Source organism: Sphaerodactylus townsendi, linkage group LG04 (assembly GCF_021028975.2).
Source record: "Sphaerodactylus townsendi isolate TG3544 linkage group LG04, MPM_Stown_v2.3, whole genome shotgun sequence".
Lineage (NCBI taxonomy): Eukaryota > Metazoa > Chordata > Lepidosauria > Squamata > Sphaerodactylidae > Sphaerodactylus > Sphaerodactylus townsendi.
Window position 1 is genome coordinate 9,928,022 of NC_059428.1, and position 207,500 is coordinate 10,135,521.

Here is a 207,500-nt window from a genome sequence, read left to right on the forward strand (position 1 = left end):
TGTGAGCCCCTTTGAGTCTCCTGCAGGAGAGAAAGGGGGGGATATAAATCCAAACTCCTCCTCCTCCTCTTCTTCCTCCTCCTCTTCTTCCTCCTCCTCCTCCTCCTCCTCTTCTTCTTCTTCTTCTTCTTCTTCTTCTTCTTCTTCTTCTTCTTCTTCTTCTTCTTCATGTCCGCTGCTACAATCAAGAGACTTCCTTCCACAGCTATTGCACATTTTGCTATATTAAGGGTATGACTGAGCCCCTAGAGAGGAGATGGGGGGAAGGCATAAGGGCTGGTGTTACACAAGACATTTGTTCCAGGTCACTGCCAGCCTGCAGAAGAAAAAAAAATCCCAGCCTTCCTCAGGCTAAGCTAACATTATGTGTGAGCAAAATTCACCCTTATATAACTTCCCCACTCTCCATTTAAGAACATAAGAACATAAGGAAGAGCCTGCTGGATCAGACCAGAGTCCATCTAGTCCAGCTCTCTGCTAATTGCAGTGGCCCACCAGGTGCCTTTGGGAGTTCATGTGCAGGAGGTGAAAGCAAGGGCCTTCTGCTGCTGCTGCTGCTCCCGAGAACCTGGTCTGTTAAGGTATTTGCAATCTGAGATCAAGGAGGATCAAGATTGGTAGCCATAAATCGACTTCATAAATCTCTCCAAGCCCCTTTTAAAGCTATCCAGGTTAGTGGCCATCACCACCTCCTGTGGCACCATATTCCAAACACCGATCACACGTTGCGTGAAGAAATTATTAGTCCTAATTTTATTAGTCCTAATTTATTTATTAGAATTAGGACTTTTATTAATCCTAATCCCACCCCCCACCCCCCACCCCCCGAATTTTCAATGTATGCCCTCTGGTTTTAGCATTGTGAGAAAGAGAGAAAAAATATTAATAACAATGTGAGATTTGTGTACATTACATGAATATTATTACAATATTTCTCTTTCTCCTCTTTCTCCCCTTCAAGTGACACAATAATTAACTAAACTTCCCTTCTTGTACTGTACTCAATGAATTCGCTTTGTCTAAGGTTTCATAACTACAGATATTTGTAACAAAGGAGGAATCTCCTTTACTTCTGTTTCACTTCTTTATATGCTGCCATAATATATGTTTTTGTATTTTCTTCATGTTAACCTTGCAATAAAGATAATATTTCTTTAAAAAAAGTTTATCCCTTTGAAATCTTGTTGGTCTTTAGGATGCTGGTGTTGGCAGACAGAGGGTTTTTCCCCATTTACCTTAAGCCCCGCGCTACTCTCCTCAAGAAGCACGGGGTCCCCCGGCACTCCCCACGACAGGGGCGGTGACAGCGCAGCCGCCCTGACGCTGCCGCTGTTGCGCCCCCTCAGCGCACGGCATCCCTAGTGCTCTTGTAAACGGCGCCTTTTGATGACCCCGCTGAGAGCAGCGTGCGGTATAGGGGGGATCATGGTGAGTGGGGAAACGCCCAATGTCAAGTCATAGCCAACTTACGGAGACCCTTGTGAGATCTACAAGGCGGGAGATGTGTTGAGGTGGTTTGCCATTGTCTGCATCTCTGTAGCAACTCTTGACTTCCTTGGTGGTCTCCCATCCAAGTACCAACCAGAGCCAACCCTGCTTAGCTTCTGAGACTGACAATATCAGGCTAGTGTGGACTATCCAGTTCAGGAGTCTTTAAGCTACCACTGTACTCTAGTCTTGCTCCTCTACTGCAGACCCACCCCACAACTCATCTGAACATCAGACCTGAACCATGCTCATCTGAGCCTCAGTTGCAATTGAGAAGACGGGTTGACTACCGGTGTGCATGGGGTGGGATGAAAAAGAGGCTTTTAATACACGTTACAGCGTCGGCAGTCTTTTGGGAAGCTACGTTCTGCCGACACTGCCTTTTTGAGCGGATCTCAAATGCTCTCCACGGGGATGAAAGCCTTTCCCCGTCAACAAACATTTTCACTCCAGCTGTTTCCCCCAAAAGGTGGTTAAATATTTCCTTTCATCTCTAATCTCTTTTTACTGTTTGTGAGGAGAACTCGGCCGTTCCCTGAGCTATCTCCAGCAGCACGGCGTACCCCCGCCGCCTCCCCTTTCCCGGATTCATTTGCTTTGCGGCTCGGGCCTCTTGTAGGAGGGAATTTGAGGGAGCTTTAGCGGCCTAAGCGAAGGCTTTTATTTTCTTGCTTAGACTTCTGGAGAAACTTGACCTTGGATTCACAAGTGGGTCTCTTGCCGGAAGGGTGTGATACAGAACTGCCGGATCTACTGAAAAAAAGCTTCGGCCTTTTCTCTTCACAGTATAGGAAGCAACAACAAACAGAAAGCGTGGGTCAGGCCAAACCAGTTCACCATGATAACGGGGATCAGCAGAGAGACTCACTTCAAACGTTAGAGGGGAAAAGGCGACGGAGCAAACAGCCTTGATCCTCACTCGACAAGGATGGCTTCAAAAAGCACGTCGATAGTCGCAGGCCACGAAGTAGACTATGCAGCAAATGATTTTTTTAAAAAACCCAGAAAAACAGGAAAAAAGCACACTGCTAGCATTAGACTGTGAATTAATATCTGGGGAAATTCCTGAGGAATTAATTTCTGAGGAAATTTCTGAAGAAAGTAAGCAACTTCAACACACAGAGGCCCCTTCCGCACAGCAAAAGTGCAGCAGGTTGCAGTTGGCATAACGCAACCCGCCGTCCCGTTGGCCCGTTCGCGTGCCTCTGTGCAGGCAGTGAATGGAGCCCACAGAAACAATGCGGGTTGCCGTTGCATCTTCGCACGGAGACACAGTTGTTGTTTTTTACTCACCTCCCTCCACTGCGTAGCTACGCGGGCGGGCGGGCATGGACGCCCAGTGGTGGGATCAAAAATTTTTAGCAACAGGTTCCCATGGTGGTGGGATTCAAACTGTGGCGTAGCACCAATGGGGTTGGGCGGGGCACGACAGGGGCGTGGCCGGGCATTCCGGGGGCAGGGCATTCTGGGGGCGGGGCTGTGGCAAGGACACAGCCGCTGCGCCAGTCCTTGGGCGGGAAACGAATGCACGCAGGCGCAGGCTGCCACGCACGCCGGTTCACCTCCTGCTAGACTGCTTCCAGTTCTGCGCGCTACTGCTGAGAGGAGGGGCGTAACTAAGGCAAAAATCCCGTGGCAAAATCACCAATTAGTAACCCCCTTTTGGCACACACAAATAATCAGTAACCTACTCTCGGGAACCTGTGAGAACCTGCTGGATCCCATCTCTGCTAATGCCCCTGTGTCCCTGCATGGCTACGCAGCTGCTAGATGGGAACTTGGAAAACTTGGAGGGTAGCGCAGCTGCTGAAAGCACTTCCCAGCCGTTGTTCGCTTGCGAGTGGCTGCAAACTGCGTTAAAACGGAAGAATCGCAGAAAGCGCGATTCTTGAAAAACCCGAGTCCAGGGGGGAAACACGGGGTGGACCCCTGTTAGGAGCGGGATCTGTGTGAAGTTCCCTCCCCAAATGGGTTTTATACTGTTGTTAGCCCGTGTTTACTGGCCAGTGCGGAAGGACCCTTACTTAGCTCATTAACTAACATGCAGGATTTAACAAAGCAGGTCGGTAGTAGCAACTGTGAATTCAAAATGCACTATCTTCATCTAGACATTGCGCTTTGTTGGGCCGCTACGGGCTCTCCGAGGCAGAGTATTCCACCGTTGCAGCCCTGACCATTAGGAAGTTGTTCCTGATGTTTAGGGGGAATCTCTTTTCTTTCACCCTGAACCCATTACTCCTGGTCCTGGTCTCTGGAGCCGCAGAAAACAAGCTTGCTCCCTCACCAACATGACATCCCTTCCAATATCTAAACATGGCTATCATGCCACCTCTTAACTTTCTCTTCACCAAACTAAACATCCCCAGCTCCCTAAGTCTCCCCTTGTAGGACATGGATTCCAGACCTTTGACCATTTTTGTTGCCCTCCTCTGGACCTGTTCCAGCTTGTCAATATCCTTCTTGAATTGTGGTGCCCAGGACTATACAGGTGAGGTCTACCCAATACAGAATAGAGTGGTACTATTACTTCCTTTGATTCTAGACCATATACTTCTATTGATGCAGCCCAGAATCGCATCGGCTTTCTTCGCTGCCGCGTCACACTGCTGACTCATTCTCAGCATAGGGCAGCTTCATGCGCTCATCTCATCTGCTGTTTGTACAGGTGGCACAATTTTATTCTGTCTAACTTTATCCTCTTTCTTTTTTGTTCTGATTATTCTTAACTTTATTCTGTTTAAAAATAAAAACCCATCAAGAAATTCAAGCTGAAGAAACAAGGATACTTAACAAGGCTAGTTTCTGTCTCGTTGCCTTTTTCTTTTTGCTAGAGCACCTACATTCAGCACTAGTGAATCTTCCGCCCGTGACAGTTTCCAATTTGCAATGGGATAGGAAAAAAAAAAAGACATTTGTATGCAAGAGAAACAAAACGAAGCGCTAGCCACTTCTGTTACACCTGTTAAATCCTTTAATAAATGTGGATTTAATGCTAAAATATAGGATCAAGTAAAATTGCCCAGAGCTTCTTAGAAACTGGAACTGTTCCACTGACCTTCAAAATGTTATTAGAAAATTTAATAATTGCAAACTGTCTTAAGTTGGATTTCCTGGCTTCACGTAAGCTTGATTAAGACTCCCTTGCCTCCAGTGCTTTGAGATTTTCCAGCAATAAAAAGGTTTGCAATAAAGAAGAGACAGCCCTGGATAAGATATTCACTGCGAACTCCTGTGCCTTGTTAACAGGGAGGAAAAACACTCCTGCGTGAATCAAGCCTGCCTATAAGGCGTTCGAGCCCAATTGACGCAAATTCTATCTCTCTGCATGATGAACCAGTTCAGGGTGCTGTGAGTTTTCCAGGTTGTGTGGCTAAGGCGCAGTAGTCTTCTTCTCCACATGTTTTGCCCTCTTCAGAGGCAGGTTACAGGAAGGTGTGTTTCTCTCAGAAGATGCCATCCATAGATGCAGACGAAACTTTAGGAGCAGCAGTGGCGTAGGAGGTTAAGAGCTCGTGTATCTAATCTGGAGGAACCGGGTTTGATTCCCAGCTCTGCCGCCTGAGCTGTGGAGGCTTATCTGGGGGATTCAGATTAGCCTGGGCACTCCCACACACGCCAGCTGGGTGACCTTGGGCAAGTCACAGTTTCTCGGAGCTCTCTCAGCCCCACCTACCTCACAGGGTGTTTGTTGTGAGGGGGGAAGGGCAAGGAGATTGTAAGCCCCTTTGAGTCTCCTGCAGGAGAGAAAGGGGGGGGGATATAAATCCAAACTCCTCCTCCTCCTCCTTCTTTTTCTTCTTCTTCTTCTTCTAGGAGCAAAAACTACCGGACAGTCTCACAGCCCGGAAAACCCACAAGTCAGTTGATTCCGGCCATGAAAGCCTTCATAAACCAGTTCCTCTCCTTAGGCCAGCCATTCTCAACCAGGGTACCTTTTCAAGGTACAGTCACCCCGCCCTCATTTTGTGAAAAGTCTCCCACCGGCGCCAGCTAAGGATACATGGAGCTGGCCCATGGGACAGGGCCTGCCACAAGGTCAGCAGCCACCACCACCCCCAGTGCTTCCCTTCACCCTGGGAGGGGAAGGTGGGGGGTGTGTGGCAAGCAGGGGCAATGGGAGGGGAAGGTGGAGGGTGGCGGCAGGGGTACCGTGAGATATGAAGAGTGAGGTCAAGGGTACCCTGACCTCGAAAAGGTTGGGAAACACTGCCTTAGGCGTTTCTCAGGCGCACAGTTATGATGTCATATAGCTATGTCAATGGTGGGGGGCTAGCAACTTCTGCAACTATTAGAACCTGGTACTATTGATTACTTTAATGCTGTGCTATTTTACGGATACTCCTCAATGTAGTTGTGGTTTTTGGTTTAAATGAATTGTTATATTATTGTTCTGGTTATTCTTCTTCTTTCTAAAGCACCTTATGTGCTCCTTGTTCCCAGAATGATGGGATCTGAAACTGAACCTAAGATCAGAAAGACAAATAAGTACGGCTCTTGTGACTGTCACATTCCCGTACACTTAGCACTGTTAGCTTTGCTTTAAAGATCTACCTGCCGTTGGGTGGCGGCCTGTGAAATGAAATCTCTCCAGGAGATTTTGTTCCCGGCATTAAGGTTTGGTCGAAGTAAAACAAATATTCCAGCCTTAATGGATTATGGGTTTTTTCCCCCTCTGCTTTGATGTTTAATTGGATCTTCAAGCTTTATAGGACACGGATTACCGCTTCCCAAAGAAGAATTCCCGCTGCATGGCCGACGCTCCTCAGAAAGCAACCTGCGTCCCTTCTGTGGATGGATTTATCTGACTTCCCCGTTTGTTAAAGAGACTTGCGGCATTATTGATTTGCCGGGGGTGAGGATGCATGAGCACACACACGCCCCGGATGAATTCTGTGAATGTCTAAAAACTCAAAGTCTCAGTCAACAGTCAACTAAACTGGGATTCTAGAATTCCCTTTTGTATGCCCCCATAGTGGTGAAATATGAACATAAGAACATAAGAACAAGCCAGCTGGATCAGACCAGAGTCCATCTAGTCCAGCTCTCTGCTACTCACAATGGCCCACCAGGTGCCTTTGGGAGCTCACAAGCAGGATGTGAAAGCAATGGCCTTCTGCGGCTGTTGCTCCCGAGCACCTGGACTGTTAAGGCATTTGCAATCTCAGATCAAAGAGGATCAAGATTGGTCGCCATAAATCGACTTCTCCTCCATAAATCTGCCCAAGCCCCTTTTAAAGCTATCCAGGTTAGTGGCCATCACCACCTCCTGTGGCAGCATATTCCAAACACCAATCACACGTTGCGTGATTAGTCCTAATTCTTCCCCCCAGCATTTTCAATGAATGCCCCCTGGTTCTAGTATTGTGAGAAAGAGAGAAAAATTTCTCTCTGTCCACATTTTCTACCCCATGCATAATTGTATAGACTTCAATCACATCCCCCCTCAGACGTCTCCTCTCTAAACTAAAGAGTCCCAAACGCTGCAGCCTCTCCTCATAAGGAAGGTGCTCCAGTCCCTCAATCATCCTCGTTGCCCTTCTCTATCCTTTTTGAGATGTGGCGACCAGAACTGAACACAGTACTCCAAGTGCGGTCGCACCACAATCTATTTTGGGGCTCTTGCAGAATTTCTGTTTTGGACCGTTTTGGTTTGGTGTTATGGGGGAATCATAGGAGCCCGGTGGCACATAGTAGTAAGCTGTAGTGCTGCAGTCAAAACTGTGCCCTCAACCTGAGTTCGATCCCTGACGGAGGTCGGTTTCAGGTGCCCGGCTCAAGGTTGACTCGGCCTTCTGTCCTTCCAAGGTTGGTAAAACGAGTCTCCACCTTGCTGAGGGTACAGTGTAGACGACTGGGGAGGACAATGGCAAACTACCCTGTAAACCAGTAACATTGCTCTGGGGACTGATTCTTGTCTTTGGAATGTCAGCTGGTTAGATCCCGGCCTTACCATGGACATAATTTCATTACAACCTCAGTTCTCTATGAGTGAACCGGGGAACAGGCACGGCTTACTTTAGGAACTTCAGAGAACATGAAGAAGAAGAAGAGTTTGGATTTCTACCCCACCTTTCTCTCCTGTAAGGAGACTCAAGGTGGCTTACAAGCTCCTTCCCCTTCCTCTCCCCACAACAGACACCTTGTGAGGTAGGTGGGGCTGAGAGAGTTCAGTGAGAACTATCACCCAGCAGGAATGTAGGAGTGTGGAAACACATCTGGTTCACCAGATAAGCCTCCGCCACTCAGGTGGAGGAGTGGGGAATCAAACCCGGTTCTCCAGATTAGAATCCACCTGCTCTCAACCACTGCACCACACGGGTGGGGATCTTGAGACCAGTAGTTATTAGTTTGTAAAGAGAGAAACAACGCAGCTAAGTTCTAACTGCCAAAACTGCTCGTTCTCCACTGTGTGTACTGCCCCCATCATCTAACCCCCCCCTTCACTCCCACACAGAACAGTCGCCTCCTAAGGGCTGTGTACCAAAACATAACCTTTTCCCTTCTTGCATCTGCAAAATTCACCTCATGCCACTTTCTCAGGCAGCGCCAAATTACACATAACCCTCACGCAAAGACTTCATTCCTCACAGAGCTATTTCTGACATTAAAGTTATTATTGCTTATGCCTCAGGGCTAAAAAATCTCTGCTAAGGTGGTTTGTAAATACCCATTTATTACCAGGAGTTCTCCAGTCTATCTAAGGCCTCAACTCCGAAAAAACCGATTTACAAATTGCATGCACCGTACTCAGGCATTTCAGTCACTGAAATAAATTGACTAGCTTGTGTAAAGTGTGGCACAAATTGGAATCTAGCACTGGGTGGCAGGCATTAATACATTTCCGTGTTTTAAATAGGGATATCAGGCCTACCGCTGCAATGGGAGGCCTCCTGGTATCCTGACTAGTTGCCCACTGGCACCTCAGGCGCTGATGGAAGGAAACAGAGGTAGGGAAAAAAATGTATGCAGATGTTGGATCAGTGTGCTTATATCCTTTCTGGCAAAAAAACGGATGCGACAAGGTGGATTCTCTAGCATTTCATAAAAATTCTACGGCAAACTCTATGGTAAAACCAGCTTCCTCCAATTTCCTACCAAAGACGTGCTGCCAACATTAGGTTTAAGGATTTCTGTATGACTGTGAGTGCTAGTAGAATTTGGTTTTTAAATTAAAAGCTAATGCTGTCCTGCTGGGTTTAGTGAAAAATGGTCCAATTGTGGCCATGACAAAAAAATAAAAAAATACACAGAAGAAGAAGAAGAAGAAGAAGAAGAAGAAGAAGAAGAAGAAGAAGAAGAAGAAGAAGAAGAAGAAGAAGAAGAAGAAGAAGAAGAAGAAGAAGAAGAAGAAGAGTAGTTTGGATTTATACCCCTCCCCTTTCTCTCCTGTAGGAGACTCAAAGGGGCTTACAATCTCGTTTCCCTTTCCCTCACCAGATAAGCCTCCACAGCTCAAGTGGCAGAGCGGGGAATCAAACCCGGTTCTCCAGATTAGAGTGCACCTGCTCTTAACCACTACTCCACTTGCATTGCCGACCTCAACCGGACACTGCTTTGCAGCATCTCAGACAGGGCAAGGTCTTTCCTGAGCACCCACTGCCCAAGTTCCTCGTCCACTAGCGATGCCCAGAATGGAACTTTGGCCCTTTGTATGCGCAGCACACACTCCACCACAGAACCACTGCTTCTGGATAGAAATAAAACGAAACGAATAAACACACGAATTTCACTCAAGAAAGCTGGGTTGCGCAAGCGAGGAAAAGCCACGGGCGCAATTACCAATTGAACAGTCATGTCCAGTCCAACTCGGATCACAACTGCACAGGCCGGTTTCGGGTAGGAAGGTGCCGTGGCCCGAACACTGGTCCAGACAAGTAGCTCTTGGAGTTTCACAGTTGGTTCCTCCCCAGCCAACGGAGCAGTGACATTCGCCTCTGACACACACGCCGCGTCCTGAGCAGGTGGGATCCATGCAATCCACTGTGGAGGCAGAGAGACAAAGCAAACGCAAAGGTCAGAAAAATAAGCTTGGTTTCACACTTATGAATATGTCAGTCAGTCAGTCTGTCTGTCTGTCAGTCAGTCAGTCTTTGTTACAGTCATAGTAGACCAGCATCAAATACAACCGATTAACAAGATAAAATATATTAAAACAATAAGTATATACTGAAAACACAGAAGACATTTTGAGTGTACGCTTTATGATGAGGTGCGTAGGACACTTCTTCCCTAGGCAAGTTCTACTTTGGCAAAGAGAGAAAAGATGGAAAAATTATTATCAGACACAAATAAGCATCTAACATACTCTGCTGCTAAGTTTGCTTGGCTTTCTAGTAAAATCAGGAAGGTTCGAAAGAACTCTATCGGATGTGGCAGCTAATTTCTTCTTTTTACTTTTAGATGGACAATGTATTTTATATATCTCGGATTTCTTATGTATTTTATTTGTATTTTTGTAATTTTAAATTTTTCGTATTTTACTGGTCAATGACCATAAATATCCCTCCCTCCCTCCCTCCAATCCATCCATACATCCACCCAGTCATACGACCAAATTTGGAGTGGGGTCTCCCAGATCTTAGTCTGATACGCAAACCACTACACTGTGGTAGCCTTCATGTGTCGTAACAGAAAGAGCTGCACAATTTATTCTTCTGAAAATTAGCAGTTCAGTTATCCATCCCATGTTGCTGTGTATACATTTTTTGACTCTTCCCTCCGACCTGCTAGATTTTCAGATGCAGTGAAATAGTGTTGTAGGAGTATTTTCAAACAACCTTGGGTAATTCTGAGGCAATACACCAGGACTGTAGTGCGTGACCCTCCCCAAGTGCATGATTTGATTCAGTAAACGTGGAATTTTGAAGGCTGCAGTCTAAATCCTCAGCCGAAAGGATCCCGTATCTGACACGACACGGAAACTGATGCGTCTATAAGAACATAAGAACAAGCCAGCTGGACCAGACCAGAGTCCATCTAGTCCAGCTCTCTGCTACTCGCAGTGGCCCACCAGGTGCCTTTGGGAGCTCACGTGCAGGAGGTGAAAGCAATGGCCTTCTGCGGCTGCTGCTCCCGATCACTTGGTCTGTTAAGGCATTTGCAATCTCAGATCAAAGAGGATCAAGATTGGTAGCCATAGATCGACTTCTCCTCCATAAATCTGTCCAAGCCCCTTTTAAAGCTATCCAGGTTAGTGGCCATCACCACCTCCTGTGGCAGCATATTCCAAACACCATCACCACCTCCTGTGGCAGCATATTCCAAACACCAATCACACGTTGAGTGAAGAAGTGTTTCCTTTTATTAGTCCTAATCCCCCCCCCCCAGCATTTTCAATGAATGCCCCCTGGTTCTAGTATTGTGAGAAAGAGAGAAAAATTTCTCTCTGTCCACATTTTCTACCCCATGCATAATTGTATAGACTTCAATCATATCCCCCCTCAGACGTCTCCTCTCCAAACTAAAGAGTCCCAAACGCTGCAGCCTCTCCTCATAAGGAAGGTGCTCCGGTCCCTCAATCATCCTCGTTGCCCTTCTCTGCACTTTTTCTATCTCTTCGATATCCTTTTTGAGATGTGGCGACCAGAACTGAACACAGTTAATAGGCCTCATTTAGTTTGGTCAACACCGTTTTCGTCCGGTTCCAAGCAAGTGACTCAAGTGTTCTTCAGAGTCACGGGTGGGTGTATTTCTCACACAAATGCTTCTAGCAGGAACACTCTTAAGAGTCGGCAAAAGGCCAGCTATATACATCTCCGGGGCCATTAGCCGGGAAGGAGCCGGGGCACCGATTTCAGAACCAGACCCTTGTAGGCCCGACCCTCTCCTGTTTCTTCTGAACAACTGTGAAAGGGGGCAACCGGGAGCAAGTTGCCAGCTCTGTACATCCTCGGCAGATGGTTCGACCGTGGAGAACAAAGATTGCCCGATCACTGACAAGGGGCTACTGCCAAGCAATTAATCATCTCCTCAGAAGGCCAGATAGGGTGTGTGTGTGGGGGGGGGGGGGAGAGAAAGTAAGCTTTAAGGGGGTTTCCATCACAGGAGACAAGAGCACTCTGCTACCTCAGCGTTAACGCGGGATTCTAGCACGGGGGAGCGCATATGTGTCAGGACACCCCATTCATCATAATCCCCACGCCATTTATCATGTTGAAACGAGGCCTTTCAGGAGACGGCCGCGCACAATGGTTACTTTAATCTTGCCCTTGCTGGCCGTATTACTTTAGACGTTTGGCACCGTGGCAAGGGTCCTGGGATCGGATTAGAGAGCGCCACTTTCTTTCTTCGTTGTCAGGGCTTTAACGGTCGGCTCTTCCTTTCCAGCTTTCTTTCTCTCCTTTCTGGGAAAAAAAAAGCAACAGCCTGGCATATAGGGTTTTCCAGGGAGTTTGGCTCAGCAGATTTTGTCCCTGGGCTGCAGGAAAGCACATGGTAATACTTAGCATTCAGTTCCTTTCTACGGATCAGTTCTAGGAGCCGAAGGAAGAAGCAATTATGACCAAGGCCGCGGCACATGCTTTGCTTGTGGAAAGACCCGGCTTCTATTTGGAGCGTTGTTAGCTGAAGAATCATAGGCTACGGGTGATGGGAAAGCCCTCCAACAAACCGAGACTTGGAAAGAGAATGTCAGTTTCAGGTGGGTAGCCGTGTTGGTCGGCCGTAGAAGAGCAAAGTTCAAGTCCCGTACACCTTGAAATTCAAACTTTTTCCAGAAAATAAGATTTTGAGAGTCGCAGGAGATGGCGCTCAGACTTTCAAATGTTTATAGACTGCAAAAATATTGTTCACATCCTTAACATGCAACTGGATTCCAATCTTGATCCAGGAGCAGCAGTGGCGTCGGAGGTTAAGAGCTTGTGTATCTAATCTGGAGGAACTGGGTTTGATTCTCCGCTCTGCCGCCTGAGCTGTGGAGGCTTATCTGGGGAATTCAGATTAGCCTGTACACTCCCACACATGCCAGCTGGGTGACCTTGGGCTAGTCACAGCTTCTCGGAGCTCTCTCAGCCCCACCTACCTCACAGGGTGTTTGCTGTGAGGGGGGAAGGGCAAGGAGATTGTAAGCCCCTTTGAGTCTCCTGCAGGAGAGAAAGGGGGGATATAAATCCAAACTCCTCCTCCTCCTCCTCCTCCTCCTCCTCCTCCTCCTCCTCCTCCTCTTCTTCTTCTTCTTCTTCTTCTTCTTCTTCTTCTTCTTCTTCTTCTTCTTCTTCTTCTTCTTCTTCTTCTTCTTCATCCATGCACTATGAGGAGAGACTTAGAGATGCTTAGTTTGGTGAAGCTTAGTTTGGGGATGCTTAGTTTGGTGAAGAGAAGATGAAGAGATGACATGGCAGCCATGTTTAGATATCTGAAGGGATGTCATGTTGGTGAGGGAGCAAGCTTGTTTTCTGCTGCTCCAGAGGCTAGGACCAGGAGTCATGGGTTCAAGGTGAAGGAAAAGAGATTCCACCTAAACATCAGGGAAAACCTCCTGACAGTAAAGGCTGTTTGACAGTGGAATCCACTACCTTGGAGTGTGGTAGAGTCTCCTTCTTTGGGGTTTTTAAAAGAGAGGCTGGACGGCCATCTGTTCAGGAGTACTTTGATTTTGTATTCCTGCATTGCAGGGGGTTGGACTTGATGGTCTTTGGGGCCTCTTCCAGCTATGATTCTGTGATCTTCTACTGCCAGTCCAAGTAAGGATACACCGCTTGTCTCTTATTTATAGTAAGGATACACCGCTTGTCTCTTATTTATAGTAAGGATACACCGCTTGTCTCTACCTTTGGGGGGTCTCAAAGGGCTTACAATCGCCTTCCCTTACCCTCCTCACAACAGATGCCTTGGGAGGTAGGTGGAGTTGAGAGAGTTCTGAGAGAACTGTGACTGGCCCAAGGTAACTAGGAAAGCTTCCTATGGAGGAGGGAGGAATCAAACCTAGTCCCCCAGATTAGAATCTGCCAATCTTAACCACTAAGCCATGCTTGGCTCTGTTAAATGCTAAGCTAAACAGACCAACGGTCTGACTTGGTGCCCCCCCCCTTCTATTCTAGTCTCCTATGCTGGGGTCCCTTACCGTCTATGGGACCCCTTCTTCCCTCCCTCTCTTTTGGGAAGGTTTTATCAGAGATTTATTGCTGACGCTGTTTTATATGTTAACCGCTGTCTTTATTTTAAATGGGTTTTAACTACTTGTTGTTTAATTATGTTGTTCACCGCCCTGAGCCCTCTGGGGGTAGGGCGGTATAAAAAACTCTAAATAAAAAAAATAAAGACAGCTTTCTCTGTTCCTATGATTTAGGAGACACAGATCTAGAAATGTGCAAGCATTCCTTGGAGTTGGGGTGACAGATATGCCTAGTTTTTCATCCACTTTGCCTGCTCAGCTAAAGCCGTTTGCTGCTCGAACAGAAATTCCTGCTCTTACCTCCTTCTAACACAAGCTTCCTTACTGCTACGGTACAGCAACTCAAAGTTTTTCCTCTTTTCCCCAGCTCCCAGGGATACACACCACCTGCCTCTTGCTCTGCTTCTGCCTGACGTGTGCATTCTAAAGATAGGGAATAAAAGTCTGGGCCACTGGTGTCAAACTCATGGCCCTCCAGATGTTATGGACTACATTTCCCAGCATCCCCTGCCAGCATCATCCTGGCAGGGGATGATAAGGCTATGATCCATAACATGGAGAACCTTGAAGTTGTTACCTGTGGTCCTAAACAAAATTGTCTTTACCGGGCACCAGAAGGAAAGTTAAACTAGGCACTGAACAAATGTTCCACAGGGGTCGGGGGGGGGGGGGGGGGGGGAGTGCCACTGAAAAAGCTATGTTTCCGATTGTTCCCCTCCTCCTTAAGCGGGGGCACAACTTGACCATCTCAGTCCTCGGGCAGGGACATACAGCTCCCATTCATTTCGGCACTGCTTCCTCACGGGGTCTTTGGCTGTTAGTGGCAGGCAGAGTCGTGGTAAGATGCACATCCCAATGTCTCGAAAACCAGGCTTGCTTACGCATTCTTTTTTTTAACCAGCAGAAAGCATGTTGGATACGATCAGAAAGAAGGTGGATTCGAGAGAGCTGTTTTCTGCACGCAAGCTGAATATTCGTGCTGGGAATCAAGCTTGAGAGATGTCCGCAACATCTCTACCACATCCTTGAGACTCAGGTCCAGTGGTGGGATCCAAAATTTTTAGTAACAGGTTCCCATGGTGGTGGGATTCAGGCTGTATTATTAAAAGCCAATGGGAGCTGGCGAGGGCAACGGCCAGGCGGAGGCATTCCTGGGCAGGGCTGTGGCAGGATGCCTTGGCTGTGATCCTTGGGCAGCTGAGAATGCTGCGCGAGGCCCAGGCTGCCCGCGATACGGTGCACCTCCTGCCAGACTGCTTCAAGTTCTGCACGCTACTGCTGAGAGGAGGGGCGTAACTAAGGCAAAAATCACATGGCAAAATCACCAATTAGTAACCCCCTCTCGGCACACACAAATAATTAGTAACCTACTCTCGGGAACCTGTGAGAACCTGCTGGATCCCACCTCTGCTCAGGTCCCTTCCACACTGGCAAAGTACAGCATGGTGCCGTCAGGGCGTTCGCAAGCCTCCATGCAGGCAGCCAACGGAGCCCACCTTGGCAATGTGGGCTGCTGTCCGCCTTCACGAGATGGCTTCCACCCACTCCTCCTCCTCTGCCAAAATTTCTGGGGCCAGGCAGACATAGACCTCTGCAGCCATGCTGTCCCTGTGCCCCTGTGTAGCTTCGCAGCAGAGAGGTGGAGAGTGGGAAAAAAAAGGCGACCAAAATCGCGCTACTCGAGGGCAGCTGTTCGCTCCTCGCATTAGAACAAAAGAATAGCAGAAAGTGCAATTCTTGAAAAACCTGGGTTGGGGAAGAAAACACGGGGTGGACTCACGTTAGGAGTGGAAGCTGTGCGAAGTTCCCCCCCTACCTGGGTTTTTTCCCGCCCCCAGCCCGGGTGCAGAAGGGGCCTTAGTCTTAAATGTATTTATGACCCCTTGGGGGGGGGGGGGAGTTGGCCAGGTAAAAAGGAACAGTTTATCTTCCGATAGGACTTAGATGTCCTACAAGCAGGTTAGGAAAGGATCTATCTCACAGTTATTTCAAGCAGAAGCAAACTGTTTTAGTTTTATTATTAGGAGTGGCATATACTGACAGATTCCCAGGCAGCCAGAAACTAAGGGGCAGAGTAAAAATGTCTGGTAAAAGCTCCAACAATCTTTAACTAAGGGGCAGAGTAAAAATGTCCGGTAAAAGCTACTAAAGTATGGAAAAACTCGAGGGAAATTTGTACGATTCTGCTCTCATTCAGGGGACTGGCTGATCCTCAACTCTCTCTCGGAAACATATTCTCAAGTGGAACTTTCTCTAAACTCACATGGTTACAAAAATATACATAGTTTACTCTTACACATCAAAACTAGTATTTCCTCCATCCAGGGAAATAAAAACCAGTTTTGTTTTCTGAAATACTGGTATCCTTCTTGGATCTCACAAGGGGACAACGTTACTCTATTTTAAACACCAAAGTGGGGGGGGGGGTGAAGTAAAATGTACATCCGACAGCACCCCTAAGGAAAATGGCAGCATGGAATTTACCTCATGGGTGGCTAACCTTCAAAGAATTGCCATTTTCTAACATCCCATGTGGCATATTCCCTCCAAAGTATCTTGTGCACCCCTCCCCTTTTCCCCTCCCCGACAAACATAAATCGATTTATATCGGGATGGGGTGGTGGTGGAAGGAATGGGATTTATTCACAGTGCGTCATCAAAAATGCTAGCTTTTAAATGTCACAGTTGTTTTACATTATATGTTATTGTGATGGTTTTAATCCTATTGTACGCCGCCCCGAGCCCAGCCCTGGGCGGAAACAGGCAGGGTATAAATATAATAAAATAAAATAAACCTTGTTTATGCCAGGAACCTTCTGGTTGGGATGTCAACCAGCCAAGGAACCCTTTTACACTTGTTAACCAACGCAAATGGTTCTTTCGTCCACCCGGGACATTCCACAGGTATATACAATCCACTTTACTCCACTTGCCTTCCTACCATCAGATCCAGAGGTGGGATCCAGCAGGTTCTCACCAGTTCCGAGTGGGTTACTAGTTATTTGTGTGTGCCGAGAGTGGGTTACCAATTGGGTCCGCTTTTCCATCTCCACGCCCTCGCCTCCCCGAGAGGCATCCTGCCTTTGAATGTGAAGGTTCCATATAGCAACTGCGACTAATGATGTCACTCCCTGAACTGGGTTAATCCCTTTCAGGTACTGCCATTCATGGATTCTCAGCCTTTCGTACCTTTTATCTCACCAGTCTCTATCAAAGAACCTGTGTGTTTCACCATTGCTGTGTTCAGATTTGTGAGTTGGGGCATTTTCTATAATGTGATGATGATTTAGAAATGACCTGGTGCAGAAAAATTTTGGGGGTCGTGGTGGGGTGGCTGTCCATTGGGGGGGGCATCCAACTCAGGTTTTGCCCAGGGCTCAGGTTTGCCTAAGTACGCCTCTGCCCCCTTTGCTGGGGGGGGGGCTGGCGAGGGAACCTGTTACTAAAATTTTTGGATCCCACCACTGATCAGATCCTCTGAAGATGCCAGCCACAGATGCAGGCAAAACGTCAGGAGAAAATGCTATTGGAACACGGCCGTACAGCCCGGAAACCCCACAACGCTCCAGTAATTCTGGCCGTGAAAGCCTTCGACAAAACACTGAACCCTTCGCACCTTGACAGTTCGTTTGCTGATGTTTCAGACACATTGCTCAATGAAAAAGAAAGGGAAACCGGAAAGGCCTGTTATAAACATGGTGCAGAAAGATCTGAGGATGCCAGCCAAAGGAAACAATACCAGATGGCCCCTCTTCGAGGAAAAAAAAATTGTAAAGCAGTGAAAACCAACTTTATATTAGACAGACCTGGGGGGAAAAAAGCAAAAAGAATCCCGCAAATTTCCTATATAACATATTTCAAAGTTCCCCTCTCTCCTCATTCCTCCTGGCACATTACAAATTATTGTGCTGCACATAAGAAACAAATCTATAGGCCGGGAGGAAACGTGCCAAACCGCTGCTAGGGAACATGCCTGTTTTCCTTCGTGCCGGAGCTTTTCATTTGAGACGTCGTTTGAAGAACACTGTGGGGTTTGTGCAATTTAAAAAAAAAACTTCTGTCTCATTTTACAGCCTCGAGAATACCCCAATCAGCCTTTTAAAAAGGCATTGTAATAAAACTTCAGTAAAATCGCAACGGAAGCACGGCAAGATCAATAAAAGCAGTTTTGCAACCGTCTAAAAATAGCAAACGGCGTAGTTATCAGGAAAAAAACAGACTTAAGAAGCTACATGGTGGTCATCTGGTCAGGGGTGCAGCGAGGGGGAACTACGCCCAGGGCATGTGTATGCCCTGCGCCCCAGAAGTGGCCCTGCCCGCCCTGCCCCCAGAATACTCCAGCCATACCTTTGCAGCGGTGCGTGCCCGGGGCGTTGTGTTCCCCCGCCGCCACCCCGTTGGCGCTACGCCACTGCATCCAGTGCAGTAGTGAAGAGCGTTAGACCCGGAACTGGGACCTTGGGCCAGTCACACTAACTCCTTGGAAAAACTCTATAATTCCCGAAGCCTAAAAAAAGCCCAAAATATTCTGAGAGACCCGTGTCAGCACACTCTCTTTTTGAACTGTTACCATCTGGCAGACGATACAAGTCTATCAAAACTAGGAGAAAGAGGCTTAGAGACAGCTTCTACTCTAGAGCTGTGGCTATGCTAAACTCCGTGGCTTCGTGTTGATGTGTTTGGGGCTGTGTAGGGATGGGTGGAGGAAGGGGAAAGTGAGGATGGGGTATGAGTCTGAAATTGTGTGCATCGAGGAATGCTGCTGTAAATTTCATTGCGCGTGCACAATGACAATAAAATGCTTATGCTTATACTTATGCTCAGTATAATTTGCGTAGTGCAGCGTGGCTGGAATTGTGTAATCGTTACAGAAGGGGTCCCAATGTGGCACCTGTGGATGACTTGATACCTGCTGTCGCTTTTTCTGATGCCCACTAAGTCTCCTTCCGCACATGCAGAATTATGCACTTTCAATCCACGTTCAATGCACTTTGCAGGTGTGCGGAATAGCAAAATGTGAGATGATGCCGGCCAAGGCTGGGCTCAAGGCGGTGAACACACATTTTTAAAACACAGGCTTAAAACTTTGAATTAATAGTCAACCATAACTTTCCAAATATAATAACTGCACAGATGCCGGTTTAGCAGCACCTTATGACTTGACCCAGAAAGGGGTGGAGACTGAGAGAAGCAGAAGGCTGCAGAACTCATGAAGGAGGCGAGGCGACCGGGCTGGGACCTTGATAGATTATTATAAGTTCTTAACACCTTGTTTAAGGTGTTAAGCAATGTTGTTGGGAACTAGTGGGAAGGGAGATGTTTATTTTTGCTATATTGTGAATGTTAGAATGTATTGTTTCAGGGCTTTGTGTGTGTAATCGGTGAGAGTTCTTTTGGGGACCTTCATCATCGCACGTCCAGAACACCAAGCATCTGGAGTCTTCGTGAGCCAGAAGAAATGGACGGAAGAAACGGACTTGGCATTATCGGACTGCAATTAGAGGGACGTGAAATGAAACTTAAACAGGACCTTGAATTGTTAGGTCAAATGTTAATACTTGATGAGTGTTATACGTTAAGGAAAAGTAAACAATTTTGTTTAAAATCTAGCTGTTGCAAAACTCCTTCCAAGTTCTGGCCCACTGAACCCACAAACTGAGGTTACACTAACAGCAGTTAGAGTAATACTTGTAGACAGCTAAAAAAGCCAAAAACTGTACAGATTGAGAAAGCTGGGAAGAAAAAGGGAAAAATGTGCAGCAATGGCTAACAGCCCAGTGCAGACCGGACTGCCCTCTCCCAAGCTGTAGGAAAGCCCAAAAAATAAAAACCCTCAAACCCCCGGCCAGAATTCTCCATAGGGTATAATAGAGATATGCCACTGGCAGCCCTGGGCACAGACAGCAGCTTTCAGATTGGGTGGCATCGAGTTGCATGGTGCCTATGTAACCCCCATGCTCAGAATGGGTTGACCCAGTAAGGGGTGGAGACTCAAAGCAGCAAGAGGCTGCAGACCTCATGTAGTTTGGAGGAGACAAGGCTACCAGACTTGGACCTTGATTTCTATAAGCCCTTAACACCTTGTTAAGGTAACTGCAATATTGTTGGGAACTACTGGGAAGGTAGTTGTTTATTTTTGCTATGTTGTAAATGTTGGAGTTTATTGTTTCAGGGTTTCTTTTTGTGGTTGTAACGGGTGAGAGTTCTCCTGGAAACCTTCATCATGTTGAATCCTGTTCATCAAGCCCTTGGAGTCTTCAGGAGCCAACCCACTTGCAAAGAAGAATTGGACTTGGCAGATTCAGTAGACTGTAAATATAAGGACTTGAAAATGCAACCTGAACAGGACCTTGAAATGTGATGTTAAATGTTGATGTTATATGTTAAGTAAACCATTTTGTTTTAAAAATTTGTTGTTGCAAACTCATTCCAAGTTCTGCCCCACAGAACTCACAAGCTGAGGTTACACCTACCCACCAGAAGAATTTGCCCCTCCATCAGAACATCTGCCCCCCCCCCCCGCCCACTCTGGATTGTGCTGCCTGTTAACTAATATTGTAACTAGAAGGCCAATACAAGAGTTTAATGAAAAATGGAAACTAGACTTAATGTACTGTGTTGAATCTTCTATATAGTGTCTATACTTAATGAAACTTTTTTTTACGCTGTGCAGACTAATAATGCAATTGATTGATTAGATAGGCTAAGAATATAACTGAGTAATTAAAAAGCAAAAGGCATAAGATTACATTCAATAAATAATGGTAAACTTCTACAAAATTATATAAATGTGGAATGAATGTATTGTGGCAAGAATAGATGGATATATTGGTTAAAGATTTACTACTGAAGAATAAGATTTTTTGCATGTTATATCAAATAAATAATTGGGGTGCTGTGTGGTTTCCGGGCTGTGTGGCCGTGTTCTAGCAGCATTCTCTCCTGACGTTTATTTCTGTATATTGGCTGGCATCTTCCAGAAGGATCTGATAGATGCCATGCAGATCTGGCTAAACGCCAGGGAGAGAATGCTGCTAGAACACGGCCATACAGCCCGGAAACCACACAGCACCCCAGTGATTCCGGCCGTGAAAGCCTTCGACAATACAAATAAATAATTGTTAGTACGGCTCTCTTATATTTTAATTTTTTTTAACAGTTAAGATTCCTTTTTCTCTTTTTTCCTATTACTTTGTATAGCTTTTTTCTTTTAATTTTGTCTATGGGTTTTTGGTATGTTTTAAAGGAAGGATCAATAAAAAATTACTATGAAAAAATCATAATTCCTGGATCAAGTCACCCTCCATAAGATCCAGTTAAACTTGACTCATGTCTTGAAGTTACTGTAATATGTATTTTCCTTTCTTTTTTACAACCTTCAGTAGAAAATTGCAGCCTCTTACTGTCTGATCTGCTGAGCTAACTTTGCAGAGGATTTTATACACATTTTTAGAGGTACAGCTTATTTTCTTCTAGATTTCTTACACGCAGGTAAAATAACTCACGAGTCAACCCAGACTGCAAGTCTGTTTCCCCCTTTGTTTGTAGCAGAGGCTTGAACTGTTTACTGTCAGAGTCATCATATCACGCACAGAGGCTCTCTCTTCCTCTAGTTATTATAAGATCCATTCAAAATAGCAATAAGGAGAGAAAAGGAAAGTAAAGGCGTGTAAAGGAGGCAGGTTCTTACGGCTTTCCGCCAGCTTGCTTCCACTGATCGTTAGAATATTTTGCATTCCTAGTGATTCTTTCAGTAAGTTCTTGCAGGAGTGAGATAGCTGCATTTACTTGGCTGTTTCTGTTAAAGCAGGGCAGGTGAGCTGCTAATAGATTATTTGGGGGTCACCTTCATTTTCGCATATGATGGTGCAGTTTTATACGCTTCTTACTCTGTCTTTTTAACCCCTTCATCCTATTCTACTGCTGCTCTTTTTCCCTTAACTATGTTGTTGATGCTGTTTTGTTGTTTGTTACTAAGAAAATCAGAACATAAGAACGAGCCTGCTGGATCAGACCAGAGTCCATCTAGTCCAGCTCTCTGCTACTCGCAGTGGCCCACCAGGTGCCTTTGGGAGCTCACATGCAGGGTGTGAAAGCAATGGCCTTCTGCTGCTGCTGCTCCTGAGCACCTGGTCTGCTAAGGCATTTGCAATCTGAGATCAAGGAGGATCAAGATTGGGAGTCATAGATCGACTTCTCCTCCATAAATCTGTCCAAGCCCCTTTTAAAGCTATCCAGGTTAGTGGCCATCACCACCTCCTGTGGCAGCATATTCCAAACACCAATCACACGTTGCGTGAAGAAGTGTTTCCTTTTATTAGTCCTTTCTATGCTTACTATGTAAGCTTGTTTGCTTGCTGGTGCACTTTTGCACATGATTATTTTATGTCTTCCTCTTTTTGTTGTATATATTTTGTAGCCTACTTTTTTTATAACTAGAATCCTAATAAAGGATAATTCCTTTTTAAAAAACTCTGATGCATTTTTATTGTGCTAAGAACTGGGTAATTTCAGTTCTTCTACCATGATCTTAATGCAGAGGCATAGCTCCAAGGGGACGGGGGGGACGCACCAGGCACCTCCCCTGTGGAGGCGTGGCGGGGGTGTTCCGGGATGGGATGGTGGCGGAGGATGCATCAGTGCACCGGGGGCTTTCCCCCCTTGCTACGCCTCTGTCTTAATGTACTCAAGAGTTTAGGGGCCCTGCAGAGATCTTTTAACCCACCTGTCATATTATGGATCTCGGGATGGCAAGATGGTGAGATTTCGCTCCTCGGTGCATGTAGCTGGGAGCACAAATCAAAGGCTCACACAATGAGACGCTACGTTCCTGAAGTCTATCAAGTTCAAGGGGGCACAAGATCTGTTTTGGTTTCTCCGCCACAGGGAAGAAAAGAAATCAACAGAGGAAGAGCCAATGGAACAAAGACTGGACCTACCTTCTTCGCAGCTCTCTCCCTTATACCCTGGATTGCAGATACAAGTCCCCATGATGCACGTGCCGTGGTTGTTGCAAGACACATCAATGCACTGGTTGGTCGGGACGTCACACTCGGCTCCCTTCCATCCGCTGTGGCATAAGCACCGGCCTTTCATGTACTGCCCATTTCCGCTGCACAACACTGGGCACGATGCTACGAAGCAACAGAGTGAGAACCATATAAAAACTTGCTTATTTTTCCTCATGCAAGGGTTTCTATTACTATTATAGCTACGTCTGGGGCTTCAGTTGCAAGGCTCTGTCCAGATTAAGGTCTACAGTTACAGCCCACTTGGACTCAATCTCCAGTTTTAGGAAGGCTGAAGCAAAAATTCCTCGAACAGCCAGCGTGGTGTAGTGGTTAAGCGCAGGTGCACTCTAATCTGGAGAACCGGGTTTGATTCCCCACTCCACCACTTGAGCTGTGGAGACTTATCTGATGAACCAAATTAGCTTGTGCACACCAACACATTCCTGCTGGGTGACCTTGGGCTAGTCACAGTTCTTCGCGGCTCTCTCAGCCTCACCTACCTCACAGGGTGTTTGTTGTGAGGGGGGAAGGGAAAGGAGTTTGTAAGCCCCTTTGAGTCTCGTTACAGGAGTGAAAGGGAGGATATAAATCCAAACTCTCCTTTTCTTCTTCTTCATGTGAAACTCCTTCCTCACATCGGCTGTGCTGACTTGATACTTAAGCTTTTGACTTTCAGATGCCAAGTCCTTCCTTCCTTCCGTCCTTCCGTCCTTCCGTCCTTCCGTCCTTCCGTCCTTCCTTCCTTCCGTCCTTCCTTCCTTCCTTAAATTTTTAACACGTTTTTCTTGTTTATTGCTTACTGCCATTTTCTGTTGTCCTTACTGATTTTACGCCATTTAATTATTTTAGTTCAAGTTTATTGCACTGCTTTTGACAAATGGTTATCACTTGCCCAGAGACAGCACACATATATTTTAAATAAATGCATTTGCTAGATTCAAGTTCAGTAGCACCTTAGAGACCCACCAGCTTTTCAGGTATGAGATTTCAGGAGTCAAAGCTCCATTCATCATTCAGGGGTCTCCGTTTCTACTTGTACCTGACACAGGGAGTTTTTAATTTTGAAAGCTCATATCCCCCAAATCCTGTTGGTCTCCAAGGTGCTACTGGACTTGAATCTAACTCTACCGCTGCAGACCAACACAGCTACCTTCTGAAACTAAATACATTTGGTTATTTTAAGAGGGTACAATTTCCCGGTGTGTCTTGTACGCGGGCTTCTATCTTGAGCTTTAAGCAAAACAAATAAATACAGCGAAATGAAGAACTCCATTTGGACTCCTTTCATTAACATCCCTTCAGGGCACAATTGCGGGGGGACCACAGGTAAGACAATGTTACGGGGTCAAGGGTTGCCCGAATTAGTCCTGCTTGCCCTCCCTTCGACACCGCACCCTGGCTGACTCCTCACAAAGGGAGGATCACCCCTAGGGCTCCGGCAAGGAAAAGCAGCGGCTTAGAGACCACCTTATGGATGGCTGAGCAGAAAGGTTACCCCCTAGGCTCCAGCGAGCTATTGACAGAGCAGCCGCTGGCCAAACAACAAAGACCCAGCCGTCTCTAAGCTCTCCTTTGGCTTAATGCTTCCCCCCTCAAAGGGCAGTGCTCTCGAGGGGTCATTATTCTCATTGTTTGTTCACATGCAACAACCGAAAGGAAAGGAGGAAGAAAAGTGGGAGGCCCAGCGGGGGTGGGGGGTCAGATGTTTACTCCCAGAAAGTCACAGCAAACGATTAACCAACCGAGGCCCAGGCAAGCCCGTGAGCATCTTCGGGCTCCTCGTACTCTCAGAATTTTACTTATCCAGTGATTAAAAATGGGAGCAGAAGCGCAGTATCTGCATCAGTTTGCATGAGTTTCACGAGCGAGGCTGAAGAGCATGGGGATACTCTAGCTGCGAGGAATATAGGAGTACGGAAACACATCTGGTTCACCAGATAAGCCTCTGCCATGCAGCTGGAGGAGTGGGGAATCAAATCCGGTTCTCCAGATTAGAATCCACCGGCTCTTAACCACTACACCATGTTGGGTCTCAACAAATGGGGCAGAGCAGGGTCTGGCTGGCCCAGAATAGAATGCAGCAGAAGGGCGTGGCTTGAACACCAATCATGTGGCAAACTGGATGGAACTCTCGGCAATAAAGTACCCACACAGTTATCCACTGATTCCAGGGGATTAAAAAACACAGGAACATCAGTCCATAGATGAAATAATGAAGCATTTGCTTGTGTGCGTAGACTGCGTCTCTGACACACCTCCCAGCTCCACAGTGTCTTGGAAACCTTCCACATAAGAGAAACAGGATGGGGTTGGATCCAGACAAAACTTAAGACAAATAAATCCCACCAGAACCTTAAAAAACATATTTTTTTTTTGCAGAGCAAATAAAGAAACATGGACACTTTGCTCGGGTAAATCTGGGATTATAGAGAAAACCCACACACTTCTCCAGTGAGCCCTGTGCCTCATCAGGCAAGTTCTGGGAAGCTGATCCCCAAGATGAAACCTCGAAAGCCGTGGGGAGGGGTTGTGGTTCAAAGGTAGAACACCTGGGCTGCATGAAGAAGGTACCAGGTTCAATCGGTGACATCTCCAGTTAGAAGAATCAGGCTGAGAACACCGAGAGCTGTTGCCAGTTGGAGTAGACCAGGGGTCTGCAACCCGCAGCTGTCCAGATGTTTATGGACTACAAATCCCATCAGCCAATTGGCCATGCTGGCAGGGGCTGATGGGATTTGTAGTCCATAAACATCTGGACAGCTGCAGGTTGCAGACCCCTGGAGTAGACAATACTGACCCTGTTAGACAAGCAGTCTGATTCATGCACTGTCGAAGGCTTTCACGGCCGGAATCACTGGGGTGCTGTGTGGTTTCCAGGCTGTGTGGCCGTGTTCTAGCAGCATTCTCTCCTGACGTTTCGCCTGCATCTGTGGCTGGCATCTTCAGAGGATCTGATCCAGCCACAGATCCAGCCACAGATGCAGGCAAAAAGTCAGGAGAGAATGCTGCTAGAACACGGCCAGACAGCCCGGAAACCACACAGCACCCCAGTCTGATTCAGCTTAAGGCACCTTCTCATGGGAGAATAGTATCAATGATAAAAAAAAATTACCCTACCTCGGCCACAGTCGGGGCCCAGGAAGCCGAGAAAACAATGGCAGGTGCCCGAAACACAGTCTCCGTTCCCGTAGCAGTTGCTGGGACAGTTATCCACTGATTCTGGGGAATTAAAAAAAAACAAAGAAACATCAATCCACACATGAAATACTGGAGCGTTCGCTTGCGTGCGTCGATTGTGTCTCTGACACACCTCCCAGCTCCACAGCCTCTTGGTAACATTCCAGGTGAGAGAAATAGAATGGGTTGGATCCAGACAAAACTGATGTTTCTACCCATTTCCCCTTCCCCTGCGGACATCCCTCTGCATCCCGGGAGCACCATTTCATGGAGATAATTGGACTGCAGAGGTGTGGGCAGGGAAAAAATGGCGCCAGCGGCAACACCTGCTCTGGGCGCCCCCCCTGTTGTGCCCCACTTACCTTAGCCAGCGGGAGCCTGCCATGGGCTGCCCCTCGGCCCCACCCCGCCGGGCTACTCTTTCAGCTGGCGGAGGCTCCACCGGCTGAGAGAGCAGCCTGGCGGGGCCGGGCCGAGGGGAGGGTTGTGGAGGGCGATTCTCTAGCCCTCACGTGACCCGTTGGTATCCCCCGGGGACATGTGACCCCATATGTCTCTGTGAGTGCTCCGCCTCTGGTGGGCTGTGGTGGGAGGGGGCATGAAAGTTGTACTGTGTCATGGGGAAATTTATTCCGGATCCAACCCGATGCTAGGAACCAGACTTGGGCCCCTTCCGCACATGCAGAATTATGCACTTTCAATCCACTTTCAGTGTACTTTGCAGCTATGCGGAATAGCAAAATCCACTTGCAAACAATTGTGAAAGTGGATTGAAAGTGCATTATTCTGCATGTGCGGAAGGGGGGGGGGAGAGAGAGAGAGAGAGAGAGAGAGAGAGAAACTGTTAATTCCAGGAAACAGCAAAGACCTGTTAGATCACTGGCTCAAAACCGTGCTAAGCCACGCTCGCTCCTGACCTTCCTAGATTTTATCAGTACAGCACATTTTCAAGTTTTATCACTGAGACTGGAACGAATAAAAACAAGAACGAGATATAACACATTTGACGCAAGCACAGAGCGTCAGGTTCTCGAAATGTTGCGCTCTGTGGTTAACGCAGCTGCTAAGAAAGGCTTTCTTCGAACTCAGCCCAGCTCGAAAAATGGCCCCTTATCTTGATACAACCAGTCTGCCTGCCTGGACCCATGCCACGGTGACACCCAGACTACTGTAACGCACTAAACATTGGTCTCTCCCTCAAAAGCAATTCAGAAAGCTCCCGTCAGTGCGGAATGGCACAGCTCAGCTGTTGGAGAATAACCCAATGTGGATAGGCCGGACCAGCCAATCAGTTCCGCTTCGCCTAAGAGACTTTCTCTTTCAGAGCAGTAGCATTTGGGGTCATAGCAAAGAATTAACATAAGAAAAGAATAAAGAAACTATTAAGATTCATTATTAAGACCAGAAGCAGTGAAAAGAAGTCGCGATCAAGTTTCCGCAAAACTCGCGAACAGCCCGGGGCGCTTGTCTTCTCTTCGTTTGGACTGCGCTTCGTGTCGGATAACTAAATCGTGTTTAATGATTTCGTGGTAAAAGGACTATGGGTTTTTGAAAGCACTTTTGGGCTGCTATGTTGGTTTCGCAGCATTTACTATGGTTGTAACGGCACAGCACTGTATTATTGTGTTTTTTTAATCACTGGTGTTATCATGGTTTTGCATGTGTAGTGGGATCTGTATTGTTTGTAGTGCTGCAACACATCTGATCTCGTCAGATAGAATCATAGAGTTGGAAGAGGCCCCAAAGGCCATCAAGCCCAACCCCCTGCCATGAAGAAGAAGAAGAAGAAGAAGAAGAAGAAGAGGAGGAGGAGGAGGAGGAGGAGGAGGAGGAAGAGGAGGAGGAGGAGGAGGAGGTTTGCAGATTTATATCCTCTGCCTTCCTCTCCCTGCCAAGGGAGACTCAAAGGGGCTGACAATCTCCTTGCCCTTCCCCCCTCACAACAAACACCCTGTGAGGTAGGTGGGGCTGAGAGAGCTCCGAGAAGCTGCAACTAGCCCAAAGTCACCCAGCTGGCGTGTATGGGAGTGCACAGGCTAATCTGAATTCCCCAGATAAGCCTCCACAGCTCAGGCGGCAGAGCGGGGAATCAAACCTGGTTCCTCCAGATTAGAGTACACCTGCTCTTAACCACTACGCCACTGCTGCCCATGCAGAAACACACAGTCAAAGCACTCCTGTCAGATGGCCATCCAGCCTCTCTTTAAAAACCTCCAAAGAAAGAGACTCCACCACTCTCCACGGTAGTGAATTCCACCAACCCGTGGCCACTGATGCCAGTTCAGATAAGAATTTAGCAGTCTAAAAACTGGCATAAAGACACCTTCCCCGCAAGATTATTTTGCACTTGAAAAGGTGCGTGGACATGATCTCACGGTACAGGTGCATTGCGGCACAGTTTAAACTATTCGGTTATTGACTGAAATGGCGTTTGTCCCATGCCTGCCCAGACTGAGCAGTTTGGCTCTGAGGTTGAGTCCCTGGTGAGACAACTGTCGAACAGCCCTTGCTGTCAGGAAGTTCTTCCTAATGTTTAGGTGGGATCTCTTTTCCTGCACCTTGAACCCATGACTCCGTGTCCTGGTCTCTGAGGCAGCAGAAAACAAGCTTGCTCCCTCTTCAACATGGCATCCCTTCAAATATTTTGGAAAGTAAGATCTTGGAAAGTAAGCAGGGCTGGCCGTAGTTAGTACTTAAGAACATAAGAACATAAGAACAAGCCAGCTGGATCAGACCAGAGTCCATCTAGTCCAGCTCTCTGCTACTCGCAGTGGCCCACCAGGTGCCTTTGGGATCTCACATGCAGGAGGTGAAAGCAATGGCCTTCTGCGGCTGCTGCTCCTGAGCACCTGGTCTGCTAAGGCATTTGCAATCTGAGATCAAGGAGGATCAAGATTGGTAGCCATAGATCGACTTCTCCTCCATAAATCTGTCCAAGCCCCTTTTAAAGCTAGATGGGAGACTACCAAGGAAGTCCAGGGGCGCCTTGAAGAGAAAGGAACGGCAAACCACCTCTGTTAATCTTGTGCCTTGAAAACCCTACTGGGCCGCCATGACACTTTACACACAGAGAAGGAGCATGCACGTTACTTTCACTCTACGTTCACTTTACTCGCTGCCCGTGAATTAGCGGGCTCAATTTAAAGCATTGGCTATTATAGACAAAGCGCTTCATGGTCTTGGACCCCCATACCTGTGAGAATGTCTCCTCAGTGAACATTTCTCATCACAAAACCCGGAAACCCCACAATACCCCCATGTCTCCTCTCGTACACTCCATCACAACACGACTGGCTCCTGAGAAGGAGGGCCTCTTCTGCGGGTGCTGGGAATGACACTTGTAAAATGGTGACTTAACTCATCAAATGCCCTGTACACATTGGTGGTGGGATCCAAAAATTGTAGTAACAGGTTCCCATGGTGGTGGGATTCAAACCTTAGTGGCATAGCCAGCCGTAATGGGGCGCAATTTGAGACAGGAATTGCAATTCGATGAGGGGTGTGGCCGTGCATTCCGGGGGCAGGGCATTCCTGGGCAGGGCTGTGGCAAGGACGCAGCTGCTGCGCCGGTCCTTGGGGGGGGGGAAGCGGGATTGCCACGTAAAAGCAGAGGGCTGCCACCTGCTGCCGGTGCACCTCCTGCTAGACTGCTTCAAGTTCTGCGCGCTACTGCTGAGAGGAGGGGCGTAACTAAGGCAAAAATCACGTGGCAAAATCACCCATTAGTAACCCCCTCTCAGCACACACAAATAATTAGTAACCTACTCTCGGGAACCTGTGAGAACCTGCTGGATCCCACCTCTGCCCGTACATATGCCTTCTCTGTTGTGGCTCCATACTTGTGGACTGGAGGTTAGGAAGACTCTCGTTCCCCTGGCTTTCTGAAAAACTGGAGTATTCAAGAGGGCTTTTCTACACGGGCAATGGTGCAGTACTGCACAAGTTTGCAGTAAAGTCGGTTCCCGCTATGTGATTCTGCGTCATTTGATGTGTTATGTTGACACTTCTGTTTTGCCCAGTTTTGTTATTTAGATTTGTGGTTGGCTCTGCAGGCCTAATCCTATTTCACTGTTGACTGAATGTCCCATTCTTTTGAGTGTACTGATTCACTTTGTGCAACTTGCCTTGCGTCCCAGTGAAACAGGAGGACTGTGAATTTATTTCATTGTAAATAAAATTAAAAAAAAACTGTAAATAAGATAAATAAAAAACTGTACAGTTTATTGTAAATAAAATAACGGAGGACTGTAAATGATACAATCGACAATGGCTGCATTTGGGGGTGGAGTCATACGCCCCTGCTTTGTACCACGTATCCTACGGGGGTATGTCTGGAAAGCCCAAATTGTGCGGGATCTTCTGGATTTGAGATGAACCACAGAAACACCTTGGAACTATCTTAGATCACTCTCCCCAGCCATATGGGCTAGAGCACAGGTGTCAAACTCGCAGCCCTCCAGAGGTTTTGGACTACAGTTCCCATCATCCCCTGCCAATCAGCTGGTCCTGGTGAGGATCCAGTGGTAGGGGGCGTGAGAAAATGCCCGCGACAAGGTCGGGGAGCCCAGGAGAGTGGAGCTCAATCGCTGGGCCACCTGGGTCACCAAGTTCTGGAAAGACTGAGAAACCTCCGTTCCACCAGCCACCGGGGAGACTGGGGAACTTAAAACGGGAGCGGAGGGAGAAGGAGCCGGAGCCGGAACTGCTTGGTCAACACTTTGCTGACCTGGCGATCCTACAGCCTGAATTGCCCAATTTGGTGGTGGGGGGAGAGGCTGGGGTACCTGGGGCCAAACAATTGGGGAGGGGGAGTCCAGCATGTCCTTAGGAGGAGGAGCAAAATTCCCCAGATCCTGCTTGCGCTGGGAAGTAGACCTGGGTGCCTTACCTCTTTGAGTGCGTCCGGTGACTACGGACAGAACACCTAGGGGATGATGGGAACTGTAGTCCAAAACATCTGGAGGGCCACGAGTTTGACACCTATGGGCTAGATGCTCACAATTTTGAAAATACCCCTCAGGGTGTGTGTGTGTGTGTGTGTGTGTGTGTGTGTGTGTGTGTGTGTGTGTGTGTGTGTGTGTGTGTGTGTGTGTGTGTGTGTGTGTGTGAGAAACCAAAGTCCAAAGCTCAGAGTTTGCGGCATTCATGCAGAAATAAGCACTTCACCAGCCGGAGCTAAAGGACAGGCACAAATGTTGCGGGTGCTCCCGCCGCTGTGGCTGTGGTCTGGTGGTTTCAGCTCCTGACATTTTGCCTGCATCACACAGCCCAGAAACCCCACAACAGCCAGCTGATTCCAGCTGTGAAACCCTTCAACAATACATAAATGCAGACTCTTGTGTTTTATGTCTATGGGGAGAGGGGCGGGGGCTCTGCATCTGCCCTTTCCCATGAATGGTGATTCTTCCATTATAAGGCATGGAAAAAACTTCCGTGTTTGCCTAGGAGAGTTCCAGCAATTGTACAACATTAATGAATCCAGAACTCCATCTATCACCCATTGCCTTGAGTACTCTAACAGCAGACTATGGAATACCTAAACAATCGCAGTTTCTGTTTCATTGTCTGGGTAAGATACATATTTATCCCACTACAGCGGAGGTTAATCCCCGTGGCCGAGTTAATTCCCGTGGCCACGTGGCGGGAGTTTTGTGCCTCCCAGGTACACGTGGCCCAATTCTAATTGCAACTTTGGAGCATCGGTAGTAGCGTCATCCCCCGCCCCCCCCCCCCATTTTGGCAGTCAGAAATGGCTCTGGAGAGCTATCTGCTCTGCTGTGAAAATTAAGTGACTTAACGTTACATACATTTCCCACCGGCCGGTTTCCTACTGGCCAAGGCAGGCTGCAAAAACAAGGTGGAGAAGTTGGCAGAGGGCTGAATCCGCTGTAGTGGTTACAAGCAGAATCCAGTACAGGTGACTGGGAGGCATAGAACTCTGAGGAAATGTCTCATACAAAGTCCTTTTGGATACTGGCTGTCGTGGATCTTCTAGGCTGTCAGGACTACAAGTCCCAACGTGCACCAGTTCCCACAAGTGGCCGCCGAAGCGAGAAACCGCCGCGAATGGGAACCCAGGACGGGGGAAGGGACTGCAGCGATTGGGTGGCACAATGGTTCGAATCAGACTTAAATGCTGGAACTGAGGGGAGATCCTCAGTTCCAGAATCCTGTATCTAGGGCGACGCAATTCAATAAAGTTTTTCTGTTCAAGTTAGCAGTGGCGTAGGAGGTTAAGAGCTCGTGTCTCTAATCTGGAGGAACCGGGTTTGATTCCCAGCTCTGCCGCCTGCACTGTGAAGGCTTATCTGGGGAATTCAGATTAGCCTGTACACTCCCACACACGCCAGCTGGGTGACCTTGGGCTAGTCACAGCTTCTCAGAGCTCTCTCAGCCCCACCCACCTCACAGGGTGTTTGTTGTGAGGGGGGAAGGGCAAGGAGATTGTAAGCCCCTTTGAGTCTCCTGCAGGAGAGAAAGGGGGGATATAAATCCAAACTCTTCTTCTTTGTCTGAGCGTGTCCAGTCTTGCACAGGCTGAGCTGCGGCCTGGTAATTTTTGCTTGTAACCTTTCGCCCACATCTAAGGCTGGCCTCTTCAGAGGCATGTCACTGTAAGATGATTTTCTCTCTGTGGCAGCATGTGGAGTGATTGTATGGTGGTGGGTTATATTTTGGTTAGTTCCAGAGGCATAGTTCTTTTGGATAGTTTCAGAAGGCAGCCAGGTTGGTCCCCAGTAGAACTGGCAACTTTGAATCCAGAACTGCTTAGAAACCAAGAAGATTTTTGAGGTATGACCTTTCAAGACAGCATGGCGTAGTGGTTAAGAGCAGGTGCACTCTAATCTGGAGAACCGGGTTTGATTCCCCGCTCTGCCACTTGAGCTGTGGAGGCTTACCTGGTGAACTAGATTAGTTTGTGCACTCCGGCACATGCCAGCTGAGCGACCTTGGGCTAATCACAGTTCTTCGGAGCTTTCTCAACCCCACCCACCTCACAGGGTGTTTGTTGTGGGGAGGGGGGAGGAAGGGAAAGGAGATTGTAAACCCCTTTGAGTTTCCTTGCAGGAAAAAAGGGGGGATATAAAACCAAACTATTCCTCATCCTCCTCTTCTTTTTCTTCTTAATGGCCCCTCCCGGACACATGACACGACTCAGGGTTAGGCTAAAATTACGTCGGGCGGAGTTGTCACTCCTCCCAACCTTAAGGTCCCTCACTCCCATTCCTCCGCTTTACAGCAGCCGACTCTCGTGCTCTCCTGAAGCCGAAAGCTCAGAGGGCGGCTGACCACCTCCCTCAGCCAAGCGCTCGCGTTCGATTGGTTTCCTGAGTCCCCCACAAGGTTCATGCGCATGCCCCTGAAGCTTTTCAACGCCCGCCCACGAAGTCTCCCCCCTTCTGTGCATGGGCGAAATACTTAGCTGTGATTGGCTACATGGCAGAGTCGAGTGACGGAGATTCCGCACTCCATCGGCTTCAGCTCGAGCGCAACCTGAGTCCGCCAGTCAACTCAACTCCCCAGTAGAGTCGAGAAATTCAATGTGAGAGGGAGGTGGAGTCAAAGTCAGACATCTGAGGTCCGACAGCCTACGATCTGTAGCTGGACTTGGGTCGGACTCAAGTCAATCTAAGGTCGACTCCGACAATGCGGAAGGGGCCCAAGAGTCAAAGCTCTGATCATCAGCCAGCTTCTCATAAGGACCTTGTGTCCAGCGAATAGATCCATGTCCATCCAGACCTTGAAACGAAAGTTGTGTTATACCTCGTCTTCAAAGAGCTAATTGGCAAAGGATTTGTGATGCCCGTTGCTTCCTGTTTTTTAATCGATGGCTCATGCTATTCATGTTTACAGATTGCTTTTCATAGAAGGAGAAACCCCTCAATACTTTAGGCTTATTAAACGTGGGGTTTTTTTTTCCAAGGAGGGAATAAAGATCGCCCCCGAGGATTTCATAGCACAAGTTTGCATAAAGACAAGGTACTGTTGTGCTGGCGGGGCTTTGCAGAATGACAAAATAGCACAGTTCATTGGAGCCTATTGTTTCTTATTCCAACCCGACGTAATAGGTGTCATATTAAAATGGGATGTAATTACAGAGGAGCTGACTTAACTTAGCTGGATTCATTTTTCACGGCGACAGGTTAGAAACAGCGGCAGGATATCGAGGGGGGAAGGGGGGAGGAAACGGCAACAACTCCTCAATCTTTTAAAAATAAAAAAGGTTAATTTTAGCCTGTGCAGCAACGTCTCTAACGCTCCTCAGGTCCAGACAAAGAGGAAAATTAATGGTTCCAAATGTCCGCGCTGAGGCAGTGCTAAGAATACTCAGAGCCTTTTCAGATGATTAGAAAAGTTCTGTAAAGGTTACTGTTCTTAGACAAGGCCCAGCAGCAGCAGCAGCAGCAGCAGTGTGGTATTCCAACACTTGCCAACCTCTAGGAGCAGCAGTGGCGGAGGAGGTTAAGAGCTCGTGTATCTAATCTGGAGGAACCGGGTTTGATTCCCAGCTCTGTCGCTTGAGCTGTGGAGGCTTACCTGGGGAATTCAGATTAGCCTGTACACTCCCACACATGCCAGCTGGGTGACCTTGGGCTAGTCACAGCTTCTCGGCGCTCTCTCAGCCCCACCCACCTCACAGGGTGTTTGTTGTGAGGGGGGAAGGGCAAGGAGATTGTCAGCCGCTTTGAGTCTCCTGCAGGAGAGAAAGGGGGGATATAAATCCAAACTCCTCCTCCTCCTCCTCCTCCTCCTCCTCCTCTTCTTCTTCTTCTTCTTCTTCTTCTAGGTTGCGGATTTACTGGAGATTTGTGGATAGTCCCTATGGTAGTTGGGGTTTGGCGTAGCCAGGGATCTTGGTGGGGTATAATACCATAGAGTCCCCTCCCCAAAGCAGCCATTTTTCTCCAGGGGAACTTGTCAATGTCATCTGGAGATCAGTTGGAATTCTGAGAGATTTCCAGACCCTACCTGGAGATTGGCAATCCTAATTGGACCCCCAGGAACCCCACGGGGGTCATAGCAGTGGTACTGCGTGAGGGTCTGTGTGTGTGTGTGTGGGGGGAATCAACGAAATATACCCAGAGGCGTAGAGAGGGGAAATGGCACCCGGGGCAACACCTTCTCAGCCCCCCCTCACTTACATAAGAACATAAGAACAAGCCAGCTGGATCAGACCAGAGTCCATCTAGTCCAGCTCTCTGCTACTCGCAGTGGCCCACCAGGTGCCTTTGGGAGCTCACGTGCAGGATGTGAAAGCAGTGGCCTTCTGCTGCTGCTGCTCCTGAGCACCTGGTCTGCTAAGGCATTTGCAATCTCAGATCAAAGAGGATCAAGATTGGTAGCCATAAATCGATTTCTACCTTAGCCAGCAGGAGCCTGCCATGGCCTGCCCCTTGGCCCGGCCCCACCAGGCTGCTCTTTCAGCCAGTGGATCCTCCGCCGGCTAAAGGAGCAGCCTATTGGGGCGGGGCCGAGGGGTGCCTGGCGGCGGCCCAGCCAGACTGCTCCTTCGGCCTGCAGAGCCTCCACCAGCAGAAGAAACAGCCTGGTGGGGCGAGCCCAAGGGAAGGGTGTGGGGAGTGATACTCCGTCCCCCACATTACCAGCTGGCATGCGCCCGGGGACATGTGCCCCCGCATATCCCCATGAGCGCTCCGCCTCTGAATATACCACTTTCTTTTTCACAAGCAGTACCTATCTCAAACAGAAAGGGAGATTAGGAACTTCAAGATACTATCTGGGTAAATGTAGGCAAAATCCACTTGCAAACAGTTGTGAAAGTGGTTTGAAAATGCATTATTCTGTGTGTGCGGAAAGGGCCTCTGTGATACACCTCTGAAGATGCCCATCACAGATGCAGGCGAAACGTCAGGGACAAGATCTACCAGACCACGGCCACACAGCCCGGAAAGCCCACCACAACCATTTGAGTCCGGCCGTAAAAGCCTTCGACAATACTGTCTACCTAGACTGGTTTGCATCCAAGGCCTCCCACAGCAGAGAGATCTTTTTAAAGCTGCCTCAGGTTGCCATGCCATTACCTGTGCAGGCTGCTTTTAATACCGACAAAATGCAATTACATATATTAAAGGGATGGACAAATTGGCAATACTCCCAATAGAGCCTTCTTTTCCATCCCCCGTTCTGAATTAATTATCCACTCTCCCATTCGGTAGGTGACCGGTGCCGGGACTGCGACAGTAATTCTCCCTTTATTTATCTACCAGGGTAGAATTGGCTGTAATGACTGGGGGTGGGGGCGGGGGGGGTGTCTCTCTCTTTTGGGCTAGAGGCCAAGGCAATGTCTGCCTGACATACCAAACCCTATTAGAGGCTGCGGTAATGCGACTGCATGTTCAGAGTTACATATTTTATAGCTTCCATGCCTCACTGCTTTCCAGACACCGAGAAAAGCACTCTCGGATTCCAGGAAGAATAAAAAGTAGCCTGCTAATTATCAGGGAAATGGGGCGGGGCAAGAATTAAAACAGGGGTGCGAGTGGGTAGTTCTACATTACAAGGATATTATTAGAAAAATAGGCACCGGTTTCAAATAATGGATCAAATAGGCACCTGGTGGGCCACTGTGAGTAGCAGAGTGCTGGACTAGATGGACTCTGGTCTGATCCAGCAGTCTTGTTCTTATGTTCTTATACTGTTATCATTTCTGCAGGTGAAAGTGGTCGATGGCATGAAATGGGCATGTCCTGCCTGGTACGAGAACGTTTTGCGAGAGTAACGGTTTGCTATTGAAATGAAGGGATTCCTGAACATTTAAAAAAATACAGAATGGTTTCAAAGCGAGAAATCGTTTAGTGCAGATGAATGGATTTTTCTGTGAATTTTTAAAAATGTCCGTCTTTTAAAAAGCTGAGAGCAGCATACGTTCCCCCCCCGTTTTCTCCCGTAGGATACATAAGTGGACTACAGTCGCTCAGAAGATTCCATGGGTGAATGGACATTTGAATCCAGGTCTCTCCTGCTTTACTCACAACATGACACTGTAGTAGCTTCTCTTGCTCCAGGTTTTGTGTGCTATGGCACAGAGCCAACAGTTCCAGAAAGGACCTGGGAAAATGATAACCTCTTTGGTCTCAATGGTGGATTATAAGTTAAATCGGCAGAGGCCAATTTACTGGTGGTCCCTGGCCCCTCCATGATGCGGCTGGCCTCTACCCAGGACAGGGCTTTTATGGCCCTGGCCCCTGCCTGGTGGAATACTCTTCCATCAGAGGTGCGGGCCCTGCAGGATCTCGGTGAATTTCACAGGGCCTGTAAAATGGTATTGTTCCACTGGGCCTTGGGTGAGGCCGGCCACGGATTCCCCCTCCAGGATGCCCCTGTGTTGCGTGCTATTCTATCACTGGCACGCCCGATATAACATCGATTTAGCACTGCTGTCCCCTCCCGGCCTTGGAATCGAGCGCCACACTTTTTGCAATATTGTTGTACGTTATCGTACTATATTAATGCTGCTGTGTTTTTATAGAATCTGTGAATTGTTTTTGACTTTATTTATTGTGTGTAATGTTGTTCCTGGCCTGTTGTTTTTATCCTGTTGTACAATGCCCAGAGCCCTTTGGGGGTGGGCGGTTTAAAATCAAATAAACAAACAAACAAATAATTAAAATATATGTCAATTCAGAAAACTCCAGGGGGTATTCATGCCTACGGTGAATATCCAAAAAAAGTTGCCTCCATGACAGTACAACGACAGGGTTGGAATCGCCCAGCATTCTGTGAATTGCTTCACGGCAGCTGTTTTGTGGGAAGTTTCGTCTTATATGGTGCCCATCCAATGGTGGCATCCAGTACCCACTTGAAAGTGCCCACAAACTCAGCATGTTTGGGGACTCCAGATCTCCAGGAGGAAGAGAATGACATTAAGACAGTCTGCCAACACCAGAGATGTACAGTAAATATTAACGATAATATCAAATTTGGGAACTCACAGCCTGGGATTGAATAGCCCCCTGTTTGAATCTCCCCTTTTCAATCTTGTTTCTTCCATGCACAAATCAAATCCATGAGTGTTTACTGTGGACCTATTTACTCTTTCCTCCCACTGAACTTTAACTGTATGCATTCTTCACTGTTATTTGTGCATCAATAAATCAACAATGCACGTAAATTATACGGCTCAATGGCATAAAAACGGGGGAAAAGAAACAAACAAATCAGTATTAGCAATGAAAGAGGTTGGACTGAAGCAGTTCAAAATGACAGCATGCATTTAAAAAGGGAATTGAAAAAGAGATATCAGGCTGTCTCTAATAATTACCAATGATGTTAGCATAGGCAACGCATGGGATAAAAAATGATATATGCAACATGGTTGCGCCATAGCTGTCATGGAATACTTAATTAAACATACGGTACACGTTTCTGTTGCCAAACAGTGAAGAGAGGTAACAAAGATCCGGTGAACACATAGCTAGATAGCTTTTGTAGACTAGGACTAGTAGAATGTCCATCTCGGGGAAATACTGATATTTGCCCTGACCAAGCACAATATAAACTGTGATTAGACTTAGCAATTCGGCACGGCCGAATTGCCCAAACAGCCAAATCTGACCCGATTCGGCTTGTATTCAGGCTGAATTCAAGCTACCCAAATACGAACTGAATCCAAATCCATTTGAATGCCCAAATCCGAATCACGATTCGGGCATTCAAATGGACTCGTGGGGGGGGGGTGTTAAAGGGGGCCTCATGGGCTTCCTTTAAACAACGTTGAAAGTGTTGTTGCTTGTCTACATTTGGCGTAGATTCGAAGGGATTTGAAGGTTTATTATTATTATTGTTGTTGTTGTTGTTGTTATTTATTAGGCTTGATAAACCACCCAACCCCCGAAGGGCTCTGGGCGGTGTACAATGAGACATAAAACAGATACAATATAAGGTCTCATAAATACAATATAGCGATAAAACATTAAAATTCATTAAAATACATTATAGCAGCAATTCCAAAAATTACAGATAAAAATACATGCACAGATGCATGCATAGATGGCGCCCAACCCAAAGGCCAGGAGGGCCAGCATTGCCCAAAGATGGATGGAATCAGCAATCAGGCAATGCTGAAGATGGCAAAACTGTCGTGGGGGCTTCAGAGGGGGCAGGTAGTCTGCGGCTGGCATCCCCAAAGGCCCGGTGGAATAACTCGGTCTTACAGGCCCTGTGGAACTTGCCAAGGTCCTGCAGGGCCCGGGCAGCAGATGGTAAAGCATTCCACCAGGACGGGGCCAGGGCTGTAAAGGCCCTGGCCCGGGTAGAGGCCAGCCGCATCGACAAGGGGCAGGGGACTACCAGCAAATTGGCCTCCGCCGAACGCAGAGGCCTATTCGGGACATATGGGGTTAGACGGTCTCACAGGTATGAAGGCCCCAAGCCGCTAAGGGCCTTAAAGGTTAACACCAACACGTTGAAGACAATCCGGAATTCCACTGGGAGCCAGTGCAGACGGATAAGCACAGGGTAATATGATCTCTAAAAGAACCACCTGTCAGGTGATTGCGTTGGGAAAAGATCTGGACAGCAGCAGCAGAAGCACATGAGTTATGGAGAAGAGGATCATTTAGGAATAGCTCTCTCGACCCTTGCAAATAATGTATTCAAAAACCAACTTCAACCTACCCTCAAAGATCCCCCTCCAAACCGAGCACCCCACACACTCGCATGAACGATTTAGTCATAATTTAAAGCATGCAGCATTTTGAACCCATTTGCATTCACAATGGTTGTAGGCATTCCTTATGCTTTAGGTAGCCAGCCAGACACTGACTGAATTTATGTGACAACCCATGGGGACACCTCATTGGGGAACCCTGCAGAGCCCTTCGGGGATGGGCGGTATAAAAGTCCAATAAAATAAATAATAAATAAATAGATCTACAGAACAGGTATAGACGAAAAAAAGTTGCAAAACAGTAAACTGATCTGTTGGGGTTTTTTTTAGTTGTTCAGTTTTTGAGTTGTTGAGGTTTGTTTTTCGGGAAGCAAGCAGCACTGATTACTTTTGTCTCTTTCCAGCATCCTTAACAAATCAGTGCCTGGTTGTATTACACAAGTGTCTGAATGACAGAAATGCCCCTCCCGCTCCCTCCCCGCAGATAATGTGGCAAGACACAGTAATGCTGATTGATGAAGGTAAGGAAAGGCCAGCAAATTATCATTTCTCAGGAATTACGTGTACATATTCTCAAAATTCTTGCTCGGCCTGATCCCTTTCTCGTACTTTCTAATGTCGGTCATTTATCACACATGTCAGAGGGCTGGCTGGAGCAGACGCGTCCTGCGAATGGTGGCTCCTTTGGTTTTGCAACCTTTAAGGTACAGTTCTTGGGACACGCAGGCAAAAAACCCAGCAAGGCTCTGGCAGCTGGCCCAAATATGCCAATTGATGCTGCCTGGAAGCTTGGCTCCATCTTTTTCCCAACTCCCCAAGGGCTGAGATTTTACTCAGTTCTCCTCTGTTTATAACAGAGGTGTAGCTGGGCCAAACTGTACCCGGTGCGGACTCTCCGTTTTCTGCCACCCCTCAGGCCCACTCCTGTGCATGAAGCCTGCTGGGTTGGACTCAGAGGTGGGATCCAGCAGGTTCTCACAGGTTTGCGAGAGTAGGTTACTAATTATTTGTGTGTGCCGAGGGGGTTACTAATTGGTGATTTTGCCATGTGATTTTTGCCTTAGTTACGCCCCTCCTCTCAGCAGTAGCGCACAGAAATTGAAGAAGTCTAGCAGGAGGTGCACCGGCGTGCATGGCAGCCTGCACCTCGCGCATCTCTCGCGGTCGCTTTCCCGCCTAAGCGATCCAGTGCGCAGCTGCTGCCCAGGAATGCGTTCCCTGCCCCTTTGAGAATGTTCCGCGGCCACTCGCCCGTCGTGCCCCGCCCAGCCCCATTTGTGCTACGCCAGAGTTTGAATCCCACCACCATGGAAACCTGTTACTAAAATTTTTGGATCCCACCCCTGGTTGGACTAGTCACGGTTCTCTCTGAACTGACTCAGCCCCACCTACATTGCAAGGTGTCCGTTGTGGGTGAGGAAGGGAAGGCAACTGTAAACCGGTTTGTGGCTCCTTACAAGAGAAAAGTGAGGTACAAAAACCAGCTCTTCTCTTCAACTCTTTGTCTTCTTCTCTTTCCCAGTGTGTTCTTTTAAAATTATCCTCTTCTTCCTCGTACCTGGGCTCCTCTTGTGTGTGTGTGACTCTGCCTCCTGTCACAGCTGTTTTCTAGTTGCACCCACCACCCTGCGTCATAGACATCTACGCAACGGGTACCTCCAGGCTTGACTATTATAACTCGTTGTATGCTGGCCTGCCTTTGACTGTGATACAGAAATTAAAACTCGTGCAATACGCGGCAGCCAGACTCCTTACAGGGACATCCAGCTGGGACCGGATCACCCCAGTCCTGTACCATCTTCATTGACTGCCCATCAAGTTCCGGGTCATGTTCAAGGTGCTGGCTTTGACCTTTAAGTCTATAAGCAGCCCAGAGGGAAGGCGAGAAGGGACTGCCAGCTGCCGGCTCCAAGCTGGCAGCTGAGAGAGGGGCGGGGCTTGGGGGAGCCAGCAGCCAGGAGGGGCGAGGCTTGGTTTCCATGGCCTTCCCATGTCGATGACGGAGGGGCTAGGGGTGCCAGAAGACAAGGCAGCAGGACTTCCTGCTGTTTTGCCATCTTCCTGGTCACGTGGGGGCACACGTAAAATCGCCCCCCAAATCAGTGGTGCCCAGGGACAGAGGGTATCCCCTGTCACTAGGCAAATACGCCACTGCTCTGAAGAAAAGCAATGGCAAATCCACCTCTCCTTCTCACTTGCCGTGAAAGCGCTTTGCTCAAGTGGCCATAAGGCCGTGGTGGCGAACCTTTGGCACTCCAGATGTTATGGACTACAATTCCCATCAGCCCCTGCCATCATGGCCAATTGGCCATGCTGGCAGGGGCTGGTGGGAATTGTAGTCCATAACATCTGGAGTGCCAAAGGTTTGCCACCACTGCCATAAGGTGACTGAGACTTGATTGTACATACATACTTATGTAATTTTGTTGTAAGAGACTAGAATTCACTGCTCTAACACACAGTAATGGCCACAATCAACAATTTTAGCTGGATTTATTTAGGAGAAAAAAGTATGAGACAAGTTTAAGGAGGAGAGGTGAAGCAGTTTGGATTGATACCCTGCTTTTTGTAACTGGAAGGAGTCTGAAAGCGGCTTACAAATTATTTCCCTTCCTCTCCCCACAACAGACACCTTGTGAAGCAGGTGGGGCTGAGAGAGTTCTGAGAAAACTGTGACTGGCCCAAGGTCACCAGCAGGTTTTATGTGAAGGAGTAGGGATTCGAACCCCGTTCTCCAGATTAGAGTCCCCAGTTCTTAACCATTACCCCATGCTGGCTCAGTGGCAGTGTGCCTCTTGATGCTGAGCACAACCCATAGGAAGACGCCATAAATTTCTAGTCCCATTTTCCAGTTTGCAGGAATGCCTGCTATTAGAATGGGAAAGATGGACTCGAATCAGTGAGAAAAATCTTTATTTTCTGATGTCAAAAAGGCCCAAGTGAGCTTCAGATAGTTGTCCCCTTTCCAGAGCCCTGTCAACTCAAACCGAGATTTTTCTGAGGTAAAAGAAACAACTTCTCTTCTTGCCAACCAGCTCGGAGACTGGAAAGTTAAGTCTACGAAAGGGGTTTTCCACACGTACATTTTGCGGCCTGCTTGTGTGACGGGCCTCAGGCCTCCAGACATATTGTTCTAAACAACAATTAGCCTCTGGGAGGTTCAACGTTTGAGGTATTTTTGGCTAGAAGCAGGAAACTGCTTTATGTCTGGTATATTAGAGTTTCTGGTTTTACAGCTGGAAGAGACAAACCCCCGAGGATGACTCTGATTTTCTCTGCATGTATTAATCGAAGGACAACGTGAGCATTAACACACACACACACACACACACACACACACACACACACACACACACACACACACACAATATGGGGTGGATAGAGGATAGCTGTTTAGAGCAGGGGTCTTCAAACTATGGCCCTCCAGATGTTCATGGACTACAATTCCCATCAGCCCCTGCCAGCATGGCCAAGTGGCAGGGCTGATGGGAATTGTAGTCCATGAACATCTGGAGGGCCATAGTTTGAAGACCCCTGGTTTAGAGGATGCGGAGAGGTGGCCTTCTCAAGGATATTCTCGGCTTCTTTCCCAAGTTTTCGCCATCGATGCCGTTCGGTCTATTTTTTTTTTCACCTGTCACTAAGATTGGTGAGGGTGGGGTATTAGGGGCAGCTCACTGCCCCTGAGCAAACGGCAGCTCTAGGCCAACACAACAGAGTCAAACACAAGACCTAATACGTATCCAAGGAGACGTAATAACCAATTGTTTCCTCTTGCCCGCTCTGAATTGATTGTCCATTAACATAAACACAATGTCTTGGCCTTGACGCCCTACTAGAGTCAAGCTTACGCACATGTTAAGTGAACCAAATGCATATTCTTCCTCCTTTAGAAGAAGAAGAGCTGGATTTATATCCCCCCTTTCTCTCCTTTAAGGAGACTCAAAGGGGCTTACGATCCCCTTCCCCCCCCCCCAACAAACACCCTGTGAGGTAGGTGGGGTTGAGAGAGCTCCAAAGGACTGTGACTAGTGCAAGGTCACCCAGCTGGCATGTGTTGGAGTGCACAAGATAATCTGGTTAATCAGATAAACTTCCACAGCTCAAGGGGCAGAGCAGGGAATCAAACCCGGTGCTCCAGATTAGAGTCCACCTGCTCTTAACCACTACATCACGCTGGCTCTACTAGCACCTTCTCCTTCCTCCATCCAAACTCACAAACAGAAGTCCCACCTTCCCTAGTTGTCCTCCAATCATTTTTAGAAAGTGGAAATGGCCTGGTGGGGTTTTGTACAGCCAGGCTTCTGATTAGCCACTGGAGATCCGATTGGTTGAGCTGATCTTTCTTAAAGCATTGCTTAGCAGCTAGCTCAGGGATTCTTAACTGGGGCCACCGGGCCTCTTGGGGGACTAATGGACAAATTGTAATGAATAGGCAGAACTTTCGGGTACATTCCGGCAGAGGCGTATGGGGGGAAATGGTGTCCAGAGACAGCCATTTTCCGGGCACCCTTCCCGCTATGCCTGGGGGTGGGGCTCAGGGGCAGGGCCCCAGAGTCCCGCCCCCAGGCCAGCAGTCCCCAGGCCAGCAGTCCCTTCATTGGCTCCTTTGCTTTTATAAGCATGGGGGTGGGGCTTAGGGCTGGACCATGCTCCCGAGGGGTGGAGCCCCACCCCATGCTTATAAAAGCAAAGAGTCAAGGTCGGAGCCTTCTGCTCTCCCCAGAGGGGAGGGCTGAAGGGACTGCCAGCTGCTGGCTGGGAGCCGGGAGCCAGGCTAGGCTTGGGGGGGCAGTGTCCTCAGGCTTCCTTGGCCCCACCCACATCAATTTTGACATGGGCAGGGCCAAGGGTGCCCAAAGACGATGAGGCAGTAGGACTTCCTGCTGCCTTGTTGTCTTCCTGGTCACGTGAGGGCCGATTTTGCACCCCCATGTGACCAGATTAGTGGTGCCTGAGGACAGAGGGTACCCCCTGTCCCTAGGAAGATACGCCTCTGCATTCCAGATTTCGGGCAATTCCTTTCCCCCACTTGGAATGGCTTTTGAAATCCAGCAGGGTTGTTGTTTTTCATTGGCATACAACAAACGTCAAAGCAGCTAGGATCACCAGATGAACACACCTTGTTTGAACTCCCTTGACTGCATTTGAGGTGATATCCTGGCTGTTCTGATCATTTTAATGACTGATTTGGGTGAAGCATGGAATTGCTTGCAGTTATCTCCATTTCTGTGCCTGTACAGTCAAGTGCATCCTTTAAATGCCCAATGCTGGCCAGACTGCGTTGTCTGCTTTTTGCACCTGTGCAATCATTGGTAACTCTTTGGGAAGTGACTGCAAGAACTGATTGCAAACTTAGGTAGCTTCATGGGCAGACACAAAGGCACAGCGAGACATCCAATAGTAAGTCACAACTAAAAAAATCCAACCAATTAAATAAATCTGCTATGTGCCCTTTACAAAATTGAAGGAAGTAACACCAATAGAATTACACTTGAAAGCATTCATAATGATGCAAATGGACAGATTCAAAATTCATTTGGACATAACCAGAGGGTGCACCAAATGATGGGAGTGCAGGACATGGATCACAGTGGCAGGTATTTGAACCTAACTAGTTGTTTAGCGGTCACTATCTATCCTCACTACATTCTCTGGCCCCTTCTGCACATGCAAAATAATGCGTTTTCAAACCACTTTCACAACTGTTTGCAAGTGGATTTTGCCATTCCGCACAGCTTCAAATAGCACTGAAAGCAGTTTGAAAGTGCATCATTCTGCATGTGCGGAATGAGCCTCTGTCTTATCAGTCTGGCCAGATATCTCAGGCCTTACAGCCCACGGAGGAGAAAGCAATGGCCTCAGCCAATCAATTAGGGGTCAGTACACAGCATCAATGTTGACGGCTCCTTATAATCAACTCAAAATAAATGCACCCAGGTCCCCTGTTGCGTAACACTTGAAAGTGACACCTTTTTAACAGCATCGAGCCTAGGGATGTGTTCAATTGTACACTTGCCCACTGATTTAATGGACAGACATTCGGCCCATTGATTTAATGGGTAGACGTTCGGCACAAAACTTTGGAAAATTTGAGTCTAAGAAGACACATTGCTTTGGGCCATAAAGGCTTCATATCTAAGTGCCAAAACACACAAACCGCTCAAAGCCCCCCCAATTCAACCCTCCCCATCCCAATATTTGCTCTCTACTGTTATAGCTTACATGGTAATAAGAGCCAGGCAATGCCATAATGTGAAACAGGAACAGAAATAGCTCTGCTTACATTATCCTGGAATCCAAGAACATTCTACACATAATGGAGAGTGCCCCGTCTTTTAAAAGGGCAGCAACTCAAACCACACCGACTCGAGTTTCCAAGTCTGGGGCAGCAACTTTCTTTCGAAAGAACTCTGGGTAACACTGGAGTGCTTGTAATGAAGGTGGGAGAAACATAACTGCAGCCCTCCCCCCACCCCGACAAACCTGCATGTGAACGAAGCCTAAAATTATGTAAACCTTTTCTTGACCCTGAAGCGAAACTCAATTATGCCAGTCAATGAATCTTTTGTAGAGATTCCCGGATCAAACAAAATTACCTAGGAAAATGACAAACTGTGGATGATGGTGAGAAATCTTCAGGTTACTGAGTCCGGGGGAACAAAGGACATACACAGGCCAAATTGTGTGTGTGTGTTTGTGTGTGTGTGTGAGGGGGGGGAAGGGGCAGATTTTCTTTGGGGCATATAGGAGATCAAAAACAAAGATAACTCCTTGTGCATGCATTAGTTATGCTTATGGTGCCCCAATGTTTCTTTTTCAAAAAACCATAAGAGTGATGCTATGCTACCCGACACATCGAGGATGAATTATTCTATTTTGGTGCTTAGCGATAAACTAGCATTCCAACAGAGGCCTGAGCCAGCAACGAATCATGCCTACCTTTGGATGCCAAAGATATGTCTGCATCACAGGATTTATTCCTGGGAGAAAGAAAGTAGCCCTGAACCTTCCCCACCCCCCCAACCTTACTCCTCTTTGGAGACCACAGTCGACCCAGCTGGATCAAACCAGTGGTCCATCAGGTCCAACATACCATTTCACACGGTGACGCACTAGTTGCCCTGGAGAGACAATAAAGTTAGAAGCAATATATGAGAAACTGGGGAAGACGAAAGATGCAGATCTGTGACTTCAGAGAACTGTATTGTCACAAAGGAGAAGAGTTCAGATGTATACCCCACCTTTCTGTGACTTCAGAGCAGCAGATCTGTGAGTCCAGAGCAGCAGTGGCATAGGAGGTTAAGAGCTCGTGTATCTAATCTGGAGGAACCAGGTTTGATTCCCAGCTCTGCTGCCTGAGCTGTGGAGGCTTATCTGGGGAATTCAGATTAGCCTGTACGCTCCTACACACGCTGGGTGACCTTGGGCTAATCACAGCTTCTCGAAGCTCTCTCAGCCCCACCCACCTCACAGGGTGTTTGTTGTGAGGGGGGAAGGGCAAGGAGATTGTAAGCCCCTTTGAGTCCCTGCAGGACAGAAAGGGGGGATATAAATCCAAACTCTTCTTCTTCCTCTTCTTTCTCTCCTGTAAGGAGACTCAAGGTGGCTTACAAGCTCCTTTTCCCTTTCCCTCCCCATAACAGACACCTTGTAAGGTAGGTGGGGCTGAGAGAGTTCTGAGAGAACTGTGACTAGCCCAAGGTCACCCAGCAGGAATGTAGGAGTACGGAAATGAATCCGGTTCACCAGATAAGCCTCTGCCACTCAGGTGGAGGAGTGGGGAATCAAACCCGGTTCTCCAGATTAGAATCCACCTGCTCTTAACCACGACACTATGCCGGCTCTATATAAAGGATTATGTTTGGCCTACAAACTAACCTGCTGGAGAACAATCTAGGGGGGCAGCACAAAAGATGTGCAAGGTAGTAAACAGCAATAACGTGGAAGATTTGGGACAGAAAGCTAAACATTTACGGGTGGTGCAGAGAATGCAGCTTGTGGAGTTGAGACGTAGATAGAAGATTCCAAAAGAGCGAGTGGAGTCTGAAGGCAAACTATTTAGTGTTTGTTGTGGCTGGCTGAGGGTTGCAAGTCTGGGTGTGGGAGCCCCTGATCCCAGCTTCCGAAAAATTAAAAGAAAAAAACCCGGGCAGCAAGACATGTGGTTCTCTGTCAATTCTGGTAAAAACCTGGAAGTGAGACAGGGCTGCTCTAGGATCCACCAGAAACTCTACTGTAAGACCGCAGAGTTTCTGGCAGTTCCTAGAGTTAGCCTATGCATGGGGTGGACAATGTTGACAGAGAGAAATTTTTCTCTCTTTCTCACAATACTAGAACCAGGGGACATTCATTGAAAATGCTGGGGGGAAGAATTAGGACTAATAAAAGGAAACACTTCTTCACGCAACGTGTGATTGGTGTTTGGAATATGCTGCCACTGGAGGTGGTGATGGCCACTAACCTGGATAGCTTTAAAAAGGGCTTGGGCAGATTTATGGAGAAGTCGATCTGTGGCTCCCAATCTTGATCCTCCTTGATCTGAGATTGCAAATGCCTTAGCAGACCAGGTGCTCAGGAGCAGCAGCAGCAGAAGGCCATTGCTTTCACCTCCTGCACGTGAGCTCCCAAAGGCACCTGGTGGGCCACTGCGAGTAGCAGAGTGCTGGACTAGATGGACTCTGGTCTGATCCAGCAGACTCGTTCTTATGTTCTTATGTCGCTTCCTAGTTTTTACCGGAAGTGAGGTGATACTACAGTCTACATCATGCCCCCATTTTCCCACCCCATAAAACTCTTCCACCTAAGGCTGCCAGAGAGGACAGCAGTAGTTCCACACACCCTACATATTGTCACTTTGGGGAGTGGAAGCTCTGAAGGAGGGTTTCAGCCCATGAGAACCACCAGCCCCATTTGGACAAATTCTCTGAACCGAGGCTGTTCCAACCTTCACCTGCTCCTGCTTTCCGCTTGACATAATGAGGCCATTCCTCTATTTTTCCACTATTATTATTATTATTTCTGTCCCAGACAGTTTTCTCCTTGGACCGTCTTGGTCCTTCAAGCTTGACAGTAACAGCTGCTGGAACGGCCTGTGGATGCCTGAAGCTGGCCTCCTGGCTCCTTTTTTGCCCTCGCCGAACAGGTTTTGTGTGGCCAACATCTGTCCCAGATGTGCTGACTCCAGCTCTCCCTTGACTGCTATTTTGTTCTATTTAGACCAGACTGTCCCAAATAAATCACCGCTATCTGGCAAAGGTGAACTCGGGAGACGTTTCGCCCAGAAGCATCTGTGTTAGGAAACGCAGCCAAAGTCACTTTACAAGGAGGTTAATTTATTACTGACACAGACTTTGGGGTCTTCCAGCGCTTTAGTCTGTGAAAATGGAGACGAAAAAGGTGTCTTGCAAATCCCTTTTCGTTTTTATCCCTTGCCGAATGCGATCGCTTGGGAAGCGATTATGATACCCCATAGTCCCCAGATACTTGTGGGATGCCATCCGACAACAGGAGGGGCAGTTTTCAAGAAAAAAAAGGATACTCTTGGCTTTCATTTTGCTCCCACACACATGGCCACTACCTTACAGGGAATAAAGAGGGGTGGACGACTGTAAAACACGAATATAGCTAATAAGTGCGCCAGGAAGGGAGCTGTCAGATTCCAAATCAACCTTACCTTTAAAAAAAAAAAGATTATTTTTCATCGCACCTCTGAAATTAATTGCAGAGAACAGAGCCAATGGCCTGGGCTTACATTATTGCAAATTTTTCTCACCGCAATGACACACTACTGAAATCCAATTATGAGCAAAACTAATTACCTTACTCGCGGTCTTCTTTCTCTTAAAGCAAATGACGAACGAGTCTGGTCTCTGACGTATCTTATCCTACACGCCGCAATATCGAATGTATTGCTATTGGATTTGGGATATTTTTTTTTTGGTTGAGAGATATTTTGTGTCTTCTTTAAGCCTGTGATTTTCCACCTTTGCCGAAGTAGATGCTGAACCAGTTCCTTTTCCATAGAATCATAGAGTTGGAAGAGACCTCAAAGGTCAACAAGTCCAACCCCTTGCAATGCAGGAACACACAATCAAAGCATTCCTGTCAGGTGGCCATCCAGCCTGTCTTTAAAAACATCCAAGGAGACTCCACCACACTCCTTGTTAAAAGTAAATTAATGGCTCCAGCAAGCCTGTTATGCATTCTTTTTTAAAAAAAATCTACACTCTAAAGAGTTGGTCAGCAAAGTAGGATAATGTGATTAGCGAGTTAATGGTGGATCCAAAAAAGTTGGGGTAACAGGTCTCCCCGGTGGTGGGATTCAAACTGTGGCTTAGCACCAATGGGGCTGGGCCGGGCATTCCGGGGACGGGACACTCCTGGGCGGGGCTGCGGCTAGGACGGTCCTTGGGCGGGAAACGAATGCACGCAGGCGCAGGCTGCCATGCACGCCGGTGCACCTCCTGCTAGACTACTTCAAGTTCTGTGCGTTACTGCTGAGAGGAGGGGCGTAACTAAGGCAAAAATCACGTGGCAAAATCACCAATTCATAACCCCCTCTCGGCACACACAAATAATTAGTAACCTACTCTCGGGAACCTGTGAGAACCTGCTGGATCCCACCTCCGCGTATTAGCAATTGTTCACCACCAGGGCAGCTACATCTAACACAGGGGTTGGGAACCCGCGGCTCTTCCGCCACTGTTCTGCGGCTCCATGAGCGGAGCCGCCGGCCCCCTCTTCGCCCGCCCTGCAGGAAGCAGGGCGGGCACATCTCTAGCCCGCGGCCAGCGAGGCCGCGCCGTGGGCTCTGGCTCCTGCCTGCCCCGCTGCTTAGCCATGGGGCCGGGCACTCCGGGCGCAAGGCGGGCCCGGCCACCGGGCCCCGCCCGCCCTGCAGGAAGCAGGGGCGGGCACATCTCTAGCCTCAAGCGGCCGGCGTAGGCCGCACTGCATGCGGCTCTGGCTTCCCTGCCCGCCCTCCGCTGCTTCGGCGGTGGTGGGTGCTTAGCCTCTCCCGGCAGCCACGGGCAGGCCGAGCAGCCGGGGCCCTCATTGCTTCCCGCCTCTGCAGGAAGCAGGGCGGGCACATCTCTAGCCTGCGGGGGGGGGTGTGAGCGGGTGGGGGGAGGGAGGGCGAGCGAGCGAGCGAGCAAGTCGGCAGGGGAGCGGATGGGGGTTGAGCGAGTGGGTGGGGGTGGGGGGTTGAGCCAAATGGCTCTTTGAGGGGAAAAGGTTCCCGACCCCTGATCTAACATGAAATAGTTTCAAACATACGATAGTATCATTGCACAGTGGCTTACTTTGCATGGTGGTTCTTTGGACAAAAAGATAAAAAATATTCTGGCAAATTTGAAATAGAAGACGACGACTTTGGATTTATACCCTGCCTATCTGTAAGGAGACTCAAAGCAGCTTACAAACTCCTTCCCTTCCTCTCCCCACGGCAGGCTCCTTGTGAGGTTGGTAGGGCTGAGAGTTCAGAGGGAACCGTGACTGTCCCAAGATCACCCAGCAGGCTTCCTGTGGACGAGTGAGGAAATCAATCCAGTTCACCAGATCAGAGTCTGCCGTTTATGTGGAGGAGTGGGGAATCAAACCCGGTTTTCCAGATCCACTGGCTCTTCACCAGTACATTACTACCTCATGTTGGCTCCTATTGTAAATGCCCTTACAAAAAGACAGAAGCTGCAGGGATTACATCCTCAGAGGCATGGCTAGGCCAGAGTGCGCCCGGTGTATAAAGGTATACCAACACAGGTACCCTCTGAGACACGCTCCAAACGTGTCTTACGAGAATATTTATTTATTTACTGACTTCACATAGTGCCCACCATACTCTCTAAGACCCCAGGCAGGTTGCAAAATAACCAACAGTGTATTAATTGTGCGGGCCTTTCCGGATGTATTTATTTTAGGTTTTTATGCCCTGCATGATCACAGTGGCTTGCAGCATCCAAAAATTAAAACGGATTCTTCTTGACTTTTCTGACATTTCCTACGTGCCACCAGTTTGTACTTCCTGTATATCCATTTTGATTTTGTGATTGTAGACTGCGCTGTTCTATTCACTCCAACCTATACAATGACTCTGATAGCAACTGCGAGAACGTAGTTAAAATTAGCCACCCATTCACAAAGATCTAACCTTCTATCTGCCTGGGAACATGGAACATCACGCTTCCATTCACAAATAAATTGTCATACTGCCGTACCCCCTTCCCCCATGTTCCTTTTGCACCAAGTAGTCAATATGCCAGAGTATTTACAAAATTTAAAGTGCACCAGCAAACTGCCTTTTTTAAAAAAATCTAAAATCCACACCTTGATTTTTAGCTCCCAAAATGACTTCGCAAGGCAGCTGACATTACTAAAACAGAAAATGAATGATATGTTACCAAAAAAAAAAAATAATGATCAGGGAAAAGCAGTAACAGAGGACCCAGGCAACAGAAAACTATTCAAGTAAACTGGTTCTGGAGGGTTTTCCGGGCTGTGTGGCCGTGGTCTGGTGGATTTTGTTCCCAATGTTTCACGTGCATTTGTGGCTGGCATCTTCAGAGGTGTATCTCAGAGAAAAGTCTGTTTCTCACTGTGTCTCAGTGAGAAGGGAAAGTTTAGTGTGGTATATTGTCCATGTCCCAGGGTGGGGAACCAATCATTAAGTGGGTGGAACTTTGCTATGCAAAGGTGTGGTTGAGTGCATTGTATTGTGGCAAAGATGCCAGCCACAGATGCAGGTGAAACGTTAGGAACAAGATCCACCTGACCATGGCCACGCAGCCCGGAAAACCCACCACGACCAGTTCGATCTAGAGTGATTTTTTTTTAAAGGCCCATCCTTGAGACCTAACATTGCCCAATAAGACCTTGGAATGTCCTCCAGTGAGCAGAACATTGCATAGAGCTAACACCCTGACACATTTCCAATCATCGCCTGCTAAAGAAATGCACAAGACGACGGCATTCGGGTGGGCAAATTAAAATGCAATTATTTACAGCGCTGGTTAATGATGAGCAGGTTCGCGTGCACGGACGTTCCTGACAGCAAAGCCCTGCTCAAGCTCCGGCTCTCCCCAATGAAAACCGAATATTACCGTTGCATTTCGACCGGTGATTAAATAAACTTTCAAGGCAAAAAAAAAAGAAGAGTATATTGCAGCCTTAATGACTTTGCTTTAATAAGACCTAAACTTTTAATTAACCTGCCAAGACAAATTACAGCCAATAGTTCTCAGGTAACCGCTGCAGACAGCTGAGACTCAGCGCGGAGGCCTCTTTGGGGAGGAGGATTAATGGCGAGCTCAGAAATGAGCCGTCGTTTTGCCGCGGAGGAGAAAAAAAAATATTAGACCATTAAATAATCATTGTGGTTAGAAGAAAGCTCAAGTGTTAATTTTTATGGGAGGGCCTGTGAATTACAACAAGATGGGCGAAGGGATATGAAACATGGTTGGCTCGGTTCAGGAAAACACGATCACGGTACAAGGGGCCACCCTGGGCGATTTTAACGGGGGTCCCCCGGTACTTGTTGGGCTTAAAAAGACTGACTTGAAATAATGCTGTTCTCAGCTTTCAGCCAAACGAAAATTGTTGCAACACACTTGGCTTGGTCGCCGGCCAAGATGTTTCTCGATCAAATCACACCTCAGCCACAAACACCTAGGATGGCCACAGAAAAAGTAGACCAGAGGTGTCCGACTCTGGCGCTTCAGATGGTCATGGACTACAATTCCCATCAGCCCCTGAGGCATGGCCAGGGGCTGGTGGGAATTGTAGTCCATGAACATCTGAAGCGCCAGAGTTGGACACCCCTGATTTAGACCCCCCCCCCCCCCCACCCCCCCCCCCCCCCACCCCCCCCCCCCCCCACCCCCCCCCCCCCCCACCCCCCCCCCCCCCCACCCCCCCCCCCCCCCACCCCCCCCCCCCCCCACCCCCCCCCCCCCCCACCCCCCCCCCCCCCCACCCCCCCCCCCCCCCACCCCCCCCCCCCCCCACCCCCCCCCCCCCCCACCCCCCCCCCCCCCCACCCCCCCCCCCCCCCACCCCCCCCCCCCCCCACCCCCCCCCCCCCCCACCCCCCCCCCCCCCCACCCCCCCCCCCCCCCACCCCCCCCCCCCCCCACCCCCCCCCCCCCCCACCCCCCCCCCCCCCCACCCCCCCCCCCCCCCACCCCCCCCCCCCCCCACCCCCCCCCCCCCCCACCCCCCCCCCCCCCCACCCCCCCCCCCCCCCACCCCCCCCCCCCCCCACCCCCCCCCCCCCCCACCCCCCCCCCCCCCCACCCCCCCCCCCCCCCACCCCCCCCCCCCCCCACCCCCCCCCCCCCCCACCCCCCCCCCCCCCCACCCCCCCCCCCCCCCACCCCCCCCCCCCCCCACCCCCCCCCCCCCCCACCCCCCCCCCCCCCCACCCCCCCCCCCCCCCACCCCCCCCCCCCCCCACCCCCCCCCCCCCCCACCCCCCCCCCCCCCCACCCCCCCCCCCCCCCACCCCCCCCCCCCCCCACCCCCCCCCCCCCCCACCCCCCCCCCCCCCCACCCCCCCCCCCCCCCACCCCCCCCCCCCCCCACCCCCCCCCCCCCCCACCCCCCCCCCCCCCCACCCCCCCCCCCCCCCACCCCCCCCCCCCCCCACCCCCCCCCCCCCCCACCCCCCCCCCCCCCCACCCCCCCCCCCCCCCACCCCCCCCCCCCCCCACCCCCCCCCCCCCCCACCCCCCCCCCCCCCCACCCCCCCCCCCCCCCACCCCCCCCCCCCCCCACCCCCCCCCCCCCCCACCCCCCCCCCCCCCCACCCCCCCCCCCCCCCACCCCCCCCCCCCCCCACCCCCCCCCCCCCCCACCCCCCCCCCCCCCCACCCCCCCCCCCCCCCACCCCCCCCCCCCCCCACCCCCCCCCCCCCCCACCCCCCCCCCCCCCCACCCCCCCCCCCCCCCACCCCCCCCCCCCCCCACCCCCCCCCCCCCCCACCCCCCCCCCCCCCCACCCCCCCCCCCCCCCACCCCCCCCCCCCCCCACCCCCCCCCCCCCCCACCCCCCCCCCCCCCCACCCCCCCCCCCCCCCACCCCCCCCCCCCCCCACCCCCCCCCCCCCCCACCCCCCCCCCCCCCCACCCCCCCCCCCCCCCACCCCCCCCCCCCCCCACCCCCCCCCCCCCCCACCCCCCCCCCCCCCCACCCCCCCCCCCCCCCACCCCCCCCCCCCCCCACCCCCCCCCCCCCCCACCCCCCCCCCCCCCCACCCCCCCCCCCCCCCACCCCCCCCCCCCCCCACCCCCCCCCCCCCCCACCCCCCCCCCCCCCCACCCCCCCCCCCCCCCACCCCCCCCCCCCCCCACCCCCCCCCCCCCCCACCCCCCCCCCCCCCCACCCCCCCCCCCCCCCACCCCCCCCCCCCCCCACCCCCCCCCCCCCCCACCCCCCCCCCCCCCCACCCCCCCCCCCCCCCACCCCCCCCCCCCCCCACCCCCCCCCCCCCCCACCCCCCCCCCCCCCCACCCCCCCCCCCCCCCACCCCCCCCCCCCCCCACCCCCCCCCCCCCCCACCCCCCCCCCCCCCCACCCCCCCCCCCCCCCACCCCCCCCCCCCCCCACCCCCCCCCCCCCCCACCCCCCCCCCCCCCCACCCCCCCCCCCCCCCACCCCCCCCCCCCCCCACCCCCCCCCCCCCCCACCCCCCCCCCCCCCCACCCCCCCCCCCCCCCACCCCCCCCCCCCCCCACCCCCCCCCCCCCCCACCCCCCCCCCCCCCCACCCCCCCCCCCCCCCACCCCCCCCCCCCCCCACCCCCCCCCCCCCCCACCCCCCCCCCCCCCCACCCCCCCCCCCCCCCACCCCCCCCCCCCCCCACCCCCCCCCCCCCCCACCCCCCCCCCCCCCCACCCCCCCCCCCCCCCACCCCCCCCCCCCCCCACCCCCCCCCCCCCCCACCCCCCCCCCCCCCCACCCCCCCCCCCCCCCACCCCCCCCCCCCCCCACCCCCCCCCCCCCCCACCCCCCCCCCCCCCCACCCCCCCCCCCCCCCACCCCCCCCCCCCCCCACCCCCCCCCCCCCCCACCCCCCCCCCCCCCCACCCCCCCCCCCCCCCACCCCCCCCCCCCCCCACCCCCCCCCCCCCCCACCCCCCCCCCCCCCCACCCCCCCCCCCCCCCACCCCCCCCCCCCCCCACCCCCCCCCCCCCCCACCCCCCCCCCCCCCCACCCCCCCCCCCCCCCACCCCCCCCCCCCCCCACCCCCCCCCCCCCCCACCCCCCCCCCCCCCCACCCCCCCCCCCCCCCACCCCCCCCCCCCCCCACCCCCCCCCCCCCCCACCCCCCCCCCCCCCCACCCCCCCCCCCCCCCACCCCCCCCCCCCCCCACCCCCCCCCCCCCCCACCCCCCCCCCCCCCCACCCCCCCCCCCCCCCACCCCCCCCCCCCCCCACCCCCCCCCCCCCCCACCCCCCCCCCCCCCCACCCCCCCCCCCCCCCACCCCCCCCCCCCCCCACCCCCCCCCCCCCCCACCCCCCCCCCCCCCCACCCCCCCCCCCCCCCACCCCCCCCCCCCCCCACCCCCCCCCCCCCCCACCCCCCCCCCCCCCCACCCCCCCCCCCCCCCACCCCCCCCCCCCCCCACCCCCCCCCCCCCCCACCCCCCCCCCCCCCCACCCCCCCCCCCCCCCACCCCCCCCCCCCCCCACCCCCCCCCCCCCCCACCCCCCCCCCCCCCCACCCCCCCCCCCCCCCACCCCCCCCCCCCCCCACCCCCCCCCCCCCCCACCCCCCCCCCCCCCCACCCCCCCCCCCCCCCACCCCCCCCCCCCCCCACCCCCCCCCCCCCCCACCCCCCCCCCCCCCCACCCCCCCCCCCCCCCACCCCCCCCCCCCCCCACCCCCCCCCCCCCCCACCCCCCCCCCCCCCCACCCCCCCCCCCCCCCACCCCCCCCCCCCCCCACCCCCCCCCCCCCCCACCCCCCCCCCCCCCCACCCCCCCCCCCCCCCACCCCCCCCCCCCCCCACCCCCCCCCCCCCCCACCCCCCCCCCCCCCCACCCCCCCCCCCCCCCACCCCCCCCCCCCCCCACCCCCCCCCCCCCCCACCCCCCCCCCCCCCCACCCCCCCCCCCCCCCACCCCCCCCCCCCCCCACCCCCCCCCCCCCCCACCCCCCCCCCCCCCCACCCCCCCCCCCCCCCACCCCCCCCCCCCCCCACCCCCCCCCCCCCCCACCCCCCCCCCCCCCCACCCCCCCCCCCCCCCACCCCCCCCCCCCCCCACCCCCCCCCCCCCCCACCCCCCCCCCCCCCCACCCCCCCCCCCCCCCACCCCCCCCCCCCCCCACCCCCCCCCCCCCCCACCCCCCCCCCCCCCCACCCCCCCCCCCCCCCACCCCCCCCCCCCCCCACCCCCCCCCCCCCCCACCCCCCCCCCCCCCCACCCCCCCCCCCCCCCACCCCCCCCCCCCCCCACCCCCCCCCCCCCCCACCCCCCCCCCCCCCCACCCCCCCCCCCCCCCACCCCCCCCCCCCCCCACCCCCCCCCCCCCCCACCCCCCCCCCCCCCCACCCCCCCCCCCCCCCACCCCCCCCCCCCCCCACCCCCCCCCCCCCCCACCCCCCCCCCCCCCCACCCCCCCCCCCCCCCACCCCCCCCCCCCCCCACCCCCCCCCCCCCCCACCCCCCCCCCCCCCCACCCCCCCCCCCCCCCACCCCCCCCCCCCCCCACCCCCCCCCCCCCCCACCCCCCCCCCCCCCCACCCCCCCCCCCCCCCACCCCCCCCCCCCCCCACCCCCCCCCCCCCCCACCCCCCCCCCCCCCCACCCCCCCCCCCCCCCACCCCCCCCCCCCCCCACCCCCCCCCCCCCCCACCCCCCCCCCCCCCCACCCCCCCCCCCCCCCACCCCCCCCCCCCCCCACCCCCCCCCCCCCCCACCCCCCCCCCCCCCCACCCCCCCCCCCCCCCACCCCCCCCCCCCCCCACCCCCCCCCCCCCCCACCCCCCCCCCCCCCCACCCCCCCCCCCCCCCACCCCCCCCCCCCCCCACCCCCCCCCCCCCCCACCCCCCCCCCCCCCCACCCCCCCCCCCCCCCACCCCCCCCCCCCCCCACCCCCCCCCCCCCCCACCCCCCCCCCCCCCCACCCCCCCCCCCCCCCACCCCCCCCCCCCCCCACCCCCCCCCCCCCCCACCCCCCCCCCCCCCCACCCCCCCCCCCCCCCACCCCCCCCCCCCCCCACCCCCCCCCCCCCCCACCCCCCCCCCCCCCCACCCCCCCCCCCCCCCACCCCCCCCCCCCCCCACCCCCCCCCCCCCCCACCCCCCCCCCCCCCCACCCCCCCCCCCCCCCACCCCCCCCCCCCCCCACCCCCCCCCCCCCCCACCCCCCCCCCCCCCCACCCCCCCCCCCCCCCACCCCCCCCCCCCCCCACCCCCCCCCCCCCCCACCCCCCCCCCCCCCCACCCCCCCCCCCCCCCACCCCCCCCCCCCCCCACCCCCCCCCCCCCCCACCCCCCCCCCCCCCCACCCCCCCCCCCCCCCACCCCCCCCCCCCCCCACCCCCCCCCCCCCCCACCCCCCCCCCCCCCCACCCCCCCCCCCCCCCACCCCCCCCCCCCCCCACCCCCCCCCCCCCCCACCCCCCCCCCCCCCCACCCCCCCCCCCCCCCACCCCCCCCCCCCCCCACCCCCCCCCCCCCCCACCCCCCCCCCCCCCCACCCCCCCCCCCCCCCACCCCCCCCCCCCCCCACCCCCCCCCCCCCCCACCCCCCCCCCCCCCCACCCCCCCCCCCCCCCACCCCCCCCCCCCCCCACCCCCCCCCCCCCCCACCCCCCCCCCCCCCCACCCCCCCCCCCCCCCACCCCCCCCCCCCCCCACCCCCCCCCCCCCCCACCCCCCCCCCCCCCCACCCCCCCCCCCCCCCACCCCCCCCCCCCCCCACCCCCCCCCCCCCCCACCCCCCCCCCCCCCCACCCCCCCCCCCCCCCACCCCCCCCCCCCCCCACCCCCCCCCCCCCCCACCCCCCCCCCCCCCCACCCCCCCCCCCCCCCACCCCCCCCCCCCCCCACCCCCCCCCCCCCCCACCCCCCCCCCCCCCCACCCCCCCCCCCCCCCACCCCCCCCCCCCCCCACCCCCCCCCCCCCCCACCCCCCCCCCCCCCCACCCCCCCCCCCCCCCACCCCCCCCCCCCCCCACCCCCCCCCCCCCCCACCCCCCCCCCCCCCCACCCCCCCCCCCCCCCACCCCCCCCCCCCCCCACCCCCCCCCCCCCCCACCCCCCCCCCCCCCCACCCCCCCCCCCCCCCACCCCCCCCCCCCCCCACCCCCCCCCCCCCCCACCCCCCCCCCCCCCCACCCCCCCCCCCCCCCACCCCCCCCCCCCCCCACCCCCCCCCCCCCCCACCCCCCCCCCCCCCCACCCCCCCCCCCCCCCACCCCCCCCCCCCCCCACCCCCCCCCCCCCCCACCCCCCCCCCCCCCCACCCCCCCCCCCCCCCACCCCCCCCCCCCCCCACCCCCCCCCCCCCCCACCCCCCCCCCCCCCCACCCCCCCCCCCCCCCACCCCCCCCCCCCCCCACCCCCCCCCCCCCCCACCCCCCCCCCCCCCCACCCCCCCCCCCCCCCACCCCCCCCCCCCCCCACCCCCCCCCCCCCCCACCCCCCCCCCCCCCCACCCCCCCCCCCCCCCACCCCCCCCCCCCCCCACCCCCCCCCCCCCCCACCCCCCCCCCCCCCCACCCCCCCCCCCCCCCACCCCCCCCCCCCCCCACCCCCCCCCCCCCCCACCCCCCCCCCCCCCCACCCCCCCCCCCCCCCACCCCCCCCCCCCCCCACCCCCCCCCCCCCCCACCCCCCCCCCCCCCCACCCCCCCCCCCCCCCACCCCCCCCCCCCCCCACCCCCCCCCCCCCCCACCCCCCCCCCCCCCCACCCCCCCCCCCCCCCACCCCCCCCCCCCCCCACCCCCCCCCCCCCCCACCCCCCCCCCCCCCCACCCCCCCCCCCCCCCACCCCCCCCCCCCCCCACCCCCCCCCCCCCCCACCCCCCCCCCCCCCCACCCCCCCCCCCCCCCACCCCCCCCCCCCCCCACCCCCCCCCCCCCCCACCCCCCCCCCCCCCCACCCCCCCCCCCCCCCACCCCCCCCCCCCCCCACCCCCCCCCCCCCCCACCCCCCCCCCCCCCCACCCCCCCCCCCCCCCACCCCCCCCCCCCCCCACCCCCCCCCCCCCCCACCCCCCCCCCCCCCCACCCCCCCCCCCCCCCACCCCCCCCCCCCCCCACCCCCCCCCCCCCCCACCCCCCCCCCCCCCCACCCCCCCCCCCCCCCACCCCCCCCCCCCCCCACCCCCCCCCCCCCCCACCCCCCCCCCCCCCCACCCCCCCCCCCCCCCACCCCCCCCCCCCCCCACCCCCCCCCCCCCCCACCCCCCCCCCCCCCCACCCCCCCCCCCCCCCACCCCCCCCCCCCCCCACCCCCCCCCCCCCCCACCCCCCCCCCCCCCCACCCCCCCCCCCCCCCACCCCCCCCCCCCCCCACCCCCCCCCCCCCCCACCCCCCCCCCCCCCCACCCCCCCCCCCCCCCACCCCCCCCCCCCCCCACCCCCCCCCCCCCCCACCCCCCCCCCCCCCCACCCCCCCCCCCCCCCACCCCCCCCCCCCCCCACCCCCCCCCCCCCCCACCCCCCCCCCCCCCCACCCCCCCCCCCCCCCACCCCCCCCCCCCCCCACCCCCCCCCCCCCCCACCCCCCCCCCCCCCCACCCCCCCCCCCCCCCACCCCCCCCCCCCCCCACCCCCCCCCCCCCCCACCCCCCCCCCCCCCCACCCCCCCCCCCCCCCACCCCCCCCCCCCCCCACCCCCCCCCCCCCCCACCCCCCCCCCCCCCCACCCCCCCCCCCCCCCACCCCCCCCCCCCCCCACCCCCCCCCCCCCCCACCCCCCCCCCCCCCCACCCCCCCCCCCCCCCACCCCCCCCCCCCCCCACCCCCCCCCCCCCCCACCCCCCCCCCCCCCCACCCCCCCCCCCCCCCACCCCCCCCCCCCCCCACCCCCCCCCCCCCCCACCCCCCCCCCCCCCCACCCCCCCCCCCCCCCACCCCCCCCCCCCCCCACCCCCCCCCCCCCCCACCCCCCCCCCCCCCCACCCCCCCCCCCCCCCACCCCCCCCCCCCCCCACCCCCCCCCCCCCCCACCCCCCCCCCCCCCCACCCCCCCCCCCCCCCACCCCCCCCCCCCCCCACCCCCCCCCCCCCCCACCCCCCCCCCCCCCCACCCCCCCCCCCCCCCACCCCCCCCCCCCCCCACCCCCCCCCCCCCCCACCCCCCCCCCCCCCCACCCCCCCCCCCCCCCACCCCCCCCCCCCCCCACCCCCCCCCCCCCCCACCCCCCCCCCCCCCCACCCCCCCCCCCCCCCACCCCCCCCCCCCCCCACCCCCCCCCCCCCCCACCCCCCCCCCCCCCCACCCCCCCCCCCCCCCACCCCCCCCCCCCCCCACCCCCCCCCCCCCCCACCCCCCCCCCCCCCCACCCCCCCCCCCCCCCACCCCCCCCCCCCCCCACCCCCCCCCCCCCCCACCCCCCCCCCCCCCCACCCCCCCCCCCCCCCACCCCCCCCCCCCCCCACCCCCCCCCCCCCCCACCCCCCCCCCCCCCCACCCCCCCCCCCCCCCACCCCCCCCCCCCCCCACCCCCCCCCCCCCCCACCCCCCCCCCCCCCCACCCCCCCCCCCCCCCACCCCCCCCCCCCCCCACCCCCCCCCCCCCCCACCCCCCCCCCCCCCCACCCCCCCCCCCCCCCACCCCCCCCCCCCCCCACCCCCCCCCCCCCCCACCCCCCCCCCCCCCCACCCCCCCCCCCCCCCACCCCCCCCCCCCCCCACCCCCCCCCCCCCCCACCCCCCCCCCCCCCCACCCCCCCCCCCCCCCACCCCCCCCCCCCCCCACCCCCCCCCCCCCCCACCCCCCCCCCCCCCCACCCCCCCCCCCCCCCACCCCCCCCCCCCCCCACCCCCCCCCCCCCCCACCCCCCCCCCCCCCCACCCCCCCCCCCCCCCACCCCCCCCCCCCCCCACCCCCCCCCCCCCCCACCCCCCCCCCCCCCCACCCCCCCCCCCCCCCACCCCCCCCCCCCCCCACCCCCCCCCCCCCCCACCCCCCCCCCCCCCCACCCCCCCCCCCCCCCACCCCCCCCCCCCCCCACCCCCCCCCCCCCCCACCCCCCCCCCCCCCCACCCCCCCCCCCCCCCACCCCCCCCCCCCCCCACCCCCCCCCCCCCCCACCCCCCCCCCCCCCCACCCCCCCCCCCCCCCACCCCCCCCCCCCCCCACCCCCCCCCCCCCCCACCCCCCCCCCCCCCCACCCCCCCCCCCCCCCACCCCCCCCCCCCCCCACCCCCCCCCCCCCCCACCCCCCCCCCCCCCCACCCCCCCCCCCCCCCACCCCCCCCCCCCCCCACCCCCCCCCCCCCCCACCCCCCCCCCCCCCCACCCCCCCCCCCCCCCACCCCCCCCCCCCCCCACCCCCCCCCCCCCCCACCCCCCCCCCCCCCCACCCCCCCCCCCCCCCACCCCCCCCCCCCCCCACCCCCCCCCCCCCCCACCCCCCCCCCCCCCCACCCCCCCCCCCCCCCACCCCCCCCCCCCCCCACCCCCCCCCCCCCCCACCCCCCCCCCCCCCCACCCCCCCCCCCCCCCACCCCCCCCCCCCCCCACCCCCCCCCCCCCCCACCCCCCCCCCCCCCCACCCCCCCCCCCCCCCACCCCCCCCCCCCCCCACCCCCCCCCCCCCCCACCCCCCCCCCCCCCCACCCCCCCCCCCCCCCACCCCCCCCCCCCCCCACCCCCCCCCCCCCCCACCCCCCCCCCCCCCCACCCCCCCCCCCCCCCACCCCCCCCCCCCCCCACCCCCCCCCCCCCCCACCCCCCCCCCCCCCCACCCCCCCCCCCCCCCACCCCCCCCCCCCCCCACCCCCCCCCCCCCCCACCCCCCCCCCCCCCCACCCCCCCCCCCCCCCACCCCCCCCCCCCCCCACCCCCCCCCCCCCCCACCCCCCCCCCCCCCCACCCCCCCCCCCCCCCACCCCCCCCCCCCCCCACCCCCCCCCCCCCCCACCCCCCCCCCCCCCCACCCCCCCCCCCCCCCACCCCCCCCCCCCCCCACCCCCCCCCCCCCCCACCCCCCCCCCCCCCCACCCCCCCCCCCCCCCACCCCCCCCCCCCCCCACCCCCCCCCCCCCCCACCCCCCCCCCCCCCCACCCCCCCCCCCCCCCACCCCCCCCCCCCCCCACCCCCCCCCCCCCCCACCCCCCCCCCCCCCCACCCCCCCCCCCCCCCACCCCCCCCCCCCCCCACCCCCCCCCCCCCCCACCCCCCCCCCCCCCCACCCCCCCCCCCCCCCACCCCCCCCCCCCCCCACCCCCCCCCCCCCCCACCCCCCCCCCCCCCCACCCCCCCCCCCCCCCACCCCCCCCCCCCCCCACCCCCCCCCCCCCCCACCCCCCCCCCCCCCCACCCCCCCCCCCCCCCACCCCCCCCCCCCCCCACCCCCCCCCCCCCCCACCCCCCCCCCCCCCCACCCCCCCCCCCCCCCACCCCCCCCCCCCCCCACCCCCCCCCCCCCCCACCCCCCCCCCCCCCCACCCCCCCCCCCCCCCACCCCCCCCCCCCCCCACCCCCCCCCCCCCCCACCCCCCCCCCCCCCCACCCCCCCCCCCCCCCACACCCCCCCCCCCCCCCCCCCCCCCCCCCCCACCCCCCCTCCCCCCCCCGCCCCCCCCACCCCACCCCCCCCCCCCACCACCCCCCCCCGCCCCCTCCCCCCCCCCCCCCCAGTTTGAAAACGCATTATTTTGCGTGTGCGGAAGGGGCCTTAGTTTTGTTTTTACATGCACTTGCAACTCCTATGTTAGGAATGGGAGGACCCAAAAAGGGGTGGAGACTGAAAAGAAGCAGAAGGCTGCAGAACTCGTGAAGTTGAAGGAGGCAAGGCTACCGGGCTGGGACCTTGATAGATTATTATAAATTCTTAACACTTTGTTTAAGGTAACTGCAATGTTGTTGGGAACCAGTACGAAGAAGGATGTTTATTTTTGCTATGTAAATGTTAGAATTTACTGTTTCAGGGCTTTGTGTGTGTAATTGGTGAGAGTTCTTTGGGGTATCTTCATCGTCTCAAATCCAGTGCACCAAAATTTCTGGAGTCTTCATGAGCCAGAAGAAATGGACGGAAGAAACGGACTTGGCATTATCAGACTGTAATTAGAGGGACGTGAAATGAAACTTAAACAGGACCTTGAACTGTTATGCTAAATGTTAATAACTAGATCTGTGTTATATGCTAAGGAAACGTAAACAATTTTGCTTAAAATTTAGCTGTCGCAAAACTCCTTCCAAGTTCTGCCCAACTGAACTCACAAGGTGAGGTGACACACTGATATCCTAAGGTTGTTAACAGACTACGGGTCTGATGCAGTAAAGAGTAGCTTCACGTTGTTCATGTGGATTTCAGCCAGAAACGTTGGCGGCCAGTCTGTTTCCAAGTTCAATTCATGATGATGCTTATGACTTCTTAAGCTCTTCACAATCTGGGACCCCCCTGTTAACTTGATTTCACCGAGGTTGAATAGCCCATGGGCCATACAGCAAAATAATTTCAGAAACAGAAATAATGGCAAAACTTAGTCTGGTTCTGGTGGGTTTTTCGAGCTGTGTGGCCGTGGTCTGGTGGATCTTGTTCCTAACGTTTTGCCTGCATCTGTGGCTGGCATCTTCAGAGGTGTATCGCAGAGGGAAGTCTGTTACACACTGTGTCAGTCATTACACACTGTTACACACTGAGTCAGTGTGTAACAGACTTCCCTCTGTGATACACCTCTGAAGGTGCCAGCCACAGATGCAGGCAAAACGTTAGGAACAAGATCCACCAGACCACGGCCACACAGCCCGGAAAACCCACCACAACCAGTTGAATCCGGCCATGAAAGCCTTCGACAATACATTAAATTTAGTCTCATCAACTGTGCAGTTCTCGCAATAGCCACTTAACATGAAAATAACCTGAATTTGTGAGCATCTGGGGTGGCTGAGCCATTTAGCAACTGCTCTGGAAGAAATTTCTCCCTGGCTGGGGCATATTTGGGGCAGTAAAAAGGAAAGTCGTGTAATAACGAACCAGCCACCAGTAAGGGACAGTCACAAAGACATGATTCTGGAGGTTTCTTAAGGAAACGGCCTTTCGTTTGAGCTGAAGGCAATGTGTTGCATTGTAAGAACATAAGAACTAGCCTGCTGGATCAGACCAGAGTCCATCTAGTCCAGCTCTCTGCTACTCACAGTGGCCCTCCAGGTGTCATTGGGAGCTCACATGCAGGATGTGAAAGCAATGGCCTTCTGCTGCTGCTGCTCCCGAGCACCTGGTCTGCTAAGGCATTTGCAATCTCAGATCAAGGAGGATCAAGATTGGTAGCCATAGGTCGATTTCTCCTCCATAAATCTGTCCAAGCCCCTTTTAAAGCTATCCAGGTTAGTGGCCATCACCACCTCCTGGGGCAGCATATTCCAAACACCAATCACACGTTGCGTGAAGAAGGGTTTCCTTTGATTAGTCCTAATTCTTCCCCCCAGCATTTTCAATGAATGCCCCCTGGTTCTAGTATTGTGAGAAAGAGAGAAAAACTTCTCTCTGTCAACATTTTCTTCATTGTGCTACCGTATACAATCGTCACAGGTTGGGAACTGTCAGCATACGAAAACTGTGCAAGAGTCCAAATTCAGCTGGGTATTTGATTCCTGCATAATGCAGGGAACATTTCCTTCCAGAGTTTTTAATGAATCAGCCACCAGTAAGGGACGGTCACAAAGACAGTGTTCTGGAGGTGCCTTTTCAAAACATGACCTTTCATTTGGGCTGAAGGCAATGCGTGGTATTGTGCTAGCATATACGGCCACCACAGTTTGAGAACTGTCAGCATATGAAAACAGTGCAGGAGTTTAAATTCAGCTGGATACTTGGTTCCTGCATGAAGCAGGGAACGCTTCCTTCCGACCTACATATTTGAAGGACTAGTCTTTTTCCACGGGTCCCTTGGTGCCAGCCACTACGGCAATAAGGCAGTCATTTGTTGGTTATCCCGCTCCTTCGGGTGGCTCACGTGGCATCGACCACTGCCGGGCCTTTCCCACCGTGGCGCTGGTTTCGTGGAATGGATTCCCTGAAGAGGTGAGGGGGGGGGGTCTCCTCCTTGGAGACCTTCAGAAGGCACTGCAAAGACTGCCTGCTTGCCAAAGTTTTTGAGAGGTTTTGAATGACAGGCATCTTTTAAGGGGGGGAAGGGGGGGAGATAGTTGGGGCCCGTGATTTTATTCTGGTTTTAATTTCTAACTACTATTGTAAGCTGACTTGAACTAGAAGGGGAGATGGGGGTATAAACAGTTGATTCTGCCCAGCAACTTTACGTGTTGGAGTCATTATAAAATAACCCAGTTTCCTCTTTCCTGTTCACATGCGTATCATACAGGCAGCGATCGGAGCCCATGGAAACAATCCGGGTTGCTTTCGTGCCTGCGTGTGGAGACACTTCTCTTTTTAAAAATTTCCTGCAACACATGCGTAGCTGCTCAGGCGTACAGAAATGAACGCCGCAGCCATGCCAATCATCCCACAATATGATCAGCTGCACCTGCATTGCTGCGCATGTACAATATGCAGAAGAAGAAAAAGAAAGAAAAGGGTGCTTCCTTGCAATGGCAGGGCAATAATGAACATATTGCTGGGGCAGTTGGATTCTCCCTGACTGTGGTCTGCATGGTGGAAGGGAGGGAAATAAACCCGACCACTCGTGCAGGAGCGGCTCCAACCCGGAATTTTGCAGAAGGATTGCTGGTTTAGTGATTTTCGAAAATCCCAGGCGGATTCCGGATGGGCCGAAAACAGCGGTGTGAAAACAGTGTGAAAATGGTGTAAAATGGTTTAAAACGGTGTAAAAGGGTTTACACTGTTTTCACACTATTTTCACACCACTGTTTTTGGTCCATGCGGAATCCACCCCAGATTCCGGGAAATAAAACGAGGCAGATTTGTTTTGGTATTAGGACCTGTGCGAAGTGTTCCCGCCCAAATGGTTTGTATCGAATGCATTAAAAGTATTTTAAATTAATTGTATTTTCATTAGACAAGATTGTATTTTAAATATTATAACTGTTTCGATTGTTTGATTGTTTATTTAATCAAATTTTATATGTTATTTACTGCCGTAAGTCGCTCTGAGCCCTTGTGGGGAGGGCGAATTAAATAAATCGAACTAAATCGAATCAAAGAAATCAAATTAAAGAAATAATAAATAAATAAACAAAATATTGCATCCTACACCCGTTGTATTTGCCCTGTGAGGAACCGACCAATGTTTTAAGAACCATCAGCATCATATCTGCTGGTGGTTCCTCAATGATGCGGCTGGCCTCCACACGGGCCAGGACCTTTACAGCCCTGGCCCCAGCCTGGTGGAACACTCTTCCTCCAGCTGTCCGGGCCCTGCGGGCCCTTGGTGAATTCCGTGGGGCCTGTAAGACTGAGTTGTTCCGCTGGGCCTTTGGAGCGTCCAGTTGCTGAGGTGCACCCCCCCACCCCCCTTCTTTGCTTTGCTCCCTGGCTCTCTTGCTCCCTATTTTTATAATCTGTTCTTGCATATTTATTGCTATTTTTAGGGAGGAGTTTGGTCGCTCCCTTCTTTTTGGGGTGGTTTTTAAAGGAATTGGGTTGCGGGACGCCATTTTTATTGTTACTGTTTTTGACCGCTGTTTACATGGTTTTAATGGTTTTAATGAATGTTAGTACATATGGTCACTATTGTGACCCTTGTTATATATTGTACCTAGATGATGTTGTGCACCGCCCAGAGCCCCTTGGGGATTGGGTGGTCTATAATTTTAAATAATAAATAAATAAATAAATAAATAACATAACAAACATAACAAACGGGATTGGAATTCCAAGGGCTACCATGAAAACTATAGGGCAGGTCAGGGTATAAGGATGGAAACCCATAGGCTGCCATGCGATCTTTTGAGGCTCACAGCCTTATGGGATGTTATCTATACACCGGCCACGTCAGTAGAAAAGGTAAAGGCCCAGAGAAAAACCCATGTAGTGATATAAGCACTGGGTGAAATGATATCTGAGTAAATTCTTTCATCTGGAATACCTTGTTTTCTCCAGCACAATGCCTTCTATTCAGAGGGGCGAAAAGCCTGTCTATTGCATACCTCGAGCAAACTCTTGACTCATTGCTCAAGTGGGTAGTGATTGGATCTGGAGAGGCAGGACTTTACCTCTCACAGGTATTTCTGACATGGGTTCCTCATTAGATTCCATCTCAGAGGCTGTCAACCTGTCAAGCGTTTTCCCCTCAGCGAAAAAAAACTGGTTTTCTGTAGTTCTGAACAGCTGCAGTTTACTAATTTCAGGGAGTAGTAATGTCTGTTAGCATCTTAAGGAAGCCAGAAATGTCTTCTAAGACGCAGACCTTTTCATATGACTAGGAGGAAGAGAAATAAAATAATTCACAGCTGCTAAACTTGTCTTCCTACACACACCTATGTGGAAGTATCAAATCAACTCTCATGGCTTCTAAGTCAAATCTTTAGTACGAGGGTGACACGCCAAACCAGGGAAATACACCATTCTGGTAATATTTGCTCACTAGTCAAGACAAAGGCCGTTGGTGATGTGAACAAGAATTTTTGAAATATCCAAATTACTAGTTTCAAGCCTCAGAGTCTGAAATATCAATGCTTAATTGTAGATGTCACATTTTTAAAAAAAACGAAATTAGAAGACTCTATCAGGAAACCTTGCATCAGAGTAACAGGATGGAGGGAATAACATTTTCTAAGTCCTAGCGGTAGAAAAATCAGAGTTCTGACAGGAAAATTGGGGGCAATTTCACACGAAGAACAAAATCTTACGTTCCCAGTCGAAAATGTTGTGAATTTAGTCAGCGTACTTCAAAAGCGGACCGATTCAGGATAAGTGGTTTGAAGACAGCTGGTTAAGTCTTGTGGCTCTTAGCTAATGTTGGATATTAGGCATAAAACCCAAACCATGACCCCTCCCCAGACAACAGACAGACAAGACTTACATACCCCTGCAAAAGAGCGAACATGGAGAAACAGCAGTTGTTAGCATAACATTCTAAGGGAGAAATGGAAGCCGGAAAGTTTTGGGTGTCGAAATATCAAGCGGAAATGAGCGTGGCAGAGATATTTCCTGTTATGAAAGGCGCTGGGTGCATCATGGCGCCATGATGCACCCTACAGTATTTGCAAGCAACACTAGAAAAGATGGAAACACGAATGGACAACTACCAAGTCTAAAATGCGTGACAGAGCGGGAAAGCGTTGGAGCGTGGCGACGCTGAGGGAAAAGAGCAGGTTTCCTCAGGAGGTCAATGAAGTTATGGCAGCAGATGTCTGGAGTTGCAGAGGCAGAGACAGAGGAGGACTCACAAAAAGGACAACACACCAATCGTACCTTCGCCGGCTCCTTTGCCTTTCCTGTCAGGTAATTCTAACCCTGTGCCCCCTGAGGAATATAAGGAGACGTCCGTTGGCACTGGCCAACTGCTGGCCGTATCTTCCGTGATCTCATACATCTGCCCTTCCATCGGCTGCAGGTGCCAGTTTAGACCAAACAGGTGCATGGCTGTGGTGAGCAATGAGAAAAAATCATCTTTGTTTTAGCTTTGCCGCTCAGCGGACGAGAGTTTCGAGAGGCGAGAGCTGCGTTGACTAATACTCTTGTTTAACTCCCAGAGCACCAACATCAGCAGGGAGTTCCCTGCCTGCTTTCGGATACATTTCAAGGAATTAGTCTGGGCCTCTAACAGTATCAATTGCTCAGGTCTCGTGTTTCTAAAAGGATGGTCTTCTCCCTCATGCCCAGCCACAATTTATGATAGCCACGACGGGACTGCGAGACCGCAAAGAAGAGAAGTACTAGCATCTGCTCCACAATTCTGGGGTTCTCTTTGCTCTTGAGATCGACAAACTCAGAATCAGGGCAACCTTCAGACTCAGGATCTTTGGTTTGGGCAGGCTGGGTCTGAAACAGGGGTGTCCAACGCTGGCATTTCAGATGTCTATGGACTACAATTCTGGTGTTGGAGCAGATATTTATAAGAAAGATGAATTCTGCCAATTTTTCTAGTGCAAAACATCCCCCCCCGCCGCCAATGATTGAGGACTAGGATCTTTGTATTTGTTTTACAATATGCCACGCTACCCTAAGCCACAAATAAGTGAAGTTTTCTTTCTTACAAATAAATGTAGCCGCATATATACAGGTTGTGCACATTTTCAATGCAACACGTGAACAGGGCTCTTGTCATGAGTAAACCAGGATAACACCAGTTAGTAGTGGCGTAGCGCCAAGGGGGAGGAGGGTGCATGATGCTCCTCACGTGTGTTGGTGCTGGGATGTTCTGGGGGCATGGCAGGGGCGTTCCTAGACATAGGGGGCGGAGGCGTGGCAGGGGCACAGTGCTCATGCTTGCCTCGGGCGCCGTTCCCCCTTGCTCTGGCCCTGCCAGTTAGCAACAGAGGAGCCTAGTGGTGTTCTGGGTTCCAGCAACAACATCAACAGTGCTGGAAGGCCTTAGCATGAGCCTCTTGACTGAGTTTAACTGAACTCATTCGTTTTATTCAACCTGTTGCGTTAATCTTTAGGAGCTAATCTCGGTTGACAAGTGAGATATAATGAAAAAAAAACCAAATACAGTAATCTGGTTCTGATCCAAACCAGGCAGCGATTAACTGTTGTGAGCGGGCCCTGTTGTGGGATTCACCCAACCCTACTCATAGGTCATTCATACAAATGAAACAAACGAATAATGGTCAATTACTCAGAACCCCTTTCCAACAAAAAGAGAAAATGAGGCCAACTTTTGCCACGATGCAATGCTACGATGCAATTCAACCCAACCCAACCCAATCCAATCCAATCCAAGGTCTTTATTGGCATCTAGGCTAGAAAGTAATACATAATATACAAAATTTTAAATAAACAGAGATTTAAAATAAATAAAAGACATCCCACAGCACAACATTACTTGGAGTTAAAAAGGAAAGAGTTAATACCGTCATTAAAAGGACCAAAGTAAAAAATGAGCACCCTATATTTGGAGGACGGAGCTTTATTTATTTATTCCTGCAGAAATTTAGCTACATTCTCACACATTTCTAAGACGGGGCTATTCAACAGGAAGGTCAGCTTGGAACCATCAGAAAATTCGTCCCTCTGTCTTAAAATGGGGTTTATACACTGCTCGAATTTCATCGTAGAACAGGCATTAGAAGAAAACGTGCTGTACAGTTTTGGGGCAGCCCAACTTACAGGGTCAGTCTTTCCATAATAGCAACATTTTGGAAACTTCTACAGATGGCAGGGCGTTGAGTCTGGACAGGGAAAAGGCCCTTCAGTGATTCGGATTTGGAAGAAAGTAAAGATAATCAGATGTTTGACCAAGTTTGATTGGGACCCCCAAGATTGACGGAGAACAGGTTTTAGAAGCCGCTGTATAAAGATTTTGTGGTTCGGATTCCAAGCATCTAAAATTTGATTGTTTCAAAGGCCTCGGTAGCAGCCCCTAAACCAGTCAAGGATGCACAGGGCAGATTGGAAAAGCAAGGGGGATACTCCTGTCAGATTCACTTCATACCAAGCTGTGGTACTTTGTAAAAGCAAAGCAGGGTATGAAACAGTCGTACGGAAAAATATGCATATAAAAAATGTGGCACAGTCAAAAGGTGGGGGGGCAGGCCATGCACAAAAGGGCATGTTTATATGATTAGCCGTTGCCTCCTAAAAGTGCAGAAGAAGGCCAAAACAGCTTCCCGACGTATTTATTTCTCTTCCCCAGTATAAACATTTCATATTTAATCACAATCCAAATTTCCCTTTGGGCTCTCTGCGGCTCCCAGATTTGCCGTCCGCCACACTCGAAATGGCATTTCGTGATGAAGGGAGCACACACTATTTCCCCGCCCCACCCCCCCAATAACCCCAAACCCCCATATGACACAGCACACCCTCCAAGGAAGTGTACAGTGGCATTACCATCAAGTCCGCCCAATGTAATTAAGAGCAGAGAAATAGAACGAGAAGAGCTCGGTTTTGTTTACAAAATCATGCCGAGATTTACCGAGCATTCCTGAAAGGATCTTAGTATGAACGCAGGGGGAGAACGTTGGAGCTACAGAATGGAACCCGAGGCTTTTGAACTTTCATAACCAAGCACAGAAAACCTTTCCTCGAACTGGATGGACGCTTCTAGGATGCAGATTCAAATCTAACTTCTGATGTCTCTCAGTGGCTTTCGTCCAGACCTCACGCCAAGCCACGGTTTGTACTAACAAAAGGTTAGAATCCAAACAGTTTGGAACTTCCCAGAGTAAAATGGGCAAGCCGCACTCCAGAGCTGATAGTCAGGATTTGTATTCTGACCCCTCAATAGATTAATTCATTTATAAATTCTCATCCAACTCCCTGTGCTGTCACTTTAGGAGGCGGAATAAAGGCCATAAACTATGGTTTAACAATCCAGACAACTTCTTGAGCAAAACCGGGGTTTGCAAGCTAACATGAAACTTTGGTTTCAAATCCTGGTTTGCTGCCACGATAATGCCTGCTCGAAGTGTGATCTGGCACGATGTTGGCATCAAACAACTCTCTGATGGACTGTTAACGTATTTGACCCCTTCTGCCAGTCTCACCCACAGGCCAACAATCCAAAGAAATTTGCCGAGCGACGCTCTGTCAACAGTTCAGTTCCCAAGAGGGTATCCAGATCATAGGGATAAGTTTCGTATTATGGTTTTGGAACCCAACATTATTGCATGGATTTAATCTGCAGACAGGACTGGAAGCATTTATGACGACACTGAAGGTGAGCAATAGGAACAAAAGGCACACACACAACAATACCAACAAGCCACCATGCAACTCAGGCCAAGTAGAGACACTGGAGCACACTCTGTTTCATTGTGCAAGATTTGCCAAGATCAGAATGACCCAACCCATCATTGCTTCACTCCTATACAATCATTTTTTCATCATTCCTATTACCCATCTCCTCCCAATTATGACTGTATGACTATAGCCTGTGCTGACATTTCATTTTATTTTATGATTTTACATTTTATGTTTTTATTACTATTGATTGTTTCCTGATTGCTTACTAGACCTATATGACAATCATTAAGTGCTGTACCTTATGATTCTTGACAAATGTATTTTCTTTTATGTACACTGAGAGCATATGCACCGGAGACAAATTCCTTGTGTGTCCAATCACACTTGGCCAATAAAGATTCTATTCTATTCTATTCATTTAACTGATGCTCTTAGGATTCCTTTAATCTTAGATAATCTTGATCCTTACTTTTGTGAAAGCGAAGCAAAATATCTTTTAAAGATTATAGACGCAATGCTAGATGGATACTAAGCATTAGATGGCTATCATCACAACAACAACAATGTTGGTTACATTAACTATCTGCTACTGGTATACTGTACCTACCTCTGTCAGTAACCTGTGGGTTCACGGTCACCCAAAGTCAAATAACCCGTGGGTGATTCATTGAGAGATGTCGTAGTTTTGTTATCGATTGCCAGATGGAGTGACAACTGAAGGCTGTGGCAACCTATTGGAGTCAGATCAATTGTTCGCCCATTTCCTTGCCCCCTATCCCTTGTTCTGTGTTAGGTGCCACTCTAACAATCTCTGTGTTTTACAGTGGAGTGTTGATACTGTATGCTGTTGTGATGCCTGGGCTCTGTTGGTGGGTCTTCAGTCTGGTCTGTGGAGAGGTGTATGGGAATGGCACTTTTGATGAGTCCATTTGGACTAAACTATTGATAAGACTCTGAATGGTTGTTGCATTTATCTGTCTTTTATGGACAATTGTTTTATTGTATTTTGGAATGCCAATAAAGGCTTGTCTAAAAAAAACAAAACTAGCCACCCTCTGAAGAGGGCTGCCATGTTTTTTAAACTGTCCTTGTTCATATGATTTCGACAGCAGAACGAATAAATTCAGCAGGTGACTCTTTACCTAGCCTGGTACCGAAGTGATGGGAACAACCCTACCTGCTGAGTTTCTGGAAGCTGGCATTGAGAGCATGTGAGAAGAGCCAGTTGAAAAGATGACATACATTCTCGGTTTCAAGGCAATTTGTTTGCACCATTGATAGCAGATTGATCCCTCCCTCCACTGCAGGGATCCCTAATCCCATTGTGCCTATGAACACCTTTGGAATTCTGACGACCCGGAAAACCCACAACGTCTTAATATTAAGATTAATTTAATTAAGCTGTGGATCTTGGACTGAGCGTTGAGCAGGGTTAAGCTGCTCAAATGACGAATCCAGGGCCAAATGACAAATCCAGCAAAATCAAGTGGGGAAAATGTTTTTTGGGATATTGCCATCAATATTTTCTTGAACCTGCATTTCAGGCGGCAGGTGGAAGAGTTTTCATTGCTGTTTTGCCCGTCAGGGAAAAAAAGACCCTCAACTTGGAGATTATGGTACGGCTGAGAACCCGAGGCTGAATTCTTCCTTTAGATATCTGCCTTTCAAGTCTGCGGGGGATTGAGAAGACGGAAGAGCTTGTAAACATTCCCCCTTTCCTGGCAACCTAATTGGTTTGGTCCAGGAAAAGCTTTCCACAGCTGATTAGGTTGATAGTATAAAACAGCCACAAATAAGTCAAATTGGAGCACCGTTCTCATTTCGCCGCGCGAAAGATAAACTGGAATTGCCCAATAAAGGCACAATTATTTAGAACATTCTACCAATTCCTGGGTAGAACGGAAACCACTGGAGTCTCTCATGTACCCAATCCTCATAATTCTGAATCTTTTAAGTTTCAAAAGAAGCGAGTTGCAGAATGTCCTGTAGAATCAATTGTTTCAGCATTAATATTAGGGTTACGAAGATGAGGTCAGAAAATTCCTGGAGATTTGGGAGCTGGATGGCATGAGGATGGCCGGGTTTGCAGAAGAGCGGGACCTCAGCAGAGTACACCGTTATACACTCCATTACCCAAAGCGGCCATTTTGTCTGGGGCTGATTCTGCACAGGCGACACTAACGGCTTACTCAGGGGTCTTCAAACTATGGCCCTCCGGAAGTTCATAGACTACAATTCCCATGAGCCCTACCACTTGGCCATGCTGGCAGGGGATGATGGGAATTGTAGTCCATGAACATCTGGAGAGCCATAGTTTGAAGACCCCTGGCTTAAATGAACCCATATTGCCCGGGTTGCCGTTTGCATGGCGGGTGCAGGAGTCACCCAGAATCGCTTGGATCCCGTTGGCAGGAGGAAGCAAAGTTCCCACAGGAAACGCTGACTTTCCCGGGAAACTGCACACCCGAGAATCCCACCCACTTACCAGCACAACACAATGGCCGCCCAGAGAATCCAGTCTAATGGCAGCTGCCAGGGGAATCCACCATAATGAAAGATGGCAGGGCGGGGAATAGAACATTTCCTGGTTGCCACAGTTCTCACAGGCAAGCAGGAAGCATCTGAAACCCAGGTTGAAGGGGAAAAAGTCGCTAATTTAGCAACTTTCCTTTAACCCGGGTTCAGGCAAATATAATGTGTTACAAACAGAAGGGGGGGAGTTCTGTGGGAACTTCTGCCCCATAATGCTTTTAAAGGAGCAGCAGTGGCGTAGGAGGTTAAGAGCTTGTGTATCTAATCTGGAGGAACCGGGTTTGATTCCCAGCTCTGCCGCCTGAGCTGTGGAGGCTTATCTGGGGAATTCAGATTAGCCCGTGCACTCCCAGACATGTCAGCTGGGTGACCTTGGGCTAGTCACAGCTTCTCTGAGCTCTCTCAGCCCCACCTACCTCACAGGGTGTTTGTTGTGAGGGGGGAAGGGCAAGGAGATTGTAAGCCCCTTTGAGTCTCCTACAGGAGAAAAAGGGGGGGATATAAATCCAAACTCCTCCTCCTCCTCCTCCTCCTCCTCCTCCTCCTCCTCCTCCTCCTCCTCTTCTTCTTCTTCTTCTTCTTCTTCTTCTTCTTCTTCTTCTTCTTCTTCTTCTTCTTCTTCTTCTTCTAAAAAGTGCCCGAATCTGTTATATATAGCCTGCGTGGAATCGCCCTAGGAAAGCCAGTATCTGTAGTCTGGAGATCAGCTGTAATTTCAGACCCTACCTGGAATTTGGCAATCCTAAAAAAACTTCTTGCAGGTTTGAAATTCTACCTTGTGCTTCATCTCAGTTTTCCTCTGTGCATTATGGGGGGGGGGGGATATAAAGAACTGTGGGTGAAATGCCTTTTAAAAAATGACATCCTTTGAGATAGAGCCTAAAAGCGAAGTAGGGACTTTGGAAAAGGTAAGGAACGTCTTGCGTTCGCCAACGGTCTCGGTTCAAACCGACGCAGCCTGAACCAATCAGCGCTGTTCTTCTGCTCAGCAAGACGTACGGAAAAGCACTCAGAGCACAAACGCCTTCTTAACTATTTTTTTTCCACCTCACGAATAACGTTCAATACCTCTTCACCCCGCCGTTGAAGGCTTCCCACAGTCTAGAAGAGCGCAGCGCAATTATCAGCCATTTGCGACGGGGGCACCAAGCTCTTGGAGTCTAAGGCTGCGTGAAGGCCTGCACTCCTTTTTGGCTACATTCCTCATTAATTGAAATGGTTTTTAGTTCCTCGAAAGCCCTTTCCTGACAGCAGCTGGGTTGACGGTTTTAAAAACAGAACTTCAACCTAATTTTCGCTGCGGTGGTTTCCTTCGTGCAAAGGACCCCAGCTGTCTACTCCTGGTGGGAAGGGAGACACCATCTGGGAAACCCAGGTCCAAATTCTCACTCTGCTACGGAGATTGCTGGGTGACCCTAGGCCAGGTACTCAGTCTGACCCCCCACCTACCTCATGGGGTTGTTGTAAGGATAAAATGGAGGATGGAGAAGAACGGAAGTTAAGTCCCCACTGGTGAGAAAGGCAGGGAATAAATGAAGTAAATAATTGTAAAGTTCATGGATGCTGATGGTGGAACAGAAAATAGCTACAATGCAATGTTTATGTTTCACCAACATACTCAGAGGTGAACAAAATGGGGAAAACTGGGGACAGGGGGAATCTTCCAACTCTATGATTCTACAAAATGAGCTGAACTCACTGCTACAAGGTATGGTGGTGGATGCTGACCTAGATGGATTTAAAAGAGAGCTGGACAATTGGAAGAAGAAGAAGAAGAAGAAGAAGAAGAAGAAGAAGAAGAAGAAGAAGAAGAAGAAGAAGAAGAAGAAGAAGAAGAAGAAGAAGAAGAAGAAGAAGAAGAAGAAGAAGAACAACAACAACAACAACAACAACAACAACAAGAAGAAGAACAACAAGAACAACAACAAGAACAACAACAAGAACAACAACAAGAACAACAACAACAAGAACAACAAGAAGAACAAGAAGAACAAGAAGAACAAGAAGTAGCAGTAGCAGCAGCAGCAGCAGTAGTAGTAGTAGTAGTAGTAGTTTGGATTTATACCCCACCTTTCTCTCCTGTACGGACACTCAAGGAGGCTTACAAGCTCCTTTCCTTTCCTGTCCCCACAATAGACACCTTGTGAGGTAGGTGGGGCTGAGAGAGTTCTGAAGAACTGTGAGTAGCCCAAGGTCACCCACAAGGAATGTAGGAATGTGGAAATACATCTGGTTCACCAGATAAGCCTCTTCCACGCAGGTGGAGGAGTGGGGAATCAAACCCGGTTCTCCAGATTAGAATCCACCTGCTCTTAACCACTACACCATGCTGGCTCTCAAATCACTGGAAAAGACAATAATAGGAAAGGCTGAAGGAGGTGGTTAAGAGTAAGACCCAACAGGAGATGGATTGATTCTACAAAGAAAGCCTCGGCCCCCAGTTTGCAAGACGTGAGCAAGGCTGCTAAGATAGGACATTTTGGAGGACGTTGATTCATAGCGTTGATGGTCCTTAACGTACACAATGATTATATTTCTCTTTTCCTGTTACTATAAAAAGAGAGGATAATTGGGAGACATAACTTTAAGAGTATTCATAACAACATCAATTTTGGTTAGAGAAGGGATTGGAAGGAGACCAAAGGGAATTAGTAGGGCCAATTAATGGCTGCCACGTTTCTCTATCTTGTGGATCATCTTAACAAACCTTCATTTGTTACCCTTCCTACATGGGGTATCACACGGTTCAGGATGCCACATCCAGAAGATGTGAACAGATGTGAGAATGGCGAAATGGTCAAAGTTGTGATCCCTAGCGTGGCTATCCACTGGAGCCACGTTGCCAAGTAATGTGTTTCCCGGTGTCTACTTCCTTCTTCCTCAAAGCAAAAAGAGAAAAACAGAATCCTTAAACAAACAATACTGTGTAATGGAGAAAACACATAAAATTGGCCAGTCAAGGGCCTTGTATTTGTGAACTTTCCCCATCTTAATCTGCTGACACCCAGAAGATCATATTTAGCCAAGTTAGAGGAGAGAATGGAAGGAAAGGGGGAGGGAGGGAGGGGAACACAGATAGGGATTTTGACATCCAAAGCAAAATGGTCTCTTCTCGGGACAGTTTGATGGAGTGGAGAAACTGGCTCGGACAGGCAACAATGATTGTGATAGATTACCCCGAGCAGTAAAGATAAGGCATTCTTAGTGAAGACTAAGAGGCCCTTGGCCGGTGGGAAGGGAAGACAAAAAAACTCGCGGGAGTCAGCAGAAAAAAATATATAAAGATTTTGTTCAAAAGACGCCTGACCGAAACCTGCTCGGGAATTGATGGCCTTTTACAAGCTTGTTGACTGGCCTGAGCCGAGTAAAGGAAATGTAATAAATAACCAAAGTCATCAATTACTGGAGTTTTAATTTAAGAGCCGAGTTAAAGCCCCGGGCCGAAGACGCTAATTGATTTCTAAGCCGGTGCTGAAAGAGGGATCCTCCGGAAATGCGGGGCTCTTCGTCAGCAGTCTTTGTTACAATTTCTTGTTTAATCTTCGTGTGCATGGTGGTGGGGGGTGGGGGGGTGGGAGGGGGTGTGTTAAAGCCTCCCAGGCAGAGCCTTTTGTCCTCAGTTCTGGGCCATTGATCTTTAATTGAGGCAAATACCCAACTCACGGCCGATTTTCTTAAATAAAGTAAATGCTTTGTGTGCGCGCGCCTGTGTCTAGTCCATTCCCAGCCTGGCAGCGACAAAGTGAGAGGACAGCAGAATCTTAGCGGAAGACCCATTTTGGAAAGACTCATGGAAGTCCACCGAGGGGCCCGGTCAGGAGTTAAGCCTGGAGAGAAAACTTCTTGAGGTGATATGGTAGCCATCTTCACGTATTTGAAGAGCTGTCATGTATCAAGGATAGAGCGAATTTTAGAAAGGCCAGTTTGGAAAGACAATTTTGGAAAGGGGTCATGGAAGGCCACCGAGGGGCCCTGTCAGAAGTTTAGCCTGGAGAGAAAACGTCTTGAGGTGTTATGGTAGCCATCTTCATGTATTCGAAGGGCTTTCCTATATCGAAGACAGAGCGAATGTTGGAAAGACAATTTTGGAAAGGGGTCATGGAAGGCCACCGAGGGGCCCTGTCAGAAGTTTAGCCTGGAGAGAAAACGTCTTGAGGTGTTATGGTAGCCATCTTCATGTATTCGAAGGGCTTTCCTATATCGAAGACAGAGCGAATGTTGGAAAGGTCATTTTGGAAAGGCTCCTGGAAGGCCACCAAAGGGCCCTGCCAGAAGTTTAGTTTGGAGAGAAAACATCTGAGGTGATATGGTAGCCATCTTCACGCATTCGAAGGGCTGTCATACATCGAGGATGCAGCGAAGTTCTTTTCCGTTGCCCCAGAAGGTGGGACCAGAATCAATGGGTTGAAACTAAATCAGAGTTTTCGGCTAAACATTAGGAAAAACTTCCTGATAGTAAGAATGGTTCTTCGGCGGAACAGGCTTCCTCCGGAGGTGGTGGCCTTTCCTCCTTCGGAGGTTTCTAAGCAGAGGCTAGATGGCCACCTGGCAGCAAGGCTGATTCTGTGAACTTAGACAGATCATGATGAGGACAGGAAGGAATGGGTCCGTTCTTAGCTCTTGTGGCCCTTTCTTACATGCCCAGGGTACTGCCGATCGCTGCTTTGGGGTTAGGGAGATATCTTCTTCCTGATCAGACTGGCCAGGAATCCTGGAGGTTTCTTGCTTTCCTCTGGGCAAAGAGAAGGGATCACTGGTGGGTGTGTGTGTGTGTGTGGGGGGGGGGGAGAAAGGCAGTTGTGAATTTCCTGTGTTGTGCAGGGAGTTGGACTAGATGACCCTTGAGATCCCTTCCAGCTCCACATTTCATGAAATTTGGGATAGTGGACTGTTTTGGATAGTGCATTTGAGGTCTTTTCCAGCTCTAGGTTTTCACACAAAGATGGCAGTTCAGAGAAAAGAGTTCTCGGCCATTTGGTTTTTTAAAAAATCCCGCCACAGATTTCTTCACTGAAGTAACACCACCCCTTCAGGGTTGGTCTGCTGAAGGTTTTCGGCAGACGTGACATTCGAACCGGAGAGTGTCCCAAAGCACAGCCCCATGTTTTGGCCACATGCTCAAATCAGCGGCCTGGTGGCGAAGTTCTCCTCCATTTTCTCTCCATGACAGGAAAACTTTAACTGCTGTGGTTTTTGTTTTGCTGAGGAATTGCTAAAGGCTCAGGGAGCGTTAAGTAAGCCGTATGAAATCTCAACAAGAACATCGGTGTAAAACGTTTTACAGGGAAATATGCAAGAATAGCTGAAATGGATTAAGGGGTAATCAACGTGAACTGAACGGTCTCCCAGACGCATTTTATACCGAGGGCTCCGATCCAGTACGGAAGCTGCTCGCTGACAGAAAATGTCTGATAGGATTAGTCAAATCATCACAGTTCTACCATTTCCCCATGGATAGGGGAAATAAACATATCTCTCGCCTTCCAGTGACCTTCAGTTTCTAGGGCTTCTGGGCCCGAGTGCCAAGCTGGCCACGGGATCCTATTAATTCATTTTAGCCGTGGCGGCATAAACACAGACTGCTAAGCTACCACCCCGAGTCAGGCGAGGCGCCAACTCATCTCGCCGGCTCCTTTGCCAGCTAAAATCACCATCCCTGACCGCTAATGTTTCTGACTCCAAAACCCCGAGGACTTTTAAGCATGGCTCACAGTTGCCAACTTTTCTATAGGCCTCTGCGGATATGTTTTTAAATAAGACTTGATCGGCAGAAATGGTCGGGTGAAGCTTTTCACACCACAAGAAAAACAGGAACGTCTGCTAATTGAAATCCGCTAGGTCCAATTTGAGGCCTAGTTCTCACTAAAGAGGCAAACCCATGTCTGGCCTGAACCTAGGGCTGCCAACCTCCAGGACGTGGCTGGAGATCTCCCACTATTACAATGTATCTCCAGGTGACAGAGTACACTTGGAGAAAATGGCCACTCTGAAAGGTGGAAGTTATACCCCATGGCGTTATGCCCCATGGAAGTTCTTTCCCTTAGCGAACCCCACCCCCCAAAATCCCAGGTATTTCCCAACCTGGAGCTGGGTACCCTAGCTGAACTGCTTCAAATGACAGGCGCGGTTTCACTTGGCTGGATTCTTCTCCGTACCAAAAAAGTCTCTGCAGACAGAAATCCAGATATGAGGTGGAAAGGCTAGGCTACAACCCTTCTTTCCCTAATCTCTTTTGGGTTTCTTTTGTGCAGGAATCCTCATCACAAACAAGCTTTCATTGGGAGGAGACCCCAGACCAAACCTCATCTAGAGCCAGAGGCGAAGCAAGGGGGGAAACCGCCAAGGGCACTGGTGCGTCCTCTGCCCCCGTCTCGCCCCGGAACGCCCCTGCCCCAGAACACCTCCGCCATGCCCTCACCACACCCCCACAGGGGTGCGCACTGGTGCATTGCGCACCCCCCGTCCCCTTGGAGCTACGCCTCTGTCTAGAGCAGTGTTTACCAACCTTTTCGATGTCACGGTACCCTTGACCTCACTCTTCATATCTCACGGTACCCCTGCCGCCACCCCCCACCTTCCCCTCCCAGTGCCCCTGCTTGCACCACCCCCACCTTCCCCTCCCAGGGTGAAGGGAAGAACTGGGGGGGGGCAGGAAGTGGCTGCTGACCTTGTGGCAGGCCCCTCCCTGAGCCAGCTCCATGTCCTTGCTGGCGCTGGCAGGAGACACCACAAAAGTGAGGGGGGGGTAGCATTGCCACGGTACCCCTGGGACATGCTCACGGTACCCCAGGGTACCATGGAAATCTTGGTTGAAAATTACTGGTCTAGAGCATGGTGTATAGTTCTAGGTGCCACACTATAAAACTGATGCAAAGCAATCGGAATGGGTTCAGAGGAGAACGATAGTCAGAGAGCCACAAAACAAGTCCCACATTTCCTTGTACAAAGAAACTGGGTACATTTTGCCTTCAGGAGACTGCAGGGAAACAAATACCCATTCTTCAAATACCCAAAGGGCTGTCATAGGGAAGAGAACAAAGATGTTCCCTACAGTTCCAGAGGCAAGGTTGCACACAACACAACACATAATATAACCAGCAATGATAAAACCACGCAGAAAGTCCCCAAGCTCAACCCCCTGAAAGACCAGGCAGGAGGTGATGTGAATTTTGTCTCAATTCCCCCCCCCCTCAGAACTGCGACATCCCTGTCGCAGTTATGAACTGCACCTTTCCGCCGGAACAAGGTCGATACCGCTTCGAAGCTTCGAAGTGGGGAAGCATCGAAACGACACCTCATCCGTTCAACGAATCAGGAGCCGCTTTTGTGGCATGCGCAGAACGGGAGAGTCGTGGCGGGCATGTAACTGTAAACTGTAAAAACTGTAAAAAAAAAAAAAGAACGCTCCCGTTTCCCATGGTAACACAAGTTCCAATCACGATCGAGGGGGGAAACAGGCGCCAAGATGATCCCACCCACTTAGCTTGGTTCCAGAAGTTGCTGTGCGGACAGCCTGGAATCGCCCCCCACGGAAGGGAACCGAGTCGACCTTAGCTCCCTTCTGTAGTGCGGAAAGCCCCTCAGATTCACTGAAACTCAGAGAATAGGTGGCTCCATTCGTTCTTCTTCTCCGGGATAACTCCAACAGTAATTACCAAGATAACTACTCCACACCCTTTCTCGCGCTCTCCCCCTGATAAAACTATGTCGTTTCTGAGGAAGCAGCTGCTAGGGAATTAATCATACTTTGGGGCTGACATTCAGTGCTGTCACACAACGAAGGTTTTGGGGAATGGAAAGGCTTCCAAGCCGTCAATCTATCAGCAGCTTGGTGCAGGCAGCAGTTGTTAGCCGGCATCCTAGGGTGCGAGGCTTATAAAATAGGTAAGGCATTTCGCCGAACATCTGTTAGGATGCGGTTGCACCCCGGTGTGCCATATGAGCATCGCTAGAGCAAAGAGCAGGACGGGGATGACTGGCCAGCAGCTGCCCAGCCTGCCAAGGGGAGGGACGGCTTCTCGGGCAATTGTACGGTGTAGCAGGCATTTGGCAACAATGGCATTTTCTCAGAAGTAAGCCTCAGAGTCTCCTGTTCTGAATGGGAAATGTCTGGAGGACGACGCTCCTATGACACAAATTCAAATGTCATAAATAAGCATAAGCATTTTATTGTCATTGTGCACGCACAACGAAATTTACAGCAGCATTCCTTGATGCACACAATTTCAGACTCCTACCCCATCCTCGCTTTCCCCTTCCTCCACCCATCCCTACACAGCCCCAAACACATCAACACGAAGCCACGGAGTTTAGCATAGCCACAGCTCTAGAGTAGAAGCTGCCTCTAAGCCTCTTTTGTGTCCCTGGATTTGATGGGACCTGTAAAATCAGTCTGGCCGGATGGTAGCAGTTCAAAAAGAGAGTGTGCTGGATGAGACGGGTCTCTCAGAATATTTTGGGCTTTCTTTAGGCTTCGGGAATTATAGAGTTCTTCCAAGGAGGGGAGAGGGCAGCCGATAATCCTCTGTGCAGCAGTGATCACCCTTTGGAGCACCTTCTTATCTGCCACTGTGCAACTGGAGAACCATACACAGATGCAGTAGGTTAAGACACTCTCTATAGCACAGCGGTAAAAGGACACCAGGAGTTTTCCAATCAGTTGTTGTTTCCTTAAAAGTCTCAGATGAGTAGCATCTTTGCTGGGCCTTCTTAACCACCATACATGCAGTCCTGTGTACTTCAGCTCCTAGGTCACGCATTCCTCTTTAATCCATGACGCTCTTGTGAAATTAAAGAAAATTTAAGAAAAGGAGGAGGAGGAGGAGGAGTTTGGATTTGTATCCCCGCCTTTCCCCCGCTAAGGAGACTCAAAGCGGCTTACAATCTCCTTCCCCCCCCCCCCACAAGGGATGACCTTGGGCTAGTCACAATTCTTTCTGAACTCTTTCAGCCCCACCTACCTCACAAGATGTCTGTTGTGGGGAGTGGAGAGGAAAGGAAAAAGAGTTTTTTAAGTTGCCTCGAGACTCCTTATAGGCGGGGAATAAATCCCAAATCTTCTTCTGCTGTACGTAGCACAGTGTACAAGTATACCTCCAGGGATACTCAGATCTACGCACAACTCAAAGGGAGGTCTCTGAAGTTTACTGGCATTAAGGCTGGTAAAGGAGATGAAGGGTCTCAGACAGGTGCCCTTCACTGAGCAGCTAACCAAACTTGCACGAAGATCAAAACTTCCCATTTGCTTCTCCTGCCTCTGACCGAGTAGATTCGCTCTCCAAATTACGAAATCCCCAAACGCTTTACCCTTTACCCACAGGGAAGGTACTATAATCCCTCGATATTTTTGGAAACCTGTCTTCTTTCTTTTTTTCCAGATCTGCGGTGTTCCCTTTTTTGGAGCTAGCTGAAAGGATCAGACTAAAAGTGCTCGTTTAAAACATACAGCTCTTCCCCTATGCTTACAAAGAAGTGCTCTAGGAGGCTGAAATACAAGAAGACCGAACTAGCAAAGAGGCTGGGATACCTGGGAATTTTAGGGGACATTTTGGGCTACGGTAGAAGACAAGGAATAGAGAAGTTTATTTCTGATAATGGAGACCCTGCCCATCAGTGGAAAATTTCCACTGAAAACTAACATTGCAGGATCAAGGCTTGGCTGGAACCCGTCTCTCTGACTTCAGGTTTCCTTTGTGCAATATTTTTTTTGCACAAAGCTGCACTCAGTCCATCCCAGGTTTGGTGAAGTTTGGTTCAGGATGTCCAAAGTTATGGACCCTCAAAGATGTAGCCTTCATCTTCTATTAGCTCCCATTGAAAACAATGGAGGATGGGGCACTCCCTTTGGGAGTCCATAGCTTTGGACCCCCTGGACCAAACTTCACAAAACCTGGGTGGTATCAATAAGAGACTCTCCTGATAATACAACGCAGGTTTGGTGAAGTTTGGTTCAGGGGGTTCAAAGTTATGGACCCTCAAAGGTGTAGGCCCCATCTTCTATTAGCTCCCATTGGAAAATATGGAGGGATGGGGCACCCCCTTTGGGAGTCCATAATTTTGGACCCCCTGAACCACACCTCACCAAGCCCGGGTAGTATCATCAGGAGAGTCCCCCCAAACAATCTCTGAATGCTTGGTGCTGCTAGGCCAAACAATGCGCCCCCTGCAGGCCAAAAACCAAAAAAGCACTAAAATGTTTTTAAAATCCACAAACGGAGGGGCGGAGCTTCGGACATGAATGGGGGGGTTCAAACCCGAGAAACCCTCCCCCCCTTACCTACGTCCATGTATGAGACCCCACCTGCAGACTGAGGTGGCAGGCACAGGTTTACCAACTTACCTGGGCAAACTGGTTTATGAATAGATCTCTGCAGTAGTAAACAGTAGCCACCCCAAGGGGGAAGGGGGCATTTTGTTCAAGTGGTCAGGGGCACTAGCCCCACCAGAAGCCCGTGGTCCCAGCAATCCCCCCCCCAGGGTATGCTGATGCAGTCTCTGCCCACCCCTTTCCACAATGTTGCCGTTTGGTGGTGGAAAGTGTTAGCAAGTCACACCTAACTTCTGGCGACCCCTGGTGGGGTTTTTCAAGGCAAGAGATGTTCGGAGGTGGTGTGCCATTGCCTGCCTCTGCAGACTTCCTTGGTGGCCGCCCATCCAAATACCGACCATGGATGATTGTGCTTAGCTTCTGATATCTAACAAGATCAGGTTAGCCTGAGCCGTTCATGTCAGGGCCTGATGTTTTATCGAGTATTGGGTCATCGTCAAGGTGTTGGTTTTGACCTCTAAGGCCGTCAAGAGGTATTGAACCCACATATCTTAGGGACCGCCTCTCCCCATATTGCACAGCCAGGTCCCTCCGCTCTTGTAGTGACCCCTGGCCCGAATGATATCCGGCTGGCCTCCACGAGGGCCAGGACCTTTTCTGTCCTGGCCCCTAACTGGTGGAATAAGCTCCCATGTAAGATCAGGGCCCTGCGAGATCTGAATCACTTCCGCAGGGTCTGTACGATGGAGCTATTCCGCCAGGCTTTTTCAAGAGGCTGGCTAGGTTGACACTTATCAAATACTGGCCCCTGTGGGTTAACGGATTTGAGTCGTCATTTCTTTCTTTCTTTCTTTCTTTCTTTCTTTCTTTCTTTCTTTCTTTCTTTCTTTCTTTCTTTCTTTCTTTCTTTCTTTCTATCTATCTATCTATCTATCTATCTATCTATCTATCTATCTATCTATCTATCTATCTATCTATCTATCTATCTATCTATCTATCTATCTATCTATCTATCATTTATTCATTTATATCCCGCCCTTCCCAATAGGGTTCAGGGCGACAAGCATCAATATATAATCAGTTAAAACAATGCAGTATAAAATCGGTATAAACACCAGGTAACTACACCAGGTAACCACACCAGCTAAAACTTTTTATTCCTGTTCTATCTTGTGGGTATTTTATTGCATTTTTATTGTATTTTATGTTAATTATCACTGGTTTTTAAATATATATATTGCTTAACTATTGTTGTGTGCTGCCCTGAGCCCTTTGGGGATGGGCGGGGTACAAATATAAGAAACAAATAAATAAAACAATAAAACACCAAAAAAACCCACGATGTTAAAACATATTAACTAAATTACAATTTTTTAAGAAATACTCAGCATAAAAATATAGATCAGTGGTGGCCAACCTATGGCACTCCAGATGTTCATGGACTGCAATTCCCATCAGCCAATTGGCCATGGTGGCAGGGGCTGATGGGAATTGTAGTCCATGAACATCTGGAGTGCCATAGGTTGGCCACCCACCCAGATTTCCCTGGTGGTCCTCCATCCAAATATTAACGGGGGGGGGGGGGTAGACCTTGGTTAGTTTCTGACATCTAACAAGATCAAGCTAGGCTGGGCCATCCAGATCAGAGCCTGCTGCTATTTACAGGTACAAAATGCTTAGAGAAATCGGTTCATATTCTGCTCCTTGTCTAATTGGATCCTATCATTCATTTACGCAATTCGGCCATCAGCCATTTTATTTTACCGCCAATGGTTCGCTGCAGATCCCGGCAAATGCCCATACATTATAGTGTTATACATCCTACCAGGGCCTATCCAAGGAAAATAATATTTTTTTTCCCAAGCAGACACCTTTTTATGATGGGAACATTATCGCTATCTAATCTATACCGCGGCGTGTTTCTCCGTGATCAAAGTCAATTACCACTCAGTCCCAACGTACCCTCTAAATGGAGTTTTAATTTGTGTGTATTAAAGAGGAACTTTCCCATCGGGGTATTCAGTGTAATTAGAGAAACCAGGACAGGCAGATTTTACAGGGAAGCTCCTACCTTGCTTCGTAATTGCTGAAGTGTAAGGTTGGTCCGTTATGGTCAGTATAACTTTATACAAGCTACTTCATTAGACAACCTGTAATTCATGGGGAGGGAAGGAGGGAGCTTAATTGATGGTGTGTGATTCATATACTTGATTCAACTACCTCCGACTCGCTCCCAAGCTGCCCCCAATACATCTATCTGAACACATTCGGTCCATCCCGTTGCTATTATCAATTTGATTTATTTATTGTACCCTCCTGCCTTCCGACAAGAATCTCAGAGCGGTTTGCACCAGTGGTGGGATCCAAACATTTTAATAACAGGTTCCCATGGTGGTGGGATTCAAACTGTGGCGTAGCGCCAACGGGGCTGGGTGGGGTACGGCGGGGGCGGGGCTGTGGCAAGGACGCAGCCGCTGCGCCGGTCCTTTGGCGGGAAACAAATGCACGCAGGCGCAGGCTGCCACGCAAGCCGGTGCACCTCCTGCTAGACTGCTTCAAGTTCTGCGCGCTACTGCTGAGAGGAGGGGCGTGACTAAGGCAAAAATCACGTGGCAAAATCACCCATTAGTAACCCCCTCTCGGCACACACAAATAATTAGTAACCTACTCTCGGGAACCTGTGAGAACCTGCTGGATCCCACCTCTGGTTTGCACGAGGCTTCCTGTCAGCCACTCAGCCTAAAGAACTTGACAGGACTACCAGTCCTCAGAGTGCTCTCCGGTCTCAAGGCAGGACTGAACCAAAAATGGCACACCGTTTTCTGTGAATTCTTTGGACAGTACTACAGAGACGCCCCTCTCTTTGGCAAATATTTACCAGGGTTTGCCAAAAATTTTACTGGTTAACTTGAACTGCCATTACTGGTCCTCACTCTCCATGGCCGTCATCTGCCTTCACTCCCCATTGCTCTTCTGGGCAACTCTGAGTGGCTGAGATTTGAGTTCATCCCCGTAATCACTACTGAGAGCCAGTGATTAAGAGCGGGAGACTCTAACCTAAAAACCGAGTTTGATTTCCCACTCCTGCACATGAAGCCTGTTGGGTGCTCTTGGGACAGTCACAGTTCTCACAGAACTCTCTCAGCCCATGGCAGTGGCAAACCACCTCTCAATCTCTTTCGTCTTGCAAACCCTTCGGGGTTCGCTGTGTCTCGACAGCACATGCGCAATCACTGTGACATAGACCAGGCCTGTCAAATCCCGAGCACCTTTTCCCAGCTAGTTCCTCCCTAAACTCCTACCTCACAGGGTGTTTGTTGTGAGGGGGGAAGGGCAAGGAGATTGTAAGCCCCTTTGAGTCTCCTGCAGGAGAGAAAGGGGGGATATAAATCCAAACTCTTCTCTGTTCTGACAGAGCATGGAAATAAGGATTTCCTTTGCCCCACCAGGTTCTCTGCCCAAACAGCTGCATGACAAGGCAGATATCAGCAGGAGAAATTTTCCTGACTGTTGCTGACCACCAAAACTGCTGAAGACCACCTAAAAGAGAGCCAGCGTGGTGTAGTGGTTAACAGCAGGTGGATTCTAATCTGGTGAACCAGATGTGTTTTCACACTCCTACATTCCTGCTGGGTGACCTTGGGCTAGTCACCGTTTTCTCAGGACTCTCTCAGCCCCACCTGCCTCACAAGGTGTCTGTTGTGGGGAGAGGAAGGGAAAGGAGCTTGTAAACCACCTTGAGTCTCCTTAAAGGAGAGAAAGGTGGGGTATAAATCCAAACTCTTCTTCTTCTTCCCACAAAGATTTGGAGAAGACAGCTGAAAAGCCCAAACTTTTGGCCGAAGCTTGGCAATCCTAGGAAGAAAATCCTAGGAAGAAAAATGTGGTGAACTTGAAGAAACCAATACCGTCTAAACAGTTGAGGGGGCGAAGAAGTGGCAATTGAAAACGGCAGAACATAGTGGAATTCTGGCAGTGATCCAAAGTGGTCTTGGACAGGAAAGCAGGCGGGGGCGAGCGGCAGCTGACTTAAGCCCGAGGTGGTCACTCTTTTCAAGGGAGAGTCAGTCCTCTTAATAACTTTGGGCGAGACTCTGCCCTGGCAGTGGATAAAAACAAAGCTGAGAAATCGGAGGAAGAATGCGTACCGCAGAAACGGTTGGCCCCCGGCCAGCACTGACGGGTAACCCCAGGAGCCAAACAGAGAAGTCAGTGTGGAGATAAATTCGCCACAAGGGAGGGGGGGGAGGAAGAGTTAACTATACAAAGCAGAGAGAACGTCCATTACTCTTTGTCTTCATGTTTTGGGCTGCCACTCGGCCCTAGTAAAAGTTTACTGTGTTAAAGTGACAGATTGACCAGGAAGGAGAAAAGAAACACGCAGACACGAAGTTCCGACACTTCATTTGAGTCCGGAAGGCTGAAGGGAGACCGATTGAGAGTTTTATTTGCGCGGAGAAAGCTGTAAGAAGGGTTTATCCCGAGTCCCCTTGTCATCTTTCTCGAAGCGAGCGTGAACCATAAAAACCATGTAAAAAACGAAGGGGGTGGAAGGTATAGACGGAGAAAGAGGCACTTTTCTCCTCTACACAAAGGCCTGGCAAATTGTTACAAATGGTCCCAAGTCTGGGCGGGCTGATTAAGCAGCTGACACGGCGAAATTAATGACGCTCTCCCCTCCGGAGAACCTGAGTAAAAATCCAGTGTGGGGTGTGGGAGAGGCATAAATCTAAGTGAATGGGACAGATCAGAGTAAAGAGCCCTATCAATAACGGAATTTAACACAGCCTGGCGGTCGGCTTAGGGGGGGCTCAGAACTAAGTCGTCAGAGATAGCCGTGGCACGGGCACATCGGTCTGACCCCCCCCCCTCCCGCCCCGGTGATGCCACCGCACACTGAGTTCAGCCACATGCATCAGCGCAGGGCACGGTCAGAGGTGGGATCCAGCAGGCGGTTCTCACAGCTTCCTGAGAGTAGGTTACTCATTATTTATTATTTGTGTGTGCCGAGAGGGGGTTACTAATTGGTGATTTTGCCACGTGATTTTTGCCTTAGTTACGCCCCTCCTCTCAGCAGTCGCGCGCAGAACTTGAAGCAGTCTAGCAGGAGGTGCACCGGCGTGTGTGGCAGCCTGCGCCTGCGTGCATTTGTTTCCCGCCCAAGGACCGGCGCAGCGGCTGCGTCCTTGCCACAGCCCTGATCAGGAATGCCCTGCCCCCGGAATGCCCAGGCACGCCCCCATCGTGCCCCGCCCAGCCCTATTGGCGCTATGCCACAGTTTGAATCGCACCACCATGGGAACCTGTTACTAAAATTTTTGGATCCCACCACTGGGCATGGTGCTTCTGTTACCAGACAAACTGGCACCCAGGGCTAACATATGTGGTAAACTACCCCTAGATAATAATCCCGTCGTTGCTCGGTTCAATTTTCAATTTGTTGAATATGTTCAACGGAAGTCGGACGCAAACGAAAAACAGATTGGGAGCTCTTCATCCCCCTTTTGGGATTTGGGGTCGCGTAAAACACCAGCAGGAGTGTTCAGGTTCTGCGGTCCCCTAAAGACACTGTTTCAGGCTTGTGGATGACTCAAGGCAAGCTACGGAGAAACACTCTTTTTAAAGGATGGAGGTGCTGCTGGAGAGGAGTTGGTACTTGTGATGTGTACCCACATTTCTAGCGTTGCACTTGCTAGGTGACCGTGGGCTAGTCACAGCTTCTCAGAGCTCTCTCAGCCCCACCTACCTCACAGGGTGTTTGTTGTGAGGGCGGAAGGGCAAGGAGTCTTCTTCTTCTTCTTCTTCTTCTTCTTCTTCTTCTTCTTGCTGTGTGCCAAAATAGATGGATAATAAATGTCATGACAGTTAAAAGCTGTGGTTGATTACACGTGGCATTTTTGCCCCGGCTTGGATACAATTTGAAAGATTTTTTCCCCAACTTCCACTGCCGTTGTGGTGCTTCCACAAACCTCCAGAGTTTTCCTGTCTTTCCTGCAACAGTGGTAGCCATGGATTCAGCATTTCCAGCTGCATGCACAGGTGAGCACTGGGCAGGAAAAGGTGTACAGGCGGTGTGGGCAGGCAACTGAGCATGGGCACTGAGAGACAGAAGGTTAACTCTAATCTGAAAAACCGGGTTTGATCCCCCGCTCTTCCGCGTGAGCAACAGACTCTTCATCTGGTAAACTGGATTTGTTGCCCTGCTCCTAAAAATTCTCTCAGGACTCTCTCAGCCCCACCTACCTCACAAGGTTCTGTTGTGAGGAGAGGAAGGGAAAGGAGCTTATAAGCGACTTTGAGGCTCCTTAAAGGAGAGAAAAGTGGGTTATAAATCCACATATCTTTTCTTCAGCCAGGGGGTGGCTGGTGGGTGTGGGAAAGACAGGCACGGGGGGTGATAGCAGCAAACAGACAAGACCTCGGGCACTGTCAGCCCGTGCCCTCCCCAAAACTAGGAATCGACCAAGATTGTGGTCTGGGATGTTGATATCCGCCTGACTTTTAACTGCTTGCAGGTTTCTTCCTTCAGCTACTAAGCCACGGTGGGAGCAGAAAATAAAGCTTCATAGCCAAGGACAGACAAAGCCCGCACAAATGAGACTAGAAAGCCATCCACTGTGTAACCCGAACCCAAAACCTAAGAGGGTGCATTGATGAAAAAAATATATCAAAAACAAACATACGAACAAACGCACATTCTGCTTTTTGGTGATCCAGGCTGACATTTTTATCATAAGGTTTGGGGGCTTTTATAAAAATAATAACAAGCATGCCCAGTCGCTTGCTTTTAGGCTGCTGTTGAATTGTAAAAATTGTTCTCAAACTTTTAAAACCATTATTTCCTGGCACAGAAGGATGCTAGTTTTGAGCAGTTGCTATAGGGCTATATATCTCCCACCCCCTGTGGCATTTAAAAACCAGCATCCAGCTCTTGACCAGGTTTGCCAAAGAAAGAACCATCTATGACAGTGATAACGAACCTTTTCAAGACCGAGTGCCCAAACTGCAACCCAAAACCCACTTATTTATCGTAAAGTGCCAACATGGCAATTTAACCCGAATACTGAGGTTTTAGTTTAGGAAAAACGGTTGGCTCCGAGACGTGCGTTACTCAGGAGTAAGCTCAGTGGTAGTCGGTGGAGTTGCTTTGAAGCAACCGTCCAACTCTTCCAACGGGTGAATCACGACCCTAGGAGGGTTTACTCAGAAGCAGGCCCAATTGCCAGCAACCAAGCTTACTCCCAGGTAAAAGATTGCACTTTAGTTCTTTGCATGAAAATCAGTGGGGTTTAACAGTGTTTAGGAGGGTTACCTACACTGCTTCCCCAAAACTAGGTCTCAGGTTTGATGCTAATAATCAAGCCCAGCAGCCCAGGCCAGCCTAGATGTGTGGGGGGGCACTCTGTTTGCATGTGCCCATAAAGAGGGCTCTGAGTGCCACCTCTGGTACCCGTGCCATAGGTTCGCCACCACTGATCTATGACAGCATTTCTCTACATAAGCTCTCTACTTCAGTTTGGGTGTATAAGTGCGTGAACGAATCGATTTCGAGAGTGGCAGCCCTAATGCAGGATCTTATACCTTTTGACACCGTTACTCTGGGAGCAGAAGTTTAACCTTCATACTCTCTCCGGTCCCGGGGCTAAGCAACTATCGGGAGCTGCTGCCCAAACCTGAAACGTCACGTTCTGTTCCCCCGAACCCAACAAAACGAGAAGGCCCTTGCTCCTCTTAACAAAAGAGATTTATGATGGAAAATGTCGTTTTAGACAGTAAGGGGCTATATTATTTGGGCTACGTCTAGTTTCTGCGAGCATGTGAGAAGGATTCAGCAAACGAGGAGAGAAAATGGGAAGAGACCCAGTAGAGCAGGAAGCAATTTCCCCATGTGGAGGGGTCTTTTGCTCGCTTCTAAAAGCTTGGATTGTGCGCCTGGGATTGAAGTGTGGGTTTTAAGTGCTCAGAGGATGCCGCTGTAGGCTTCACGCTTAGCGGAGGTATATGGATTTGGTAAGATTACTGAGGGGGTCTGGAAGCTGATTTTTTTTTAAATGACTGGATTGTGGTGAGATCCTGAGTCCCCGAGAAGGGGGCTGAGCGAGAGGGAATCCCCCCGCCATGATCCGTTCCCGCTCAATACGCCTCAACCGGCACCATTCAAATCTTTGTTGTTCCCCATCGTCTGGCTCAAGTGCGTGGTGCCTTAATGAGAGCCGGTATTAATTGGGCTTGGACACAGCCAAAAAGCCCCCTGGGATTTCCCACCATCCACGCCATGTGAGAGGAAAGTACCTGAGAGAAGGCCGCCCCCAGACACTTTTCTGTCGGCGCTGCTTAGTGCCTCTCTCCGGTTGTCCCATCTGTCTATTTATTTCTCCAGAGCTCTTTCATGGATCAGGTTCCCAGAGACATTTCACAAGGGCGTATTGTGGAACTCGAGGGTGGAATTAACAGACAGATCATTAAGTACTCCGCTGAAGGGCCGGCACTGAGATGAAATAAAATCTGCATATATTTAAGGCCTAGGTTAGGTCACCTTCAAAGATATGAAATGAGAGTTTTGGACGGAGACCAAAAATGGGGCCTACTAGATGCTGTTTTTCCCCATTATCTGGGACAAAGTAAACTTAAAGCATTTTTTTTCAAAAAAAAAAAGATCATGAATGCAGACCACTTATGTACTCAGGGATGAATATCCAGATAATGGGGTCGGGAAAGGGGTACGAGCAGTACATTTTGTGAAAGTGTAAGATTTTGCCACTCCAAATGTAATTTTAACGCGGGAATTTGGAAAGCAGCTTAGAGGAGGAATAACAACAGTTCGCTTTGGGAATTCGGTTCAACCGAATTCCGTTCGGTTCAGTTCAAAAGTTGAAGATGTATCAACGTCCCGTTTTAATGATCGAAACGCGCAGGTCAACCAAAAGCTGGATTTCCTATGCGATAGACGGCAACCACAAATCCTGGCTGATCTAGGAAGATCATGAAAGGGAGGGCCAGAAGGGTCACATCAGTGCTTGACTCTCGTGGTCCTTTTTTATATGCCCAGGTAATGCCAATCGCCACTTCGGGGCCAGGAAGGAACTTTTCTCCAAGCCAGAATGGCCAGGAATCCTGGGTCAATTCCGCACTTGTGTTATCGACCTAAGTTCGAAGCCAAGTGTTCGAATTTTCCAGTGCGCGCAAGTGCTCCGAGACAAACCATTGGGATCGATGTGGTTTTGTACTCAGCTTCGCCTCGATGTAACGGCTCAAATTTCCTAACTCCAGTTAGGGAACCACTACTCTTTCAGGGAGACCACACTTTAGAACTCAGCCTCGCATTCCAGTAAAGTGCGGAATCTCTGAGATGCCGTGGAGGTCCCCCCATTCAATGCCAAATCACAGCTGAGTGTTTCGAGCATGCGTTACAGCTGGCCATTAATCAGAAAAAACGCCAACCTCTCTGTCCTCTCCATTCCTGTGGCAGCGGTTTTTTTTTTTATAACTGCGAGGTGGGGATAGACGGAACATGGCCATAGAACAGTAGCCAATCGGAACGGAGCAGCGAAGAGGCCCAGGATGATTCTGCCCTCTGAGCTGGGATCAAGCTGGTTGCAGTGGGGAACAACAATGGCTTCGACCTAGGTTAGTACCCTTCTCAGGGAACTGGGTTGAACCTATTTTACTCGTGTGTGGAATCGCCCGTGGAGTGGTTTCTTTGCTTGTTATTGGGTGTGCGTGAGAGAAGGGAAGTAGTTGGGTCATGGAGTGTGTGTGAGAGACGGGAGGTAATTGTAAATATTCTGCGCAGGAGGTTGGATTAGATGGCCCCAATTCCATGTTTCTGTGATTCTATAAAAATTTGAAATGTCATTGAGGAAATCCATCACACACAAACGTACCAGAGAGTCAAGTTTCCACATCAGCTTGGTTTCACTGGTAGTTCTAATTATTAGAAGCCTGTGGAAAAATAATTGGCCATTAATTTCAAATCAGCATGGAAAAGGATGCCGCTTTGGCACCATTTTTGAACCCTCACGTCCCCATTTGGGTTTCCTGACTGGTTAAAAGTGACATTAGATGTTGCAAACGGCAGAATTGCCCAGTCAGTGTCTAACCCCTCAGGGAGAAATGAATAAATCCTGGGTGATGTTCTGAATGTATGTGGGAGAAATTAGGGCCCGTGGGATTTTAGGACGTCCCACCTTACCACTTGCAAAGGCCTCTGACACCAAGTGGAGTTATTTATTCCCCTCGCCCCACCCTGAAAATAAAATCTCACACTACTTGTTTCTCTCCAGCCTCCCTCACCCAGTGTGGTGTAGTGGTTAAGAGCAGGTGATTCCTTGCTCTGCGACCTGAGCTGTGGAAGCTTATCTCCAACACATGCCAGCTGGGTGACCTTGGGCTAGTCACAGTTCTTTGGAGCTCTCTCAGCCCCACCTACCTCACAGGGTGTTTGTTGTGGGGAGGGGGGAAGGGAAAGATGATTGTCAGCCCCTTTGAGTCTCCTCACAGGAGAGAAAGGGGGAATATTAAATCCAAACTCTTGTTCTTCTGGCTTGGAGGTCTTCCATCCACTAACCAGAGCGGACTCAGCTTAGCTTCTCAGATCAGACCGAGGTCAGGCTAATTTGCAATCTACAGATCAGGGTCCATGTTCTAGAACCCACAAATATAGCAACCGAGCCTGAAAGGGGAGGATCGAGAGTCAAACTGAGCCTGAAAGGGGAGGATCGAGAGTCAAACTGAGCCTGAAAGGGGAAGGGCAGAATAGTAAATCCAGTAAACTAAACCAACAACCAAGCTACTGTTAAGAAACTGACACTCATCAAATAAAAAGTTTTAGCTGAACATATGCTGAAGATCTTTGTATCCTATGCAAATATCGGGGCAGATCCAACCATTTTTCTTGCTGATAAAAAAGGTAGAAAGACTTTCCTCTGATAAGGTTATGTTGAGGATCATCAGATCTTCATGGACATAAACCATGCGAGTAGGGGCTATACAACCACTGTGTTTCCCCAAAAATAAGACAGGGTCTTATATTAATTTTTTGCACCAAAAGATGCATTAGGGCTTATTTTCGGGATAGGGCGTATTTTAGAGGAAATACGGTACCTTCACAATTCATTAAGGCGGGCTCTCGGCAGCCCCGTTGCTTCCCTGTCACATGTGAAGCAAGCCGCGTCCTCATTGGCAGACAGCACCCTGCTGGATCACACCATTCTGATCTGTAACTACCAGTAGGGCTTATTTTTGGAGTAGGGATTATATTTCAAGCCTCCTCCAAAAATCCTGAAAAATCATGATAGGGCTTATTTTCAGGGAAACGCGGTAGATTTGAGTCCAGTAGTACCTTTATAGACCAACAATATTTTCAGGGTATGAGTTTTCGAGAGTCAAATCTCCTTTCGTCAGTTCCCTTCATTAAGGGCTGTACATAAAGAGGAGAATTGGACGAGACTGAGTGGAAAAACTGGTTGGATCCACCCCGCTGTAAATACTTGTACAAAGCTATCTTGTCTGGAATGCTGTTCTGAAGCTCCCTTTTTTATTCGTGGTGGGGATGGATGGGAGGCATTTAATGAGAGTACTGCATTAACTGCTACTAGTAGTGGATTAAAAGTCTACACCAGGATTAGGGCCATAAACAGTGGAGGGATACCTTTCTACAATTGTGAGGGGAAGCCCGAGGTTTGCGAAAGAAATTTAAAAAAAGAAAGAGAGAGTAGGCTTCTGACAATTTTCAACCCCTGCTCTCCTCACTAAGAAAAACTGACTGCTATTTTGAGGAGCGCTTTGTAACCCTATAAATGGGCAGAAAGTCACAGTAAAGGAAGGAGAAAGCAAGGATGTTGTGTAAGGTAGGTACAGAGGGACAGAAACAAGAAAGAACTTTAAAAAAAACGTTTGTTTGCCTTTTAATTCTGAAGAACGATGAGTCAGTCTTGGGGAAGCTTTTGTGGAGTCACTGTGGCCCTTTCCCCACTTACATTAAGCCCCGCGCTACTCTCCTAAAGTAGCGTGGGGTCCAGCTGCACTCCCCACTTCAAGGGCGGCGAGAACGCAGCCGCCCCGACGCTGCCTCTATCGCGCCCCCTCAACGCGGGGCATCCCAGGCTCTCTTCTTAAGGGCGCCTTTTGTGGGGACACCCGGGCGCGTGCCTGGGATGCCGCGCGCTGACAGCAGCGCACGGCGTAGGGGGGTGGAAGAGAGTGGGGAAAGGCCCTGTGTTTACACAATTACATCGCACAATTTCTATGGGATCTCGCTTCCCTACAACCAAGAAGGCATGGGTGGGGGAAATAAGTTTAAAAGAAAAACAGGATAACCTTGCACCAAGCTTCTTCAAAGGAAAGAGAAGGTGGATAAAGACAAATAAGCAGGTTCTAGATCAAATCAGGTCTGAATGATCCCTAGAAGCTAAAATGACTAAATGAAGCGATCATACTTTGGTCACATCATAAGAAGACCAGACTCGCTGGAAAAGACTATGACAAAGGGAGTTTTGACTCTCTCAATTATACCTTCAAAATCTTGATCCCTAAGGTATTACTTGGACTTGAATCTAGCTAGACTTGAATCTTGCTGGAAAAGCAATCATACTAGCTGGAGAAGACAATCCAACATGAGGTGGATTGACTCAATGAAGGAAGCCATGGCCTTCTGTTTGGAAGACCTGAGTGAGGCTATTAATATGTCATTTTAGAGACCGTTAATTCATAGGATAGTCGTAAATCAGAAGAGACTGGACATCACAGAACACACACAACACCAACCATCATCTTAATCCAGTGTTTCCTACCGTGGCAGGTCACAGCAGGATACCATATGTGGTGCTGAAGTGACGACTGACAAAACGAGGCAGCCATTTTGGATTCATCAAGCTATGCCCAACATGACAGAGTGGACTAAAGACGCACTGAGGCTACAGACACATCTGGGAAGTAATCATCCAGAGAAACTAGTTCCAATGTGTGTTTCAAATGGTTTGATGCCCTCTATTCCTTTATGGTTTCTGTTTTTATATGAATAAAAATTAATTTAAAACGTATTAAGGAAACAAAATGGCGGTTGGCTCGGCCAGGGATGCCTTGCAGTGGGAGAATTCCCAATTTAAATAGACAATTGTGGGAAAAACCCACAGCAAGGAAAAGAGCTGCTGTGGAAGTCCTGCATGCACAATAGGCCTAAGAACCCAATATAAGAACATAAGAACTAGCCTGCTGGATCAGACAAGAGTCCATCTAGTCCAGCACTCTGCTACTCGCCGTGGCCCACCAGGTGCCTTTGGGAGCTCACGTGCAGGAGGTGAAAGCAATGGCCTTCTGCTGCTGCTGCTGCTCCTGAGCACCTGCTAAGGCATTTGCAATCTGAGATCAAGGAGGATCAAGATTGGTAGCCATAGATCGACTTCTCCTCCATAAATCTGTCCAAGCCCCTTTTAAAGATATCTAGGTTTATTTCAGGTTTATATATTTAAGGTATCAAAAGTTACCTTGCCCTGGATAGCTTTAAACTTTCTGTGACATCAGAGAAGATCAGCCAATGATTACAGGAGACTCAAAAGCCAACAGTCAGATGTTTGAATCTCATGTCCTTGTTTTTTTTTTAATGGAAGGATTTGTTCAGCAGCCTATAAAGCTATTACTTTTCAGAAAATATGTATTCTTTGGAGTCTTGTCTGGCACCTCAGATCCTTACAACCATGTTACGTTTCATATAATTGTGTTCGCACAGGCTTGAGATTGAAAATAAGACAGACATCTTAATATAAGCTTTGGATTTCCTATCTCTTATAAAATTCAAGTGACTATAAGTCACACTTAAATGTAACTAACGTCGTTATCAGTCGATGGGTTAAGCAGAGAGAAGAGGGGAAAACTTTCTTTAATTTGATACTCTGAGATAACAAAATCAATCATACCTCTGCAGAATTATACTAAGGTTTTTTTAGTTAGCCATATAATATAGTTTAGATGCTTTGATGTAATAAAACCAAGCTCATTACTTTTCTTAATCTAACTTAAGCCGATGTAGGATGCATTTTGTCAACGTTGCTCAAAATTAATACCAAAACTTAATTAAAATTAGTGGTCTAAGTTGAAGGATGAAATATTACCCAACAAAATAATAAAAATATATATAATGTGATTACAAAGTCGGAAAATACGATCCCATTATTTTAAATGAATTGGGGAATATAAAATCAGTATTTTCATTAAAACTTTCACTTTAAAGTCAGAAAAGAAAATCGTGACTGAAAGATTTTTTCCCCCACTTTCTCCGGATAGGTGACACGATTTTTTATCTTCGGCTTGACAGGATGTAGAAAATAATTACAAATGAAAAGGTTATTCATAATTTTTAAATGAGTTAATTAGTAAACTCAGTCAGAGTCGCTCATTACATTAATTAATAATTGATTATACTTGAAATTAAACACAATTGTTCATTAAATCTAATTAAATATCTGCATTTTTTTTCCACCTGCTGATTAGATCAGCGGGCCTGACAGAAGTTCTTCATTAAATATGTTTATGCTGAGCTGAGCCAATTAATTTGATTTTGAATAACTGATAGTTCTTTTTAGAAAATTACCAATTACCGCTCGTGGTAACCACCAGTTCAACATGACCAGCAAATTCCTGGCGTTTTGCCAGTCTCGCCTACAACAATGGAAAAGTGGCCAGATGTTGCGTGGAGGAGACCTCATTTCTCGTGGATGGAATCCACGTGCCAATGGACACTGCTCTTGTGATGCTGTGCCGAATTTTTAATACCGTTTCACAAAGGAATGGACTTGGGTCTCCAGAGGAACTTAAACCTCCAGAGGAAGTGGAGGACCACTGTGTGAGACAGGAAGAAGGCCATTGCTTTCACCTCCTGCATGTGAGCTCCCAAAGGTACCTGGTGGGCCACTGCGAGTAGCAGAGAGCTGGACTAGATGGACTCTGGTCTGATCCAGCTGGCTTGTTCTTATGTTCTTATGACTAGAGGGGCCAGTGGTCTGATCCAGCAGGGTTATTCTTAAGTTCTTAAATGGTCTTGGAAAAATGATGAGTCGTGGCCTTCATGTTGTTGGACCTAATTAGGACCTAGGCTGTTGGGTAAGCCTACACCAATTGGCATCATCGGCACAGCCTGAGTCAAACAAAGTCCAATATCATGGACCCTCTGCCTCAGCTTGCTCTTGGCTGCCAATTGTTTGACTCAGACCACCCAACATCCCAGTGGCGTAGCGCCAATGGGACGAGGGGGGACGTGATGCCCCAGGTGGCACCGCAGCGGGGGGGGGGGGGGGGGCCGGGCCATGGAGAGGGCATGGTGGGGGTGTTCTGGGCAGGGGGTAGGCGGTGCCGCAGCAAGGGCACGTGTCCTGGGCGCAGTTCCCCCTCACTCCACTCCTGTAACATCCACACTTCAGAGAATCAATGTAGGTTGCCATCTTTTAACCAGGTGAATGATGACCAGCTCGGTCATTCTCTTGCATTCACAGGGCAAGGAAGTAGGACATTGTTGGTTTTCCCATCAGCACTGTTTCATTGCATTTACACACACAAAGAACAACTGTTTGGAAGTCTAGAGAGGAAAAAAAAGGATCTCGACCGTCCCTTTCTACTTTCGACGGATGCTGAAGTTTTGACATGAACAGAGCATGTGTTCAGTTCTGGTCGCCACATCTCAAAAAGGATATCGAAGAGATAGAAAAAGTGCAGAGAAGGGCAACGAGGATGATTGAGGGACTGGAGCACCTTCCTTATGAGGAGAGGCTGCAGCGTTTGGGACTCTTTAGTTTGGAGAGGAGACATCTGAGAGGGGATAGGATTGAAGTCTATAAAATTATGCATGGGCTAGAAAATGTTGACAGAGAGAAATTTTTCTCCCTTTCTCACAATACTAGAACCAGGGGGCATTCATTGAAAATGCTGGGGGGGGAGAATTAGGACAAATAAAAGGAAACACTTCTTCACGCAACGTGTGATTGGTGTTTGGAATATGCTGCCACAGGAGGTGGTGATGGCCACTAACCTGGATAGCTTTAAAAAGGGCTTGGACAGATTTATGGAGGAGAAGTCGATCTATGGCTACCAATCTTGATCCTCCTTGATCTCAGATTGCAAATGCCTTAGCAGACCAGGTGCTCAGGAGCAGCAGCAGCAGCAGAAGGCCATTGCTTTCACATCCTGCACATGAGCTCCCAAAGGCACCTGGTGGGCCACTGCGAGTAGCAGAATGCTGGACTAGATGGACTCTGGTCTGATCCAGCAGGCTAGTTCTTATGTTCTTATGTTCTTAGAGCAGAGGTTCCTCTGACAGACAAGAGATAATGTCCAGTGTCAACTTGGTTTGTAAGGATAACGCAAGATAAATGAGGTACCACAGGTTAAACATGCTTGGCAAATGATGAAAGGTGGCTGCACATTCTATCACGCTGCGACCAATTTAATGCTCGCTGATTAATCATTTCTGATCTTCCTGCGGCGCCCGCTTAAGAAGGGACCCAAAGTATGAAACAAGTCTACAACCCAGCGTGGGGCGGGGGGAGGGAAGGAGGAGAAGGATAATTAAGACAACAGGAACAAATAAGAGTCATATGATAATGTGGCATTAGAAGAAGAAAAGTTCGGATTTATACCCCCCTTTCTCTCCTGTAAGGAGACTCAAGGTGGCTTACGAGCTCCTGTCCCTTCCTCTCCCCACAACAGGTAGGTGGGGCTGAGAGAGTTCAGAGAGAACTGTCATCCCGCAGGAATGTAGGAGTGCAGAAACACATCTGGTTCACCAGATAGGCCTCTGCCACTCAGGTTGAGGAGTGGGGAATCAAACCCAGTTCTCCAGTTTAGAATCCACCTGCTCTAAACCATGACACCACACCAACTCTCTTTTCGACTCACATGGTGCGCTGAAACGAGTGAAACTGCTATCGTATTCTCGATCCTTAATCGTTGAGAAACCAAGCGCAAAAATCAAAACTTGATTGTCAGAATCCCAGGAGCGCAACCGTATAAAAAGGGGAGCTCATCTTAGGGGCTGCGGGATCCCCCCTCCTCCAACAGTCCCAAAAGCAGGGAACAAACCTTAAAAACAGAGAAAACCATTTGCCGTGCCCTATTTAAAAACGATTCCAAAACGGAGGAAAAATACATTCCAGGTTGAGGAAATACCTTTCTGTCATCATCGAAAGCGTCCTCAAAATATGCGCATTTCATAGCCGCATAAATCTATAGTCTGTTTTCCTAGATAGCCCCCGATGAGCCATTCGGTTCACTTACGCGGGGTCAATTTGAGGCAAATGTGAATGAACGCAAAGTTGAGGAATGATGAGAAACTGCACGGTGGGGGGTACTCAGGAGACCGTGGTTCTACCAATCGCCGGGCCTTGCCCTTTTAGAGACCGCTCTGTTAAAATGCACAGACAAAAAACCCCCATTCCTTTAAATAAGCACTTCCCCTCCTGTGCCATCAAAGCGCTTGTAAGTTTTCGTCTAAGCTTAAAATATCATTTTTTTTTCAGTAACGTCTGACAAAGCAAAACATTTAGAGCGTACGTGAGGGCAGGAGGTTCAAATCCAGAGGCAGCTTAGAGTACAGTTTATAGAAACACAACGTGGAATTGATTCAGAAGTCGGTGTTTTTACAGAATGCTGACCCACCGGTTAGAACTCGGAGGCGGGTCCAAGTCAAGGCGATGCTGTTGACCTTCGAGGCTCTTTACAACCTGGGGCCTGACAGACCCTGTCTCCCAGAATGCACCTCTGTACTCTCCAGGTCCTCTCTGAGCTCCCTCAACCAGCACCTTGTATTACTTTGGTCTCCTCTCCCCTCAGACCTGCTCCATCTCATAACTGCCTCAGCATTATCAACAGGCTCTCAAAGGAGGCGTCCCTCCTGCGGCTCAATTTTGCAAAAAAAAAAAAAAAAAACGACTTCTAAGTCCGTTTTGTCTAGTCAGATCTTTGCTGTAAATTAAGGAAGTGAGCTCGGCTTATGAAGGTTAGTCTGTCTCAGCAAAAGGTGTAAGTGGGGTTGTATATTCCCCCGCCACAGAACTAAGCATGCCGGACCTTCTTTGTGAGCAGCAGTGACGTAGTTTTTAAGAGGGGGGTGTACTCTAATCTGGAGGAACCGGGTTTGATTCCCCGCTCTGCCGCTTGAGCTGCGCAGGCTTATCTGGGGAATTCAGATTAGCCTGTGCACTCCAACACACGCCAGCTGGGGGACCTTAGGCTGGTCACAGTTCTTCTGAGCTCTCTCTCAGCCCCACCTACCTCACAAGGTGTCTGTTGTGGGGAGAGGAAGGGAAAGGAGGTTGTAAGCCACCTTGAATCTCCTTACGGGAGAGAAAGGTGGGATATAATTCCAAACTCCAAAGAGAATGTATGTATAATTATATTTAGCAATTTTTTTTGTATGTACAAATTAAGTGATTTAACGTTGTATTGTATTTTAAATTTATTAATAGAAGTGAATTTAAAAAAATAATTCCAAACTACTCCTCCTCCTCCTCTTCTCCTTCTCCTCCTCCTCCTCCTTCTTCGTTGTAGAATGCTCTGCCTGGCTCCTAGCTACTGCCCAGCCCTGCTCCCCACCACCATCCGTTTGAAAGTAAAAATACATTTTGGCATTCAGTGTAATTATACATAACTATAAATACTCTTGTATCAAATCACCATGTTCAACAATGGACAAAATAATGGTTTTGGCAAAAGCAGCGTATAAAAATGAATGATAATTCTCATATTCATTTGGGACTATATTCTAATGTGGAAGCAGACCATTTTTTGACAGCTGCACCTCAACTGACCGTACCACCATCTTTTTCTAAGGCAAAGTTTAGTATCTTTTGCTGATGTCATAGTCCATGTAAAGGGCCATCCTCTCTTGTATGTTCCTACCCCCGTGGTGGCGAACCTTTGGCACTCCAGATGTTATGGACTACAATTCCCATCAGCCCCTGCCAGCATGGCCAATTATGGGGGCTGATGGGAATTGTAGTCCATAACATCTGGAGTTCCAAAGGTTCACCACCACTGTCCTACCCCGAAATTAAGATCATGGAAAGAGGCCCTCCTGACTGTCCCATCCGTCAAAGCAGTTTGTTTGGTGGGTACACAAGATAGGAACTTTTCAGTGACTTCCCCCAAATTTTGGAAATGCCTTCCGGGGGTGGGGGTGGGGTGCCTAGGCCCCTCACTCTCTATCTTTAGGAGGCTGCCAAAGACAGATTTATTTAGGATTGCATTTGATTAAAACAGTCCTAAAGTGTGATTTTAAATTTTGGTTTTACGTATGATTATGCATCCCTTTTTACACATTTTATTTATATCACAAGATGCCTCGAGCTCCATAAGGAAGAAAGGCAGCTAGTAAATGTTCTAAACAAACTAACGAAGTGTGCCTTACTGATTTTAATGATTTTTGTCCGAAACAGAAGCCCCCTTGAGCCACCATAAGTGGTGTGAAGGCCGGGGAGGGGGGGATATTTAAATAAATAAGGTTTATTTGAAGGAAATCATTACTTGGAATTCAAAGCATACAAATAATATATATTGTAAAATCTGGATAACAGACAAACTTTATCAGCTGCGTGTCGATTCAAAACGGGCCACGGCTGAGCTACATGGTTCTGAAATGTCCATTCAGGGTCGCTGCTCACAGATTTCAGTCCTGACTTAGAATAAAATGTGGCCATGTTCTGCGTAGAAGCACTTGAAGGATGCTGCAGCATGATTGGTGCAATAAAGAAGGCTCAGTGATGTGATTTAATCGTTCTAGCCTTCAAACTACCAATTTTATTGTTTATTATGTCTGTGGCCCTTTTAAAGTTTTTATAGCCCTTTAGTATTTATGCCCTTTAGTATTTATATTCCAAAACCTTTCGTGCCCCCCCAACTGCCTGGTACCAGTAGCTTTTGCTTTTATTCCTTTTAGATGTACATCTGTTTAATCCAGTAATATGTTTCATCCTTTAGAAGAAGAAGAAGAGTTTGGATTTATATCCCCCTTTTCTCTCCTGCAGGAGACTCAAAGGGGCTTACAATCTCCTTGCCCTTCCCCCCTCACAACAAACACCCTGTGAGGTAGGTGGGGCTGAGAGAGCTCTGAGAAGCTGTGACTAGCCCAAGGTCACCCAGTTGGCGTGTGTGGGAGTGCACAGGCTAATCTGAATTCCCCAGATAAGCCTCCACAGCTCAGGCGGCAGAGCGGGGAATCAAACCCGGTTCCTCCAGATTAGATACACAAGCTCTTAACCTCCTACGCCACTGCTGCTCCTTTACCTTTACCTTTTTATCTTGGGTTAGTCTGTGACCATAATAAAGAGTGACAGACTGATTGACAGACTGGATGTTTGGGGGCGGAGCCTGGGTGTGCTACAGTTTGGGGAGGGGCCTCAGCAGGGTATATTGTCATAGGGTCCGCTCTCGAAAGCAGCTATTTTCTGCAGGGGAAACCGATCTCCGTAATTTGGAGAACAACTGTAATTCTGGGCCTTGCCTTGTGGTTGGCGACCCTATCATTGCCAAGCCAGGTTCGAGTACCGAGGAGGCAGATGCCCAACCAGAATCACAGGTTACAAAACAAAAGACGCAGCAATCTATCCAGCAGTAAAAGGAACTGTCTTATAACCTCAGTTCTTTTGAAGTTGAGTTTAGACATTTAGCACTTGAATACAGAGGTTCAGACATGCACTTCTATACAGGGGCTTTCCCCACTACAGAAGGGAGCTAAGGTCGACTCGGTTCCCTTCAGTGGAGGGCGATTCCAGGCTGTTCCCACACCAACTGAGTTGGCCCCCTGGTCCGAGCTAAGTGGGCGGGATCATCTTGGTGCCTGTTTCGCTCCTCGATCGTGATTGGCGCTTGTGTTACGGCGGGAAACGGGAGTGTTCTTTTTTTTTTACAGTTTTTACAGTTTACAGTTACAAGCGCTTTCTGCCCGCCACGACTCTCCCGTTCTGCTCATGCCACAAAAACGGCTCATAATTGGTTCAACGGATGAGGTGTCGTTTCGATGCTTCCCCACTTCGAAGCTTTGAAGCGGTATCGACCTTGTTCCGGCAGAAAAGTGTAGTTCATAACTGCGACAAGGATGTTGCAGTTCTGGGGGGGGGGGGGGGAACCTGAGACAAAACAATGTTGAGCTCGGTGGCAGCGGGGATTCACTGAGGCGAACCTAGGTAGAAACCAGTTCAACTCTGTCGGTGGGGAAAGCCCCACAGAAAGCTTTTGGAACTGGGAAAGGCCTTCTGAGCCCCACTGATGCACCACCTGATGCCTTATACCTCAAAGAGGCCCCTTCCGCAAAACCCAAATAAAATGTTTTCAGGTAGGAAATAAAACTCCTTCCGAGGAGTTTTCAAAACGTTTTCACTTCCTGCATGTGCATCCTCAAAACGTTTCCCACTCCTCTCGGCAGTTCCCAGATATCCTCCTCGGCACCATTTTCTGAGCTTTATTTTAATAATGAAAACTTTTCTTGGGGTGGTGGTGATATTCTCAAAGCCTTAAGTGCACAACCTATGGAGAATCACAGCATGAGGCTTTAAAGCATTGAAGCTACTAATCCAAAGAGAAGTAAAAATCGAACAGGAGAATCACAAAATGGCGGCCAGAAACCGTTTCGAGGGAATGAGTGCAACCAAAAGGGGAGGATTGAAAACATTTCGCAAACGTTTTCAATGACTTGTGTGGAAACGGTCAGAGACTGAAACAGGGAACAGTCAGTCAGAGAGGTTGTGGGTTCCGTTCTTCACACAGGTGAAAGGTGAGTTAAATTAATTATTCTAGACTGAGGAAAAATCAGCTTTAAAAAATCAAATCTTTCCATCTTCAGGTTCCCTTCCACCAGTCAGCAACAATCAGTAATTTGTTGGAGACAGAAAAAGAGGTGAGAAAGGGGCTGTTTCCTAGGTAACGAAGAATACATATAGTAGGTACGACTTATTTTGTTTGCGGGTTTTCACTTTTTTTAAAAAAAAAGTTTCTCTTCATGGCTATGCTGAAGATGTACCAGGGAGGAGGTTCTTAATGAGAAGAATAGCTGGCTCTCTGCCCCTTAACGTATACAGACCACAACTGACAAACAGTGCTACATTCATTTAAAAATGTAATTTTCCTGATGCCACGTTTTCCTCTGTTCTCTCCCCACCCGTATGCAAATGCTCCACAATATCATTCACTTGTTGCTTGCTTCCCACTGTGAGAAGGGACAGGGCCCGTTGGCTCAGCAAACCCAGCAGGCTGTATCACCTCCGGTTCAAAGGATCTCCGGTGGCACGCGCCGAGAAATAACTGAGACACTGGGGAGCTGCTGCCAGTCAGAGTAGGAAATAGTGAGCTAGCCGGACCAATACTCTGACTTAAGCCCTTTCCGCATGGGCCATCTAATACGGGGTAACAATGGTATATAACCAGTGGTGGGATCCAAAAATTTTAGTAACAGGTTCCCATGGTGGTGGGATTCAAACTGTGGTGTAGCGCCAATGGGGCTGGGAGGAGCACAACGGGGACGGGGGCGGGCATTCCAGGGCAGGGCTGTGGCAAGGACGCAGTGGCTGCGCCAGTCCTGGGGCGGGAAACGAATTCATGCAGGCACAGGCTGCCACGCACGCCGGTGCACCTCCTGCTAGACTGCTTCAAGTTCTGCGCGCTACTGCTGAGAGGAGGGGCGTCACTAAGGCAAAAATCCCATGGCAAAATCACCAATTAGTAACCCCCTCTCGGCACACACAAATCATTAGTAACCTACTCTCGGGAACCTGGGAGAACCTGCTGGATCCCACCTCTGGATATAACCCGTTGTGGGCGGGGTCTTCACACAGTTCCCGCCCCTGCATCAGGTCTGCCCTGCTTTATCCGCCCCAACCTGCCTTAAATGAAAATCGTGCTGTCAGCAATTCTTTTTAGAAAGGACAGGTTGGAGTCACCGCCGAGCAAATGGCCCCATGTGGGAGGCGCATTACTTGGCCATGTCTTATTGTTTTCTCCTCCCCGCCTCTCTCCTGCACCGCTACGTGCGAAGGGGCATCGACCTGCCGCATTGGCTCCAGGGCCGCTCACACGGAGGCATGCAAACAGACCATAGCTGCACAGGGCTTGTGTACCCCTGCTGCGCCCTGTGTTTATTGGCCCGAGTGGAAAGGGCCTTAGTGTTCACATAATAGGGGAACATGTGCAAGCACCGGAGATTCTTAATGCACTGGAAACCTCCCACACCTAAAGCCTCCTCTGAAATAAGGCCTAATTCTTCTTCACTTTCATGACGCATCCTGTCTTTCTGGTGACGTTGCCAAATTATGCCCAGTGTTTTCAACGACAGCGCATTTATCCAGGGCTGACTGCTGTTCCTGGTGGCCGTATCACTTGCAAATCTGGTGTAACGGAATCACGGACCATCTGTCCCCCACTTGGACATTAAAAAACAACTGCATTGTAATTGTAGCTGCAGAGCCCTTCGCAAATCCTCCTGTAGCTATCTTTCTTACGGCAGCCAATCCAGCAGAAATGGGATCACGAAGAAGGGGAACGTCCCCTTGATTTCCCTTCTGTATCACCACAAGCCCCAGAGGACTGAGCGGTGAGTTACAACACCCCTGCCAAAACAACGAGAAGTAAAAACAACCCAAAGCTGAAACACAGGATCTTTTCTTTTCCCTTCCACTGAGGGACAACAAAGCGAGTTTCGTATGAGATGAACCTCATCGCATGGATTCTACGTGACAGGTGAATTGTCTTTAAAAGCTGAGGTGACGGCTCTTCAGGCTTGCATCCCCCCCAGAAGATAGGACCCATGCAGATGTAACACTGGTTCCTTCCAAACCCTGGTTTGCAAATGCCAGTTACAATGGGAACCTTAGCTTGTGCTTAACCGTGGTTTGTTGCTGCACATGTAGCACTTAACCATGGTTGATGCAAACGAGGGGAGGGAGGAGACTTTGAAAAGAGGGTGCCTTCGTTGCTCACAAGGATCTCGTTGCTCACAAGGAGCCAGCCCTGGACTAGCACTGAAAAATAACACTATCTTTGTGATCCAGCCCTCGTCTCGTCGTAGTCAAATGGAGGACTGAGATCTCTGGACCTCATCTAGGAAAGACGAGAGTGGATTTCTCCAATAAATCCCCCCAGCTGAAAAAAAAACCCCAGTTATGGTCACAGCAGCGTACACAGAAAACATTCCACTGCGCGATTCAACAGCGACGACAGAGTCGCGCTCCCCGGCAATAATCACACAGACCTTGCAAAGGTGTTTAAAGGGAAAGGCATGCTTACCGATAAAATATGCCAGCAGTATCACCAGCGCGGCGGAGACGATAATGGCACTCAAGGCGGCACATTTCCAGGTGCAGTATTTGTAGGGTTTCTTCAGGTTAAAGGCTGGCCTAGAGAACGTACTTCGGGGAAGGGGTCTAGGAGGAGGCGAGTAAACAGTGCTGGATGTCAAGGGGTAACCCTGCGACGTCGTACAAAAGAGGGGAGAGGTCCCGCCCGGCTTGAACAGAAAGTGCCTGTGGAAAGAGCGAGAGAGCGAGAGAAAACGCAGGTGATTGGCTGGCTCGACACAAAGCAACGGCCCAGAGTTTCGGAGAGAGCAGTTTCGTTTTTCGACATCAGCACCATGCATCAGAGAGAAGGAAATCGCAGAAGAAATAAAAGAAAACACACACAACTTAAAAGAGAGAGAGAGAGAGAGAGAGAGAGAGATAAGGCTGCGGACAGCACTGAAGCTATCGATTCGTACCTCCGTGAGGAAACGAAGACTAAAAGTGAAATGAAATCGTTCCAAGCGCAGGTTATGGGAGGATGTGTGTGTGTGTGTGTGTGTGTGTGTGTGTGTGTGTGTGTGTGTGTGTGTGTGTGTGTGTGTGTGTGTGCTGGCCCCTCAAAGTCATTTGCAGAAACGGTTTACACAGAGAGTCAAGGACAGCTCTAATGACACCTTTTGATATAATCCCTGAGGTTTTGCTATATTGGGTTGTCCTGAGTAGATATTTATGCATTCCTTTTGCACAGAGTTTTTTTTTCCTTCTTGGAAAGAACTAAGGCTCATTCTGCACACGCAGAATAATGCACTTTCAAACTGCTTTCAGTGCTCTTTGAAGCTGTGCGGAATAGCAAAATCCACTTGCAAACAGTTGTGAAAGTGGTTTGAAAACGCATTATTTTGCGTGTGCGGAAGGGGCCTAAATTTTTGTATGGTGTAACCAATTTTTTTTTTTGGGGGGGGGGGGACATATGATTAATGTGCTCCACATATACTGACTGACTGCATCCTTGAAGGTTTGCCACTAATGAAAGAATAAAAGAATTAGGGACAGAGGAACTGGCTGGTCAAGCCAAGGGCTTGGCAGAAACTGCCATCCAACTTTGTGGTATACTGGAATTTTTGTTCCAAGTACTTTTGGGAAAACGTTAGCTGGAGTTTAGGAGCCAAACTACATGTTACGGGAGCGGCTGCTGAGACTGTGTTGGATCACAATTCAGCAGTTGTGAAGAGCTGGTTTAACACTTGAAAAGGTATTGGGGGGGGGGACGAAATGTGTATTGCGCTGCTGCGCTGCGGGCCTAACCAGGATTGGGCCGTCATGGCAATTTTAAGATGCTAAATTCTTATCTGAAATGGCGTTGATGACCTGCCTGTAATGTGTAGTTTGGCTCAAAGTCTTGGATCTTTTATGAAGGGCAAAACCAGAAGTTCTAATCCAGTACGTAACTGGTGGGGGAGGGGAGGTGTACTTGTAGACAAATACCAGCAAGAACAAGGGAAGATTTAACTGGTTCTGGTGGGCTTTCCGGACTGTGTGGCCGTGGTCTGGTGGTTCCTAACGTTTCGCCTGCATCTGTTACACAGTGTGTAACAGACTTCCCTCTGTAATACACCTCTGACGATGCCAGCCACAGATGCAGGCGAAACGTTAGGAACAAGATCCACCAGACCACGGCCACACAGCCCGGAAAACCCACCAGAACCAGTTGAATCCGGCTGTGAAACCCTTTGACAGTACAAGGGAAGATTTAATTTGCCCCCCCCCCCCCCCCGACACACACACACTCAGAACTAATTTGAAAAAAGCTATTTCCCACCGACAAGCAACAAAACGGGATATAGTCTTGGCTAGAGGAACACGGCCTTGTCCGACTTGCGTGTTTGTGTGTTCCTTGGGAATGTATGTTTGACAAGACAAAGTGCGGCTCTGTCCTTCATGGCGGAAAGAGCTATCAAGTCACAGTCGATAGTAGGGTTTTCAAGGCACGAGATCAGCAGAGGTGGTTTGCCATTCCCTGCCCCCACATAGCAACCCTGGATTTCCTTGGCGCTCGTCCATCCAAGTACTAGCTAGGGATGACCCTGCTTGGCTTGTGAGATCAGATGAGGCTGGGCTGGACCATCAAGATGAGGGCGGTTCTGTCCTCAGTCATGAAGAAATTGAGTACAACATTGGCCAGGACGCAGCTGTGGGCCCCACAAAGTAACTTGTGGTATTTCATGGTACAAACCACGTCCAATTAGTTGGCATGAAAGTAATCTAAGTGCCTAACAGTGCCATTCTTAGAACGCTTTTGTGGAAGTTGGCCTGAGTGGAATTCTGAGCAGACCTGTTGTAAACAGAGTTACATTCTTCTCAGTCCACTGGAGTCAATGGTTTTGGGTGGGAAACCATGTCAGACTGCAGAAGTAGAGCAAAGTCTAGTACAGGGGTGGGCAATAATTTTTTCCATGGGGCCACATAAGAAACAGAAAATATTGTGGAGGGCCAGGCCAAAAGGCAGGGGGGCGAGGCGCTTTAAAAGCCCCGCAGAAGCTGGCAGCCAAGGCAACTGGCTTCTGCGGGGCTTTCAAAGATGCCTCGCTCCCCAGCAAGGCAGGGGGGTGAGGCGCTTTTGAAAGCCCCGTAGAAGCCGGCAGCCAAGGCAACCAGCTTCTGCGGGGCTTTCAAAGACGCCTTGCTCCCCAGCACGGCAGGGGGGCCAGTCAGGGTCATCTGGTGGGCCGGATGTGGCCCGCGGGCCGTATAATGCCCAGGTCTGGTCTAGTAGCACCTTAAGATAAAGGTAGTCCCCAGTGCCATTGCTGACCCGTGGGGTGACATCACCTCGTAACGTTTCCTAGGGAACCTCCGTTTTCGTGGCGTTTTGCCACGGCCTTCCTCAGTCGTCTACACTTTACCCCCAGGAAGCGGAGAACTCATTTTACCAACCTTGGAAGGCTGGAAGGCTGAGTCAACCTTGAGCCATCTGCCTGAAACCGACTTCCCTCAGGATCAAACTCAGGTCATGAGCAGAGCTTTGATTGCAGGACTGCACCTGACCGCCCTACCCAATGGATCACTTGGAACAGGGGTCTTCAAACTATGGCCCTCCAGATGTTCATGGACTACAATTTCCATCAGCCCCTGCCAGCATGGCCAAGTGGCAGGGCTGATGGGAATTGTAGTTCATGAACCTCTGGGGGGCCATAGTTTGAAGACCCCTGACTTAGAACTTTAAAGGCCAACAAAATTTTCCAGGGTATAAGCTTTCTAGAACCAGCGTGGTGAGCCAACATGAGACCCAGTGTCGGGTAGTGGTTAAGAGCAGGTGCATTCTAATCCGGAGAACTGGGTTTGATTCCCCGCTCTGCCACTTGAGCTGTGGAGGCTTATCTGGTGAACCAGATTAGCTTGTGCACTCCAACATATGCCAGCTGGGCTAGTCACAGTACTTCGGAGCTCTCTCAGCCCCTACCCACAGGGTGTTTGTTTGGGGGGGTGGGGGTGGCAGTAGACTGTAAGCCCCTTTGAGTCTCCTTACAGGAGAAAAAGGGGAGATATAAATCCAAACTCTTCTTCTTCTTCTTCTTCTCTAGAATTAAAGCTCACTTTACCAGAGAGTAGCAGATCTCCGTGACAAATAGCCAGGAGAAGCAAAAGAAAATGTTTGAGGAAGCAACCTTTGATTGATGAAAGACCATCTCCTAGAAAATTCTGTTTCACATGGGTCTGCAGTAAAAAAAGCAATATTCAAGTCCAGTAGCACTTTAAAGACCAACATGATTTCCAGAGCACAAGCTTTTGAGAATCCAAGCTCCCTTTATTAGTTGTGTGATTCTGCTTTAGACTGCACTACAATTTTCGGCAAATGCCAGTTCTTAAAGGCTGGTGGGAGCAATGCTTGGGAGCACGGGCAAAGCACAAACTTAGACAGATTTCCACGGCTGAAAGCATAATTGTCAAGGAAATGCTCCAGCCGATAAGCAGGTGATTTAGGGAAGCATTAAATACTGCCAGGTAGATTTCCAGAGCCCTGGTAGTTGCTTACAGTTCACTTCAAGAACATTTGAAATCTTTTGTACATGTGGTTTGGCGGGACAGGAGCCCTGGCTGCAAATTATAGCTAACACATTTGTGCTGCGAGCACAAGCATAATCCACTTTAAAGAAAGAGCCAATGTATGTACATTTTAAAAATAAAGCCAAGGACCTGGATAAACACAGGGTTTTAAATTGTACATTACCAGCTGCTCATACAGTGAATGTGACAAAAGAATTATTCAACACAGGGAAAACAAAAATTTGAGTATACATAATACATGGATTGTACAGGCATTCACTGCAAGTTGCGAACAGGGCTTGAGTGTTTACATAACAAAAACAACGGTCAACAAAGCTGCTGCCCCTTCTATGGCCATATCAACATTGTTCGGGAAATGTTTAAAAGGTTCGGCCCTCGTGTGGTTTACTTTTGCAGCGTTATTTGCTTAAAATGCAAATTGTGTATCTTGAGCATTCGGTGGATCGTAGATAAAAGTAAATCTTACTATATAATTGAGTGGTCTGTTGCTGACAGCAAACCGGACAAAGCGAGGGCTGCTGGGAAGTGTAGTTCTCAGCCACCCGGGAGGGCCTAGATTATAGTTCCTCCAGGAAAGTCAAAGAGTACACTTCCAAGCTGCCCTTGCTACAGGAAGCCATACTCTCTTCCTCCCCCACGGTGGGCTTCTCCCTACCAGGACTAGGTCCCTGTGGTGAACTCTGAAGAACTTCTTCCTTGGAACTTGGAGCAAACTCTGGGCCTTTCCCCACTTACCTTAAGCCCCGCACTACTTGAGGAGAGTAGCGCGGAGTCCCCCGGCACTCCCCACGAGAGGGGCGGCGACAGCACAGCTGCCCCGACGCTGCCACTGTCGCGCCCCCTCAGCGCGCGGCATCCCTGGCGCTCTTGCAAAGAGTGCCTTTTGATGACCTCGCCAGAGTGCGGGGTCGTGGGGACGCCCGGGTGCGCGACAGGGATGCTGCGCGCTGAGAGCAGTGCATGGCATAGGGGGCATCATGGTGAGTGGGGAAACGCCCTCTGTCAAACTGCAGCTGAGCCGGAACAGTCCGTTTGCAAAGTCAGGAGAGCCTGTCTGTGTGTGTGTGTGTGGGGGGGGGAATCTGTAAGTATGTTTTTTATTGAATAATTAGGCTAGGTTTTCATTTTCTGTGGTAAATTGCAGGGTCAGGAAAGGAGGAAAGGCAAGAGGGGTTGGCCCTCTCAGTGGGTGCTGTTACCCGACAACAGTTTTCTAGAGCCCATTGTATTTGTACAATGGGTTTTACTGATAGTTGTAAATAAAATTGTTCCAGGAACCAAGTGAAAAGAGGAACAGAGATGGTGGTAATAATTTGGCTAAAGGTACATGGAATAAACGGGCCTCTTGGAGAATAAACGCCTTGCCAGGTTCTTGCTTTTGTTTCTCCTGTCCAGCCACCATGAAGATCCACTTGGCCAAATCTACCTTGGACCATCTGGTTGGTCCCTACCAAAAGACAGAATGCTGAGCTCGATGGACCATTGGTTTGGCCCAACATGAGAAGCATTCTGTGCTCACCATTTCCAAAGCAAAGCTGGAATATGAACAGTAGTTCAGTGACAACTTATTTAACGGGGGTTTGGTAGACTGTTCAGTTCTTTTTGAAGTCTGTTTTGGGGTTAATCTCACTACTTCTTGAACCAAAAGGGACCACTCCCGGGAGTGAGGGAGGGAACGTAGTAGCGTCCAAAGAATGGTGTGTAACCCCTGTGTCAGAATGGGATGACCCAGAAAGGGGTGGAGTCTGAAAAGAAGCAGAAGGCTGCAGAACTCATGAGGTTGGAGGAAGCGAGGCTACCAGGCTGGGACCTCGATTGATTTTATTAAGCCCTTAACACCTTGTTTAAGGTAACTGCAATGTTGTTGGGAACTAGTGGGAAAGGGAGTTTATTTTTTTGCTATATTGTAAATGTTAGAATTTATTGTTTCAGGGTTTTTGTGTATGTAACTGGTGAGAGTTTTCTGGGAACCTTCATCATCTTGAATCCCGTTTCGCCAAGCCTCTGAAGTCTTCAAAAGCCAACCACCAGCAAAGAAGAATTGGACTTGGCAATATCAGTAGACTGTAAATAAGGACTTGAAAATGCCAACTTAACAGGACTGTAAAGTTTAAACATTAAATGTTTTAAAAGTGTTATTTGTTAAGAGAAGTAAACTGTTTTGTTTAAATTTAGTTCTTTGCAACTCCTTCCAAGTACTGCCCCACAGAACCCACAGAAAGAGGTTACAAGAGATTTCCCTTATCCCTGAAATGTAGAAAAATCTACAGAACGGCCAAAGTAAAGGGCCATTTAGGCCGGTGGCAGAGGAAAGTGTCATTAATTTACAACCACTTATGTCAATCTTGTGGGGTTTTCAAGACAAGGGATGTTCGGAAGTCCTCCTATGGATTAAAAACTGGTTGAGGAACAGGAAACAAAGGGTGGGTATAAATGGGAAGTTCTCACAATGGAGAGATGTAGGGAGTGGTGTCCCCCAAGGATCCGTTTTGGGACCAGTGCTCTTTAACTTATTCATAAATGACCTGGAAGTAGGGGTGGGTAGTGTGGTGGCCAAGTTTGCAGATGATACCAAATTATGTAGGGTGGTAAGAACCACAAAGGATTGCGAAGAGCTCCAAGCGGACCTTGATAAATTAGGTGAGTGGGCTAAGAAATGGCAAATGCAGTTCAATGTAGCAAAATGTAAAGTGATGCACATAGGGGCAAAAAATCCAAACTTCACATACACGCTACAGGGGTCAGTGCTATCAGTCACAGACCAGGAAAGGGATTTGGGCGTCTTAGTTGATAGTTCCATGGGAATGTCAACTCAATGCATGGCAGCTGTGAAAAAGGCAAACTCTATGCTGGGGATCTAATTAGGAAAGGAGTTGATAATAAAACTGCAAGGTTGTCATGCCCTTATATAAAGCCGTGGTGCAACGCACTTGGAGTACTGTGTTCAGTTCTGGTGCATACATCTAAAAAAGAATGTCGAAGAGATAGAAAAAGAAGTGCAGAGAAAGGCAACGAGGATGATTGAGGGACTGGAGCACCTTTACTTATGAGGAGAGGCTGCAGCGTTTGGGACTCTTTAGTTTGGAGAGGAGACGTCTGAGGGGATATGATTGAAGTCTATAAAATTATGCATGGGGTAGAAAATGTTGACAGAGAAATTTTTCTCTCTTTCTCACAATACTAGAACCAGGGGGCATTCATTGAAAATGCTGGGGGGAAGAATTAGGACTAATAAAAGGAAAAACTTCTTCACGCAACGTGTGATTGGTGTTTGGAATATGCTGCCACAGGAGGTGGTGATGGCCACTAACCTGGATAGCTTTAAAAGGGGCTTGGACAGATTTATGGAGGAGAAGTCAATCTATGGCTACCAATCTTGATCCTCCTTGATCTCAGATTGCAAATGCCTTAGCAGACCAGGTGCTCAGGAGCAGCAGCAGCAGCAGAAGGCCATTGCTTTCACATCCTGCACATGAGCTCCCAAAGGCACCTGGTGGGCCACTGCGAGTAGCAGAATGCTGGACTAGATGGACTCTAGTCTGATCCAGCAGGCTAGTTCTTATGTTCTTATGTTCTTATGAGGTGGTATGCCATTGGCTGTCTCTATGTAGCAACCTGCAGACTCCCATCTAAGAAATAACCAGGGCTGACTTTGCTTAGCTTCCAAGAACTGTTGAGATCTGGCTAGCCCAAGCCACTAAGATCCGGGGCGCCGTTGGGCTGCTTAGAGATAAAAAATGAAAGGAACGCTGTCGAAGAAAAGTATTATGGTTATCACACCCTCTCCAAAAAATCATACATGCAAAACATTAAGATTAGAATGTTTACAATCTTGTCAAGATGGAACCCGGCGGCCTCAACCATCTCCGACGAAACGCAAAGCAAACCTCGTGGCCCGTTAAACCACTACAGCTGCCCCTGTGTTAGTGAAATGGTTTTCCAAGGTGTCACAAGGGAGCCAATGAGATGCTATGGATCGGCATATTAACGAGGCTGCCATTAATATGTACAGGACCCTCAAGAACCTCATTGTTTTCATAACAGTTTATTTGTCTCGTGGTGTGGAGGGCAAACAGGAAGGGGAGGGGGGATCAGCTTGTGCGAGACAGGAAGTGAAAAATGAAAATAAAAATATGCCCAGTTAATCGTCATGCAAGGACCAGAGAAATGAGAGCAAAGTAGAAAGAGGAAAAGACCACATTAAATGTCGAACGTACCCATCATTGTATGCACCGTCATGTCGGGAGGAAGTTAGAATGTCCATCTCAATGAGGTTGTCCTGCAATGTCTCTAGGAATGTCTGCTTTGCTATGTTTCTACATACATATGGAAACATGAATGAAGGCAGTGAGACATGCATCTATGAAGGGTGACTTTATAAACCCACCATGGTTACAGCGCAGCGGGACATGGAATTAGAATGATGGACATTTTTTTTAATGAAGAGAACACTTGAAAATTCCAGAAACACTCCAGAATGTTTACTTCCATATATACATATGTCTCTTATACAACACACACGTATACATTATGACAATTTCAGAGAGCCACTGTATTGGACTGCAGTAAAACAGCATTCGAGTCCAGTGGCGCCTTGGGAACCAACTTGATTTTCTGGATACAATCTTTCAAGAGTCAGAGCACCCTTCGTCAGACAGGGACGTCTATTTTTACTTGGATCTGACAAGGGCCACATTCCCACTGAAAATTTAATCTAGATACAACCAAGTTTCAAAAGAATTGACACCTTTTCGTCCAGGTTCTAACATCCTCTCTGCAGAATGTTTCTAGTGAAGACATCTAGGCCTGCCCCTTGGGTGGGTGGGGGTGCCTGCTGTCAGGGATGCAATGGTTAAGATAACACCACCAAAATTTCAGGGTATCTTTAGGAATCCCTCCTGATGATACCACCCAGGTTTGGAGAAGTTTGGTTCATAGGGGCCAAATTTATGGACCCTCAAATGTGTAGCCCCATCTCCTATTAGCTCCCATTGGAAACAATGGGGGATGGTGGCACCCCCTTTGGAAGTCCATAGCTTTGGACGGCCTGGACCAAACTTATGGACCCTCAAATGTGTAGCCCCCATCTCTTATTAGCTCTTATTAGGGAGTGTTTTTTCAAAAAGGTGCATATACAAGCAGCTCCAGGAAAATCCCGTGATAAGGTGGGGGAGCGCTAGAAACGGGGCTGATCTGTGTTCCACAGTTCGGAGATCTCAAGGGAACCTGGATATTTCGGGTGACTATCCCAGGATTAATCGCCAGTGAGGAAATCACCAAGGGAGCATTGACTCTCAAAAGCTCACATCTGGGAAATCTTGTTGATCTCCAAGGTGCCACTATTGTTGATCTCGAAGGTGTCTGATCTAGCTAAATGTATAATAATTGTCTAAACCTTGGTAAATGTTGACATTTACACCTCAGGGCTAACAACCCCACACACATTTGTGCATAACCAACAAAAACAAATATCCCTTTTCCAAGCTTTTGGGCATACGACAGTGAATGTTGTATCGTTGAAGGCTTCCACGGCTGGATTCAACTGGTTCTGGTGGGTTTTCCGGGCTGTGTGGCCGTGGCCTGGTGGGTTTTGTTCCTAGATTTTACGCCTGCATCTGTGGCTGGCATCTTCAGAGGTGTATCGCGATACACCTCTGAAGATGCCAACCACAAACCAGCATCTAGGAACAAATTCCGAACCCGCGACCCACAACTCCACTCAAACTCAGTGAATGTTGTGTTTATGCCGCCTTTCCTTCACGGGTGGTTCTTTTCTCCGGTGTGGCGCAGTAGTTAGGAGCGGCAGACTCTGGAGAACCGGGTTTGTTTCCCTGCTCCTTCCCATGAAGCCTGCTGGGTGACCTTGACCGAGTCACAGTTCTCTCAGAATTCTCTCAATCTCATCTACCTCCTGAGGTACCTGTTGCAGGAAGGGGAAGGGGAGGTGACTGTAAGCCAATTTGAGACTCTTTAAAGGCAGAGAAAAGAGGATCATGAAAACCAACTCTTCTTCCATTTATCCTGAATACAACCTTGTGAAGTAGGTAAGACTGACTGAGGATGATTCGTCCAAAGTCACCCAAAAGAGCTTCACAGAGAGCAGGGATTTGACACTGAGTCTCCCTGCGTTGAGTACAACATTCTCACAACAACACCCCAGACTGCACACTGACAGAAAACAAGCATCAGGGTATGGGCTGCTCAAGGAATTTACCTGAGATTATCCCCAGTCCTGGATAAATGCTAATATGTACTCAGCTCCACACATTCACCACAATCACATTCCTGTGCGCCCGCACATATACACAAGAAATTATTTGAAGTCACCATTTCACGGCTTGGCTGCAAGCTTAGCTGTCCCAAACAATCACATATAAATCTATCTGATTTGCTGGACATCTTAATTTTGCACAGCAAGCGTCCACAGTAATGAGTCTGCCTCAGTGGGTGCTCTGGCGAAAAGACGGGATATGCCAGTTGGTCAATAATCTTCCTGGAAACCCTGTCTTTGCAAATCCACAGATAAGAATTCAATCAGACGGAATTGCATTCCCTCGCTGTCCCTTTTTAATCAGTCGCTCATTTCAAACTGAATTGTTAACCATCAAAAAAAACACCACCCCTCGACATTCTTACCTTGCGTGGCAGGTACATAGCGTACGGCAACCATTTAAAACCCACAACTGTATTTCTTGGATGGTGTTTGAAAAATAGACAGCTCAGACTATAGTAGAACTACTTTTTCCTGGGCAATAATTTCCAGAGGATATTTTATGTTGGTTTGCGGCTGAAGAACTAGATTAGAAACTGTTAGCATCTTAGAAATTTGCAATGTTTCAAAATACGGTGATCCTTTCCACACCGCAACTTTCCCAATTTTGATTTGCATATCTTTTGGGTTGGCATAAGAAATTAAATGGGAATTTTGCGGGAGTTTTGTGGAAGCCGCATATGATGAAGAAGAAGAGTTGGGATTTATACCCCACCTTTCTCTCCTGTAAGGAGACTCAAGGTGGCTTGCAAGCTCTTTTCCCTACCACTCCCCACAACAGACACCTTATGAGGTAGGACTTTCTGAGAGAGTTCTGAGAGAACTGTGACTAGCCCAAGATCACCCAGCAGGAATGTAGGAGTGCACATCTGGTTCACCAGATAAGCCTCCGCCACTCAGGTGGAGGAGTGGGGAATCAAACCCGGTTCTCCAGATTAGAATCCACCTACTCTTAACCACTACGCCATGCTGACAAGCGAACGTCAACAGATGACAGAAAACGTTTAGAAACACAGACATGCATAAAATATATGTATAATCTTATAGAAGACCAACATAGTTTATCTTTTAATATCATAAATATACCATTTCTTTTTTGAATTGCAAAGAAAAAGAAAAGAATCAGACCCATTTTCTGGTATGACGGGAGGGCCAAAACGTTTTACGCGCATTTCCAGATTGCAGGGGGCACCATGCCATTAACGCCAGTGATGTGGAAGGAATAACTGCATGGGCTTTCGAGCGTCAAAGCTCTCTTGGTCTTGTATTTAACCAAATCTTGCTGGTGTCTAAGCTGCTACTGGACTCAAAACTAGCTCTTAACCAGAATGAGGAAGGGGACAAAATGGACTTGGGCCTGAATCCATCCTTTGCGGTCAATTTCTGGTTTCATTACAAATTCCAGGGCCGCATCTGAACCTGAAATAAAGGCAGTGGTGGGATCCAAACATTTTAGTAACAGGTTCCCATGGTGGTGGGATTCAAACTGTGGTGTAGCGCCAATGGGGCTGGGCTGGAGCTTGTACTGACGAGTTATTGGCGGGCATTCCGGAAGGACTGGCGGGGCATTGCTGGAAGGGGCTGCGGCAGGGCCAGCAGCAGCTGCGCCCGATCCTTAGGCGGAAAGCGAATGCATACCGAAGCGCCGGGCTGTCATAGCGCCCGGTGCACCTCCTGCTAGACTGCTTCCAGTTCTGTGCGCAACTGCTGAGAGGAGGGGCGTAACTAAGGCAAAAATCATGTGGCAAAATCACCAATTAGTAACCCCCTCACGGCACACGCAAATAATTAGTAACCTACTCTCGGGAACCTGTGAGAACCTGCTGGATCCCACCTCTGAATCAAGGGCTGCATCTGAGCCTGAAATAAAGGGCCGCATCTGATCCTGCAACCAACCTCCCTCCCCGCCCTGCATTGTCAGCATTTCTTGCTTTACTTCTTCTGCTCCCCCAGACAAGCTGATATTGAACCTGATGTTTTCAGAGAACTTCCTATAATCAGCCTTCTGGGTTTTTCTTACTGAATTTTCACCAAATTGCACGGAGAGGATCCATTTTTACACGTCCTTGCTGTCAATGACAGGATTCTCCCAATTGTCTGCACTAACTCTCTATGTTCAATGTCTGGAACTCTCAACTTGCTACTGAGGACTTCAACCTTTAGCCACGCCCACACGGGTTTCGATCGGGCAATTTGTTCGCAGAAGACATGAACGGTTGAGGAGATTTCTCACTGTTGCCTGCCAGCAGTACCTTCTGTTCTCAGGAAAGTTGATGCTCATAGGTCCGTGGTGGTGAACCTTTGACACTCCAGATGTTATGGACTACAATTCCCATCAACCCCTGCCGAGCGCTGGCCAATTATTATTCTGGCAGGAGCTGATAAAATTGTAGTCCATAACTATCTAAGGAGATATAAGGACCACCACTGTCATAGGTATTGTCAAAGACTTTCATGGCTAGAATCAACTGGTGGGTTTTCCGGGCTGTATGGGCGTGGTCTGGTAGTTTTTGCTTCTAACGTTTCACCCACATCTGTGGCTGGCATCTTCAGAGGCACATCACAGTAAGATGTGTTCCTCTCGGTGACGCAGTTCCTCTATGGAAGCACACCCTACCGTGACATACCTCTGAAGATGCCAGCCACAGATACGGGTGAAATGTGAGAAGTAAATACTAACAGACCACAGCCACACAGCCTGGAAAACTCACAATAGTCGGTTGATGCCCACACTTGTGGGATATACACATATATTAATATCCATGTTGGGAGGTTGCCTGCAGTAAAATTTGGCTTTCTTGCCTTTTTTGTCAGGAGATGTTCTGAAAGAAGAGGGGGGAAAAGCAATCCCCCCTTTTACTGCAGCTCACGAATCCGCGTGCCTATTAGTCTACTGCCGTGGTGGCGAACCTTTGGCGCTCCAGATGCTATGGACTACAATTCCCATCAGCCATTGCCAATTGGCCATGCTGGCAGGGGCTGATAGAATTAGCAGTCCTTATTTATCAGGAGTGCCAAATTACTCCCTAATCTAATGGAGTCCCTATAACCCTAGGTATCAACTCCCCCGGGGTCACACATGAACACAGACAAAGCTATCTTAAACTGAATCAGATCTTTGGTCCACCGAGCTCAGTACTGTCCACTCAGACTGGCAGCAATTCTCCAAAGTCTCAGATCAAGGTCTTTCACATCACCTACTACCTGTCCCTTTTAACTGGAGATGCCAGGAATGGAACCTGGGGCCTTCTGCACCCCAAGCAAATGCTCTACCACTGAACCAAGGACCTTCCTCAAGGTAAGTTTGCAGCAGTCTCTGGTGACATTTCTGCTTGACAACACCTTTAAAAGTGGAATTCCTTTGGAGCAATAAAGACCAACCTGTAACATGCAATTATCCAAAAACAGTAGGAGGAAAAAGAGAAGGGGGGGGGGTTTCCTAATCGGTAGTGGGATCCAAAATTTTTAGTAACAAGGTTCCCCATGGTGGGGATTAAAACTGGCGGCGTGGCATAGTGCCAATGGGGCTGGGCCCGAGGGAGACGCGGACGGGCGTGGCTGGGCATTCGAGGCGGGGGGCATTCCTGGGGCGGAATGGCAGGGACACAGCGGCTGTGCCACGATCCTTGGAGGCAGGAAACAAATGCCGCATTAGGGGGCGAGGCTGCCACGCATGCCGATTGCACCTCCCTGCTAGACTTCTTCAAGTTCTGCTTGGCAGCTACTGCTAAGAGGAGGCGTAACTAAAGGCAAAAATCCACAGCGGCAAAATCGCAATTGAAAGTAAACCCCCTCTCGGCACACAGAAATAATTAGTAACCTACTTTCGGGAACCTGTGAGAACCTGCTGGATCCCACCTCTGGCTCTAATGGAAAGAAATACTAATTGACTGATGGGGTGCTTTGAAGAGTTTCCAGACTTACCAAGCAGTCATTTAGGATGAGCAAAACGCCGCCACCGACATCTTGCCCGTTACATCTAAACAAGATCAAGTTCCCTTGAGCTGTAGACCAACAATTATATTTGCTGCGACTGGCCCAGCCAGGAGGGTAAATCTTTTCAATATATTGACTGATTCCAGTTTCTTAAATAGGATATTGATTTATTCCGCAGGAAACTGGGAAACTTCTGCGTCGGGAGAATAAAAGCCACGTAAGCCCGTTTTGAATTTATGTTTCTCATTCCGTTTTTAAATGGGGAAAATAGCCTTACATGCTACTGTTAATGTGGACAATATTTTCCAAGCCGTGGAAGTCGACTGCCGGGCAATTTCCTCTTTTGTTCATCCGAGGGGAGGGGGGAAAAGTTGACAGAAGGTATTACGAAGCTACTGCTAAAATAAGAGACGAAAGAGGAACGCTAATTTATGCCCTCAATGAAATGAAAGAGGGGCAATAGAGTCTGCTTGGCCCCAGATTCAATCCCAGGCATCTTCATTGAAAAGGTTGGGTAATAGATTATTTATTTATGTACGTATTTATTTATTGAATCGATTTCTATCCTGCCCCTCAAATACAGTCCAGGGTGGGTTGCACAATATAAAGATACATGCAACATTACAATTAAAACACAATTGTAACGTGTAATGTCTCCTAAAAACATATCTAAAAGCAATTAACCAATAGCCCAAAACCACCTCCTCCCTAACACACACCCGCCCCCAGTGCAGGTGAAGGGAAGATTCCCCAAAAGCCAGTGGACTGGGGGCAGATGGCATCAATCAGTCAAATGCTTGTGCGTCTTAACCAGGTGTATCATGTTGGCACCTGTCTGATCCAGTGATGGGATCCAAAAAATTTAGTAACAGGTTCCCGTGGTGGGATTCAAACTGTGGCGTAGCGCCAATGGGGCTGGGTGGAAGGCACAAGCGGGGGGGGGGCATGGCCGAGGCATTCCGAGGCGAGGCGAGTTTCTGGAGCGGAAGGCGCTGTGGTAAAGGAAGCAGCCTTTCGCATGCGGCAGTCCTTGGCAGGCGGAAGCGAATGCCGCAGGCGAAGCAGGCTGCCCACCTGCGCCGGTTGCACCTCCTGCTAGACTGCTTCAGAGGACTCTGCGCACTACTGCTACGAAAGGAGTAACTAAGGCAAAAATAATGTGGGCAAAATCACCAATTAGTAACCCCCTCTCGGCACACACAAATAATTAGCAACCTACTCTCGGGAACCTGTGAGAACCTGCTGGATCCCACCTCTGGTCTGATCTCTACTGAGACCCTTGTGAACTGCTGCCAGTCAGTGTGGACCATAGGTCTCCATCCTTTTTCAGCCGGCGGGCAACCGGGGGATTCTGACACAGTGCGATGGCTGCTGCTGGAGTCAAACCCAGCTACAAAACGGCTGCTGCAGCCGACTTTTGACCACACAGTCCCTACGGTGTGGTAGTAGCTGCTGCCAAAGCAACGTTTTAAAAATCCACATAGCCAATCAAATCTCCAGTGGCCAATCAGAAACCGAGCTGGGCAGGTTTCTGACCCCGCCCAGTTTCTAGGAACACTTGGTGGGCGCCATGTTAGAGACCCCTGGTGGCGACAGTACTAACTTTCACGGACCAATGGTTTGATGTAGTAGCTCTGTTCGTGTTACAGTGAATGCATGTATAATCTGTATTATATGCCTATTAAAGGTTTTGGACTGGACTGGCATAATCCGTACATACATGTGTCCCTCTGTTCATAAGAAAAAACTATCATGCATTCACTTTACAAATGAAACCGGGTACCAGCACCTGTGTAAAATGCGGGGTTTCTATCACCTGTTCAGCTGTATCAGGGTTGAACAGAACATGAGGGTTACTTGATGCACTTATCAAGAAAAATCAGGTGGAGACTGTACACGGATTGTACATGTGTTCCTTGGTGGAGTCTCCTTCTTTGGAGGTTTTTAAAGAGAGGCTGCATGGCCATCGATTAGGGAGTGCTTTTGATTGGTAAGTGTTCCTGTATGGCAGGGGGTTGGACTGGATGGCCCTTGGGGTCCCTTCCAACTCTATGATTCTAAAGAATGCAACTTGTGAGCAGGGAAAGTAGGAGGCATCTTTATGGGTGTATAATTAAGGAAAAGGGCTATCACCCTGGTTCATGGAAAACCCTTTTTTTCCCTTATGTTACCCCCTTGGTTTCTGTCCTAAACCCAAATAAGCTGCCTTTTAAAGCAGGAATTAGGTCCCTTTAAATGTGAACTGTCTTTAAAAAGACAACAGGTCCAATCCAGACAAAGTATAGCTCTTTTGAATCCTTTGGATTATAATTAATTTATTTTTATTAGATTTATACTCTGCCCATTCCTGGCTAGAGCCGGGATCAGTTAACTTACATACAGGCTGAAAACCACAATTTCGATAATATAATACAAATTAGTTCTAAAGCCTAACATCTATGATGGTAGACAGTTGAATGAAAGATCCCAGCCTGAAGTTTATTTCACCCATCCCATTACAATTCCTTCTCTATTTATAGGGCGGAGGGGGCGCTCCAGTTGGAACTGCACAGGGTGGAATTTAACAAGATTGCAAATGAGTTGCAATGAATTAAAAAGTGGGAGGCCGGTTTTTCAGCCGGAACAATTCGGACTCGCAGATGGCCTCCGCCAAAACGCCCGATGGAAGATCTCTGTCTTGGAATGGATTAAGATCCCGCAGAGCTGGGGGCAGAGTCCCACCAGACTGGGGGGCAGAGGGTCAAAAATTAAGCAACATTTCCATCGAAACCTAAAGCACTTCACAATGTCTGGACTGTGTCCACCGTGTCAAAAATCGAAACAGAAACAAGATGTTTTTTTGCTTTTGAAGCTTGACTGGTATGCACTTCTGTGGAAGAATATGAGCAGTCTGACAGGACAGCGTGAAAGACTTCTTTTCACACATTTCCGTCAGCGAGCCGTGCGGCCGGTCAGCTGTCTACAAGAATGAGTAACTGTGCTTATTTGCCTGTAGAAGAAAATATTTCCTGTGAATTGGCCTCGTCCACATACAAAACTTTCCCGTTTTTGGCTCAAAGGCCCCTTCTGAACGTGCAGAATAATGCTCTTTCAATCCATGTTCACAATTTATTGTCGAAGGCTTTCACGGCCGGAATCACTGGAGTGTTGTGGGGTTTTTGGGTTGTATGCAGAGGTGGGATCAACAGCTTGAGTTCTCTGGAGTTCCGAAGGTAGGTTACTAATTATTTGTGTGTGCTGGAGGGGTTACTAATTGGTGATTTTGCCCACAGTGATTTTTTTGCCTTAGTTACGCCCTCCTCTCTCAGCAGATAGTATAGAACTTGAAACAGTCTAGCAGGAGGTGCACAGCGTCGCGTGGCAGCCAATACCTGTGTGCATTAGATTTCAAGCCCAAGGACTGGCCTTGGCGGCTGCGTCCTTGCCACAGCCCTTAACCAATGCCCGCCCGCCCAATGCCTGGCTACGCCCGTTGTGCCCACCCAGCCCCACTGGCGCTACGCTACTGTTTGAATCCCACCAATATGGGAACCTGTTACTAAAATGTTTCGATCCCACCACTGGTTGTATGGCCATATTGCAGTAGCATTTTCTCTTGACTTTCACCTGCATCTCTGGCTGGCCTCTTCAGAGGATCCTCTGGAGAGGCCAGCCACAGACCCCAAGGCGAAGCGTCGAGAAAATGCTACCTATCCCAGCTTCTAACCAGCTCCCACAACACCCCACTTTCACAATTGTTTACAAGTGGATTTTGCTATTCCGCACGGTAAAATCCAGCTGCAAAGTGCATTGAAAGTGGATTGAAACCGCATTATTCTGCATGTGCGGAAGGGGCCTTAGGGTTGAAGCAGAGAAGCAAGAAATGTTGAACAGGCTGGGGCAAAATGGTACCCAAGAAGCCTGTGCCAAATGCCAGTTCCCCTGAGTAAATGATTTTCAATAAAGGAATGTTTGTTACAAATCCACCTGGGGAAAATAAAAGTCACATTTCCCCAAAGGAGCTAGATGCACACCATACGTACCCTCAAAGACCACATGCTTGTGGATCAGGGCCATTTATTCTCTGACATCCTAAAAAACCAAAATTATACATTCGAGGAAACCCATATTTTAACGGTCAAGCCACATGATCCATTTTGTCTTGTACGATTCTTTGATCTATGTACTAAGTCAGTGGTGGCGAGGAACCACCACCAGCGCAGGTGCCAGAGGTGGCACTCAGGAGAACCCTCTCTGTGGAGCGCAGCTTGTTATGACAGAGTTACTCCCCCCACATCTAGGTGGCCTGGGCAGCTGGGCTGATGGCTAGCGTAAACCTAAGACCCTAGTTTTGGGAAACTTAGTGTAGGTAACCCTGATAGGTGCTGTTAAACCCCACTGATTTTACGTGTGCGATCAACTTTACCTGGGACTAAAAGTCGCGATCCTTTCACGGAGGAGCAAGCTTCAGTTCTGCTAGCAAGTGGAACGCTGGTACAGAGTGGAGGCCCTCCTAAATTCGTGATTCACCCGTTGGAGGAAGAGTTGCCGCGGTTGCTTCAAAAGCAAGAGCCACCAACTACCATAAGCTTACTCCCTGAGTACTTCATGCCTTAAGAACCCAACAGTTTTTTCTAACCTAAAACCTCAGTGTGCAGGTTAACTTGCCATGTTTGGGACTTTTAGAGTAAATAAGTGGGTTTGGGGTTGCAATTTGGGCACTTGGTCTTGAAAAGGTTTGCCATCACTGTACTAAGTGAACTGGGGCAGGGACCAGTTGCTGGAGTGCATATTTCGTATTTAGAAGGCGCCAGAGTTTGATCCCTGCCGTCCTCCAGTTAAACAACTGGCATCTCATGTGGCAGGGGCTGAGACGGCCATATTAGACCACTCATGTCGAACTCCTTTGTTACGAGGGTTGGATGCGATCTAAATGTGACTTGGTTGGGCTGGGGAGCCAGATCAGGGGTGGGAGGTGCACAGTCTCTGCGGGAGTGAGGGGGTCCAGAGCGGGAGTTCAGATTGGGAGTGAGGGAGTTGCTTCAGCTGGGTTGCAGGCCTGTTCAATCCTCTCAAGGGGCTGGATCCCCTGCTACCTGTTTGAGACCTCTACCTTCGACCCAAAGAATTAACAGTTAGTGAACTGAAGGTCTCCCTCCATGGGAGACCAGTTCACCCATTCAACCGGAAGGCAGTTTTGTGTGTGTGCTGGAAATAGGGTGGGGCAGAGGAGAACGGCGTAGGAGGTTAAGAGCTCATGTATCTAATCTGGAGGAACCGGGTTTGATTCCCAGCTCTGCCGCCTGAGCTGTGGAGGCTTATCTGGGGAATTCAGATTAGCCTGTACACTCCCACAAAGCGCCAGCTGGGTGACCTTGGGCTGAGTCACAGCTTCTCGAAACTCTCTCAGCCCCACCTACCACACTCTTACAGGGTGTTTGTTGTGAGGGAAGGGGCAAAGGGCAAGAGATTGTCAGCCCTTTGAGTCTCCTGCGGGGGAGGAGAGAAAGGGGGATATAAATCCAAACTCTTCTTCTTCTTCTTCTCGGATTTACAGCCGGTGGGGCATTAGACCAAAGAAGACACCATGAAGGCATAGAGACCAACCCTGTCCAGATCCGCTCCAAGGTTTCAACAGGCTCCCTTGACGTATTTCCAGGTTTTGCCCACCTCCGTGAGGACCAGACACTTAGCAGAAGGAGAACAAGACGGGCCTTACCTCGTCTCTAGGGGGATGTTACTGTTGAGTAACCAATTGTCCTGAGAATGTGTGGACTCTTGGGTACCAGCTGGCTGCTCTCCAGAAAGGGAGTGGTCCGTGGGGGCGGGGCTAGGATTGCTGCGTCATGAGGTGAAAGTTCCCACCTCGGTTTAAGGAGGTTGATGGAGGGCCAGCGTGATGCTGGCTGAGCTGATGTGGGCGTCTTGGCGGGAAGCCCGGAGGAGGGCGGAGTTGACCGGGCCTAGCGTGGTTCCTGAAGATTAGTAGCGGGTGATCTGGAAGAAGAGAAAAACACACCCACCCGGTGAACTTTAAGGAAACACAGGCCCGAGAAATACCTTTCACCGAGAGACTGGCGCATGTTGGTTAAACCAGCCAGCGCGGGTTTTGGGGGGTGAGACGACGAGAAAACTGCCGGCAGCTTCGGAAGAGTTATTTTTGGAAACTGTATTTTCAATTATTATGTTATACCACAGAGAGAAAGCAGCTGGCATGACAGAAATTATACGAGACAAGAAAACAACGCAGAGAGCTAACCACAGGAATAATCGCTACCACCTATCCATTAACATTCCAGGAGGGTTCAAAACTTCGATTGGGTTTTAAGAGTATTTCAAGAGACTTTGTTATCATCATACTTTCTCTGGGGTTTCCCCCCCCCCCCACATTTTAGTTTCATTATGTTTTCAAAGCTTCGGCTCTTAATTAGAGGCTGATGAGTAGGAGGCGTGTCTTTTATTTCTAGGACCTAGCAATTAACAGTTGTCGCTAACAGAAACCACCATTATACCTTTGGCCCTTTTTACACAATTCTGTCGTAATTTCAAGAGCAGGACAAGCAACAAAAATTTGGCATATCCGTCGTAGAAATCCCATCTTAGGATTTCGCAAAAATTGAACTAAGAGAGACAGACACACAGAGAGAAGAGAAGAATATATTTCCTGCTCCTACAAAGAGCAATCAGATAAACCAGCCTGAGTTGATTTTCCTTGTTTCATTTTACTAGAATTTGTGGATACTCGATGCAGTTCACGGGCAGCAGATGGAGGGTGGATAGAAATATGGAGAGAAATCTCATCATGGCATGCCTCTGAAGCTGCCAGGCATAGGGAAGTTAGGCTGAGAAATATCCAGGAGCAAAATTGCAAACCGTGGCCACACCGCCCATGCCCAATTAGCAGCTGTACTCTGTCTCAGGGCCTTTCTCCACTTACCTTAAGCCCCGCGCTACTCTCCGAAAGTAGCATGGGGTCCCCAGGCCTCCCGACGGGAAGTGACAGCGCCAGCCTAGCGCTACCAGCTATTTAAGCCCCCCCTCAGCGTCGCGGCATCCCTGGTAGCATCTTTTAAACTCTGCGCCTTGTGATGCACGCTGTGAAGGGGTTGTCAGGGGCAACCGATCGGTATGTGACATGGGGGGGGATTAAAGGTAGAGGTGAGGGGGGAAAAGGTCCAATAGGGTTGTATATTCCTCCACCACAGAACTCAGCATGCCGGACCTTCTTTGTTGTAGAATGCTGCGCCTGGGTCCTAGTGTCAACTAGTTTGCAGAAGGCAAGTATTGGTGATAGTCGTTTAACTATAAATGCTCCTGTATCGAGGTATCATGTTCCACAATGCACAAAAGACTGGCTGTAGCACAGGCAGCATGCAAAAATGAATGATAATTTTCATATTCGGGACTATATTCTGACACGGAAGCATACGATTTTCTCAACTGCTGAACCTCAACTGGCCGTACTAACATCTTTATCTGAGACAGAATACATGCATCCTCAGAGACTTAAAGATGGAAACCTGATGATTCCTAATTGGCAAGACCTTTCTCTCCAGTCTTTGGAATAGAACATTCATCACAAGGGGAGGGAGGTGGAAGCAGCAAGAAACTAAATATAGACAGAAACTGATAACAGAGACACAGTGTGTAACAGACCTCTCTCTGTGATACACCTCTGAAGATACCAGCCACACATGCAGGCGAAAAGTTAGAAACAAGATCTACCAGACCACGGCCACACAGCCTGGAAAACCCACAACCAGTTGAATCCGGTCGTGAAAGCCTTCAACAATACATTGATCACAGAGAGTTTTCAGCTGGCACTAGTTAAAACTGAAGCACACTTAGGGTACAAGTTGAACTTTGGGGAATCCAATGTAGGATTAGAGATTCTGCCACTTATTTCCTTCCAATATGTTCTCCACACTTACGAATATTACATAGGGACACCAGCAACCTCTAGGGTTTCTCGCGTTCAAACGAAACCTAAATTTACATCAATAACCCCGGACCGCATGGGAAGCGCAAAGCAAATATGTTCCCAATGGCCCTTCTGCAAAGTCCCTTCCTGATACCCCGACTCTGCTTACTGAAGAGCTTCTCTGCAAATTCCAATTTTCTCCGTTGCATGCCGTTAAGTGCTACTGCAAATAATGCCTTCCGAATGAAGAGGAAGAAGTATCGTTTCCTGTTCAGTGTTTGCATTTCCTCTTCACTTTCTCCAGGAAAACGAGAGAGAGCGTATTTATCCAGTTTCTGCCGCTGCGATTTTTAGAAGCGGGGGGATTTATAATGAACATTCCTTTCCTGACAGTCCACCATTCCACCCGCCCCTCCTTATCACCCGTAAGCTTTCTGATTATATCCATATCCATTTGATTTGCTTTGTCAGGTCTCGATATTACTAAATGTAATAGATCCTAACGAGGATTAAAGCAAATCTCTGCAGCTTTGTGTTCTCCGGTTCTCTCTTTTAGAAGCTTTCCAACTGGAGACTTTGAGGAAACAAGCTATGAAATCCGAGTAACGTAAAGCTGTGCGGACGAATAGGGCTTCTCGAGAACGCCTAACGCCAAAATCTCGGTTCATAGTTTTCAAAGGACAAAAGAAAAATCTGGCTTCACCAGACCAACGGCTTGTCCGTTGGTGGTTTCTGCACAACACACTAATAACGCGTTCAACCTGTTATTAACGGACCCAGTTTCCCATTTGCCTTTGCACTGCGGATTTCACCCCTCCAGGACAGCCAGTGAGGTGTAGTGGTTAAGAGCAGGTGGATTCTAATCTGGAAAACCGGGTTTGATTCCCCACCTGAGTGGCAGAGGCTTACCTGGTGAGCTAGGTTTGTTTCCGCACTCCTACATTCCTGCTGGGTGGCCTTGGGCTAGTCACAGTTCTCCGAACTCTCTCAGTCCCACCTGCCCCACAAGGTGTCTGTTGTAGGGAGAGGAAGGGAAAGGAGCTTGTAAGCCACCTTGAGTCTCCTTACAGGAGAGAAAGGTGGGATATAAATCCAAACTCCTCCACCACCACCTCCTCCTCCTCCTCCTCCTCCTCCTCCTCCTCCTCCTCCTCTTCTTCTTCTTCTTCTTCTTCTTCTTCTTCTTCTTCTTCTTCTTCTTCTTCTTCTTCTTCTTCTTCTTCTTCTTCTTCTTCTTCTTCTTCTTCTTCTTCTTCTCCTTCTTCTTCTTCTTCAATTTGTTACTGGATTTTCCTGTTTGTACAATGAAGTCTACCTATCATGATTGCTATATCATGGGGATTTCACCGCTCCAGAACAGCCAGCCAGGTGTAGTGGTTAAGAGCAGGTGGATTCTAATCTGGAAAACCGGGTTTGATTCCCCACCTGAGTGGCAGAGGCTTACCTGGTGAGCTAGGTTTGTTTCCGCACTCCTACATTCCTGCTGGGTGGCCTTGGGCTAGTCACAGTTCTTCAAACTCTCTCAGTCCCACCTGCCCCACAAGGTGTCTGTTGTAGGGAGAGGAAGGGAAAGGAGCTTGTAAGCCACCTTGAGTCTCCTTACAGGAGAGAAAGGTGGGATATAAATCCAAACTCCTCCACCACCACCTCCTCCTCCTCCTCCTCCTCCTCCTCCTCCTCCTCTTCTTCTTCTTCTTCTTCTTCTTCTTCTTCTTCTTCTTCTTCTTCTTCTTCTTCTTCTTCTTCTTCTTCTTCTTCTTCTTCTTCTTCTTCTTCTTCTTCTTCTCCTTCTTCTTCTTCTTCAATTTGTTACTGGGTTTTCCTGTTTGTACAATGAAGTCTACCTATCATGATTGCTATATCATGGGGATTTCACCGCTCCAGAACAGCCAGCCAGGTGTAGTGGTTAAGAGCAGGTGGATTCTAATCTGGAAAACTGGGTTTGATTCCCCACTGCTCCTGAGTGGCAGAGGCTTACCTGGTGAGCTAGGTTTGTTTCCGCACTCCTACATTCCTGCTGGGTGACCCTGGGCTAGTCACAGTTCTCAGGACTTAGTCCCACCTGCCCCACAAGGTGTCTGTTGTAGGGAGAGGAAGGGAAAGGAGCTTGCAAGCCACCTTGAGTCTCCTTACAGGAGAGAAAGCTGGGATATAAATCCAAACTCTTCTTTTTCTTCTTCAGGAAGCAACTGCAAACAGTCCGGGTTGCTGTGGTTCCTTTGGTTTCTCCAAAAAGATTGCCAGCTTAGAGATTTGTGTAAGAGCCGGGTTGAAGGAAATATAAAGGGCTGAACCTATTTTGGGGAACAGCCCTGTGCGAAGCTCTCCCCCAAAATGGGACAAATAGCTTCCTCAGCCTGTTATATACGGGCTGTGCGGAAACCACCTGTGATTCCTACAATGGCCTGTGCCACACGAACCGCAACACCTTCTAAAGTTTTCAACTTCCATTGTAGTGTCCGGAAATCTCCTGGAATTAAAACTGTACGTCAGGCTATAAAAATCAGTTCCTGAAGAAAATGGCTGTTCCCTGCTCTGATGCCTGAGCTGTGGAGGCTTATCTGGGGAATTCAGATTAGCCTGTACACTCCCACACACGCCAGCTGGGTGACCTTGGGCTAGTCACAGCTTCTCGGAGCTCTCTCAGCCCCACCCACCTCACAGGGTGTTTGTTGTGAGGGGAACCCAAGAGATTGTAAGCCCCTTTGAGTTCTCCTACAGAGGGGGGGGGTATAAATCAAACTCCGTCCCTAGATCCTGGTCTCGTCCTAAGATCCTGCGTCCTCTGTCCTCGTCCTCAGTCACGTCCTCCCTGGTGGTGGTCTTCTTCTTCTTCTTCTTCTTCTTCTTCTTCTTCTTCTTCTTCTTCTTCTTCTTCTTCTTCTTCTTCTTCTTCTTCTTCTTCTTCTTCTTCTTCTTCTTCTTCTTCTTCTTCTTCTTCGTGTGGCAATGAATCCTGCTGGGATATTTTCCGTGCACTTGGAGGAAAGATGTTTATTCACCACAATACAGGTGTAGTCGGCAATTTGGGCTCCATGACCAAATCTGCAAGTCTTCCAAAGCAGAGTTGGCAACCATAATGCCTACATTAATGTACACTGATGAAGGAAATGGCAGGCAGCCACGATGCCAGACGAATAAACATCCCAGGGGAAACTTCAGAAAAGGCAGACAGGACGGAAGATCACCGAAATGGCAGAAAAATGGCGGGTGGCGGAGAAAACTAAAGCGAGAGCATCAAAACTGGGCTGAATCAAACGTTTCCCGCTCTCCGCACAGCAAGCAGGAAACGTTTTCAAAACGTTCCGGCAAACGAGGACAAGCTGTAATTTAAGCGGATCCAAATGAAAACCTTACGGGGGGGAATAAAGAGCATTTTCAAGACATTTCGACGTGAAAGCTGGGCAGAACTCCTTCCCAAAATGTTTTATTTCCATCTTGAAGATGTTTTATTTGGGTCGTGCAGAATGGGCCTCTCTCCCTCTCCCTCTCTCTCATACACACACACTTACTTTATGCTCCACCCTTGGGAGCAATAATTGTAGCATAAGGAAATACGCTTTTTGGGTTGCGACATTTGCACTGTATTAGCTCTCCTGACGTTATTCCGCGAAATGGCACTCTTCTGAATTATATAGGAAATCAGATTAACAGCCTACTTATGCCTCCATTAAAGAAATGAATCAGCGCCGGGTGGTTACTTTTCCTGATGTCAGCCGTCCCCTTTCCATTGCTTATTTTACAACAAGAACTAATTACACGGCACAGCTACTGCAACCTTCGGGGGCTTGTCTGAAGAATGCTGACTCTTTGGGATATTTTTTTTTTCTGTCAGAGCATTCAAATGCAGGAAAGATCAGCGCAGAGTCAGGTGGGACCTCTGACAACCCATTGGGGATTTGATTGGCTGTGCGGATGTTTAAAAACACTTTTTCGGCGGCAGCTGCCCACCACGGCGTAAGGATTTTGTAAGGCAAAGCACAAAGCAGTAGCAGTCAGCTTGTGGCTGGTTCCACCATCTGCGGCAACCATTTTGTGGCTGCATCCACAACGCTATGAGATCCAGGTCAAGGCATCCTCAGTTTTGTAAATAAATCTTGTCAGAATTCCACTGGTGCTTCCATTACTTGAGCAGTGGCGTAGGAGGTTAAGAGCTTGTGTATCTAATCTGGAGGAACCGGGTTTGATTCCCAGCTCTGCCGCCTGAGCTCTGGAGGCTTATCTGGGGAATTCAGATTAGCCTGTGCACTCCCACACACGCCAGCTGGGTGACCTTGGGCTAGTCACAGCTTCTCGGAGCTCTCTCAGCCCCACCCACCTCACAGGGTGTTTGTTGTGAGGGGGGAAGGGCAAGGAGATTGTAAGGCCCTTTGAGTCTCCTACAGGAGAGAAAGGGGGGATATGAATCCAAACTCCTCCTCCTCCTCCTCCTCCTCCTCTTATTATTATTATCATCATCATCATCATCAGGTGGCAACATTGTATTTATGAGACCTTATATTGTATTTGTTTTAGGTCTCACTGTACACCGCCCAGAACCCTTCGGGGGTTGGGCGGTCTATTAAGCCGAATAAAATAATTAAAAAAATAATAACACAACTGTATCTTCTGCCTCTACACCCCATGCCAAGGATAAACCACAACAAGGCCTGCAATAGGTCACCTGGCCCTTAGAGCACATCTCATTTCTGGCTGTTTAAACTTTGGAGGAAGAAGAAGAGGAGGAGGAGGAGGAGGAGGAGTTTGGGTTTATACCCTGCCTTTCTCTCCTGTAAGGAGACTTAAGGCGGCTTACAAACTTCATTTACCTTCCTCTCTCCACAACAGACACCTTGTGAGGTAGGTGGGGCTGAAAGGTCTGAGAGGAACTGTGATTTGCCCCAGGTTACCCAGCAGGCTTCATGTGCAGGAGCAGGGAAACAAATCTAGTTCACCAGATAAAAGTCCACCGCTCTGAACCACTCCACCACGCCGGCGCCCAGGGAAGCAGTCACGCTCCAGACTGCCAGCAGAATCTTTCTGTGTTGCATGGGTTAAGATGCCCTCGCTTGTAGCCATGTAGCTTCGCTTCTCACTTTGAAATGTTTTCACGTTTATTGTTTTCTCGCAGGTGGCCACCCCGTTGTCACCTTGGGCTGTGGCCGTCCAACAAGGCATCCGAATCACCTTGGGAGACAAACCTACAGAACCGTCAGCACGGACCGACTAACAACCTGCCCTTTTCTTTTTGGCAGCAATCCCACTCTGATCTTAGCAAAAGTTTTCCTTCCTTCCCTTCAGGGTTCTGAATGTTCCTCCGAAGCAAGAGATCTGGCAGAAAATATTGCTTGAGGCAATATCCAGTAAGAAGCATCCTAGGAGTTTTTAAATTCTATGTCACGATTCGAGGGCTCGAAAAGCCTTACAAACAAACACGGTAAAGCAATTTTATCTTTGTGGATTTTGGAACATTTCACATGAGGGTGTGTTGAAATCTGGATTTAAGCTCAATATTTTCGGATGAAACACTGTCGTGTTTTCCAGTGGGGCGTACCCAAAATATGCTGCAGAGACACGGTCGGCTGCAACCACACACTGTTGGATGTTGCGCTACTTTTGTGCAGGCTTTGGAAAGGCTGTCAGCTAAAAGTTGGGCAGGGAGCGGTTCCTGTTGATACCAGAGGATAGGACTCCCAGTAATTGGTATAAATTACAGGAGGAAAGGTACCAGCTGGAGGTTAGGACCATTTCTTTTACAGTAGTTCAGAATTGATTTGACTGTTTAGGGTGGTGGTGAGCTCTCCTTCACTGATGGTCTTCAAGCAGTAGCTGGACACTGTAGATTGATTCTGCTTTGAGCAGGGGGTTGGCTTAGATGGCCTGTCTGGTCCCTTCCAACTCTATGATTCCATGATATAGCAATCATCGATAGGTAGACTGCATTGTACAAACAGGAAAATCCAGTAACAAATAGAAGAAGAAGAAGAAGAAGAAGAAGAAGAAGAAGAAGAAGAAGAAGAAGAAGAAGAAGAAGAAGAAGAAGAAGAAGAAGAAGAAGAAGAAGAAGAAGAAGAAGAAGAAGAAGAAGAAGAAGAAGAAGAAGCGTGCCAACACGGCAATTTAACCCGAATACTGAGGTTTTAGTTTAGAAAAAACAGTTGGCTCCGAGGCGTGTGTTACTCAGGAGTAAGCTTGGTGGTAGTCGGTGGCTTTGCTTTGAAGCAACCGTGCAACTCTTCCAATGGGTGAATCACAACCCTAGGAGGGTTTACTCAGAAGTAAGCCCCATTGCCAGCATCCGTGCTTACTCCCAGGTAAAGGATCGTGCTTTAGTTCTTTGCATGAAAATCAGGGGGTTTAACAGCGCTTAACAGGATTACCTACACTGCTTCCCCAAAACTAGGTCTTTGGTTTGATGCTAATAATCGAGCCCAGCGGCCTAGGTTAGCCTAGATGTTTTTTTGGGGGGGGGGCACTCTGTTTGCATATGCCCACAGAGAGGGCTCTGAGTGCCACCTCTGGCACCCGTGCCAGAGGTTCGCCACCACTGGTTTAGAGTTTCAGGTGCAGCGGCTGCTTGGAGACTAGAACATCTGGGTTCCGTGATCCCAAATTGCCGACTACACCTGTATGATGGCGAATAAACACCTTTCTTCCAAGTGCACGGTAAATGTCCCAAAGAAAAGGATATTCTGACTGTTTTCAAAAGTGTCAACTTTTTCTGCTAATTCTCGAAGAAAGAAAAGGAAATCCTACAATGTCCGTGACTGAATCGAGTCGATGAAAGACCTCATAAACGGATCTGAAGTCTGGCTTGTACCCCCCTCCCCGGTTTGGAGATCAGATTTTACGCAGGAGTGGGTGGAAGCAAGGGCAAGGGGGGGGGGGAGGGTGCGCGTTGCTCACAACAGCCCCACCGGCTGACTTTCCCCCGTTCCACCGTCAACCCTAACTTGCCCTTTCTGAAAATTTCTAGCCCATACAAGTTGAAACAAAGCCCATTTTGTCCAAAGATCTCCGAACGGCAGTCGAAAAACGAGGGGCCGCTTATCTCTGGCAGCTGCGGCTTTGACACCGAGTCTGTCAAAATAATTAATATCTTGCTCTCTTGTGCCCCCACCCTCCCGACTGCACAAAGCCCCTCTCATTTCGCCTCCTTTCCACCCAACCATGGGTGCATTTAAGTGTAAAATTTCCTCGCACAGGTGGACAAGTTGATTCCCTTTTGGCGACTCGGTCTGATTTGTGAGCTGTGGCCGCCGTGACCTTCCCTTCCCTCGTCTCCATTCGATATTCTCCGCATGGCGGGCGGAAGGCGGTGTGTTGATTTATTCCAAAATGGACATCTAATGTCTATTTTTTTTTTAATCGAGAGTCGAAGGAGTCGGGCAAAGAAAATCAAAAACTATGAATCTGTCAAGGAATGCCCACTCCCTCCCATAAACACACACACACAATCCCGTGAACGCCAAAATGGAAGGTCAGGCAGTCATTTCTGTAGACTGGGCCGGTCCATCAATCTGTCGGCCCGTTGGACCAGCTCTTAACTATCATTGTCTACTGCATCACCTATAGGTTGTCATATGCCCATAAATATCTGCCATTCTCTTTTGGTTTGAAACCAAGCAGTATTTCACTGGTCCGACCAATAAAGGTGTCTTTTAAAGAAACTGAAACGGGGAACTGAGAAGCCGATTCATTCCAGAGCCTTCCAGGTGTGACGCTAAACTGCATCTTGTCTCTATCACAGCTGCCAGATTTTCTCATAACAGTTTTCCCGCGGCCATTCTGTTGGCTGGCAGGAGAAAATGAATCAACAATTCACCATCAACGTAACATCTCTTCTGCGTAAAAAACTGGAAGTGAGGTCACGCTGCCCCGAGAATTGCCGGATTACTTAAGGAATAAACTTTTATGGACTACAGCAATGCTTATTAACAGAGGACCAGTTCTCCATATCCACAATTCCCATCAGCCCTGCCACTATAGCCACGCTCATGTTGGGAGGGACTGATGGAATTGTAGTTTATGAACATCTGAGGCCGTAGTTGACACACTGCTCTACAACAGGGTTAATGAGACTTACTGACCCCTCAGATGTTCATGAACTACATTCCCCATCAGCCCCTTGCCATAGCCAATGCTCATGTTGGGACAGTGGGAGTATAGTTATGGTATCTGGGCTAAGTTAACCACCCTACTCTAACTTCTTCAGAGCCATGATCCACCCAGCTGCAAGCACGTCAGGAAATTCTGTGACACTGGAGTCATGTGATAGGAAGAGGCGTGTCCAGAGTCAGGGCCTCAGGAGAACTGGGGACAGGAAATACAGACCAGGCACTAGGAAGTGTACCATAGCGAGGAGCAAGCCAAGTATCTCAGTACTGGCAGAATCCTTTCTAATTTGTGACTTCATCTTGCCCTCCTCTAGATTATTGGTTCTTCCAAAAGTTCTAATGAGCGACCTCTTCTAGATTATCTTGCCCTCTTCTAGATTATTGGTTCTTCCAAAAGCCAGTGATAAAAGAGAGGAACGTCTATGGCTTATGATCTAGAAGAATCTCCAGACGCATCTGAAGATCCCAACCCATGAGATAAAGGGTCTCCTGTTTTCTGAGCTTATGGGCACATCTGGAATTCTGACCCGGCATAGTAGGCGCAACAATAAAATGGCTGCATCAAAATGGCTGCCGCAGGAGGCGGAGCCAGCCACAAAATGATGGCCTCGGCTTAATTCCAGTAACATCATAAGGATCCTTGTGCTGTGGGGTCAGCTGCCGCCAATAAATAAAATAAATAAATAAAATAAAATAAAAGAGCAGCAGTGGCGTAGGAGGTTAAGAGCTCGTGTATCTAATCTGGAGGAACCGGGTTTGATTCCCAGCTCTGCTGCCTGAGCTGTGGAGGCTTATCTGGGGAATTCAGATTAGCCTGTACGCTCCCACACACGCCAGCTGGGTGACCTTGGGCTAGTCACAGCTTCTCGGAGCTCTCTCAGCCCCACCCACCTCACAGGGTGTTTGTTGTGAGGGGGGAAGGGCAAGGAGATTGTAAGCCCCTTTGAGTCTCCTGCAGGAGAGAAAGGGGGATATAAATCCAAACTCCTCCTCCTCCTCCTCCTCCTCTTCCTCTTCTTCTTCTTCTTCTAAATAAAAGCTGCACAGTCAATGAAAACTCCAATAGTCAATCAGAAGTCTTGTAGACCCAAAATACTACATGGCCCTGCCTATTTCCTGTAAAATCTTGGTGGGCTCCAGAAAAGATGTGGGTGGGCCCCATAGAATGAAGATCACTTTATTACAGCATATGCCATAGTAATCATTTCTTACTTTGAGAACGTGCTGAAAGACACGCTGGCTGGTATCCCACAAGAACTCCAAGTGGACAAGAACGGGTCCAGAGGAGGGCGACCAAAACGGTTAAAGGTCTGGAATCCATGCCCTATGAGCAGTGGTGGGATCCAAAAATTTTAGTAACAGGTTCCCACGGTGGTGGGATTCAAACAGTGGCGTAGTGCCAATGGGGCTGGGCGGGGCACAACGGGGGCGTGGCCGGGCATTCCAGGGCGGGGCATTGCTGGGCGAGGCTGTGGCAAGGATGCAGCCGCTGCGCCGGTCCTTGGGCGGGAAACTAATGCCGCAGGTGCAGGCTGCCACGCACGCCGGTGCACCTCCTGCTAGACTGCTTCAAGTTCTGTGCGCTACTGCTCAGGAGTGGAGGAGGGGCGTAACTACGGCAAAAATCACATGGCAAATTCACCCATTAGTAACCCCCTCTCGGCACACACAATTAATTAGTAACCTACTCTCGGGAACCTGTGAGAAGCTGCTGGATCCCACCTCTGCCTATGAGTAGAGACTTAGGGAGCTGGGGTTTTTTAGTTAGGTGAAGAGAAGGTTAAGCGGTGACATGATAGCCGTGTTTAGATATTTGAAGGGATGTCATGTTGACAAGGGAGCAAGATTGTTTTTCTGCGGCTCCAGAGACCAGGACCAGGAGTCACGGGTTCAAGGTGAAGGAAAAGAGATTCCACCTAAACATCAGGAAGAACTTCCTGACAGTCAGGGCCGTTCGACAGTGGAATTCACTGCCTCGGAGAGTTGCGGAGTGTCCTTCTTTGGAGGTTTTTAGACAGAGGCTGGATGAACATACATTGGGAGTGCTTTGATTGTGTGTTCCTGCATTGCAGGGGGTTGGACTTGATGGCCCTTGGGGTCTCTTCCAACTCTATGATTCTATTATTCCTCCTTCTAAAACAGGTATTCCGAGATAAAGTGCCCCTGGATATGGAGGCTCTAATAGCTACTGATGGATTTCCCCCCTTCATGAATTAATCTGGGACGGATTAAGCAACCAAGACTGCCATTCTAAAGACACTTTACTGGGAATAAACCCCAACCTTGGACTTTCTTTTGAGAAAACCTTAAGAAGGCTCCCTGTCCGTGTGGTATATATATTTATGTGTGTTTCACAGCTCTTCCTTCCTTACTGGCGTCTTATTGTGTTACTACACGTTGTTATTTGGTCTGTTTCGTGGGAAGACAGTAAAGGAGTGGAAAGGCCAGATATATAAATAGTATAATCCACTTTCTCCCCGTCTCCCCTCCTCACCCGTCCTGAAATCTTGTTACCTTTCTTTACAGCTTGCTACCGGCATTGAATGGTACCACACCGGGAAAAATGACAACAAACCGGTGTAATTTCAAGAGTACATCATCAAGATATATTATCTGTGACTCCAGAAGTACATTTCCATCTCTCACACTCTGTTTTTAAACACACAGAGAGACAAAAGCTGCCTTCCAGAGTGGGCCGTTTCATAAAAGCCTATAAATTAAACAATAGAATGAATAACTGACTGGAAGGTTTTATTAGATCTAATGTAATACATGGCGTTCAGTCAGCTGTAGGGGAAGAGCTCCATAGAATTTCATTTCGGAAAGGAAGGCTACAACAATGTAATAAGAATGAATTAAATTAATAAGGATCGGAATTCGGGAGACGCCGAGGAAGCTTGGATTTCACGGCGCGTGTCGGATCATTACTGACGCTTCGAAATTGAGTCTTACCCCTGGTTTTCACTCAGAAATGATTTCTCATGTCAGCTAAGCTGCCAAACCGGGGCTGGATCCGACTGTGTCTTTGAACACATTGATGCAGGGAACTAGGCGCATGTGCGCCTGATGCTTCCGGATCCTTCCGCCTCATCAGAAATCAGGGACTGATTGGCGAGTTAAAACTGGGATGACAGGTGAAGAAGAAGAAGAAGAAGAGGAAGAGGAAGAGGAAGAAGAAGAAGAAGAAGAGGAGGAGGAATTTGGATTAATATCCCCCCTTTCTCTCCTGTACTTACAAACTTACAAACTCCTTTTCCTCCAACCCCCCAACAAACACCCTGTGAGGCTGAGAGAGCCCCGAAGAACTGTGACTAGCCCAAGGTCACCCTGCTGGTGTGGGTTGGAGTGCACAAGCTAATCTGGTTCCCCAGATAAGCCTCCACCGCTCAAGTGGCAGAGCGGGGAATCAAACCCGGTTCTCCAGATTAGAATGCACCTGCTCTTAACCACTACACCACGCTGGATAAGAAAAGTGGTGTATGAAACTGTTCTTCTCCTCTGGCTCCGTTCCTAAAATCTCCACGCAAAATTTCTCACCTCAGAGATGGCAACCCTAGCCACTCCGGCCTTGTTGGGAATTGAACTTCTGAATCGCCCTCACCTAGATATGGGAGATCTTTTATTGGCCCATAATGTCCTCCAGTGCCTCATAATCCAAAGCCCATCCTTATTGATGGTCCATTTTAAAAGGGGAGGGGAAGAAGAAGACGACTTTGGATTTATATCCCGCCTTTCTCTCCTGCAGGAGACTCAAAGGGGCTGACAATCTCCTTGCCCTTCCCCCCTCACAACAAACACCCTGTGAGGTGGGTGGGGCTGAGAGAGCTCCGAAGAACTGTGACTAGCCCAAGGTCACCCAGCTGGCGTGTGTTGGAGTGCACAAGCTAATCTAGTTCACCAGATAAGCCTCCACAGCTCAGGTGGCAGAGCAGGGAATCAAACCCGGTTCCTCCAGATTAGAATGCACCTGCTTTTAACCACTGCCACCGCTGGCACAAACACGGTGATTTTTTTTTCACTCTCTGCGCACCAAACTGCATCTTACGCTGCCATCTGGAATGTGGCCCATATAACAGAAGTTCACCGTGACATCATACCCTTTCCAGTTCTGGCAATAACAGAGGGATCAGCAAATCCCAGAACTTGCTGCTTAATTGCGCGTCGTCCAGGAACGGTGTTATAAAGACATTTCAACTCTTTGTGGGGTGACATTTTCGGGATAATCTGTTCGGCAGCCACAGGAGCCCTGACCTTTCCGCAGACACACGGGCTGTATTTTGCTGTTATCTTCTAACTTTCACCCCGTATAATATCAGGCTGCTTTGTGAGCATGGAGAGGAAATTTGAAGGATATGAGAAGGCCTGATCCTAAGTATCTTTGCACAGGAATAAGTCCCATTGAGTTTAATCTAACTCTGCAAGGGACAGCAGCAGTACCGTGGAGGACGCGATGATAACACGATTGTTATTATGAGGGACGTTGGCTGGTTCACTAACTGTCTCCTGAAGGCAACGGATTTGCTGCCACCTGGATAGTTTTCATAGAGTTGGAAGAGACCCCAAGGGCCATCAAGTCCAACCCCCAGCAATGCAGGAACACACATTCAAAGCACTCCTGTTGAAAGCCATCCAGCCTCTCTTTCAAAACCTCCAAAGAAGGAGACTCCACCGCACTCCGAGGTAGTGCATCCCACTGTCGAACAGTCCTGACTGTCAGGAAGTTTTTCCTGATGTTTAGGTGGAAACTCTTTTCCTTCACCTTGAACCCATGATTCCTGCCCCTAGTTTCTGAAGCTGCAGAAAACAAGCTTGCTCCCTCACCAACATGACGGCCCTTCAAAGATCGAAACATGGCTATCACGTCACCTCTAAACCTTCTCTTCACCAAACTAAACATCCTCACCTGCCACCTGCAGGTAGACCCCTCCCGTCCTTGAGTGCAAGCAGTCTATATTGTGCTACCTGAGATCCTTTTAAATAAAGACCTGCTATATACAAAAGCTATGTACATTTCCACTTATCTTTAAGTCTCCTAGATCATAGGTTCAGCAGTTCTCCTGGATTCAGTTCTTATCATCCCTTTGCCAGCATCATGCTGGCAGGATGATGGGAACTGTAGTCCATAACATCTGAGGGTCATGAAGTTTGACACTCCATGCTCTAGAACACAGGTGTCAAACTGTGACCCCTCAGCAGATGTTATGGACTACAGTTCCCATCATCCTTGCCAGCATCGTAGCGAAGTGATAAGGAACTAACTGAGGAAGCAATTATTCCCTATCTCTAAATTAATTAATACTAAAGAGAGGCAGCGTGGCATAGTGGTTAAGAAGGGCAGACTTTAATCTGGTGAACCATATTCGTCTTCCCTCTCCTCCACAGGAGGCCTGCTAGGCTAGTCACAGTTCTCTCAGAACTCTCTCTCTGTTCCATTTACCTCTCGGAGTGTCTATTGTGGGGAGGGAAGGGAAGGAGTTTCTACGCCACTTTGAGACGCCTTAAAGGTAGAGGAATAGGAGTGTATGAAAACCAACTCCTCTTTTTAATTAATTCAATTTCAGGGGGATTACTTTACCTTCAAATTAGCGCTCTCTTTCTCTTTTGTAAGACTATTTTGCAAATCCACGGATTCCCCCCACAGTGGCAGGTATCAAAATAGACACTCCTGGCTGGCCACGTTTGCCAATCTGCATGCAGGACCGCTGTTGGCTTTTGGATACCAGGAGATTATATATTACAGATATTATTGTAATCAATCCTGTGAAAGTTTTATGAAACAAGTAATCCAAGAGTGGGAGAAATTTAATCAAACGCAGCAGCCATATTTCCATCTTTGGGCTTCAACAACTGCTGTTTCTTATTTATGCTGCCCAAATTGTCAAAACGGAGGGGGGGGGGGGGAAATTGCACGGTATTTTGAACGACTGCAAACGAAACAGGGGGAAACGTATATAAGGAATATATCTTTCCAATCAGCATCTCGGGGATATTAAAACATCTTCGGAGTTGGAAACAATATCCACGAGGGATTACGCCTGCGAGCGTGTGTCGTAAACTTGGTAAATTTAAAAAAAAAGTGTGAGAAGTGCAAAGTAAACTTTTCGTTTTTTAAAAAGTGTGTTTTCCTTTCCCCCCCAAAAAAGAAAATTAAATTTTCTGTTGCCTATTTGGCCTTGAACAGTCACTGTATAGAAAACATACATCTGGACAACCGGGTTTGATTCCCCACTCCTTCACCTGACTGGCAGGGGCTTATCTGGTGAACCAGATGTGTTTCTGCACTCCTATATTCCTGCTAGGTGACCTTGGGCTAGTCACATAAGAACATAAGAACATAAGAACTAGCCTGCTGGATCAGACCAGAGTCCATCTAGTCCAGCACTCTGCTACTCACAGTTCACAGTTCTCTCAGAACTCTCTCAGCCCCACCTGCCTCACAAGGTGTCTGTTATGGGGAGAGGAAGGGAAAGGAGCTCGTAAGCCACCTTGAGTCTCCTTACAGGAGAGAAAGGTGGGATATAAGTCCAAACAATAACTCCTCGTCCTCCTCCTCCTTCACTGTTAAAATTATCAATCTTCAATCAGGCTTACATTATTATTTACCTGGAGATGATGAACTCTGTAACTCTTTCAGAAAGCAATTTATATAAATTATCACTGAACTAATTTGAAGCAGAAGGCACCAAAAAAGATCCCTTGAGCATCTAAGATACTTGGCATGGCTCTGTTTCATATCAAGATCTGGACATAGGGGCAGGCATCAGAATTCAACGCAAGCACTTGGTGACCTCAAAGTGACTTCAAAGCAAGGTGTTAGAAAGGTACTCCCACTTGAAGGGGCATTACTTAGAACAGGCACATGGAAACCAAAAATCCCTGTGACTGGTTTAATACAATATATTAACTGCAAAACCACAAGACCGTGTAAATATGACCAGTGTCTCCAATGATCGTTCCTTATAGAAGAGAAGAAGAGTTTGAATTTATAGCCCAACTTCCTCTCCTGTAAGGAGACAAAGAAGAAGAGAGAAGAAGAGTTTGGATTTATATCCCCCCTTTCTCTCCTGCAGGAGACTCAAAGGGGCTGACAATCTCCTTGCCCTTCCCCCCTCACAACAAACACCCTGTGAGGTAGGTGGGGCTGAAAGAGCTCCGAGAAGCTGTGACTAGCCCAAGGTCACCCAGCTGGCGTGTGTGGGAGTGCCCAGGCTAATCTGAATTCCCCAGATAAGCCTCCACAGCTCAGGTGGCAGAGCTGGGAATCAAACCCGGTTTCCCCAGATTAGATACACGAGCTCTTAACCTCCTACGCTACTGCTGCTCCTCCAAAGTGGCTTACAAATTCCTTCCCCTTCCTCTCCCCACTATAGACACCTTGTGAGGCGGGTGGGACTGAGAGAGTTCGGAGAGAACTGTGACTAGCCCAAGGTCCCCCAGCAGGAATGTGGGAGTGCAGAAACACACCTGGTTCACCGGATAAGACTCCGCTGCTCATGAAGAGAAGAGGGGAATCAAACCTGATTCTCCAGATTAGAGTCTGCCACTCTTAGCCACTACATCACGCTGGCTCTCAGTTCTAGTCTTCCGACTGGAAAGATTTGGGCAGTTTTGCTTATTCCAGGTATTGGTGAAAATCATTTATCCCAGCCAGAGAACTCTCACTGGAAAAGACAACAATGCTAGGAAAAGTTGGAGGCAGCAGGAAAAGAGGAAGATCCCAGAGGAGATGGATGGACTCAATCAAGGAAGCCATGGACGTCATCTTGCAAGAGTCTGGCAAAAATGCTAATGAGAGGAAGTTTTGGAAGACACTGATTCATAGAGTCACCATGAGCTGGAAGACTCTTGATGGCTCCATCATTATTATTATTATTATTATTATTATTATTATTATTATTATTATTATTATTATTATTATTATTATTATTATTATTATTATTATTATTAAATTATTTATTTATTTATTTTATTGCTCCAATTTTTATACCGCCCAATTCCCAATTTTTATACCGCTCGATTATGATGATGATTATGATGATTATGATGATTATCATTATTATTATTATTATCATCATCATCATCATTATTATTAATAATAATTAAATTTAGTATACCGCCCTATCCTTAAAATTAAGACCCACAGCCACATCTACAATGAGCACTCAAAATTGTCTTCTAAGAACTTTCTTTAAAAGCACTGTAGATATCCTTGAACAGATTAAATGATCGATAATCCCATTCATATAGAACATACCAGCAGTGGCGTCGTGGTTAGGAGCAGGTGCACTCTAATCTGGAGAACAGGGTTTGATTCCCCGCTCTGCCACTTGAACTGTGGAGGCTTCTCTGGGGAACCAGATTAGCTTGTGCACTCCAACACACGCCAGCTGGGTGACCTTGGGCTAGTCACAGTTCTTCGGAGCTCTCTCAGGCCCACCTACCTCACAGGGTGCTTGTTGTGGGGGAGGGGAAGGGAAAGGTGTTTGTAAGCCCCTCTGAGTCTCTTCCAGGAGAGAAAGGGGGGTATAAATCCAAACTCTTCTTCTAAATAAAATCACACCTGCATTTAAAGGTAAAACGCCATTCCTGAACATTCTCACCAAGACCTTTAAGGAAAAGACAGCCGTGCCCTAAAACCTTCCGACCCTTTTAACTCTAGACGGCGGTGAGACTCCTATGATCTCATATCAACTCACGTGGCACAACGAAGCTCTTGTGACGCCCCACCAACGTGGCCGAGCCTCCCTATTACTTCGTGCTGCGATAATTCAACTGCATTAGAGCCTCTATTAGAATGCTTGACGGAGGAAGACGGGGAGAAGAAAATCCATAGGGTCGTTTCAAAAAGCCGACGCAATTTGATTAGAGAAGCTGTAAGGTAGTCAAAACACATTAAGCCGAACAGTCATCGCCCACAGTGACTTTTCCCCTTCCCTTTTCTTCAGCATTGTCTCCGTGCCATTGACTTCCTTGAGGAGAATACTGCTAATTACACTTACATGTATCGATTACCTCCGCTGCCCCAGTCCCCCCTGCCAAAAGGATGGATTCCCATGTCCTCCCGGGCTCATAATGATATAGATTAGAATAAAACTGCAACCTGATAACATCCTACAAGTCACTTTTGAGGAGGACGTCAAACTGAACCCCCCCCCCCCCCCCCCAGTTATGGATCAGATCAAACCTGAATACTCACGAGAAACTAAACTGACTAAACCGAGGTTATCATACTTTGTGGCCACATCATAAGAGGACACGGAATCATAGAATAATAGAATCGTAGAGTTGGAAGAGAACTTTGATTAGCCCAAGGTCACCCAGCAGGAACGTAGGAGTGCGGCAACACATCTGGTTCACCAGATAAGCCTCTGCCACTCAGGTGGAGGAGTGGGCAATCAAACCCGGTTCTCTAGATTAGAATCCACCTGCTCTTAACCACTACACCATGCTGGTTCACAGGGCACCATGTCAGAGACCCCTGCGGCAGGTCTTTCCATGTTCTGCCAAATCCCATCATGCTGCCGCTAGCTTTTGATTTGGGATAGAATCATAGAATTGGAAGAGACCCCAAGGGCCATCAAGTCCAACCTCCTGCAATGCAGGAATACACAATCAAAGCACTCCCAACATATGTTCATCCAGCCTTTATTTAAAAACCTCCAAAGAAGGAGACTCCACAACTCTCCGAGACAGTAAATTCCCCTGTCGAACAGCCCTGATGGTCAGGAAGTTCTTCCTGATGTTTAGGTGGAATCTCTTTTCCTTCACCTTGAACCCATGACTCCTGGTCCTAGTCTCTGGAGCCGCAGAAAAACAATCTTGCTCCCTCATCAACATGACATCCCTTCAAATATCTAAACACGGCTAACATGTCACCTCTTAACCTTCTCTTCGCCAAAGGAAACATCCCCAGTGCCCTAAGTCTCTCCTCGTAGGGCATGGACTCCAGATCTTTGACCATTTTGGTCGCCCTCCTCTGGACCCGTTCCAGCTTGTCAATATCCTTCTTGAGTTGTGGTGCCCAGAACTGTACGCAAACATGACTCGATGGATACGGCAAGAATGCCAGGAAATGTTGAAGGCAGAAGGGGAAGACCCAACGTGAGATCGGTCCATTGGACACTTACCGTGAAGGGCCCTTCTCCTGGTGGGCTAGGAGTCCATCTCCGCTGGGTGTTTCTCAACCTTCTGTTAGGGAGGCAGGCCTAAACTTTCAATTTCCTGTCCCTGGCTCCTCCTCCTCTTTGTTTCCAGTACGACTGTCAAAGCAGTATTTAAGAATAGTGAAAGAAAAGAAATTAGGAACAGGAATAACAGTATAAACAGTTCTCCGGTAACTGGAGTGAACTTATGTGATAGAAAATGTGTAACAGTAACTGTAACTTAACTGTGGGTGTAAACTTGTGGACCAATGTGGTCGTGCTAGAATTCTGAGTTTGTGGTATCTAGTATTCAGAAAGTTATAAATGTTTTGGAACGCATCCTGTTGAATAGACGGTCGGGAAGGGTCGAGATGGACTCCTTAGCCCACCAGGAGAAGGGCCCTTCACGTATTAAGTGTCCAATGGACCCGTTCTCCTGGGGGCGGAGTCCATCTCCGCTGGGACCTTCCAGAGCAGTGTCCCTAAGTGGGTGGGACAAATGGCCATTCTCCTATGATGTGTTCCAAGATTCTTTGTCCGAACAGCAGCTCTTTGTGCTGCGGACCAAGAGTGAAGTCTGTAGTGTCTGGTAAAATGATGGATGGTGAAGACCAGATCACGCTCTGCAGATGTCCTCTACTGAGACTCTGTGGTGCAGTAGGGCGGCATTGGTTGCTGTACATCTAATGGAATGTGCCGTGATGCCTGTGGGCACTGGCGAAGTTCAGAGATCTTATGGCGGCCCTCTGCGATATTGTAGTTTTTGAGGGTCGAACTGATAAGCGGCCGAAGACATCTGGTGACCTATGTTTGGAGCTGTCACGTTGATGAAGAGACTTTCCTTCCAGTTTTGCTGGTGGATGTTCTCTCTGTTCTAATGATGAATGCCTTTAAGGAGCCACTTACGTCCAGATTGTGCCACAGGTGTTCCCGTGGAGTGTTTGGGGTTGGCGCAGAAATTTGGAATCACGCATTTCCTGTTTTAGGTGAAATCTAGATGCTGCCTTCGGCAAGAAGGTTGGCTCTGTGCGAGAGTATGACTTTGTCAGAGTGGAAAATGCAGAGGCTTTGTTTACCCGATAGGGACCTTAATTCTACAGAGACCGCCTGGCCGATAAGTTAGTGCTTTTTAATGAGGAACAGGAGTTTTCATGCGCAGCCATTTGATGGGGATAGATTGGACTGGTTCGGAATGAAGATTGTTTTGGTAAGCGCTGTTGAGAACGGAGTGTAGAAGCTTGCCAGGATGGAAACCTTGTGGGTTGTATGGGGGGGTTGGAGTTGTTGGACCCCCTTTAGGAATCTGAGTAAGTCAGGGTGGACGGGATGCCGGAGTCCCCTCGAATAGTGGCCATACGGTAGTGAGAATGACGGCCACCTGTCTGCGTAATGTGGAGCTTTTAAGTCCCGAATCCACTCCATCTTGGGAGAAACTCCAGGATGTTGTTTATAGAGCGGGTGTTGTGGATTGACTTTCTTACGCACTCAGAACCATCTAGTGAAGAGAGCCTTCCAGGTGCAGTTATATATCCTGTTGGTAGAAGGGCTTATCAGCATTGATGCCCAATAGTGTGTTAGTTATCTTGTCAGAGTAGCCCTTGTTCCTTAGGTTGTTTTAAGTTCAATGTCCAGGCGTGTTAGCTGAAACCAGCCGGGATCTGGAGTGCACCTATTGGGCCCTGGTGGAGTAGGTCTGGTATCGGTGGGAAGTCTCAGTGGGAGGACTGTTCCGACATCTACGGTTGAAATGGTCGGTGGAACCCAGGGCCTCCTGGAGCCAGTGTGGTGCAATAAAAGTGCATTACTCTCGCCTTCTCTAGGTAGATTCTCCTGGAGAAGTCCTGGGGAAGTAGTGGGAGGTGGCGGGAAGGCGTATAGGAGGGTGCGAGGCCATGGTGCTGTCATTGCGCTCTACTGCTAATGCTCTTGGGTGAAAGTATCTCGGAATCATGAAGGCTGGGAGCTGTGCATTGTCCGCTGTTAGCGAACAGGCTCGACTTTCTGGCGTTCCGAAGTATTGGGGAGACGAGAAGGAAGGTCTTTCTGTTGATTGACCATTCGCCTCCTGGATTGTGGATCTGCTCAGCCAGTCCGCTGAGACATTTAGTTTTCCTTGTATGTGGTCTGCTTGTATGGATTTTAGGTTTTTCTCTGCCCATGTAGCAGTATCTTGGCTGATTCCTCGATATAGGTTTGAGGACCCTGGATCCTCCCCTGATTGTTTAAGTATACCTTGGCCGCCACGTTGTCCGTTCGTAGATTTGAGGAGGCGTGTTGGTTCTTATCTGTGGATGGAATTGTATTAGAGCAAGGAGGATTGCTCTCGAGTTTCTACAGGATGTTGATGATTGGAAGTGCAGATTCTTGGCGCGCTTCGTTTCCAGAGTCCCTTGCAATACAAAGTTGTTGTTCAGGGTTGCTCCCAGCCCCTGAGAGGCTGGCGTCCGAGAAACTATCTGTAGGCGCTTGGGGAATAATAGGAAGGTCTTCCCTTAGGATAGGTTGTTTCGGATGGTCCACCAACTTGGAGGTTGGACTCCCCAGTGATGGTTTCAGGGTCAGTGAGTGGTCCACAGCTTTCTCATGATGTCTAGTTGGAATGGGCTTAAGAGCCTAGATTTGTAGCTGACGTGCATGGAATCTTGCCCATTGCACCATGTCCATGGCTGCTATGAATTAGGCCTTAAGAAGGCTGGCAGGAGAGCCAAAGCAGAGAGATGAGATTGTCTGGCTAGTATAATTGCTTTTGTTTTCCTTTGAATCGATGCAATCTTGGATGGGAAGGAAGAGTCGCATTTTTTGTTGTGGAGAGATGATGGCGCCTAGGTGTTCCATTTCTTGTGATGGTGTCAAACAGCTTTTGGCTATGCTTCTACCAAGAACCAGCGTGTTGTCTTTAGGGGTGAGGAGTACTCTTATCTGGATGTCCTTTAGTGCCCTTTCTCTGGAGAGGGATCGGACCAGAATATATGCGCCTAGAATAGGGGTGTCGCGTGAATTCCCTGTCTGGCGTAGTAGTGTTATGGGGCCTAATGTAGTACCTTTGAGAATAACATTCTGAAGTGGAGAGTCCGAATGGTAAAGCATCGAAGACTGATAGTGCTGAATTCGTTTGAAACTTGAACCTTGTAGGTATTGTCACCGATGTGATGGGTGGATCATTATGTGAAGGTAAAGGCCTCCGTTAAGATCCAGGGATGTGAGGAATTCCCTGGGCGAAGTGCCTCCGTGATGGTCGCGGAGGGATTCCATCCGGAAGTGACGGAGTTTGATGCGCGCCTGTTCCACGTATTTTAGGTCCAAGATGGCTCTGCAGTCCCCGGTCTTTTTGGGGACTGTGAAAAAATGTGAGTATATGCCTTAATGACTTCTGGAGTGTGAGGGGACCCTTTCTATTGCTCTTTATGTCTAGTAGAGTGCTGGACTGCCAGTTGGTTCTTGGAGACAGTGTGGAGGGGTTCCTGGAGTTTGATGTTTGGAAGAAACGTGGTTTTGGGATGTGAGCAAACTCTCTATGAGGTAGCCTGATGAAATGATTTCCTGTGCCCAATTGTTCTGTGTGTTTCCCTCTCTCTCCATTGTTGTTTGAGAAGTAGGAGGAGTCTCCCTCCCATCCGGTATGGTGTCAGCGTCATTGTTTGCCTGGATTTGTCAAACTTCCCGAATTTGTCTGCTCTGGTTTGTGTGGGTTGGTAGTGGTGGGCTCTCCCGAAGCGCCACCGGCCATTTTAAAGGAGTTGTGGGGTCTCCAGTTCTGTCGTGGGAGATCTCTTTGGGGCTCTTGGTAATGTGCGGTGTGATCTGAATGTATTTCTTTGGAATTGAGAATTCTATCAGCTCTCAAATGCGCAATTTGGGCATGATTTTCTTTTTTGTCTCTTTGTTTCGGTGAGCACTTGAAGGTCCAACTCTTGGCCAAATAGCATCTCCCTTGGAAGGAGTAGGGGTTTGCCACCAGTACCCATGAGTGGGGGTCTGCCTGCCATGCCCTAAGCCAGCTGTGCATACAGCTCGGCTACTACGGATGCTGCCATGGATCTGGGCCGAGAGTAAAAGTGCATCCAGGTTGGAGTCAAGCAGCTGAGACTCCGCGAAAGAATTCTTTGGATGCCTTCCCTGAGCTGCTGTGCTTTCGGGTGGTAACATTGCCATGACTCTGTTTGACCAGACTCAAGAGGGCGCCAGTCGCGACTACAGCTGAGGGTGCTAACGCCTTCATTGCTGTGGCTGTCCATTCGTGGGCCCTTCTTAGTGAAGCATCTGAACGTTATCGCATGGCGCTCTCTAATGGAGCCGTCTCCATCTTTGGAGACCAGTCCCTCCTGATTGGAGTGCTGCTACTGGGGCGTCTACTAGGGGCACCTCTTTCAGCATGGAGTTAATGTACTCCTGGTACCAGGTATAGTTTCTTGATGTTGGAGGGTAAGCCTCTCGGGCTGCCCCCTGGTTTGTTGCCATTCTTTTCTAATTTTTCTTCTTTCTAAGTATTCCGGGATGGGAAAATGTTGGAGGCTGAGTCAGTGTGAGAGGGAAAAATTTTTTGCTCCCTTTTAGGCTTCCCTTTAACTTGGGTCTTGTGTGGAGGTGGAAGGGGCGGATGGGTCTTAGGCTCCCTCCTCATCCTGTAATTCCAGGGCTGAGATAGTTTTTTATTTATTAGCATGGGGAGGTCTTCCAATTTGAAAAAATCTGGGTGAAATGATCTGATGTTTCAGGGGGGTTCCTCCTGATCGGAAAAAGTGCTCTTGGTTCTTCCAGAGTCTCATCTCCGCTGAATGTTTCACTCCCCTGGGAAGGCTGGTAGAGGATTCCCTGCCTGATCTGGGAGGTGCGTTTTTTATGGGAGCTGGTGCTAACTCTTGAGAAGAGGGCGCCGTCTTGTGAAGTAAAAAAAAAGTATTTACAGATTGCATCCTGTTCTTACTACAATACCGCCTTTGAGAATTTGCAGGGGGAAAATTGTGCGGCAGTCATATTTTGGAGGTTAAAGGGCTCATCTCCAGAATCCTCCCTCGTTTCGATTTCCATCCCGCTCCCTCCCTCATCAATAAATTCTTGCCTGAAGTTGTCTTCGGAGTCCTGTTCCGAGAAGGCTCGAGGGGAGGGAGGGGGAGCAGCCGATGCCTGCAGCTCTAGGGAGCTTTGAAGCTTCGTGAGGGGCCGGCGCGTCCGTCTGCTCCTATGCGTCCCCGTTTCTTTGCCTCCGCGTTTGAAACGGGAGGGCTAAGCTGACGCTCCGGAGGCTTCTTCGTCCGCCTTTGCGTTTTTCAGGCTTTCCCTTCGCGGTTGGCTTCTTTCCTCCCACGTTAGGTCAAAGGACCTTGAAGTGGAGGATCATGGTAGCCTCTACCGTGGATTTGGAAAAATTGGGGGCCTGGGGAGGTGAGAGAATGATCCGTCCGCCCATTACTTGTTTTAGTTTTGGCGGGAAGAGGTGGGGTTGTAGTGAGGAAGAACCTCCTACCTGCACGTAGAGGCGAAGGAGAAGAATGCAGAGTGCGGGTAGTAGAAGAATAAGAAGAATTAAGAGAAAAGAGGAGGTAGTAGAGTAAAATAGTGGAGCCAAACACTATAGGTGCACTCCCTAGCTAGGCAGGAAAGTATCTGGAAACAAAGAGGAGGAGGAGCCAGGGACAGGAAATTGAAAGTTTAGGCCTGCCTCCCTAACAGAAGGTTGAGAAACACCCAGCGGAGATGGACTCCGCCCCCAGGAGAAGGGCTGGCTCTGTAAAGGAAGTCGTAGCCAAACACTTACTGATTGGTTCCCCGCCCTGGGACATGGACAGTATACCCCACTAAACTTTCCCTTCTCGCTGGACACAGTGTGAAACAGACTTCTCTCTGTGATGCACCTCTGAAGATGCCAGCCACAGATGCAGGCGAAACGTTAGGAACGAGATCCACCAGACCACGGCCACACAGCCTGGAAAACCCACCACAACTGTAGCCGTGAGTTTGCAAGACCTGGGCAAGGCTGCTAACAATAGCATGTTTTGGAGGACATACGTGGTTTCAGCACAGTGCACTAATAACACGTGTAACTTGTTATTAATGAACCCGGTTTCCCTTGCTTGCCTTCGCGCTGGAGATTTCACCCCTCCGGGAAGCAACTGCAAATAGTCTGGGATTGCTGCGGCTCCTTCTGTTTCTCCACATAGGTGTCAAACTCGCGGCCCTCCAGATGTTATGGACTACAGTTCCCATCATCCCCTGACAGCATTGTGCTGGCAGGGGATGATGGGAACTTAACATCTGGAGGGGCGCGAGTTTGACCCCTGTGCTCCATAAAGGTCACTGCTGTAGCAATTTTTGTAAAACCAGGATTGGGGGAAATATAACAGGCTGAACCCGTTTTGGGGAAGAGCCCTGTGTGAATTCTTCCCTAAAATGGGATAAATAGCTTCCTCTGCCCGTTATCTTTGGGCTGTGCAGAAACCACCGTTGATTCATCGGGTCGCCAGAGATTGGAAGCAACTTGACTGAACTGAACACATACACATGCGAGTTGCGCAATTTATTTATTTATTTTATTTTATTGAATTTCTATATCGCCCTTCCCCGAAGGGCTCAGGGCGGTGTCCATCAAGTGTATAAAACAGTTAAAATCCATTCCGCATTCATCCCAGTTAAAACCATATATAAATTATAAAAATTCAAATGGCGATTAAAATTGTTTCCCCTTCCCCATTCTTGTACCCACGGAGGCCAGATATTTGTCACAGAATGTGGTGTTATCCCGGCTGGCCAAATGCCTGGAGGAACTGGTCCGTTTTACAGGCCCTGCGAAAACTCTGTAAGTCCCACAGGGCCCTGATCTCACCTGGGAGCCTGTCCCACCAGGTAGGGGCCAGGGCTGTTCTGGCCCTTTGTGGGAGGCCAGCCTGATCATTTAAATGGGATCACCAGAAGGTCCGCCTCCGAGGAGCGGAGGGGCCTAGCAGGGCGATATAGGGAGAGACGGTCCCGTAGATATGCTGGTCCAAGGCCACGAATAGCTTTAAAGGTCAAAACCAAAACTTTAAACATGACCCGGTACTCGATCGCAATGAGGATAAATATAGGAGCAAATATATAGAGGACATATAAAAGAGCAGTGAGAAAAACAGAACAGTTATAATGTATTGTCGAAGGCTTTCACGGCTGGAATCACTGGGGTGCTGTGTGGTTTCCGGGCTGTATGGCCGCGTTCTAGCAGCATTCTCTCCTGACGTTTCGCCTGCATCTGTGGCTGGCATCTTCCGAAACCACACAGCACCCCAGTGATTCCGGCCGCGGAAGCCTTTGACAATACACTGAACATCTCTACGGGGAGAAATTGTTTCAAGACACACGGAAACTGGAAAAACTACAGCTCAGGAAAGCACACCTACTGTGTTCTCTAACCTTTCTTCGACGCTGCAGAGACACAGGTACTATCCCATCATTTCTTGCAGCCAAAAGGACTTTCAAAACGCCACAGGCTCACAGTATCTATAACCGCCTAGAATATATACTCCACTTGCTTTCCATTCCTGCTATCAGATCCTCTGAAGATGCCAGCCACAGATGCAGGCGAAACGTCAGGAGAGAATGCTGCTAGAACACGGCCATACAGCCCGGAAACCACACAGCACCCCAAAACAGTTATATTTGCAAAGTCACTATAGGTGTCGGGAGGGGGAACATAAGAACATAACAACAAGCCAGCTGGATCAGGCCAGAGTCCATCTAGTCCAGCTCTCTGCTACTCGCAGTGGCCCACCAGGTGCCTTTGGGAGCTCACGTGCAAGATGTGAAAGCAATGGCCTTCTGCGGCTGTTGCTCCCGATCACCTGGTCTGTTAAGGCATTTGCAATCTCAGATCAAAGAGGATCAAGATTGGTAGCCATAAATCGACTTCTCCTCCATAAATCTGTCCAAAACCGCTTTTAAAGCTATCCAGGTTAGTGGCCCTCACCACCTCCTGTGGCAGCATATTCCAAACACCAATCACACGTTGTGTGAAGAAGTGTTTCCTTTTATTAGTCCTAATTCTTCCCCCCAGCATTTTCAATGGATGCCCCCTGGTTCTAGTATTGTGAGAAAGAGAGAAAAATTTCTCTCTGTCAACATTTTCTACCCCAAGCATAATTGTATAGACTTCAATCATATCCCCCCTCAGCCGTCTCCTCTCCAAACTAAAGAGTCCCAAACGCTGCAGCCTGTCCTCATAGGGAAGGTGCTCCAGTCCCTCAATCATCCTTGTTGCCCTTCTTACGAGCTCTTATTCTTAACAGCATTATGTCCTTGTTACTTACCAAAAAAAAATCAGAAAAACATCCAGCAAAGAATGCCTGTTTTATACACGTGCACTGGCTGAGCAAAGCAGTAGGAAAATATTTGGGGAAAGGATTTTCACAGAGATAATTGGGGCAGAGTTTTCATTTTAGCCTCCAGTCTGCCGGTTAAACAAAGCCAGTAGTGTTCACGAGTAGTGTTTTGTTAGCCATCGTGATCGCGACTGTGGGGGAGCTCGGCAGAAACAAAGGGGGAACCTCCCAAGATGTCGGTTAGGAATCTTTGGCACAGAGTGCTAATTTATAAAGCAACAGCCATTTAAGCAAATGTCAGCAGGAAGAATTAATAAGGCCTCCCAATTTACAGCGCTGGCAACCACTGGGTGAGTCTGAACAGGCCAAATATGACGGGTTCAGGGGTGAGCGAAAAGTATTATGGGGGACAACTGCCCCCCCCATGCTTCTAACCCGTTTTATTTGCCTGGACCCAGGTTAAATGAAAGTTGTTAAATCGGCAACTTTTCCCCTTTAACCAGGGTTTCAAACGCTTCCTGCCTGCCTGTGGTGAACTACGGCAAGCAGGAAGCGTTCTGTGCCCACCCCCTTCCATCCACTCTTATGGTGGATTCCCCAGGCGGCCACCATTAGAGTGCATTGTCTAAAATACGGGTGGCCAACCTATGGGGCTCCAGATGTTCATGGACTACAATTCCCATCAGCCCCTGCCAGCACGGCATTGGCCATGCTGGGACGGGCTGATGGGAATTGTAGTCCATTGACCTCTGAAGCACCATAGGTTGCTCTAAAAGGTGGCTGCCATGTTGCCGGTAAGTGAATGGGTGGGATTCTTAGGTGGGGGGATTCTCGGCTGCGTTGTTCACAGGGAAACTGCATTTCCCACACAAACCGTGCCGCCTCCTGCTGCCGGGATCCCGGCTGGTTCCTGCGCCCGCCGTGCAAATGGCAACACAGGCAAATTGAGTTCATTTACCTTGTTTGTGTTACCTGTGAAGAATCAGCCAACAACTGCTAATGAAAACCAAGCTTGTGGAACCCACGTTATTATGTACCGCCAAACTGCTTCATACTGATGGTGACCCTATGACAGCGACGGTGAACCTTTGGGGCTCGGTGTGTCAAAAATTCAGAAAATACCCAGCCTGACTCTGCTGGCGTGTCACCCCTACCGCCCTCGAACAAAAGTGAAACAATTCTTTACATATTCATTTATTTTAAGAAATACAGTCCCGTCATGTGTGGTGCTATGTACTATATAAAGAGGCCTCAAATAATTACAAACGTGGCTCGCACTCAAACAGGAATAACAGTTGTATTGTCGAAGACTTTCCTGGCCGGATTCAAATGGTTGTTCAGAGGTGTATCACAGAGGGAAGTCTGTTACACCCAGTGTGTAACAGACTTCCCTCTGAGAGATACCTCTGAAGATGCCGGCCACAGATGCAGGCGAAATGTTAGGAACAAGATCCACCCGACCACGGCCACACAGCCCGGAAAACCCACCACAACCAGGAATAACCGTTGTTGTGGGGTGTTGGTGAAAGCTGGCGTGTCACCCAAAACATCACAGTGTGTCACCTTTGACATGTGTGTCATAGGTTCGCCATCACTGCCCTATGACATAATGACCCCTATAATGGTTCCATCATGAATAGCTTTGCCCAAGTCCTGCAAACTGAAGGTCGCGGCTTCCTTTGTTGAATCCATCCATCCCATGTTGCGCCAGTGGGTGGGTGGGTGGGATTCTCGGGTCTTCTTCGCCAACTTTACAGATGCTTTAACAGATGTTAAGTTTGTTAATATCTCACACAGAGACCTGCTCTAGTTTGTGTTTTAAGTGTACATTTGGGGGAATATTTTGGAATTGTTTTCTGAATCTCAGTTTGCGCGGTCTTTTTTAGTTTTTGTTAATCCTGGTGTTGTTAAAGGTATAAGAACATAAGAACATAAGAACTAGCCTGCTGGCTCAGACCAGAGTCCATCTAGTCCAGCACTCTGCTACTCGCAGTGGCCCACCAGGTGCCTTTGGGAGCTCACATGCAGGATGTGAAAGCAGTGGCCTTAAGAATATAAGAACTAGCCTGCTGGCTCAGACCAGAGTCCATCTAGTCCAGCACTCTGCTACTTGCAGTGGCCCACCAGGTGCCTTTGGGAGCTCACATGCAGGAGGTGAAAGCAGTGGCCTTAAGAACATAAGAAAGAGCCTGCTGGCTCAGACCAGAGTCCATCTAGTCCAGCACTCTGCTACTTGAAGTGGCCCACCAGGTGCCTTTGGGAGCTCACATGCAGGTATTTTTAGAAGTACCTACTCAATCAGTTCTATCAGCAATAAACGTGAGATGAGATACACACAGCATGACCTAACATGACTCAAACACCTTCATCTGTGTGTGGGGGGGGGGGGACTATTATCTGTCTCTGGCCCAGCCTTGGCTTTCCCCGTTCCTTTGTTTCAAGGCCAGACGTCACAATAATATATTTGGACGGCAGTGCTGGCCCATGAAGTTATCCCTAAGTAGCATTTCAGCTTGGAAGAGCCAGTTACATTGATTCCTTATGATCAGCACATCCTGATCTCTTACTTCAAGCACACAGCAAAAGCATCAGCCGTCTGTCAGTCCACCCGCAAAGAAGTCAGTAAATCTCTGTGGGCCTAGATCCAAATTAAGCTGTCACATAAAGTTCAGTGACAGCCGTGTGACAGGTGCCAATTGTTCTGAGCGAGGATGCCAGCATCGCAGGAGGAACCTGCCGCTCAAAACAGCCCAGATACCAGCTTTAAACCTTGCGAGATTGCTGTGGACTTAAGAAACGGGGCATTCGGATAGCTAGTAATTGTACTTAATCTGTGAATGTATAGATCCGCAATAAAGAAGGAGAGTTTGGATTTATATCCCCCCTTTTCTCTCCTGTGAGAAGACTCAAAGGACTCCTTTCCCTTCCCCATCCCACCAACAAACACCCTGTGAGGTGGGTGGGGCTGAGAGAGCTCCGAAGAACTGTGACTAGCCCAAGGTCACCCAACTGACGTGTGTTGGAGTTCACAGGCTAATCTGATTCCCCAGATAAGCCTCTACAGCTCAAACAGCAGAGCGGGGAATCAAACCCGGTTCCTTCAGATCAGAGTACACCTGCTCTTAACCTCTACGCCACTGCTGCTTAGGAAGATCGAACAGAGACCAAGAGAATGTCATAAGCCACACTGAGATGTAAATAACAAAACATCCCCAGTGCCCTAAGTCTCTCCGCGTAGGGCATGGATTCCAGACCTTTCACCATTTTGGTTGCCTTCCTCTGGACCCGTTCCAGTTTATCAATATCCTTCTTGAATTGCGGTGCCCAGAACTGTAAAACGCCTAGAAACCACACAGCACCCTAGTGATTCCGGCCGTGAAAGCCTTCGACAATAAACAGGATGATTCTTTTTTTTTTTTCATGCATGGTGGACATGTAAACAGGCAAAATTGTTTTGGGATGTGATTTAAAAAGAAACACAAAAGATTTTGAAAATAACAGTTGAAAATAAAATCTGAGGCATTTTTGTTGGGGTTGATTGGGGGGGAGGGTACGCCTGGTCAATACGGAACACTTTTTATGTACATGACAAGCGCAGCAAGGATTTTATATGCACCCAAATGGAAGGATAATACAATTCCAACAAAACAAGACTGGATTTGGAAAGTCACAGAGTATGCGGAGATGGCAAGGCTAACAGCGTTTATAAGAGACAAGAATATGGACAATGATTGGAAATCCTTGGCAGACTTCTTATTGAAAACATATACAAATAGAGAAATAACGGCAGGATGCAATACTTAAATGAAAACAGCACATTGGACTAAATTAGTTTTATAGGAAGGGGGGGAAAGGCAGATATTAACTATAACAGTGATGGCGAACCTTTTTGAGATCGAGTGCCCAAATTGCAACCCAAGACCCACTTATTTATCGCAAAGTGCCAACACGGCAATTTAACCCGAATACTGAGCTTTTAGTTTAGAAAAAACGGTTGGCTCTGAGGCGTGTGTTACTCGGAAGTAAGCTTGGTGGTAGTCGGTGGCTTTGCTTTGAAGCAACCGTGCAACTCTTCCAACGGGTGAATCATGACCCTTGGAGGGTTAACTCAGAAGCAAGCCCCATTGCCAGCATCCAAGCTTACTCCCAGGTAAAGGATCACGCTTTAGTTCTTCGCATGAAAATCAGCGGAGTTTAACAGCGCTTAACAAGGTTACTTATACTGCTTCCCCAAAACTAGGTCTTTGGTTTAGTGCTAATAATCGTTCCTAATAATAGGTTCGCCACCACTGAACTATAAGCACGAAATTAGATTCACATTCGGATCCATAGTGAGGGAGCTGGAAGTCACCATATATATGTGTAGGGATATGTGTGTTTTTCTTTTTCATTTCGTATTATTATAGTGAGGGGGGGCAAATTTCCTTCTCTATATGTATTGTCCAAAAGTACACAATAAACAAAGAACTTGTGAGGTCTGATGAGATCAGGCTACCTTGGCCAGCCATATTGGGACTAGAGAGTGTTAATTCCATTGTAATTCTTTAGGATCTTGTTAGAAATAGGAGACTGACTTAATTTTCTCCTGCAAAGAGTACAAACAAATGGACCCCATGTGGCTCTTAATTAAAGAAGGGGTCCTGCCGTTGTTCCTGAAAGCTCAGAACATAAACTTATAGTAGATGGTTAGTTGGCAAAACATAGCAGGCTTGGACTTTTGCACAATGACACCTTTCTTGGCCCCTTCCGCACATGCAGAATAATGCACTCTCACAACTGTTTGCAAAAGGGGGATTGTGCTGTTTCGTTATGGTGACCAGACGTCCCGCTTTTGGCGGGACAGTCCCACCTTAAACCAATTTGTCCCACATCCCGCGGGTTTTTTTTAACTGTCCCAATTTTTGGAAGGCTGCCGCACTGCGTTCTGGGGCGCTACCCTTTTCCCGCCAGGGAGTGCCCCAGAAGGCAGTGCGGCAGCCTTCCGCGCCGCCGCACTGCCTTCTGGGGCGCTCCTGGTTCCCGCCCTGTCAAAGGGCAGGAAACAGGGGAGCGCTCCAGAAGGCAGTGCGGCAGCCTCCTGTGCACGCAGCCGCCGGAGCGCACTGCCTTTGGGGTGCTCCCCTGTCACAGGGCGGGAAACAGGGGAGTGCCCCAGAAGGCAGTGCGCTTCTGCGGCAGCCTCCTGCGCACGCGCCTGGGTCCCAGGTTAAAAAGATGAAAATCTGGTCACCTTATGTTTCGTGCAGTAAAATCCAGCTGCAAAGTACACTGAAAGTGGATTGAAAGTGCATTATTCTGCATGTGCGGAACGGGCCATTGAGTTGAAAGAAGAAAGGCTGGGGGAAAGAAACAGTGAACTGGCAGACAGTGGGAAGAAGCCTGATGGGCCACTTGTCCAAACTCCTGAAAGCAGCGCGAATCTTGCCCAATATATTTTTGTGAAAAGAAAAGGCCATTTGTGTTGTCTGTAATTCTGAGAACCAGAGCCTCCTGCTTGCTGACAGGAAATCCAAGATTCAAAGCCAAACATTTTCAAAGAAGGAATTTCAAACAGCCGGTGGTCTCTGCTTGTAATTCTTGCAGAGCTGAACGCTGTCCAGAAATGAGGTGCCAGTAGATGGTGGACCGATGGCCAGAATCTGTGTACGCCAGCTTCATCTATTTAGCCTGGAACGCTGACTTTCAGTATAGTGACTCTCCCATCACAAAGCTGAACTTCAACACTGACTCTTTTTCTTAAGTATGCACCAGGAGAAGGGAAAAAATTATCTTGCTGGTTTAGTGGTTAAGAGCAGGTGGGTTAGCCAGCATGGTTTAGTGGTTAAGAGCAGGTGGACTCTAATCTGGAGAACTGGGTTTGATTCCCCACTCCTCCACATGAGCTGAGGACTCTTATCTGGTGAACTGGATTTGTTTCCCTGCTCCTCCACACGAAGCCTGCTGGGTGACCTTGGGCCAGTCACAGTTCTCTCAGAACTCTCTCAGCCCCAACTACCTCACAAGGTGCCTGTTGTGCGGAGGGGAAGGTCATGAGAGAAAGGCGGGGTGGAAATCCATACTTTTCCTCCTCCTTCAGTCATCAGTTACTATAAAACATTTATCATCCGGTTTACGATGAATGATATTTGATTAATTCAATGGTATATGTATAGGGTTTGTTTTTTTAAAAAATATTCCATTTTATTGTTGATTTGAGCTTTATTTGAAATCACACGAAACTAAAACAAGCTAAACCACAAGCAAAACCTTTATGAGGCATAAGTTAATCATACAGTAGAAACAGAATGATCTCGTAAGGCCAGGACCGGTAATAAGTACTGGGAAACCTTCTCCAGAATGTAAGGATCATCGCTGTTGAAAATTCGCATGCTAGTTCGGCTTTGAGAACGGTTAGTCTTAGAGAGGGAAGAACAGTCATCTCTAAGCAGAGAGTATTTTGGGCAAATGCTGACCCTAACTGGGGGGGCTAATGTAGGCTGACCAGATGTCCCACTTTTGGCGGGACAGTCCCGCCTTAAAACAATTTGTCCCGCGTCCCGCGGGTTATTTCAATTGTCCCGATTTTTGAAAGGCTGCCGCACTGCCTTCTGGGGCGCAAGGCAGTGCAGCAGCCTCTCGCACGCACGGCCGCAGGAGCACGGCCTTCTGGGGCACTGCCGTTTCCCACCCTGTGACAGAAGGCAGTGCGCTCCTGCGGCTGCGCCCACCTACCTGCCCGTCCCAGTTCACAAAGGTGACCATCTGGTCACCTTAGGCTAGTGACATGGCAAAGAAGTCAAGGCCTTCCCCTGATGTTGCTTCCTGGCACTTGTATCCAGAGGTTGACTGCTTCTGAACATGGAGGTTCCCTTTAGTCACCATGGCAAGTGCCCACTGACAGACCTATCCTTCCATGAATCCACCTAATCTCCTTTTAAAGCCATCTATCCCTGGGGGCTTTCTTCAAATATGGATTTAACCATAAGAGGGACAATTGGTTTAGGCCAGGGGTAGGGAACTGGCGGCTCTCCAGATGTTCAGGAACTACAATTCCCATCAGCCCCTGCCAGCATGGCCAATTGGCCATGCTGAAAGAGGCTGATGGGAATTGTAGTTCCTGAACATCTGGAGAGCCGCAGGTTCCCTACCCCTGGTTTAGGTAATAACACATTTGCCTGCTCATCTCCATGCTTCACGTCGGCTTGTGAACTTCAAAAAGCACGCATTTCACTAGAAGCATTTCAGTCTGTCCAACAGAAGACGTTTGGTTGCCAACAGTGACTATCTGGCAGTGGTGGGATTCAGCCGGTTCGCACCACTTCGGCAGAACCGGCTGTTAAAAGGGTGCTTGAAAACAACCCGTTGTTAAATCATTTGACTCCCACCACCAGAACCGGTTGTTAAATTATTTGAATCCCACCTCTGCTATCTAGTATTTTCAGTCTCAAACTTTTTATTGAACAGCTAAGCATTCTTCCTCTCCAATTTATCTGTTTCATCAGTGAGGACCACAAGCCCACTTGTCTTTTAGGCCTGAACTTTCTAACCTAGTACAATCTCTCGAGCCCTAAACTGGGTGTGCCAGCCGGATCTCAGAAGCTAATCAGGGTCAGCCATGGTTATGACTTGGAGACCACCAAGGAAGTCCAGGGTCACTAAGCAGAAACAGGAAGTGACAAAACTACCTCTGAATCTCTCTTGCCTTCAAACTTCATTCAGAGTCATTCAAAGTTGGCTGCGATTTGGCAGTGTTTTCCACCACCACTACCGAGTGCCAAAGATATTAACTATTCAGCCACAACAAAGCCGGACTCCATTTTTCAGCAGAGGGCTCTACACAGTGGTGGGATCCAAAAATGTTAGTAACAGGTTCCCATGGTGGTGGGATTCAAACTGTGGCGTAGCACCAATGGGGCTGGGCGGGGAAAGACGGGGGCGTGGGCGGGCATTCCTGGGCGAGGCATTCCTGGGCGGGGCTGTGGCAAGGACAAAGCCGCTGCGCCGGTCCTTGGGTGGGAAATGAATGCATGCAGGCGCAGGCTGCCACGCACGCCGGTGCACCTCCTGCTAGACTGCTTCAAGTTCTGCGCGCTACTGCCGAGGAGGAGGAGGGGTGTAACTAAGACAAAAATCACGTGGCAAAATCACCCATTAGTAACCCCCTCTCAGCACACACAAATAATTAGTAACCTACTCTCGGGAACCTGTGAGAACCTGCTGGATCCCACCTCTGGCTCTACACCACCACAAACAGTTCTCCTGGCAAACCAATCTCGAAGAAGAAGAAGAAGAAGAAGAAGAAGAAGAAGAAGAAGAAGAAGAAGAAGAAGAAGAAGAAGAAGAAGAAGAAGAAGAAGAAGACAGAGGAGGAGGAGGAGGAGGAGGAGGAAGAAGAAGAAGAAGAAGAGGAAGAGGAAGAGGAGGAGTTTGGATTTATACTCCACTCTTCATAAGAAATCTCAAAGCGCTTTACAAACTCCTTCCCTTCTTCTCCCATCAACAGGTATCTTGTGAGTTTGGTGCAGCTGACAGAGTTCTTCTGAAAGAACTGTGCCTGGTGCAATGTCACCCAGCAGGCTTCATGTGTAGGAACAGGGAAACAAATCCAGTTCACCAGATAAGAATCTGCCACTCAGGTGGAGAAGTGGGGAATCAAACCCAATTCTCCAGATTGGGACATTAAGGTGAGAAATGAGAGAAGTGACTGGATATCGCACTCTGAATCGAGAATAATTGAAGAAAAGAAAAGAAATAGGGCAACTAGAGGAATAACTCCGTATACTGTGGGGCCATGAAAGATTTAACAAGAGCAGGCACTTATGGGAGGCCAATTAGCCTTGTGGACTTTAATGATTATTTAATGAGCCTGAAGGGGTGGAATTCTTATGTTTTACACGAACAACTGAAATGCTTGGATTTTTGTAGTGAAGCTTTAAAAGGGTTATGAATGTAATAACTACACTTCAAATTGTAGGACATTGAAAAGTTGGCTCCAGAGGAGGGCGACCAAAATGGTCAAAGGTCTGGAATCCATGCCCTACGAGGAGAGACTTAGGGAGCTGGGGATGTTTAGTTTGGTGAAAAGAAGGTCAAGAGGTGACATGATAGCCATGTTTAGATATTTGAAGGGCCGTCATGTTGGTGAGGGAGCAAGCTTGTTTTCTGCTGCTCCAGAGACTAGGAGCAGGAGTCATGGGTTCAAGGTGAAGGAAAAGAGATTCCACCTAAACATCAGGGAAAACTTCCTGACAGTGGAATGCTCTGCCTCAGAGGATGGTGGAGTCTCCTTTGAAGGTTTTTAAAGAGAGCCTGGATGTGTTGTCGAAGGCTTTCACAGCGGGAATCACTGGGGTGCTGTGTGGTTTCCGGGCCGTGTGGCCGTGTTCTAGAAGCATTCTCTCCTGACATTTCACCAGCATCTGTGGCTGGCATCTTCAGAGGATCTGATAGTAGGAATGGAAAGCAAGTGGAGTATATATACTGTGAGGTCAAAGGGTGAGGCCATCTGAATGGAGTAGGCTGGCATGTGAGTCACAAAGAAGTCTGTAGCATGTGAGTAACAATGAAGATAGCAAGGTCAATAGGTGAATGCATTTGTTCCCTTTGATTGCTATTGTCTATAGTTGTCCTGTGTTTGTGTGGAGCTGATTAGTCACTGTCTTGATTCTAGAGTTTTTCAACACTGGCAGCCAAATTCTGTTCATTTTCATGGTTTCTTCCTTCCTGTTGAAGTTGTCCATGTGCTTGTGAATTTCAATGGCTTCCCTGTGTAGTCTGACGTAGTGGTTGTCAGAGTAGTCCAGAATTTCTGTGTTTTCAAATAATATTTTGTGTCCAGGTTGGTTTTCCATGTGTTCTGCTATTGCCACAGACTTCTTTGTGACTCACATACCAGGCTACTCCATTCAGAGGGCCTCACCTTTTGACCTCACAGGTATATATACTCCACTTGCTTTCCATTCCTACCATCAGATCCTCTGAAGAGGCCAGCCACAGATGCAGGCGAAACGTCAGGAGGGAATGCTGCTAGAACACGGCCATGCAGCCCGGAAACCACACAGCGCCCCAGAGCCTGTATGGCCATCTGACAGGAATGCCTTGATTATGTGGTTCTGCATTGCAGAGGGTTGGACTTGATGGTCCTGGGGGGGTCTCTTCCAACTCTATAAATCTAACTAAAGTTTGAGGATTTATTGAATTATATTGTTCGATTGGTATGTTCCATTAAATTAGGAACTATTCTTCAAGGGATACAGTATTATATTATTGCAAACCTCAAGAGTGCAAACAGGTGGTTGTATTTACCACCTGGAGGTTGACATCTCGGTATTCTATGCCCTAAAGCAGTGAGGGCGAACCTTCTCGAGACCGAGTGCCCAAACTGCAACCCAAAACCCACTGATTTATCGCAAAGTGCCAACCCGGCCATTTAACCTGAATACTGAGGTTTTCGTTTAGAAATAATGGTTGGCTCCGAGATGTGTGTTACTCGGGAGTAAGCTTGGCGGTAGTTGTTGGCTTTGCTTTGAAGCAACCATGCAACTCTTCCAATGGGTGCATCACGACCTTATGAGGGTTTACTCAGAAGCAAGCCCCACTGCCAGCAACCGAGCTTACTCCCAGGTAAAGGATCACGCTTCAGTTCTTAACATGAAAATCAGTGGGGTTTAACAGCGCTTAACAGGGTTACCTACACTGCTTCCCCAAAACTAGGCCATAGGTTTAATGCTAATAATTGAGCCCAGTGGCCCAGGCCAGCCTAGATGGGGGGGGGGGACTCTGTGCGTGCCCACAGAGAGGGCTCTGAGTGCCACCTCTGGCACCTATGCCATAGGTTCGCCATACCTGCCCTAAAGGACCGCCTTACCTAGAAAGAAGCCCAGATTTGTTTGGGAAGGAATGCCCGCATGTCCCTCTTCCCCTAGAAATCTCCAAGGCCAGATGTGAATCCGGACCACCCCTGCACTCATCTCTGGCACGCACGGCATTCGTTTTTGCGGTAAATCCCAGCAGCTCACTCGGAGTAAAATCGGACAAAGAAATATCAGCCGAGCAATTTCCACAGGAGGCAGGTAATTACGGAATCTGCGAAATTACAGTGATTAGACCCTGCTCCGGAGAAACACAAAGAATGCTGCCGGCAGCTTTTGGAGGAGGGGAGAGAAAGTTTTAATTAAAACAGTTGAACCCCTCTCCCCACAGGTTCGAATCCTGCCCCCACAAACAACCCCCTCCCCGTCCAGTAATCCCCCCACCAAGAGACAAAAGGCAGAGAAGGGCATATAAGTGGATCAAGGGGAGCCCTGGGAAATCCCAGCACAATAGGCCTGAATTTGCCATTAAATGATTCATTTGGTGGAAAGTGATTAAATGGGAGAGATTTGCTTTTCTTATGGAAATAGCAGCCTCTGTGCCATTAGACCTATGCTAATGGCCAGAAAGAAAAGGATGGCGATGTTCAAATGCTATATAATGCACTGCTTTGCGATTGGGCCCCCCAAAGGTCATTTGCATGTATACAGTCATGCAAGAAGAATCAAAACGCCAATAGATTTGCGGAGGGAAAAAATGGGCAGAAATCATTTTCCTCGATATCAACAGTTCACAACATAGAAACCGGGTACATAAGAACATAAGAACAAGCCAGCTGGATCAGACCAAAGTCCATCTAGTCCAGCTCTCTGCTACTCGCAGTGGCCCACCAGGTGCCTTTGGGAGCTCACGTGCAGGAGGTGAAAGCAATGGCCTTCTGCTGCTGCTGCTTCTGAGCACCTGGTCTGCTCAGGCATTTGCAATCTCAGATCAAGGAGGATCAAGATTGGTCGCCATAAATCGACTTCTCCTCCATAAATCTGTCCAAGCCCCTTTTAAAGCTATCCAGGTGAGTGGCCATCACCACCTCCTCTGGCAGCATATTCCAAACACCAATCACACGTTGCGTGAAGAAGTGTTTCCTTTTATTAGTCCTAATTCTTCCCTCCAGCATTTTCAATGTATGCCCCCTGGTTCTAGTGTATTAGAGAAAGAGAGAAAAATTTCTCTCTGTCTACATTTTCTACCCCATGCATAATTTTATAGATTCTCTCAACTATATCCCCCCCTCAGCCGCCTCCTCTCCAAACTAAAGAGTCCCAAACGCTGCAGCCTCTCCTCATAGGGAAGGTGCTCCAGTCCCTCAATCATCCTCGTTGCCCTTCTCTGCACTTTTTCTATCTCCTCAATATCCTTTCTGAGATGTGGTGACCAGAACTGGACACAGTACTCCAAGTGCGGTCGCACCACTGCTTTATATAAGGGCATGACAATCTTTGCAGTTTTTGACAACCTTTGCAGGGTATCTGGATCGCAAACGACAATGCAGGCTTTTTCGCAGATTTTTTTAAAAAGTTTACAGCTGTGAAAAAAACAAAGGGAGGGTGTTGTTATTTGCCGAAAGAGGCGTTCAAAGGTTAATTTAAATTAGCTGCTTAGATGGGAAAAGCTAAGTTAGGACTGCCGGGTGGAAAATGAACCCATATTTTTAAAAAAGGCTCTCCTGCTTAAGCTATTTTAGTCCTTTGGAATCCCAAAATTACATTTCACAATATAAACTAGTCGGGGCTTTTGGTTACAAAACCGCACGGCACAATAGCAGATCTTGAACATGCCACCCAGCACTTCGCTGTTGTTGTTTTTTAATATGAACGATGCCAACAGCAATATCTCTGTGGATTACGGAGAAGAAGGGTCTGAGGTTGAGGAAAAACGAGATGGAAAAGATCCAAGACGGACCGGAGGAGTTCCTGTCCGCCATACAAATTCCGTCCCCCAGTTCTCAAGAAGTTGTTGGCGGCTGTGAGTTCAACCCTCAACTGCTTTAACATCCTACCTAACACTCCGGTGGCGTTCTTGTAAAAATCTTTGAAGGGGGAGAAGGGAGAGGGAACAAAGCGAGGAAAATCTCAAGACCTAATTGCTGTGAACTTCAACAATCACTCCAGGCTTTTAAAAGTGAACGATGCCGGACCAGGAGAGAATACACGTCAATGCAGCTCATAAACGGAAAGAACAATTGTGACCCCCCCAAGTTCACGTGATTTCTGAAATGTATATGTGTGCCGAACTCCAAAACTCAACTGAACTCTTCTCAGACTTTCAGGCTGAGCCTGTAACGACACTCGGGTTGAATCTGTCCTCCAAACGTTAAAAAAGACCTTGGTTCGAATTGAGCAATACCTTAGAGATGAACAAGCTTATTGAAGAAGAAGAAGAAGAAGAAGAAGAAGAAGAAGAAGAAGAAGAAGAAGAAGAAGAAGAAGAAGAAGAAGAAGAAGAAGAAGAAGAAGAAGAAGAAGAAGAAGAAGTCGCAGTAGTAGTAGTAGTGTTGGATTTATACCCCCTTTTCCCCCTCACAACAGACACCCTGTGAAGTAGGTGGGGCTGAGAGAGCTCAGAAGAACTGTGACTAGCCCAAGGTCACCAGCTGGCATGTGTTGGAGTCCACAAGCTAATCTGGTTCACCAGATAAGCCTCCATAGCGCAAGCGGCAGAGCAGGGAATCAAACCCAGTCCCTCCAGATTAAAGTACACCTGCTCTTAACCACTATGCCACTGCTGCTTATTGGAAGATGAGCTCCAAAGATCAAAACTCCTTTAATCAAATATCCTATTGGTATCTAAGTTGCTACCGGACTCAATTTTCACCGCTGTACTGAAGACCAACACAGGAGCAGCAGTGGCGTAGGAGGTTAAGAGCTCGTGTATCTAACCTGGAGGAACCGGGTTTGATTCCCAGCTCTGCCGCCTGAGCTGTGGAGGCTTATCTGGGGAATCCAGATTAGCCTGTGCACTCCCACACATGCCAGCTGGGTGACCTTGGGCTAGTCACGGCTTCTCGGAGCTCTCTCAGCCCCACCCACCTCACAGGGTGTTTGTTGTGAGGGGGGAAGGGCAAGGAGATTGTAAGCTCCTTTGAGTCTCCTGCAGGAGAGAAAGGGGGGATATAAACCCAAACTCTTCTTCTTCTTCTTATCCTGTGAAACTCTCTTCCGGGAAGATACAGAGCTTCTAGAAATGTTCATGTGGGTGTTTAGAAAACTGGCATGACGTATCCAAAATAATTTTCATCCTAACAGCTGCAAAGCGCCTGTCCCCCTAACACTTGGCTCCTCTCCCCAGAGAGCCAATTTGGAGAGTATTTTGGACCGTAGCGGGATTGAAGAGGTGAGAATGTCTCTCTCCACCAACAGAAATGCTTTCAGTGTGCAGGAGTTCCCTCTGGATCCAACCCAAAGGGCTAACTGTCAAAGCCCAGCAAAAGGTGGTAACGATATGGGACAATTTTGTCCAGGCTTAACTTTCGCACATAACAAAATAACAGCTTCTATGTTGTCCAGATCTCTTCCTTATCCACATCAGGCAAAGATCTAACACATAAACCCACGGTTCCACATTTAACGTGCAAACTTCAAACAAAATAATGTGCAGCTATAATCCATAAAGCGTGAACACGTTTTTTTCCGAAAAGGAGTTTTCAGTCTCTATGACCACTGGCGTTTTCCTAAACAACTGGCAAGGATCTTCGTAGCTGCAACTAAACATTGGGCAATTGGGTCTGTCATGCCCTTTATATGCAGTGCAGTGTAGTGGTTAGAGTATGATCTGGGAGACCCAGATTTACAAACCCTTTCTAGCATGGAAACTTTATGAGTGTTCTTGGCTCCGTCACACACTCTCAGTCTAACCTATCACACAGAGTTGTTGTTGTTGTTGTTGTTGTTGTTGTTGTTGTTGTTGTTGTTGTAGAAGAAGAAGAAGAAGAAGAAGAAGAAGAAGAAGAAGAAGAAGAAGAAGAAGAGTGAAGAAGAAGAAGAAGAAGAGTGAAGAAGAAGAAGAAGAAGAAGAAGAAGAAGAAGAAGAAGAGTGAAGAAGAAGAAGAAGAAGAAGAAGAGTTGGATTATATCCCCCCTTTCTCTCCTGTAAGGAGACTCAAAGGGGCTTACAAACTCCTTTCCCTTGCCCCCTCACAACAAACACCCTGTGAGGTCGGTGGGGCTGAGAGAGCTCCGAAGGACTGTGACTAGCACAAGGTCACCCAACTGACGTGTGTTGGAGTGCACAGGCTAATCTGAATTCCTTAGATAAGCCTCCACAGCTCAAGTGGCAGAGCGGGGAATCAAACCCAGTTCCTCCAGATTAGAGTACACCTGCTCTTAACCACTACGCCACTGCTGCTTAGGAAGATCAGGAGAAAGCCTTCGACAATAGTATGGGTGACACCTGGGTTGACAACACTACATGCAAAAGGGATATGGGAGTTTTAGTAGACCACAAACTGAACATGAGCCAGCAGTGTGATGCGGCGGCCAAGAAAGCCAATGCGATTCTGGAAAATGGCATAAGCCACATTGAGATGTGAATAATGAAACATCCCCAGCTCCCTAAATCTCTCCTTGTAGGGCATGGATTCCAGACCTTTCACCATTTTGGTTGCCTTCCTCTGGACCCGTTCCAGTTTGTCAATATCCTTCTTGAACTGCGGTGCCCAGAACTGTACACAGTATTCCAGGTGACGTCTAACCAATGCAGAATAGAGAGGTACAATGACATCCCTCGATCTAGACACTATACTCCAATTGATACAGTCCAGAATCGCATTGGCATTCTTGGCCGCCGCATCACACTGCTGGCTCATGTTCAGTTTGTGGTCTACTAAAACTCCCAGATCCCTTTTGCATGTAGTGTTGTCAACCCAGGTGTCACCCATCCTACTGTCGAAGGCTTTCATGGCAGGAATCAACTGGCTGTTGTGGGTTTTCTCGCCTGTGTGGTTGTGGTCGGGTAGCTTTTGCTCCTAACATTTCACCTGCATCTGTGGCTGGCATCTCACAGTAAGATGTGTTTCTGTGCCTCAAAGAGAAACTCATCTTACTATGACATGCCTCTGAAGTTGCCAGCCATAATTGGAGACAAAACGTTACCAGACCACGACCACGCGGCCCAGAAAAACCACACCAGCCAAGAACTCCCTTTGTTTGGAAATGGCCCATACTCCAGTTGTTTCCAGGAGTGTTAGAGGATATTTATATGTGGGCTGGCTTTGAGATACATGAGTTGGGAACGGGGTGGGTGGAAGGATGTGTGTTCCAGCATGTGTTATCTTTTAGCGTTTTTAAGAGGATTTAACTTGATACAGTTCCAGTGCATTGTTGGACTCACGGCGCAATTTGAGCCAACGCCAGACTATGCAATTTTGCTCTTTTAGTTTTAAAAGGAACCTTTTTTTTGGTTTTTGCACACGGAAGCACAAATTCCTCCCTGCCCGGCTATTATTAAAGTGGTTGCTTATGCCAGTGAAGACAACAGATCCACCAATTCAGGCTCCGTTTGATTTATTGCAAGCACTAAACAAAAGGACATGGGATGCTGAGAACAGTGTATCTCAAGCGTGGTTTTAAACGATGGGCCAGTAATTAGAGAGGATCCCCACCCCCCCACCCCAGAATCAAGTCCTGCTCCGGGAGTATTCTGAGTTAATTTCCTAGGGCAGCGGTTCTCAAATTGTGGACCGGCTCCCAAAAATGGGATCTGACTCTCCGGTGGGTGGATCACAGGACAGGAGGAAGAGGGCGAGCTGGAAGGCCCGGTGGAAAAATCTGGGTTTCATAAATCAACAACAACAAAATCCTACTGAAAATGTTGCGCATTTTCAATTGGTGGATCTTTACGCAAGGACAGACTAACAGAGTTACCCCCGTGGCAACTCAAATTGGTGTAACAACTGCCCTGAACCGCCACCCGCTGCTCAGTAACGATATTTATTTAATCAAGATATTTACACCCTGCCTCGTCCCAGCGCCCAAGGCAACTTGCAAAATAAACGCACACACACAATCAAAGCATAGTTAAACATGTGAACTGAAATCCATCCAGATAAAACTGCAACCTGGTCACTATCGGAGACATTCGTTCATTACTCCCGCCAAAGAACTCTGCAATAATTCGGCTTTGTGCTCTTTATAAAGAAGAAGAAGAGTTTGGATTTATATCCCCCCTTTCTCTCCTGTAAGGAGTCTGAAAGGGGCTTACAATCTCCTTTCTCTACCCTGCCCCCCCCCCCAACAACAAACACCCTGTGAGGTGGGTGGGCCTGAGAGAGCTCCGAAGAACTGTGACTAGCCCAAGGTCACCCAACTGGCACGTGTTGGGGTGCACAAGCTTACCTGGTTCACCAGATAAACCTCCACAGCTCAAGTGGCAGAGCGGGGAATCAATTTCCTCTCGCTCCGCCCCTGCTGCTTCCTTAGTTGAGGTAAGCAAGGAGTCCAGGAGTTGTTCAAAACTCAAGAGTGTTTGTATGAACTTTCTGTGGGTGCTTACCCTCAAACAAAAATTTTGATGCTTTACTAATTTTTTGTATTTCTTTTTCAAAACAGTTATGGATTTCAAAACTGATTATACTTTTATGTGAGAGTTGGAATACACTCGATTATGGCCAGAATCTGCAATCTTCATCTATTTAAGCAAGTTTCCAGTAGACAAGCCTTTATTGCAGTGATAGCGAACCTTTTCGAGACGGAGTGCCCAAATTGCAACCCAAAACCCACTTATTTATCGCAAAGTGCCAACACAGCAATTTAACCTGAATACTGAGGTTTTAGTTCAGAAAAAATGGTTGGCTCCGAGGCGTATGTTACTCAGGAGTAAGCTTGGTGGTTGTTGGTGGTTTTGCTTTGAAGCAACTGTGCAACTCTTCCAAAGAGGGAATCACAACCCTAGGAGGTTTACTCAGAAGCAAGCCCCATTGCCAGAACCGAGCTTACTCCCAGGTTAAGGATCGCGCTTTAGTTCTTCGCATGAAAATCAGCGGGGTTTAACAGTGCTTAACCTACACTGCTTCCCCAAAACTAGGTCTTAGGTTTAATGCTAATAATCAAGCCCAGCAGCCCAGGCCAGCCTAGATATGGGGGGGGGGGGTGGGTGGGAGCGACTCTGTTTGCGGGTGCCCACAGAGAGGGCTCTGAGTGCCACCTCTGGCACCCGTGCCATAGGTTCGCCATCACTGCTTTATTGGCATTCCAGTAACATTCAAGAATATCTTGGGCTAACATTTTAAGACTTTCAGACCCATTATTCTCCCCATTTAACAGGTTTTCTGGGCTGTGAGAGAAAGTGGGAAAGGAGGCAGCTCTCTCAGACGATAGGGTCAGGCATTAATGGGTCCTTCTCTTCTAAGCCTAATATTTTATTATTTAAAGAAAATGGTCAAGGTTTCAGGAACGTGAGTCCCAGACTTTCATTTGCCTCTCTCCACCCTCCTTAAATACCTGGCATATCTGCAAGGAGACTGGATTTTCTTCACCAACAGGTGGCTGATACACCTGGGCCCTCCTCTCTGCTTTTGGACAATTCGGTGGCGCACAGCTGAGTCATGCTCTACAGGTAAAGAGACAATCGTGTTCCAATCCCCAAAGGGCAGGCACGTAATTACCCTTCTCTCTCGCTCCCATATCACTTGACCTATCTCGAAGCGGCAAAACATTTCAAATATCCGGATTGGAAAGGAAAGAGATATCAAGAGCTGCCCTGTTATTATTCCAAAGCCCTTAGGCATGGCTCTCTGTCCTTGGTGCTCGAATATAAAGTCAGCTCTGTAGAAACACAAGAGGATCTTGACTCTCTCGCAGGGGTGATCGGAAGGCCAGGAGAATGGCAAAATTGGATTTGCCTCGGCATAGCGTGCAATATTGCCAAGAAATATAGCCTGTAGCTCAATGACACGAGGTGCACCAAACACACTTGCGCACACAAATGCAAACTTGTACTTAACTTCGAGGTGAAATTTTTAGTTTTTATGATGGAAGCAATTTGCAATGGACAGAGTAAGTGCAGAGAAGAAGAAGAGTTTGGATTTATATCCCCCCTTTCTCTCCTGCAGGAGACTCATAGGGGCTTACAATCTCCTTGCCCTTCCCCCCTCACAATAAACACTCTGTGAGGTGGGTGGGCCTGAGAGAGCTCCAAAGAACTGTGACTAGCCCAAGGTCACCCAGCTGGCGTGTGTGGGAGTGTACAGGCTAATCTGAATTCCCCAGATAAGCCTCCACAGCTCAGGCGGCAGAGCTGGGAATCAAACCCGGTTCCTCCAGATTAGATACATGAGCTCTTAACCTCCTACGCCACTGCTGCTCCTACGTCAGATGGGTGCTACGTCAGAAAATTTGGGGAACTCATCTCTGAGGCCTCGATCTCACACGATTCCAAGCTTATCATCACTGGAGAAACTTGGGGTCCTGACTATCTGGGCTGAGATGAAGACTTTCTCCGCGTGCTGGAGTTACTCCTGCTTCTGTTGGGAATCGATCCACAAACAGTGAAATTGGTTTGGGCAGGGTTCTTCTACACATCTCCCCCCCTCCCCCCGGTGCATTTTTGCAGTTGTGGAGTCAGTTAATTTTATCCTCCAAACTAGCCTGTGAGGTAGCTTAGAGTGTGAAAGAGAATCTGGCCCCAGGACAGCAGGAGCAAGGCCCCTTCCGCGCATGCAGAATAATGCACTTTCAATCCACTTCCACAATTGTTTGCAAGTGGATCGTGCTATTCCGCACACTAAAATCCAGCTGCGAAATGCATTGAAAGTGGATTGAAAGTGCATTATTCTGCATGTGCGGAAGGGTTTCAAATTCAGCTCTCCCTAATTTAAGCCTTACACTCCTACCGCTGAGTAAGTGGCATCAAATCGCAGCTGACTTATAGTGACTCCGTGGGATTTTCTAGGCGAGAAAGGTTCAGAGGTGTTCAGTGTATTGTCAAAGGCTTTCATGGCCGGGCTCAACTGGTTGTGGTGGATTTTCCGGGCTGTGTGGCCGTGGTCTGGTGGATCTTGTTCCTAACATTTCGCCTGCACCTGTGGATGGCACCTTCAGAGGTGTATCACAAAGAGAAGTCTGTTACACACTGTGTCCAGTAGGACTCACAACAACCAGTAGCAGCAAATGCCATGCTATATTCTAAATTGTTTTCTTTTTTAGTGAGCCAAGAATGGGAAAGTGTCTGGAAATTCTTCAGTCAATAAACAGTCTAACATGGTTGTTGTGTGGATCAAGTGGCAGGGGTGGGAAATAAAGTGGAAAACCATGTTGGGTCCCCAAGCTGGGAGAAAAGCAGTATGTAAATTAAAAATAAAAACAAAAACCAGAGTTAACCAAAATGAGTCTGTTGATAGAACACAGTTTAGGAACATATAGACTGCAGGTTGACTTGATCTTTACAGGTCAAGAGCAGAAAGTGAACATTTTCTGACTGTATACATTCACTCCAAAAGAATCATTGACAGACTTGCTTATTTTACTAAATGATGCCCCTCCCTTTGGTCTTTGGTCCTTTGATATCTGAAGAGCAAGGGCATACATTATAGGGAGGGATGGAGGGGTGGCATGCAAAGGGAGGGAGGGAGGGGGCCCGGCATCTGGACATGGCCCGCCCACCCTAGCAGAGGGAGAGGGAAGGGAGGGAGGGGGAAGGGTGGCATGCAAGGGGAGGGAGGGGAGGGGTGGCATGCAAAGGAGGGGAGGGAGGGGGCCTGGCATCTGGACATGGCCCACCCACCCTAGCAGAGAGGGAAGGGGAGGGGGTGGGGTGGCATGCAAGGGGTGGGAGGGGAGGCATGCAAGGGAAGGGGAGGGAGGGGTGGCATGCAAGGGGAGGGGAGGGGTGGCATGCAAGGGAAGGGGAGGGAGGGGAGGGGTGGCATGCAAAGGAGGGGAGAGAGGGGGCCTGGCATCTGGACATGGCCCACCCACCCTAGCAGAGGGAGAGGGAAGGGAGGGAGGGGGAAGGGTGGCATGCAAGGGGAGGGAGGGGAGGGGTGGCATGCAAAGGAGGGGAGGAAGGGGGCCTGGCACCTGAACATGGCCCACCCACCCTAGCAGAAGGAGAGGGAAGGGGAGGGGGTGGGGTGGCATGCAAGGGGTGGGAGGGGAGGCATGCAAGGGAAGGGGAGGGGGGGTGGCATGCAAGGGAAGGGGAGGGAGGGCTGGCATGCAAGGGGAGGGAGGGGAGGGGAGGGGAGGGCTGGCATGCAAAGGAGGGGAGAGAGGGGGCCTGGCATCTGGACATGGCCCACCACCCTAGCAGAGGGAGAGGGACGGGAGGGAGGGAGGGGTGGCATGCAAGGAAAGGGGAGGGAGGGGTTTGTCAAAGTCTCTGTATAGCAACCCTGGACTTCCTTGGTGGCCTGCCATCCAAGCACTAGCCGGGGCCAACCCCACTTACTTAGCCTCCAGCAAGCTAGCCCGGGCCATCTAGTTCAGGGCGTATCATCACACTAATACACTGTAATACGAGAGCTTTCCCCCCCTGCATCTCTTTGGCGCACCCGCTGTTCAGAAAGGCTCTTTAGAGATCCCACCGCTGATTTCCCAACGTCGCAGCTGCCAAGACATGCCCTCGTACCTCATCAAACAATTCAGCCTGGGATTGAGGAGGTGGTCTGGAAAGGCACTTTGGTGACAGGCGGTTTCCTGTCCGCCGCGTTCCTTCGCTGACGGAAGCCGTAATCCGAGGGGAGGGGAGCTAGACAACAAGCACCTTTCTGTGCTCAACGTGCCATAAAAATATTAATTAATAAGCTAATGAGCCCCTTACTTTTGAGTAAACCAGGTTGAAGGCTCCGCCTGACGTACTGCTCCAGATACAGCTAATTTTTCACCAGGGACCAATTCAGCAAGTTAGAGGCGCTAAAGAGGCTGAGGAGTCGGGGGCGGGGGAGAGTCAAGGAAATGAGCCCCGAGGAAATAAACAGGGGGAAGAAAAATGCTGGAAACCTGCTAGCTGCTTCGTGAAGAACTGTGCTCCGTCACTGGGCGGAACTGTGGCTGTATTTGTGGAATTGGGCAGCTGAATCTTTTCAAGGCCCGGAGGTAAATAACATCACCCAGAATATAATATGCCTTTAAGCCAGAGTTGGGATCCAGCCGGTTCTCACAGGTTCCCGAGAGTAGGTTACTAATTCTTTGTGTGTGCCGAGAGGGGGTTACTAATGGGTGATTTTGCCCCGTGATTTTTGCCTTAGTTACGCCCTTCCTCTCTGCAGTAGCGCGCAGAACTTGAAGCAGTCTAGCAGGAAGTGCACCGGCCTGCGTGGCAGCCTGCGCCTGCGTGCATTCGTTTCCCGCCCAAGGACCGGCGCAGCGGCTGCGTCCTTGCCACAGCCCCGCCCAGGAATGCCCCACCCCCGGAATGTCCGGCCACGCCCCCGTCGTGCCCAGCCCAGACTCATTGGGAGTTTGAATCCCACCACCATGGGAACCTGTTACTAAAATTTTTGGATCCCACCACTGCTTTAAGCCAATATTAAAGGGACAGAAGAGGGCAGCCAAAATGGTAAAAGGTCTGGAATCCATGCCATATGAGGAGAGACTTAGGGAGCTGGGGATGTTCAGTTTGGTGAAGAGAAGGTCAAGAGGGGACATGATAGCCATGTTTCAATCTTTGAAGGGATGTCATGTTGGTGAGGGAGCGAGCTTGTTTTCTGCGGCTCCAGAGACCAGTCATGGGTTCGAGGTGAAGGAAAAGAGATTCCACCTAAACATCAGGAAAAACTTCCTGACAGTCAGGGCTGTTCGACAGTGGAATGCAGTACCTTGCGGTGTGGTGGAGTCTCCTCCTTTGGAGGTTTTTAAGCAGAGTCTGGATGGCCATCTGACAGGAGTGCTTTGATTGTGTGTTCCTGCATGGCAGGGGGTTGGACTTGATAGCCCTTGGGGTCTCTTCCAACTCTATGGCTGATTCCGCATGGGCCAAAAACAGTGGTGTGAAAATGGTGTGAAAACAGTATAAACCCTCTTACACCGTTTTAAACCCTTTTACACCATTTTCACACTGCTGTTTTTTGGCCGATGTGGAATCAGCCTATGATTCTGTGACAGAATGCCCACATTTCTCTCATTCTGCAAAATATATGAAACAGAATTGTTCAGAGGGGCATTTTTGGAAACGTAATGTGGGCTTTGCCCTGACCGGACTAGCCCTGGCTACTCTAATCATGTTAGAATCTAAGCAATGGCAGCCCTGGATAGTATTTAGATGGGAGGCCTTTGTGGAATACCAGAGTTGTGACGTGGAGGCAGGCAATGGTAAACTACCTCGAATGTTTCTTGCTTCAAAAACCCTCCAGGGTCACCGTAAATTTGCTGTGACTTCATGACACTTCCACCAATAGGTCGACAAGCTGTGACTAGCCCAAGGTAACCCAGCTGGCATGTGTTGGGGTGCACAAGCTAACCTGGTTCACCAGATAAGCCTCCACAGCTCAAGTGGCAGAGCAGGGAATCAAACCTGGTTCTCCAGATTAGAATTCACTTGCTCTTAACTAGTACACCACGCTGGCTCTCAATATTGTCCTTGGTGGACCAAAGATCTGACTCGGTATAGGACAGTTTCATATGAACTCTACATGCAACATGGAATGATGTAACATGGAATGATGTAAAAATGGCTCACAGGAGATTTCTATGCTCTTCATTTGTATGGATGTACACGGCTATAATACCAGATAATCCAAGAGAGTATACACACTCTGGCCCAAACCCATGACACAACAACAAAAAAATGAGCAGAAAGAAGACACGTGCAAGTTGTGTTCCTTGACACGGAAAACTCGGATCAGAACAGCCTGTTCCAGACAGAATCCCAATTAGAAAGGAATTTGGAAACGCTCCTAATCTATATCTATAAACGCGAAATACCACTGACTGACTCACTGACTCATCAACAGAACCCAAAAACCACCAAAGGCACACACATGATATTTGGCACACCTGTTCCTTACGTACTCCACGTGCTCACTAAGAAAGGATTTCCCAAAATATTCACTTCCACTCGATTTATTACCTATTTACTGTTTTCACTGCTCATCTCTGGCCATCTGCGTGAACATTCTAAGGGCAAACCAACCACTCAGTCCACAGACATGCTGCAGGAACGTTCTAAGGGTGACAGTTCAACACCACCAGCTTCATGTCCTTCACCAACTGCACTCCACCACCGCCCTCCACAATGCACGTGAACCTATTTGAAAACAAACCCATCAGTCTACAGACAGGCTGTGAGGAAATATGCTGCATGTCACCTCAAAGTTCACAAACAGGCTGCAAAAAAGTATGCTGAAGGATACCCCGAAGTTAACAGACAGGCTGTGAAAAAGTACTCCTACACCCACCCTCACGTTAACAACACCACTGCAGCCAAATACTATCAAAACAGATTACAAACCACACTATCACCTTGGACTACCAGACATTTGTTGGGAGACAAGTTTATTGCTCTCAGCCTCCGATCACCCTGTGCTTGGTGTCGTGCTCTGAAGTGGCGGGACAAGTCCCCAGGAATGTGCTGCAGTGGCGGTACAGTCCAGCTCCCTGCCCTTCAACCCTACCCTGAACCTTCTCACTCATCAGCATCCAATGGCAGAACACTTCCTTTCTGCATCCCGAAAATACAACGGCTGCTTCGAAATGGCGTCTTTTGGAGCCCACCAGGAGAAAGAGAGCAATTTCATGCCAACATTCAAAGTGCACAGACAGGTCTACAGAATGCTGAATGTCACCCTGAAATTCATAGAGAGGCTGTGATGAAGTATGTGGACTGTCACCCCGAAATTCACAGACAGGCTGAGAGGAAGTATGCTGAATGTCACCCCGAGGCTAACAGACAGGTTGTGAAAAAGTATTCCTCGACCAACCCTCATGTTAACCAGACGGCTACAGCCAAATACATTCAACACAGATTACAAACATATTACAAGCCACGTAGCGAAGCATGGGCATCCTGCTAGTCACTCTATAAAGCAGGAAGGGACAAACGAACTGAGGCAATACTGCTGGGAGAACAGTATAGCGACCTGCCACATTTCCCCAAGTGAAACTGTCCCCTGAAAGTGGTCTCTCAAAAAGTTGCATTTAAACAGGGGGTCGGAATTACTTTTGTCTTGTTTCCCTCCAGAGCTAACAGTGGCTTTGGAAGAAGAAGAAGAAGAAGAAGAAGAAGAAGAAGAAGAAGAAGAAGAAGAAGAAGAAGAAGAAGAAGAAGAAGAAGAAGAAGAAGAAGAAGAAGAGGAGGAGGAGGAGGAAGAGGAAGAGGAAGAGGAAGAGGAGGAGAAGGAGGAGGAGTTTGGATTTATATCCCCCCTTTCTCTCCTGCAGGAGACTCAAAGGGGCTTACAATCTCCTTGCCCTTCCCCCCTCACAACAAACACCCTGTGAGGTGGGTGGGGCTGAGAGAGCTCCGAGAAGCTGTGACTAGCCCAAGGTCACCCAGCTGGCATGTGTGGGAGTGCACAGGCTAATCTGAATTCCCCAGATAAGCCTCCACAGCTCAGGCGGCAGAGCGGGGAATCAAACCCGGTTCCTCCAGATTAGATACACGAGCTCTTAACCTCCTACGCCACTGCTGCTCCAAGAGGTGACGTTGACCAAGGAACCCATGCTAGGGAAAAAGAAGCATTAAACCCCACAGCTCCGCAGCCAAGATCCAGTTCAGGGGGCAGTTTCATTTGGAGAAATGGTGCAGGCAGGTATACAGCTCTTCCGGCATGTGACTGCTTTGAAACCCAGAAAAGAATGGTATAATGGATCACTTGTGTGATAATGCAGTTTGCCGCTTCCTCCACTGAAAACAAAAGCACAGCGGTTAGGGGAGACCAGAGAAAAATATTTGGTCCCGAATTAGGAAGACTGTCTCCCTATCCATCTGTCACAACCCTTCCAGTGTAATGTAGTGATTAAGAGGCAGTGTGGTGTAGTGGTTAAGAGCAGGTGCACTCTAGTCTGGAGAACCGGGTTTGATTCCCCGCTCCGCCACTAGAGCTGTGGAGGCTTATCTGGGGAACCAGATTCGCTTGTGCACTCCAACACATGCCAGCTGGGTGACCTTGGGCGAGTCACAGTTCTTCGGAGCTCTCTCAGCCCCACCCACTTCACAGGGTGTTTGTTGTGGAGAGGTAGGAAAGGAAAGGAGATTGTAAGCCCCTTTGAGTCTCATTTCAGGAGAGAAAGGCGGGATATAAATCTTCTTCTTCCTCCTCCTCCTCCCTCCCACCCCTGGTTTAAAACTTCATCCCTTCCTATTATCAACAACACTTAACCAAAAAGGCCGCCTTCCTTTTCAAAGTCTCTCCCCACCGCTGACAGAACAAACAGTAGCCATCAAATCTATTTATTCTTCGGCTGGCTGGCTGGCTGGCATGAGTTCCCGTGGCAGGGAAGACGCCTTATCTGGCTGCCTCCAACAACGCTGGGCGACAGGAATCTCTCCCTCCCGTTTTGGTAGCCACCACGGCACGTATAGCAAAAGAGCCCCCAAAACCTACTCCCGTTTCCAGCTTGCCCGTCTGCCATTTAAAACCAGGAGGAACATGGAGCCAAACCTAAGCTCCAAAATATAATGCGAGCACAGCTGGTTTCTATGTTCTCGAGTCTCCTCCGGTGTCTAAAGCCGCCACTTTTTGGTTTGGGTGGGGGGAGCAGCAATGGTAGTAGATTTCATGTCCTTTTAACTTGCCAGATATCTGGCTGTTTCTGAAAAGAGCATCCCACAATGCCGAATTGCTTTGCACAAAGGGGGAAGGGGGTCTTTCCAAATCCATGGGCCCTCATCTGCATTCCCTTTGCTCTGACTTTCCCACCCTCCTTGGCACATCGCAGTGTGAAAGAAATCTCCCCGACATTACGAGATTCAGAGGGGTTTCCCCCCCTTCTTTTCGCAGCTGTAAGAATTCAGAGCGAAATCTCCCCTCTCCGTTAAAGCGAACGCGGAGCAAGCGTTGCCACAGGGCCTCGAACCAATTTGATTTCTGCTTTTACGAAGGGTGCGCGCCAAACACAGAGCGTGCCGCGGTTCAATAAAAAAGGCTGTTTGTAAATCGGATCAAAACCCCAGAAGTAAACACAAAAGGGGTGGGCGGGAGAGACTCTCTAGGCATCATTCACTTGTGGAGTAGCTGCAGAGGCAAAATTGAATTTATTATTTTTTTTTTGGGGGGGGGACCAAAGTTGGGAAGGAGGAAGACTGTGAGGGGGTTAGGTTTCCCTTGAAAAGAATAGCAGATGTAAAAGGGGAAAAGCGGCTGGAGAAATGGTGTCAAGGAAGCATCAAGTTTCAACATGCAAGTTATTATTTCTCTTTCTCCCCCCCCCCCTCGTTTTTGTTTGCAGCCATTAAAATTCCACCTCAGAAGTCGCGGTTGGGCCAATGAACAAAACCTGCAATTGTGCGGCTTCGAAAACCCCACAGGAACCCACGCGGGCACCGCAATAACGCGACCCTGGAATTCGAGCTGAGAAAAGCGGAGAAATGCTAGCGGCGGGACAGGGACAGATTAAGCACACCGCTAATCCGTGCGTTGTATTCCTACCGCACAGGTGTGTCCGGGGATTATCTTCCTGACAAGCGAAGTACTTACGCCAGTTTCTTTTTTATGAAGGGAAAAATAAACCCAAAGAACCGTCTCCCCTTTCACTGCTCCCCAGCTAAAAGAAAAGCCCTGTGGCTGTTTTGGACTGAAAATGTGAGGGTTGTGCGTAAAGGGGGGGAGACTCAACCGTTCTTCTGAGGGGAAAAAACAACCCGAGACGTCAAGAACCACTGCAGTCATTTCTGACACGTAATTAACTGAACTGAATTAACTGAGCTGTGCCGGAGCAAAGGCAGAAACGTGAGCGTCTCAGAAGACCCCGTTTCTTAGCCGTAAATACTGAAACGACCAAGAAAATGGCTGTCGTGGGTTTTCGGGGCTGCGTCACCGTGGGCTGGAAGTTTTCGCCCCGAACGTTTTGCCCGCGTCTGTGGCTGGCATCTTTGAAGGCGTGTCACGGTGAGAAGTGGCACGGAGAGAAACGCGTCTTGCCGTGACGGGCTTCTGAAGATGCCCGCCGCAGATGCGGGGGAAACATTAGGAGAAAAAAGTACCAGACCATGGCCACGCAGCCCGGACAACCTACAACAGTCAGTTGATTCCAGCCATGTAAGCCTTCGATAATGCAGTCAAGGAAGGTTTGGACAAGGTTTGGGTGGACATCTTATGAAGCTAATGATTATTTATTTGTTTGTTTGTTTGTTTGTTTGTTTGTTTTATATACCGCCCTCCCCCTAAGGGCTCAGGGCGGTTCACAACAGGTTAAAACATACATTAAAACATAATTTAAATATCGATTACATAAAAACAGAACCCATTAAAAATGTGGATGGTGTCTAGCTACCCCCCTCCCCCGCTTGTGCCCACGGGAGGCCAGATGACACGGTAGATGTATTTTTAACCAGGCTGGCCAAACGCCTGGCGGAACAGGTCCGTCTTGCAGGCCCTGCGGAAACTCTGTAAGTCCCAAGCGGGGCCTCTGAGTCTCCTAGGGAGCCTCTGTTCCACCAGGGCTTAAAGGGGCCAGAGGCTGAAGAAGAGCCCTGCTCCTCGTCGAGGCCAGCCTGATCATTTTTGGGCCAGGGATCACGAGTAGGTCCTCCTCCGAGGAGCGGAGGGGCCTACCGGGGCAATATGGGGAGAGGCGGTCCAAGAGAGTAAGGACGATTTCAGAGCCTTTTTCTGACATGAATAGACTAACAAGAAGAGATTCTGGAATAACAACAAAGACTAGATGGAGCTGAAGAAGAGCAAAAACGCCTGGCATCTCGCTTTAAAAAGTGTAAAGAAGTCTTGGGGTTGGGCCGTGGCTCCGTGGTAGAACATCTGCTTGGGGTTCAAAAGGATGCTCCATTAGAATTCCACCTGAGCATTTTCCTGCTCAGCAAATGCAATCTCTGGCATTTCCAGCTTAAAGGATGATGAAGTAGGTGGAAGACCTCTATACCAAACCTTGGTGAGCAGCTGCCAGTCAGAGTAGACAATTCTGACCTTGATGGACCTATGGCCTATACCAGTGGTGGCGAACCTTTGGCACTCCAGATGTTATGGACTACAATTCCCATCAGCCCTTGCCAGCATGGCCAATAGGCTAGGGGTGGCCAACCTATGTTGCTCCAGATGTTCATGGACTACAATTCCTTTCAGCCCCTGCCAATTGGCCATGCTGGCAGGGGCTGATGGGAATTGTAGTCCATAACATCTGGAGTGCCAAAGGTTCGCCACCACAGGCCTATACTAACGCAGCTTCATATGTTCTTATGAAGGAGAGGAGAATGGTGCGTGCCACTTTGGATCTCCATGGGGGGCAGAAGGTGGGGGATTAAATGACGTCAATAAATAAAGCAACAGGAAAGCTGCCGTTTCTGGGCATTAAATTGGCACAGTTTTTACTTGATCGGCTCATGGTGAGGTAGTTATGGAAGCTATGGATGGCCCAGACTAGGCAATCTCGTCAGATCTCAGAAGCTAAGCAGGGTTGGCCCTTGTTAGTACTTGGATGGGATACCACCAAGGAAGCCCAGGGTCGTTATCGAGAGGCAGGCAATGGCAAACCACCTCTGAACATCTCTTGCCTTGAAATCCTTATGGTGACACCATAAAACTGCTAAGACTTAATGGCACTTTCTAATGTTAGGAACAGAAAACCAGACGTGTCGAATAAGACTGATGAACCGTCTAGGCTAGCATCCTGTTCCTCACAGAAGCCAACATAAAGAAGGAGAAGGTCTACAACAGGGGTGGCCAACCTATGGCGCTCCAGATGTTCACGGACTACAATTCCCATCAGCCACTGCCAGCATGGCCGGTTGGCAGGGGCTGATGGGAATTGCAGTCCATGAACATCTGGAGCAACATAGGTTGGCCACCCCTAGCCTACAAGGATCCAGAAGTCCAAGTCAGCCTTTGTTACTGACCTACCAAAGGATGCCCGTTCTGGGTTGGGAACTACTTGGGTGATTTTGTGGGTGGAGCCTGGTGAGGGTGAGATTTGGGGAGGGATTTCAACGGGAATAATGCCATGGAACCCATCTTCCAAAGTGGCCATGTTCTCCAGGTGAATTGATTTGTTGCCTGGAGGTCTCTTGTAACAGTAGGAGAACTCCAGCCCCCACCTAGAGATTGGCCACCCTAGGTTCACACCATACTAGTATTGAGAGCGTGACAGTGTCTGAACAGAGGAAACGATGGCAGCTGCTATGGCCCGTCTGTCAAACAGGATGGAAAAGAGAGACAACTGTATTGGTTGCCTATTCCTCGCCAGATTGATTCAAGGTATTGGTTCTTCTATGTACAATTACAAACGGTCTGACCCATTTCTGACATCTTATTGGAGAGTCTCTTTCTACATGGACATCCACAGTTGGATGGGCCAGGCTAGCTAGCCTGATCTTATTGGATCTTGGAATCTAAGCAGAGTTGGCCCTGCATAGTAGTCAGAGGTGGGATCCAGCAGGTTCTCACAGGTTCCCGAGAGTAGGTTACTAATTATTTGTGTGTGCCGAGAGGGGGTTACTAGTTGGGGATTTTGCCACGTGATTTTTGCCTTAGTTACGCCCCTCCTCTCAGCAGTAGCGCACAAAACTTGAAGCAGTCTAGCAGGAGGTGCACCGGCGTGCGTGGCAGCCTGCGCCTGCGTGCATCCATTTCCTGCCCAAGGACCGGCGCAGCGGCTGCATCTTTGCCACAGCCCCACCCAGGAATGCCCCGCCCCCGGAATGCCTGGCTATGCCCACGTCGTGCCCCGCCCATCCACATTGGCGCTATGCCACTGTTTGAATCCCACCACCATGGGAACCTATTACTAAAATTTTTGGATCCCACCACTGATAGTAGTAGTAGTAGTAGTAGTAGTAGTAGTAGTAGTAGTAGTAGTAGTAGTAGTAGTAGTAGAAGAAGAAGAAGAAGAGGAGGAGAAGGAGGAGGAGGAGTTTGGATTTATACCCCACCCATCTCTCCTGTAAGGAGACTCAAGGTGGCTTACGAGCTCCTTCCCCTTCCTCTCCCCACAACAGACACCATATGAGGCAGGTGGGGCTGAGAGAGTGCTGAACAAACTGTGACTTGCCCAAGGTCACCCAGCAGGAATGTAGGAGTGCGGAAACACATCTGGTTTTCCAGATAAGCCTCCACCACTCAAGTGGAGGAGGGGGGGAAACAAACCCAGTTCTCCAGATTAGAGTGCACCTGCTCTTAACTACTACACCATGCTGGCTCTTGGAAGGGCAACCACTGAGGAAATCCAAGGTCACTGCACGGGGCAGGCAATTACAGACCATCTCTTTTTGAAAACCCTACACAGGGTCTCTCTATGTTGGCTATGACCAGACTGTGCTTTATGCCCACATCTCCTCAGATCAGCAAGTGATGCTGCACTCTACATTAAACCTTTTAACTGTATACCTATTTGAAAATAGATAACATATAGTCTCTGCCCTTGGGCTCCTTCCAGTTCAAACGGATTAAAAAACACTACTAATCCAGTGCGGTCCGAGATAGTCAAACAGACCCCAAAGTCAGCGACGGAAATAATAATATTGACACCAGCAGCAAAGAAAAACAAATCTATATTTCATTACGCATTCCTGCTGGCCAGTACAGAAATAGAACAGCTGCTAAGCCACCAGTTGTATGTGTATGTATATATGTGTGTGTAAATGTATAAAATGTTGCCTTATGGCACCCTGTGTGCCTGTTTCATTTTCCCATTCAATGCCAAGTGGGGGGTAAAAATGATTCCAGAAGAAGAAGAAGAAGAAGAAGAAGAAGAAGAAGAAGAAGAAGAAGAAGAAGAAGAAGAAGAAGAAGAAGAGGAGGAGGAGGAGGAGTAGGAGGAGTTTGGATTTATATCCCCCCTTTCCCTCCTGCAGGAGACTCAAAGGGGCTTACAATCTCCTTGCCCTTCCCCCCTCACAACAAACACCCTGTGAGGTAGGTGGGGCTGAGAGAGCTCCGAGAAGCTGTGACTAGCCCAAGGTCACCCAGCTGGCGTATGTGGGAGTGGACAGGCTAATCTGAATTCCCCCAGATAAGCCTCCACAGCTCAGGCGGCAGAGCTGGGAATCAAACCCGGTTCCTCCAGATTAGATACACGAGCTCTTAACCTCCTACGCCACTGCTGCTCACTGTACCATCACTGTGGATCCTCCAGTATACAAGAAAACAGGCTGGGATGAGGGATGAAGTTCCACAAATCAGCTGACCTCGTTGAGGCAGAGGCATATTGATAGAAAATGCAGTCCTGTGCAAAATCTGATTTTTCCACACACCCCACCACCACGACCACACAACCTTTTTTGCACCAGGTCTTGAAGTCAGTGTATAAATCCAGGGGGGAGGAGGAGGGGTGTGGGAGCGATTTTCCACCCCCGCCCCCCAACATTGCTTTCACATCCTACATGTGAACTCCCAAAGGCACCTGGTGGGCCACTGCGAGTAGCAGAGAGCTGGACTAGATGGACTCTGGTCTGATCCAGCTGGCTTGTTCTTATGTTCTTATGTTCTTAACATGACTAAATGGCTGCAGCCTGGAGACATTTGACCCATTTGTCCCCCCGAGTGGTACTCCCCCCCCTGCATTGAGGAATGCATGTTTTTGTAGAACGCAGCTCAATTTGATTCTTCTTTGCTCTGAGGGATTCTTAGCGATGAAACAGCAAAATTTAACATTCCAGAAAACGATCACAAGAAGGTGTGTGAGCAAGCAAAGAAGAAGAAGAAGAAGAAGAAGAAGAAGAAGAAGAAGAAGAAGAAGAAGAAGAAGAAGAAGAAGAAGAGTTTGGATTTATATCCCCCCTTTCTCTCCTGCAGGAGACTCAAAGGGGCTTACAATCTCCTTGCCCTTCCCCCCTCACAACAAACACCCTGTGAGGTAGGTGGGGCTGAGAGAGCTCCGAGAAGCTGTGACTAGCCCAAGGTCACCCAGCTGGCATGTGTGGGAGTGCACAGGCTAGTCTGAATTCCCCAGATAAGCCTCCACAGCTCAGGCGGCAGAGCTGGGAATCAAACCCGGTCCCTCCAGATTAGAGTACACGAGCTCTTAACCTCCTACGCTACTGCTGCATAAGAATCACTGCATAAGAATCAACCATTCCACAGCAATTTCTAAAATAATTACGGTTATATCGAGATGTATAGCGGGGGGTACCGCCCAGGGAGACATATGGGGTCAAAGTCCCCGGGCTGTGGCCATTTAGTCACATGGGGGTGGAAAATCGCCTCCCCACACACCCCTTCCTTTCCCCCCAGGTCCATACACTGACTTAAAGACCTGGTGCAAAAAAAAATTGTTTGGTCATGTTGGGGGAGGGTGGCCGCCCTTACAGGAAGGGCCCCCCCGAAAACTCAGATTTAGCACCGGGCTTTATTTTCCTTAGATGCGCCTCTGCCCTTTGGGGTTTAGTTCATTTCCCGTGGAGTACACCCTCCACACCTTTTAACTACCGTGTTTCCCCGAAAATAAGACAGTGTCTTATATTAATTTTTGCTCCCAAAGATGCGCTATGTCTTATTTTCAGGGGATGTCTTATTTTTCTGTGTTCCGTTCGTCGGGCATGCTTCCAAACAAAAACTTTGCTACGTCTTACTTTCAGGGGATGCCTTATATTTCGCACTTCAGCAAAACCTCTACTACGTCTTATTTTCAGGGGATGTCTTATATTCGGGGAAACAGGGTATCAGGGCTTCTATTAAAAAGGGAAATTCTGAATTTGGGTGCTGCTATTTCCCGTCATCTATCAATACACATCCACTGCTTTTGTATATTTTTTCGATGCATTTCTAGTAGAGAAGCAACCAACCAGCTTCACACACAGGTGACTAAAAAGCTTTCCTCCTGAATTACTTCCAAGCACATTCTCTCGCGGGCCCGTTCAATTCCCTCCTCTGCATCCGCCAGATTTGCGGCTCTTACCCTATGTCAGGCTATCTGAATCCAGGAGGGGCTGAGCTACCCAGTTTGCCATTAGCCACCGACTGTTTCAAAGGCATCGATCTCACGACAGCGAGCTCCGTCCATTGGCCGACCGGAGTCCCTCGGCTCTTCATTTATTAGCGGTACGCCGGGCTGCTCTCCTAGCCGGGCTGCCGCGCTAATGAGCCGCGCGTTGCTCCCCTGAACCGTATCACAATGCTTTGCTTCTCAGCTCATGGTTTTGAAATCCAGTTATTGGGCCCGCCACGGAAAGGCGAGTCAATACACTAGACGCAAAGCTACAGAATAGGGGGAAAAAAGGGAGAAGCAGAAAAATAGGCCAGGCATTGTGAACAGTAAAGTAAAAACTATCCAGCTGCTTCAGATGTTTCACATATTAGGGCTATATTCATGCAAACAAAAGAAGCGTTAGTTAAGAATTGCATGGTTCTGCAGGCTGGCCTTCAGGAAAAGAAGAGTCTGGATTTCTACCACGCTTTTCTCAACCGTAAGGAGTCGGGGTATAAATCCAGACTCTTCTTTTTCTGAAGGCCAGCTGAGAGAGTTCTGAGAGAATGGTAACTAGCACAAGGTCACTTAGCAGGCTTCATGTGTAGGAGCGGGGGAACAAATCCAATTCACTGGGTGACCTTGGGCCTATCACAGTCTCAAAGCAGCTTACAAAATTCCTTTCCCTTCCTTTCCCTAGAGCAGGCACCTTGTGATTTATTTATTTATTTATTTATTTATTTATTGATTGATTGATTTGATTTGATTTGGTAAACCGCCCTACCCCCGAAGGGCTCAGGGCGGTGTACAACAAACAACAACAAACATAATAAAACAAATCGAATAACCCCAATTTAAAATACAGAACTTTAAAACTATAGCAGCAGCATCTATCAATAAATAATTAATAATTAATGTTAATAAAGGTGATGTAAGTGGGGCTGAGAAAGTTTGGAGCGCACTGTGACAGGCCCAAGGTCACCCAGTGAACTGGATTTGTTCCCCCGCTCCTACACATGAAGCCTGCCGAGTGACCTTGCGCTAGTCACCATTCTCTCAGAACGCTCTCAGCCCCACCTACCTCACAAGGTGCCTGCTGTGGAGAGAGGAAGGGAAGGAGTTTCTATGCCCATTCGAGTCTCCTTACAGGAGAGAAAAGCAGGGTATAAATTCAAATTCCTCTTCCTCCTTCTCTGGTCACTTTTCCTCTTCAACCCATCTCTCATTTCTGCTTACTTTGAATTGGTTGGAAGTGGAATCCAATCGGTGGATTCCACTTAACACTTGCAAATGGAACCCTTAACACTTTTAACCGATGCAAATGGTTCTTTCTCCCACCCTGGACATTCCACAGGTATACACACTCCACTTGCTTTACTACTATCAGATCCTCTGAAGATGCCAGTCACAGATGTAGGCGAAACGTCAGGAGAAAATGCTACTGGAACACGGCCATACAACCCCAGAAAACCTACAACACACTAGTGATTCCAGCCATGAAAGCCTTCGACAATACTTCCTTTATCAGTTTCTATCAGGAGAATTTTGACATAATGAATATAGCTAGGCTTTATGGCCACAATCCTCCATAGGCTTACTAGGAAGCAAGTCTGACTGAACTCAACTGGATTAGCTTCTGAGTAGGAATGGTTTTGCAAGACTCTCCTGTTCTATCTGGCCATTCGAAGGTATAGCGTCATCCTGGGGTCAAAACCTTAGATCCAAAAGGCCAAACGTACATTTCATCTCGTTCTTGCCCCGACCATCTCAACTCATTACGAACAATTTGTTTAAACAAAGGAAGAGTTTGGTAACTCACAGAACGCACTAAAAATCCCTCCCCCCCCCAACAGAAGGCACAATGAACTAAATTAGTCATACTTGGAAGCATCAACATTTCTGTAATTATTTAATCAAAATTAACACAGTAACGTCTACAATTGCCAGCTTATTACTGATGATCACAAAAGCATTTGTTATCATAAAAACATCATTATATAGCGGCTTTAAGGTGCAACATTACATTAAAAGCTCATCGGAGACGAGAACGACTATTTGTGTCCTTAATTCACGGTAATTCTTTCATTTTGTTATTCACTCACTTCTCTAATCGCAAACTTTGATTTTCCAATTATTTCATGCGGTAAATAATTAGACGGCAACTCTGAAGGGCTTATTTTCGCTATTGTCTTCCATCGACACCCAAACCTACAAGTCCGTATTTAGCTTTAAGAAAGCCCTTCGCTTCAAGCCATCCGTGGGGGCCCCAACAAAATGGGGGCAGCTACCTTTATTTACTGGCCTGAATGGAGAAACCCTTGCAAATAGAGGAACTAGAGATGCCAGCTTCCAGTTGTGTCTTGGGTAGTGGTGGGATCCAAAAATTATAGTAACAGGTTCCCATGGTGGTGGGATCAAACTGTGGCGTAGCGCCAATGGGGCTGGGCGGGGCATGACGGGGGCGTGGCCGGGCATTCCAGGGGCGGGGCATTCCTGGATGGGGCTGTGAGAAGGATGCAGCCGCTGCGCCAGTCCTTGGGCGGGAAACGAATGCATGCAGGCGCAAGCTGCTATGCACGCCAGTGCACCTCCTGCTCGACTGCTTCAAGTTCTGTGCGCTACTGCTGAGAGGAGGGGCGTAACTAAGGCAAAAATCACGTGGCAAAATCACCAATTAGTAACCCCCTCTCGGAACACACAAATAATTAGTAACCTACTCTCAGGAACCTGTGAGAACCTGCTGGATCCCACCTCTGGTCCTGGGGATCCCCTGGAATTACAGATTATCTCCAGATTATACAGATCAGCTCTTCTGGGGGGGGGGAAGGATGCTTTGGAGGGTGGTGTCTGTGGCATTATACCCAACTGAGGGGACTGTCCTCCCCAAACCCCAGCCCCCCCTCCCTCCCCCAGGCTACAAATCTCCCGGAGTTTCCCAAGCTGGGTCCTTTCCACACAACCAAAATAACACGTTTTGAGGCAGGAAATGTGTTTCTAAGCTGTTCAGAGACTCCTTTAGAGGAAAAGAAGAAGAAGAAGAAGAAGAAGAAGAAGAAGAAGAAGAAGAAGAAGAAGAAGAAGAAGAAGAGTTCTGCAGGGCTTATAATCTCCTTGCCCTTCCCTTCTCACAACAAACACCCTGTGAGGTGGGTGGGGCTGAGAGAGCTCCGAGAAGCTGTGACTAGCCCAAGTCCAAGTCAGCCTGGCGTGTGTGTGAGTGCACAGGCTAATCTGAATTCCCTAGATAAGCCTCCACAGCTCAGGCGGCTACAAAGAGAGGCTTAGGGAGCTGGGGATGTTTAGTTTGGAGAAGCGAAGGTTAAGGGGGGGACATGATAGCTATGTTTAAATATTTGAAGGGTTACCATGCTTTAGGGAGCAAACTTGTTTTCTGCTGCCTCAGGGAGTAGGACACAGAGTCATGGATTCAAGGTGCAAGAAAAGAGATTCCACCTAAACGTTAGGAAGAACTTCCTGACTATCAGGGCTGTTCGACAGTGGAATTCACTGCCTCGGAGGGTAGTGGAGTCTCCTTCTTTGGAGGTTTTTCAACAGAGGCTGGATGAACATCTGTCATAAGAACGTAAGAACTAGCCTGCTGGATCAGACCAGAGTCCATCTAGTCCAGCACTCTGCTACTCGCAGTGGCCCACCAGGTGCCTTTGGGAGCTCACATGCAGGAGGTGAAAGCAAGGGCCTTCTGCTGCTGCTGCTCCTGAGCACCTGGTCTGCTAAGGCATTTGCATTCTCAGATCAAGGAGGATCAAGATTGGTAGCCAAAGATCGACTTCTCCTCCATAAATCTGTCCAAGCCCCTTTTAAAGCTATCCAGGTTAGTGGCCATCACCACCTCCTGTGGCAGCATATTCCAAACACCAATCACACGTTGCGTGAAGAAGTGTTTCCTTTTATTAGTCCTAATTCTTCCTCCCAGCATTTTCAATGAATGCCCCCTGGTTCTAGTATTGTGAGAAAGTATTGTGTCCACATTTTCTACCCCAGGCATAATTTTATAGACTTCAATCATATCCCCCTTCAGACGTCTAAATATCCCCCCTCAGACGTCTAATCGGGAGTGCTTTGATTGTATGTTCCTGCATGGCAGGGGGTTGGACTGGATGGCCCATTGGGGTCTTTTCCAACTCTGATTCTATGATGCTCTGTACCTGTGAAAACATCTGACGGTGAGCCTTGCTTGAGATTGAACCCAAAACAAAAAATGGTAAGAGACAGAGAATGGGGGTGGAGATATTCTGAGCTGCTTGAAAGAGGCCAGACACCCAGCCATTTCCTGAACATCTGAGAAGCGGAAGTGTGGGTGTCTTGGAAAACTCCTTGCACGGGGCAAAGACGGACAATCTTTGAGTGCTCACATGCGAGTCAGAGAGTGCCCTTCCTCGGTATATTATTAAATGCTGCCTTTGATTTAATTCGCGTTTTAATGAGAAACTGTTACTCGAATGTGATTTGTTTCACTGGCAGACAATACGTGCTTTAAAGTGCCCATAAAACATTTCTTGCGGAAAGCAGACTCAATTTAAACCACAGCCCGTATGAATTTTCCACCACTGTTCAGTGAAAGCTGGAACCACACACAAACACCCATTTACAAAATCGAAAGAATATGTTAGAAACCACAGCAACAAGGAAATTATAGGCTGCTAGTTCCTCCCTGCACACGGCCCCTAAACGCTTTTACACTGTTTATGGCAGAAGGGATTAGCGGGGTGCAACTCTGTTTGGGATTGCACGGTTAAAGGCAGTGGTGGGATCCAAAAATTTCAGTAACAGGTTCCCATGGTGGTGGGATTCAAACTGTGGCGTAGTGCCAATGGGGCTGGGCGGGGCACGACGGGGGCGTGGCCGGGCATTCCTGGGGCGGGGCATTCCTGGGCGGGGCTGTGGCAAGGATGCAGCCACTGCGCTGGTCCTTGGGCGGGAAACGAATGCACACAGGCGCAGGCTGCCACGCACGCCGGTGCACCTCCTGCTAGACTGCTTCAAGTTCTGCACGCTACTGCTGAGAGGAGGGGCGTAACTAAGGCAAAAATCACGTGGCAAAATCACCAATTAGTAACCCCCTCTCAGCACACACCAATAATTAGTAACCTACTCTCGGGAACCTGTGAGAACCTGCTGGATCCCACCTCTGGTTAAAGGCCCTTCTGAGATGATGGGAAGGTCAGCAGTCATCTGTGGACTGTGGATCCCTGATTTAGGTGAATTAACGTCTTTCAGGCTCCATCCATCAAGGGCTAAATGGAACCTTCATGAAGTGAAGCAGTTTATCTTTGAATACTAGATGATGCAAAGACAACGTCCCCCGAGGCGTTTGACTGCTGGAAAAGAAGGCCGGGTTTGAAGGGCTTTGCCCGGATCTAGCAGCACAAGCCTTATGTTATGCATGAACTGCGGGTGTGCCAAATGGGTCACATCATTCTCTACGACCAAATTTTCTCCACCGCATTTGAGCTGCAAGCCGACAGGCAGGGCACATAGAAACAAACCAAGCTAAGCTTTCCTCTCCGCCCCCCCGCTTTGCTCATTTTGCCCATTATAAAGCGACGGAGCAAAATACATGTTCAAATACCTATTTGGGGTAACGGCGTTATGGCTGTGAGGTTCAGAGTAAGCCAAGCACACAGAAAATATCATCCTGAATAGGGGAGTAAATTTCTTATTCAAATAAATTTCGGGAGAATAGCTGTGTTGGGCTGCCGCAGGACAGCTTAGATTCAAGTCCAGCAGCTGCTCAGAGACAGACAAGATTTCCGGGGCATGAACGATCGAGAGTCAAAGCTGTCTTCGTCAGATATAAGCAGGAATGGAAGTCCTTATCCGACGGAGGAAGCTTGGATTCTCAAAGATTATGCCCTGGAAATCTTGCCAGTCTCTAAGGTGATACTGGATTCAAATCTAGTTCTTATTAAAATAGACATTCACAGGCGTATGAGGGGGAAAAAGCCCTCCAAAAAGGAGAGGAATGCCTATGTAGCAGTGGCGTAGGAGGTTAAGAGCTCGTGTATCTAATCTGGAGGAACCGGGTTTGATTCCCAGCTCTGCCGCCTGAGCTGTGGAGGCTTACCTGGGGAATTCAGATTAGCCTGTGCACTCCCACACACGCCAGCTGGGTGACCATGGGCTCGTCACAGCTTCCCGGAGCTCTCTCAACCCCACCCACCTCACAGGGTGTTTGTTGTGAGGGGGGAAGGGCAAGGAGATTGTAAGCCCCTTTGAGTCTCCTACAGGAGAGAAAGGGGGGATATAAATCCAAACTCTTCTTCTTCTTCTTCTATGCACAGAAAACTACCACGGAGGAAGAAAAACTCTGACGGAGAGGAGATTGGGAGGAATGCGCTCGTCCCTAATTCTACCCAGAAACCAACTGCCCTCTACTTGAGACTGACGTGGAGAAAGCCCCCTTTCACTTATCTAATCGGCAGCTGCAATAAAGAGCTGACCCCAGCTAAGAATCAGCAGAACTTTGCCCCCCCGCATTATGTGCCCCCCCCGTCCTCAGAAACCCTCTCCGTTCCCACCCTGTGACCTCCGAACGCCAAGAGCCCAGGCTTAAAGGGTTAATCCCCTCCCGAGACCTTGTTTTTATCCAGATTATAATGTGGGTGACACCAAAACACGGCCTTCTACTCCCAGGCTGGCCTGCGCTATGCTCATTTGAGAGGTACGGACGGCCGTTTCAGAAGCTGCGGCCCCTTGAGTGGGTCTTTGAATAATACAGCCAGCTGCCCCCCCCCCCCGGACCCCCTATTTCTACCCCTGATCTGGGGAAGTCCCTGCAGTTTTCAACAGAGGATTATAGCTTTAGGCACCTCTGTGTGTTAAGACACAGCAGGGTTTCAAAACTCCCGGTCATCTTCTTCTCTGGATTATATGTGTAAAGAGGGCAACTCTGTTATCACCTAAGTAGCCACTGCCGATGCCAACCCAACACCCACCCACCCCCCAAGAAACTGCTCAGGGTGGTTCAGCAGAATCATCTTTTTAAAGCTGTTTTTAGCTTTAAAATAATTTCAAAGCTAAAATTTTCAGGGAATTCCAAGATTGTGGGCATTAGCCTGAATGCTGTAGAGTTCAAACAACTTATCGTCTCTGCTCTAAAACTGTTGCATGGTGAGGTATGTTGTCAGGGGCATAATGCCCGTTGGGCAAGGTGGGCAGCTGCCCAGGGCACCACCTTGTGGGGGGCATCAAAATGCAGGGTTCGTTTGGGGGTATTTTTAGTGGTTTTCCATTTTTGGCCTGCCAGGGGCACAGTTTTTAGGCTAGAGGCACGTAAATTTCAGCGTATCATCAGGAGACTGTCCTTATGCTACCCCCCAAGTTTGGTGCAGTTTGGTTCAGGGGGGGGGACAAAGTTATGGACCCTCAAAACTGTAGCCCCATCTCTTATTAGCTCCCATTGGAAACCATGGGGGATGGGGGCACCCCCTTTGGGAGTCCATAACTTTGGACTCCTTGAATCAAACCTCACCAAACTTGGGGAGTACCACAAGGACAGTCTCCTGATGATACACTGAAATTTTGGTGCTGATATATCTAAAAATGCACCCCCTACACGCACCAATGTCCTGGTGCAAAAGAAATTTGGTCGTGATGGAGTGGCCGCCCATGGGAGTGGGGGGGCATCCAACTCAGGTTTTGCCCAGGGCTACAGTTTGCCTCGTTACGCCCCTGTATGTTGTTATTGACTTTTGCTGACAATGTGACTGTCCTAAGAACTCTGCATTTCTGAAATTATTTACACAAACGGAGGATTGGTGAGGAATTGCTCCCCAACTTATCAGGAGGGGTGATACTTCAGCTCCCTTCCTCTGTTTCGGGACAGAGGGAAATAATACCATCTCTTTCCTTCAATGGCCTGGGGCGTACCAGAGATGGTATTGTTTCCCTCTGCTTTTTAACCTGAGGATTTTTAAATGAGTGTTATTTTCGGTTGCCAAATGCTGCCGGCTCTCTGGCGAGGCCGGCCTCTCGTACTGCTGGCACATCCAACCAGTGCGGCTAATCAATCAATCAGTAGCCTATTTACCGGTAATCATGCTGTTTATGGTTCGCTTTTCTCACCAAGGCTCAACGTAGATTACACAGTGTTGGACTACGATCCGGGAAACCCAAGTTCGAATCCCGACTTTGCCAGGGAGGGTGACCTTGGGCCAGGAACAGCTTCTTAATCTAACCTACCTCACGGGGTTGTTGTGAGGATAAAATAGAGGAGAGGAGAATGTTATACCCTGTTTCTCCGAAAATAAGACATCCCCTGAGAATAAGACATAATAGAGGTTTTGCTGAAGTGCGAAATATAAAGCATCCCCCGAAAGTAAGACGTAGCAAAATTTTTGTTTGGAAGCATGCCTGACAAACAGAACACAGAAAAATAAGACATCCCCTGAGAATAAGACATAATAGAGGTTTTGCTGAAGTGCGAAATATAAAGCATCCCCCGAAAGTAAGACGTAGCAAAGTTTTTGTTTGGAAGCATGCCCGTCGAACAGAACACCAGAGCATGCAGCTGTGGAGCGGAAAAATAAGACATCCCCTGAAAATAAGACATAGCGCATCTTTGGGAGCAAAAATTAATATAAGACACTGTCTTATTTTCGGAGAAACACGGTAAGCCTTTCTGGGTTCCCATCGAGGAGAATAGTGGAGTGCAAATGAAGTAAAAGGGGGGAAAAGTCTCTAAAGTGCTGGACCCACACTGGTCCTCTTTAACCGACTTTGGCTCCTCAGCCCCCGATCAAGAACTCAGATTTACTTACCTGGCTAGAGGGGGTCGTGATAGAGGATAGAGGACCAATTGGCCAAGCCAGCAGGGGCTGATGGGAAGTGTAGTTCATGAACATGTGAAGCGCCAGAGTTGGACACCCCTGCTCTAGGGAGACAAAATTCTGGGGATCCTAATAGCCCTGGGGACCCAAGGAGCTAGGCAAATAAACATATGATTTGTTTCCATGTGACTCTTAGGTTGGGTCTGAGTAACACAAAAGGGGCAGAGAGACTCTTTGCCTAGGGGCGCTTGTTGCCTCTTAGCAACTGGTTTGCCAACCGGTCTGGAGAACACCCAGGTTCGAATCCCCACTCTGCCAAAGAAGCCTGCTGGCTGACCTTGAGCTAGCCCGCACAGTCAGCTTAATCTACCCCACAAGAATGTTGTGAAGATAAAATGGAAGGCAGCAGAATGATTTAAGCTGCTTTCCTAAGGAGGAGGCAGGTGGGGTATTTGAGTTAATTAATTGAGGGTTAAAAGTATGGGAATGGGTACTTGAAGCATTTCGTGGCAGGCAGGCAAAAGAAAGAAAGAAAGAAAGAAAGAAAGAAAGAAAGAAAGAAAGAAAGAAAGAAAGAAAGAAAGAAAGAAAGAAAGAAAGAAAGAAAGAAAGAAAGAAAGAAAGAAGGAAGGAAGGAAGGAGTAGTTTGGATTTATACTACATCTTTTTTTCCTGTAAGCAAGGAGACTCAAGATGGCTTATAAACTCCCTCCCTTCCTCTCCCCACAACAGGCACCTTGTGAAGTAGGGAAGCTGAGAGGTTGGAGAGAACTGTGATTGGCCCAAGGTCATCCAGAAGGCTTCATGTGAAGGAGCAGGGAAACAAATCCAGTTCACCAGATTAGAGTCCACCCGCTCTTAACCACTACATCACCTAGTAAATCACACTCAATTAAGTCTCTATTAAATCAGGGTGTTTTCCCTCCAGCCTCGTTGGCAATCCTACTTAGCAGCCCTGGACATTTTTGGCCGTAGAAAAACACGCCTCCTGCTTTCAAACTCCTTTTGCACAAGACGCACACCTTGACCGCTTTGGGGGGGGGGAAATAAAGAATACCCCATTGTGTCTTTCAGCAAGGGCACCCATACCGACAATTACACATTTGCAATTTACATGGAGATTTGCAGCGGCCGCCCACCCTCCCTGGCCGTTAGTTACTTTGGATGGGTTCCTGGCTTTGAGCAGAGTTTACACAGCTGTGGAAGGGAAATCTAGCAGGGATCAATTTTAAAAAAAATGACAACACAAATCTCATGCAAAAGAAAAGCGCCCCATCCTGCCTCCTGTTGAAACAGCTTCTTTGACCCACGCAGGAAGAGCATTATGTGTAGCCCCAACCAAAACAAGCTCCGGTTCCTTTTCACCACTTAGAGAACACAACGGCTGCCTTTTGTCATGTCAAGTCTTCGCCACCCTTAAGCCTTTGCAGAAACACAACATTTAAGGAAAGCAAGCAATTAAAGCCATTTAGAAAGGTCAGGAGAAGCTGGAGGGGGGGGGGCGATGTCCCCAGTAGCCTGGAGGGGTTGATCAGAATTCGAATCCGGGGCACCTTTTTTGGCAGGACATATGCTTTCAAGAGCCAAAACTCCTTCATCAGGTATCCGATGAAGAGAGCTCTGACTCTCGAACGATTCATGCCCTGGGCACTGTATTGGTCTTTGAGGGCAGCCCTTAACATCTAGATCAGCCATTCTCAACCAGGGTTCCGTGGTACCCTGGGGTGCCGTGAGCATGTCCCAGGGGTACCGCGGCAACACTACCGCCCCCCCTCATTTTTGTGGTGTCTCCCACTGGCGCCAGCAAGGACATGGAGGTGGCCCATGGGGCAGGGCCTGCCACTAGGTCAGCAGCCACCCCCACCCCCAGTACTACCCTTCACCCTGGGAGGGGAAGGTGGGGTGTGTGAGAAGCAGGGGCAATGGGAGGGGAAGGTGGAGGGTGGCGGCAGGGGTACCGTGAGATATGAAGAGTGAGGTCAAGGGTACCCTGACCTCGAAAAGGTTGGGAAACACTGATCTAGATCTAACAATTATCATTTAATTTTGTTTAATATTATTTAACATTTGTTTAATATCACAGCTGCCAGTTTTGCAGCTGGTCGTTGGCCTTTCATTACCATTTGAGCCCCACCCAAAGGCCTAGCACCACGTTGTGATGGGCAGTATTCGAGCAGATCCCAGCAGAGCTGCCTTCTGAATCTGACAGATGTTGACTTTGTCAATTTGAAGTTGTTTCAAGTGCCGCCCTAGCGTTTTTGGAATGGCGGCCAGGCTGCCGATTACCACTGGGACGACCTCAGCTGCTTTGTGCTGTAGTCGCTGAATCCCGATTTTCAAATTGTGGTATTTAGTGACCTTCTCATGTTCTTTTACAACCGCCCCACTATCACCAGGTATTGCTGTGGCGATGATGGTCACTTTCGTGTCCTCGATCACTGTGATATTATATGTGCCAACACTTTGCCTGTTTGGATTACTACCACTACTACTATTATTAACTGGAAATAATATGCCACCTTTCAGGCTTGGTGCGGCTTACAGCGTTTACATCCCAACACATAAACCAGTTAAATTGTAAAACGTTCCAATAGTAAAACCAGTTAAACATTAATGTTTCAATAATTTACTAGATTAGCCTATTTCCAAGATGGTGAAAAATACACCCAATCCTGCAGGGTGTAGCAAGGTAGGAACAGGAAATCTTCACGAGCAGTGATTTCGTTCTTCAGGCGAAATGTATTGTTTTTGATTTTTTAAAATGATATTGCGTGATTGTGTTGTAACGGTTATTGTTGGATTTTATTGGATTCTGTGAACTTCCTTGAATATGGAGAATAGAAAAATGGGATGTAAACAGAGGTGGGATCCAGCAGGTTCTCACAGGTTCCCGAGAGTAGGTTACTAATTATTTGTGTGTGCCGAGAGGGGGTTACTAATTGGTGATTTTGCCACGTGATTTTTGCCTTAGTTACGCCCCTCCTCTCAGCAGTAGCGCGCAGAACTTGAAGCAGTCTGGCAGGAGGTGCACCGGCGTGCGTGGCAGCCTGCGCCTGCGTGCATTTGTTTCCCGCCCAAGGACCGGCGCAGCGGCTGCGTCCTTGCCACAGCCCCGCCCCTGGAATGCCCGGCCACGCCCCCGTCGTACCCCACCCAGCCCCATTGGCGCTACGCCACAGTTTGAATCCCACCACCATGGGAACCTGTTACTAAAATTTTTGGATCCCACCACTGGATGTAAATACTGGGTTTAAATCGTGCTCTCTAAGAAAAGGGTCACCTTTACAGTCTAGTGCAGGGATAGGGAACCTTTAACACTCAAAGAGCCATTTGGACCCGTTTTCCATAGGAAAAGAAAACACTTGGAGCCGCAAATAATTTTTGACATTTAAAATAAAGATAACACTGTATATATTGGGATTTTTTACCTTTTACTCTGCTCATTCTGAGAAGCGCATGGATGCACCCGCCCTGCTGCCTGCAGGGCGGGCAAGGATGGGGCCAGCGACTCGGCCTTGCAGGCTTCCGGGAAAGCGCCCGCCCCGCTCGAACAAGGTGGGCGAGAGGGGAAACCCGCGGTGCTGCCCAGCTGGCCGCAGGCAATTGGTGCGCCCACCCAGCTGCCTGCAGGGCGGGCAAGGATGAAGCTGGCAGCTCGGCTCGTGGAGCTGCAGTGCAAGGGCAGAAGAGCCGCATGTGGCTCTCGAGCCGCAGGTTCCCTACCCCTGGTCTAGAGCCAGCGGCCACATCTGGAATTCCAGCGCAGCACGGTGGGTGCAGCAACAAAATGGCTACCACAAAATGGCTGCTGCAGGAGGCGGAGTCAGCCTACTTGGCCACTCCCACTTCCTCAAAACACTTGACGTGCACCAGCAAAGGGGTTGGTGGGCACCTCATTGGGAACCCCTGGTCTACTGGAAATAGGGTTGCCAGAGATCTGGAATGGGACCAGAAGGCCTCCTTATCAAAGAAAGAGATCTGGAATGGGACCAGAAAGAGATCTGGAATGGGACCAGAAGTCCCTCCTTATCAAAGAAAGAAACCGAGCAACCATCAGAGAGACACGTCTCTTCAGTTTTGCCCTCTCCCACTCAGGACATATTTATTACCAGCCTACGGGATTTCTTTTTGCGGGGCAAGAAAAAGGCTGCCGGGGTGGCAAAAACCTCTACTAGAGCGTTAAGCAGATGGATACTAGACCGTTGAAGGGGCCCAAATCCTCACTGAACATCAATAATACATCAGCCGCTTTGAGGCCGAACCCGTTAGTTAATTAGCAGGAATAATTAAAGGCTTTAATCTCTCCCTCACTCTTGCACAAACCCTCTCTTTCGAAAGGCTGCCGCCCCCAAACAGGAAGCGATGTATATTGGAAATTTGTGTGTGTGTGTGTGGGGGGGGGAGACGGGCGGAACTGAAATCCCAAACATATCCTACAAGACGAGTCCAATGAGATGGGTAATTTTGTTCATTTTTGAGGAGGCAAATTCCTCCTGAGGCGATTTTACTGGCTTAATGTTATAGAAGCAATGGGAATCTCCACCGTCTAAGCTCTTAACATATGAAGTATCGTTATTACTGTCTTTTCTAATGGCCACCATTGGCCTGATATAGAGACATTGACTATGTGAATCCCATAATAAACTGTGCTAAAAGCTAGGACATCATTGCGGAGGGTTGAGAGCTTGTAATGCTGATTCTTCTAAGAAAACCCCTTTCTTTTAAGTCCTGCATTCTAATTTTTATTGAAATTAACTGCCCTTTTAGAAAAACCCTCCTCTCTGCTTTTTTTACCCTCACAACAATCTTTTGAGGTCGCCCTCCATTTGGTCGCCCTCAAACCTTGCCTGAGCCAACAATACTCAATGAGTTTCCTGACAAAAGGGGAAATTTGCACTATAATAAAAGGGGAAGTTGAACTCATTGTCAACAGAGATAACTTTAAAAGACTTCACTTAGGAAGAAAAAATGAAGTGCACAGATATAGGATGGCTGACACCTGGCGTGACAACAGTACATGTGAAAGGTATTTGAGAGTCTTAGTAGACTACAAACTGAACATGAGTCAGCAGTGTGATGCGGCAGCCAAGAAAGCCAATGTGATCCTGGATTGCGTCAATAGGAGTATAGTGTCTAGGTCAAGGGATGTAATAGTACCGCTCTGTGCTGCATTGGTCAGACCTCACCTGGAATATTGAGTACAGATCTGGGCACCGCAATTAAAGAAGGATATTGACAAGCTGGAACGGGTCCAGAGGAGGGCGACCAAAATGGTCAAAGGTCTGGATTCCATGGCCCATGAGGAGAGACTTTGGGAGCTGGGTATGTTTAGTCTGTAGAAGGTTAAGGGGTGACATGATAGTCATGTTTAAATATTTGACGGGATGTCATGTTGAAGAGGGAGCAAGCTTGTTTTCTGCGGCTCCAGAGACCAGGACATGGAGTAATGGGTTCAAGGTGCAGGAAAAGAGATTCCACCTAAACATCAGGAAAAACTTCCTGACAGTAAGGGCTGTTGGACAGTGGAATGCACTACCTGAGAGTGTGGTGGAGTCTCCTTCATTGGAAGCTTTTAAACAGAGGCTGGATGACCATCTGTCAGGAGTGTTTTGATTGTGTATTCCTGCATGGCACGGGGTTGGACTGGACGGCCCTTGTGGCCGCTTCCAATTCTGATGCTAAGGCCCTTTCCGCACACGCAAAATAATGCATTTTCAAACCACTTTCACAACTGTTTGCAAGTGGGTTTTGCTACTCCACACTGCTTCAAAGAGCACTGAAAGCAGTTTGAAAGTGTATTATTCTGCATGTGCGGAAGGAGCCTAAGATTCTGGTCCAACACTGTCTAACCGCTACCTTGTGCTGGCTCTTATTGGTATGTTTTCATAAGAAATGTCTCACACCACATCCACCTGAAGAGTCAACCACTGATACCTTTTCCTCGCTGACATTTTGATAATTTCAAGCTGTGGGTTTCTTTGAGCATATGCAGAGCACCGTCCCTCAGAGGAACAACGATTAAAAAGAAACTGAACTGCGAGGCAAAATGCACGCACAGAATTGCTTTCTTTTTCTGAAAGGAAGCAGGCTTTTTTAAAAATCAAAGTAAGGCACAGCATTACTTTTAAAGTGTAGAATCTTTTACAGGATGTAGGTAAATAATGGAAATGCTGGACAAACCATTGTGGGGAGGGGTGAAGGGAATGGAGGAAGAGGATGAAATTGTGGTCTGTTGGCACTCCAACTGAGAATATCCTACTACAGAGCTGACATTTCCTTCTCTCAGGGGGGGGGGGATTTCACATAGGTCTATACTCCACTCCTTCAACTCAGATTTCCTCAGTGGATCCCAGTGTAAGGAGAATCATATCCATGTTGAGATCAAGTGATAAGAAAAGCTCCCTAGGAGGCCTTCCTGGAAATTATCAGTTAGCCCTCTGGTGAGGAAAGCAGGCTATGTGAACATCCTTTTGGTAACTGCTTGGGAGACCCATAACAGATAGTCACACCCTGGTTTGAAATGGAGGTGCCAAAAATCCCCAGGATTGTCACCTCTTCCAGAGTTAGTTGTAACTTTGGCCTTCATGGGATTTCCTCCAGTTGGGGCAGGAAATAGATGGCCTCTATCAAGTGTGGCTAAGTGTGTTGAACTAGTGTCAGGCTTTGACTCTGCCAGCCGAACCTACCTCAAGGGTTGTTGTGAGGCTAAAATGGAGAAGAGAACAATGAAAGCTACTCTGGGTCCCCGCTGGAAGGACAGGCAAATGACTTAAATGTATTGTCGAAGGCTTTC

The 207,500-nt window shown here is 49.6% G+C and overlaps 2 protein-coding genes across 2 annotated transcripts; both read right to left on the reverse strand.

Annotated features, from left to right (window-relative positions):
- Positions 1 to 9,003: 9,003 nt before the first annotated feature.
- Positions 9,004 to 26,328, reverse strand: LOC125431250 (teneurin-4-like). Its single transcript, XM_048494010.1, has 5 exons — positions 26,301 to 26,328; positions 25,729 to 25,830; positions 22,540 to 22,734; positions 9,219 to 9,468; positions 9,004 to 9,175 (listed from the first exon to the last, which is right to left on the reverse strand). The coding sequence occupies exons 1-5, from the start codon at positions 26,326 to 26,328 to the stop codon at positions 9,004 to 9,006; spliced, it is 747 nt and encodes a 248-aa protein (XP_048349967.1).
- An 11,211-nt stretch (positions 26,329 to 37,539) lies between these two features.
- LOC125431251 (teneurin-4-like) lies at positions 37,540 to 129,672 on the reverse strand. Its single transcript, XM_048494011.1, has 6 exons — positions 129,400 to 129,672; positions 117,712 to 117,810; positions 109,437 to 109,672; positions 68,942 to 69,112; positions 68,554 to 68,602; positions 37,540 to 37,651 (listed from the first exon to the last, which is right to left on the reverse strand). The coding sequence occupies exons 2-6, from the start codon at positions 117,756 to 117,758 to the stop codon at positions 37,540 to 37,542; spliced, it is 615 nt and encodes a 204-aa protein (XP_048349968.1). The 5' UTR covers positions 117,759 to 117,810; positions 129,400 to 129,672.
- Positions 129,673 to 207,500: the final 77,828 nt, after the last annotated feature.

Excerpts from the sequence above, each read along its gene's own strand:
- LOC125431250 (XM_048494010.1), bottom strand. The coding sequence starts at position 26,328 with ATGTCCCCGGGGGATACCAACGGGTCAC. Across the intron at positions 25,831-26,300 it reads GGGGGATACCAACGGGTCAC|AATCAGTGGATAACTGTCCC; the intron begins GTGAGGGCTAGA and ends TTAATTCCCCAG. Across the intron at positions 22,735-25,728 it reads GGGCCCCGACTGTGGCCGAG|CATCGTGCCCAGTGTTGTGC; the intron begins GTAGGGTAATTT and ends GTTGCTTCGTAG.
- LOC125431251 (XM_048494011.1), bottom strand. The coding sequence starts at position 117,758 with ATGGACATTCTAACTTCCTCCCGACATGACGGTGCATACAATGATGG. Across the intron at positions 109,673-117,711 it reads GACGGTGCATACAATGATGG|GCACTTTCTGTTCAAGCCGG; the intron begins GTACGTTCGACA and ends CTCTTTCCACAG. Across the intron at positions 68,603-68,941 it reads AGGCAAAGGAGCCGGCGAAG|AATGTTATGCTAACAACTGC; the intron begins GTACGATTGGTG and ends TTTCTCCCTTAG.